Source organism: Cucurbita pepo, chromosome 3, assembly GCF_057944985.1.
Source record: "Cucurbita pepo subsp. pepo isolate OVF chromosome 3, ASM5794498v1, whole genome shotgun sequence".
Taxonomy (NCBI): domain Eukaryota; kingdom Viridiplantae; phylum Streptophyta; class Magnoliopsida; order Cucurbitales; family Cucurbitaceae; genus Cucurbita; species Cucurbita pepo.
Window position 1 is genome coordinate 17,447,855 of NC_141800.1, and position 274,466 is coordinate 17,722,320.

The 274,466-nt window shown below is 35.1% G+C and overlaps 40 protein-coding genes, 3 long non-coding RNA genes, 1 other non-coding gene and 2 pseudogenes across 82 annotated transcripts; 22 read left to right on the plus strand and 24 right to left on the minus strand.

Annotated features, from left to right (window-relative positions):
* The first annotated feature begins 1,277 nt into the window (after window positions 1-1,277).
* MC1 (metacaspase 1) lies at window positions 1,278-6,008 on the plus strand. Its single transcript, XM_023672604.2, has 5 exons — window positions 1,278-2,064; window positions 4,625-4,955; window positions 5,151-5,271; window positions 5,366-5,578; window positions 5,726-6,008. Exons 1-5 carry the CDS (start codon window positions 1,698-1,700, stop codon window positions 5,783-5,785), a joined length of 1,092 nt encoding a protein of 363 aa, XP_023528372.1. The 5' UTR covers window positions 1,278-1,697; the 3' UTR covers window positions 5,786-6,008.
* A 2,187-nt stretch (window positions 6,009-8,195) lies between these two features.
* On the minus strand, window positions 8,196-10,228 carry LOC147793325 (uncharacterized). The gene is made up of 4 exons (XR_015420343.1): window positions 10,089-10,228; window positions 9,496-9,990; window positions 9,165-9,421; window positions 8,196-8,785 (listed from the first exon to the last, which is right to left on the minus strand). It is a non-coding gene; the product is annotated as an uncharacterized LOC147793325 (long non-coding RNA).
* LOC111790719 (putative serine/threonine-protein kinase PBL19) lies at window positions 8,638-10,571 on the plus strand. The gene is made up of 4 exons (XM_023671743.2): window positions 8,638-8,988; window positions 9,185-9,445; window positions 9,605-9,727; window positions 9,810-10,571. The coding sequence occupies exons 1-4, from the start codon at window positions 8,638-8,640 to the stop codon at window positions 10,353-10,355; spliced, it is 1,281 nt and encodes a 426-aa protein (XP_023527511.2). The 3' UTR covers window positions 10,356-10,571.
* Window positions 10,572-11,965: 1,394 nt separating this feature from the next.
* On the minus strand, window positions 11,966-14,921 carry LOC111790718 (uncharacterized). Its single transcript, XM_023671742.2, has one exon. It carries the CDS (start codon window positions 14,774-14,776, stop codon window positions 12,119-12,121), a length of 2,658 nt encoding a protein of 885 aa, XP_023527510.2. The 5' UTR covers window positions 14,777-14,921; the 3' UTR covers window positions 11,966-12,118.
* A 922-nt stretch (window positions 14,922-15,843) lies between these two features.
* Window positions 15,844-16,792, minus strand: LOC111789921 (FCS-Like Zinc finger 3-like). The gene is made up of 2 exons (XM_023670645.2): window positions 16,528-16,792; window positions 15,844-16,267 (listed from the first exon to the last, which is right to left on the minus strand). Exons 1-2 carry the CDS (start codon window positions 16,650-16,652, stop codon window positions 16,087-16,089), a joined length of 306 nt encoding a protein of 101 aa, XP_023526413.1. The 5' UTR covers window positions 16,653-16,792; the 3' UTR covers window positions 15,844-16,086.
* A 3,860-nt stretch (window positions 16,793-20,652) lies between these two features.
* Window positions 20,653-23,348, minus strand: LOC111791554 (ATP synthase subunit delta', mitochondrial). The gene is made up of 2 exons (XM_023672941.2): window positions 22,969-23,348; window positions 20,653-21,173 (listed from the first exon to the last, which is right to left on the minus strand). The coding sequence occupies exons 1-2, from the start codon at window positions 23,224-23,226 to the stop codon at window positions 20,829-20,831; spliced, it is 603 nt and encodes a 200-aa protein (XP_023528709.1). The 5' UTR covers window positions 23,227-23,348; the 3' UTR covers window positions 20,653-20,828.
* Window positions 23,349-27,584: 4,236 nt separating this feature from the next.
* On the plus strand, window positions 27,585-29,176 carry LOC111789859 (E3 ubiquitin-protein ligase ATL4-like). The gene has a single exon (XM_023670569.2). It carries the CDS (start codon window positions 27,600-27,602, stop codon window positions 28,635-28,637), a length of 1,038 nt encoding a protein of 345 aa, XP_023526337.1. The 5' UTR covers window positions 27,585-27,599; the 3' UTR covers window positions 28,638-29,176.
* Window positions 29,177-34,238: 5,062 nt separating this feature from the next.
* LOC111791368 (putative invertase inhibitor) lies at window positions 34,239-35,006 on the plus strand. The gene has a single exon (XM_023672671.2). The coding sequence runs from the start codon at window positions 34,275-34,277 to the stop codon at window positions 34,842-34,844; it is 570 nt and encodes a 189-aa protein (XP_023528439.1). The 5' UTR covers window positions 34,239-34,274; the 3' UTR covers window positions 34,845-35,006.
* Window positions 35,007-36,069: 1,063 nt separating this feature from the next.
* On the minus strand, window positions 36,070-38,103 carry LOC111789873 (acyl carrier protein 1, mitochondrial). Its single transcript, XM_023670585.2, has 2 exons — window positions 37,856-38,103; window positions 36,070-36,440 (listed from the first exon to the last, which is right to left on the minus strand). The coding sequence occupies exons 1-2, from the start codon at window positions 38,057-38,059 to the stop codon at window positions 36,264-36,266; spliced, it is 381 nt and encodes a 126-aa protein (XP_023526353.1). The 5' UTR covers window positions 38,060-38,103; the 3' UTR covers window positions 36,070-36,263.
* A 1,798-nt stretch (window positions 38,104-39,901) lies between these two features.
* Window positions 39,902-41,190, minus strand: LOC111790307 (uncharacterized). The gene has a single exon (XM_023671166.2). It carries the CDS (start codon window positions 41,016-41,018, stop codon window positions 40,125-40,127), a length of 894 nt encoding a protein of 297 aa, XP_023526934.1. The 5' UTR covers window positions 41,019-41,190; the 3' UTR covers window positions 39,902-40,124.
* A 2,309-nt stretch (window positions 41,191-43,499) lies between these two features.
* On the plus strand, window positions 43,500-57,814 carry LOC111791420 (NAD-dependent malic enzyme 1, mitochondrial). 2 transcript variants are annotated; one of them, XM_023672749.2, is made up of 19 exons: window positions 43,500-43,799; window positions 49,545-49,641; window positions 50,247-50,365; window positions 50,948-51,115; window positions 51,257-51,385; window positions 51,917-51,977; window positions 52,591-52,694; window positions 52,795-52,878; window positions 53,329-53,435; window positions 53,828-53,939; window positions 54,246-54,359; window positions 54,838-54,903; window positions 55,345-55,417; window positions 55,515-55,601; window positions 56,340-56,394; window positions 56,493-56,564; window positions 56,758-56,820; window positions 56,911-57,025; window positions 57,540-57,814. In XM_023672749.2, the coding sequence occupies exons 1-19, from the start codon at window positions 43,620-43,622 to the stop codon at window positions 57,612-57,614; spliced, it is 1,881 nt and encodes a 626-aa protein (XP_023528517.1). In that variant the 5' UTR covers window positions 43,500-43,619; the 3' UTR covers window positions 57,615-57,814. The 2 variants fall into 2 exon arrangements, with proteins under 2 accessions (XP_023528517.1, XP_023528518.1); XM_023672750.2 differs by having other exon boundaries at window positions 43,657-43,799; window positions 49,542-49,641.
* A 765-nt stretch (window positions 57,815-58,579) lies between these two features.
* Window positions 58,580-64,124, plus strand: PDE318 (P-loop containing nucleoside triphosphate hydrolases superfamily protein). Of its 3 annotated transcripts, none has more exons than XM_023673267.2 (14): window positions 58,580-58,786; window positions 59,229-59,362; window positions 59,742-59,868; window positions 59,991-60,055; window positions 60,178-60,291; window positions 60,638-60,712; window positions 61,118-61,156; window positions 61,234-61,305; window positions 61,634-61,747; window positions 62,026-62,097; window positions 62,185-62,221; window positions 62,656-62,768; window positions 63,112-63,318; window positions 63,702-64,124. In XM_023673267.2, the coding sequence occupies exons 1-14, from the start codon at window positions 58,693-58,695 to the stop codon at window positions 63,870-63,872; spliced, it is 1,434 nt and encodes a 477-aa protein (XP_023529035.1). In that variant the 5' UTR covers window positions 58,580-58,692; the 3' UTR covers window positions 63,873-64,124. The 3 variants fall into 3 exon arrangements, with proteins under 3 accessions (XP_023529035.1, XP_023529036.1, XP_023529037.1); XM_023673268.2 differs by having other exon boundaries at window positions 58,580-58,780; window positions 59,226-59,362; XM_023673269.2 differs by having other exon boundaries at window positions 58,580-58,780.
* A 375-nt stretch (window positions 64,125-64,499) lies between these two features.
* LOC111789642 (UMP-CMP kinase 3) lies at window positions 64,500-69,294 on the plus strand. 3 transcript variants are annotated; one of them, XR_015420202.1, is made up of 12 exons: window positions 64,500-64,615; window positions 65,368-65,428; window positions 65,612-65,663; window positions 65,800-65,917; window positions 66,053-66,209; window positions 66,339-66,419; window positions 66,501-66,608; window positions 66,709-66,780; window positions 67,338-67,388; window positions 67,601-67,639; window positions 67,901-67,978; window positions 68,838-69,294. XR_015420202.1 is itself a non-coding variant. In XM_023670277.2 (10 exons), exons 2-9 carry the CDS (start codon window positions 65,396-65,398, stop codon window positions 67,344-67,346), a joined length of 630 nt encoding a protein of 209 aa, XP_023526045.1. In that variant the 5' UTR covers window positions 64,500-64,615; window positions 65,368-65,395; the 3' UTR covers window positions 67,347-67,388; window positions 67,601-67,813. The 3 variants fall into 3 exon arrangements, 2 of the variants coding, with proteins under 2 accessions (XP_023526045.1, XP_023526046.1); XM_023670277.2 differs by lacking the exons at window positions 67,901-67,978; window positions 68,838-69,294 and having other exon boundaries at window positions 67,601-67,813; XM_023670278.2 differs by lacking the exons at window positions 67,901-67,978; window positions 68,838-69,294 and having other exon boundaries at window positions 64,546-64,615; window positions 65,372-65,428; window positions 67,601-67,813.
* Window positions 69,295-69,973: 679 nt separating this feature from the next.
* On the minus strand, window positions 69,974-73,654 carry LOC111789641 (very-long-chain aldehyde decarbonylase CER1-like; annotated as a pseudogene). The gene is made up of 4 exons (XR_015420293.1): window positions 73,550-73,654; window positions 71,002-71,226; window positions 70,668-70,900; window positions 69,974-70,200 (listed from the first exon to the last, which is right to left on the minus strand). The product of XR_015420293.1 is annotated as a very-long-chain aldehyde decarbonylase CER1-like (transcript).
* On the minus strand, window positions 71,797-73,133 carry LOC147793326 (uncharacterized). The gene is made up of 2 exons (XR_015420271.1): window positions 72,116-73,133; window positions 71,797-72,005 (listed from the first exon to the last, which is right to left on the minus strand). It is a non-coding gene; the product is annotated as an uncharacterized LOC147793326 (long non-coding RNA).
* Window positions 73,655-74,161: 507 nt separating the features above from the next.
* On the minus strand, window positions 74,162-79,290 carry LOC111789761 (very-long-chain aldehyde decarbonylase CER1). Its single transcript, XM_023670441.2, has 10 exons — window positions 79,134-79,290; window positions 78,524-78,747; window positions 78,199-78,431; window positions 77,849-78,068; window positions 76,164-76,539; window positions 75,890-75,997; window positions 75,507-75,707; window positions 75,341-75,439; window positions 75,084-75,257; window positions 74,162-74,524 (listed from the first exon to the last, which is right to left on the minus strand). Exons 1-10 carry the CDS (start codon window positions 79,191-79,193, stop codon window positions 74,345-74,347), a joined length of 1,875 nt encoding a protein of 624 aa, XP_023526209.2. The 5' UTR covers window positions 79,194-79,290; the 3' UTR covers window positions 74,162-74,344.
* Window positions 79,291-85,963: 6,673 nt separating this feature from the next.
* EMB2411 (DNA replication helicase) lies at window positions 85,964-101,560 on the plus strand. 8 transcript variants are annotated; one of them, XR_015420408.1, is made up of 36 exons: window positions 85,965-86,540; window positions 86,662-86,835; window positions 86,901-87,122; window positions 87,270-87,335; window positions 87,539-87,748; window positions 87,849-87,902; window positions 87,986-88,047; window positions 88,668-88,800; window positions 88,941-89,051; window positions 89,235-89,331; window positions 89,813-89,895; window positions 89,979-90,044; window positions 90,176-90,331; window positions 90,464-90,519; window positions 90,677-90,734; window positions 90,811-90,921; window positions 90,993-91,049; window positions 91,750-91,884; window positions 91,990-92,238; window positions 92,681-92,755; window positions 92,915-93,036; window positions 93,121-93,193; window positions 93,286-93,390; window positions 93,524-93,691; window positions 94,804-94,873; window positions 94,957-95,108; window positions 95,735-95,812; window positions 95,899-95,991; window positions 96,084-96,221; window positions 96,771-96,810; window positions 96,907-96,980; window positions 97,133-97,270; window positions 97,643-97,762; window positions 97,879-98,084; window positions 98,216-98,317; window positions 98,972-101,560. XR_015420408.1 is itself a non-coding variant. In XM_087122597.1 (35 exons), exons 1-34 carry the CDS (start codon window positions 86,058-86,060, stop codon window positions 98,026-98,028), a joined length of 4,179 nt encoding a protein of 1,392 aa, XP_086978723.1. In that variant the 5' UTR covers window positions 85,965-86,057; the 3' UTR covers window positions 98,029-98,045; window positions 98,216-98,581. The 8 variants fall into 8 exon arrangements, 1 of the variants encoding a protein (XP_086978723.1); XR_015420409.1 differs by having other exon boundaries at window positions 101,355-101,560; XR_015420410.1 differs by having other exon boundaries at window positions 97,879-98,045.
* Window positions 101,561-103,074: 1,514 nt separating this feature from the next.
* On the plus strand, window positions 103,075-111,645 carry LOC111791318 (putative ABC transporter C family member 15). Of its 2 annotated transcripts, XR_015420313.1 has the most exons (12): window positions 103,075-103,254; window positions 104,474-106,833; window positions 106,959-107,045; window positions 107,283-107,939; window positions 108,052-108,216; window positions 108,304-108,598; window positions 108,731-108,945; window positions 109,323-109,628; window positions 109,784-109,847; window positions 109,939-110,178; window positions 110,274-110,502; window positions 111,176-111,645. XR_015420313.1 is itself a non-coding variant. In XM_023672607.2 (11 exons), exons 1-11 carry the CDS (start codon window positions 103,215-103,217, stop codon window positions 110,402-110,404), a joined length of 4,560 nt encoding a protein of 1,519 aa, XP_023528375.2. In that variant the 5' UTR covers window positions 103,075-103,214; the 3' UTR covers window positions 110,405-110,636. The 2 variants fall into 2 exon arrangements, 1 of the variants encoding a protein (XP_023528375.2); XM_023672607.2 differs by lacking the exon at window positions 111,176-111,645 and having other exon boundaries at window positions 110,274-110,636.
* Window positions 110,837-114,315, minus strand: LOC111791319 (histone-binding protein MSI1). The gene is made up of 6 exons (XM_023672608.2): window positions 113,816-114,315; window positions 113,227-113,553; window positions 112,287-112,439; window positions 111,887-112,011; window positions 111,627-111,722; window positions 110,837-111,412 (listed from the first exon to the last, which is right to left on the minus strand). Exons 1-6 carry the CDS (start codon window positions 114,170-114,172, stop codon window positions 111,187-111,189), a joined length of 1,284 nt encoding a protein of 427 aa, XP_023528376.2. The 5' UTR covers window positions 114,173-114,315; the 3' UTR covers window positions 110,837-111,186.
* Window positions 114,316-114,883: 568 nt separating this feature from the next.
* Window positions 114,884-121,195, minus strand: LOC111791320 (protoheme IX farnesyltransferase, mitochondrial). The gene is made up of 7 exons (XM_023672610.2): window positions 120,756-121,195; window positions 119,405-119,534; window positions 118,754-118,891; window positions 118,494-118,627; window positions 118,084-118,209; window positions 117,286-117,389; window positions 114,884-115,533 (listed from the first exon to the last, which is right to left on the minus strand). Exons 1-7 carry the CDS (start codon window positions 121,112-121,114, stop codon window positions 115,166-115,168), a joined length of 1,359 nt encoding a protein of 452 aa, XP_023528378.2. The 5' UTR covers window positions 121,115-121,195; the 3' UTR covers window positions 114,884-115,165.
* Window positions 121,196-121,822: 627 nt separating this feature from the next.
* Window positions 121,823-125,559, minus strand: LOC111789689 (protein NRT1/ PTR FAMILY 7.3). The gene is made up of 5 exons (XM_023670346.2): window positions 125,411-125,559; window positions 124,906-125,047; window positions 124,562-124,779; window positions 123,131-123,696; window positions 121,823-123,033 (listed from the first exon to the last, which is right to left on the minus strand). The coding sequence occupies exons 1-5, from the start codon at window positions 125,441-125,443 to the stop codon at window positions 122,175-122,177; spliced, it is 1,818 nt and encodes a 605-aa protein (XP_023526114.2). The 5' UTR covers window positions 125,444-125,559; the 3' UTR covers window positions 121,823-122,174.
* A 9,042-nt stretch (window positions 125,560-134,601) lies between these two features.
* LOC111789901 (serine/threonine-protein kinase BSK2) lies at window positions 134,602-138,511 on the plus strand. Its single transcript, XM_023670616.2, has 10 exons — window positions 134,602-134,831; window positions 134,933-135,153; window positions 135,234-135,369; window positions 136,521-136,654; window positions 136,763-136,868; window positions 136,972-137,057; window positions 137,237-137,422; window positions 137,508-137,666; window positions 137,831-137,944; window positions 138,052-138,511. The coding sequence occupies exons 1-10, from the start codon at window positions 134,750-134,752 to the stop codon at window positions 138,301-138,303; spliced, it is 1,476 nt and encodes a 491-aa protein (XP_023526384.2). The 5' UTR covers window positions 134,602-134,749; the 3' UTR covers window positions 138,304-138,511.
* Window positions 138,512-139,503: 992 nt separating this feature from the next.
* LOC147793327 (uncharacterized) lies at window positions 139,504-141,664 on the plus strand. The gene is given in 3 exon segments (XM_087122619.1): window positions 139,504-139,548; window positions 139,550-139,629; window positions 141,054-141,664. Coding segments are annotated over 3 exon segments (441 nt in total). The 3' UTR covers window positions 141,370-141,664.
* Window positions 141,665-142,090: 426 nt separating this feature from the next.
* On the plus strand, window positions 142,091-146,677 carry LOC111791464 (uncharacterized). The gene is made up of 3 exons (XR_002814651.2): window positions 142,091-143,026; window positions 143,609-143,767; window positions 143,845-146,677. It is a non-coding gene; the product is annotated as an uncharacterized LOC111791464 (long non-coding RNA).
* Window positions 146,678-148,575: 1,898 nt separating this feature from the next.
* LOC111791498 (ent-kaurenoic acid oxidase 2) lies at window positions 148,576-152,886 on the plus strand. Its single transcript, XM_023672871.2, has 7 exons — window positions 148,576-148,909; window positions 150,488-150,965; window positions 151,056-151,319; window positions 151,428-151,596; window positions 152,091-152,197; window positions 152,301-152,422; window positions 152,577-152,886. The coding sequence occupies exons 1-7, from the start codon at window positions 148,665-148,667 to the stop codon at window positions 152,680-152,682; spliced, it is 1,491 nt and encodes a 496-aa protein (XP_023528639.1). The 5' UTR covers window positions 148,576-148,664; the 3' UTR covers window positions 152,683-152,886.
* A 1,932-nt stretch (window positions 152,887-154,818) lies between these two features.
* Window positions 154,819-156,305, plus strand: LOC111791237 (E3 ubiquitin-protein ligase PUB23). The gene has a single exon (XM_023672499.2). It carries the CDS (start codon window positions 154,886-154,888, stop codon window positions 156,167-156,169), a length of 1,284 nt encoding a protein of 427 aa, XP_023528267.2. The 5' UTR covers window positions 154,819-154,885; the 3' UTR covers window positions 156,170-156,305.
* Window positions 156,306-159,552: 3,247 nt separating this feature from the next.
* LOC111791351 (pentatricopeptide repeat-containing protein At1g08070, chloroplastic pseudogene) lies at window positions 159,553-161,784 on the plus strand (annotated as a pseudogene).
* On the minus strand, window positions 161,734-167,284 carry LOC111791352 (3-hydroxyisobutyryl-CoA hydrolase 1). Its single transcript, XM_023672646.2, has 14 exons — window positions 167,105-167,284; window positions 166,687-166,767; window positions 165,580-165,648; window positions 165,418-165,481; window positions 165,158-165,237; window positions 164,979-165,062; window positions 164,661-164,745; window positions 163,904-163,989; window positions 163,602-163,723; window positions 163,333-163,393; window positions 163,109-163,207; window positions 162,268-162,369; window positions 162,142-162,183; window positions 161,734-162,049 (listed from the first exon to the last, which is right to left on the minus strand). The coding sequence occupies exons 1-14, from the start codon at window positions 167,141-167,143 to the stop codon at window positions 161,912-161,914; spliced, it is 1,152 nt and encodes a 383-aa protein (XP_023528414.2). The 5' UTR covers window positions 167,144-167,284; the 3' UTR covers window positions 161,734-161,911.
* Window positions 167,285-167,835: 551 nt separating this feature from the next.
* LOC111789823 (uncharacterized) lies at window positions 167,836-170,644 on the plus strand. Of its 5 annotated transcripts, XM_087121925.1 has the most exons (4): window positions 167,836-168,047; window positions 168,165-168,281; window positions 169,807-169,920; window positions 170,176-170,644. In XM_087121925.1, exons 3-4 carry the CDS (start codon window positions 169,843-169,845, stop codon window positions 170,449-170,451), a joined length of 354 nt encoding a protein of 117 aa, XP_086978051.1. In that variant the 5' UTR covers window positions 167,836-168,047; window positions 168,165-168,281; window positions 169,807-169,842; the 3' UTR covers window positions 170,452-170,644. The 5 variants fall into 5 exon arrangements, with proteins under 5 accessions (XP_086978051.1, XP_086978049.1, XP_086978050.1 ...); XM_087121923.1 differs by having other exon boundaries at window positions 168,131-169,920; XM_087121924.1 differs by having other exon boundaries at window positions 168,147-169,920.
* A 932-nt stretch (window positions 170,645-171,576) lies between these two features.
* LOC111791753 (Heavy metal transport/detoxification superfamily protein) lies at window positions 171,577-173,636 on the plus strand. Its single transcript, XM_023673224.2, has 4 exons — window positions 171,577-171,678; window positions 172,304-172,494; window positions 172,602-172,686; window positions 173,234-173,636. Exons 1-4 carry the CDS (start codon window positions 171,579-171,581, stop codon window positions 173,584-173,586), a joined length of 729 nt encoding a protein of 242 aa, XP_023528992.2. The 5' UTR covers window positions 171,577-171,578; the 3' UTR covers window positions 173,587-173,636.
* A 632-nt stretch (window positions 173,637-174,268) lies between these two features.
* On the minus strand, window positions 174,269-175,454 carry LOC111791583 (AT-hook motif nuclear-localized protein 23-like). Its single transcript, XM_023672974.2, has 2 exons — window positions 174,882-175,454; window positions 174,269-174,756 (listed from the first exon to the last, which is right to left on the minus strand). The coding sequence occupies exons 1-2, from the start codon at window positions 175,298-175,300 to the stop codon at window positions 174,396-174,398; spliced, it is 780 nt and encodes a 259-aa protein (XP_023528742.2). The 5' UTR covers window positions 175,301-175,454; the 3' UTR covers window positions 174,269-174,395.
* A 6,461-nt stretch (window positions 175,455-181,915) lies between these two features.
* Window positions 181,916-183,268, minus strand: LOC111790069 (cyclin-U4-1). The gene is made up of 2 exons (XM_023670864.2): window positions 182,819-183,268; window positions 181,916-182,592 (listed from the first exon to the last, which is right to left on the minus strand). Exons 1-2 carry the CDS (start codon window positions 183,157-183,159, stop codon window positions 182,301-182,303), a joined length of 633 nt encoding a protein of 210 aa, XP_023526632.2. The 5' UTR covers window positions 183,160-183,268; the 3' UTR covers window positions 181,916-182,300.
* Window positions 183,269-190,377: 7,109 nt separating this feature from the next.
* LOC111789918 (light-mediated development protein DET1) lies at window positions 190,378-196,185 on the minus strand. 2 transcript variants are annotated; one of them, XM_023670639.2, is made up of 11 exons: window positions 195,896-196,184; window positions 195,355-195,785; window positions 194,997-195,225; window positions 193,976-194,140; window positions 193,781-193,849; window positions 193,526-193,582; window positions 192,861-192,941; window positions 192,615-192,779; window positions 192,418-192,513; window positions 191,884-191,983; window positions 190,378-190,702 (listed from the first exon to the last, which is right to left on the minus strand). In XM_023670639.2, exons 1-11 carry the CDS (start codon window positions 196,094-196,096, stop codon window positions 190,563-190,565), a joined length of 1,734 nt encoding a protein of 577 aa, XP_023526407.2. In that variant the 5' UTR covers window positions 196,097-196,184; the 3' UTR covers window positions 190,378-190,562. The 2 variants fall into 2 exon arrangements, with proteins under 2 accessions (XP_023526407.2, XP_023526408.2); XM_023670640.2 differs by lacking the exon at window positions 193,526-193,582 and having other exon boundaries at window positions 195,896-196,185.
* Window positions 196,186-198,020: 1,835 nt separating this feature from the next.
* On the minus strand, window positions 198,021-216,001 carry LOC111789919 (brefeldin A-inhibited guanine nucleotide-exchange protein 5). Of its 6 annotated transcripts, none has more exons than XM_023670642.2 (34): window positions 215,878-216,001; window positions 215,504-215,704; window positions 215,082-215,163; window positions 214,598-214,820; window positions 214,342-214,463; window positions 214,198-214,256; window positions 212,492-212,549; window positions 212,326-212,410; window positions 212,011-212,205; window positions 211,820-211,878; window positions 211,638-211,707; window positions 211,487-211,555; window positions 210,885-211,007; window positions 210,744-210,797; window positions 210,549-210,637; window positions 210,338-210,434; window positions 210,145-210,243; window positions 209,845-210,036; window positions 209,594-209,704; window positions 209,308-209,492; window positions 207,928-208,554; window positions 206,779-207,196; window positions 205,643-205,882; window positions 205,403-205,526; window positions 205,161-205,309; window positions 204,079-204,435; window positions 203,086-203,252; window positions 202,088-202,344; window positions 201,786-201,961; window positions 200,560-200,679; window positions 200,190-200,326; window positions 199,775-200,108; window positions 199,518-199,613; window positions 198,021-198,482 (listed from the first exon to the last, which is right to left on the minus strand). In XM_023670642.2, exons 2-34 carry the CDS (start codon window positions 215,607-215,609, stop codon window positions 198,420-198,422), a joined length of 5,343 nt encoding a protein of 1,780 aa, XP_023526410.2. In that variant the 5' UTR covers window positions 215,610-215,704; window positions 215,878-216,001; the 3' UTR covers window positions 198,021-198,419. The 6 variants fall into 6 exon arrangements, 5 of the variants coding, with proteins under 5 accessions (XP_023526410.2, XP_023526411.2, XP_023526409.2 ...); XM_023670643.2 differs by having other exon boundaries at window positions 215,858-215,978; XM_023670641.2 differs by having other exon boundaries at window positions 215,789-215,944.
* Window positions 216,002-217,448: 1,447 nt separating this feature from the next.
* Window positions 217,449-220,541, minus strand: LOC111791228 (uncharacterized). The gene is made up of 4 exons (XM_023672490.2): window positions 220,246-220,541; window positions 219,713-219,833; window positions 218,611-218,683; window positions 217,449-217,828 (listed from the first exon to the last, which is right to left on the minus strand). The coding sequence occupies exons 1-4, from the start codon at window positions 220,271-220,273 to the stop codon at window positions 217,556-217,558; spliced, it is 495 nt and encodes a 164-aa protein (XP_023528258.2). The 5' UTR covers window positions 220,274-220,541; the 3' UTR covers window positions 217,449-217,555.
* A 1,092-nt stretch (window positions 220,542-221,633) lies between these two features.
* LOC111790121 (putative glutathione S-transferase) lies at window positions 221,634-223,181 on the plus strand. The gene is made up of 2 exons (XM_023670945.2): window positions 221,634-221,982; window positions 222,629-223,181. Exons 1-2 carry the CDS (start codon window positions 221,656-221,658, stop codon window positions 223,013-223,015), a joined length of 714 nt encoding a protein of 237 aa, XP_023526713.2. The 5' UTR covers window positions 221,634-221,655; the 3' UTR covers window positions 223,016-223,181.
* A 1,025-nt stretch (window positions 223,182-224,206) lies between these two features.
* LOC111790122 (putative glutathione S-transferase) lies at window positions 224,207-226,205 on the plus strand. The gene is made up of 2 exons (XM_023670947.2): window positions 224,207-224,624; window positions 225,513-226,205. Exons 1-2 carry the CDS (start codon window positions 224,313-224,315, stop codon window positions 225,867-225,869), a joined length of 669 nt encoding a protein of 222 aa, XP_023526715.2. The 5' UTR covers window positions 224,207-224,312; the 3' UTR covers window positions 225,870-226,205.
* A 1,372-nt stretch (window positions 226,206-227,577) lies between these two features.
* On the plus strand, window positions 227,578-239,595 carry LOC111790459 (uncharacterized). 5 transcript variants are annotated; one of them, XM_023671356.2, is made up of 27 exons: window positions 227,578-227,985; window positions 228,595-228,675; window positions 229,130-229,267; window positions 229,778-229,888; window positions 229,966-230,016; window positions 230,138-230,238; window positions 230,420-230,513; window positions 230,694-230,825; window positions 230,908-231,165; window positions 231,265-231,343; window positions 231,493-231,584; window positions 231,700-231,783; window positions 232,003-232,077; window positions 232,202-232,249; window positions 232,407-232,502; window positions 232,710-232,939; window positions 233,257-236,723; window positions 236,801-236,880; window positions 237,073-237,153; window positions 237,309-237,380; window positions 237,463-237,559; window positions 237,666-237,720; window positions 237,818-237,946; window positions 238,066-238,183; window positions 238,435-238,517; window positions 238,603-239,130; window positions 239,215-239,595. In XM_023671356.2, the coding sequence occupies exons 1-26, from the start codon at window positions 227,821-227,823 to the stop codon at window positions 239,030-239,032; spliced, it is 6,447 nt and encodes a 2,148-aa protein (XP_023527124.2). In that variant the 5' UTR covers window positions 227,578-227,820; the 3' UTR covers window positions 239,033-239,130; window positions 239,215-239,595. The 5 variants fall into 5 exon arrangements, with proteins under 5 accessions (XP_023527124.2, XP_086978145.1, XP_023527123.2 ...); XM_087122019.1 differs by having other exon boundaries at window positions 239,281-239,595; XM_023671355.2 differs by having other exon boundaries at window positions 239,305-239,595.
* A 107-nt stretch (window positions 239,596-239,702) lies between these two features.
* LOC111790460 (uncharacterized) lies at window positions 239,703-241,612 on the minus strand. Of its 7 annotated transcripts, none has more exons than XM_087122022.1 (3): window positions 241,425-241,612; window positions 240,262-240,650; window positions 239,703-240,047 (listed from the first exon to the last, which is right to left on the minus strand). In XM_087122022.1, the coding sequence occupies exons 2-3, from the start codon at window positions 240,524-240,526 to the stop codon at window positions 239,842-239,844; spliced, it is 471 nt and encodes a 156-aa protein (XP_086978148.1). In that variant the 5' UTR covers window positions 240,527-240,650; window positions 241,425-241,612; the 3' UTR covers window positions 239,703-239,841. The 7 variants fall into 7 exon arrangements, with proteins under 7 accessions (XP_086978148.1, XP_023527127.2, XP_023527129.2 ...); XM_023671359.2 differs by having other exon boundaries at window positions 240,299-240,650; window positions 241,425-241,606; XM_023671361.2 differs by lacking the exon at window positions 241,425-241,612 and adding an exon at window positions 241,266-241,418 and having other exon boundaries at window positions 240,299-240,650.
* Window positions 241,613-242,776: 1,164 nt separating this feature from the next.
* Window positions 242,777-246,297, minus strand: LOC111790461 (uncharacterized). Its single transcript, XM_023671362.2, has 8 exons — window positions 245,852-246,297; window positions 245,679-245,735; window positions 245,475-245,550; window positions 243,732-243,811; window positions 243,570-243,619; window positions 243,389-243,473; window positions 243,195-243,293; window positions 242,777-243,101 (listed from the first exon to the last, which is right to left on the minus strand). The coding sequence occupies exons 1-8, from the start codon at window positions 246,113-246,115 to the stop codon at window positions 242,871-242,873; spliced, it is 942 nt and encodes a 313-aa protein (XP_023527130.2). The 5' UTR covers window positions 246,116-246,297; the 3' UTR covers window positions 242,777-242,870.
* Window positions 246,298-247,180: 883 nt separating this feature from the next.
* On the minus strand, window positions 247,181-250,092 carry LOC111790462 (uncharacterized). The gene is made up of 2 exons (XM_023671363.2): window positions 249,612-250,092; window positions 247,181-247,657 (listed from the first exon to the last, which is right to left on the minus strand). Exons 1-2 carry the CDS (start codon window positions 249,948-249,950, stop codon window positions 247,535-247,537), a joined length of 462 nt encoding a protein of 153 aa, XP_023527131.2. The 5' UTR covers window positions 249,951-250,092; the 3' UTR covers window positions 247,181-247,534.
* A 1,692-nt stretch (window positions 250,093-251,784) lies between these two features.
* Window positions 251,785-256,661, plus strand: LOC111790463 (chromo domain-containing protein LHP1). Of its 4 annotated transcripts, none has more exons than XR_015420247.1 (9): window positions 251,785-251,869; window positions 251,963-252,150; window positions 252,412-252,437; window positions 252,545-252,631; window positions 252,738-253,415; window positions 254,117-254,177; window positions 254,260-254,436; window positions 254,647-254,751; window positions 255,694-255,897. XR_015420247.1 is itself a non-coding variant. In XM_023671364.2 (6 exons), the coding sequence occupies exons 1-6, from the start codon at window positions 251,803-251,805 to the stop codon at window positions 254,305-254,307; spliced, it is 1,248 nt and encodes a 415-aa protein (XP_023527132.2). In that variant the 5' UTR covers window positions 251,794-251,802; the 3' UTR covers window positions 254,308-254,540. The 4 variants fall into 4 exon arrangements, 1 of the variants encoding a protein (XP_023527132.2); XR_015420246.1 differs by adding an exon at window positions 256,523-256,661 and having other exon boundaries at window positions 251,794-252,150; window positions 255,694-255,762; XR_015420245.1 differs by having other exon boundaries at window positions 251,794-252,150.
* Window positions 253,608-253,715, minus strand: LOC111791916 (U6 spliceosomal RNA). The gene has a single exon (XR_002814705.1). It is a non-coding gene; the product is annotated as a U6 spliceosomal RNA (small nuclear RNA).
* Window positions 256,662-256,899: 238 nt separating the features above from the next.
* Window positions 256,900-260,303, minus strand: LOC111790464 (pectinesterase 2). Its single transcript, XM_023671366.2, has 2 exons — window positions 259,436-260,303; window positions 256,900-257,855 (listed from the first exon to the last, which is right to left on the minus strand). The coding sequence occupies exons 1-2, from the start codon at window positions 260,286-260,288 to the stop codon at window positions 257,179-257,181; spliced, it is 1,530 nt and encodes a 509-aa protein (XP_023527134.2). The 5' UTR covers window positions 260,289-260,303; the 3' UTR covers window positions 256,900-257,178.
* Window positions 260,304-265,381: 5,078 nt separating this feature from the next.
* LOC111790465 (protein GRAVITROPIC IN THE LIGHT 1) lies at window positions 265,382-268,996 on the minus strand. 2 transcript variants are annotated; one of them, XM_023671368.2, is made up of 4 exons: window positions 268,912-268,994; window positions 267,721-267,771; window positions 267,516-267,570; window positions 265,382-266,832 (listed from the first exon to the last, which is right to left on the minus strand). In XM_023671368.2, exon 4 carries the CDS (start codon window positions 266,822-266,824, stop codon window positions 265,556-265,558), a length of 1,269 nt encoding a protein of 422 aa, XP_023527136.2. In that variant the 5' UTR covers window positions 266,825-266,832; window positions 267,516-267,570; window positions 267,721-267,771; window positions 268,912-268,994; the 3' UTR covers window positions 265,382-265,555. The 2 variants fall into 2 exon arrangements, with proteins under 2 accessions (XP_023527136.2, XP_023527135.2); XM_023671367.2 differs by lacking the exon at window positions 267,516-267,570 and having other exon boundaries at window positions 268,912-268,996.
* GCP1 (glycoprotease 1) lies at window positions 268,964-274,277 on the plus strand. Its single transcript, XM_023671568.2, has 14 exons — window positions 268,964-269,057; window positions 269,468-269,766; window positions 269,859-269,903; window positions 270,100-270,174; window positions 270,269-270,365; window positions 270,672-270,762; window positions 270,920-270,969; window positions 271,652-271,842; window positions 271,992-272,077; window positions 272,559-272,634; window positions 272,706-272,789; window positions 272,921-273,035; window positions 273,539-273,627; window positions 273,851-274,277. Exons 1-14 carry the CDS (start codon window positions 269,051-269,053, stop codon window positions 273,980-273,982), a joined length of 1,437 nt encoding a protein of 478 aa, XP_023527336.2. The 5' UTR covers window positions 268,964-269,050; the 3' UTR covers window positions 273,983-274,277.
* Window positions 274,278-274,466: the final 189 nt, after the last annotated feature.

A 274,466-nucleotide genomic window follows, 5' to 3' on the forward strand; every position in this document is an offset into this window, starting at 1 on the left:
AAGGGTGTGGAAACCTCTTTCTAGTAGACACATTTTAAAGATCGTGAGACTAGGACAATATCTACTGGCGGTAAGTCTCACAACAATGAAAATCTTGAAATGGAAAGCCCAGCTACTCATTTAACTTTGGTTAAATAGATTATAATGTATTAATGATCATGTGTATGCTCATATACTTCTTCCGTCTTTCTATAGCTTTCTTATTTCATTACCATTTTTTTTTTTTATGTTTTATAAAACCAACCCAATTTTAAAACTAAAAGAAATAATTTGAATTTTTTTAAAACTAATAGAAATAGTTTGTAAAATCCTAATTTCGGTTTTGAAATTTAGTTTAGAATTCGAATGTCTTTTTAAAAAAATGTATAAAATGAGATTTTAATTCTTAGTTTTTTTTTTTTTTTTTTTTTTTTTAATTTGAATATGTAAATCTCTTCTCAAACACATTTAGGACTTAATCTTGGAGGCTTAAACTACCAATTTAATTTTTAGTATATGATTTTTTAAAAATAAATGATAGAGAAATCTAAATTGATATCTATTTTATTTTATTTTATTTATTTATTTCGTTTTTAAAAAGTATATTTATTTTAGTTTTAAAATTTTTGCTTTAAAATAAAAAATAATAATTATAAGCCTAATTATTTTAATAAAAAAAATAGTTGTCAAATATATATATAAAAAGATTATGCCTAACAACTCTTGTTTGGAATTCGTTCACTGACTCTTATTTTATTTGTTTTCACATTTTAGGATGAGATTATAGTTTTTATTCAATTTTATTTATTTTTTTAATTAATAAAATTCTATCGTGAATAAATAAAAGAATCATTTACTGTGTATATCCTTTGAACATCTTTTCAACATATTGACATCGTGACAATGAAGTTTTAACATAAAGTTATTTTTTAGAAATTTAAGTAAGAACTTTATGGATTTGAGATTCCAAAAATAACATAAGAAAAGATTGAAAATTCTTTAAAATATGCAAATAATATCTGGATTAAAGTAGGAGATGGCTGAAAAATAAATATGTGATGAATATAACATTTTAAAGATAAATAAATTTTGTTATGAACTTTTTATTTTTTATCTATTTAATTTTTTGAATTTTTATAAAGATATGGAAAAGTATAAAGACATATTAATCTAAAGTTTAAATTTAAATAATGAATAAATTCATTCTTAAAAAAAATTATTATTTTTATCTAATTTTATTTTTTTTCCCCCATAAATTCGACCCCTTATTTATTTCCAATCCTTAAAAAAAGAGAGGAAAAAAAAAAAAAAAAAAGTCTGCCCGTTCCTATTGAAGAAATGACCCATTGCTCATTTCTATGAATTTGAGCTCCTCTTGAAGCCGCTCTCCACTTTTCCCATCTAGTTTGTTTTTTGCCTCTGGAATCGGCGGCAAATTCGTATGCTGCAGCTTCGCCACGAAGAAATCAAAGCTGAAAGAAAGAAGAAGAGTTTTTTTGAGGTTGAAATCGCTATCGTAGCTGCAATTAAGGTAGTTTGACGAATTGGGATCATAATTGAGTTTTAGATAACTCGACCAATTTTCGTCATTCATATCCAATCATCCCAGGTTTCTTCCTTTAATCGATCTCATTTGAAGATCCTGTTCCTGTTGAAATTATTGGTAAATTCCTATTCTCTTAATTCTGAATTCGTTTGATCGGTTTTGAAATTCGACGATGTACTATCCGCACCCGCCGCCGATGTTGGTGAACTGCTCCGGATGTCGGACTCCTCTCCAGCTACCGCCAGGAGCCCCGTCGATTCGGTGCGCTATATGCAAGGCTGTGACACAGGTCATGGACCCGCGCGCCGTCCCTTCGCCTTCGCCTTCTCATGCGCCTCCGCCGGCTCCATCGCCATACAATCATGCGCCACCAGGACCTCCAGCCCACCCGCATGGCCGTAAAAGGGCTGTGATCTGTGGGATCTCTTATAGGTACTCGAGACATGAGCTCAAGGGCTGCCTGAACGATGCTAAGTGTATGCGTTATCTTTTGGTCAATAAATTCCGTTTTCCTGAAGATTCTATCCTCATGCTTACAGGTATTTTTGCCCAACTCTCTCTCCCTATCTGCAGTGCATCATGATATTTACAACATATTGCTATTTTCTTGTTGATCTTAACTCTCTAATTGTTATGGAAAACTACAACTCTCTGCTTGTTGGTACTTCTGATGGGCTAATTCTAATAGGAAATGTTTGAATGGTTACTTCGTTTGTCATTAAATTTGAAAGCATCAGAGATATCGCTTGTTTGTGCTTTAGGACCTCTAAGGATAAGTTGGGTGCTGTGTATAATTTCTAACCTCCTAACCTTTCATGGATCATTAAGCAAACATATTACACGGACAGAAGAGTGGTTGGTATGAAATGAAATGGTAATCTAATAGCAAGAAAATGACAATATTGAGCTCTTAGCTCTTGACGACTAACTGTCGAGGATATTTAGTCCTAAATTATGGTTTACCATATGTCTTATATGAGACCCTTTATGATAGGCAAACATCTTGTATAAGTAAGGATATTTAGCCTTCACTTACGGTTTACCATAGGTATCATATTTGACCATTTATTTTAGGCAAATACCTTATATGATATTTAGCCTTCCATTGCGGTTTACTATAGGTATCATATTTGACCTTTTATTATAAGCAAATATATTGTATTCACTTATTGCTCTTTCCATTTCCTTTGTAATTTATTTGATTTCGTAAATGATTATAAATATAGAACTTTCATCACGTAGTGGTTTTAGCAAATATTCTCACTGACCCTAGTATACAAAAAAAAATTGTAAGATTTTAACCCATTCCCTCAAAGTTCTTTTTATTTTTGCATGTCCCAATGTACTAGCTCGATAGAGGGTGGTGAGAATATTTGCTAAAACCACAACACCTAAATGGTGGTGAAATTCTCTATTTATAATCATTTATTGAATCAAATAAATTACAAAGAAAATGGAAAGAGCAATGATACAAGTTATTTGCTCCTAATAAAATAGTAAATATGATATCTATGGTAAACCGTAATGGAAGGCTAAATATCATACAAGATATTTGCCTATAATATTATAGTTAAATATGGTACCTATGGTAAACTGTAATGGAAGGCAAAATATCCTCAATCATACAAGATATTTGCCTATAATAAATGGTCAAATATGGTACCTATGGTAAACTTTAATGGAAGGCAAAATATCCTCAATCATACAAGATATTTACCTATGGTAAACTGTAATGGAAGGCAAAATATCTTCAATCATACAAGATATTTGCCAGTAATAAATGGTCAAATATGATATATATGGTAAGCCATAATTCAGGACTAAGTATCTTTAACAGGTGATTTAGTTAAACGCCAAGTATTTCTGACACTTGGCAATTCAAAGTGTTAAAATTGGAGTTGTTACATTAGCTTACATCTGGGGAGTTTAGTTATGTGATAAGAACTTTCTGCTATCAGCGTGTACCTTTCCTGAAAGTGTTGCTATACATTTATTCTTGGAGTTTGATGGCACCAGTGTGGAATTATCTACTGTCCCTAACTCTCAAGAATAACTACTAGCATCTAGACCATAATGGACTAATTTAACTTGAGGTGTGGAATTTGTGGTGTTAGAATCAGGTTTCAATATAAGAGAGGACACAGAAGATTTGGGTTCTTTCCAATGACCCAACAGAGTGAAGAAAAACAGAGGAGAAAAGGGAACTGTTAATGCCTCATGAAAATGAAGTTTATGGCTCAGCTGGGACAGAGAAAGAAATTTTGTTAGGGAGGGTTGCCTTTTTACATCCCAACACATCACATTTATGGTCTCAACTCAAAAGGTTTTAGGAGGGAAAATTTAGAGGAGAAACTATACAATCATATATTTAATATATACCTTTCGAATACTATATTATCTTAGCATGGAACAAATCAAGTTCTCCTCCTCTCTGGCTCTGCCCATGTAGTAAGTCATTATCACTTTAAAAGAGAGCCCTTTGGACTTGATTGTAGATCCACTTTTGTGTTCAGAGTATCTTTCGGGAAAATATCCAAAGACAATAAGAGGCTTATTTGTTTTGAGTCTAATATTATCTTAGCATGGAGCAAATCGGATATATATATATATATATATTTTTCTTTTTAATAGGAAATGATAAGTATATTAGAGAAGGCCAAAATGAAGGCCACACACCCAGGGGTGGAGGGTAGAGGAAACCCCATCCAAAAATTAACGAACGAGAGGTCTTCCGATCGCTTATAATGAGAAGAAGGTTGTAATTACATAAGAATTTATGGTGGTTTGATACCTACCCAGAAACTGCATGTTTCACACCACTCAAACCGGAATGAAAAGATAATAGCTTATCTTCCAGCATTTTGGTTTCCTCTCTCCAAGTGTGTCAAAGCAGACCTTGAATTCTGAATCCATGTCTGCATATCTTTTGTTTTGTTTTTTTTTTTTGCAATCCTCCTAAGCTTTTTCTCTCTGGATAATGAGGCCTTATAAGTTATCGCCTCAATTATCAATCACTTCTAAATTTATTGCCGATTTATTTCTTTGTCATCTTTTCTTACCTCTGGTTTTCTTGTGGCCATTTTGGAAAATGAAATGCAGAAGAAGAAACTGATCCATATAGAATTCCCTACAAAAACAACATAAGAATGGCATTGTATTGGCTAGTACAAGGTTGTCAACCAGGTGATTCCTTGGTATTCCATTATTCTGGCCATGGTTCTCGCCAAAGGAACTATAATGGTGATGAAGTAGATGGATATGATGAAACTCTTTGCCCTCTGGACTTCGAAACTCAGGGAATGATTGTTGATGATGAAATTAATACGGCAATTGTTAAACCTCTTCCTCAAGGTGTAAAGCTTCATGCATTCATAGATGCTTGCCATAGCGGAACCGTACTAGATTTGCCATTTCTATGCAGAATGAGAAGGTTGGTATTACATAAATATGGTTATGCTTTTTAGCTGAGACATAATATGAGACGCGGATGTTGCTCACACCGAAGTTGCAAGCACATTGATAGTTACAACTATCCAAAAGATTTAGTAGTGTATATCTTCACTTTTAATTGTTGAATGTCTCTTGGATTCAACTTTTCATTCTTCGATTTCCCTCTTGGTCATAGGAGCGGGCAATACATGTGGGAGGACCATCGCCCTCGATCTGGCGTATGGAAGGGAACTAGTGGCGGGGAAGCTATTTCGTTCAGTGGTTGTGATGATAACGAAACCTCGGCCGATACATCTGTAAGTTTAATAATCCACAATTCTTTTTATCCCTATAGCATTGCTTTAGATCTGAAATGCAATGATACTGAGCTAAATACTTAAATGGAAACAGGCTCTATCAAAGATAACATCAACAGGTGCCATGACTTTCTGCTTCATCCAAGCGATTGAGCGGGGCCATGGAACTACATATGGAAGCATACTGAACTCGATGCGAAACGCTATAAAAAATGCTGGTGGTAGTGGTGACATTGGTGGTGGTGCTGTGACATCTTTGGTTACCATGCTTTTGACAGGAGGGAGTGCCATCGGTGGGCTCAGACAGGTACTTCACTTTTCGTGGTAGATCATCTGGTTTGTTCAAGAGTTCCATGTGCATAGAATCCAATAACCATGCTAGCATATTGTTGCTTAGAACTTTAGTTCAAATTTCATTCCTGTTAAAAGGCTTCTAATTGTTGGTTATTTGCAGGAGCCACAATTAACCGCGTGTCAGCCGTTTGATGTCTACACGAAACCTTTCTCTCTGTGATTTCCCTTTTCTTGATTGATCTAGAAGAGGGGATGGACCAAGGTTACATTTGAAGGAGGGGTATGTCATGTTGGCCTATTTCTCTACTTGCTTGATACTTGCTTGTTGAAATTATATGTTCATGATATATATTGTAATGGGAAATTTAAGGCAATTTAAATGCAGATTGTAGTGTACATGAATTGATGATATAGTACTGCAATTCTGGTGTTGGAAGATTCTATTCGACTCGTTATCGTGAATTTTAATGCAAAGACTAATATAAGGGAAGAGATTCAAACCTATCACTCGCGATACTAAAATGAGATTAAGGACGCGTTTGAGAGTAATTTTGAAATGGCTAAACTCGTCATATTCAAAATTATTTTCAAACAAGTCTTTAATCATTTATAAATACTTTTGATGGTATAAAAATGACCGAAAAATATTAGTATTTCAAAATTATTTTTATGAATGATTTTATAACATCGATTATTTTTTCTCGCGTTTGTACGGCCTTAATTATGAAAATGGTGTGAAGAATGTGAAAGAGAAATGATGTGAAGAATGTGAAGCAAAGTAGGGCCAAATTCCAAGAATTTTGTCTACGAAAATCTATATTTCCTTCAATTTTATTGATTCATCATTAATTTTATTATAGACTATCCCTATAGACTAACACACCGTCTTTTTCAGGATACATTGTCTCAAACAAAACACACTAAATTTTGAGTTTCTATAATTGAGCCATCGAAAAGGAAACTGCACCTTATAGGTAAAGGTAGTTACTTTCGGTTTAAGTCTTTCTTAGCCATCTATTCTTAGAATCACTTTCATTCGGATGTGATTCCGGTTAATTCATGTATTCTTCATTTACTCAGGTATCACAATTTAGTTAAAAACTATCATGTAAAAATCAAGTTTGTCATGACCATTAAAAGATCGGTTACGAGTTATTTTTGTTATTTTGTTTAGCAACTTAGCAGTGATTTCACCCGGCCTATTTTTGTTATTTTGTTTAGCAGATAGGGCTAAGCGGAGCGAAAAGGGTTTTCCATGAGATGGGAAATTCAAACTATTAGCCCCACACGAGGTTTGTGAATAAGTGATTGTCTGATAAGGTTTGTGAATAAGTGATTGTCTGATAATGAGCCAGGAATGTCCGTCTTTCTGCTAAACAGGATGTATTGAATTCATAATTCATTAGATACTTTTTATGAATGTCAACTAAGTATCATAAGTAAATTACTCCCGGTTGTTCAATCATTTGATAACCAGAGTCATCCTTTGATAAATGATCACTATGACTCAATAGAATTTAATCAATCCTTCACTCGGCCTATTTTTGTTATTTTGTTTAGCAACTTAGCAGTGATTTCACCACGTAAGACGTTGACTAAATTTAGAATATCTCAAAATCTGTGTTATCATTATCTATCTCAAATTACAATCTGTGTTATCATTATCTATCTCAAATTACAAGTTCATTAAAACATTATTTATTACAAATAAGACAACGTGTAAGTTCGTTAAAACATTATTTATTACATATAAGACAACGTAGAAGTTCGTTAAAACATTATTTATTACAAATAAGATAACGTAGAAGTTCGTTAAAACATTATTTATTACAAATCAGACAACGTAGATTTAAACTTCTATGGAGATAAATAATGTTTTAACGAACTTGTAATTCCTTATTTTATTCATATTTCCAATTAACTTCAAAGATATTACTCATTTTTGCTAACACAAAAAATGTGAGGGATATAAATTTAAACCGTCTAACGACATCAAACAAAAAAGTATATATCAAAATCGCTGAGCTATGCCCGAGTTAATCGCTGAGCTACACCCGTGTTAATCGCTGAGCTGTGCCCGAGTTAATCGTTGAGCTACACCCGTGTTAATCGCTGAGCTATGCTCGTATTAATGGGTGAGCTATCACCTTCCTTCATGCAGTATTAGACTTCCAAAAAGCAAAACATCAAAGACCAATCTGAGAGAGTTTTGGTACCAAATCCCAAGGGCTGAAAACGACAGTGAGTACGGAAACAGAGACCCATCAGCATCCGCCGCGTCTACCATCTGAACGGTTGGAAGTTGAGTCCACGAGCCAACTCGGCCTGGTCAAACACACAAACAGGCACCAAACTTTGCGTATCTGAATTGCTTTTATTTTATCCCTTTTCTGCTTCTATTCCGCCACTGAATTCAATGCTCCCACCAAACTTCACGAGATAATCAAATCAAAGAGAACACAATCAAGAACAACTCAACAAACCCATAAATTTGGACACTCTGGATCCTGAAACTTCAAGCCAGGCCCCAATTATTAGAGCCTTTTCTCTAATTCCCCCCACCTGGGTCTCATCGATCTCCTGAAGAAGAAGAAGAGAAGAAGATGATGAGGATGATGATGAACAAGTCAGAAAAAGAATGCTCCTCAAATTTCCTTATACTGTTGGCCAAATTCTTGATTGGACTGTCTCAAGTAAGGAACAAGGAAACAATAATGGAGTCTCAATAGCCCCTTTTTCGTCTGTCTTTTTGTTGAGAAGTAATACCAAACAGGTTTTTTTCTCAACCATTGTCTTCTTTTGTCTCCTTGCTTTCCCCATTTTCTCATTTTTCTTCTTCTTCGCGTGGCTGTTGTTGTTTTTCCCTGTTGGTTTCGAGTTTTTCGATCTGTTTACGGATCCGACATCGAGATTCTTCGTGCTGTCTTTCTCTTGTTTTCTCTTCTGTATTTGCTTCTGTGTCCATCTCTATAAGTTGTGGTGTTTTCAGATCTTCTTTTGGAGATCAATTGCAAAGAGGCTCAAAATAACAACTTGAGGCAACTGCCAAATTTCCAGAAGCTTATATAGAAAATGAAGTGCTTCTTCTACTTCAGAAACAAGAACAGGAGTAGGCATCAAACATCGGCGCCTGAATTGAAAGAGCAGCAAGAATCCGACTTTTCGGGGTGTAGTCGGACAGCTGCTTCTTTGAGCTCCCTGACTTCTCCCCGGAGTGTACCTGAATTGTATGAAGAGAAAGCACATAATTTGAGAGTTTTCTCATTTACAGAGCTCAGACAGGCAACACATGACTTTAACAGGCTTCTTAAGATCGGACAAGGGGGGTTTGGGAGTGTCTTCAAAGGCTCAATTAAGCCTGTTGATGGGAAGGGAGAACCCCTCGTTGTTGCTATCAAGCAACTGAGCAAGGATGGCTTACAGGTACAGATATTCGCCTTAGAAAAAAGCGCTAAGGGCTTGTTTGAATGTTTTGCTTTGAATTTAATGGATGAATTTCTCCATATTATATGCATCCAGTACAAAAAATTATCAATGGAAAAGAATGCTAATTATGCTAAAGTGGAAAGGACATAGAATAGAAGTGATTTTTTACATACCGGGTTTGTTTTGCAAATAGGGCCACAAGCAATGGCTGGCTGAAGTTCAATTTCTTAGTATTGTGGAGCATCCAAATCTTGTCAAACTCATAGGATACTGTGCTGTGGATGGAGAAAGAGGAATTCAAAGACTTCTTGTTTATGAGTACATGCCGAACAGAAGCTTGGAAGATCATCTCTTCAACAAGGCGCTACCCGCGCTCGCTTGGAAAACAAGATTGCAGATAGTACTTGGTGCAGCTCAGGGATTGGCTTACCTGCATGAAGGATTGGAAATTCAGGTACCATATCCGCTTAACTAGAATTCAATGTCAGCTAGAGGGAATGCTACCTTGACCCTGCTACTTCTAACGCTCGAACTGTCCTCGCAAAAGTTTTTCATCCTTCAGAACTTCCCTGACTATTAAATTTAATTTCAATATCTTCTAATAATGGCACAGATAATATACAGAGATTTCAAGAGCTCAAATGTGTTACTAGATGAGAACTTTCATCCAAAACTTTCAGATTTCGGGCTTGCCAGGGAAGGGCCAGAAATTGGGCGTACTCATGTTTCGACAGCAGTAAGCGTTCTTTTCGTCTTCCCTTCTAATCACTTTCAGGCTGCATTGCTGCTTACAGTTAACCACTTTGTGTACAACACAGGTAATGGGGACAAATGGATATGCAGCTCCAGATTACATAAAGACAGGTCATCTCACAGCAAAAAGCGATGTATGGAGCCTCGGTGTTGTACTTTATGAGATTCTGACAGGAAGACGATCATTGGAGAGACATCGGTCGCGACCAGAGCAGAAACTTGTGGAATGGGTTAAACATTTCAATCCTGACAGCAACAGGTTTAGTTTGATAATAGATCCACGGCTTGAAAACCAGTATCCTATCAATGCAGCTAGAAAAGTAGCTAAGTTAGCAGATACTTGCCTGGCAAAGAATGCAAAGGATAGGCCCTCCATGGCTGAGGTAGTGAACAGATTGAAGCTGATCATCAAAGCTGAGGATGACAACGAACCTTACGCGAAAAGTCCTGATTCTTTACATGACGAACCCGACATGGAAAGAGAGCCAGAGAAAATGGAAGCACCAATGTCGTGGAGAAGGCGAATGAGCCACCTGCAGAAACTGGGAGAGCATGTGGAGGGTGCAAGTAGAAGAAGATTTATGATAATGCAAAGAGCAAAAGTGCCTTAAAAAACTTGGGTTTTTTCTCATTCAGAATCAGATTTTGGTATTATAGACTAAGCTGCAGTTTTGAAAGCAAAGAAACAGAGTAGAAAAGAATTTCAGTCAAGAGAAACATTGAGGCAGAACATAGGACACAAACTAGAAAGTCTACTGCCGGTGGTGAACAGAAGCTAATGTAAATAGTCTAACTGAGTTATTTTATTCTATTGTTTCAATGCTTCAGCTTTTGCTCTATGGGACCCAGAAAACAAAACCAATTATTTTAATAAAATCTGAAGATAAAATGCTTCAGATTTTATTCTATTGTTTAATGAAATATATTATAAACATATAGATATTGGCTGGTCATGGTGGGGAGGTTTCCATCTGCATCCACTAGAAAAAAAACTCATATCTATGTTGACCATAGGCCACTCTAGGTACTTATTATACCTCATCTTAGCAGTTAAGAGGAAGGAGTGAAGGAAACAAAAAATAAATAAACAGCCTCTGCTTTCATTCTCAAAACCCAGAAATTCTCCATTCAATTCAATTAGTATTATCATTCCACTCAGCTTTCAACCTATATGATATCTAATTTACAGGTCTCTTTGTCGCTGGCGATTTGGGGCTAGAAGCCACTAAGATGGGCAGACTAAGTTGAAAATCAATGGATAAAAGAAACACACCAAAGTGGTAAATAAGTAGGAAGTGATAAGACAAAGTAAAAGAGCATTCAAACTACAGAGTATCACTGCCGTAGGAATTCTTCAATGTGTTACTGTTAATTGAGGTAAAAATATATATATATAGCTATTGTGCCGGTGTTATAACTTATAGTGATCCAATAGAAGGTTCAGGGTTAAATTATAGACCGAGCTACTGAATGATATAATACCTATAACACATCATGGTTATCTCCAAAGCCACAAAAAAAGAAAGAAAGAAAAAACAAAACAAAACCACAAGATTTAAATGGACTTTGCCTTATTCAAGGCAAGTTTTTCATAGTAATACCTCAAAGGATGATTCCTCCAAGAACGTTTTTCTCTTTGTTGGTGTATCAGGAACTTCCAGAGAATGCTCTAGTTAATGATCCTTCACTCTGATAATATTTGAAGTTCCCCAAACCTTGCAAATCGGGCGCAAAATTGACATGATCTCAATTTAAGAGTTCAACCATTATATACTCTGTTTGGGTCATGATTTCTAACTTTTCTGCTTTTCAATATGAATTGTTGATCGATGCCTTAAGAACGTTAGCACTCTCTGGTTTTTGTTTATTCAGGATGAAATATGAGGAAACTAACGGGTGAAAGCAGCTAGTTTGAGTTTTCTATCATTGTTTTGCATCTAAGTTGAAGGCATCTCCGATTTAGAGGACCATGGATCACCAAATTACCTTGATACCTGAATCTCCACATAACTTATCCATGCCATTAGGTAGAAGGGGATGTCACAAGCTTGGGTGTCATTATCCTTTTCTCTCGAACAATCAAGGATACTGCCTTTCTTCTTCTTTCAGAGGGAGGGGCTTCTTCGATCATCGTTTAGTGAATTATGCATATCAGCATTATACCCAATAGGGATGCATATTTTGTATGGGTAGTCCTGAAAATTTAAGAGGGAATAGTATCTTTCTTATTACTACCTTTCTTTCCATACCATTAAAACAAATTCTACAGCAGCTCACAAGCCAGATAATAACAAATATATTCCTCAACGATGCATTTCTAGAACAATCATTCTGCAAGTAGATCATGCTCAAAGAGTTGAATAAGAGATAAAGCTTATACCTCAATCAACCTATTGAACTGACTGAAACTAGTTTTAAAAGTTAAGCTCTCATCTTTCTCTTGTGAGGGTTTAGTTCTACAGAAGTAATCATAAGTAATATACATGAGAAAATCCATGAAGACGCTTTTCTCATATGATGCATTTATATGCTCGCCACCTTCTTGAATAATATGGTAGGCCCTGTTCATTATTTTATGTGTCGTTTCATCGAAATCAACACAAATCTCACTCAACTTCTGACCCCAAAATATGGCTTTCTCAGGCATCCCTTGCTTACAAAATTGAGACAGTAATACGTTTGCTGTGACAGTGTTTGGAACAAACGCCATCTTAAGCAATTTTGCAGTTAAAATCATAGCATGATCCAGGAGGACATTACAGACAGCATTAATCATGGTATTGTATGTTACAGTATTCGGAACTACTCCAGCTGAAATAAGTTCCTCTAGTATCTGTACAGCCCGATTAACTTTTCGGGCTGTGCAGAAACCATGAATTCGTATATTATAAGTCATGATATCAGGTTCCCACCCACTATCCGACATTTTCATCACTAAATCATCTGCACCACCCATATCAAATGCTTTACAGTAACCATCAATCAATGTGTTGTAAGTAACAATATCAGGTGATAAACCGATCCTATACATGTCCATGAACGTCTCAATTGCTAACTTCATCCTACCTTGTTTGCATAACCCACCAATGATCATATTCGTCGTAAAAATATCGGGAAGAAGGCCTCTTTTCTTCATTTCTCTCTCCAATTTCAGGGCTTCATTTAGTTTTCCCACTCTACAAAATCCACCAATCAAGGAATTGTAAACAAAATTATTCGGTACAAACCCCTTTCTCAACATATCAGAGAACACATCATAAGCGTCCTCCATCAAACCCGACATACAGAGCCCGTTAATGAAAGCTGCAAATGCAACAGCGTCGGGAAACACCCCCTTACCCTTCATCTCATTCCACAGACTTTCAGCTGTATTAACATCTCCTATTCTGAAGTACCCGTCAAAAAGACCTGTAAAAGCCATGTTCTTGACAGGGTATCCTTTTTCTATCATGTCGTACAAAATTATCCTTGCATCATCAAGGCTCCCCTTCCTAACTAAGCTGATAAGCAAGGAACTACATGTGGAAGATGAAGGGCTCAAACCAAATTTCGTCATTGTACCATAAGCATAAAATGCTCTCTCTTCTAAACCTGCACTGCCGTAGGCTGCAATAATGGAATTAAAAGCTACTACACTTGGAGGAATTCCCTTCTCAAGTAAATCCTCTAGAAACTTCATGGCTTCATCATATCTACCTGCCCAGCACAATCCTGCGACCGTTACATCACATACGGAAGAATCATGAAGCAACCCAGACACCGATAAATCCCTTAATAATCGATCCCCATCCTCCTCCCGTCCATATTTATAATGACCAGCAACCAATATATTAAAGGTAATGCCATCTGGAACTATATCCTTGGTCCTCATTTCTTCAAAGAGCAAGTTTGCTTGACCAATGTCTCTTGCCTTGACATACCCACTTATCATGCTATTATAGACTATAGTATTATGAAAAAGACCCATGTCTTCAATTTCATCAAAGATTTTCCTAGCTAACTCCACGTTTCCCTCCTTGCAGAAGGCATCAATGACGATACTGAATGTAGCAATACTGGGTTTACAGCCGTTTTCAATCATCATATTCACCCAATGAAGTGCATCTGATGACTGCCCTCTTAAGCAGGTTGCATTTATCACAATATTATACGAATAAACATCTGGTTCACATCTAAATTTTCTCATTACATGCAATAGACCTTCTCCAATCACACTCCAACCTTGTCTACAAAACTCAAGAATCATTACGTTAAACATATAGTTATTAGGGCGAGGTCCCTTCCGAACCACGTCCCCAAATAACTTCCATACAGCACCATAATCACCAGCTCTAAGCAGCAATCTAAAAAGAATGGAAATGGCGGATGCATTTGGCATCACTCCCACCTCCCGCATCTTACTCAATATTTCTAACGCCTCATAATGCATTTCCGACTTCATAAACGCCCGCATTAGAGTGTTCAAAACTGAAAGGTCAGATTCATACTCACAGTGACCTTCCCACATAAATGCCGCCAAATCCTTGCTCCTTCGTGGACCAATTCTTGCAAAAATCCACGAAACAATATCTTGCGCGAGCAAAAAAATTCGTTCTGCAGCTAAGAGATGTGCCACCACACAACAAGACCTTACAGTCTCTTCACAATCGTCATTAAACGCTAGCTTGAAGAACGCAAACGCAGTTTCCCGACATTCAAACAGTTTCATAATCTTAACCAAGAAAAAGGGGCAGAAATTTCTCGATAATTCCTTCAATGCGTATCCCTGGTACAACTTAATCGCTTTGGATAACCCAACAGTGATTCTACGTCGGTCATTCGTAGTGACGGAACTCACAGAAACCAATTTCAAAGTACCATCCTTGGAAGGCAAAAATTGAGCAATATAATCAAAAGCACAAGTGCTCGAATCAGAAGAAGACGACGAACTGTACTTGTTTAAGAACTTGGGAGTTAGGGTTTGAAATGGACTCAGAGAAGAAGACCAGTGTACCTTAAAAGAGTTCTGTAGGCAACGCACATAGACAAACATTGGAAGGCGGCCCAGCTTGGAAGAGCTTTCGAATTACATTCCAAGCCGGAATTTGATCGGCGATTACTCACCGGGCGGCGAGTTGCAGAAGCGTAAATGCTTTCAGAAGAGAGGGAACTGTGTTTGTGCTTTCAATGTCAAGCAGGAAGACGATATTTTGGTAAATGGGCCTTAAAGAGCTGAAATTGGGCCGACAATTGGGCCGTGTCATGTCCTTGAAAGTGAGAAGTTCGAATGCCAGATGGGCCGTACGGCCCATAGTGAGAGTAGTTTTGGCCCAATCCAAATTACAATTTAATTATTTAAATTATCAAATTTCTTTGAAGAATAATTCAACAAAATTTGATTAGACAAGTCATCGATGACATATTACATAAAGGGACACGTTTTCTCTAAACAATGAATTTATAACCCTTTAATATTTATGGTATAAATTAAAATCTTACTAATTTTTAAATATTTAATGAAAATAATTAATATAAATTAACCAAACACCGGAGATTAATAATTATATGTAGACAATTTTGAGCCTATTTTAAATTAAATAAAATAAAATTAAATAATCTGTAAACAACCAGCAAATGTTCTATATTATTATTTCTAAAAAAGTTTAAAATTTAAATCGATATAATTATTAATTTTTTGTTTTAAGTAAATTGGTTTTTTCCTTTATTTTTATAGATTGAGTATGGCATCAAAATAATAATATTATTTATAGATAATTAAAGTTTTTACTCGAATATGAATTTGTGATAATTGTACATTTTTTCCCTTTATTTTTTGTTTAATTATAATGTAAAAAATATATTTGAAATAAATATGAACTCTCAAATTTCATTTTGAATGGAAACTAAATTTTATTTATATGATTAACTTTGAATTAATCAGTGGGATTATTCCTAAATTCTTATAAATTAGTTTCATTTTTTTTTCTAATAATCATTTCAATAATGAGAAAATAAAATTTTTCCATCTCAAAATTGACTTTTTTTTTTTGTTTTTTTTTTTTAGAAACTACAAAAAAAAAAAAAAAAAAAAAAAAAAAAAAAAAAAAAAAAATCGCCCAATTTCAGCATCAAGATACTTTCCCTTTACTTTTTTTTTTTTTTTTTTATACACATTTAGAGATCAATAGGTTATAAACCGAATCTCCCTCTGTATTTTCTTTTTCTTCTAAGAATCGAGTCCATGTGCTGGCAATGGAAATTTCCTTCTCAGCATCCACTCAACTCAATTTATTTTTTTCCAAATTGGGAAAGGCATTTTTCTCTGTAGGTGATTTTTTTTTTCTCCGATTCAAACTGAAGATCTCAGGCCACCGCGACGGTGCCGGACCGTACAGCTTTCTCGCCAGCTTCTTGTTTTCTGTGACTACGAGTGTTCGAAGAGGAAGATGATGAAGAAGAAGAGCGCCTCCAACTTTTCTCCTTCGCCTCGTCGATTTCAATCTGTTCTTGCCGGCACTCTTTGCTACAAAACGGAGTGTTTCCTCTGCAATACAGTAAAGCAACTATCAATTCTCAGATCGAAACCTCCAAATCAGAACAAATAGACTGAAAAAAACTGTTAGATCTAAACACAGTTCAACCTAAACCACTTTCCATCACTCTATCAAACCTCAACCACATAAATCCGATCTAAGCCTAATTCGACTATACTCGAGCCTCAAATTCTCAGTAACCAGACGAAGAACTCTCGATTAAAACTCAACAAAAACAGAAGCTCTTCAGGCAATGATAAATTGAACGGACCTGTACATGAAGATATCGGAGTTACGTCCGAGCGGTTTCCGGCAAAGGGAACAGGCCTCAAGGAAGTGAGGTTCGTGGAGAAGGAAATCGGCGCAGCCGGCGTAGAACAGCGGCACAGTTCTCATAGTAACAGAAGGCGAAGAAACTAAAAGTTGCTAAAAAAAAATCGCCGGAACTGAGCAAGAATTCGAGAGCTTTTCGAGCTAGGGCAGAAGATCCGATGAAGAAAATGAGAGGAAATGGAAAGCCGGGGGGAGGGAGAGAGGTTGGGTACTCGGGTCAATTTATAATTGCTCTGCCAGCCAGAAGGTGGTGGAATCCCCTGCCTCGCGGACTACGATAACAAGATGATGTGGACCAAATGAACAAATTTCTTCAATCATTTCATCAAATTAAATATTGTATCAATCAAAATTACAATTAATTATTATTTTTTTAATTGAAGTGATAATATAAATACATAATAATAATTAATTACAGCTGAAACACAGCCACTTTAAATAGTTAATCAATTCAAACTCGAATTTTCAAAATAATAATTATTATTATTATAAAATAAACTCAAATTTACTTAAATAAAATGAATATCCTAAAATTTATGAAAATTAGCATATATTTCTAATATGATTTTTATTCATGGATTTAAATAAATTTTGTACAAACCAAATTAATTAAATTATAAAATTTATACAATTATTAATTTTAGTTTTATTTTTTTAAGCAATACAATCCGTAGAGTATAAATTACATGGATTTTATTGGTTGCAGCATGCGAAGCAGCGGATAATTGCCCAAGAAAATAAAAGAAATAATAATAAATAGTTAATGGATGGTTTTCCCTGTTCCGGGGTGAAAATCATTGGCCATACATAAGTGCATGCATCCTTTTCCCAAACCCGATGGGCCAAAATAAAATAAAACTTTATTTATTTATCAATTTTAGCATTCGGTCCTCCATCTTTTTCATATTCTACATTTCACCCCAAAACTTACTATATTTACCGTCAAGTGGGGGAGTGCGCATTTATATAAAAAAAAACAGAACCAGGTAGGCCCTATATTGCAAATCTTAATATTATATTCCATTATTTTTTTTATTGCATAATATTCCACAATCATGGGGTATTTAAATGGGTTGAAAATCACTATTAATGTAAATTACAATAAAATAAACATTTTTTAATTCAATGAATATTTGTTCGTTTTCGTTTAAATTTTACCGTGTGAATATTGCTTATTTTGTTATTTTTAATTATGCACGAGTTATTAATCTTCTAATAGATTAACATTACGATATATGATAATATTTAACGATATTTTTAAATATAATAAGGTGTAGATCATTAACCAGTGGTGATAATTATGTAAAATATAATAAATATCTGACACTGACTATTTCAATATTTTACACTGGCTATCATAATGAAATTCAATGTCACTTGGACGAAAGTTAGGTTAAGCAAATGAAAGGAGAGCGTTATCTTATCCAACCCCTTATTTTATCGGAAAATGGAATCTTTTGTTGAACCCCGAGTTACTTGATTGAGTTATCCATTCAGTATCGAGCAAAACAGAACAAACAGATATAGAATTAGACTGATTCTCTAAATGCTTTTTTGGGTATTAATCAATGTCCTCACTGTTCACGGAAGTGCGAAACAGATGAATAATCACAAGATAGCCTAATATTATTATTTTTTTTTTTTGGGTTAGAAGTATTATTCAAAGGTTCCTTCCCCGGTCGAACAAGTATGACAAACCATGATGTCTTTAACAACGACATAATATTTATAAAATTAATAAATTTTTATTTAATAATTGAGACAGCTGGAATATTGCAATTAATTATTAGCTTATCCCGCAAGTTAACATCTCTTAGTATAAAGATACTCACATTACTCTACGTAGACAATAATAATAAATAAATATATTGATCAAAGTATTATTTTAATAATTATATATTTTAAAAAAATTAATTTAGTCCTAATTTTGACCCAATTTAATTATTTGAATATATTTTTATATAAAGAAAATAGCCCATAGTGACTATTTTTAAAAATAAATTAAATAAAATTAAATATTTAAAAAGTAGATATAACAAAAATTTCAATATAATATATTAAGTAAATTAATATATCTCATTTAGTAACATTTTATTAGATTTATTTTAAATGTAATAGGGATAATTAACATTGTAAATATCGATTTGTTACGAAATGATAATAAATATATATTAAAATAAAATAGATATAATGAATGACGTGTCGAGAAATATCTAATTAGTGTATCGTGAATTTCAATGTTTAAACGGTATATTTTTAAAAAAGTAATAATTTTTTATTTTAAAAAATAGTTTTAAGACTTTGAAATCAAATTGATATGGTGATGTGAGGGACCTGAATACAATATTGGGATAAAATCTTGGAAAATTATAGTGTCAATATCACGAATGGATGTGATAATAATAAATACCAAGAAAATATAGGCAAAAAGAGGTATTAACATAAAGTTGGAGGTTCTTTTTGCAAATAAAGTGAGCTTAGCTCAATTTAATTCTAGTTTACCCTTATGGAATCCATAAATTACAATAGAGCCATCGGTTTGGAGAAATTTATTAACGTTGTTGAATTTGGAAGGTAATGGCATTGAAGTAATTATGTGGAAAGAGTTGGGAGAGAAATGGAAAAAAAGAGTCTTCGGGTTATCTCGAATAACTTCTTTCAGCCGTTTCGTTCCTTAAATGGACGGTGGGCCCAAAACGACATAATTGGTAACTAGAGGGGTAAAAAGGTAAAAAGAGCAAAGAGAGAGAAAAAAAAAAAAAAAGTGGATGGAATCAAAAAGAGGGTTTGGAGCTGACTGGGTGGTGGGACCCAGAAAGAGAATGAGAAAGACGATAAAACGCCAGCAATTCAGTGGGCCCCACATGACCCCCCGTAGCCTCGCTGGCTCGGCTCTCAAGGTCCTTCACCTGTGGGGCCCACACCCATCTGCCCGCATCCATTCGGGCTGAAGCGGTCTGTAGTCACCCTCGCCAATAATAAGCTGCCCGTTACACGTGGCGATGATTCCAGACGTCTGGACATGCAGATTCCGGGAATCCATGAAGCAGAAGATGAACGGTTAAGATTGCGCCACGGTTGAGAGTATGGACTAATAAATAAAGAACTTAAATTATTAAAAAAATGTAGGATTATTAATTAATATGAGATCGGGAGGATTATATTTCATGTGAAGTTCGGAAATTAAAAATTCAAAAATATTTTTTTAAGTCAATGTGGTAATAATTTTTTAATAATAGCGAATAATATATATCCACGTGTAGGCTTGTGATAAGGGCATTTACGTTTCAATTCTCAATAAATTTTAAATTAAATAAACAATAATTGCAAAAGACAGGTGGGGTTTCAATGGTACAGGACATTTATGTTTCAATGTCTCGACAGCTTGTTTTCTTTGTTTTTTTAAGCATATAATAATTATTGTATTTTTTATTTTAATATAAAAAAAAGATATATAACCATTTTAATAGAGAGAGCTGTGTTTCCTTTTAAATACTTTAAACTATAGTGGCATATTTGGAAATTCTGAAAATAATTCATCTGGTCATTTGTAAAACAATTATAAATATAGAAATTTATGTTTATTCTATTAATTTCTATTAATTTCAAGGTGAATGTTTAGCTATATAAGCTCTACATTTAATTAATTATTTTTAATTAAAATAAATAATTGAAAAATGTATGGTTAAAGAAGAGTATTTATGGATTTATATAGCTAATATATGAATAAATATACAAAATTGTACCAAACATGTGAATCCCAATTCAATTGTTCAGACTATAATGGGCTTCAAGTTGTCTATGTAATTAAGGGGCCCAAATGGCCCAACAGACTCAGGGCTCAACTAAAGCCCAACAGGAAGCCCACGTTCAAGTTGGGCCAAGGCCCATAAACAGTACAAATTATTGTTGTTAATTTAGATTGGAAACTATGATCGAATCCCAACTGCACCTGTAATACATATATATTAATTAATTTATTTAAGATTATTATAATTTCTGTATAAGGCATAAATCAGAAAGGGCTTTTCAAAAAATTTCCATGTTTGTGAGCACAAGGCCAAGCAAAAAACCATCCTGCTATGATTATTTGTGAATAGCAAATTCAGCACAGAAAGGTAAGCCTAAGATGATGGTCGGGTCGAAGACGACTCAAACTGTCAATGAGGCAGTGTTATGGAGGAACATACAATTGGAAATAGATAAACAGAAGGGTGGCCAGTTTACGAGCAGAGGAAACTATCCTGTAATGGCAGCGTTCAAGGCGCTGTGCACGTCAATGCCGATTTGGGCTTCGGCTTTCTCCAAGTCTGTTGAGGCAGAATTTAACTTCTGGGTGAAATCAGCAAGACCCTTCTGTACTTGGCTGGCGTCGATTTGCTCTACGGGTACAGCTTCGACAGCGATTATGTCAGCGTATGAGTTTCCATGGATGAATGCGAAACCACTGCTGACGAAGTACTTTTTTGTGTCGTTCCCTTCATGCACTGATAGAACCCCTGGCTTCAACTCTGCTATTGTAGCAACATGACCAGGAAGAACACCCATTTGCCCAGTTGTTGCTGGAATGATGACCATGTCAACCTGTTAAGAATGGGGGGATAAGAAAATTTAAAACAAGAGCAATAGATCATCTGACTGCAAATTTTGGGTTCCATTGCAATTTGGATCTTTAATCGCATCAGTTTCTGAATCAATTTTATCCTTTGACCCATTAGAATCTACCTTTATATATATAGCCCACAGCTAGCAGATATTGTCCAATTTGGACTTCCTCTCAAGGTCTTTAAAATGTATATGCTATGGAGAAGTTCTCACATCAATGCTAGGGAGAGGTTTCCACACCAATGTTTCGTTCCCCTCTCCAACCGATGTGGGAGTTCACAATCCACCTCCCTTCAAGGCCCAATGTCTTCGGTGGCACACCATCCGGTGTCTGGCTCTAATACCATTTGTAACAACGCATGCCCACCACTAGCACATATTTGTCCTTTTTGGACTTTCCCTTCCGAGCTTCCCTTCAAGGTTTCTAAAATGCGTCTACAAGAGAGAGGTTTCCACACCCTTAAATGCTTCGTCCTCCATGTGGGATCTTTTCTGGAAGTTGAGCTAAATATAAAAATTGGATTTGAATTTGCGAAAAAAATTCAACCTCTCGTCACTTGGAGAAGAAAAATGAACAATACGTCCAATCAAAGCCAGACAATAATCATAATAAACTTGGAAGCATAAACTTTGAGTAACTTCTGGCAGCCCAAATTAACAATAACATATTCTTCTGGTCTTAATCTACTCATATCTATTTCAATGCAACATTCACTGCTTATTTGGATCGGGCGATGGGAAAAACCGAAGAATCTTAGAAAAAAATAGTTGCTATGACTTTGTTTCTAGCGTCCAGATGGAATTTTGCCTCTAATTTCCTTTGCAGTTATTCTCCCTTTGTTATTCAAACTAATTGAAGGTCTGTGATCTCTTTTATATTTGGTAACCCTTTGATCCTCAACTCTTTTGCACATGTTCTTTTGCTACTATAATGTTTAGTAACCCTAAACGGAAAATAGAAAACATTATTGAACAGGGCTCTTGTCACTAGTAGCCTCTCATGGATTTTTGATACCGATGAGATAGAATATGTAGCTACCCGTTAGGGGAAATTTCCCCATTAACTGAGAACCAAAGACCACCTTAATTTCAGCCCAGCTTGGTCTAAATCTTAACATTACTGACACAAGCATTGGGTACAACAAGCCCAGGCTACCGGAAAAGCAGATTTAGCAGTTCTTTTTACTGCATAACAACGACGCTTGGAGGGTCCTTGATCATGAGAGAAGAACATGGCATTTGCAGTAATTTTATGATCTGATCAGAGCATCACCATGTCCATGAGTATAAAAGAGAAATGCCAAACATCCTCCAGTTTGATCAGACAGTATAACCAAATTCAAAACAAAAACAAGAAAATCAAATCCATGATCCGCACTCATTATGTAAGGAAATTCATCTTTCATATCGAGAGTGGAGAATACAATAAACAGGCTTCCTGCGACCTGAGCCGGATAAATCCATTTCTAGTTCATCATTTGCAACCACGGAATTGAAATTCTTACTTTACGTTGATCATTTCCCCTAACATTCGATTGCAATAATTACGAAGGTTCAAAGCAATCAAGGACTCATAATTTCACATAAAATTTGGTACTAAAATTAATCCAATAACCAATCAAAACAAGAAAATGAAAAATTGACAGAAAATCAAATCAAAACAAATCAAACACAGCAAGAATGCAAAATCATACACAATATTCAACACCTGAAACACGCACAAAAAAAGAAAAGAAAAAAAAACTCATTAACAAAACAAATTTCGAGGACTAACCTCTTTGGCCGAGAGCTCGGAGGCATAGGGAAGCACGAAATTGACGGTGAGCTTACTAGGGATAGAAGAAGGCGTAGCAGGTCGAGGAGACATGAAAGAGAGAGGAGTTTTAGGAGGATCAATATTAGGGATCATCTTCTTCCAGGCGGCGACAAAAGCATCGTCGGTGGAAGAGGCCGCCGGCAGATCGGCAGAGAAGGATCTAGTCCTTGCAGAGAAATGAGAACGGGCCAAAAGGCTGGAAGCACGTCGGAACATGGCGAAGAGTGTAATGTGTCGCTCGGCTCTCGCAAGGTCGGAGAGAGATGAAGAATAAGAAAGAGAACTGAAAGGGTTCCGCTGGCGCTGTTTGTAAGCTGAGAAAATGTCGGAACTGCCGAAACCATTGCGGATCTGAGCCACATAGACAGCCTTCTTTCACTATTTTAGTGGGCTTTCGATACTTCTTTTGGGCCCATAATGAGTTTCCTCTTGTGGGCCTATTGGGCTTTGGGCCCAACAGGAGGTTTCTTCTAAGGACCTTTTGGGCCAAGAGATACTAAAAATTTTATTTTTTTTAAAAAATATAACGGAGAGTTTATTGTTAAAATAAAAGGAAAATTATGACGTCATTTAGAGTATCATTAAGTTAATTGTGTAAAACTAATTATATAAATTATTTTAAATATATTTTTAAAACTGAAATAAATTATGTCGCCGTAAATAATATCACGCGCACCTCTAATTCTTATATATCGTTCAAACGTCAAATATATATATATATATATATATATATATATATAGGAAAATTATGACATCATTTAGAGTATTATCAGTATAAAATTAATTATATAAATTATTTTAAATAATTTTTAAAACTGAAATAAATTATGTCGTTGTAAATAATATCATGCGCACCTCTAATTCTTATATATCGTTCAAACGTTAAATTTTATAATTTATTTCAATTATATATGTATTAATAGGAAAATTAGGACATCATTTAGAGTATCGGTGTAAAATTAATTATATAAATTATTTTAAATATATTCTTAAAACAAATAAATTATGTCATTGTAAATAATATCACGGGCACCTCTAATACTTATATATCGTTCAAACGTCAAATTCCATCATTTATTTTAATTAATTAAATAAATAAATATATATATATATATATATATATATATATATATAGTTGCATGGTGGTGGGTTAGTTTGACCATTAAATTGTGTGGGCAATGGGCATCAAATTTGAGTTGGTATAGCAATTTCACATTAATATTAAATTGATAAGACATTGGAAATGAAGGACATATGTTAGAGGCTAGGGGAACTACCTACCTAATGCTAGTCTCTTTTCGAACAACCTATGGTTATACGATTCAAATTCTGACACGTGGCACGTCATTTAAAGAATTAAATTTTATCGATGGGTCGGTTGAATTTTGCTAAATATCGAGTTCGATTGGTATAATACCGTACGAGCTCTTATTAAATTTTAACACGTGCCATGTCGCTTCAAATAAATAAATTTTATCGATAGATCAGTCGGGTTTTGTTAAAGGTCGAACTGGATTGGTATAGTACCGCCTAAGAGGTTATTAAATCTCGACACGTGGGACATCACCGACAATTTTGAAGGTAAAAAATAAAATAAAGAAATATTAGAATGTCTTTGGTGAACGCCCATTGTACTTATAACCAATATGATAAACAATGATTTTGGTGAACTAATGGATAACGTTGGTTTTGACTATTAAACCCAAATATTTAAGGGATTTGTCTGTCCTACGTGGAAACTTCTTATAATATTTCTTTATTTTATTTTCTCCTTTTAATTCCAGATAATTAAAATTTAACGACCGTATTCGTTACGGTCTTGATTGTGGATGAAGTGGCATCAGTCTCGACCCTTATTAGGGTTTGACTTTAAACTTGTCTTTCCTTATGCTAAATGAGCCTAAGAGTTAACCCGAATGCGACCTAAATTTCTGGTCAGCCTCGAGTTACTTAAGTTGGCTCGTTTTCGTTTCAAGCTTCTTGGTTCCGTTTTGTTCTCCATTTCGTTTCAAGCTTATTGATTCTATTTTCTTTAATGTCGTGTGTTATAGATTCACGAACTCTTAAAAGTGTATAACGAGTTTCTCAACTCTTAATTTTACACTGAATCAATAACTCGAGACCATCAATTTTAAAGATAAAACGCAAATTCACTATGGTAAAAACTTCACTATTTTGGTTATCACAAAAGAAAAAGGGCAATATTGGAAACTCAATACACCGCTAAATTCGAGCTAGAAAAGAGAATTAAAAAGATTACTCAATGAGAACACCTCAATCATTAGATCGGAGAACGTCAAGCTCTAAGCGGGCTACTAGGCTTCACCTCAAATATTAAAGAGTTCGAGAGCACGAGGGAATGAGCTTTCATTCCCGGGACCACCTCGTTACTCGACTCCTCTCTTGAAGATACACGCACGATACGAGAAAAAAGAGCAGGTTGGGAGGAACCAATAAAAAGCTAGAGTAGAGTCTCGTATAATCTTCCGTTCTAATTTCATTTCTTTTACATTTTTACCCTAAAAAATAATAAATAAATAAATAACAAATTTGAAAGGTAATTTAATAAAAATAAATAAAAAAATTAAACATTTAATATTTAAAAAAAGAAATTAATAGTTTAAGGTAAGAAAAGGGAGACATGGGAGGAGTGGCGATGAAGCAATGGAATACACAGAATCCAAAGTGCGTGGAAATAGGAAACAAAACAACATTTTTGAACTGTCAAAATTCCATTTTATTATTATTATTATTATTATTTAATTTTCAACGCAGGTAATGATGAGTTTATGGATTATTTTTTTTTTTACTAAATTAAGAGAATAAGAATCCTGGATATACGCTTTTTATTTTAATTACTTTATATTATTAATCATTTTTCTTTCCTCTAATTCATCATTTCCTAAGTTTCAATTTCAACCCATCCCATTTACTCACGTACACTAACACGTCACCTGATCAAGTTTTAAAACGCGTCTATTAAGAAGAGATTTTCACACCTTTATTAAGAATGTTTCGTTCCTTCTCCAACTGATAAGATCTCACAATCCATCTGTTTAAGGACCCAGTATCTTCGCTGACACACTGTTCGATGTCTAGCTCTAACACTATTTGTAATAGCCCAAACCCACCGCTAATAGATATTGTTATTTTTTTACTCTTCATTCCTGATTTGTCCTCAAATTTCAGACGAATAAAAAAAAAAGTTTAAGAAAAGATAATGATGGATTAGATTACTTTTATTATTATCTTCCTAATTATCCGCTTGATCGATATTACCTCTTTATATTTATGTATTTATTTATTTAATTACAATAAAAGAAATTAATTAAGAAAGGATTAGGTGCGGGCATGTGTAGAGTTAAACCCTAGGGGTGCATTTATTATTCACACCTATATTTTATTTAATTAAAAATAATGAACATTGGCAGGTGTGAAATTAAATTAACCGTATTAAATGCTACACCACCAAATAGACCAAAAAAATGAGTTAAAACGGGGAGTTTTATTACTTCATAATATTAAAAAAAACGAGTCTAAAAAACCTACGTGTAATTAATAATTAATCAAAATTAGTATTTTAAAGCTAATTTTATTTTTTTTTTATAAATATTTTGATTATTTTTTAAAGATTACTTTTGATTATCTTCCTAAACATTATAACACCTTTGAAAAATACAAGTAATAGACTACTTCTGGTTCACTCAAAAATATTCCAAAGAAGTGTGAATAAAACAAACCCATATATCAAATTAATTTTATTTTTAAAATATTATATCATATATAAATCAAACGAGTGAATGAAATAATTCTTCGTGTACTCGATCATTTCTTTGAACAATGATATTTATTTGTCGGAACAATCCAATCATTTTAAGAATAATAGAGTTTTCGCATGATTATATATATATATATAATATAGATTAATTTTATTAATTTTTATTTTTTAGAAAGGTAATTATTCAAATTAAAAGTTGACAATGAGCTATATTAAATTTTATATGCATGTGAGTTTTACAAATTTCAGTAAATTCAATAGAACAAAATTAAAGGGGAAGAAGTCAAAAATTGAAGTTTTTGTTTTTTTCTTTTAAAAAAAACAAATCTGAAAAACATTAGATTAAAATATAATGAGACTTTTTCTATAATAATATGTTAATTTATATATTTTAAATAAATTTTAAATTTAATATTTTTTTGTTAATTGTTATTACTATAAAATTTGAAAATTAGTATTTAAAAAAAAAAAATTTCAATAAAAATGTAAGTGGGAATAATTAGATTTAAAATTTAAATATTTAATAATATATGAATTAAAGAAAATTAGCAATCATTTTCCATCCGACTCACTCGCATATCCAAAAAATAATAATAATAATAAATAAATAAATACGTGTCACTTGTTTTTCTCAATCCATTTCTCACGTGCATCTCACGTGTATTTCTCTTTGATCCCTTAAGGTTAAGGAAACCGAGAGACCTGCCCAAAAAAACTGACCGCGGCATTTATACTGTTTCCATCTCCTCCATTTTTGTTTCCCTCTCCTCCATTTTTGTTTTCTCTCTCTAAAACAAGAAAAATTGCCGCAATGGCTTCTCCACCGCCGCCTTTGCCGGACGCCTTTGGAGGCTCCATCATTGACTACGTTTCATCCTCTCCTCCTCTCCCTGCGGCGACGGTCGTGAGTCACTCTTCTTCTTTGAAGAATCTGAGTCCGAGCATCTTAATCATTCTTACGGTTCTTGCTTTGACTGCTTTTGCTTCGGTGATTCTTTGCCTCGTTCTTCGATACCTTAACCGGCGATGTCTTCTCCGCCTCTCTGCCGTGCCTGGATCGTCGTCGACGTCTTCGTCGTCGTCTGTTTCTAGGCGCCACATCATTCCAGTTGAGCAAAGTGCTGTTCGATGTACCAATTCATTCTCTCCGATCGACTCGCTTCCTCTGTTCTCTTTCTCCTCCGTCACGCGCCGTTCTTCAACTGCCGTAGCCGATTGCGCCGTTTGTTTGTCGAAATTTGAGGCAGAGGATCAGCTTCGTCTTCTTCCTCTCTGTTGCCATGCCTTTCACGCGCAATGCGTCGATACCTGGCTTCAATCGAACCAGAGTTGTCCTCTTTGCCGCTCCGCCATTTTCGCCTCCGAATCCGACGTAATGAAGGCATCTATGGCATCCTACGCCGCCGAAGGTCGCGGCGGAGACAGTTTCAGGCTCGAGATTGGCAGTATTAGCCGCAGACAGATCCCTTCCGAGTCCGGCGAAGGGAGGAGGTCATATTCGATAGGATCGTTCGAGTATTTCGTGGAAGAAGATTCTGAAGTAAACTTCACTCATGCGCACCGGAGAAGCGTCTCCGATAAGGAAGACATCGAAGCTCCCGTATCGGCAGTGTCTACAGAGCAAAGCCTAGCAGCGGAAGTCGGCTCGGGAAGAAATTGGCTGAAGGACTACGTCGACAGGCTCTCCAATTCCGTCTCTTCACGAGCACTGTCATTCCGAGGCTCCGGCAGGTTCTTCACTGGAAGTAGCCGTCGGAGTGAGGTAACCGTCGTGGGAGATTGGGAACAGGAGAACAGTCGCGTCGGAGAAGAAATAAGCGAGCTATTCCGATGGTTTTCAGGGGTATGATCGTAATTATCACATCTAGTTACCCTACAACGCAGAGGATTTGCAATTTTGGTTATCGGCGGCCGGTACGCAATTTTTCCTTATTGAAAACGGACGGTCAAGATTCCTCCTTCTTTTTGATCCTTTTGATTATGTCAACGGCTGAGATTAAAGCTGGTAATAATACACCAAATATCACTTAGTTGGCATTTAATCAAAAGCTCAAAAAGATTGGTGAGATTTTTCTGTTCCTTCTTTCCTTCTACCTCGTTTGGCTGAGATTTAAAGTAAATAAAAGTTTCCCATCGTGGCAGTGAAGCCAATAAACAACGGTGAACTCATATTTCATGAAAAACGCTAGCAGATCAAGGGGCCTTTTTGACAATACACATCTGAATTTTTATTTTTATTTTTAAAATTTCACATACATATATAAATTCCATTTCTTCTTTCTTTCTTTCTTTATTTATTTCAATTATTTCCTGAATTAATTATGGTGTAAAATGTTGTTGATATGTAATGAATGATGGAAATGAGAGCAATATGGTATGTTGTCCCAATTCCTTAGGAATCATTGCTTTGCTTGCTTGTGGAAATTGTAAGCCAAAAAAGAAAAGAAAATAGGAAAGTGGATTGCTGAAAATATAAAGAGGCCAAGATTATAGGTACCCCCTTGGGCTTTCTCAGATTCTTGCTACTTCTATCAGCTAAACAAAAATCTCTCTTTCTTTCGAGAATGTTTCATGTTTTCTATGATAGATTATAGGTCTTATTTATATACACATTCTTCTTATTTCTTCACAAATACAGATATTCTTGGGCCTAAAAAGAATTCTAGATTCTATTCAAATCAAAACGTTTAATCTCTAAACTTTGTAATTCTATTTATATTTTAAACTTAGTTATAAGCTATAAATTTAAAAATTTCGAGACAAATGAACACAAAATTCAAAGTTTAGAAAATAAACTTGATATTCATGAGAATTTAAATGGAAAGAAAAAAAGAAAAAGGAAGAGAATTTATTGAGAAAAACAAGAAGGTATGAAAAGAGTCAGAATAATTTAAACCAATAACAGATAGTACAAATCAAATGAATTTTGGGAATTAAATTTGTCACATGCAAAATTCACTTTTTACGTTTTCCAAAAAAAGAAAAATGAATGTTGCCATGTACGGATTTCGCCTCTATGTAATTCCAAAAAGTAATTAATTAGAAGTAGAAAATAAACCAAATACATTATTTAAATAACCATTAAAGTTAAATAATAAATAAATAAATAAAATGGTTGACAAATCCATTGTCAAAGGGTTGAAAAGAAAAAAAAAAGTAAAATAAAACTCACATCTCAGCCACTAATTCTGCTGAGTCATGTGGGATTGGCTTTCCAAATTTCTTTTATATTTTAAAAGTTAAATTTAAAAAAAAAAAAAAAAAAAAAAAAAAAAAAAAAACTTGAAGAAATTTTCATACGATTGGATTTGAATATTTCTAAATGAAAATATTTTATTGCTTATTAAAGCCAAATAAAACATAAATAAATAAAAAGTGGAAATATAAACGATTTGGTGACTGGTTTTTAGAAGGTGAAAGGGGGAAAAAACAAAGTAGTTGAATTGGGACAGTTAGTTTGGATTTGGAAAACAATCCAAGGCGGCTACCTGTTTTCATCTGCACATTCCGCAGCTTCCAATTCCGTATTTTTTTCTCTTAATTTATAATGCCAAAAATGGAGTTTCTAATTTCTATTCTCAACAATAATAATATACAACCCAAAAAAATAAAATAAAAAAGAATTTGGTAATAATATTGAAGCTAAATTTAAAATTTATGGAGAAACAAAATATATATATATATATATATTCGAATCCTACCATAAAATTGAATAATAAAAAGACAGGATTATTTCTATTTCTAGTAGTCGATTTTAAATCAATGTGATCATAATTTAACTAACATAAAATATAAAATATAAAATATTTGAAAAAAAATTGTAATTAAGGATGTTTATAAATGAAGTATTATTGAGGTTATTGTTTATTTATTTATTTGTAAGGATCATTATCTAATGATGTATCGATCCCTTACCCAAAAAAAAAGATCCTTAGAAAGGTTGTATGATGAACAAATCCACATGCAAAATTGGGAATAAAGTATGGAAGTCAATTGGTGGAATTTTGCAGATATTCTTAATTAAGAACCGTTCAAATTTAAAACTGAATATTAAAATTAGTTAGATCGGTGGGATTTGACTTGGATTTTGTTAATTGTTTTATACAATCAAATGAATTATGGTTTCAATCTTAATCATATAATATCTTTTTGGATCAAAACAATTACTAAAAGGATAGACATTTAGTAAAAACAAAATCACTGAACATAATTTGAATTACATAAAGTCTTTAAGTTTATGGAATCCTATTATTCCTAAATTTTTATGACTCAAACAAGGGTTTTACATTCTCTAGGGGAAAAAAAAGTATAAAAAAAAAAATCATTTATTCTTGATGTTCTTCAGTTTTGTTTTGAAGGTTGAGTAATTTTCAAAATATAATTTACGGTATTCTTCCTAATGAGAAGAACTGATATCTTTATACGGATCACACAGAGCAATAAAGACAAAAACAAAGATCAGATATTGCAGAAGCAACAAGCAAATGAGAATCAGGGAAGAGAACTAATCTGAGTGAAGATATCTGATGTTGATCTGATTGTAGTGTTGGAGGTAGCTTCTCTACTCAACTACAGCTAACAAATCACCAGCTTTGCAGAAACAGTTCTTAGAATCTGTGCCCAAATCCACCTGACAAACCACCACCAACATTCAAAATCAATCTAAAAAAAATATAATATAATCGGGATCAATCATTTTTATTTATAAATTTAGTTCGTTCATTGAGTATAGCTCAATAGATAAAGTAATAATTACACTCATTCGAGTATAGTTCATTCGAATTTGTTTGTCATGTGTTAACAACAAATATAAGAAAGTAGAACTAAGAACCTATCATGGTTGCATCTTCGTCCCCAAGTATAGCTCATTTAATTCATTGCTTTCCTTTCGAAATCCAAAATGGAGAGAAGCAGAAGGAAAAATAATGTGTAGTGAACATGAATAAGAGGGTCAGCTAACACACAAGATACAACTTAGAAGCTAAGACTTCCAAGGATGCACGCCAAACCATTCATATTTCCTACAAAAGCATCTCTAGTAACAGTCTCATACAGCGATTCATGTAAGACATAATTTAAACCAACCAACCCTATGGCCAGATTTTTTGAGCCAAGAACTTTTTCGACATCCAATTCTAAGAGGAATGGTGCATAGACAAACTCAATTCAAACAAATTTATAATCCATACTAAGCCTATGATCAGATTTCAGAGTCAACGAGTTTTTTTTTTTTTTTTTTTTTCACTTTTAACAATCAAAGAAATGGTTAAAAGGCAACATCCGTCCGCATTCTTGATTGCAGCACATTTGTGATATGATACCCAATAATTGAAAAGCAAAGCTGGACCATAAATAATTGAGAGAATATTCAAGCCAATATGATGAATCCACCAAACCAAACGACTTACCTGACAAGCATTTATATCGGATATAATAACTCGGAAGGTAATAGACAATACATCAAACAAATTCTACAAATTCTACAAATTCATTCGCAATTTTTGTTGAGCGTGAGATTACCTCAGGGCGCTACTCAAGACGAACGAGTATACTCTATCAGCTTGAGGAACCACCTTAAATCCAAAAGTACCATAAAATGCCAATAATAAGCATTAAAATCAAGTTCATGAGTTCAATAGCACAAAAGAAAGAAAGAAAAAAAAAAACTCAAATCGCAGGGGAGGACTACCTTCGCAGGCTCCCGTTTCTTAGAAACTGCGCGGACTTTGAAAGCGCTTCTTCGCAGTCCTCCTATCCGAAAATCAAGAAGAAAAAACATCCAAAAATTCAGAAGACGGATGGCGCGACAGAAATTGATCGAGAAAAGAAAATGCGACAGTCTATCAACGGATTTACTTATCAGCGTACCGATTACTCGTCGCCGTGAAGATACGGAAGGTGAATTAGCCGTGTTGATAAAGGGCTTTGGCACTGTGACGAACGTAGAGGCATCGCCATGAATCTAGTCGAAGAAGCAAAGTTGTAGGGAGTCGAATGAGGTGGGCGGGAGAAACGTTTTAAAGAGGGAAGAGAAATTTCAACCAAAAAATCAAGTCGGAATGAATTTATACAAAAAGTTCAAAGGGCGGCATACCCGTTTGAAAAACCAGAATAGTATTTTTCTTTTTTAACTAAATAAAAATAACCCTAAGTTTTTTTTTTATTTAATCTTAAAAAAATATAACTAAAAAAAATTTAACATTTAATTTAATTAATTTTTATAAAAAAAAATCATTAATATTTTTTAACTTTAAAAAAAAAATAAAAAATACTCATAAATTTTGAAAAGTTGCATTAATATCATTTACATTTATAGAAAAAACTAACCGTTAACACTCATGGATGATCTCCGAATTTTTAAAAGTTTGTGAATATTTTTAAAACGATGTACTAATGGTAAATACATTTTTTGATTTTTAAAAAAATTTAAAACTATTCATCAAACTTTTGAAAATTCAATACCTCAAAAAAAAAAAAAAAACTGTTTTTTTGCTTTAAATTTTTTTAAGATTAAAAATATTTTTAAACTTTAAATTTTTGAAAGATTAAAAATATTATTAAAAGTTTAAAAGCTTAGGGTATAATAAGAATATTAGATCACAATTTTACAAAAAAAAAAAAAAAAAAAAAAAAAAAAAAAAAAAAAAAATTCAAGTTTGTATATAATCTCTCGTATTTTTGCTTTTAGTTTCTCGAAAGACCTCATACCAATAGAGATGGTGCTCCTTATTTCTTCCAAAAATCATTCCCTCGAACAATGTACATCATAGAGCCTCCTCTAAGGCCTATGGAGCCCTCGAATAGCGTCCCTTTAACCGAGACTCGACTCATTCTCTGGAGCTGTCAAACAAAGTACATCATTTATTTGACACTTAAGGATTTTATGGATATTACTAAATTAAAGACATGACTCTGATACTATGTTAGAAATCACGAACCTCCACACTAGTATGATATTGTCTACTTTTAGTATAAACTCTCATGATTTTACTTCGGTTTCCCAAAACGCATCGGTTTAACAGAGACAATATTTTCCTTATTTATGAACTCATAATCATTCCCTTAATAAGCTAATGTAAGACTCATCCCAACAATCATCAACGCTAATATACGATCATTTCTCATAATTGTTCGATGGAAGTTCAAAATCTATAGAATCATGGACACGACACGAGGATTATGGGTGAGTTTCAAAGATTCAATCCTAATCTTCCAACCGAGCATAAGGCTTATGTAATCGACAACAAATTGGATCCGATTTTCCTCCACGTTATGTCTTCTTAATCTCATCATTGAACTTTATCTTATGAACATGGCCAAATCTCCAGTTGTCCACAAGCAACCACCGTTCCTTTCTTTTTCCCATCACTCAATTTCCATTCCATTATTCCAAAATTATAAATAAATGAAATGAAAATACCCCTCCTATAAAAACCCACACTAAACCCATTCCATTCATCAATTTCAAATATTGTTTGAATTAAAAATGAGTTGTAACTATACGCACCGTTTCATCGCGCTCGCATCTTCCTTATTTGTCGCCTTGTATCTCAACTCCACTGTGGCAAACGACGTCGTTGCACGAACCTGTGAGATCTCCGCCGCGAAAGATCCAAACGTCCATCTCGACTTCTGTCTCCGATCTCTCGCAGCCGCTCCCGCGAGCGACATGGCGGACCTGTACGAACTCGGCGCGATCTCGATCGAGTTGATCGGAAGGAACGCGACCAGTACGCGGCGGTACATCGAGCGCTTACTGAAGAAGAATAAGAAGAAGAAGAATCCGTCGCTGGATTCTTACGTGAGGCCGCGGCTGAGCGATTGTAGAGAGCTCTACTCCGACGTTAAAGCAACGGTGCGCGATGCGGCGGCGGACTACGCATCGAAGCGCTATGAAGAGGTGAACGTGAAGTTGAGTTCGGTTATGGATGCGGTTACGACTTGTGAGGACGGCTTCAAGGAAATGGACGGCGGAGTTTCGCCATTGACGAAGCGGAATGACGATGCGTTCGAGTTAACCGCCATTGCGCTCTGTATTCTCAACATGCGTCCTTGAACAGTTGTAGGAAGTGGTTTGTATAGTGCGATTGAGAATTTTAAATTTCATTTCATGAATTTAAGAATTGGAATATTTTAAATAAATTAATAAATATTTGTGTGTGTGTAATTTGTATTTTATTCCTTCGATAATAATACTAATCAAAATATAACTTTTAAATTTTTTATTTTAGTTAGTGAATTTTTAAAACTCGACATTATAATTGATAACTTTTAGACATTTGACGACATTTTCAATCACAATCATCAAATAATAATCTAGACCAAACAACTCGATCACAAGTCACACCCGAAACTCAACCAAAATTGTGTCTAACGGGTCAAAGTGAACCTAACAACAATCATTAACATATATTCCTTTTGTTGAGATCGAATATTCAAATTCTCGTACTTCACTTATTATACTGCAAAAGTACAACCTAAACAAGCATAACTTGTCATTAATTGACGTAAACTGTTTTCTTTGAGGTCGAAGATTCAAGCCGATACAAAAGTGTAGACCTATACACGTAAACACATCCAACTAGGGAAGCAATTCATTACAAGTTCCATACAAAATGAACAAGTCAAGCATTTCAAGCAAGCATCATCCAGTTGGTTTACATGCATAAACATTGCAATACGATCCATTCCAATGACGATGCTTCAAAGCAAAAACTACCAAAGCACCAATAGCATAAAACAAATCATCCTCGTTAAATTATAAATTTAGTCTAATAGGTCTTAAACTTTAAAGAGTTGGTAATCGACTCTTAAAGTTTACTTTATGTCTAATAAGTCTCCTAACTTTCAATTAGGTGCCTAATAAGTTCCTAACATGGAACATTTTTTAAACTAACGAATCTATTAGACGCCTTTCTTAATATTAAAGGATCTGTTAAGGAACTTCTTACCATTAAGAGACAACACAAACATACAAACCAGAAAGTTCATAAATCAAACTCCTAATTTAACCAAGTATGAAGATCATGCTTCCAAGGCAAGCTATGGAGTATCAACTGCATAAGGCAAGCTATGGTTTCCTTAACTATAAACTAGAAAGTTCATGAATCAAACTCGTAATTTAACCTATAGTAAGTATAAAGGGCAAACTTCGAGCAAGGTTCGAACAAGGCAAGCTATGGAGTATTAAAACAAACAATTCGATTTTCCTTGAGATTCAGAGCTATGGTTTCTAGCCTCCTCTTAGTCAAAGGGCAAAACATATGAGCAGGGTGAAAAGATATTCAAATTTGTCTGGACCGAATGTATTATGTTCCATGCAGTTGCAATTATTTTCCATCACAGAGTAAGGATATCAACTCTCAACAAGAACCCAAGAACGGTCAAAACAACAATGTTGAGATGAAAACTCTTTCACTGAATAACAAAATAGAACTAGAGAGAGAGAGAGAGAGAGAGAGATGCAAATACTTTGTCAACTAGACATTGGATGGTTGTAAACGTACTCGATTGCGAGATCACAGGAATCTATTTTATCAGCCTCCTTGTCTGGTATCTCTAGCTTGAACTCCTCTTCCAGACCCATTACAATCTCCACAGTGTCCAAGCTGTCTAAACCCAAATCTTTTTGGAAATGAACATCAGGACTCACCTGCAGATAAACAAGCAACAGTTCAGCCAAGCTTTAATTGAAGTTGAGTAGGAAAGAGATGCTGCTTGGAAGTGACCATAAAACAATGAGAGAATAGATGTCACGGTTGATGGCGATACGTAACGGACTAAAATGGACAATATCTACCGGCGGGCATTTGTTCTTTTTAAAAATCTTAAAAGGGTGTTTTTTTAAAAAAAAAAAAATCTTTAATGGAGAAATTGATATGAACATTATGTTTATGTTGGTTAAGGTATGATGTCTACGACATGTTTTTAACGACCATTGAGTGGTTTGTCTTCTAATGTTTATGTTCATGTTTTGATATATATAGGTTAAGTTACGGATTTGGTCTTTATGGTTTGGTTAAAATAGTTTAAATTTGATTGGTTTGATCTTAGGAGTTCTAATTCAATCGATATGGCTAGAGCATAGTTTAAATTTGATTCTATGACTTGAATTCGGTTTCTAAAATTTCAATAACGATTTTTTTAAGGTGAGGATTCAACGTTCTGAGTTTCTAACTATTTGGCTGAGAGTATTTGTTTTAACGAGCTAAACTACAATGAGATTAACCGAAGATGAATGATTGGGTTCGAGATTGTGGTGTCGGGGAATTTTCTATTGATGTGAACCAAATGTTTTGTGTGTGTTGAAATGTATGCCATATTGTCCATTTTACTGGCCTCGATCAACCCTAACCATCGAGTTTGGCTCAAAAATGTAAATCATATTAGCTATAGCATAGCCTGGTTGTTGGGAATCTTTCAAAATGGTGTGCAATATCTACTATGGCATAGCCTGGTTTTCGGGAATATGTTAAGAATGCAACACAGGTCATGAGGAGGTAAATCTCAATCCACGCCAGAGTTCTTAAAAAGTGCACGAAATCATTAAGTATAGAAGTCAATTGTTAGCACTAGTGAACCGAACCAAGCAACCCACATAAATGAAGGGAGAGATATTGTGTGCAATACAGCAATCGACCAAAACTCGAAAAAAGTAAAAATTCCAGAAACACCGAATCGAGTATGAAAATGGAATGACATTACAGCATAAATTATTAAGAGCCACTTTCTAGGTTAATGCTCTATCAGGGAATAAATCGTCGCGACTTTCTACCAATCAATTTAGAGAAAATCACAGAGAATCTCAATTACGAATTCGCAGAGACAAAGCATGGGAAATTGAATCAAGCAAACGATTCAGAACTCACCGGAAATAAGTCCAAACCCTAGAAACCGATCGCATATCAGAACAAGAAATGATTGAATCGGCATATTAAGATCTTCTACACTTCCAACCTATTCTTCCCGCAATTACTAAATCGACAAACATCGTTTCAACAGAGTCGAAAATCCCACGCAATCAGCTAAGAAAGCAAGTGAAAAAAAGGAGAGATAAGATCGAATCACCTTGGACGGATCGACTTTCGGATGGCACTTGATAACCGAGAGAACTCTCTCAATGACCTCCTCCTTGGTTATGTGATCATCATGCGATGAAAATAGCCGGAGCGATCCACTGGCACACGACGGAGGCTGGCTTCCCCGGCGAGGTAGGGCTAAGAATTGGACTGGAACTCGAACGTGGCGAAGAACGGCTGCCCTCAGCGCCATTTCTCTCTATGCGGTGACTTAATCGCTCGAACTAGGAACTGATTAATTATCCATTACAGAATACAAGGGGAAAGTCATTTGGCACGCGCAAAGCACGTGCTTTAGGTTTCCCTTTTTTTTCCTTTTTATTATTTATTTTTTTTCACTCTTACCTCAACTATATAATATTTTTCACATTTAATTCAATCCGAGCCTAAAAAAAAACATTATTATAAAACTAAACACATTATTAGAATTATGTAACATTAATTTAAAATAATTATAAGCCGCCTTATTAGACAACAATGTTGTGGTAATATCGTATAATTTGTGTGTATCCATGTTGATAATTACTTATAGGTACGAGTATCGTGTAAAATACATGCGTGTATTGATATTTATAGCAATGTATAGCTAAGAGCATCACGTAATGTATGTGTGTACCCTGTATGAGATCTTACATTGGTTGGAGAGAGAAATAAAATATTTCTTATAAGGGCGTGAAAATATCTCCCCAATAAATGCGTTTTTAAATCACGAGGATGACGACAATACGTAACAAGTCAAAGCGGATAACATCTACATATATACACGTATGTGTGTATGTATATATATATAATAAAGCTGGCATTGGCGCTATCCAACCAATGTCGAAGTCATTCTTCCATGGCACAAAGGTAAACCTACATTTTTCTAATTCTAATGATTTTCAATAATAATAAATGTAAATAAATTATCTAAAAACCATATGATTTATGTCATTATCACCATGATCTCGCAATCATACTCTTCTAATAACATATTGAACTTTATTATTACAAAAATAATAACTAAAAATAAAAAACAAATACAAATAATGATTCGAAAGTTTCTATATATATACCATATAAGTTTTATGATCAATTTGAACATAATTCAGTAGATGATTTACTAATTAATATCTTACATACGGATAGTTTGACCCCACCTATTCCAAAAAACGAGGGATAAGCTAAAACTGTCGTTTTCATCTGATATGATGTTATACCACGATTCTAAGACCGTCACACCTAACAATTTCAAGCAACTATCAAAATAATAGCAAACAAGATAGTTAAAATCACGTGACAATAAAAAAAAATGCACTAATAAATCGACAATTAAGATATTATTTACCCTTATAAGCATAGCTTTTTAAAGAGTTTAAACAATTAAATAAAATAGTTAGGTCATAATTTTATTATAGACGAAATTAGATTGATTAGACATTTTTTTAAGAATTCAAACACGCAGGTGACCAACGTGAATAGGCGATGAAAAGAGTCTTGACTATTTCTGGCCGTTGATTAATGAGATGGAGTGAAGTCCCTACGATCGAGAGGGCCCACTAGCCAAGTAGAGAGGTCGATAACATTAATCAAAATAAAATGCAATCAACTTATTAAGTTATGCGTGAGCGTAACACACCAAATTAAATCCTCCTAAGCGTTCCACCACTGCCTACGTCTACAATCAGCTTACCACATGGCTACATATAATACACCACTTTCTTTGTGGATACACATATCGAAGGCTATATTACTTCTTATGGTAAGTTATGTTACGAACACTAAACTTTAGGTGTCACCTCGTTTTAGACATTTATTTTTTTTAACATATAATTGCATCTAAAAACATGTATTTTGAAATTAATTCTCATTAAAATTAATTTAATAATAATAACAATTTTTTAGGCTTTCAAATTTATAGAAGAAAAATCATATATACGAAATTTTTTAAGATTTATTAAAAAACATGAAAAATAAATTTAGATGTATATTAAAATAAAATGTGTTTTGAACTGCTAAAATTTAAATATTGGCCAAAATAATAAATCTATAAAAGTTTGAGAATTAAAATTATAATTTATATAATTAAAAGTAAAAATATATATATATATATATTCCATATATCCAAAATTCCAAGAAACTAATCCCTGACGCTCTATGGTTTTTTTCTCACTCGGTAGGAAAAATATTAAAAATCTTAGGAGGGGTAGAATCGTACTTTTGATAAATGTATCACCATTGCGATCAATCCTGTGGTCAAATGTCAACGGTAATCGATATCAACGGTTGTGATTGACTCTTCCGAAGTCCGCTATCTTTCTCGACCGGTTCGCACAGAGATGAGGCTTCGCCGGAACCCTGAGGTTACCGGAGAAGGAAGCTTCCGGAGCGGCTACCTTCTGGTTCCAAATCCGGTTCGGACTTGCTCGTACGAGTGGACTCAAACAAAATGCGAATGCCGAAACGTTCTGTTTGTGCTTTAATCTCCCGCGTTTCGCCGATCCAGGAGCCGCCATTGGAGACTGTTGAAACATTTGAGATACTGGAGAACGATCGAGGCCTTCATATTCTTCATCGGAGTCAGGTACCGTCACCGGCAACATTCCGCGTTCGATTCCCTGGCAACGCCTCCGTTCAACACCGGCGATCGATTCATCGACTGTCGAAAGACTCGATTGCTGCTTAATCCGACGGCCATGGAAGATCGTCGAGAACCACGACGACGATGAAGAAGACGAATCCGGACCGTGCGATTCTCGATGATTCTTCTCGAATTTCTCGGATCTAGACCTAAAAAGCTTGGACCAGAGCGATAATTTGGTACTCCTCTGCTTCCGATCGAAAGAACCTATACTGACGAACGTAGTATTCGCACTGTTGTTCGTTCTATAATTTGGTCCAATTTGCGGAGTACTATAAAATCGCTGATGGCGAGGGCGGCGATTACCTTCACGATCAAGATTACTCCACAAATCTTCATCCGGTTTCTGATCATCAGAAACGAGCGGCGGCGGAAGAGGAACATCCGCCTCGTGAATACCGCCGGAACCGAGTTCCGATTGGTTCTCCGCCTGTTCCTGATCGGCGATGACGGAAAAAATTCGTTCCCGTAAACAGGAAGCACAGACTCCGATGCTGCTGCTGAAGTCGGAGTGGTGCTTCCTGCACCTCATTTACTGGTGAAACGGCAAAATCGAAATCAGGCGGCCGTGTTTCAATGGCGGATCGTATAGATTGCCGGAAACTTGTACCGGAGCATTTTGGAGGGCGAGAAGGAAGAGGAAGCGGAGGAAGAAACTTCGTTGAAGAATGAATCAAAATTTCACAGGACAGAGACGCCGGTTGGGATATAGTAATTATTTATATATGAATGGATTATGCTTTTTAGGAAAGACGGGACGGATGTCATTTAAATAATAAATAATAATAATTAATTGAAAATAAATATGACTATTTGTTTGTTTCCGCAACTTTGGCTGTAATTTCCTTTATTTGACAACGATTCATTTTTTAAATAATGCAACTATCTATTCGGCTTTTATTATTATTATTTTTTATCTTATTTGCCTTTTGCTTTTAAATTAGTTAATTTTTTAAATTAAATTTTATTGAGTTATGATAAATTAATATTAAAAGAATTTACCGATCAAATCATATTAAATGACTAATAAATCTAATTTAACTCAATTTATCGATGTCAATACTTGTTTTTACGGCTTTCTCCTGCGGTTTCTTTCAACCTTCCTTCACGTGACTACTTCACTATCGATCACCTAGAAGTATTTATCTTACAAAGTGGTCATTGCTAATTTGCACGGGATTTCACGTGTCCCGTGATACTCGGGTCGCAGTGTAAGCTAGTGATGTGTGTTTTTAGCTACTGGGTTGTCGTCGAGTGTAATAGTCTACTGCCTCACCTAGTAGCACAGTGTTTCTCTTACTCTCCCACAACCCTGTTTTCACAGTTGAGGCTGCTCTTATCTTACGCGACTCGAGTCACAGTGTAAGTTAGTGATGAGATTTTTGGCTACTGGGTTGTCGCCGAGTATAATAGTCTACTGCTTCACCTAGTAGCACGATGTTTCCCTTGCTCTCCCATAACCCTGTCTTCACGGTTGAAATTGTTCCGATTTTACTCGTCGATACTACACGAATCGCTTTTGATTTATTTTCTTATAGCTCGAATTATATATATATATATAATAGAAACCATAGTTTGTTAATAATATTAAATGAAATATGATATGGTATTTGACATCTAACCTACCAAGGAGCTTCAAAAAGAAATAATAATAATAATTATTATTATTCATCCACCAAATAAATCAACAATTTATATGTCACATCCAATTAGTTACAATGGTAGAAATTAGGCTGCTTTTAAAAACTACAATAAAAAAATTTTAAAACTAAAATGTGTCAAATATGAAGCAAAGTGACTAATATATTAAACCTTATATTAAATAATTGTTCCATATTCATCTTAAATCTTTAACTTAAAAGAAATAATAACATTAATTACAATATTATATATATAATATTAATATTTAAAAAAAAGATTCATTATCTGTAAGTCACCAAATATGAACATGAAGACCATTTACAGCGGCAATCAATTGCAAACTGCTTTTCTTTTCGAGTGCGCTATGAGTGTGAACATGAACATAGAACCAAACTCAGCTACCCAAATTTAAACATTAAATAAATAAATAATATTTTTTAATTGATTTTAGGGGAAAAAATAAAATGGAAAAAATAAAATAAAACTTAAATGCTCGGTAGGGGCAATTCTACCATGCTTTTGGCACAAGCAATTGTTGGAAAATAACACTTTAAAAGCGACCCTGTTAGGTAATTTCACCCAAATATTTATTTATTAAATAAATAAAATATTGTTTTCACTCTAAAAATTTATATGGTATAAATATTTTATAATTTATTGATGTTAAACGAACATGACTCTCCACAATGGTATGATATTGTCCACTTTGAGCATAAACTTTCATAGTTTTGCTTGGGCTTTCCCAAAAAGCCTCAAACGAGATAATATTCTTTGATTATAAACTCATAATCATTCTCTAAATTAGCCGACGTGAGACTTTCATCATCCAACCATTCAACGCGTAAGATAACATTTTTAAAAGGTATTTAGAGTAATAAATTATTAAAGAGAAAAATTACCATATTTATCTGCAATTTTGCGAAATAAATAATTTAGTTTTTTTTTTAAATAAATGGGAAAAAGGAGCAATAATGAGATCATGAATGCGTTGGTTGAGTAAAGATGATTTAAGTATTTGCAATAAATGGTCTCCAACTATATATGAATTGAAATCCTGACCACAAAAGTTTGGGATTTTTTATTTTTGCCCCTATGGTCATCACGCTTTTGGCACGTGCTATTCTGGTGGTTGTGGTGGGCCTCCGCCCAAGGGCAGCCCACTACATGGCTGCGGATTTAAAGCCCAATCCGACTGCTGGAATAGTATATTAATTTATTAGTTTAATAGATTATTTATTAATTTAATAAATTTATGAATAAAAGTAAGAAATTAATTTATTAATTTATTAGTTTAATAGATTATTTATTTTTTGGAAAATGTTCCTACCGAAATTGACTATTCCATTCTTTCTACGTCAAATTTATTAATTATAGATATTTACAACTGTCTTCTCAATCTGTTCTGCTCTCAGTCTTGCCCAATATCACTTGCGAAAGCTGTTCTTCGTTGGAAGCTTGCCAGATTTTGTGGAGAAGCCATTGAAATCAGCTAATGACGAAGTGGAATTCTCTCTCTGCTTCGCTTATGAAGCGCCTGAAGCTTCACTACCAGATGTCGAACAGTATTCCGGCGCTGGCTCAGGCGAGATCCTTCACCACCAGCGAGGGGCATCGTCCTGCCATTATTCATAAACGTAGCCTCGATATTCTTCACGATCCGTGGTTTAACAAAGTAAGTCTTCCGCTACTCTTTCGATTTTGCTCTCCTTTCTTTTCGGATTTGATTCTGTAGTCTGTATTTTCGGTCTAATACAATTCTTGTGAGATGCGGTACTTGGCATCGTTTTTTTAATTGGAGACTGTGCTTACTCCAGTGATCTGCGAAGATAATCTGTATTCTAAGTCAAGATTAGAGGAATCATCAATTATTTGTTGTAATTAAGCAGCGAAAACGATTACACTTGGAAACTGTGTAACAAACGAATCAACTACTACTAAAATTGATTGATGAGTTCTCGAACTCTCTACGCGACTATTGACAATTGTTCTGGTTCTTGACTCTTGGCATCCAAATGTTGCCATCGGATACTCGATCCAGTTGGGGTAATTCTGTGAAGAGTTAGTTTAGTTATATAAGGTAGAGCTTCCTTTTATAAGCTGTACTGACTGCTGAGTACTGGGTTGGCACGACAAAGTTAGCTGCGATTCAAGGTTATTAGATCAGTGATTATACAGTTCTAGTTAATTATATGGTGCTTGAAAGTATGAACCAGTCATTGGCTGAAATTAAAGGGTACTGTACGATCGTTCCTGAATTTATTTATTTACTTTTAAATGATCGTTTAATATTTAGGCTTTTGCGGGAGAGAAAAAGAGAGATGCCACAAGTAACAATCTTACCCGCCATAATTTTTTTTTGTTTTTGTTTTTTTGTTTTTTTGTTTTTTTTGATATCTTCAAGCACCCGGTTGTGAGTATATTGTTGAGTTATGGAGTATGCTCACTGTATTTATAGCTTGGTCAATGGCTATATCCGGTAAAGCTATATATGGTACATAGCTATATATAGTAGATGGTTAAATCTGGTAAAGCTATATTTAGTAGACTGAACCATATATATATCCCGTCCAGTAAAGCTCTTAAATGTACTTTTCTATTCTCTGTACTCTCTTGTTGTACATGCCTGAAGTCATCAATAAAAAATCCTTTTAGCCAGAGTTCTCCTTGCAACTTCTCTCTATCCTTCTCTTTGTGTTCATCTAGATCGAGCGTGTGCGTTGTTGTGCGATCCTAACAACTGGTATCGATCCTAACAACTGGTATCAGAGCAAGGCAAAATTCACCACGATCTGTGAAGATGGAAAGTTCAAAGATTGGAATTGAGAAGTTCGATGGATCCGATTTCGGTTTCTGGAAGATGCAGATTGAAGATTATCTGTACCAGAAAGATCTTCACGAACCTCTGTTGGGGGTGAAGCCGGATACCATGACCACGGAACAGTGGAAGCTCAAGGATCGACAAGCCTTAGGGATGATCCGGTTGACGCTATCCAGAAACGTGGCGTTTAACATCATCAAGGAGAAGACAACGTCAGATCTGATGAAGGCGCTGTCAAATATGTATGAAAAACCGTCGGCTATGAACAAGGTGTATTTGATGCGTAGATTGTTCAATCTACAGATGTCTGAAGGTGGACGTGTTGCGGATCATATAAATGAATTCAATATGATCATAAGTCAACTGGGTTCGGTGGAAATTAATTTCGAAGATGAAATTAAAGCGTTGATTTTGATGTCATCCTTACCCGAGTCATGGGATACTGTTGTTGCCGCAATCAGCAGTTCCCGAGGATCTGATAAACTGAAGTTTGATGAAATTCGAGATGTAGTTCTCAGCGAAAGTATTCGCAAACGGGAAACTGGAGATTCATCAGGCAATGCTCTCAGTGTTGATCGAAGGGGAAGAAGCAAATCAAAGAGCTCAAACAAACATGGGCGTTCAAAATCAAAGAACCGGGGAAAATCTCCAAACAAACCCAACGTAACGTGTTGGAGCTGTGGGGGAAAAGGACACTTTCGGACAGATTGTACAAAGCTAAAGAAGAAGCAGAATCATAAATCTGAAGATGATGATGATTCTATATACACAACAGAAGATGCTGAGGACGTTTTAATCCTTAGTGTGGATAGCCCAGCTGAATCCTGGATTTTGGATTCAGGTGCATCGTTCCATTCGTCTCCAAGTAAGGAATTGTTTCGAAATTTCAAATCAGGAAATTTCGGGAAGGTGTATCTTGCCGACAATAAAACCTTGGAGATTGAAGGAAAGGGAGATGTCTCCATACAAACTCCAGCAGGAAATCAATGGACATTACAAGATGTCAGATACATTCCTGGTCTCAAGAAGAACCTGATCTCTATTGGTCAGTTGGATAGCACAAGCTATGCAGCAGAGTTTGGAAAGAGTTCCTGGAAGATTGTGAAGGGCGCCATGGTTGTTGCGCGTGGCACAAAATCTGGAACCTTATACACTACTGCAGAGTGTATAAACATGACTGCTGCTGCTGAGAGTGCTTCCAATTCAAGTCTATGGCACAATAGACTTGGACATATGAGCGTCAAAGGAATGAAGATGCTCACTGCGAAAGGAGCTTTAGAAGGCTTAAAATCTGTTGATATGGGTCTTTGTGAGAGCTGCGTTATGGGCAAACAGAAACGAGTTAGTTTCACAAAGGCTGCCAGAGAACCGAAGAAAGTGCGGTTGGAAATGGTCCATACAGACGTCTGGGGACCATCTCCAGTTTCATCACTTGGTGGATCAAGGTACTACGTCACCTTCATCGATGACTTCAGCAGGAAGGTATGGGTTTACTTTCTGAAACATAAGTCAGATGTGTTTACCACCTTCAAGAAGTGGAAAGCTGAAGTTGAAAATCAGACCGGCTTGAAGATCAAATGCCTGAGGTCTGACAATGGAGGAGAGTACAACAAATCAGAGTTTATAACATTTTGTGCAGCTGAGGGAATTAGATTAATAAGAACAATTCCCGGTAAGGCAAGACAAAATGGTATTGCAGAAAGGATGAACAGAACCTTGAATGAGCGAGCAAGAAGCATGAGGATTCATTCTGGATTGCCAAAGGCATTCTGGGCTGATGCTGTGAACACAGCAGCATATTTGATTAATAGAGGGCCGTCAGTACCCTTGAAGTTCAAATTGCCCGAAGAAGTATGGACAGGAAAAGAACTCAAGTACTCTCACTTGAGAACCTTTGGCTGTACTGCATATGTTCATGTTGATCCAGAGAAGAGAGATAAGCTTGATGCTAAGGCTGTGAAATGCTACTTCATAGGCTATGGCTCTGACATGTTCGGGTATAGGTTTTGGGATGAGAAAAATATGAAGATCCTAAGACACTGTGATGTGACCTTTGATGAAAATGTCATGTACAAGGACAGAGAGAAGATAAACTCTGAGACTACGAAGCAAGTGGGAGTTGAATTTGAGTGGCAAGAAAATTCACACAGTGATGGTACAACAGAAGCTCAAGAAACTCCTGATCCTATTGCTGAAGAACCAGACGTGGCTGATCCTATTGCTGAAGAACCAGACGTGGAGCAAGTTGCACCTGAACAGGTGTTGAGAAGATCATCCAGAACTACCAGAGCACCAGACAGATATTCAACCTCATTACACTATCTGTTGCTGACTGACGAAGGAGAACCAGAGTCCTTTGATGAGGCCCTACAAGTGGAAGATTCAACTAAGTGGGAGCAAGCCATGGATGATGAGATGAGCTCACTTGAAAGGAATAATACGTGGGTGCTGACTGAGTTGCCTACAGGAAAGAGAGCTCTGTTGAACAAATGGGTGTTCAAAATCAAGGTTGAACCAGATGGCAGAAGGAGGTTTAAGGCTCGGTTAGTAGTTAAAGGATATTCACAAAGAAAAGGCATTGATTATGCTGAGATCTTTTCTCCAGTTGTGAAATTAACTACTATCCGAATTCTACTGAGTATTGTTGCATCGGAGAATTTGCACCTTGAGCAAATGGATGTAAAAACGGCATTTTTACATGGAGATCTAGACGAGGAGATCTATATGCAACAACCCGAAGGATTTGCAGCTCCAAGCAAGGAGCACATGGTGTGTAAGCTCAATAAGAGCTTGTATGGACTGAAACAAGCACCGAGACAATGGTACAAGAAGTTTGACTCCTTCATGAGCAAGAGTGGTTTCCACAGAAGTGAAAAGGATCAGTGTTGCTACCTCAAGAAATACACTGATTCTTATGTGTTTCTACTCCTGTATGTGGATGATATACTAATTGCTGGATCAAGTATGAGGGAGATAAACCACCTGAAGGCAAGCTTGTCTTCAGTATTTGAGATGAAAGATTTAGGTGCAGCGAAGCAGATCCTTGGGATGAGGATTTCTCGAGATAGATCTGCTGGCACATTAAATCTATCCCAAGAGCAGTACATTGAGAAGGTGTTGTCCAAATTCAAGATGAATAACGCTAAACCCAGGACTACCCCCTTGGCAAATCATATTAAATTGTCAAAGGGGCAATCTCCCAAGACAGTTGAGGAACGTGAGCACATGGCATCAGTTCCGTACGCTTCTGCAGTTGGGAGTTTGATGTATGCTATGGTCTGCACTAGACCTAACATAACACATGCAGTGGGAGTTGTTAGCAAGTACATGGCAAATCCAGGGAAGGAACATTGGGAAGCTGTGAAGTGGCTTCTAAGATATCTGAGAGGTACATCCAATACTACACTTTGTTATGGCAATGACAAAGTAGTTCTGCAAGGTTTTGTGGATGCTGATCTGAGTGGAGATGTAGACTCCAGCAAGAGCACATCTGGGTATATCTACACTATAGATGGAACAGCAGTGAGTTGGATGTCTAAGCTTCAGAAATGCGTTGCTCTTTCATCTACTGAAGCTGAGTACGTGGCCATAGCTGAAGCTGGAAAGGAGATGATATGGATGACAGACTATCTAGAAGAATTAGGCCGGAAGCAGTGCAAGAAGATCCTTTATACAGATAGTCAGAGTGCCATACAGTTGGTGAAAAACCCAGTCTATCATTCAAGAACAAAACACATTAGAAGACGGTACCATTTCACTCGCAGGTTAGTGGAAGAAGGCGATATGTGTTTGGAGAAGATAGAGGGTGCAAAGAATCCAGCAGACATGTTGACAAAATGTGTTGATGTTGGAAAATTAAAGCTATGCAAAGCCCTAATTGGTATGGTGTAGGATCAGTCTCCAAGTGGGAGAATTGTTGAGTTATGGAGTCTGCTCCCTGTATTTATAGCTTGGTCAATGGCTATATCCGGTAAAGCTATATATGGTACATAGCTATATATAGTAGATGGTTAAATCTGGTAAAGCTATATTTAGTAGACTGAACCATATATATATCCCGTCCAGTAAAGCTCTTAAATGTACTTTTCTATTCTCTGTACTCTCTTGTTGTACATGCCTGAAGTCATCAATAAAAAATCCTTTTAGCCAGAGTTCTCCTTGCAACTCCTCTCTATCCTTCTCTTTGTGTTCATCTAGATCGAGCGTGTGCATTGTTGTGCGATCCTAACAACTGGTATCGATCCTAACATATATTAATTGTATTTTATGATTTTTCCTATGAAAAAATGGTAAGAATAGAAATGTTGTACATATTGATATGAAATGAAGATAGCCAAATACCAACTTCTATTACTGTTACGTTTCATGACTTCTTCATATCATGGAAAGAATAGAAATGTTTTACTTTGAAGAACACCTTTTTCTTTTCGAATTCTCCTCGTATATACTTTCATCCTTAAATGAAGTTCAAAACTACTATGGACTTCGAAAATTGAATGTAATGTATTTGGAGCTAGTTTTCTTAATGTTTGGATTCTTATTTTTCTTTGGTAAAAAGCATCATTTATGGACCTCCTTTCTTTGTTATCATCATAGTAGGGAACTGCCTTTACAATGACAGAACGTGACCGGCTTGATCTTCGAGGACTTCTTCCACCAAATGTAATGTCTTCAGAGCAGCAAATTGAACGATTTAGTAAGTTATTAAGATTTTAATTTCTCATGGAGCCATTGTGAATCAAAGACCATTTATTATATATTTCTCAGCATTACCTTAAAATCTTGGTTTTTTTTTTTTTCATCTTGGAATTTTAGAAACAACTTTGTACATTGATGCCGGTTACTTGATATGGTTTCAACATCGTTACATGTCTTAAGAGAGTGTGCAAGCATGACAGAAAGAAAATTTGGAATGATTTTTAGCAAAATCTCTCTTTATTATTGAGCAAGATTATCCTTCTTGTCATCACTGGTGCACTTTCAATATAGCAGCTCTGAATTCATTCCAATAATATTTGAGCAACATTCCTTCAGTAATATATTATTAGTTGTTCTCTGAGTTTATAGGTTGTATCTCAATTTACATTTCATTGAATTTCTTGCTGTTTACACTCTTAAATTTATCTTCTAGATAATATGCAGCTTCAACTTTTCATCTTTTTCGTTAAAATTGATATTGTATTTGAGCTTGTGAGATCAACAAAAGTTTCCTTGTACCTCTTGTCACGACTTCTTTTATAATTAAAGAAACAAAATTTATGTAGCTTCATTCTACATGACATAACTCTAGATAATTTACAGTGGTTGACCTGAAGAGGCTTGAAGTGCAAGCAAGAGATGGGCCTTCAGATCCAAATGCTTTGGCCAAATGGCGCATTCTGAATAGATTGCATGATAGAAATGAGACGATGTACTATAAAGTGAGTTTAGATAGTTCATCTATTAGTGTACAAAATTGTAAGGAGTTTTTACTGACTTGCTATGAATTTATGATCTATACTGGGTACTGTTTGCTTTATAGATCTATGCTTACGAATACTGGGTATTCATGACCACTGAAGGGGAAGGACATTTCTTCGAATGGAATAAAATAAATTTTCATTAGGTTATTCTGTTTTCTTATGTTTGCTTTAAGAAGAGATCTCTTGGACCGTGCTTATTGATTTATTTATTACTGTTTTTTTAAGGAAGAATTGAATTTGCTGCAAAATTTTAAAACATTGATGACATTGTCTGCTAAATGTGTTTGATGACATCTCCCATTTTCTACTTCGACAAAATGCAATTTCACAATTTATTAGAAGTGCTTCAATTTTAAAGCTGTTCATCCATCACATTTAAATTAATCTTGAAAACTTGAAATAACAAATTTTCACGTGGTTTCCTTTCAGTGTACTTGTATTTTTGCTTATACTGTAATAAAGGATTTGATAAATGCTGTTATTTTTCATATGATTTATATGCCATATCACAAGTCATCTAATTAAATGCGTCTTTGATAGGTTTTGATTGCTCACATTGAGGAGTATGCACCTATAGTATATACACCAACTGTAGGTCTCGTTTGTCAGAATTATAGTGGCTTGTTTAGAAGGCCAAGGGGAATGTATTTCAGTGCAGAAGATCGAGGAGAAATGATGTCTATGGTTTATAATTGGCCTGCTGATCAGGTTTTCTTCATGTATCTTCGATGCTCATAACAGTCAATTTATTGAACCAATTCAAATTGTTCAGAAGCCAAATAGTTTCCACTTTTAGGAACTGTAACTCTGCATATAAAGTAAATTGAAAATCCAATAACTTTTTTGCAGGTTGATATGATTGTTGTTACCGACGGAAGTAGAATATTAGGTCTTGGAGATCTTGGAGTTCACGGGATTGGGATTGCAATTGGGAAGCTGGATTTATATGTTGCTGCTGCCGGGATAAATCCTCAGAGGGTAGGTTCTTGCTTCTAGATCTTTTATGTGTTTAGTTCCCTAGCATGATTACCATGTAGCTGGTTATGTTTCGGAATTTATTAATTGGTTTGAAAACCTTTATATTCATGTTCAAAAGCTGGAGTTAAACAAGGCCATCCAAGATTGCATGAAGAGTGTAATTATAGTTGATATGGCATCCCCTCGGATGCTATTCCACTCTCTTTTATGCTCCATCTATCTATCTCTCATGCATGGCTGAAGGAACCCTCAGAGATGGAATCCTTACAAATTCACATCACATGCCTCATTGACAAAGCATTGGAAAAAAAAAAAAAAAAAAAAGATGTGCATTTATACGATTATCAAACACTAAATTTTTTTGAGGTCTTCATGTGTTTACATCTTTAATTTGTGCTTTTGTTGTGGTGGATTCACTTTTCCTTAAGATTTTAATTGCTTTGAAGATTAAATCTGATCAATAAGTTGTTTTTTTAATTCTAGTTTATGAATACTTTCTTAAATTAGTAATGCTTATTTAAATCACAATAGGTGCTTCCAGTCATGATTGATGTTGGAACCAACAATGAAAAGCTTCTGAAGGACCCCTTATGTAAGTGCTTCCATGCTATTAGTTGGATATTGTGCTGAATTCTCCCCCTCACTCACTCACTCACTCTCTCTCTCTCTCTCTCTCTCAGAAAAGTGTCTTAACAAAGATTTGATTTTTTTAATACTAATAATAAAAAACAAAATCCACAATTTGGTAGCAAACCATTTATAGTATATATAAAATCTCTTTTTTACTTGGTTTGGTTTGATACCCGTCCATGCCTCATGTTTGAATTGAGATTAAGAGTATGCACAAAATGCTATAGGAAAATTGTTCGCATGAAGCTCACTTGACGCTTAATTCTGCAATGAGATCGTTTTCCGAAGTTTTATGAAAATAGGGACGTTATTCATTCAAATGAGTTTGGCTACCAAATTGTTATATTGTTATAACTTGTAAAAATTGTTATATTGTTTTCAGATGGATCAACATATTCAAAACATCCATAAATTGATCGATATTCTCTAGCTTGGTTTAGTTTTCAAATTTTAATGACTATTCCACATCTTTAAAACTGCCAATTACAATTTTAAAGCTATATCGAGATGAAGCTTTCATGCTCTAGATTTTGATTTTTTTTGGTATAGCATATTGAATTTATTCTTTTCCGTAGATTTGGGATTGCAACAAAACCGATTGGATGGTGATGAATATTTGGCCATTATTGATGAATTCATGGAGGCTGTGTTTACTCGCTGGCCTCATGTTATTGTTCAAGTACTTCAACTGCTACTCTGGTCAAATAATTGAATTTTCTTCTTTTATTATTTTATATTACATTTTTAAGTTATGCAATAAATACTCAATTGTTCAACAGTTTGAAGATTTCCAGAGCAAATGGGCATTTAAGTTATTGCAACGATACAGAAATACGTACAGAATGTTTAATGATGATGTTCAGGTTGACCATTCTCTCCTTTCTTCTTCTACTTAGTTTTTCCCTTTTCCCAGTAGTCTGCCATGTTTACATTGATTCTTGTTCTATACTGATATGCTAACTTGTCTAGGTTTATTTGACATTTTCCTTTCTTAAACTTTTAGCTATTTCTTTTTATAGAAAACAGATTTTTTTTTTTTTTAAATATTTATTTATTATTTTTGATTTCTTGGACTTAGCTATTTAGATTAGTATGTTTTCAATGTATGCGTTCTTTCTAAAAAAAGTTTATGGTGGCTCATATAAAACACACTTGCTGGTTTATATAAAGATGATATATACATATTTGTTTAGATCCTAAGGGCGTAACATTAGTTAGCAAGGGGCATATTAATTCTTAAAGCTATGTTTATCGCTCAACATTAAGGACCGTGATTATCCAACACTAACTATTCAATATCAAATTGTTTCTAGGGAACGGCAGGAGTTGCTATTGCCGGACTTTTAGGTGCTGTGAGAGCACAAGGAAGACCGATGATTGATTTTCCAAAGCAAAAGATTGTTGTTGCTGGTGCTGGAAGGTAGTTGCATTCCTATTGGTGTTATCTGACATTATAAGATTAAATTTAGAATTTTGTATGATGATAGTGTTCATAGTGCCCCAAGCCTTGTTTCTTTTAGCGGAACGTACAAAAAATGGTTTTTAGCTTTATTCATTAGCTAAATTGTTATGCATACAATACTTCCAGCCCTATAATCTTGCTCTTCCGTTCTAACTTGATTTCTGCCGATTGTTCCATTTATTAACAATTGACACTAGTACACATGTTTTTAGTAGACGTTAAAACTCACCACATGAGTGAATATATAGGAATCCAAATCCGCTGAATCACTCATGTTATGATCTTCTACATCCTAGGTCTTCCCGTTCCTTCATCTGGCAAGTTTTGGCTTATTTCTTTTAATGATGCAGTGCAGGAATTGGGGTTTTAAACGCGGCAAGGAAAACCATGGCAAGGATGTTGGGAAACAATGAATCAGCATTCGAGGCTGCTCGAAGCCAATTTTGGGTGGTAGATGCCCAGGTGATCAACCGCTAGGCATTCTTTGTATTTAAAATTCTTGAGCTAAAAGTTTTTACACTTAAAAGCTAACAGTAAATATAGTACAAGACTACTATGTTTTGGTCTTTTAGAATTATAACCATGCCACTTAACGATTTTTTTGGAAGAATGAAAAATTGAAAGTTTCCTTTAAATCTGAAGTTTATCATGTTGCTATCCTTCAACGGGTAGAAGAGTACATGGTATGTCAATAACACCTGGGTGATGTGGGATCAAACTTTTCATATCTTTGTTAATTGTTTTTCCTTTTTTTTTGGTCGTTGTCAGGGTTTGATCACAGAGGAACGAGAAAATATTGATCAAGATGCAAGTCCATTTGCAAGAAAGGTCAAGGAAATTAATCGTCAAGGATTGAGGGAAGGTGCAAGTCTAGTGGAAGTGGTCTGTACTCTCCCTACTTATAGGCTCATAGCTACTTTTGCATAAAATAATTATGTCTTACTATTTATCTCCACTACTATCTTTGTTTTGACGTTGACATTTAGAAACTGAAAGTTGTTTAGAAAGGTGGAATTTGAGTGGAGAGCTTAAATAATTATGGCCGGAAAAATCCATCTTTTGAGGCATCATAATTTCATTGTTAGGTTAATGAACTGTTCAATGAGTGACCCTGTAAGGGTGCTTGGTAGTAAGAGGTTCAATTCTCTAGGTTGAGAATTAGGGTGTATTTGGTTAGTGAATGTATACATGCATTTTTAACAAGTTGAACATTAGTGCATTGAAATTATCTATCATTCTCGTGTTAGTTTATTTCAGTGTGAGTTTTCTATTTTTATTTAATTACAGTATCTTAATTCTATTGTCACTTTATCGGACATATTTTTATTTTCTGTCATTTCCTTGAAAATGTTAATATTAGGTGCAACAAGTGAAGCCTGATGTGCTTCTGGGATTGTCTGCCGTTGGTGGATTGTTCACAAAGGAGGTATTAAGCACTTGTCTCCTTAGTATTTTCTTTTCAAGTGATTACGAACCGACTGTTTTTTCAGATATTTGTGCCCGAAAATTTATTAGAATTCTAGCGATTCGAGCACTATAAGTACTACCTGCAATGGATGGAGAAAGAGGGGAAAAGAGAAATGGAAGATTTCCATTTCCATATCTTTTACCTTTTGTTTTATGCAAACATGGGTCATATTCTGTGGAGCCTCCATGGGACTTAAAAAGATGCTGCTGAAAATAGAAACATAAGATAGTGAACAAAATAAGTAAAAAAGATGATGTAGAATAGGACAAATCTAAATGAAATAAAATGTAACTGAATTGGTTATTTTGTGCATAGTTTAGGATTTAAGAAATAAATGTTACCAATCACCCAAATGTGAAACTTTGTGAAATTTACTCTTCTTATACAACTTGTGTTTAGGTATTAGAGGCTCTTAAAGGATCAACAGCTACAAGACCGGCTATTTTTGCCATGTCTAATCCTACAACAAATGGTACAGTTGAATAATCTTATGGATTTCTCTACCTATGCATAGGTCACAAATCTCGCCCTTCAGCGGCTTGCTAATTCTTAGAATTTTTTTCATGTAGCCGAGTGCACTCCTGAACAAGCATTCTCAATCTTGGGTGAAAACGTCATATTTGCGAGTGGAAGCCCATTCAAGGATGTTGATTTTGGTATGTAAAATATTTGTCATATGCTTTAATACTTTTCTCTTCTGTTTTAAGCTTCTAAAACAAAAGGTATGTTTCTAAAAAAATTAAGCGCAAGAATATCATTCTCGGATCTGTTTTGTAAAAGTTGTTGGAAGAATGAGTAAAAGTTTGAATACAGGAAATTTTTGGATGCATTCAGCATGAAATTATGTTCTTGAAACTAGCGAGATTGGGAGGCACTTTTAAACGTCTACTTAGCTTGAACATCCTGTTTCAAACAACATCCGTTTTATTAATCCCTATCTGTTTTCATTATGCATCCATAATTTGAGAAATTATTTTTGCAAAAATGTTACTTCTGGGTGAAATTTCTTTCTTAATAAGCGAAAACAAATCAAGATAGAGACTTTAGTCAGTTATATTATCTTCATAAGGCTAACAATAACAATTTTAATAGTAACTATAACACGACTTGTCTTTTTGTCTATTTTTATGAGTTCAAATATATTAAATGTTAGGTTAGAAACTACGGACATCCACAATGGTAAGATATTGTCCACTTTGTGCATAAGCTTCTCATGACTTTGATTATGGTTTATCCAAAAGACTTCGTACCAATGGAGATAGTATTTCTTACTTATGAACCCATGATCTTCCTCTTAGTTGGCCAACGTGGGACTCTCTCCCAACAATCCTCAACATGTTCTTTTGTTTACGTTCTTTTAGAAATTACTCTAATATAATTATAATATTCTCCAGGGAATGGTCATATTGGCCACTGCAACCAAGGAAACAACATGTATCTTTTCCCAGGGTTAGTTTGCCAAATTGCACATTATAATGGCGATAAAGAGAATATTTTATGATACTCTAGGTTTGGTTTATGATATGTGTGGATGCATGTTTGTGTAGTATTGGGCTCGGTACGCTTCTATCTGGCGCTCCTATTGTATCTGATGGCATGCTGCAGGCTGCTGCTGAGTGGTAAGGCTTCTGTTCTTTCAAGTTTTTGTAGATCACATTTTGTTTATGCAAATTTTAGAGCAAACAAAATAATGCAATCTTACAATGTATGACAAATGGCAACTACAAGATATAATCTGAACTTTCTCATTCAATTATTAACAGAACAGCTTCTTACAATAATGATTCTTTGTCATTCCATTTGTGACAACAGCCTTGCTGCATATATGACTGAAGATGAAGTCCACGAAGGCATTATTTATCCATCAATTTCTAGGTAAGTCATCATCTTAATTTGATGTTTAAATACTTCTCTTTGATTGAGATGAGAAAGTGAGAAGCTTCATGAGCTTGTTTTTGTTTGTAGCATCCGTGATATTACCAAGGAAATTGCAGCAGCTGTTATTATGGAAGCCATAGAAGAGGATCTTGTCGAAGGATACCGTGGTGTCGATGCTCGAGAACTCCGAAAATTTAGCAAGGTAGATTATATTCTCAAACTTTCTCAATCCTATTTATAGCAAAAGAACAGTAATCATAGATGCTCCATGCATGCTTATACTTTTGATCTCTTAAAAATACTAAAAACGTTTTTTTTTTTTTTTTTTTTTTTTTTTTTTTTTTTTTTTTTTTTTTTTGTATTCTTCCATGAAGTTAAAGCGGTTGTTAAAAAACTCAACCTAAACTTAGCTCAATTGATTATGACATATGCTCTCCCGACAATTAGATTAGAGGTTCTGAACCTCAACTGATTATGACATAGGCTCTCTCGACAAATTGATTAGAAAGATTATTAAATAACAAAATGAGGTGTAATGGTCTTTCTTTTTTAGTTCAATAATTATGGAGTGGATGATTGAACCATGGATCAATATCTGTTGTTGTATCCAATAAAGATTTGTGTCTAATGACTTGTTTGACTGTATGATTTTTATAATATAATGTATATTATAAGTCAATAATATCTAATCTTATTTTCATGATTTTAATTTTCAGGAACAAATTTTGGAGTTCGTGAAAAACAACATGTGGAGTCCAGAATACCCGACACTTGTTTACAATCAAGATTAATCTACCTTTATTAGAACAAAATAGTTGTTTTATTTTATGTAACTATCTATATTGTAACACGTTTAAGTTTGCCATTCGAAATTGAAACTTCTCATACTTCTAAATTCTAATGTAAGTCAGTCATAAAGATCAAATTTGTTTATATTCACATTTCAGCAAATATTTTTTTTTGTTGGAGTTGGTATAATTAATATTTTATATATTATGTGTATTTGTCATATATATATATATACAAATATATATGCTTACAAATATTTCTTTTGGTTCTAAGTTACTAGACAATCTAATTATACTTCAATTTAGATAATTGTTTAACGTTTGGTTGAATTTTCACTGGTCTATCAAATAATTGTTTAACGTTTGGTTGAATTTTCACTGGTCTATCAAATAAATTTAATTAAAAATTAAATGTAAACTTTGAAAAATTTATTCATTAACAAGAGTATTACAAAATTTGATTAATTTAATTAAAAATTAAATGTAAACTTTAACAAGATTATCACAAAATTATCTTGGATTGTTTTTAATTTTAAACAACATATTTTCAATAAGAACATTTATGTCTAATAATAGTATTTAAATAAATCTGTATTATACTAAATTTATATTTAAAAGTGATTATATCAGTTATAAATATTTTTTTTTCTTATTGGGAATTAGGAAGATATTCTACTAATCTTTTAAAATGAGATATATTTTTAAGTGTTTCTTCAAAAATATATTTTGAATTAATCCAAGTTTTTATTTTTTTTTTATTTCTCAAATTATTAAGTGTTCTATTTAACCCATTATTTTAGCTATTTATGTTTTTTAAAATTATTATATTATCCATTCTACACATAATCGAAAATTTGTACCGGTGATTTTTTTTAATATATATATATATATTTATTTTTCTTTAATTAAAAGTCGAAATATTCACAATTTTGACCTAATTTTTATAAAATAGAAAAAGAATATCGACTACAGTAACGAGTTCGAACTTCGCACTTTCATAACCGGGAATAGGATATAGCCTTAGTAAGCTCTGAATCCCCTCTCATGGAGCTACGGACCTGACCGGAGAAGCTTCGACGGAATGAATGGCACTTGCAGCACCGTCTTCCAGCTCTGGCAGAGCCCTCCGACTAAACGCCTTATCATCCGAAGCTTCAATGTTTCCTATGGTTCTGGTCCTTTTTCTTGCTCTCCCGTACTTGATTAGTTTGCTCAGGAGGATGATTAACTTTTGTATCTCTTTCACTGCTTTCGTATGGTTGAAATTGAAGCTGATAGACGTGGCTTTGCTCAATCGCCGCCATTTCTTAGTTTCTTGAATGATACTTTGGCTTTTGTTCGAAATCTGTTTTCTTACTTCATTTTGAAGTCAATTTTGCGGCTTGTTGATTAGGAACAAGTAGCAAGATAGAAAATATCATTGTCTTCTTTTGAAAATTAGAATGCTAGTGAGTTTAGTACTTTTTATTTCCATTCTTCTGATGTATTCGCTGTATTGATTTCATTTCATTATCTTCTCCTACTCATTTTAACGGTAGTTGCTTTCTTTAGAATCTCTTCGCACTTCTTTTTTGTTGCTGATTTCTGATAGTTTCTATTTGTGTTCTTCTTAAGCAGGTATGCATGTGATTAGGAGTTCTAGGATTTATCCAAATCAATGCTTCCACAGGTCGATTCAAACTGAAACATATAACGTTGTCAATGGAAGTTATATACCGAAAACTGAAACAAAAGATGAAAATGAAGTGAAGGTATTTGGTTCTGTTTTCTTTTACTTTAATTCGGAGGTTGTGCCGTCATACATCTTAATTTGATGCAAATGAAATATGTTACCTGTTATAAACGGAAATGGAAAAACTTGAGTTCAATCGAGTTTCACTTCACTTCTAGGAAACAAGATTTTTTACATTATTTTGAAGGTTTGACCTTAAACTGAAATTGATTTTGTTCATTAGAATGCTCAACTTCTCATTTGTTTCACATGCTTTGACCTATTTGCATGCCATACTATCTCTTTCGCGATCCATATTGGATAGTTTTTACGTTACTTCACGTTTAGCTCTTCTGCCGTGGTATTTTACTCGACCGTAATTGACAGAATATAGCTACTGTCTCATGTCCTGGTTCCAGGAAAAAGATAAACCATCAAAGAATCTTGAGAGCGTGGGTGCATTTCAGAAGCTGCCCATGGTGATGCCATCTATTGATATTTTCCAGTCTGCACTAAAGAAGGCCAAGAGGGTTAGCCCTACAAAGGGTACTTTTAGTAGCATGCAGTTCTGTTTCAGTGTTTGCTTGGCTGGTCTTGTGATCTGATTTGGATGAAAGCGGACTTGAATCACTTTCTGCTTATGTTGATTTTCTTGTATCCATCTTCAGGAATAGCCAATATTGCAAAGAGGGAGCGAAATAGGGGTGCTAAGCAGCTCGATACACTGATGAAAGTTTGTTCTTATCCCAAATATCAATCCACTTTTATATACGATATAAAAGAATTACTCTAGTGCACTGTAATTGTAAATGAAATATTGTAAAGCTTATCGCGACATCTTGTTTCCTTTGTTAGGAGTTGGCAGTTCCCTTAAGAACGTACCTAGAAGAGTTTCCAAAGAAAGAATATCTTCACCCTTATGAATGTTCTCTCATTGAGTTGACACTTGGAGATGGAAAGTATGAAGAGGTATATTATGAAGCAATACTATCTATCCACTTTTTGCGGCATAAATGTGTTATTATGGACTTCACTCATTATAAGGCCTCTTTAGAATTTGCATATGAAAGTCTTGGCACAATAGTTTTAAGTTTTGTAAGACTGGAAATCTATTTTGGAAATCACATTTTAATATGTTTCTTGATTGCTTGTGTGAAAAAAATTGTTATTTTGTGCCATGTTAATGAGTTCTTGAAATTACTTAAACGTTAAACCCTAATCTTTTGAGATTTACATGCGATTCTATGACATAATACTTCCATGGCAAACATTCTTGTGAAGGATCATCAGTCAGTAATGTTTCTTCATTTAACAGGTCTTGAGAAAGGTTGATAATCTAAGGAAGAAAGTGGTATCTGTAGGGAAGGAGCATGCTTCTCTCTGTGCGAAGGTTAGGATTTTTTTTTAATTTTGTAGTCTTATCAATTGATAGTTATTGGTTCCTTCTCTGTTTTCCTCTGTTAAATTGTAAGGATCAGATATAAATTTCATCACTTCTTAACATAGAAATGTGTTAAAGAAGCACTCATACTCTTGGGAACTTTAAGGTCTACTTTCATTTTGGCTATGTGACTTAAAAGAATGTGGTAAAACTTTTTTTTTTTTTTTTTTCTTTTGTTAAGAGAGTAAAATTTCGAGTTGGCGAATCAAAATGTAGCTTAAAAATCTGTCTTTTGACTTACCTCGATTAGTTTTCTAGTGACTACCCACCACATACACGCACAACAACGAAAAGAAAATTTTATTTAGTTAACGTAATTTTAATCGGGACTGTACTTCAATGTTCTTTTTACAGTCCACATCAAAGCGGGATGCAGAGGAAAGCCTTAGTGTGGTTAGTTCTCTCCTTAATGAGGTGGCATTCTGTTCAAATATGTGAAATCATTACCCATGATGTTATTTCAAATGCAGGGTATGAAGAAAGTAGAAGAAGTCTATATTCATCAAGCGAAAGCTGTTGATGATCTGTTACAGATTGCAAAGGTATTATTTATTTTTATCTTTTAAATTCTGCTATGATTAATTGAATATCGTATTTATGGGGCAATTCCGTACCGTTCCCCCTTGTAATTATCATTGTATTGAAACTCTGATTTAAATGCCTGAAGGTGTAGTTTCTTAGCATCTTTCCTTCTAATCAATATCACTTTGACATTACCCTTTTTCATGTAACGACATCTTGGATCTTTTAATATGCTTTTTGGAGCCAACGAGCACGTTTTCTTGCTTAAGGTCATCTAAATCTGTCAGCTACTTAACACATGGAACCTACATTTATTTACAATGATGTTGGATATGTACAAATTGTCAGACTTTACGGGCAATGCCAGTTGTAGACTTGGATAAACCAACCCTTTGTCTTGTTGGAGCCCCAAATGTTGGGAAGTCGTCTTTGGTTCGAATCCTCTCTACTGGGAAGCCTGAGGTGTGTACATATTTACTATTATGGTTAAGATCACTTTTGTCATGTTTAAAAACATTCTAAAACACGCCTTTAATCATTCAAAATCAATTTAATGTTTGATGTTACAGTTTTAAACACAATTTTCTTACCACCAAAATTGATCTTGAATGATTAAAAACATGTTGAAAAATTGATTTTAACTAGTTAAAAATCATTTCTAAACCTGATGCGATCTACAAAGACTGCTGGAGAGAATGACAGTCCTGATGGATTTTCTTGCTAATATTGTTTTCCATTAGATCTGTAATTACCCATTCACTACACGAGGAATACTGATGGGTCATATAGTCCTAAACTACCAGCATTTTCAGGTGATAATTTACCCTTGAATACGTGGATTTAATTCTCCCTTTTTCCCCTCTCAATTCAATTTATTCTTTTCTGCAATCTGATTGCAGGTAACAGATACTCCTGGCCTTCTGAAAAGATCTGATGGTAATTGCACTTAATGCTTTGGCTATCTTCATTCAGAGAATTATAATTTCAGTTCTTTCTAATCCAAGCTATGAATTGAAGTGCCCGTCCCGTGTCATCTCTTCTATGTCCCATTAAATGAGTCAAATGTCTATAACGTCCGAAATAGGGTACTCCAAATTTATGAAAATGATATCAATATCGTGTCGGTGTTGGATTTTTTTAGGAAAAGTCATGGAAAACTGTATGAATTGAAAAATTAAATTTAACACCTGAAATTATCCATATAAATGGTTAGTGTTCATATTTATACTATCAACATTATGTCTGTATTTCTAGTATTTCTTGAGACTTTTGACATAGTGCTGATCTTTCCTCGACATCTCAAGAAAAGAAATTTACCTGACAGTATTATAAATGTCTATTTGGTACATAACTTTCCTCTGGAACTGCAGATGACAGAAACAATTTGGAGAAGTTGACACTTGCTGTTTTGTCGCATCTTCCAACGGCAGTGCTATTTGTACATGATCTCTCTGGAGAATGTGGCACTTCACCTTCCGATCAGGTATCACCGGCCTATCATCATTTTCAATTGCAATATAATACCTCTAATAGAACATTATCATTGCAATTTTATGGGGGTTTTTTGGTTCAACGACACGTGGGAGTCTGAGAATTCAAATATTTGATCTCTTTGACGAAGATATATATCTTAACTAATTGAGTCAGGTTCGGGTTGATAGTGAAATTTGATGGTTAAACTAATGTGTAAATGCTAATGTTATTCACGAATTTGACATGAATTACATCTCCGAGAAGAAATCCAACCAAACGGACGACAGTAACCGATCAGAACTGGTCAAATATGTCGGTCTTTTCCACCCTAATCTGCATTCTATATTGTACAGTTGGCCATCTACAAAGAAATGAAGGAAAGATATGGCAACCATCTGTGGCTCAATGTCGTCTCCAAATGTGATCTTCTGAAAGAGTCTCCTGTAATCTTCAGCACTGAAAGCTATGATCATGACGATATTGAACTAGAACGGTACAGGCGATTGGGACCTGATGGAGCCTTGCTGGTATCGGTCAAGAGCGACGTAGGACTCATCGAGGTAATTGTTGCAAACCTTTTTGTAACCACCCAGATCCACCGCTAGCAGATATTGTCCTCTTTGGGCTTTCCCTTTCGGGCTTGCCCTCAAGGCTTTAAAACGCGTTTTGGCTCTGACACATCGTTTGACAATACGTGTTTTAAAGCCTTGAGGGAAAGCCCGAAAGGGAAAGCCCAAAGAAAACAATATCTGCTAGCTGTGGATCTGGGTCGTTACACTTTTCCTCTTGTTTACTTGCAGTTCTTATCTAACCCGAGTTTTTATTACAGTTATTATCGTGTTCTAAAATACCGCAGTCTACACGAATTGATTCACATGAGTATTCTTACAACTATGATTCTAGTTTCGATACAAATTTTCCTTATTACATGCCATCTTTGCAGTTGAAAGAAAGAGTACATGAAATGCTGGTTTCTCAAATGACTCGAATCAAAACAAAAGGTGACCACGGAAACACAACTTCCATCGGTACTTCTGACCTCATAGCATCCGAAAATCAGCACTTTGATAGCGAAATCAGACTTTCAAATTTGGAAGACTCGAAACACCAGTAATCATGTCACGATGTTCAAGTCAGGAACCCAAAACTATCATTACCTGCCTCGTCCCCTCGTGGTATTATTCTCCATCGAGGAAACGACATGGACAGCGTTCGCGTAATTTAAAGTCGTCGTAGACTTGTAAGCCATACGCTGTGGGATTTTCATTTAGAGTTGTCAATTATTATTTATCATTGCTTATTCTTGAACATAAGAGGGCTCTTTACTGAGTTCATCTGAAAGAAAAGAAAATTTTGATTTCAGTAAGCTCGAGACCGAAGAATCGTCAGACTAGAGATTCGATAATGATTTTCACGTAAATATAACAAAATATGGTGAAATAATGTATAAATTTGGTAAATTTAATTTAATTTAAAATAAGTTAAAAATGGTAATTTAGGGTTTGAGATGACATTTAAAATAATTAATTTCCACATAACAGTCGAATTATATTTAATTTGGATCCAAACGCCCTTAGAATTTACTCAAAGAAGAACCAACGGAGAAAATTAAAGAAGACCACCGTAGCCGTTGTAATTACGTGACCTCTAAAATTACACACAAAAATTTAAAAATAAAAAATAAAAGTGAAATTACATAAGTACCCCTATACCGGCCGTAAACACCATTTAACGTGCTCATTCTCACGGTCAATCCCCTACCTATTTAAGCATTCACTATCTCTTCGTTTAATGCCGCGTTTTCCCTCCTCTTCTTCAGATCTCTTTCTCTCTCCTTGGCGCGCTCCGTTTTCAACTGTAAGATTCTTTGATCTCCTCTCTTTTATCTCGGAACTTACTCGATTGCACTACTTCTTGTTTGATCTCTGCATTGCCGTCGTGTTTTCGCTTGAACGTTGTTGATTTCCTTCGTTTTGTCGATTCCGCTTGGATCCAGACGTATTTTTCCTTTGGCCTTTTGAAATCGTGTGGTGAATAGAGAAATTTGAGTTCCTGAGTGTTTTCTTGTGTTTTTTATTCTGAAACTAGTTCGTTTGGAGTTTACTCGCTTAGATCTGGCTTTGAAAAATTTTACCGCCATTTTTTCTGGTAGGCAAAGAACAGAGAATTGTAAATGAACTGCGAAGTCTTTATTTCTTGGCTTGCATTTTCTTTGGCTTATTTGTTCTCTAAAGGATGCCGATGTTTTTCTTTTTCCTTTTTGCCTGTATCTTCATTGACAGTGCTATTAGCGTTATGAATGTTTTGAAGTTGTACATGCCGTTATTTCTGTATCCTAAATGGATGACCACTTTCAGGCAATTTGGATCTGCAGATATTCGATCAAAGCTGATGTTCATATTAATGTTTGGAAGATTTCAGTTTCCCTGTGTTAGAGGATTTAGAGAATAAGTAGATTAACATTTTATACATTCAGCCTAGTGTTCTTCGACTTATCGTTAACTTTCATAGCATGAAAATCACATTACGTTCTTTATCTTACCTATCTCTACTCCTTGCTTGAGTGTTCAAACCTGGTTTTGACATATTTTTATCTGGCTTTTGTGTAGATAGTCAGTTCATTTTTAAATCAGTGTCATGGGGACTGTCGCTGATGTTGCTCCAATTAAGGTAAGGTTTGACCACGTTTTTACTTCATATATTGAGGAAAGTGATGTCAATTGAACGATCAGAGAATCTCCATCGTAGGATTTTCCTGGACACTAGTTTTGTTGGGGATGTTTGTCTTTGCTTCCTTCTTGAATGAACTATTTGATCCTGAAGTCTTGGTACATGGTTAAAATGCAATTACAGGACACTAAAGGAAGCTTAGTTAATAAGAAGCCCACAGTTGTCTTTGTTTTAGGTGAGTATACTTTTCAAAGATCAAATAAATTCATAGGCTCTCTTCTTTTCTAGATTCCTTATGAGATGAACCGACATTTCTTTTTATGCTAAATTTCGTCTGGTACTAAGCTGTAGTTGGATTTTATAATTACCAGGTGGGCCAGGTAGTGGCAAGGGTACTCAATGTTCAAATATCATTGAACACTTCGGGTACACTCATCTTAGTGCTGGGGATCTTCTCCGAGCAGAGATCAAATCTGGTTCAGAGAATGGGTATGAATACTCCCCTTTCATTTAATATCTTCTAAATCTCACTACTTCTTTCCTTTCTACAACTTTTTACATTGTCGCAACTTGACCATTTACAAATATGTAGTATCTGCTGATCCTACCATTTTCTTTTCTTAGCACGATGATTCAAAACATGATTAAAGAAGGGAAGATTGTTCCTTCCGAGGTCACCATAAAGCTTCTTCAACGAGCAATGGAGAAAAGTGGTAATGACAAATTTCTTATTGATGGATTCCCTCGTAACGAAGAAAATCGTGCTGCATTTGAAGCTGTTGTAAGCCATTTCTCTCTTTTCTCTGGCCATTGTTTTCTTAAAAATCAATATCCATTCTGTACAATTGATTTTTGAGGTTGTACAATCCAAGGCAGTGCTTGATTCAACTGTATGATTGATGTTTTGCAGACAGGCATTGAACCATCTGTTGTCCTGTTCTTTGATTGTCTTGAGGAGGAGATGGAGAGGCGCCTGTTGAGTAGGAATGAGGTTTGAAGGGATAAATTTCTCTTTGTTCTTCGAAAATTTAATTTCACGCTATGAATTGCCTTTATGGATATAATAATTCAGGGTAGAGTGGACGACAACATCGAAACAATTAGGAAGCGATTCAAGGTTTTCTTGGAGTCTAGTATTCCTGTGATTCGTTACTATGAATCCAAAGGGAAAGTTCGGAAGGTGTTGATTCTCTCTCTCCAGACTTCAATACTTTCTGGCATCTTTTATTTTTAATTATCTTTTTAATTTTAGATCTTGAATCATGTTCTACTCTTCTTAGATTGACGCTACTAGGCCTGTTAAGGAGGTTTTTGAATCTGTTAAAGCCATTTTTGCTCCAAAAAGTAAACAGGTAAGTTTTGTTGATATGCTTTAATTTTTATTTTCTTTAACACGTCTTGCAGTTTCTTAATAGAAAATTTGGAACCCAGCCTTAGTTATGCGGATGAGAAAGCCCATCAAGTTTGGATTGTAGGAAAATGTAGGAATTTGGCCTTTTCAAAATCTTAACCATGAGGAAGAACTAAACTCACTCTTAGGGTCCGTTTATTTTTTAGGGAATTTGAATTTCCAATATCTTGACGTGCCTGGTATTTAGATGTCATGTCTGGGAATTTGAACTAAACATATTAGATTGTTGCCTTGTAATTGCCTTTTGACCTTGTGGCTAGTGAACAGAAACCATACATGCGATTCATTAGAGATCAGTGGAAGTTAATTGTCGTAATGTGGCTGTTAATTTCATGACATTTAAATACAAAGACATGGTTGGAAAGTTTGTTTTGATTTCTAAACTATACATACGTGACAGCCAAATTGATCCACACATGTAGTTTTCGCTTTTGCTACATTCTGGCCTACCATTCCTCATTACTGGTACTGATGCTGCTGTGGTTTGCCTTGTTGCAGGTTCACTGAAGATGAACTGCCCGGTAGCTCTTCGTTGATATCTCCTTTGAGGTAACACTGTAATCACAAACCTCGCAGATGAGTTCATCTTTTGTCACAAACTATTATATTAGTTTATCAACGAGTTTGTCTAATAACCCATAGTGGAAATGGTTTGTCACAAACTATCAACTTTTTCATCATTTCAAGTTTTCCCAATGTTAACATTTGGCTAGCTTCATTCAACTCCATGTTTCTAATTTCTTTCCTTATGCTATTGGTAGGTATTGATTATGCTGGCTGCATCAGAGTTGGATGTTTAGGTTCTATTCTATACAAAGGAGTTAACCATATTCTTATTATTGTTATCGTACTTTATTACTAAGTTTTGTCGTGTGCATCTTACAAAAGAGGTCTCTGTCTCTAAATTTTTCATATTGAGAGTGTATCCGTTCATTTAAATAATAAAGGCAAGCCTTGCTTCCATTCATCTTTTATTAACAGTGTCTCATTCCATGCATCGCCCCACCCCATCCCCTTCGCTAATGTTAAAGCTAGATATAACTTCAGCCACTTTTTGGCAGCTTCTTTACACATTTTCAAAGAAAAGGATTTGCCTGTAGACCGACGAGGAAGGGGAGAAATTGATCGTTGCAGCTAAGGTTGTAAGAGCTCTAACTCGTTGCTAAATCTTTAGTTCTGCATCTAATACGTTTTTTAATGTTAAAATTGAAAATTGATGATTTATTGAACACGAAATTCAACTTTTTGTAATAGATTCTTTGGGTATAAAAAATGTGAATATGTGAACCTATCAACCAATTAAAAGATTGAAAACCTATTAGACACGTTTTATAGAAGTTCAATGAAATAACTTGTAATTTAACCAAATATGCACCCTAAATTCTCATTACATAGACAACATTGGTAAAAAAAAAAAAAAAAAAAAAAAAAACAGGGTTTGTAGATAGTACAAGAAAAACCAATTTGTGTAGAGAGGATAGATAATTACTCTTTAGAAATTGAAATCTTAATACCCTACCTTCATTGCAAAAGCCTAGATTAGGGGATACTTGTCCTTGATGGTATCCATGACAATTCCAATTTTTTCTTGAATTCTTTCCTTGTTTGGAGGCTCATAATCTTCTCCTACTTTACCAACTCCTCCCAAATGTGATATTTTAGTTGCACTTCTACTGATCTTCCTTTTAAGACTAAGTTTTGCCTCAAATATCATATTTATCTGTTTAAACTATTTATCTTGACTAATCTTCTTCTTTAGAGTACTTTACCTATACGATCTTCAACAACCAATCTCTACATGACCATGTCATTGAATTTAACTATTTCATTGTTTAGCACCCAAAAAACCTCCAATATTTTTTTTAATGGTATAACATTTTCAACTTCTCTTCAATATTTTACTTTAGTTTCACTTTAGTCCAAGAGTTTTGAAAGCTAATTCTCCTCACTTATATACTCAAAATCTTTAATTTTGTTGAAAACAAAACGAATGGCTAGGAATTTGTCACCTGAACGTTAAACTTGGGGATGACCCATGTTTGCATCTTGAGCTTTTCAAATTGGTTGCTTCCAACCACAAATGTACGGCCATACGTCCACGTCAGCAGCTTTGTGATTGGGGACAGCAAGCACAGATACCACGTGGATGTGAGAGGTCTGGATGCCAGCGCGGCAGATCCTAGACGTAGGTGAAAGATGGATTCAGGAGTTGTGAGATGAGTCAGATGGACCACGTCAGCAACATCTTCTTCTTCTCTTTCGAGAGATTTTTGATACAGAGCATCGGAAGATTTGTCCAGTGTGCCGTAGATGTCATCCTAAAAGGGCATAAATAGTGAGTAGTTGGTTCGGAATTGGGTGTGATGCAACGAGCGAAACCTGTAATTGTTTTTTACTCTCAATTTTCTTTCCCAATGATAGAAAATAAAATTCAAGAGAAAATATATTTAATAACTTTTTTTAATGACATTTTAACCCTTCACCCTTAAATTTATAGTCATCTTTTCTGTTTCTTTTTTAAGAAAAATAATCAAACAATTAATAGAAAGTAAAGCAACATAGTTTCATGGAAGCATGAATATATATATCCACTACGTGTTTAAGAACATGGATTAGTTTAAAATTGGTTAAATTTAACACATTCAAAATTTAGTCATTCAAAATAAATTTTTATGGTATGAAAATCGTTTCCAAAAGTGTATAGTCAAACAATATGTTAAGTTTTAATTATTAAAATAAATGTTTCAAAAAATGATTTTAAACCTAAAAAAAATGTGATTTTATAATTTATCCTAATAAGTAATATCAGAGTTTTATAATCAATCTCCAACATTTGATTAAAATCTTCCACCCAAGCTTGGCTCAAGTAAGGATCGATCAAAATCCTAATTTACCTAAAGACTTTAAGACTTTAAACTAGTTCTAGTTATTTTTACTCTTTCAATCAAAATAATACTTTAAAACCCAACTCAAATTCATATATTTTTCAACCAATATAATTTTCTAAAACAAAACCTTAACATGATAGGATAAACTAACCTTCCAGCAGACATACTAATTTTCATTCATATATAATTATTATTAAATAAAAAAAAGGAGTAAATGGAAAATAAAATGAAAGCATAAAGAGAGACTTACGATGGAGTATAGATGAGGAACTTGAGAGGAGGAAAGAGAGTGAAGAGGCGATTAGGGACGAACTCAAAGTTGCAATGCCCCATTATGGTTCATGAAGTCGATGCAAGTAATATAAACAACACAAGCTGCCACAGATATTGTTCCACTCACCACTGTCATCGTCACAGGTGTGAAAAAGTGTATGAAATATGCTATAATTCCTCTGCAAATGGATGAATCACAGCTGCCATAACCATACAGATCCAATTCTTAGCCATTTCATGAGAATTTTCTTTTGAATAATTTAATCTCAACCTTTTGTAAATTACGTTTCAAAATATAGAACTAAAACAAATATCTTTCTAAAACATTTCCTTGACAAATTGTTTAAGATTTCAAAACTGATAAGTAAACAAACAGTTAAAAAAGATTCCAATGTCTTTTTAGAGAAAGTAAAAAATTCATCAATAAAATTGTGAAGAAACTCATCGTTTTCAAAAATTAAAAAAATTATGAAAGGACACTTTTGTTGACATTCAAATTGGTTAGGAATAAAAAGAAATCTAAAAGTTTAAAAGATTGAACTTAGCAATTCAAAATTTTATCTATTAAATGGAAAGTCCATAAAGTAGTAGACCACGAGCAGATATGGCAGAAAACTTCCTACTCTTGTAAATAAAGCAAATGTTATTTTCGATAGGAATGACTTACATGTAACAGGCTCTGTGACGACGGAGGCGTGGTGGTGAGAGTGATAGCGAGAATAGAGATAATGATGGTGCAGAGCTCTGTGAAACTAGTAATACAGAAACTCCACTGGACCTGCGTGTAGCAGAAATGTAACAACGATTCCATCTGTCCTCCATAAAGGAAGATTTGAAGTTTTCGCAATAGCATTGCTGAGTATGTAAAACAACATTCCATTCAACAGTAGTTGGTCGTCCCTGTCCACAAAACACGCGTACCAAAGAAAAAAAATCATCACAGTTGTATTTAATAATTTTCACAATAATTATGCTGAGACGGTGCGATGCAGAAAGATTACCGGTTTCGTTCTCTGTCAATTTGTTCGAACTCAACGCCCTTGTCGACGATCCGTGCAGTGCCTTTTGCAGATCGATAACAAGAATAAGAGAGCCACATTTGAATATGGATCATCCTCCACGGGAAGAAGAGGAAAAATCAAAAGATATGAAATGTCTCTCTCTGTTTTGTCCTTCACCGTGTAATGGTAGATACTGTGAATCACACCAGGGGCCAAAACCAGATACTGCAGACAAAATCATATACAATCTCTTTTCAACAAAATACTGTAAAAAATGGACGTATAAGCTGTTAAGAATGAGAAATAGAAATAGAATTGGGATCGAAAGTATGATCTTCATTCATGTTTAACACGTTTAAATAGGATACAAACTATCAACTAATACCTAAAAATAGAAAAAATATATATCTAACTAAATCTGGTAAATAAATAAAATATACTATAAATCTAACCATAAATTGAAGAATATTAAGATATAATATCTAGGATATATTCCATAAATAATATATCTCAACATACACTCTCCAACTTGAGGGGGAGTGTTGAGATATATTATTTATGGAATATATCCTAGATATTATATCTTAATATTCTTCAATTTATGGTTAGATTTATAGTATATTTTATTTATTTACCAGATTTAGTTAGATATATATTTTTTCTATTTTTAGGTATTAGTTGATAGTTTGTATCCTATTTAAACGTGTTAAACATGAATGAAGATCATACTTTCGATCCCAATTCTATTTCTATTTCTCATTCTTAACACGTTAAGAATGAGAAATAGAAATAGAATTGGGATCGAAAGTATGATCTTCATTCATGTTTAACACGTTTAAATAGGATACAAACTATCAACTAATACCTAAAAATAGAAAAAATATATATCTAACTAAATCTGGTAAATAAATAAAATATACGGTTAATCAAATCTATACTAACAACTCCCTAAATATGTGAGATATATTCTAACTAATTATCACCGCAAAATATCCTCTTAATACCTGTGCTTCAAACGGCATGGGCTAAGGCCTGTGACTCATCTGAACCATAGATGGAAGAATATTAAGATATAATATCTAGGATATATTCCATAAATAATATATCTCAACACTCCCCCTCAAGTTGGAGAGTGTATGTTAATCACGTCCAACTTGTCTTTAACTTGTCTTTACGGTAGGTCAATAACACCCAAGTTGTCTTTCACTCTTGTCTTCTCAGTAATGAAAATATCCGTAAAAAAAATAGACCGCCTTTGATTGGTTTGCATTTTTAGACTTTCAAGAAATTATTGAATTTTCAAGAAAGATGCAAGACTCAGAAGTAGGCCGCCTTTGATTGGTTTGCATTTTTAGACTTTCAAGAAATTATTGAATTTTCAAGAAAGATGCAAGACTCAGAAATAGACCGCAATGATTGACTCGAGGATTGATAACTTGTCCATTTAATTTGATTTGGAACAAGTGAATATCCTCCCTGATCACTTGTTGGTCCATGCATAAATGCTTTAGTGGATAATGACACCAAGATCGGTGCTTTGGATCACTTGAGAGGCTGTGAAAGAAAATACGAACATCTTGAATTTGTCACCTTAGAGCTTGGTGAGAAATTTGAAAATGCTTATAACGTATTCTTGATATTGGATGATTGACGATGGTAAAGACTTCACTGATTGGTTAGGGTTTGGCTTTAGGTAATACTCCCCTTGGACTCAGAGTCCAAGGGGGTATTAGGAATACCACGATCGATGCTTTGATATTAGGAATATCAAGATCGGTGCTCTGATACCATGTTAAGAATGAGAAATAGAAATAGAATTGGGATCGAAAGTATGATCTTCATTCATGTTTAACACGTTTAAATAGGATACAAACTATCAACTAATACCTAAAAATAGAAAAAATATATATCTAACTAAATCTGGTAAATAAATAAAATATACGGTTAATCAAATCTATACTAACAACTCCCTAAATATGTGAGATATATTCTAACTAATTATCACCGCAAAATATCCTCTTAATACCTGTGCTTCAAACGGCATGGGCTAAGGCCTGTGACTCATCTGAACCATAGATGGAAGAATATTAAGATATAATATCTAGGATATATTCCATAAATAATATATCTCAACATAAGCACATAAACAAACATCTACAAGGCTACAATCTTGCTCGTGCCTAGATTTTTCTAATCGCGATTCCGTATCCCTCGAACACAAAAACTACCGAAAATCAAAAGATTAAACACTTATTTATAGCTGTGAATCATAAATAAATCAAGGTTTATCTTAGTGAAATATCTAATGTTCATATTAACAAACAGGTTATGTGCATGAGATTCGGTCCGCGCAGAACAATGAACATGAACGATCATCAATAAATCATTGTTTAATTTAGTGAAATATCTAATGTTCATTTTAACAAACAGATTATGTGCATGAGATTCGGTCCGCGTAGAACGATGAACGAGCATTAATAACAATGGCGGTGAGCGGAACATGAACGAAGCAAGAAGAAAACTAAGAGAAATAGACTCTGAAAGATACCTTAAAGCTTCCGAGAGGTTTCCATGGCCAATCAGTGAGAAAACCAGGCATGGAGGCCATTAATGCAGAAGCTCCAGTTCTTTCAATGTCTCCATTTTTCGTTTCGAAGCTCCTTTTATAGGGGAAACTATTCAAAGAGCCCATATTCAAATATTTACCGCCAAAGTGAATTACAATTTTCACTTTTATTATTTATTTATTTAATTTCATCGCTAACTTATTATTTATGATGCCATGATATACAGGGAAAATTGGAAATATTTATATTTTTTTGTTTCAGCCCTAATTTGATAATTATTACTTCTAATTTAATTATCTAATAAATGATAATAAATGATATTTATTTTATTATATCTAATATAGGAGGGGCGGATAATCATTTTTTATTCTTTTATTCAAACTTGAATTCTTTAAATATTACAATTGTTTTATATTATTTATTAACATAATATACCTAACATCTTAATATATATATATATATATATGTCATATAACCTCTAGGTTGAATAGACATCTCTGATTATAACAAACATTTTTCTTATTTATTTTAATATTTTTGACTCAAAAAGTAAATAAGAGCGTAACGAATATTAAAGCCTAAGGAGTCGGGCATTTGACCAAAGCAGTAACAATTCTTTCACAAACATGGGCATTAAATTGAACTACAAAAGTGACTAATATGTCTAGATTCATACATTACTGGTAGGCTCATATAGTGATATTCACCCACTGCTAATATTTTCCAAGGCAGAAACATATTATATAAATATATATATTAGAAAATTAATTAGACGATTACATGGAGCCACAGGTAGTGGGAGTGGTGAGAGGCTGAAAGCCGTGGCGAAGGGCTGCCTTCCAGACTCGGTCGATGTTGGACATTGTGTACCCACACTCGTGCTCCGTCCACCCTTCCACCGCGTGCACCACACCAGCAATCCGCCATGCACTCATCACTCTTCTCGGCAACCAGTTCTGCAATTATTCATCTTTTTAAATTAATCTTTATTGTTAATATTAATATTGTAACTAACCACTCAAACTTTCTTTTGGGTTTATTCTAGAGATTTTTAAAACGTATTTGCTAGATAAAGGTGTTTTCGTTCTCCTCCAACCAACATAGGATCTCACAATCTATCCTTTCAGGGTCGAGTGTCCTCCCACTCGTTCCTTTCTCCAATTAACGTGGGACCCCACCAAATCCACCCCATTCAGAGTCCAGCGTTTTTACTGGCACACCTTCTCGTGTCTACCCCTGTGGGGAATAGCCTCTTCGCTGACACATCACTCGGTGTCTAGCTCTGATACCATTTGTAACTGCCCAACTTTCTCCGCTAGTAGATATTATTCTCTTTGGTCTTTTCCTTTTGAGATCCCCCAAGGTTTTTAGAACGTCTCCTATGGAGAGGTTTCCACGCTCTCATAAATGGTGTTTTAATTTTTCTCCCCAATCGACGTGAATCCCACGACTAGAACTAGGTTTTAATATTCTTTTAACCATCCTATATAGAGCAAATTTGTGAAGAGTGTGTACCTCGCAAGAGTGCACATTCTCAATAGAAGGAGGAGCCTCCATTGAAGGAGTGCAGTGGTAAAAGCAGTCTTTGCGTACAATCTTTGGAGGTAACTGTGAGAAGGGAATGAAAGTCGCTCCTTTTGGTGCCTTCAATTGTTCTTCAGCTGTCACTCCATCTCCCACTAACCATATCTGCATCAAATTTTTTGGTAAGATTTTAAAAAGAATGTAATGTTGTAAATAGGCGAAAAGATTGTAATTGAATTTGAAGTCACATTTTGAGAATAGCCTTTGGAAAGCACTGGATTGCTTTCAAACTTGGTGTTGAATGATTTGTTGAGCTTCCTGTATTCCTCTTCGTGCAAAACAGCGACCTGCACAAGCTTTCATGAGCTCGAAACTTTCACCTCACTTCATTAAATGATTCATTAAAATGCAGACCTGAATGCCTCTTTGGCACAGAGAATAAGAAAGGGCATAAGCCACTTTTGTGAGTTTGCCTCTCAACAGAACTTGGGTCGCATATTTGGGGATGCTATTCAGAACTACAGCCACAGCCAGGCTACTCCCATCCACCACCCTAACTCTTAACTTAGGGTTCCTTTGCACGTAAAGCCCTCCATACACGTTCAGCTCCTCTCCCTGCAATTTCTTCCAATTTCTTTGTTAGCATGATCTCCACATCTAAGTTGGAGTTGGAGTGAATAACGAATCATTCTTTATAAGGGTATAGAAATCTAGCAGACACGTTTTAAAACTTTGAACGAAAGTTTAAATAAGACAATATGTGCTAGCGGTAAGCTTAGACGGTTACAAGTTATTACCTGATTCAAGAGACCTAGAGTCAAGACTTTACAACCCTTTTGCTCTGCTTCTACTATGGCATCTTCAATCAAGCTGTTTATTGATTGGGTTTGCCATTTAAGGGAGTACTGCAAAGATAAGTTCAAAGCTTCATTCGTTAGAGACTAAACTAAACACAAACATGGAATCTAAGACTAAATTTTCCTTTCGGATTTTCCTATTATCAACAGTTTTCTTGAGAGGTAAGCAAACCAATAATAATTAGACAGCACATAAAATCATTGTTTGTGTCACCTGAACATTAAACTTCGGGATCGCCCATGTTTGCATCTTAAGCTTTTCAAATCGGTTCCTCTCAACGACAAATGTACGGCCATAAATCGAAGTCAACAACATTGACCCCATGGTGATGGGAGATAGGAGCCACGTATACCAAGTGGAGGTGTGGGGCCTGGAGGCCAACTCCGCAAATCCTAGCCGTAGATGATAGATGGATTCAGGAGTTGTGAGATGGGTGAGATGAACCACGTCAGCAACTTCTTCCTCTCTCCTCAGTGATCTTTCGTACAGAGTATCTGAAGATTTGTCGAGTGTAGCGTAAATGTAGTCATATAAGGGCATGAATAGGGAGTAGTTGGTCCGGAATTGAGTGTGATGCAGGGAATGAAACCTGTCATCACAAAAATATCACTTCTATTCCATTAAACTCTTTTAAATGAGAACTAGATCTATGACTATATAATGAAATAATTTATGCAAATCAAAATTAATAATCTATGATACACAAATAATGTAATTCTAATATCGAAAATTTTCCCCAAATGATCTTTGGAATTGTCAAACCACAAGGCATCGTGGGTCTCCTTCCACGTGGTCGTATTAATTGGTAGGCAGCTATATTATGCATGAAAAGCGACGGAAAGTTAAAAGGAGAAGAAAAGAAACGGACAAATATTTTGGAACCCATTTATGGATGTGTCAGGGTTTTCTGTCTCCTATTTAATGCATGCCAAACTTACACAGAAACGTAATTTCTTTTTCTTTTTCTTTTTTCTCCTTTAAATTTTATTCTTCCTTGTAGACTTTCCTTATCTACAATTGTGAGTATTTTTATTTTAAATCTTAAATTTATATAAATATGAATTTTAAATCTTTATGGCATAAAAGCTTGAACCACCCTTATCCTACATCTCATAATATAAATTTTGTTGGGAAATTCAAGATGAAAATTTAAAAATTATAAAACAAACATACAAAACAATAATAATAATCAAACCAATGTAATATTTTTTCATGATTAGAGTAGTTATGCATTCTTTTCTAAGTTTTTTGAGCTTAACAAAAGGAACAAACAGAAACATGTGAACTTATTGAAAATATTTTATTGATGACTCAACTAACAACCAAGTTCTTTTTATGTAATTGTCACGGAAATCATAAATACAATAAAAAAAATATTGAAAGAAAAAAAAGTTTTGCAACTGTAAGTCTATAATACAATATTTCGAAATATAAGATTTAAGATGAAATAACCATGGAACTTTTTTAAATCAATATAAAATTTCTATGTACACTCAACTAATATAAATTTCTATCTTAGATGATACTAATACTAAGGAGAAAAGGGTACACTCAACCTGCAATTTTTATTTTTTATTTTTTAGTTAAATTTTTTCCCATGTACTATTGTAGGCCACCCATTATTATTTTTGAGCTATAAAGCCCTGCATGAATGTTATAGTCGTTTCAATGTTAATAATGTTCACAAATCTTTCAAAAAGTATAGGAAATATTGAATGAAAATTGAAACGAAAAAGTGTGACAAGAAAAGTTTAGATCTCAATTTTAATGGGTAGTTGATAGGCCATTCTAGTTCTAATTTTCATCTAATATTTTAATTTTAAAATGTTAGGGAAATAATGTGAGTATTTATTATAATTGTAATTTAGCCAAAACTTTCTCGAGAAAGAGAGACTTACGATGGAGTGTATAGAAGATATTTGAGAGGTGGAAAGAAAGTGAACAGGCGATTGGGGATGATCTCGAAGTTGCAGTGCCCCATGTTGTTCATGAAATCAATGTATGTAAGGTATAAGACGTAGGCCGCTGAAGAAGCAGTTCCGGTGAACAATATCGTCAACATTGGAATGGCGAAGAGGATGAAATACGCCAGGTGCTCCGCAAAAGGATGAATCACAGCTGCCACATTTCCAAGCCAGAAGAAATCATGAGCCCACACCATCAGGCGAGACATTTGAAACTTAAATAACTACAGAAGTGGAATTCAAAGCAAAAGCGAAGTTTAAGAGAAGGAAGAACAATGGCTTACAAGTGATTGGCTCCGTAACAATGGAGGAGTGGTGGTGAGAGTGGTAGCGAGAATAGAGATAATGATGGTGCAGAGCTCTGTGGAACCAATAATAAAGGAACTCCACTGGACCTGCGTGCAGCAGAAATGTAATAACCACTCCGTCTGCTCTCCATATAGGTAGGTTCTGAGCACTCGTCGTTAAATTAACTGCTATGTAAAACAAGACTCCATTCAACAAAATTTGATCGTCCCTATCCAGAAGTTAAAGAACAGAAATCCAAAATCAGAACAAATAAACCGCTAATTCTTCGTGAAGTATCTTCTATTACTAGCAAACACTGACCAATTTCTTTCTCTATCGACTTGATCGAATTCGATGCCCTTGTCCACGATTCGAGCATTGCCTTTAGCAGTTCGATGACGAGAGAGAGATATCCATATCTGGTTATGAATCATTCTCCACAAAAGAAGCGGGATAATAACAAGACTGGAAACATCTCTCTCTGCTTCATCCTTTACCATGTACTGGTAGATGCTGTAGATAAATCCAGGAGCCAAAACCACGTACTGCAACCAAAAATTACACTGCGTCATTTCGATTGCTCCGTCGATGGAATTACAGATATACAGAACTCGCAAACACATTCAAAGTAATGCAGTAATTTCTCGTTGCAATGCATCTCTAAACAACGAAGAGAAAACCTCAAAGTTAAAGTAAATCATCATCGATAAATCTCGATCATCATAAGTTCTCTTTAGCGGAATATTCTATCATCCATACGACATTTTCAAAAACAAATAATGAACAAGAGATTCGATCAAGCAGAGAAACATTGTGCGATAAAACTCCATGAACGACGGCAAGGGAGTTGCAGAATGACGGAAAATAAAATCATGGAGACATACATAACGAAGCAAGAAGAGAAATAAGAAAAATCGGGCATGAAAGCTACCTTGAAGTTTCCAAGAGGCGTCCATGGCCAATCGGTGAGGATTCCAGGAGTGGAAGCCATGAATGCAGAAGCTCACGCTGCTACAGGATCTGTTCTGTTTTTGTGAAGATTGCCGAAACCACCTCTTGTACCTCTCTTATAATAGCAGAGTTACGTGCCTTTCTTTCTTCCCCAATTTCGTATTTGCCCCCTTAGTTTTTTATATTTTCTAAAAGTGTCCCTCAAAACCTAGAAATTATAAAATTTGCCCCCTTAGTTTTTTATGTTTTCTAAAAGTGTCCCTCAAAACCTAGAAATTATAGAATTTGCCCACTAAGTCAGTCACGTCATGACAATTTTGCATGGTCCTCCACCTCTTTGGAATAACAGCATTATTGAATAATTTCTCCTCGTAAGTCATATTTAGGGTATAATTGGAAATGCACATTTATTTAAAAAAATATAATAATAATAAAAAAAAAATGTGCTCGTCTCTATAATATTTAAGAATTAGAGTGAGAATAAAAGTATTCGTTCATAAAAATGTCTATGTATTGGTATTTAATGTTCACGCCAAGATTTTAATGTTAATGTCGATGAAATATAGGTAAATTATCAACGTTGAAGAATATTCTAAAAAAATATTTTTATGAACTTCGAAGAATAAAAAATAAAGCATTTAAACTCTTAAATAAATAAAATAAATTATTAAATTAGATATTTTATATATTTGAAAATTTAAAAATTAATCACATTAAATTTAAATTTAAAATTTATGTTTAATAAAATTCTAATTTTATATTTATTAAATTTTTAATTTAAAAAATTTAAAGTTTAAATTTATACATTCTAAGCTCGATTACATTGTAAATTTTTCTTTACCTTTTCGTTTGGATTGAGGGTTAATTTTATTAACTTTGGAGTGGAGGGGTAAAGGTAAAAATTAACTTTCCAACTACCCAACGGGTAGGCTCCCAACTAAATGGTAAACAAAATTCATTAGACGGCGGATGAGTGGGACCTGCCCGAGCTGCCCAGCTCCTTTACGCCACTGGTCGGCGCTAGGCTTCAATTGTCAGTCCCTTATTATTCGTTTTTACCGGAACTTCGGATTAAAATGTGATAATGGTAAAGTCAGTAAAATTGTAAACGTGTGAAGTTTGTCACCAGCCACGTGCCTCTCTCTCACTTCTCTCCTATTCAAAGCAATTGGAAAAAATGGAAGCAAAATACAAAATGGATTTAATATTCATTATGGTTTAGGGCTACGTGGCATGGGTGACGTGACAAAATATATTAATTTTACATTCATTTAGGGCTACGTGGCATATCCCTCTTCACCTTATGCAATCACCATTTTATTTTCTCCTCAAAATTTTACCACGAGCTAATAACCTAATCAAAAGGTGAAAAAAAGTACTTTTTAACCAAGTTAAAAGTTATGCGAGTTATTTCATTCGCATTGTCTTAGATTAATCGAATTTCATGAAATCTCGTACAAGAAATCGACAATTTTTATCAACGAACATGTCGTTAAAGTGTTTGTGGTTACTATGAGTTCAAATCAACCTAAAATTTTCTCGAGGTGACCTCCTGTAGTGGTCCGTGCTTTTAATAAAGCGGAGCGGGACCAAATTCTCGTACTTGCTTAGTGTGCTGTTGCCCTGCCATAAGCTATCTTTATTGTTCTCTCTTGTGGGGCCCTCTAGCTATAAGCTACGGCAGCTCCAACTCAGCTCGACAAAGGAGATGAGCAAAGCAGCTAACGAGTTCAATACCGAGAGCAAAAGTTTACGTGATTATACGACGATTGTGACTAAGGGGATGATATGTTTACGATGGTAATCTAACCTAACGTTTTTAAAAAAAATACTTTTTGGTCTTTTATCTCTTGTTATGTTTATGAAACAAAAATTTTAGTTGTGTCGAGTCACATCAATGAACCTATAATTGAGATAAACTTAATTCTCGACGGTCGAATAATTTCTCCCTAGGTTTCATACTCGACCAAATTTTATGTCTAATCGACTTTAATGAAACGAGTGTAACGTTTTGGTTGGCATAGAACAGTCAACGGTCCACACGATCAGTTCCAAACCAACCAAACTCATAAATGCCCACAACTTCTACATCTAACTCTCACCGTTCAATTCAAATTCGATCTTATTTTGCTTTCAATTCAATTTCTTTTACAATAATGAGTATAGCCATCATATTATTTGGTTGATGACGTGTACCAAATTTCAATCGAGTTGGTAGAAGTTGATACGCTAAAATGCATCTTCGGAGGTGAATATCGTAAATATTTATGGTAACTTTAATTGAAGTAGGGTGGTTGTACACTTTTTACCTCATATGATATAGCGACAAATTTGTACTAAAACGAGTAATAACTCAATGACGTGTTTATGTTTTGTTTAGTATATGTGAAATCTTATATCGGTTTGAGAGGTGAATGAGACGTTTCTTATAAAGGTGTGAAAACTTCTTTCTAATAGACGTGTTTTAAAACCGTGAGGCTTACGACGATACCTAACCGGCTAAAACGGACAATATCTACTAGTTGTGGGGGCAAGTATTTTCGTCAGTCTCATGGTTTTAAAACGCGTCTATTAGGGAAAGGTTTCTACGTTGTTATAAAAAATATTTCGTTTTTTTCTCTAATTTATGTGGGATCTCACAATCCACTCCTCTTGAGGGTCAGTGTCCCCGTTGGCATACTGCTCGATATTTGGCTTTGATACCATTTACAACAGCTCGAGCTATCCACTAGTAGATATTGTCCGCTTTGGCTCATTACGTATCACCACCAACCTCATAGTTTTGAAACATGTATGCTAGGGAGAGGTTTCCACAGCCCTGTAAGAAATGTTTTGTTTTTCTCTTCAACTGATGTGGGATCTCACATGCGGTTACAGATGGTATCAAAGTTAGACATTGGGCAGTGTGCCAACGAGGACGGTAATGAAATTCAAACGTTTTTAATAAAATGATATCTTAAAAGATATCTGAAACGGTGTTTGTGATGTTCACATGTGACGATTTGGCTAAAGAAAAAGGAATTCAAATTTATGCACATGGAATGTGGGGCTTGAATGGGAAAGACTTCTCAATTTATTTATTTATTTTATTTTTTTCTTTTTCGAAAACATTTTAATTATTCAAAAATAAATTCATTTCAAATAAAGTTAGGTGGCCATTTCCAAGAAATTTAATGAAGTTTTTTTTTTTTTTTTAAATTTTCTTTTTTAAAATGATTGTCTCGAAAAAAAAACCCGATTAACTTAGGGCTCGGTTGAATTTAAACAAATGAAAATTTTTATGTATTGGGTTAGTTCTATAAACGATAATTATATTCGTATATTTATTTTATTTCATAATTATATTTTTAATAATTAATTATTCAACCACTTTTTAAAGATAAATTTTAATTATTTTAAAAGTAATTTTTAAAAATATTATTAAAATTGTGTATTATATTTTAATTAATAAATAACCATGACTATCAACTTCTATTTCTCATTCTTAATATTATTTAAAAATAAATAAATTACAAAGTAATATTATATTTTATTAAAAATAAAAATTTAAATAAATGCCGTAAACTAATCAAATTAAAAAAAATTATTAAATATTGAAAAGATTTATAGCTCGAACAGTTAGATTGAGTCTAACAAATGTTGTAATCCAATTATATATTTATGCTTTAACAATTGATGTGTAAAAATAATAAAGCGTAAATAATATTGCTTCCAACCATATAGAATATTAAGATTGTCGTTACCATTTATTATTTAAAAAGTATATTTAATTCATTTTTATGATAAATTTGCATAAATAATGTTTTTTTTTTTTTTTTTTTTTTTAATGAGTGGTAGTTGGGAATTTTTAAAGTAGAGAAATTTAAAGGCGTAAAATATATATATTTATTTTGACTAAATAAAATAAAATAAAAAAAGAAATAAACTTGATGCTAATGAAGATGGGCAGACGGTGGCATGCCCAACTACCTTGGGAGCAGGTGTTGACTATTGTGTAGGGATGATGCCCCAAAGACAAAGGGTTGGGTCCCTCTTTTAGGACGTGTTGGAGGCTACACACATGCATACCTGAGTCGTAATTAACATTTTAATAGGCCGAAAACTTTGTTAAAGGCTTGCCAACTAGACCTACTCGTGTCGAACGTTGCACCGTGCACTTGTGGTCCGTTTAGTCTTTCATGACATGCAACATGTCCACGACGTGTCATGTGTCACAATCGCACTCTTGTGGCTGCGAAATAGCGTTTGTGTGACGCTTATTCTAACTTGACAAACAAGTTAGATGTATGAAAATTGTAAGCTGCATACAATTTGGACGTATGATTGAGTCTTGGTTACGTTTGAGAGAGTGTTTTAGAAAACTGAGCGAGAAAATGTGTTGAAAACAATTTGCAAGAGGAAAGTAATAACCACAGTGTTAGATGAACACGATTCTCGACAATGGTTTGATATTGTCCACTTGAAGCATAAGCTCTCATGACTTTGTTATGGGCTTCCCCAAAAGGCCTCATACCATTGTGGAGAGTCGTCTTCATCTAACATGGTATCAGAGTCATGCCCTAAACTTAGTCATGTCAATAGAATCCTCAAATGTCGAACAAAGAACTCCAAAAGAAAAAGGAGTCGAGGCTCCTCGAAGGCATAGTAAAAAATGACTAAGACTCCAAAAGAAAAAGAGTTGAGGCTCGATTAAGGGGAGGCGTACTTTGTTCGAGGGGAGGTGTTGGATGAAAGTTCTACCTCGGCTAATTTAGGGAATGATCATGGGTTTATAATCAAAGCCATGAGAGTTTATGTTCAAAGTGGACAATATCATACCATTGTGAAGGGTCGTGTTCTATGATTCTAAACCCACGATCATTCCCTAAATTAGCCCATGTGGAACTTTCATCCAACACACAGCTTTGATAGCATCTAACCCGTGTAGAAATAATTGACGATTAGTCATATCCCTTATAGTATATTTTGAGACATTTTAGTTATGGAGGCTGTAGACATGATTTTGGTGAACGGTCTTGCACCTCCTACTACATGATAGGAATGATAGGAATAGTAAAGACATGATTATTCGGAACGGACATGCGGCCATAAACAACATGTCTTGGACAAGCATGACCGAACTATTTAACGCACGACTACATGCAACACGCCTTAAACAAGTATGGTCATGACACCATGAACTTGTCGGTTATCTCGACAACCAATTCAGCACACTTCTTTCGGTACAATCTTTCGAGAAAACTAAGAGAAAACTAAGAGAAGGGAATGAAAGTTGTTCCTTTTCGAGCTTTGCTTGTTCTTCAACGAACCATATCTGCATAAATTTATTTTTGAATTATTTTATTGTAATTTGAATAAAAATAATTAAAAAGAATATAATTATAAAGGCTCAAGATTAAATTCAAGCTTCTAGAAAGGTTAGAGAATTTTCCTTAATTAGCTCAATGTATCCCTTATAAAATCTCTTCAATCAAATTGTTTAATGGTTGCCAGTGAAGCAAGAAGTGGACATGTATTAATTAAACTATATCTCAATATTCATAAATCAATATTATTTGTGAAAATGGACATGACTAAGCTATGGCTGTCGAATGAAAGTGATAGAAGATAACAAACCATATGGGTTATGTGGGCAGCTTTTGGGAATTTTTGGAAAATTAAGGGCTGTTTTTATAAATTAATAAAAATATTTATAAATTTTCTAAACTTTTAATAATATTATTAAACTTAAAAAATAATAAAAACAGCACAATTTTAACTTTTAAAGGGTTTAAAAAATACTTTTAAGATTTTAATTAATATTCTTAAACGTTATTTATAAATAAAATTTTATATAGTGAGCGGGTGGAGATTTGAGTCGGGTCGAGAACGAAGAATATAATTACTGTCTTAAACTTCGTTTATGTGATGTCCCACGTTGGTTGGGGAGGAGAACAAAACACCATTTATAAGGGTGTGGAAATCTTCTCATAGCAAAGACGTTTTAAAGCGTTGAGGGGAAGTGTGAAAGGGAAAGCTTAAAGAGGACAATATTCAGGTAAGCCCAAAGAGGACGATATTTAGGTAAGCCAAAAGAGGACGATATTCAGGTAAGCCCAAAGAGGGCGATATTCAGGTAAGCCCAAGGAGGACAATATCTGCTAGGGGAGGACGATATTCAGGTAAGTCAAAGGAGGACAATATCTGCTAGGAGAGGATGATATTCAGGTAAGTCCAAGGAGGACAATATTTGCTAGTAGAGGACGATATTCAGGTAAGTTCAAGGAGGACAAATCTGCTAGCGATGGATCTGGGTCGTTACAGTTTAATTAAAGAAAAAATATTTTTCCACTCTCTCGATCTTCGTTTAAACAGACATTAAATAAATATCTATAATGACTATGTTTTTTTGTTTTTTTTTTGAAGTAATTTTGATAGAACTTTCATTAAATATTTGTCCCCTGAAATTTATACTTTGGTGTGGCCCACTTTTGCAGCTGGAGCTCACCAGCTGGTTCCAAATATGCGACAATAGATCCACGTCAGCAGCATGGACACCATGGTGACGGGGTTCATCAACCACTGGTGCCACGTGGAGGAGTGAGGCTTGGAGGCCAGCGTGGCAAATCCTAGCTGTAGATGGTAGATGGATACGGGATTTGTGAGATGAGTCAGATGGAGAACGTCAGCAAAAGGGCTTAAAAGGGAGTCCAAACCCTAACATCATGGGCTCACATTTGGGCCGATCAAGCAAAGCCCAGCCCAGCTCCAGCAGCCGAAGCAGAGGTTTTGGCGGGAAACCAAAAATCACTCAACGGAGAGTACAAATGGAAGGCCGGTTCTTTACTCATCCGTCTCCGATGAAAGTCCGATGCTGATTATTGAGAACAAGTTTCAAGAGCTTCACTTCTGGTAAAGAATCACAATGCCTCCAAGGAAGAAGTCTAATTCTTCTTCCAAGAAGCCCAATTCAAATCAGCAATCAGAGCCTTCCAAGTTCGGAATTCAACACTTCTTCGACCGCCACTCTCAAAATGCTGCGCATTCTCAGAAGCTCACTCCACGAACTTCCGATTCGAAAACTGATGTTTCTGACTCTCTGGATCGTGGAGATGATCCGAATATGGGACGGTTAGATTATAAGGACGCGGCTGCGGCTGCGGCGGCGATGGTGACGACGACTGCTCAAAAGTCAGAGTTGCGGGTGCTTCCTGTGAGTGAAGCGGTTTTAGCTTCTGAAAACCCTAAAGTACCGCAGGGAAATGATGCTTGCTCTTCGTCTCTGGATACGACGCCTGAGATTTTGATTGCTGCTGGTGGAAATGCTGGCCATGACCTTTCTAACGAGCTGTCTCCACAATTTTCCAAGTCCGTGTCCTTGAAGCGCTGCAAGTTCTCTCCCGGGATGGTAACTTTAGGCCTTTTTTTTCCTCTTGCTCTTTGTTTTTTTGTTGTAGATTGCTTGTTCGTTGTAAATGCATTGGCCACATTGATGAATTTTACTTACTGAAGTAAAAAATGGTGAACAGCTGATTAAGCAAAGTCAGGATGAGGGGACTACAAATGATGAGATCACATGGAAGATATCTCCAGTAAACGAAAGGCTTCAGGCTGTTTCAAAGCAATTGCCGGAAACTATAAGAGTTTTGGCGAACTCCTCAAGGCTCAACTCTTTGAGAATTCGACAGTGTTCACAAAACAAGGTATTAAATGTTGAGTTTAATTTGGTTCTCTTGACTCTTGGATTCTCTAACAATGATCTTTATAGACTTCCTCTGCCGAGCTTGGGAATTTTGAGCAGTTGAGTTCACCAAACCCGAAACCTTCTGAAAGATCAGTGGCTTCGTTACATAAGACTGGATTGAAAAGGTTACGTTCTAAACATGATACGGAACCTAATGGAGTTGCGATTGATAGTTTGAGTGGCTCTAGAGTAGCTAACAGTCAGAGTCCATTCCGGACGCCCCCATCTTTGTCATACTGCGACAAGGTAATAACTTCTTGATAGACTGTATTTCCTGTTGCTGATAGGTTCTAACTTGTCTGTATTCTTTTCCCTTTAAAATTTAAAATCTACACTCTGGTCTACCGGTTGGACTATATAATTCATATGCTTTATGCCTTGGTTGATCCGTAGACTGCCAATGATGTTGTTGAACGTACTGAAGCACCTGATCACCCTATTTTAAGGCCACACAAAAAGGTATTACAATATTATACTATTTGTTGGTCTTTCTGATTTTACTTCGTTTTGTTTGGTCCAAATTTCAATCAGCTTCCCAACCTGGTTGGTGGGTCTTCTCATTTCTTGGACCAGTTGTACTTGTTGTCGAACACGTTTATTTTCATATTTACTTTCTACAACTTGTCAACATTTGATGCCTTCTTGCTTCTTTGTTTTTGCAGGCATTACTTGAGCTTTTAGATCAAGTAGAAGATGTCATTGCTGTTGATACTGTGGCTTCTTCCATTGATTTGGAGGAGGATTCACCTGAATTACAAGGTAGAAATGGTATCACATTGACACCTGGAGTTGATTCAGCTGCAGCGGAAGTCCTTCAAAAGATTCCAGACACTGTAATGAAGGCATCCCCTTGTGATTTTCTTGTCTTGGAGGTATATTTTACTCTCTCAAACAGGGTTCATTTCTAGGATTGCTCCTCATTTAGTTGCTTTTGATGATTTATATAATACATTGTTTCTATCTGTGCCAAAGGTAACAGAGAAATGTGAGCTGGCTGATACATCTGAAGTTAAACGCTCGTATAAGGTTTCTTGTAAGCTTATTCACTGATTTTGTACATTACCTCACAATACCAAGTAAATTAATAAAGCTGAGCAATGAATTTTCAGGTTCTTCGCTTGCTAAATGAGCAAAGTGGAGAAGAGCGGGCAGTATATCTTTGGGATGACTGGTAAATACATAAATTAAGCTCTTTCACATCACTCTATATCAAAGTCTAAAATTGACTTGAAACCCGAAAGAAAAAGTCAAAAGACAGAAAGAGTATATTCGCTGTTTCTTGATACACATTCTACTTTTCTTGCTGCAGCCTTCTTAAATTCCTTCATCGTTATAAGATTGTATCACATCACAGTATATCATTGATGTAAATCTTGTTGTGTTCCTTCATTTATATTTCACTCTAGCATGACCTGCCGAAGAATTTAGACTATTACTTGTTACCTTCATGAGATATGGTATCTTGATTTTGAGTTCAAACTCTACGTCCCAGCAAATTGCTAGTGGACCTAAGACAATTGCTTGAAGCTTCGTTATTGTTTTGTGTTTTATTTGATGAATTTTGTCTAAAATTGTTATAGTTTTAGAATTATACTCTTTAATCTCTTTAACCACCATGGGTTGTCCTAATGGAAGTGTGTTCAAGTTAGTCCTAACACTCACAGATATGAAAACTAAAATTTTAAAAGAATCTGTAATCTTCTTCATGAAGCCTTTCAATGCTGAAGGAGAATTTGTTTATTAGTTACCTACAGTTTCTTATTTGAATTTTCCTTTCCATTTCTTCATCAGGTTTGACAGTATTATTGCACCTGGAGATACTGTGAATGTTATTGGTGAATTTGATGACCAAGGAAGATGTCATGTTGACCACAACAAAAATTTTGTTATTCTACACCCCGATGTACTTGTCTCTGGAACTCGGGTAATGCGATTACTTTGCAAAGTACTTGGCACCTCACCCTGCCTCTTTGGTTGTGGTGCCTTTGTGAGCTATTGAATCGAAGTTATTATTTGATAGTCATCTATCAATTCTTATAATCACCAATCAGAAATGATTTCTAGGTTGCTGGTCATTTGACCTGTCCAAGGAGGAGTGTTCTTGATGAGAGGCTTAGAAGTAACGAACAGTCTATTTCAGCATTAATTGGTACTTTGCTGCACCAGGTTTTTCAGGTTTATAGCTCTATCCTGACCTCTTAATATGATTAGAAGCATAGATACAAAGTTAGTACACTTAAATCTCAACATTCGTTTTTATTTACCTGTATGCGTTTATGGTGTATTTTTAATACTTTTTGACGCTCAAGCTTTTAGCATTTATCAATCTATCACATTTTAGTTCATTTTGCTTTGAAGGCTGGTCTTGTAGAAGAAACACCAACTGTCGCCTTCTTGGAAGAGGTTTCGAGAATAGTGCTTCAGAAAAGTATGGAAAGTGTATATGCATGCGGAGGTAAACGTTTTTGAATTTGTACTCGTTGTGCAATGGATCACTTTTCATATCTTTTACGAGGGGTGCGGAAATTGCTGTTATGGGCACTTCTTCTCCATGTATACGTATCTTCTTCCATCCAATGCAAATGAATCTAGTTTACTTAATTTGTTCAGTTTTTTTTTTCAGTTTTACCTGAAATGCTACATCCGCAGTAAATGACTCGTTAATTCTGTATGTCAAGACACTGCTTAGAACTTATAAGGCCAGAGCCTCTAGGCCCTTCCGTTAACTTCGGGCGACTGTTTGGAAACAATCCTGCCTTGATCTTGTTGGATACTTTGAATCTTGCTTCTGCCAACTGTAGGATAAAAAAATGTGCATTATCGAATTCTTTCCATTAGTTTAAGTGCCATCACATGCGATTAGTATTTTATTGATGAGTCGCAAACAATAATTTGTTGCTTGAATGATTCATTTACTTGCACTACCTTGGGTGCAGCAAATGAAAAGGATATAGGCAGAACCATGAATGAAGCAGTTCCAAAAATTTTGCATTGGATCACCCTGTTCAAATGCCCAATGGTGAGAAATGTCTAGACATCGTTATGATGAAGCAAATCTGAATTCTTTTATTTGCTGTAAGTAATTGCAATTGTTGGCAACAGGGTTCTAAAGCACCTACCATTGAGTTTAGATCTGATGATGGTCCCAGGAAAGTTAGTATATCAGAGGTAGGTTTTGTGGATGCTGTTTTTAACATTACTGATTTTTTTTGTAACATGATGCACCTAACTGGAATGAAGTGCTTGTTAAAGTAAAAGTCTGTATGAATCTATATTCTTATGGAAGCTTCCATTTTTAGGTAATTGATATTGAGGAGATGGCATGGGCTCCAAAATATGGTTTGAAGGGAATGATTGATGCTTCTGTCAGGGTAAAAGTACTGTCAAATTATAATACATGTGTTGAGAACGTCGTGCCTTTAGAGTTTAAAACTGGAAAGGTGCCAGCTGGCCAGGCAAGTATGTGGTTCCTTTAGCTCACATTTATGCAGGGTTCCCTGTAGGATTGGGCTTTTTGTGTTTTCTTGTAGATCGATCATGTTTTTGTAGTAATTAGTATAACATGATAATCCTGATCTGTTCTGCAGTCCTCCATGGAACATTGTGCCCAAGTGATCTTATACACCCTACTTATGTCCGAGAGGTATGTACATCTTACTCATTTTATTTTTAAATATTTTTCTAAGACTGTCCTACAGATGATATTCGATTTACCTTCTCTTTCTTGGGTTGTTATGTTATCATTATTGTATTTGTGAATGGTTGGATGTATTCTGTTATTTGCCCTGTATGTATGTTAGGTATCAAAAACATGTTGGTTATGGTCTCCTTTACTATCTCCAGTCGGATCAGACACAGGTAAAAATCAGATTCATTTGTAAGTTTATTCTTCCATGTGCTGGAAGGATGTTTAAATTATACAAATCTCATGAAGGGTATCCGGGTTCAAAGATCTGACTTGGTGGGGCTAATCATGCGTCGCAATGAGCTTGCAAATAACATCCTCAAGGCATCAACTGCACAATTACTCCCCCCTATGTTACAGGTATGGTCCTTCCTAAACATGGTTTTGCGGATCTCTATTTAATCATTGAACCTACTATTTTTTTGATACAGATTCCAAATGTGTGTAAAGGGTGCCGCCATCTTGATGTTTGTACCATTTATCATAAGGTATGTAGGTTCTAAATACAATTCTATAGGGTTAATTGCTGCTTCATTTCCATGTCAGTTATATGTAACTGTATGCTTTGGGTCTTCCCATGACAAATTTTTTCTTAAAGCATTCATATTATCTAACAGAAATACCTTGTGCATAGTCACTGTAGTTCAGTCAGTTGTGAACAACTTCTATTTTCATATATAATCCATATAATTAGTGGTTTTCCAGTTTAATTTCTTAGGAATATCTAGTGAGTCAGGTCTACTAAAAGTTGTTGCTCTTAATATTCTTCTAACAATTAAGCCCAAGGCAAGGCAATTTAAATGTGCAATTGCACAGTTTCTGTGGCGTGATATCAAATAATCCAAGTAAAGGACTCAATTCCTTGCACATTATGTGAAATATTTGTTTTCTTTGAACTAGTGACCAACAAGCGATTTTTCAGGCCAGTTTGACCTCATGCATCTCTGATTAGAAGGTTATATTACCACTTCTAATCCAAGTTCCCTATAGTTTCCATGTTAGATATGAGCAATTGTAATAATTCATGTGAAGTTCAAAAGAAGTAGATATTCGGCAATTTTTTCATTACTTTTCATGATTGAGTTGTTTTTGTGCCGACATTACTTATTGGTTGACTACTTTTATTTTTCCTTTTTCTCTTTATTCTTCTGTTGGTAGTTGACTGGTGATGGAATTTAAATACTGCAGATGCAAAATGGAAGCAAAGAGAGCAGTGGTCTTGGAGCTTTATTTGACTCCAATACGGACCATTTGAAAGCTTCTCATGGTATTTTCTTTCAACATTGGGAAAGATTGATTGATTTAGAGGCCAAGGAGACTGAGGTTGAAATTTGAAGTGAATTCAAATGTATCAAATATAATATTCAATTCACATGCTTGTATATGCCAATGCTAAGTCCAATCGACTATGATGCTCATTTCTTTCAGCTCGTAAAGAGGGGAGTTTGGCACACACGTAGTGCAGAGAAAAATCAAACGTCTACCTGTCTTTCTTCTATTGTTCTTAGTACGTTGGATGGCCAACCACATTGTACTTCTGAAAAGGACAACCGAATCAGCTATCGTTTTGTGCGTCAAGGTTTGTCGTCTCTGTGTTTGAAAGATTCAAATGTCGATAGTTCAAACACTGATTCAACAAATGACATGGACAGTTCACTTAGAGTTGGAGACTATGTGGTGAGTCCTTTTCTCCTCGTATGATGAATGGGTTCTTGGATGGAAAATGTTTTGCATTTACTTTATACTGATCGTGATCCTATGTTACAATGCTAATTCATATACTGGAGTTAGTTAAAAGGTATTAATCAGAAGGTTTTCGTTTCCAGAAGTTTCTATATATTTATTTTCTATTTTCTATTTATTTCAAAATTTAAAAGGAAAAAAGCCAAGCTTCTACTGTCTTTACATACTTCCAATGATTTTGGATCTGGTGTGTGTATGGCGTCTACATGATGCTAGATGGATATTTGCCACAGAATTAGTTGTAGAAGATCCAACCATGTTCATGTTCTTTTATTTATGGACCATCTGCCGTTCTAAATTTTTTCATCCACATTTTTTACTTTCCATTCTATTTCTTCCAGTAACTAATAGGTGATTTCTGTTGCTGGTATTTTAGATACTTAGTACAGATTCTGGGAATTTGACCCTAGCGAGTGGGATTATAAAAGATCTGAGCAGTCTCCATATATCTGTAAGAAAATTTCTTTGGTTTCTTTCTCATATTTTGATGCCAGTTGCACTGCTTTATTCACAATAGACAACTATAAATCACAGTACTGTTAGTGGTCGAAGACATTTTGTAAATTAGTCTCTGCCTTTCAGATTGAATTGTTTGGCGTAAAACTTGCAGGTTTCTTTCTCTAAGCGCCTACGTTTGCCTGGAAGCACTTCTTCTACTGAGGCACATGATCTTATGAAGCAAGTATGGCGGATTGACAAGGATGAATTTATGACTTCGTTTGCAATCATGAGGTAATAACTTGACATAATTGTACTACAACTATTCTGCCAGACATACTGCAATGTTCTATTCTCATGTTTATTTTGTTGCTGAAGGTTTAATCTTGTACAACTGCTTCTGCAAGGTGAACAAAATTCTCATCTTAGAAAGTTGATCGTAGATCTTGCGGTAAATACTTGTTTAAACCTTTGTACTATTGACTTCTTCCTTGCCTACTTAAGAGATTATTTATTTTGGCCTGAACGTGTTTTCACTTGTAGGCTCCAAGATTTGATAGTGGATGCATATTCAGCCAGGATCCAGCAATATCTTACATCTGGTCAGAGAAGAATTTAAATGATGACCAACGTCGAGCCATAATTAAGGTGTTGCTGTAAAAATGTTTCTTCTCATTCTAACTTGACTCACCTACTATATCTCTCATTCCTCCTATTTATTTTTTGGGTTTTCATGAAATATGAGCTATTCTGACTTGAAATTGTTCCATGGTCATTTTAGATACTTACAGCAAAGGATTATGCTCTGATTCTGGGAATGCCTGGAACAGGCAAGACATCCACAATGGTTCATGCCGTGAAGGCATTGTTGATGAGAGGCGTGTCTATTTTGCTCACGTCTTACACAAACACTGCTGTTGATAATTTACTTATCAAACTGAAATCTCAGGTAACTATTTCTGCAATTTTCTATCTTTCAAGGTCTGTTTATTATTTCTCTCAAAAGAAAAAGAGGGAGAGAGAGCATGATAAAATTTTCAATTTTGAGGTCCTTAGAATTATTGGCATTTTTTGAAAATCGATACAATGAAAATTCTGGGAAGCCTGTTTTTATGTGTATTCTCTCTGATCTCTTTTTTCTATTTTTAATTTTACAAATTACAAATCATCCTAATACGTCAGGATATTTTGTTCCCCATAATATACATTTGATACAGTGCACAATTCATAAACGCCTTCCAACTTTGTTGCTATCTTCTCTTTCAAGTGCTCATTACGTTGGTAATACTTGGACGATCATCTTTAAGATTCCATAAAATGACATTTACTAGGCCAAGAATGGAAGTATTAACATAACTTACATATTGGATGTTGTTTTCTATGAATTTTAAGATAAAATTTATAAGAGAGCAAAGCTAAAAGTTTTTTTTTTTTTTTTTAATTGTATTAGAACAGTTGGAACACAGCTAATAAGATTGGCCCTCACATACCACAAATGAATAAGTAGCATTTCATTTTGGTTTTTGTATCGACATTTGATTTATTATTGAATATCTTAGAAATACCTTCGTCAAAGTCAAATATTAAAGTTATTGACTATAATATATAAACATTGAGGTAGTTTGGTTTAGATAGACCAACTGCCTTCTACATACCATAGAGGTAACTTGCGAGAATGTCTGAAATTTGTAACACTACAATTTTCCCATTGGATTTGTGTCCGAGCATATTTGTTATACTCTTTTATAGTTATTATTATTATTATTTGTCACAATTTATTGGAGCTCTTCATGGTTTATCTTTTAATTATATTTTTATTTGTTTATTTATTTATTTTTGTGTGCATGTGGCTCCTTTGCTTTCGCTTATGTTTTTGTGAGGTTTGATTTAAAATTATGCATGTTGGTGTGTGGTTTGTTAAAAGGATTTTGTAACCTTAATTTCATGTGCATGCATCGTAAGTTTATATCCAATTCCTACTCATCTTTAGTCATCTAATCACTTATAAAGATATCATGTGACCTGGCTTACTCTTGTTCATCTGTCACCCACAAACTGCAGAACATTGATTTTATACGGATTGGAAGAATTAGTGCAGTGCATGAAGACATTCGCAGCCATTGCTTCTCGGGTCTGATTTTTCCTATTATGCAGTCTCCTTAGGATCTGGATACTTGTTTTTCTTTATTTAACTAGTAGAGTTTTCTTTGACAGAGTTGAACATACAAAGTGTGGAAGACATCAGAATGAGATTGGACCAAGTGAAAGTTGTTGCAGTCACTTGTTTGGGGATAACTAGTCCCTTACTCGTCAATAAAAAATTTGATATATGCATAATGGATGAAGCTGGACAGACCACCCTTCCAGTATGTAGAACTTGATGGAACGTTGTTTGTTGCAAAGTTTATTTTGGTAGTCTGATGATATGATGCCAGTTGATTATCAAATGTTTTTGGGATTAGTTAGCGCTTGTTCTGTTTAATAGGTAAATAATAAGAGAATTAGGCATCCTTCATTTCTTTAGTACTAGCATCTCACAAACAAGTCCACTGATATAAGGTAGCATCTTCTTGTATTTCAAGAGATTGGAATGAGATCTAAATGATAACATTAGAAACCAGTGGATGCATGGTCGAACACTTAAATTTATTTTACAAATTGAAGATTTTTGTAACATTTTTGTTTTTAGGAGGTTTTGTTACGTTGTTTGAAGAGGATCATGAACTTATGCGGTAGAAAGACTGAGTATGTTGGAACTCGATGAAAAAAAGTATGAGACATGTAGGAGAAGATAATCATTTGCTTTGGTTACACCTTCATTAATTTATTCAAAATGTTTGCGTTGAACTGAGTTTCTAGTATTCATTCTCTACAATTATTCTTTATTTTCTTATGTTTGCTATTAATGAAGTTGTTGTTCGTAGGATGTTAATCAAGAGTTATTGAAATGAGGAATATCAGTGCTTATTTAATTTTTATATCTACCCCTAAGGTTTCCCTTGGACCTTTGATGTTTGCTTCAACATTTGTCCTTGTTGGCGATCATTATCAGCTACCTCCTCTTGTTCAGGTGTATATCATGCATAGTCATTTGGATTAAATTTTTTTTTGTCTTTCTATGATGCACTTTTTGAAGTCATCGTCATTCCTTTCTAGAGTACAGAGGCTCGAGAAAATGGACTGGGGATAAGCTTATTTTGTAGGCTTTCAGAAGCACATCCTCAAGCCATTTCCGCCTTACAAAGCCAGGTTTCTTTTTTCTACTAGAATTAATCTGTAGTCAAGTCAATCACTTCAGATGATGCTGCCGATATACATTTACTAGGTTTCTTTGAGTGCAGTATCGCATGTGCCGCGACATTATGGAATTATCAAATGCCTTGATATATGGAGACAGATTGCGTTGTGGTTCTGAAGAAACCGCAAACGCAAAGCTTGAATTTTCAGGTTTAAAGTTGTCTTCATCTTGGCTCAAGGAGGTTAGTGATCTTTTTTAGCTTTTCATCTTACTATCATATTTATCAATTGGGTTAACCCTCAAAACAGAACTTCGCTAGTGTTTCATGTGAAGACCCAGTTGGCAGACTCTAAATTACTACTACTTTCCTACTTCTGTTTGGTTTTGTTTTTGCTCTATCTTCTTTTTTTCCTTTTCTTTTTTTAATATATATCCTCAATAACCTTATTTTAAGGGTCATCTTTTCGTAGGGCTAGCAATGAGCTATTCATCTCACCACAATTTATTTCCTCATTTGTGGGCGATTGCACAATAAATTTCAATCAAAATAATTTTCACCTTTACAACCTATTTTCTGTTTTATTTACTTTTTCAGAATAGCTACTTAAGTAGTACTGGGAAAGGGAAAATTTTGAGTGGTCATTTCATAAAATCAAGTTTATGTCATATAAGTCGCGGTTTATTAGATGCATGGAACTTTGGATTTTTAATGACAATTAAAAAATTCTGGTCCTTTCTAAAACTTCCTTGTCTCAACTAAAACTAATGCACTTCCTATTCGTGGTTTCAGGTTGTAAACCCATGCAAACCAGTTATCTTTGTTTGTACAGGTTCTCGAATATCATTTTTGCTTTCTAAATTCGGTAGTCAGTTTTGTTTTATCAATGGTTTTTGTTTGTTATCTGAATCACGTTCAATAACCGTAGATTTATTACCTGCTTACGAGACAAGAGATCACAAAATTGTGAACAACCCAATTGAAGCTAACATATTAGCAGAGGTGCAATCTTCGCTTTGATATGTCTCTTATACTTCTTATCATTAATTAGATTGCTACTTTTTTCTTTAAAAAAAAAAAAACTAAGTTGCGAAATTGGAGTAGGGAAAGCTACATGCCTCTTGGCATTGATCTCTATTTTCTTAATTTTACAGGTGACGAAGGGATTGCTTGATGGTGGAATTAACGGGAATGACGTTGGCATCATTACTCCTTATAACTCCCAGGCAAGCATCATTCGTCTAGCTATTAACATAGCCTCCGTGGAGATACATACCATTGACAAATACCAGGTAGACTAATTCAATTAGAGGCAATCCTTTTTCTTTTCCTTATTTTAGGGAGGATAGAGTTGGGACTGATTTTAAAATGGTTAAACTTGTTGGATGAAAGTTTACATTGGCTAATTTAGGGAATGATCGTGGGTTTATAATCAAGGAATACTCTCTCCATTGGTGTGAGGTCTTTTGGGGAAGTCCAAAGCAAAGCCATAGGAGCTTATGCTCAAAGTAGACAATATCATATATCATCATGGAGAATCGTGTTCATTCTAACTCATGTTTAAAATTTTCATGAGAAGCTGCATTCTTTGGTCAATATGCATAAATACGTTATTATATTTTCTTATGCTTCTATGGTTCAAATCGTTTTTTCTGTTCTCCTAGGGAAGAGACAAGGACTGCATATTGGTGTCCTTTGTTAGGTCGAGTGAAAATCCGAAGAGCTGTACTACCTCACTTCTTGGAGACTGGCATAGAATTAATGTGGCCATTACTCGTGCCAAGGTCAGAAATCGCCTTAATCATCTTCAATACTGATCTCTCAAATAACAAAGGCTGTTTGAGAGCCGAACAACTTTCAAGCTATCAATTCAATATATAATAGAAACATAATTCTGCAGAAAAAACTAATCATGGTGGGATCACGCAAAACACTATCAAAAGTTCCACTGCTGAAGCTTCTAATCAAGAAGGTCGAGGAGCAATCAGGCATCTTCAATGTAACAAGGAATGACATAAGTCAAAGCAGCAAGCTTCCTGGTTCCACATAGATCAAATTGTTGTAAAGGTTGAATCCCGGTTCCACATAGATCAAATTGTTGTAATGGTATAGAAATTCCACCCATTGTATATAAAAATATTAAATGTTATAATAATATAGCTAGAAAAAGTGAGGCTTTTTTATTATTATTATTAATTAAAAGATATATGCTTAAGCTAAGTATATGATCCATCCAGGTTTGTCTCAGCGGACATAGTTGTCAAAGAGGAGCTGGGGCTGGACTGTGTATCAAATGCCATGTGTGAAGCACCGAGAAAGTGTTGTCTACTTGCGGAAAGGTACTTTCCTTTTCTAGAAGCTTTATTGATTCTGCTTTCGTTGCATTTTTTTTTTCTTTTTCAAAACCTCATCTTATACGGCGAAAGCAATTCATAATCAAAATCACAATTGCTGGACCCTTCACATTGTTTGCACTTTGGACGGTCCAAAATCCAATGTTCTGAAATGAGGAGTTTTCTTTTCTTAATATATAAAAAAATTCCTCTGATAAATATTGAAATCACAAGCTAACACTGACACATTGTGTCAGTGATTTCAGCAAAGCTGATATTGTCCGATTTTGTGTCTCCATTTTCTACCCACCAATTTTCAATAATTTGTCCACTAATTTTTAGTAGAAAGTAAAGTAAAATATTCCAAAATTCATTAATTTTATTAAAATAAAGTTTTTCATAAATAAATTTCTATCAAAATGTATAATTTTTTATTTTTTTATATCTATGTGTTTATATTTTTTTAAAATGCATTGGATAATTTTTTTAATAATCTTTTGAGTGAACTTGTTAGAGAATTGAAATTAGTAATAATTATCTAATTTTGTGGTGTAGTTTGATGAAATTGAAAGTCTAGAATTGAAATTGAGTTTTTATTATTTTTTTTTTTATAATTTTTATAATTTTTATTATTACCTTAACTTAAAAAAATATATATAGATACGAATGGATCGCACATGCTGATGGCTTGCCCTTTCTTCATTATTAGAGACCAGTAGGTGGAAGTATCTTTTACGTTTTAGTGATGTGACTGTCATGGTTGAGCCCATGACGGGTAGGGAACCTCTAAATATGTTTTGTTTCTTGATTTTATAAGTATATAAAAATGAGGTTAATGTTATAACTTCTAAATAATAATTATTATAAATATACAAACGAATTTGTGTAATTCATGATTTGTAAAAGTTATTATATATTATAGAAGATATATTTCACTAATTCCATATATTTATGTAGTATTTATAATCTACCCATTTGTAATTTAAAATAAATTAACCCTTCAAATATTCAAATCAAACTCTTTAGTGAAACATTTTCCAAGAGTTCATTTGTACTCTCTTTTGATTAATTAAATAAATAATAAATGTAGACAAAAAGTGATCAAATTATAAAGGTCATTTGAGATCACAATTATATAGGTTAGATTTGATAATCACGTGACATTTGATCTTAAGTTTATGAAGGGTACATCCACCCAAAAAGGTTTTATATTTTATTGTTCTTTTTTTTTTAATGGTTTAAATAACCAAGCTAAGTTTCAAAAAGGTTAGGTGATAAGGAAGGCATGTATGATGGGAAATATAATTTTCGTGAAGAAAAATTCTCTTTACTATTTTGTCTATTCCTGACTTAAATGTAACACTTGCTGATTGATAGTTATCTTTATTGCCATTATAAATTTCTAAATCTACCTCAACCATTAGGTAATTGTACTTAAAGTCATTCTTTTATTTTAACCATTTCAGGACAAACCATCATTTTAGTTCCTCTTCTCTATATTTTATTCTAACATTATTAGTAACGAACAAAGACTTGTGTCCAAATCCAATTGATTCTCTTCCATTTCCTTCAAGTAATTCAATAATTAGAAAATGATTTGGTGAAGCCACCAGACATTTTACAATAATTTCATCCACAGACAAACTGATCACGACAAACTTCCACTTCAATGGAAATTTGCCAGTACAGAGTCACATCATTTTTTTCATTGAGAAGGTTTTTCTTTCCGCCTCATTTATTTTCTCTGGGTTTTTTAGCCTTTATTTGATTTGAGGAGATCAATAAATCCTCTTTTTGCTGATCTTTGTTTTTATTGCATCTGATTCATACCTAACTTACACAGTCATTCATCACCATTTTCCTTTTTTATAGAATTAAAGTATTCTTCAATGAACAAAGACCATTTTGATAGAAACTTTTCTAATCTTCCTTTCATTTTTTTTTAGCTTTATCAAGATACATGATCTCTGTTGGTATTTTAGCTCACCAATTTATTAAGTCTTAGGTTTTTCTAAGCCTATAGTTTGAGAAGTTATGTCTGAGTTTTTGTAGCTTAATTATACTTAGAAATGTAGAGAAATGAGTGAATAAAACTTTGGTTTGGGAAGGATGGAAGAGCAAAGAGCACATTTGCCAAAGTGCTTTGGGACAAATTATTATTGCTTGTCCTCCTTCACTGTTCATTTGAGGTGTGGTAGTGGTTTAAAAGGGGAAAATGCCCCCAATGTTGATGGATCTATAGAATACTGATAGAAGTGAGCATATTCATGCATGAGATGCTTCATATTTCATTAAATGTGTTAACCAAATTTGACATCTACTTGGGATCTTGAACTTTCATGTTTTTGATAATTTGGTCTTTAGATTTTTACTCTATTCTAGTTTTCTAATATGGGATGAGAAAGTAATTTTAGTCTAAATTTCTATTCACCCCTATTTTGTTTCTCTGTTAATAAATATTTATATGAATGTATGTTAGAAGTCATGTTTTGTGAGATTTATAGTGGTTAGAGTGGAGAACGAAAAATTTCTTATAAGAGTATGTAAACCTCTCACGAACAGACGTAGTTTAAAATCATAGGTTGACGTCGATACGTAAAAGGCCAAAGCTAGCAATATTTGCAATGGGTTTGAGTTATATATTTAGCCCGTTTAGGATCTAGCTGATTAATCGTAAAAAATATTGGGGTAGGGATTAAAATAAAATACGTATGTAAGATTTAATAATTTATCTAAATGCTTCTTTTGAGAATTAGATGATGTAATCTTTAATAGTGGGAGTTGATGAAACCGATGGAATCACTAAAGGAGACTTAAAAGACATTAATATTGACCCAAATTAACCACTAAAGTGATGTAAGATTGTGTTTTTCTTTGTTTGTTTGTTGAGAAAAATCAGAATACTTGGTGGCCACGCATGATTATTCCTCGTGATTCTATTATTGTCTCTGTAATATGAATAGTGGCAGCTTACACCCATGATTTTGTGAAGATTTTTTTAAAAATTATGAACTAACCCTGGTGTGTTCATGTGTTTTTTTAGTTCAAACGTGTAGAGTTAGAAGATTTGAACATCAGACCGCTCAATCGAAGGTATGTTTAAATTACTTGAGCTAGATTTAAGTTGATAAATAATAATTTACGATTGATATGTTGTGATACTCAAAATTGTTATTGATTAAACTTCATATTTTGATAAATTATCACTTTTCTTGACCCATGATTAATATCAAAAAGTGATTTTTGTTGGGTCCTTAAACTTACCCTTCAAAGTCTTTGTAATTGTGAGGGGTTTTGTAATAGTGCTTTAATCCACGTTTAAGAATGGACAAGGACTTATCTCTGTCACCAAATTTGACTCGGAAGTATCCATTATTGGTATTGAAATTTCTTTGCAACCTCATCCAAACCTCCCTCCCAAAAGTTAAATTGCCTTGGAATTCTCAGTTTGTTGCATATATCTGTGGGGGCGGTTTACATCTTTATTCTCATCTCCCATTTTCCAAGATCGAAAGGATCAAATTTTGTATGAAATATATATAAATTCATTATCTTCCGGTAGTGTATATCAATTTAATAATTGAGGCAAATGACCAGGATCAGAATTAGAGTGTATAATCTACTGTCTAATTGAGACAAATTAAGGTGGAGGGGGTTGGAGTGTATAATCTACTGTCTTTCGCACTATTTAGTTGACGGGAACAAATCTCTATCTTCTACTTCTTCTATTCCTTATTTAAATAGAATAAGTAGATCATGTTTGATTTACAAGTAACTTTAAATAGAAATGCATTATCATAAATTCCTCATTTCCCCAAATTTGGTAATAATTAATTTTACATTTATTTCTGTATGATTTAGGCCAAACAAAAAGCATCTGTCTGCTTCTGCCCAATAGAAACAAGTTCTTTTTGGGAATGTTGTCCTCGCAGTCATGCGTAGGAGCAATGATTTGATCATCCTAGGTTATATTTATATTTGAATCTCAACTTCTATATAAAAAACGAATAAGATCTTAAAATTAAAATTAAAGGAATAAAATTGTTCTCGTGATAATTTCTTACCTAATTTTAGGTCTAGAAATTGTAACTATACCACAACATATAGGAATCATACTCTCCACAATCATATGAGGCATTTTTAGGGAAGTTCCACATCGGCTAATTTAGGGAATGATCATGGGTTTATAAGTGAGGAATACTAACTCCATTGATATGAGGCATTTTGGAGAAGCCCAAAGCAAAGCCATGAGAGTTTATGCTCAAAGTGGACAATATCATACCATTGTGGAGAGTCGTGTTCGTCTAACAATCATAAGTTCTCATGGCTTTGTTTTGGTCCACTTTAAGTTTGAGCTTTTCCAAAAAGCCTCATTGACCAATAGAGATGTATTCGCTTGCTTTTAAACTCAGGATCATTCTCTAAATTAGCCAACGAGGACTCACTCTCAACAACTTTCTTGTTCAATGAATTAAATATTTAGGTCTATTTTGATGATGATTGTATTTTTTAAATCTATACTTATTTAGTCACTATTTTTTTAATATATTTGTGATGGCCATTAAAATATACATTTTAAAAGGTACTGTTTTCTTTAATTTACTAACCAAATTAAAATAAAAATAAAAAAAAAAAAAAAAAGATCAACGTGGGCATATGGTAATTTTACATTTTTATGAATAATAATTGTTTTTAAATTAAATTTTTTTAAAAAAAGAATCGGTGGCGTTCCTGAAATCCATTTATAAATACAAGAGAGACTCTGAAACTCAAAATCTGAAATGATCAGAATCTCTCTCTTTTATTATTTGTGTATGCGCCGCCATGGCTACAAATTGGAAGCTTTTTGTTGCAGAACAAAAAGAGGAGCAACTTCATTAGCTTCCTTCTTTCAAATTTCACCATGAATCAGCTTCAATTCTTCAACTCTTTCTCTCTTCCAAGTCAGTTCTCTCTCTCTCTCTACCCTTAAATTCTTACTTTTTCGATTCATTCAAAGCCAACACTTAGTGGGAAATGGGATGCTTACACAGATTCTTCAGAAAATTAACATGAATTTGATTCTCTTCTCTCTCTCTCTCTCTTTTTCTAATTAATTTTATATATTTGTGTATATTTTTTAGTATAAAATTGATATGACACTTTTCGAATTTGAATATGCGATTTTAATTTATTTTTATATTATTAAGATTTGGCATCAAAAATTGATATCAACCTTCTAGAGTTTAGGAGGAATTTGAGGTATTATTGGATTGCATATTCACAGTAACCAATTGCCAAATGGAGATTTTGTATATCTCTCTCTCTCTTCTCTAAATTTAATGAGATATGGATCTATGCATCTTCTAATATAATTTTAATTTTCCTACTTTCTTGCCTAGATTTTATGAATATTAATATTCATTCTTTTATTTTTATTTTTATTTTTTAAATTTAAATACTATTTTAGAGATTTTTTTATAATTCATTTTCTATCCCTAAACTTTTAAAATATTTGTTTTTTTTTTTAATATATTTTTTACTTGTATCTTCTCTTATTTTTCAATTTTCGATCAAAATATTCGATCTTAAAATATATGGGCTAAAATATATATTTGAAAAATGTGACGAAAAAATAATTTTTTTTTTTTTAATGACATGTTTATCTCCATTTATTATTATTATTATTATTATTATTTTTAATTCCTCGAAGGTGGTTTCCTTTTAAGAACCTTTTTTTTTTAGAAATTAAAAGAAAATAAAATTCCCTTTTTATCCAAGCGGGCCCACTGCATGGTTGTGCGACTGATAGATGATGAGGAATTACAGAGAATTTTGAGAATATTCTGCGGGGCCCACATACAAATAGTGCGCATGTACCGAAGTCAACGTCGTTTTCGCCGTCCAACTGTAGTCCACTAAATGGTTAACAAAACTCAGCCCATGGGCCTAAACGTTAAATACTTATGGGCCTAAACATTTGATGGCCCATGTTAAATACTAATGGGCCTAAACATTTTATGGGCCTAAGATCTGGGTCTTTGAAATTAAAGGCCCGTTTTGTGACAGCCCACACGTAGATTTCGGCTCAGTCCTTATCAAGATTTAGATTTTTTCTTTTCTTTTCTTTTTTTTTTTTTCCTTTTCTTTTCAAATCTGATATGTTCGGTAAATCTGTTGCAGTTTATAAGCTTTCTCAATTGGAAGCGAACTGGCAATGGCGGGAATTTGATTCCACATCATCGTGCCTGTGGGAGTGCATTAGCCTAGGGGTACAATTAGGGTTCTTGGGAGTAATATTCGTTCGAGTTCTTCAGAAGTGTGTTTGTTGTATATGGAATTCTTACAGTGGAGATGGCAAATCGACGGGTCGAGCTGCGGAAAACCGTCCGATCAGTCAGAAATTGAGCATTTCTTACAGAGTCGGTGTAGGCTGCTCCGTCTTGCTGTTGATCATTCATGTTCTTATGGCTTTTGTTTTGCGAAATGGTTCTCATTGCAATTCCGGAATCGAAGTAATTTCTTCAGAGATAATGGGAGTGGTAGCGTGGGGAGGAGCGGTTTTTGCAGTTTTCGGGGTTTTGCGCGATAAATCCGTCGATTATCCTTGGATCCTACGAGGTTGGTGGTTTTGCAGCTTCATTTTATCGATTGTTCATGTGGTTTTGGATTTACATTTCGAAAATTTCAAGCACTTGAGAGTGCAAGATTATGTCGAGTTTTTCGGCCTTCTTCCGTCGATTTTATTGCTAGGGCTTTCCATTCATGGGCATACAAACATAGTTTTCAATGTTCATAATGGTTTGGATGATCCACTTCTTCCGGAAAAACGCCTAGATCAAGAGAGGGACGAGAAGGATTCTCCTTATGGAAGGGCAACGCTTCTTCAACTCGTTACCTTCTCCTGGCTCAATCCCCTGTTTTCTGTTGGATACAAAAAGCCACTCGAAAAGGAGGACGTACCAGATGTTTGTCGGATAGACTCCGCGAAATTTTTGTCACATTCCTTTGATGAGACACTAAATTTTGTTAAGAAGAAGAACAATAGCACAAATCCATCAATATACGAGACAATATATTTGTTTGGTCGAAGGAAAGCAGCAATAAATGCATTTTTTGCTGTGATAAGTGCTGCAACATCATATGTAGGACCATACCTGATTGATGACTTTGTGAGTTTCCTCACTCAGAAGAAAATGCGGACCTTATCAAGCGGGTATCTTCTTGCGCTTGCTTTCGTTAGCGCGAAAATGATCGAGACGATAGCTCAGAGACAGTGGATTTTTGGTGCACGTCAACTGGGTCTTCGTCTTCGTGCTGCTTTGATATCACACATATACCAAAAGGGCTTGCGTCTTTCGAGCCGATCTCGCCAAAACTGCAGCAGTGGGGAGATCATGAACTACATGAGTGTTGATATCCAAAGAATCACCGACTTCAGTTGGTTCTTGAACACTGTATGGATGTTACCCGTACAGATTTCATTAGCTATGTTCATTTTGCATACAAATCTGGGAGTGGGATCGCTGGGCGCATTAGCAGCAACTCTAGTAGTCATGTCCTGCAACATACCAATGACCAGAATTCAGAAAAATTACCAGACGAAGATAATGGAAGCTAAAGATAATAGGATGAAAACCACTTCAGAAGTTCTCAAAAACATGAAGACACTCAAACTTCAAGCATGGGATACTCAGTACCTCCAAAAGCTAGAAGGCTTGAGGAAAGTGGAGCACCATTGGTTATGGAAGTCGTTGAGATTAATGGGAATTTCAGCTTTCGTCTTTTGGGGATCCCCTACTTTTATCTCCGTTGTAACGTTCGGGGTGTGTGTCTTACTGGGAATTGAATTGACTGCTGGAAGAGTTTTATCTGCTTTGGCTACCTTCCGTATGCTACAAGACCCCATATTCAATCTCCCTGACTTGCTCTCCGCTCTTGCACAAGGCAAAGTCTCAGCGGATCGAGTTTCATCTTACCTGCACGAAGATGAAATACAGCAGGATTCCATCACTTATGTTTCTAGAGATCAAACAGAATTCGATATAGATATCGAAAATGGAAAATTCAGCTGGGACCTTGAAGCAAGCAAGGCATCTCTTGATCAGATAAACTTGAAAGTGAAAAGGGGGATGAAGGTGGCAGTATGTGGCACCGTAGGTTCGGGAAAGTCCAGCCTACTCTCATGCATACTTGGTGAAATAGAAAAGCTCTCTGGGACAGTGAAGATCAGTGGTACAAAGGCCTATGTTCCTCAATGTCCTTGGATACTGTCAGGAAATATCAGGGAAAATATTCTTTTCGGAAATGATTATGAAAGTACTAAATACAACAGAACCATTAACGCATGTGCTCTGGCAAAGGATTTTGAGTTGTTTTCTTGTGGAGACTTAACTGAAATTGGAGAAAGAGGGATAAACATGAGTGGGGGACAGAAGCAGAGGATACAAATTGCTCGTGCAGTTTATCAGGATGCTGATATTTACCTCCTTGATGATCCTTTCAGTGCAGTTGATGCTCATACAGGAACTCAACTCTTCGAGGTTAGTCAGGATATTAAATACTGTAAAGGATGAGGGAGAAGATACTTTAATAGCCTTGTTCCTGCAATGTTCTTACTTTTACTGACAATCTTATGAAACTTTTTATTGTTTTTCATACTCTTTAGGACTGTCTGATGGGTGCTCTCAAGGAGAAGACCGTAGTTTATGTAACCCACCAAGTCGAGTTTCTACCGGCAGCAGACCTCATCCTGGTTAGTGAAATACCAAGAAAGTTTTCTTGTTTCAAAATACTTTACCATAATTGTTTCATCATCATGTTCAAAAAGGGGAATTTAGCTCAGGTTTACCTTGAATGATAGAAAAATTGTTCTCCAAAAACTAGTTCTTACCCGAAACGTTTTAAGGCAATTGATATTTGTGTATGTTTGTGATTGATTTACAGTTTCTGGTCTTTAAGATGGACACGTTTTGTACTTAACATTTGATAGGTGATGCAAAATGGAAAAATTGCTCAAGCTGGAGGATTTGAAGAACTTCTGAAACAAAACATAGGCTTTGAAGTTCTAGTAGGGGCCCATAGTCAAGCTTTAGAGTCTATCGTCACAATTGAAAACTCAAGTAGCAACTGTCAACAACTGCCAAAACCCGAAAAGGAATTGTATGAAGATTCTCCCATGAATGTGAATCCTAGAAAGTCACAACATGATTTAGTGCAGAATAAAAATTCTGCAGAGATAACAGATAAGGGAGGAAAATTGGTTCAAGAGGAAGAGAGAGAGAGAGGAAGCATTGGCAAAGAAGTGTTCGTTTCCTATTTAACCATTGTGAAAAGAGGAGCATTTGTTCCGATCATAATCTTGGCACAATCATCATTCCAAGCTTTACAGGTAGCTAGTAACTACTGGATGGCATGGGCTTGTCCCCCTACAAGTGATACAGAACCAGTAATTGGGATGAAAATCATACTACTTGTTTATTCACTACTTGCTATTGGAAGCGCACTATGTGTGCTTCTGCGAGCTATGCTAGTAGCCATAACAGGACTTCAGACAGCACAAACGCTATTCACCAATATGTTATGTAGTATACTCCGGGCACCAATGGCATTCTTCGACTCGACTCCCACTGGAAGAATCATAAACCGGGTATGTTTACCTTACAATTCAGCTTATGATACTTTAGACAACCATTTTAAGCAAAAGAATTCAAGGAATAGTTCCCAGGACTTTTAAACTTCACTTGTATTTTACTTTGCAGGCATCCACTGATCAAAGCGTTGTAGACTTGGAAATGTTTACGAAGTTAGGTTGGTGTGCATTCTCAATAATTCAGATTATAGGGACCATTGTAGTAATGTCTCAGGTAGCATGGGAAGTGTTTGCCGTTTTTATTCCTATTACTGCAGCCTGCATTTGGTACCAAGTGAGCAGCTTAACCCCTATATACACTTTATCCTTACATTCTTGCAATGCCTTTGAGTACTTATAAGCTAATTTCCGGTTATGTCAGCAATATTACACACCTACAGCACGAGAACTTGCTCGGTTATCTGGAATACAACGAGCTCCAATCCTTCATCACTTTGCAGAATCCCTAGCAGGAGCAGCAACTATTCGCGCCTTCAATCAAGAAGATAGGTTTTTCAAAACTAACCTTGGTCTCATTGATGACCATTCAAGGCCTTGGTTTCATAATGCTTCAGCCATGGAGTGGCTTTCTTTCAGATTAAACGTACTATCAAATTTTGTTTTTGGATTTTCATTGGTTTTGCTGGTGACTCTCCCTGAAGGAATTATTAATCCAAGTGAGTTTCTTATATGCATGTTCTTGTAGTTAGATAGTTTCGCTCAGCGTAAATTTTGTGAAACAAGCTTTAATATCTTATTGCCAAATTAAATAGGAGAATTTTGTACTTACCGAACTGGAAAACTTTCAGGTATTGCAGGCTTGGCAGTAACTTATGGGATAAACTTGAATGTTTTGCAAGCTTCTGTTATCTGGAACATATGCAACGCAGAGAATAAGATGATCTCAGTTGAAAGAATTCTTCAGTATTCGAAAATAAAAAGTGAAGCACCTCTTGTTATTGAAAATTGCAGACCACCAAGCAATTGGCCGCAAGATGGGAGCATTTGCTTCAAAAATTTGCAGGTGAAACTCCATAGCAATAATGGGTATAAAATTTAGAGTACTTGAGTCAAATAATCAGTACCCCATATCCAAAGTTAACACAGCTGCATGTAAAACCTCATTTGATTAGGTTTAGTGCCTCATTATGTGCTTCTTTTTATTAGATTGGAGCCCCTTTTTGTAGTTACTTTTAGGCACCCTCTTGCCCTTTGTTTTTGTTGGGCTCCTTGTTTTATCAACCTCCTTTGTTTGTGCATGTATTTCTTTCATTCTTTCTCAGTAAAAGTTAGGTTTCTTAAAACAAGAAACAGGGAAACAAGAAAACAATCCGGTTTGATTAGAAATACAAATTCTATATGCATACAGTTTTCCTTCTAATGAGTTTCAACCTTTTGTAGATCCGTTACGCGGACCATCTCCCAGATGTCCTGAAGAATATCAGTTGCACCTTCCCAGGAAGGAAGAAAGTGGGTGTTGTAGGAAGGACAGGCAGTGGGAAATCAACTCTGATACAGGCAATTTTTAGGATTGTTGAACCTAGAGAAGGAAGCATTATAATAGACGAGGTTGACATTTGTAAGATAGGCCTCCATGACCTGAGATCAAGCTTAAGCATCATCCCTCAAGACCCTTCCATGTTTGAAGGAACAGTTAGAGGAAACCTCGACCCACTAGAACGGTATACCGACCAGGAAATTTGGGAGGTAATCTTTCTTCTCTGCTTAGGTGTGTCTTGCTTATTAACGAAAAAGAAAGATTCTCAGAGAGTTTCCCTAATTGGAGCTACTACTAATAGCCTGTCATGAATAGATACCATACAACAATGAATGAAATCTAATATTGAATGTTACTTTCTCAGGCGTTAGACAAATGTCAACTAGGTGATTTGGTGCGTGCAAAGGATGAGAAGTTGAATTCTTCAGGTTTGGCTTTGCCAAATTGAAATTGCTTATATCAAAGAGAAAATGAGGCTTACATGCTTTTCTAATACATCATACCTTAAAATTATGGCAGTGGTTGAAAATGGAGAAAATTGGAGTGTTGGTCAACGACAGCTATTTTGTCTCGGGAGGGCGTTGCTCAAGAAAAGCAGCATTCTGGTGCTTGATGAAGCAACAGCCTCTGTCGATTCTGCAACTGATGGCATCATACAAAACATCATTAGTCAAGAGTTTAAAGATCGAACCGTGGTTACCATAGCTCATAGAATCCACACTGTTATAGCTAGTGATCTTGTCTTGGTCCTCAGTGATGGTGAGTTTGAAGTTCTTCATCTTTCTTTCTTCTATTCTTTGTATTGGTTACTTTACTAAAAGGTTTTGATATATAGTATTGTTTTTGATGAGCAGGAAGAATTGCAGAGTTCGACTCTCCGAAAATGCTTCTCAAACGAGACGATTCGTTTTTCTCCAAGCTAATAAAAGAGTACTCCACGAGATCGCAAAACTTCAGTAGTCTTGCAAATCAAAGGTATGATTAGAGCTTCTGAGCAGCTCTCAGAACCAGATTGATGACTTGAGAATTGTTGTCATTACCCAACCGAAGAACTAAGAACTACAGTCTGCAGTGGCGATCGAGGTAAGCATATTCAAAAAGCAAAAAGAAATTTTGATGAGTTGAGAATTGTTGAGATAACATTAGTGGAAGATAATCAATTGTAATCTTTTTAAGATGACAATGAAATAGCAGAAATCACCTGCCTATATTCTAAAGATTTCATCTTTAACTCTAGAAGTTATTGTACCATTGTTTCGATTACTCGTACTCGTTAGAGGCTTATAGTTTGTTATCTTTTCAAAAAATAAGGTTATCATATCATAATCTTCATTCAACAAACTTGCTTTCAAAGTGATTAAAGAATTACATCATTAACAAGAAGTGAGAGCTTCGAGTCATCAGTTCCCAAATGTGGTTGAACTCGAAGAAAAATAAAGGAAGAAGCCACCGAGTCATCGCAAACAATGACTACTTCTTTACCATTCCTATCCTATGTGCATATATATTTTTTAAAAAAAAGCCAAATGAAACTCATGGTTTTGATTTGCATATCAAGTTTTTTACTAATCTCTATCAATGTACAAATTTTTTTCTCCCTTATTTCTAAGCTCTCTATCAATTGTGGGGTGAATCACCACAACCCATAGCATCAAAAACACCTCTTTACCTCTTTATTTCCCTTTTTATTTAAGAAAGAAAAGAGGAACAAGGATTGACACCCCTTGAAGACCTAAAGTACTTACTTCAAATACAGAGAATGAAGAACTAAGAGAGCTTTGGAGGTTCCTCAAGCAAATCATCTTCACCATAGTAGACGTTCTCAGCCATCTGCCAGACTTGTAGTATGTTATCTTCAGCTACACTAGCAACGACCCACTCCTCACAGGGATTCCAAGAGAAGTCTGATATTGTATTGGTATGACCACCGTGAATGAACAGCAATTCGGGTGGCCCATCTTCTACGTCCTCCGGTGTCTGCTCCTCCTCGATCCTGCAGATGAAAACCCACAAACGAGCTCCCGTCATGTAAACGTACGTCAGAACCACATGAAGAGTAGCTCTGATTTGGTTCGGTATCAAGTAAACTTTCAGAAAATATATCAAGAATTAGTTAATCACTAGCTTATTCCATAATCAATATTCTTAAGCATCATTACTGAAACAACATAACTGTGACTACAACTACATTACATTTATAAAATTACCTGCTAAGGTCCCAAACCATGAGTCTCCTTCCACGACAACAAGAAGCTAAGATCGTTTCGTTCTTTGGATGCCAGCCCACCTGAAAAACCTCCTCCCTGTTGCACAAAACATAAATATAGACATTCAAAGACAAGCGCACAACAGCTACAAACTAGGTTTTAAAATGTGTCTAGATGTCTAGCTCATGTGCTGTTTGTTTCCAGCACTTGGCAAGGAAAATCGAGATCATCGAAGTTCATAACCTAAGGAGGATGCTTACTCGTGACAGTCAAAGGTATGGAGGGATGAGCTGATCTTACGTAGATCAAACAACTTAACCATCTTATCAGTTGACCCTGTGGCTACTAACCACTCATTGAAGGGATTGAATGTCAAGCAATTTACCTGAGGCAACATTACGAGGGAAATAATTCTATTAAACTCAAAAGACCAGCATCTCTTGCATTACTAATTACCACAGTGAATAATGGTCAGGCAACCCGAAAAGGAAAAGACAGTTTCGTACTACAATAAGCACGTGGATGAAGCTTATTGCTAGAGAACGATCATTCAGAGCTCTCATAAGATTTATCTTCACATGTAACCACGAAAGGAGCTCTTCCTCATTTGCAACCCACTAATTTTGCATGTATTTTTGTTTAACTTCCAGTAGCACCTACCTCACTTTGATGAGCAACTACAGACTGTACAGGCTTATTAGCTGAAGGACTTCGCAGATCCCATACATGTAGATATCGATCATCACCGACTGAACCAAATAAGTATTCATGCCCCATATGCCAGGCAACGTCTCCCACAACACCTTCATGACCCTGTCACAAAGATCATATCAGATCATATATGTGAGATCCAACATCGGTTGGGGAGGAGAATGAAACATTTTTTATATGTGTGGAAACCTCTCCCTAGCATATGCATTTTAAAAGCCTTGAGGGGAAGCCCGAAAGAGAGTCCAAAGAGGACAATATCTGCTAGCGGTGGGCTTGGGCTGTTACAAATGATATCAAAGCCAGACACCGGACAATGTGCCAACGAGGAGGCTGAGCCCTGAAGGGGGGCGGACACAAGGTGATATGCCAGCAAGGACGCTGGGCCTCGAAGGGGGTGGATTGGGGGGTCTCACATCGATTGGAGAATGGAATGAATGTCAACGAGGACACTGAGCCCTGAACAAGAGTGGAATGTGAGATCCCACATCAGTCAAGAAGGAGAACAAAACATTATTTATAAGAGTGTGAAAACCTCTTCCTAGCAGACGCGTTTTAAAAATCGAAAGGGAAAATCCGAAGAGAACAATATCTACTAGTGGTGGACTTAGACCGTTACAAAATAGATAAAACCAAAATAGCAGCACATAACAAATATATCATTTCTCACAAGTTGTTAGCTAGGGATATTATTTTACATTGTAGTTCAATAATCAGGACACAAGTACTAATCAATCATTATAATTTACAGTCATCCAAATTATATACTTATACACTAATACATGTTCATAAGAAGTTCTTGGGCAAAATCCAAACAAAACATTATGAAGCCATAGAAGCACAAAAACACAACAATTTAGATGGTTGTAAGGACTGTTTAAGAGGAGCTCACCTTAAAAATTTGCATAGCCTCGAGGGTTTTGTTATCCGGAGTAGCATTAATGTCCCATAAACAAATATGTGAATCCTCAGAGCCACTAAGTAAATGGCCCTGCTTGAACTTGTTCCATGATAAACCATAACCTTCGGACTTGTGACCCCTCAACCTCAAGTCAGGATTACATGTACCATCTAGAGGTGGTTTGGATGGGTGTTTACTGTAGTCAAAAACAAGGACTTCAGCGCTGACAGTCTTTGTGGCAATAATAAATGGGTTTTGAGGCATATAACGGGCTCTATTGACTTCGCCGTCGTGATTTATATGCTGGATTATTTGTACCTGAACTGAGAAAAGATTCAATGAAATTTGCATCTTTACAACAAGAATTCATCAATCGATCTACTCAAGATCTATCAAAGTATCAATTGAATCCCCCTATCTTAAACTTTTTCCTTTGAAAGCATTACAGGAACTAAAAAAGAACTACTCAAGATGAAAATTCCGTCCGATTCCAGATCAGTTCTATCAAGCAATAAAATTCAGATTCAAGATTCAATTTCACGTTCTTCCAGTTCTAAAGAAAAGGTTCAAATCCACATACCTTGCCGTTCGCACACCCAAAGCCACCCCCACTGGCACGATCGTCACGGTAATGTCGCGCATCGTTCTCCGAATTCTCAAGCGGAAGCTGAACCTGAGCAACCATGAGGTAATTCGGCTTATTATCGAAGCTATGAGTCCCCAAAATCATCTTCTGAACGGAGTAATCCTTTCCCGGAGGCTCATCCCGGTCCGGCAACCACTCGACGGTGAGTGAAGGCCACTCTAGGGCATGAATGATGATCAAATCGTAAAGAAATGGAGTATTCTTCTTCCAAATCTTATACTCCTCATTTACCAGTCTCTCGTTCGTTTTTCCACGTATCTCTTCATCGCCCTTCTCCATTGTCTTCTTCATGAAGCAAAATTTGCAGAGTTTGAGGGTCGATTTCGTCGGTTAGAAGCAAAGTTGGGAGCTCAGTTCCCCGGCGAAGTTCCCGCCAATATGTGTTCAAGAAGAGGTAGTGCTTTAGTTATAACTCCCTTCAAATTTTCGTGTTAGCTTTTCCTTAGGACTGTGGCGGTTAATGTATTTTAATATATTGAATTCATATCTCCAATTTTATTTAATAGACGGAATTATTAAATAAAAAATTAAGTCAAAATCTCGGGCTTGGGCTTGCTTCCATTGATTCCTTATCGGTTCAAGAGAGTAACCAAATATTTCTTAGTAGACACGTTTTAAAACTTGAAGAAAAACCCGAAAGGAAAAGTTCAAAGAAGACAATATCTGATAGCGGTAAACTTAAACTGTTACATTAACATCTAGAGATGATGCATCGTTTTTTTGAACGTTCGAGCTATTAATTAACTACTATTTAGTAGGTTTCTCAAAACGTATAAACAAAAATAAGAAGCAATTGGTCTTGAAAAGGATACCGATACGCATACATTACATTATTGTATGAAAAAACCTAGTTGAACCAGTTCGAATGCTATAATTAAGTCCGTCTAACCTTCTTCGGCGAGTCCCCACCCCTTGCAACAGGCAACCCTTACATGAACTCTCCTCTTGTTGATCGAAAAACTCGAACAGGAGTAAGACATTCCATAAAAATAAATAAATAAATAAATAAAAATATTAATTAATTATCATAAACCATAGACACTACACACATATTTATAAACAAAAGAAAATATCTTAAGAAGTGACCGTCAAAAAATCAGAAGGATGGAAATGCACAGTTCACTGCACATTCCAAAACTGTCACAGTTGGATACCTCTGGGTAATTCTATCACCATACAAAATGAGCAATAACTGGTTATATAATTTGAGATCTTTCCTCATTATTTCACTCAAAAGAGGAAGCTGCGGAAGGTGTTTACAAAAGAAAACAGGAACTGTGTTCATCAAGAGTCAGCATATACTGGAACAGGCAAGAAAGGGAAGGGTGCAACCGAAGCATACGCAACAGGTGGTCGACCTTGGGCGAAACCTCGGCGATGCTCCGTCTTGTTCTTTTGTGCAATATATCTGTCCTCCTGTATCAACCCATCCAACATCGTTTCAGAACTATCTTCTTCCATGGTCTGCTCATTGTCAGAAAGACGATGAAACAGAAGTCCTGACATAAAAACAGGAAGATACAAGAGGCTAGCATGAAACATCCTTCTTGCTTTCTGCATCGTGCAGTGTCGGTAGAACGAAAACGCAGTCGCACTGATTGCAAGTGTGAGGATGGATGATTCTAGACAAAACCATCCCGAAGTGATACCCCCTGAAAAGATTAAATACCATGTCAATTCGGTCATGTTTGGTATCATTGGCATGGGAGGAAACCAGGTAGACAACACAATGGTCAAATTGTATAAATCGTGACAACGTCGCAGATTTTATGTCAGCATAATGTATAAAATTTTGAGAAGATCCTCAGATACAACAACTTTCTTAGTCAGCTAACAAACAAGAGAATAGTTCAGATGTAGAACAAGTTGTTAAACTACCACAATGTGGGAAAGCATGTTTTTGGTTGGTAATGAAATTTACCGGCGCTGTAGATGATAGAAAGACTTTTGATGCGAACTCTCAGATAATAGAAACTTGGAACTTGTGGGATACAAACTCTACTGAACTTACACACACACAATATAATGGTTTCAAAGAAAGAAAATGGTGTGCATTGGCCTAGACCTTACCAGCAGTTTATATGTCATTTCAACTTTCATGGTGCACAGATGGAATTAGCATAAGTTGAGACAAAAACTAGAATGGCGTGACACCAAAATTAATGGTCTTTTAGATTATGGTTTTAGAAGGATAGATGGCTTGACAACTATCCTCGAGTCAGACCTTTCCTAAACTCTATGCCATATATAACACAAACGGAAAGTTAGTAACTGCTAGAAAGACGATCAAACCAGGGACCTCGGACTAAATCTATTTGATAGAAAAATGGAAGAGTGGGATAAGTTCGCTAGTTTGAAGGATGTGTTCCTCAGAACAATTGGAATGCAATGACCTTATGATTAGCACGGTTGCACAGGGCTGTTCTCTTGTGAGTTTGTTGCTTTTCACTTACAGGTCCCAATTACTAAATTGGAGCCAGAGGGATATCTTACAAACTTGTAGAGGAAATGTTCCTAAAAACATGGCCTTCTTCCTTCAATTATTGGCCTCTAGAAGCTCAAATACCCGGGATAGAATCCAAAGAAAGAACGCTTCTTTAACCTTTTTGCCTCAAGTTAGTACGAACTATTACCAATATGCAACAGCTCGTATGTCAGTAAGTTTACACAAGAAGTATAACAATTTGTATCACCCATAGAGTTAGCAGTGGCATGGATGCAGTTTCTTAGGCTACTAGGCCTGGTTTGATAACCATTATGTTTTCTGTTTTTAAAATTAATCTTATAAACACTTCTACTCTCTATAGTTTTCATTGTTTATAACCTACTTTTAAGAACATTTTCAAAAAACTAAGTCAAATTTTGAAAATTAAAAAATTGTTTTTAAAAAACTTGACTTTTTTATTTTAATTTGGCTTTAAAGTTCAAAGGAAGGTGAAAAACTTACCTAATTTTTCTTTAGGAAACAAACATAATTTTAAAAAAATAATAATATGAAATGAGATCTTAGTAGGTTGGTTAGAGCGAAAGATTACATATAGATGGTATTAGGGGTTGGGAAAGGCAGGCATAGCTTTGGGGAATAATCTAGCATGCGACTTACCAGACTGTTACTATTATATTTAATTTCTATTTTCTCGTAGATGTCGCAATATAGTTACATTGTCATTTTCTTCTAATCGGGATCCTATTAGTAATTGTTTTAAACTGTTCACTCCGCCTTCGGCCTGTGACGGGAGCTATCGTGACTTCAAAACTACTCAAACTGCTACTAAGTTGCTTGCATCATGACATTTTTTAAAGGTAAAGGATTGTAAAACATATCCTACTATATGTCAAAAGTCAGCATGGAGATGAAATCTGCAGCAGATGACTACCAAAAAGAGAGTGTGATAGTAACTTACAATCATAAGCCAAGAATCCCAGAGGAACGAGGTACAGACAGTTTCTTAAAGCCACAGCGGCAGTTCTTTGACCAGAAGCATCAGCAAGAGAGAACATTTTATACCTAAAATACAAGAGAGAAGGGTAAGAGAGAGAATTCCAAAGAGTTCCAATAACTAAACAACTCCTTGTCATACGTTTTTTAGGTGTTTTGAACTTTGAATACTTAGTACAAAAATTATGGACCCCATTTAGCCGTTTCAAAATTCATCTTTGTAAACTTCTATAGACTACGCAATCTGCCAACCCACGACAGTTTAATCTAGACTGAAAAAGTACACTTCAAGTTTTCAATACTTGGCAATCTTCTAATATACTTCAAACCATCCAGATAAATGAACAATTTTAACACCAAAAAGAAAGATAAAAAATAAATAATAAAAAATATTTTGGATAGGATACAAAAGTTGTATTATAAAACGCCAAACAAGACCAGCCTGAAAACCGGGGTAGAAGAACCCTACTAAAAAACTAAAGAATTAGTGCCTTCTAAATACTTCTAATAAGGAGAAGTCTGTAACTACAAAAAAAATTGGTTGGTTCGAGATCCACCAAGACACTAAATGTCTCAACCCATTACAAAGAGAATCAAAAGGTAATAGCTCATCTTTGGAATTCTTTGGTTTCTTTCTTTCCAAATACTCCGTAGGAGACCTCTAGGCGAACAATTTTAACAAATATTCATTGTAACCATGATGATAATATGATGGATAACAATTAACATACAAATTAGCATTGCAATCAAAATATATCCTTACCCTCCAGCAGCATAATCATCACGACACAAATATGCAAGAGCCATAAAATGGGGTATTTGCCAAAAGTAAAGGGCAGCAGGAAGAATCATTGAATTTAGAGATATTTGTCCTGACGCAGCAGCCCACCTGAAAGGCCACATCAAAAAAACTTCATACTTCAATATTGCTCATATTCATTGCTTGATAGCACTGCCATATGCACTAAAATCTTAACAGTGCCTCTGCAGCAATATCATACGACAAAACAAGCTGAACAACCAAGAAAAAAGTCAATACTCCACTAAACTAGTCAGAAGATTAAGTGGTCAAATTTAAAAGGTAAGGCCCAATATATAAAAACCTCTGTTTGCAAGGGGTAAGATCTATTTCACTTAAAAGATATATAAGAAGAACACTAGATTAGAACTTACCCAAGAAGTGGTGGTATAGCACCAACTATGGCACCAACCCACGTATTTACGGGGTGAATCTGTTTGAGTGGGGTATATACAAATGCATAGAGAATCAAATTTGAAGCTGCAAGACCAGCTGCCAAGATATTAGCCTGCAACAGCCTTGTCCATAAAGAACAAAATAAGCATATTGGCTCATTGTCCCTAGAAATTGACAACATATTTATAGTTCACAGTCCAATAACAACAAAAATATGATGAGCGATTTATCTTGTCACCTTGGTAGCTAACATAGCAGTGCCAGCTAAACCAACAGAAGTTGCCCAGGTGACTGCATGTGGCATTGTGATGCGCCCTGAGGGTAGTGGTCTTCGACATGTTCTCTTCATTTTAGCATCATTTTTTATTTCAAAAACCTAATTAAGTAAATTTCTAATTAGTGTAACACACAACTAAGAGAAAATTAGAATAACATAGAAATCTAATGCTTTATAGATAATCTGATTAACTTGCTCCCCATGACTTCCAAAGAGTTGTGAGCATTATTATCAAGGACGCTGTACGGCTATCTTAGCCGAAGTCAATTTCAACACACACACACACAAACGAAACAAATAAATTTAAAAAAAAAAAAAAACAATTAACAGCGGAGTTAAAATTCTGAAAGCCACAAATATTGCAGTATTACAAGTCCACAAATTGTTAGTACATAGTACTCATCTTTTACAGCCTTGGTTAATATGCAACAGATCTTAAACTCAAAGTGATCGCCTAGAAACCATGGATATGGATGGAATACACGGATAGGATGCATCCATTACATGGTGAAACATTATTTTCTCAAAAATAAAAGAGAGAAATTTTTTTTAAAAAAAGACATGAATACAGCATAGGCACTTTAAGGAGTTGCAATTGACGATGAAAGATACCTGATTTAAGGAGTTTGCAGATGCTGCAACCATCATGGTACCAGCACAAGTCCAACAAAGTCCCCCAAGGTCCACAGTACTTCCACTCCCTAAAACGAACCCAGTTCCAGAAGTTGCAACAACTAGCATACTGCAACAGAGGTGCAAATCGAGACAAAAGAAACAATAGTCACAAAAATGAAATTAGGAGGTAGAAATTCATTGCCCAAGCAAGAAGAAAGGTCTACAATTTTTCATGAAACGAGAACTTCCATTTAAGAAAGAAAGAGAATCAGCAAGGCTAATGTGTTACATAATTCCAGCATATATTTTATTTTCTTTTCTTTTCTTATGTATGCGATCGTCCGAAAGCTTACACACACCTCGACTATTCTCACAAAATAACCATCTAACCTAATTACATTCAGTAATCGAGGAATCTAATAGGATATTAATTCCAGTATAGATTTTCTTTTCTTTCTTGATGTATGCGCACATCCGAAAGTTTACACACACTTCGACTATTCTCACAAAACAACCGTTTGACCATATTACATTTATTTGTCAAGGAAACTAATAGAATATTAAATCCAAGGTAGGTAGCCACCATGATTTTAACTCATTTCCTCTCATCACTATATCATTTATATTGATGCTTATTAGTTATGACCACTAGGTCAACCTATGTGGTTAGTTTTGTATAGATTATCGACATCAGTTCAATCCATGCTTTTGCTTGATGGAAACAAAGAATAGCATAAATTCCTAAAAGATAAGCTAAAATTGTAGAGAAAAATTCAAGACCAAAGGAAGATTGTTTAAGTTTTATTCCCCCATATGTAAAGAACCTAATATTTATTGATGCAATCAAAACTCGAAGTGTCAATCCAAAGGCACTATTTCCATATCAAAACACCATAGGGTTCTCCTAAAGAAATTAGACCAAACACATAATGCGCGTAAGAATAATTAAGGTTCCAAAATGGCTTCAATGAACACAATAATGCAATGAAATTATCAACTCAAGAAACGTGTGTTGACAATAATTTCATTCAAAACAGCATAGACGAAGGGAATAGTTACAAACTCCTCGAATAATTGTGGGACAATACAATATTACAAAAGCAGCTCTAAGGAACCTGACTTTTAAAGAGAATGCTCGAATCCTTTGAATGAATAGCAGCGTATTTATGAGAATTTGGAAATTATTGAGATTTAATGCTGGCCTTTGCTTCTTATCTCAATTGTGCAAAATATTACAAAGCAGTAATACGAAATCGAATTTCACTCAAATTCGAGTAGACTCAAAACGTGAAAGCACGGTCAAGCACTACCAACAAATAAAAAAAACAATTGAACAGAAACAAAGTACCTAAGACGAGCCTTGGAGAGCTCCCAGTAACAGCGACCATAGTGGCGAGCTAAATCCACGGCCTCCCTGGCCCTGGAAAACACCGATGCGGAAGCCAAAGACGAAGGATCAGCAACGCTCGAAAAGACCCGAACTCCATGGGAATTCGAAAAGACTTGTCTGGTGGGATCCGAGGAGGACGGCGACAATGATAACAAGGAGAATAACGATGAGGAGTAAGGATAGAGAGCGCGCAGAGACGGCCGAGCGACGGTGATGTGACGATAGAAGGTGGAGATGGAGGTGGTGGTGGTTGAAGGGACAGGGAATGAAGATGATGACCGGAGTTTGGATGAGAAACTCCGGGAGTTCCTCCACATGGCGGCAGCGGCGATGGCTAGGACGAATTTGGGATCTAACGCGGTCAATAATCTGCTTCCATGGCGGGGACTTCAGAATTTTTATTCCTATAACTATTCTTTTTTCTTTTTTTTTTTTTTAAATAAATATCTTATTTACCGTCGACGATGTAATTCCCTTGTGATATATTCAAATTTACTCGTATTTTGTTATTTATTTATATGGTTTAAAAAATATCATATCATCATTATTTTATATATATATATATTGTTATTTATTTATATGGTTTAAAAAATATCTATTATATATATATATATATTGTTATTTATTTATATGGTTTAAAAAATATCATATAATCATTATTGTACATACATACATATATATAATTGGTCCGGACCAAAAAACATTCCTACTCCCTTTCTCATCTCATGTCTCAACGAGAATTTTTGTTTCGATTCAAGTAGGTCTCGACCGAGCCAAATTAAATAAACATCTCTATTTACTGTATCAATTTATATAAATGATAGGGTAAATAATGCACGCACATTTTTTTTATTTTTTTTATTTTTCTCAAGTTTTTTTAATATATTTAATTGAAATATATAGAATTTTAATTTTTAACTAAAAAGAATATAGTAAAATATTATTTCAAATAAAATATTTAATAAAAAATTTATTAGTTGCACAAAAAAAAAAAAAAAAAAAATGATTATTTAAACCTAATAAAATAGAGAAAAATGACATTTTTTATTTCATTATAACACAACAATGAAACGTTGAATTAAATATTACATCGCTCAACTGGAGAAGTAATCGGAATCATCTCTCAAGTCTCATAGCGTCAGCCGCCCGGTTACCCTCCGACCGGAGTGGGTTTCGTCTTCAAATCTACAGCCACGATTATGTCCGGTCCAATTTCAACGGTCTCGATCGAACCACCTCAAAACTACTTATTTATTTATTTTTCTTTTAATCAAATAATTCGATTATGAACCATCGAAATTGGATCAAACGGCGTTGGAATTGACATTCTTCTACCTCCAACTTTATTCTGCCGCCATTTTCGGTCGGAGCGAAGCCCTAGACAGTGGCGGTAGCGGCGGCGGCGGCGACCTCACGGCTCTCGAATTTGATGTATTTGTACCATTTGGCGCAGATGATGTAGACGATGAGATCCGCCGCCGTGAGGATGGCTAAGAGGAAGAAAAATCGGTCTAAATGGCCTCTGTTTAGGTTTCCAGGGATCCATCCCGGCATGTTACCGTTCGTTGAGACCTTCATCACGATCGTCACCAGTAAGCTGCTAACGTAGTTGCCGAAGGAAATCGAGGTCATACAGAGAGCACTACCGAAGCTTTTGAGTCCGTCAGGTGCCTGACTGTTGAAGAATTCCAGTTGGCCGACGTACATGAAAACCTCAGATGCTCCGATCAGTACGTACTGAGGAATCTGCCAGAAAATGCTTAGGGAACTCGATTCCTCACAATGGAGGCAATCTTTGTCGGCGTATCTTAATCGAAAAACCTCGACGGTTCCGGCGGATACCATGGCACAGATTGCGATTACAAGTCCGATCCCCATTCTTTGAAGCTCTGTGAGGCTCGATTTGGTTAATCGAGTGTAGATTGGATCGATTAGTCTACGGTAGATGAAGATGAACGCTGCGACGCTGAGAATGTCGAAGCTCGACATGCTAGCGGGAGGGATGTGGAATGTAGAAATGTTGGTTCTCATGACGGCGCCTTGCTCGACGAACAGAGAAGCCATTTGAGTGAACACGACGGAGTAGAGGATCGTGCAAAGCCAAATCGGGAGGAGTCTGAGAACGCATTTAACTTCTTCGACTTGAGTAACCGTACAGAGACGCCATGGATTCCGAGTTCCATCGTCAAATTGATCCATCTCAGGTAATGTAATTGCTGCTGCTCTGTCCAAAAATCTGTAAAACAACGACACAATCACACATCCACACTATTACATTCATGTTTCTGGAAATCAAACATTCAATCCAAGTAGAAATTGATGATGAAACTTACCTGAATCCATTGGTGTGTAGAATTTTCCTAGCTCCATTGTTACTAACCAAATCCTTCTCATCCTCATCAAACAATCCCTCAGAATTAGGCATAATCTGAACCTTCCATTTCCTAGTAGCTGCAACCAGCACTTGAGAAACCCTAGAGAGGGGATTTCCTTTAGGAGTAAAATGTCTATACCTAGGGATTCCACAGAGGAACAAGATCAAAGCCATAGCAGCAGAGGCAGTAGAAGCCCAGAAACCAATCACCCACATTCCTTCATCTTCAAAGTAACCCAAAATAGTGTTGGAGAACAGTGAGCCAAGGTTGAGAGCCAAGTAGAAGTAGCTGAAGAAGGCAATTTTGGAGAGGCCTTCCTTAGGGTCTTCTTCATCAAACTGGTCTGCCCCAAATGTCGCTATGTTGGGTTGGTATCCTCCATTGCCAAGGGCTACCAAGTATACTGAGAGATAGAACAGGGCAATGTGGTAGGAGGAGTGAGAATCGCATGGAGTATGCTCATCTCCACACCCTTTGGGTTTCAACAGAAATAGGTCGGATGTTATTGATAGTGAAGCTAGACCCTGCCCAACAACAATACTAAAAAGGTAAACAAAACTTACGTCAACGTCTAGATTCTCGTTCGTTAAGATATAGCTTATCAACTAAAGGGTTAACGTTCAAATTAAGATATAGCTCATTAGCCTTAAGATCCTCGTACGTTAAGATATAGCTCATCAACCAAGACGTATTAGTTCAGATCCTCGTACCCATAAGTATCATGATCGAACCCAACAAAATATAAAAAAAAAAACGACCCAAATAATTTGAAGTTTAAAAAAAGTCATATGTGGGGGCCAAATATTATAATTATTATTTATTGATTTACATTATTGGGTCACTTTCTAACATACATTTACCTTCAGCTTCCACTTTATTAAACATTTGTTTTGTGGTTTACATCAAAAAAAAAAACATATTTGTTCAGGTTTATGTCAAAGAAAATGCCAACTTTTTCTTTTTCTTTTTTCCTTTTTTTTACTTTTTCTCACTAAACGACGCCGTCTGTCGTTCATAAAGTAGCCACTACAAATTTTACAAATTAGAATTATATTTATTTTTATTCAGATTATCATTTTATTAAAATTATTAAATTCCAATTTCTAACATAAAAACCCTACCATTTTGATTTGAATAGTTTTAGCAAATAGCTACAAAAACTCAATAATTTCATCCCCACCGCATGCTAAATCTTTACGTTATGTCATATTATTTCATTATTGACATATAAAAACACGACAATAAAGATGAATGATTGAAAATTCACAAGACGTGACAGCAAGTTTCATATGACGTTCGAAATAACAAATAAAAAGTGATTGAACAATCGAAAATGTTGCACTCAACAAAAGTAATCAGTTCGAAAAGAAAAAACAAAAAACGACTTACCAAGACGAAAATAGCTTGAAATATGGCACACGTCTTGAACCTTCCTAAGTACGAATCACTAAGGAAGGCTCCAAGAAGAGAGAAAATGTAGACAGTTCCTGTCCACTTGCTAACGTTATTGGCCGCTGCCGCATTGTCTTGTCCTATAACCCTCGTTAGAAACAGCACCAAGTTCACTCCAACTCCGAAAAACGCCAACGTAGCCAACCCTTGATTCACTGCCATTAATACACAAATCATTTAAACTTATTAGCTCGAGTTACTCATCTACGTAAATCTCACGAATACTTTCTGGGTCATTAAAAACACGTCAAAATGCATGGTATGTTCCAAGACGAACGTACCAAGTAGCAAGATTCCAGCAACCCAAGTTCCAGTTTTGCCCCGAACAGCGGGACGACCATGTCGGTCAACAGCTCCGTCAAGCGTAAGCACCTCTTTCTCAGCCGTCGTCATCGTTGTTGTCTTCTTCCTCTGCATAGTACTCTAAAAAAACATAAAAAATTAAATTAAAAAATGGAAATCAGAATCAAGAATCTCAAAATTACAAATCTGAACCCAAAAAAAAAAATCAAAAATCAAAAATCAAAAGAAGAATTTAGAAGAACATTAGTAAAGTTTTTAAGAACACGAGTGGTTTTCCACTTTATTTCTGATCCCTAAAACTCAACGTATAAAACATTTACTCGTTATCTCGACAACCAAATGTAGTCAAATTGTCACGTTAACGATTCAAAGTAACCGATGTTCATCCGTGAGTACTCGAAAAAGCTAGCGAAAGCTCTAGATCTTATTCGTACGTGCACGTAAACTGGCTCGAACACGTGAACAAAAATTTAGGTTACTAACCTGACGCAAACAAGAGATATTGAGACAAGCCATTGAAGAGCAAGCAAGTGGAGAAGAGCTTGGAGAGCAGCAACAATGGCGGATTTGGAGGGATTTTTCCTTTTTTTTTTTTTTTTTTTTTTTTTTTTTTTGAAATTATTTGGAGATGATGGAATGGAATGGGGAGGTGGGATTTGGGGATATTTATAGACAGAGGAGAGAGAAAGACAAGGACTTGAACAGCTGTGAAAAAGTGGGAAGGGAGGAGGAAAGAAGGAGAAGGGGGGCATTTTTATTTATTTTATTTAAAATAATCTCTCAATAATTTATTTATTTAAATTAAAACAATTAATAAATTGTGGTATTAATAGTAATTAAACATGAATGTAAGGCCATTAGTGTTTTAAAATAATTTTTTGCACTTAATATTAATTTTTAAACCCGACAAAAAAAAAGTTAAATATTGGGCTTTATATATATTGGCCCAAATTTACATTTATTTTTTTCTTTTTTGAAAATAAGTTTTCAATCTCATATTAATTTATTATTCACTAAATTAATAAAATACCCAATTTACCCTTTTACTGTATATTTGATTTAAAAAATATTCATAAAATTTTAAATTTTAATAATATTCTTCTATATATATATATATCCTTAAATTTTAAATTTTTTTATTAATATCTTTTTTTTTTAATCTATATAAAGTAAAAAAAATTACGGTTAATACGTGGATGAAAATCCTTGATCGGACACCTAATAAATTATTTCTAAAAATTTTTAATATTACTTTGAAAATTAATAAATATTTTTTAATTGTGGTACTAAAGATAAGAATATTTTCTAATTTCTTTTTTAAAAGTTTATGAATATAAACCAAACTTTTTAAAATTTAAATATATTTTTTAAATTAACCTTTAAAAGTTGACGGGCAACGTCATTATTATTTTTTATTAAATGTGTAAAAAAAATATTATTCTAGATTTGATAAATATTATTCTTCGCATTTAATAAATATATATATCGATGGATTTTTATAAAAGAAAAAAAATTATTAATGGAGGAATGTAGGTTAAATTATCGAGATTTAAAATGATAATTGAGGTAAATAATTATTGTAATTTTTTTTCTATTTAAAAAAGTAAATAATTATTGTTATAGTGACTACTAAATACGTGGAGATTTTAGTTCTAAGGATGCCGACTAGCAGTGTGAGAATAAAAAATGATCACCTTTTGTAATTAATGCTCGATTATATTTTTATTATTCCAAAAATACCCCTTGATATAATCCAATATTACTTAAAACAAAACAATTAAAAAAAAAAAAAAACAAAAGTCTCACACGCCACGTAAGGGAAGTAGGAATATTCATTATAATCTCTATTTGGATCTAGAAGATTCTTTCAAAATTAAAATATCAAGCAACTAATCAATTAATATTTATTATTAATATTCATTTTTTAAGTAATTGGATGTATCTTATCATAACACCATCAAATATAAACAATTACTCCCAAAAGAAAAAAACATAGCACATTATCACTGTACAAGCACCTCGTCCCGATGCAGCGTACAAAAGAAACAATTTTTACTCGGTGCGGTACAAACTCGACCTGCTGTTACTTTTTCCGTGCGATTCGACTTATCATTTCTCAACCAGTCATATACGAGGAATTAGTTCGTTTAATATATGTGTGAGATCCCACATCGGTTGGAGAGAGAAATGAGTGTCAGCAATGACGCTGGGTCTCGAAGATGGGTAGAATGTGAGATTTCACGTCGATTAGAGAGGGGAATGAGTGCTAGCAAGGACGCTGAGTCTCGAAAGATGTGGACACTGGGAGGTGTGACAGCGAGAACGTTGAGCCCTAAAGGGAGGTGGATTGTGAGATCGCACATTGATTGGAGAGAGAAACAAGTGTCAACGAGAACGCTGAACCCTGAAGGTAGGTGGATTGTGGAGATCTCACATCGATTGGAGAGAGAAACGAGTGTCAACGAGAACGCTGGATCCTAAAGGTAGGTGGATTATGGAGATCCCACATCAATTTGAGAGAGAAACGAGTGTCAACGAGAACGCTGGATCCTAAAGATAGGTGGATTATGGAGATCCCACATCAATTTGAGAGAGAAACGAGTGTCAACGAGAATGCTGGACCCTGAAGGTAGGTGGATTATGGAGATCCCACATCGATTGAAGAGAGAAACGAGTGTCAACGAGAATGCTGGACCCTGAAGGTAGGTGGATTATGGAGATCCTACATCGATTGGAGAGAGAAACGAGTGTCAACGAGAACATTGGGCCCTGAACGTAGCTGGATTACGGAGATCCCATATCGGTTGAGGAGGAGAACGAATTATTCCTTATAAGAGTGAGGAAACCTCCCGACGCGTTTTAAAATTTTTAAAAGAAAGCCTGAAAGTAAAAACTAAAATATAACAATATCAGCTAGAAGTGGACATATTATTTAATTAACAAAAATAAAATATAAATAAATATATTATTTAAAGACCCTTAACAACTTGGGTGGAGAATACAAAAAATAAAAAATAAAAAATTAAGAAAAAAACAAATGCATAATTAAACCTAATCACAATAATTAAAACGAATTAAAGACCTCCAAGTCAATCTAATGTTACTTAAGATAATCCACAACCCAACAACATAATAAAATAATTAAATTTAATTACTCGAACTCAAATCAACTCAAATACGTTGATAATTAAATTAATTAAAAAAATAAACAGATTAGGTAAACCAGATTTTCATTTTTATATTTATTTCAAAATTTCATCTGCTTAAATAAACATAATTATTCAACGTTAATAATAACTTTTAATGGAATTTCTAGCTAATTTATTTTGTATTTTAAAATATTTATTTTATTTAATTGACTTCTTGGAATTGATACCTAATTTCTTGGATCGATAATATTATATACACGTCACACATTGCGTTATACCATACTACGCAGCCACATTTCATTCTAAGGCTCTAAATAATAATTTCATATTATATGAATATTACATGTTTTTTTTATATATTTTTTTATATTATATGATATGATATTTTTACGTGTATGGCTCTCATTCCATTGATTATCTCACCAAATCTCTTCAATTAATATATTAATTTATTTATAAAAATAACTTAATATTAGGTGTATAATAAAACAAATTTAATTTTTTTTCAAGAATATTGTTTGTTATATAATGATTAATACGACAATAAAATGGTTAAATATCACAATCGATCGCAAGCTTTCGAGTTTTTTTATCTTATATATATATACATACAAAAAAAAAAAATTGATATTATTATTAATAGCATGTTTAAAAAATACCTGCAAAATTTTAAAAAGTAACATTAATATTTTTTATTTTTCTTAAAAAAATAATTTTTTTATCGTTAATATATGGACAAAGTTATCTATCAACACTTCATATATTATCTACAAATGTTTTAATATTTTAAATAAACAAAGGTATTTTTGAAAATTTTAAAATAAATTTTAAGATATTTTCAAAATTTCTTAAATTTAGTTTTAATACATTTATTAAAAACTTTTTATTAAATATTAAACATTTACCTTTAAGAATAACAGTAAGATATTATTTTTATTAATTTAGTCTATTTTTTTTTTAAATGCTTATTAAAAATAATTATGGTCAACGAGGGACAGCAAACAATTGCCGAAAATACCCTTCTCTCTATAAACTATAAAGGTTAGAGAGAGAGAAAGTAGCAGGGGTTTTGCATGGGTATTTATGGTATAAAGGAAAGAAATCGTGGAGGTCGGCTGTGAGGTTCGTATGGGACAAATAAATCTTTATATTCTTAATAGTCATCCCATCATTATACTTGGATCTTAATATAGGTGGCGGCTATGAATGTATTAAATTTAATAATATATAAAATATAAAATAAATATAACTCACGATAATTAATATATATTATTTATTTAGACGTCCATCGTTCAAATCTTCGTAGAGAATAGTCGTTAGTTCTAGAAGTAGTATCGCACCCGAGCAACAAAATCACGAGCTACCATATTCATGACTAGCACAAGGCGTGAACGCAAGGGCATGAATGAGTAATTTACGTTGTTTGTAAAGTCCTATGTCGGCAATCATTTATGTCTCGATTACATTTCGATGCAGTCACCAAAATTAGTTGAATTAATAAAATTACATATAAAACAACGAAATATAATATTTTTTTTTTTTATAAAGTGACGTGTATATTATTTGTCTATTAAATTTTAAATACAAATTCAAATTTATGATCTCTAGATCACTAATATATATATCTCGATAAGTTGACGCTAAATTTTAATAGTCGAACCACATTATATAAAAAAAAAATTTGAAAAATCGTCGTTTTGTTATTTGTTCGGGTTGATTTAGTTATTTCCAGTAGAGACAATTTTAATTTATTTTATTTTTTTATAACGTCGAAGGACAAAGACATTTATAAAAAAAATGTCATTTCATATATATATATATATATATATATATATATATATATATATATATATATATATTTGTATGATGTGATATTTTCTGTGTTATATAAATTGACATGCCAACCATATGTCATGTAAGAAATCTTTGTAATGTGACATGTAAGATTAACATGAAATGATAACACAGTATTTGTAATGTGTATTCTTGCTTATCTATTTCGACTATTTATTTATTTATTTATTATTATTATTATTTTTAATTGAATCTCCACTCAATGACTTTAAAATACTTTGTTTTGGCAATTTTTATATTTTTTTCAAAAATATTTTAATTAATTAAATCAATTTTTATTAGTCAATTAAAAAAAAAAAATCTTTTGGATTACGTCCTAGTGATGGATTCAGAGCATGGGTTGAAACTATTTTTAAGATTATTACGAAGATCGATAATATTTGATGTTTATCAGAAATGTTAACCATTCGTTAATACTTAATATTTAAAATTTATCATATTTTAATTATTAATGTGTCACGTTTTATAAATAAATATATATTTTAAATAATTAAAAAAACATAAATAACCCGAAGATAACTTAATTCGAGCCATTTAAATTACCAACTAAATATCCTGATTATTATATATTTAATTTTGTATTGTATTTAATTTCTAAATATTTATTTTCACACCAACCAAACAAAACATACGATCCAAGTGGGTCAATAATAATAATAATAATAATATATTATTACTATTATTAATATTATTAATATTGTTAAAATAGTGCATAGGATTGATTGGATATGTGTCGCGACTTTGGGTCGATGAATCTAACCTTTTTTCTTTCCTGTCTTAAAAAGAAAAAAAGAAAAAGAAAAAAGAAAAGAAAAGAAAAGACAATGACAGAATAAAATAATATTATTTTAATAAAACTTTTCCACTTTCATTTAATTGCTTACTTAATCTGTTTCCACTTTCATTAAATTAACAATAATCATATTAATTAATAACACCCTTCCTTTTCATTTTCCGCATTTTTAATTAATATACTTTTTTTTTTAATTAATTACCCAAACAGTCCAAAATCCAAATTTTAAATTTTAAATTTGGATAAAAATCTCAGCTATTATTTATTGTAAAATGGCCAAATTGGCATATAAAATTGGGAGAATAATTATTTTTTAAAATTATAACAACTCTCGCGTATAAAATTATGCATTGTGATAAACACCCGCTCTATCATAAAGAGTCGAATGTTATCGACATTCAATAAAATAAATAATATTTATTATTTCCAACTGTTACACAACTTATCGAGACCCCAGATACATAGATCCAAAGAATATTCTTTATAAAATAAAATTAACGGGTGTCAGCTAAGTCGAACACAAATGTTAATTAATTATAAATATATAATTTAATAAACCTTTGTTTTTTTTTTTTTTTTTTTTTTTGAGTGAATTAAAAAATTAACACTAAGGTCGATCAATTAGCGCTCAAAACGTGGGTGCCACGTCTCTATTCGACAGTCCCAGTGGGCCATTACGTGGATTTCAACTAACGGTAATATTTTTTTAAAAAAATATTATTTTATTTTAGTTCAGGCATTTCATCGAACACATTGTAAGCACAGTTCTCAGAATAGTACAGAATCCAATTCCCTTTCTGCTCCTTCTCAACAATGGTGCGATCCACGTCAGCAAAGGTTGGCTTTAATGGCAGAGAGAGTGATGATGCTGTGGTCTGTGTCAGTGGGGTGTCGGCGTTCAACATCCCCGGCTGAAAACGACATCGTGCGGGCGGGCGGGCGGGCGAGCGGTGGCTGAAAAGGCATGCCTCGTATCGGTTGTATAGCAATTCAAGTCGGCTACGCCTTTGGGCGCCCACCAGGTGTTCGACGAAATGTCTCTTATAAGTAAACTAGGATATCTTTTGTTTGTTTTTGTGTGTACTTATCAGCTGAATTGCATCTTAAAATCGTGTGTTTTGATGGCTTGTTTTGTAGTGGAAGGGATATATTATTATAGTAGTAGTTCATCATTTAACTTTTTGACCCCAAAATTGAGTCAACAAAAAGGATTTGAGCTACGTTTTTCAAGCTGTATTCATGTTGCTTTTTCGTAAAAGCAACCAATTTTGGCAATTTTGGCAACTTGTTGGTGTGTTATGATTAGGATATTACCATATCACCAATTAGATTAGATTACCAGCTGGCTTCGACACTATGTCGTTGTCTCTTGGTCAAAGATATTATATATATCTTCCCTTGACGTCTCTCGATCAAAAATTTAAACTCGTTTCTTGTACTTTAGCTATACTCGTGATTATCTAAAGTCGTATGGATAGGTAAAATATTGATGTGTGTTGGTCCAGATTTGTATAAATTTAAGCGTATGGTTACAACTTGATGTTTAGAAAGTTGTTTGCGTGCGATACTCGGCTTCTGATGTGGGTAAGAGAAGCTGTGTTGTGGGCTCGTTACGATTGTCTTTATCTGTTTCAAATTGACTATTTTTAATTCCTTTTGTAAAGGGAATCTTCCGTTGTCTTCTTGTCTATTGATGAGTAGATTTGGTCACTTGTGGTGGCATGAATGTGTCTATCCTTTAAGGAGTCAACACGGGGAAAAATAGGTTGGAATTTTCCAAGTAGGGAATGTGTCGAAAAAATGTATGCACTTTATGGTCTTTTTGTTTCGTCTTTTTGAAAATTGTAACATAGAATTCACTTTTGAATATATACTGATATGGATGATATTATACGTCTTTCTGCTTATTGAGTTGTAGCTGGTTGGCAAAGGAGACTTAATTTTCGGTGGTTCATGCTCCGATCTCGAGAATACTTCAAATGACAGAAGATTTGTTCGTTTCTTATGTTTATAGTCCAAGTGGCCCGGATTTTGTTCGTTTCTTATGTTTCTAGCTTGATATTGTAAATAGAAGATTTTATTTTATATATATAGAAAATCACAAAAAAATTAGCCACCGGGATAGTTTAATCATCAGCTTTTAAATTTGTGTCTATTGTTGAACTTTAAATTTTGTGTTTGATAAATTTTTAAACTTTAGCTAACCTCATCAAAATCAGAGTATGGCATATCCGACGAGACGGCAAGACGCTTGGACAAGTAACGCGATGAACCGTACCTGTATCTCTATGCGCTATTATGTCTTATTATAGCGCTTTACAGAGGTGGAATCTTCGAGTTCTTCCTATTTGACCCGAAACCGATCAATCTAGCCATGAGCAGGTTGAAGAGAGCACTAACAGGCCTTGGAGGACCGAACCCACGTATGTGGTAAAATACGAGGATGACTTGTGACTAGGGGTGAAAGGCCAACCCTTTCGCGATACACACTTGGTAGTTGCCCGACCGTAGATCCAACTTCTCAAAGTATCTCGTGATTAATAGTTAGGTTACATTGTTGAGCAATGTTTAACGGTTTATTGACATTCAAAATTTTAAATTATATGATCTATAACATAACGAAGCAGTGATAGAGAGTTAACATAGTCAAGAAGTCCCTACTGGAATTAGGTCAAAAGGTAACGTAGATGGGTCGAGGTTGATTAGGGGTTTGAGCCCAAGGTTAAAGTTGGCTCGTGGACGAGGCGGACCCTAACTTTACGCTTGCAATCAGCTTGGGGACGACTTTAAAGGTTCAGTCTCGTTCCTTTCAGTCTTAAATGAAGGAAAACGTCGGAACTCTAAGTGTAACGACATATAAAGTTAGGTAGTTTGATATGTTGGATAATTAAAGTGGCTTTATTAAAATATCGAAAGTTAGTCATGTGTAATTATTGATAAGATTAGGTGCATTTAAGCAAATAATTTTTTTTACGTTGAAATAATTAATTTTCCAAGAATATCTGAAATTAGAAGCAACAAGTTCATACGATTGGGCTACGGCCCACGATGTCCTTTTTACGTGGACTAGTCTGAGCCCAAAAAAGCCGTTATTATTGGGCCTTCTGGCCCAAGTAAAACAAACGGTTAGTTGGCGCCTTGGAGGTTAGAACGTTATTTTCTAAAATATTTATAAGATTAAATTAATAAAAAATACTTATTATTTTAATAATACCCTTAAAATAAAAAATTCAAATGTTTTATTGTTATTAAAAAATAAATAAATTATTGAAATTTTTAAAAGTCTACGGATAATAGTTTTATTAATTTAACCCATTTAGTCTATTTGTAATTATTAGTTTTTATTAATTTAGCTTATTTATAATTATGACCAGTAATAGAGTAGTCACAATATACCAAACATGAATGACTTACATTGCTAGTGCCTTGAACAATGTTGATCTCATTCGAGTTTAGAAGTGACTTGATCGACTTGTCGGGACAATCCATTGCACACCAGGTACAACACATATAGGCACGGTCACAAAACTTGTGCGCCTTATCTCGTGCAAAAGGCAGACGTAACACCTTTGTCAAGGTACACAGCTTAACCTAAAGCTCTTCCTACACTCACTCGAACATTAATCTGAGCTCCCGAGCATACGTGGCTGAGCAAGGTTTTGAGCTAGGTACAAGAGATAGCTTGCTCGAGCTCTCCAAAGGTATCATTTGAAAAGTTGATGATTTTATAAAAAATTGGTTTCGTCCTCCCCCATTTCATTGTTTCTCTCTCTCTCTCTCTCTCTCATCACGTGACTCTCTCTCTCTCATCACGTGACTCTCTTACAAGTCACACTCCCCCAAGTCCACCCCTTTTAATGCTCTTTTTTTCCCTCTTCCCAAAACTTCCTCTTCTTTTTGACTTTGCCGCCCCCCATTTCCTCCCCTGGATCTCAATCTACTTTCTACTTCATTTTCACTGAATCTTCTTCACTAACTCATTCATTTTCTTTTTCCATTTCTATTTCTCTATGTAAGCTTTCAATCATGGGCTGTTTTCAGTCCAAAACCATTCATCTTCCTTCCCCAGACGACGACCTTCCCCCACCACAGTCCAAACCAGATCCAGGTATGTTTCTTGTTCATAATACCTTTTAAAATCTCATGATTTCTGAGTTTTTTTTTGGTTTTTTGAGGTCTGGATTCTGAAATTTTTGTGGATTTTTGAAGCTAATGGTGAAGAACTGGAAGTAGGGGAAGTCCCTGCATTCAAGAATTTTGAGCTAGTGGAGCTTCGAGCTGCCACTAATGGCTTCAGCTCAGAGTTGATTGTTTCTGAAAGTGGAGAGAAAGCTCCCAATGTTGTTTATAGAGGGAAGCTTCGAAATAATCGTTTGGTTGCCATTAAACGCTTCTCCAAGCAGTCATGGCCTGATCCCCAACAATTTGTGGTAATCTCTGTGTTTAAGCTACATTCGTTCCATTTTGGATTGATGTTTTGTTTGTTAATTGCATGTGATTTTGATCATAGACTGAAGCTTCTGGTGTTGGTAAACTGAGGTTTAAGAGATTGGTTAATTTAATTGGATGCTGTGCTGAGGGGGATGAGAGGCTGTTGGTGGCAGAGTACATGCCTAATGACACTCTTTCAAAGCATCTGTTCCATTGTATGGTTTGGTCTTTACTTCATTAACTCTTTGTTTCTTGAGAATATGTTTACTTCATTTCAAGTGTTTTGTGTACTCAAAATGGAAGATTCTGATATCGTCGAGTAGTTTCGTTCGTTGTCTGCGTTTATTTACGATAGCTAAGGTGCCTGGATTGTACATTACATGAACTCCATGAGCTGTTGAGTGTATAGTGAGCTGGTGAGATATGTCATATATCAGGTAGGATTGTAGAGCTTTGTGGGAAAGAATGTAGGTAAGAAGAAATGGGTCGGTTCTCTCTCTCTCTCTCTCGAGGATTGCTGCAATCTATCTATGAACATATGAATAAACCCGAATAAGATAGTTTGGACGGGCGTTTTATTTCTATTTCCATTGAGGTGACCAAGAGCATTGTTGATTGACATGACCCACCACTAGCAGATATTCTCCGTTTTGGCCCGTTATGTATTTTTGTTAGCCTTATGGTTTTAAAACGCGTCTAGTAGGGAGAGGTTTTCACACCCTTGTAAGAATGCTTTATTCTCCTCTCCAATCGATGTGGGATCTCACAATCTACCTCCCTTGGGGCCAGCGTCCTTGCTGGCACACTGTCCAGTGTCTGGCTCTGAAACCATTTGTAACAGACCAAACCCACCACTAGCAAATATTGTCTGTTTTGGCCCGTTACATATCGCCGTCAGCCTCATGGTTTTAAAACGCGTCTACTAGAGAGAGGTTTCCACACCCTTATAAGAAATGCTTCGTTCCCCTCTCCAACCAATGTGGGATCTCACAATCCACCCCTGTTGGAGGCCCAACATCCTCAGGCATACTACTCCGTGTCTAGCTCTAATACCATTTGTAATAGCCCAAACCTACCACTAGCAGATATTGTCCGCTTTGGCCTGTTTCTTATAAGAAATGCTTCGTTCCCCTCTCCAACCAATTTGGGATCTCACAAAAAGCCTGCTACTGGTCTTAGATCAAAGTTCATACCCTAATGGTTTACCCCGCATCAGTGACAGTTGGAGGTTTGATTATAAACCCGCCCTGTCTTTACCTACCCACCGCCCTTGTCTTAACATTCCTGTTCAGTTGAACTTAAGGATTTTTCATTATCTCAGCATGAAGATGTTCCAGTTTTTGAATGATTTTCCATTACAATGCAGGGGAGAAACAACCATTTCCTTGGGAGATGCGTGTTAGAGTTGCATATTACATAGCACAAGCACTCGATCATTGTAGCACAGAAAACCGAAAAATATATCATGATCTAAACACGTACAGAGTTCTCTTCGATGAGGTAGACATTCAAAGGCGATCATTGTTCGTTTAGTTTTAGCTTTTTCAGATTACGAATGTCGGTCTGCCATGGATTATCATTCATCAACTATAACATTCTTTATTGCAGGATGGCAATCCTCGGCTATCCAGTTTTGGTCTGATGAAGAACAGTCGGGACGGAAAAAGCTACAGTACCAATTTAGCTTACACTCCACCGGAGTTTCTACGAACAGGTATATCACTAGAACATCTGAGCTTCTCACCGAGTTCTAAAACGCCCAGGAAAGGCGTGCAAAGCGGCTCTTTAGCTTAGATGCTCGATTTTGTTTCTTTCAGGCAGGGTCATACCAGAGAGTGTGATCTACAGCTATGGAACCATTTTGCTCGACCTTTTAAGCGGGAAGCACATTCCTCCGAGCCATGTACGATAACTTTTGCCTCCGAGCCATGTATATTGAGTGAAACCGTCACTACTTGCCCCTTCTAGTGAATGATAACCGATCCATTGCTTCTCGAGCATAAGAATCTCATTCGAAATATGTTTTATAGAGCGATTTTCGATCCCTTTTATATTGCTTGATCACCTTTGTTATAATCACAGGCATTAGATTTGCTAAGAGGGAAGAATTTGTTACTGTTAATGGATTCATCCTTGGAAGGACAATATGGGGATGATGATGCTACTCAGTTGATTGATCTTGCTTCCAAATGTCTACAATACGAGGCAAGAGACCGTCCCGATGTAAAGTTCGTTCTTTCAGCGGTGGCTCCTCTGCAAAAGCAGGAGGTAAACTTGTAAATGTCGTTATGTTATGTAACTCGAAAGTTCTTTTATTTGCGCTCACGGGTTTTTCTTAAAGTCGATATCATAGGTTGCATCGCTCGTACTAATGGGTTTGACAAAAGCACCCGTGGTGTTGCCAACTATGCTTTCGGTACTCGGAAAAGCTTGTGTACGGATGGATCTTACTGCTGTACACGATATATTACTTAAAGTCGGATACAAGGACGAGGAGGGCGTGGAGAATGAAGTACGTTATTACTACATTTATTATTACTTTTGCCTCTAATTTACGTTATGCTCGTTGTCCGCTTGCCCATCGTAAGGCTAATCCCGAGATGCTAAGAGACGACGGGTACTTCTAAACACCTCATGCCCTTATGTTAGTGAATGCTTGCTTTGTTCAATTTACAGCTTTCATTCCAAGAGTGGACTCAGCAAGTGCAAGACATGTTGAACACGAAAAAGTTTGGTGATATTGCATTTAGGGACAAGGATTATAAAAACGCCATAGAGAACTACTCGAAGGTTCGTTCTTCTCTCTCGACTTCATAGATTGTGTAGCACGGTTAGTTCTCGAAGCTGTCGCATTTCATTGTCTATAGTTAACATTATGATCATCTTTGAAACTGCAGCTAGTATCAATGATGTCGGTTCCTTCTGGTACCGTCTTTGTGAGACGAGCGCTCTCCTACTTGATGGTTGGTCAACCCGAGCTCGCATTGAGAGACGCCATGCAGGCTCAGGTATGCTTGCCTGAGTGGCCGACTGCGTTCTATATGCAGGCTCTTGCACTCTCGAAACTAGGAATGGAATCGGACGCACAGGACATGCTCAACGACGGAGCATCGTTCGAAACGAAGAAGCAGAACATATGGCGTAGTTAAACGGGAAAGATCCCGAGAAGCCGAGTTCGTGGTTAACTCCTGATGTTTTAGTTGGAGATATGTATAAAAGCATCCATCATAGAGAGGAGCTTCTTGTGTTCTTGTGTTGTTTGGGGTTTGAACTTAAAAAATTTCTTATGCTTACCTGCAAATTGTTATTGTATGTATCTATTGGAAGATATAATGAATGAAAATGAAGTTTTTGCAATTTTGCCCCTAAAAAGGTTAAAATATCATTTTGGTCCCTATATTTTGTGTTTTGTTTCATTTTAGCATCTATACTAATTTACATTTTTGTCCCTGCAGTTTTAATAAATTTTAGTTTAGTCTTTGAAAATTATTTTTTTTTTGTTTAATAAATTCACAATTTTTTCCATTCCAGTTCAACGAGCCTAATTCTAATTGTTTTGTTCCGAAGCAAACCACGGGGTGGTTCGTCCTATTCAGATATTCATGACCAAGAAACACTGGATTCTCTTTTCGGGTGGGCCCTGAAAGCAGGAAGGCTGGAATGTCAACAAACGTCTATTATTGAATTCACCCAACCCGATAGTACCCCATTTTTTGAACGTCTAGTGCCAAAGTCACTGAATGGGTAAGTCGCCAATCCCTAAAACGGACTATGTAATGTGCTTTATCTGCTGGGTTATGGGTAAGTCGCCAATCCCTAAAATGGACTATGTAATGTACTTTATCTGCTGGGTTATGGGTAAGTCGCCAATCCCTAAAATGGACTGTGTAATGTACTTTATCTGCTGGGTTACGGGTGGGCATTTTACCAGACACAAAATTGAAAAGGTAATTTAGTCACAAAATTTAAATTTATATCTAATAAAGTAATTAATTTCTAAAAATTCTAGAGGGCGTGGACATAAAATTAAAATATCTTCAAAATTGATGAACGAGATTATATTAATTTTTATCATGAATTTTTAAATTTTCGTAATTTAAAATTATTTTAATTTTATCTATTTAATTTAAAATTTTAATAAATAAATGAATGAATTTATATTATTTTCTCGCTGCAATTGGAAATTTATGATTAAAGTTGATATAAAGGACTAAATTTTGGGTTAAAATACATAAAAAAAAAAAAGAAAAAAAGAAAAACCATTGGTTATTAAAAAAAAAAAAAAAAAAAAAAAAGAGAGAAAAAAGACCGGGTTCCACGACCTGAGGGATTAGTTTAAAAATGTAGACATGGCCCACATTAAATACGGAGTTTCCAATCGTTTTTTTTTTTTAAATAATTAAATGGGTATATATATAAATAGGTCCGGTCGTTCAATCGATTCCTGACAGTGTTACGCATTGCCCGCTCTCTAGGTATTTCCTCTCTTCCTTCGAATTTTCGCTTGTTTTTATTTTTTCCCTCTTTTGATCGATTATTTTCTGCTACGAGTTTAATTTTCGTATAAGTTTTGTTTAATCTGCTCATGATCTTTGTTTTGGTTTTAAACGTCTTGGTTGGAAATCATTCATTCTCTTTGATCGCGAAAAGACGTGGAATTCATGGTTATTCGAAAGTCGATTTCGTTCTCAGAGATATTGATAGATTGCTGTCGAACTTTTAAATTGGAAAATTCAAATTTTAGCATCTAGTCAATCGGTAGGGTCTTGGAATTTAGGATTCACCGACGGAAAATCATGAAGGTGGAGTCTCTAGATTGTACAAAACATGGCGTTGGTTAAAACTTCGCGTTTGATTCAATTAGGTGCTGCAGTTTTTTTAGGATTATTGAATTCAATTTTCTGGCGGTTTACTTCACAATAGAGATAATAGAGGTGTATAGTGTCCAGTTTCCCTCAATATTTGTCAACCATTCTGTTGGAAACTGGAATCATTCCTTCGCTCTATCATAATCTGGGAGTTTAGTTGCGATGGTACAGTTTTTTTTATACATGCTTGAAATAGCAGGTGCATTATTTTACCATATAGTTTCGAGGGTTTGCTAGTTGGTAAATTTTGCGCCTAAATGTTTGGGACCTGGAGTTTAGCAGAATCGAGTCTCTCTTCCTGCTTGGTGGACAGATTTTGATGTATCTCTAAGTTTGAAAAAGTTGCTTGCTTTGTTTTGTTCAACATGTCTAAAATTTTTATGGCTTTGATTCGAGAATATATTTTTAATTGCTATGGAATTTACAAATTATCACTGCATATAAAATGACCTGTTTAAAACTGTGACTAAAAGACCAATCAGGATAAGTATTGTCAAGATAAGGTTGGGAAGCTATATTTGGATTAAGTTATTATTCTTATTTTATCATGTTATTGTTACAAAAAATGCATGTCGTAAATTTTTTCCTGGTTAGAATGGGAATAAATGGAGTAATGAATTAGTAAATAAGCTGGTTGCCTGTGCTTTTCTCTCTCTCTTATTCGTTTCAATTGTTTCGTTTCTCTATTCTGCTCTAGGTGTCCTATACTATAGATCATAAAAGAGTTCTAGTTGATCAAACTCCAGGCCCCACATAAGTGCACCATAAAGGAGTTTTGTGCATTCAATATAGGAAATGTGATTAGAGTGCATTAGAACAAGCAGTTTAGTTTAAATTTATTATGTCAAGGTTCATACCTCCTTTTATTGTGCTTAAGTAATTTTTTTGAAGTGGAGGGCTTCTTCAAACAACAAGGAGGGGTGTGATTGTGTTTGGAAATTTTGCTCGTATATTTTGTTGCCATAAATTTCCAGTGCCATCAATAGATTATTGCATAGCTTCTGTACTTTTGACAAGCTAGAATAACATAGTGAGTTACTCGCAGAAAATAAAGCAGAGTGCCATTTTATGGATATAACAGTACCTGGTGGGAATGATCCTGAGGAAGTGACTCGTGAGTCGCTTATCGCCATTTCTTACGAGGAACCAGAAACAGCTCTCTCTTCAAAGCGATCATCTGGAAAGCTCAGTAGCGAAAACCTCAATCTGGTCAACGGGATAGACCACAATCTGGTGGAAGGGAAAGAATACGATGTAGAGAAATATAGATCTGAGCTGATAGCTATTTCCTTTCTTGAGTCACCACCTGAAATTGGAAGTGGAACCGTGACCGAACTCAAGGGTTAGTGCCTGGACGTCCGTTATCATAAATGTATACGCTCTTATGTAAAAATGGTACTAATCTAAGTTCATGGATGTGTTGTTATGACTGTAGAGCAATGCTGTCCATGTTCGTTGTTTTTGTAACATAAACCCTCTGCACGGGTTGTCTGTCTGTACTATCTTGTGGAAACTTATTGCTGTGTGAACCCAATGAATGAACTTGGTACTCAGCATTTTTCTTATACATTTATGTCATTTTATTGTAATATCATACAGTGGTGCCTTAAATATTGTATATAGTTTATACATTGTATGTTAATAGTTTCAAACTAATTATTGTTTCAAGTAGTTTATAGTTAAGATGATTGAATTTAGTACTTGAGGAGAGTTGTTTGATATCTATGCTAACTATTCGGTCGGCTTGGTTAGTTTAGTTGCATAACATTGTTATGTGCTTGTTATACTGCTCATTGTTTCTGAGTGGTTCGTTTTTTTATTGTTAGTGTCAAAAACCTGATTCCAAACTATTCTCCTGACTGAAGTTTGTAAATCCAGCCAAAATTTAGCAAATGGTTGCACAATTTTCTTGGAATGCTGAAAGAATTGAAAAATGATCTTTAGTTATGAATGAGACAGGTGAAAAATGGGGCGACAAAATCTGACTTGCAGATTGATGGAGAACTGTGGAAACAACCAGGATCCTTGGTAGCTTTTCAACATCAGATTCACAAGAAATAGAGTGAGTTAAGGACATATATGAGTTTCATTTTGGGTGAATTAGTTAATAAGCTTGCTGCTTGTGTTTTTGACTCCATCTCTTTTTCATTTCAATTGTTTCTTTTCTCTATCCTGCCTTAGCTGAGTTAATCAAACTCCAGGCCCCCACAGAAGAGCACTGTAAGGGAGTTTTGTGCATTTAGTTTAGGAAATGAGATTAAAGTGCATTAGAACAAATGACGTAGTTTAAAATTATTAGTTCAAGGTTCATACCTCCTTTTATTGTCCTTAAGTAATTTTTTAAAGGTCTGGTTTTTGTAATCTTGTTGAGTCAGGTTGCTGCTCGAATATTGATTCTTTGCTTTTATTGAGTCTTGGCTGGGACGTCAACAACAATGCATGCAACTTAGACTAGATTACCTGCTTAATTTCAAATCTGCTGTTCTTCTGAATTAGTCATTGTACGTATGAGTTTTTCCATGCAAAACCTGCACACAATTTCAATGGACATCTAAAGATCATTTGCCTGTTTGATTAACTGCAATCAAATGCTTGTCTATATGTGCTGTAAGACTCTAGTTACTGCATTTACATGCTAGGTCTTTTGAAGTTCAAGGGGTGTGATTGTGTTTAGAAATTTTGTTCATATTTTTTTGTTGTCATTCATTGCCAGTGCCGTTAATAGTTCATTGCATAGCTTCTGCACATTTGTCCAAGCTAGAATAATATAGCTTCTGCACGTCGCTTATTGCCATCTATTGCGTGGAACCAGTAACAATTTTCTCTTCAAAGCAATCATCTGGAAAGCTTGGTAGCGAAAACCTCAATCTGGTCAATGAGATAGACCACAATCTGGTGAAAGGGAAAGAATACAATGATGATAAATATAGATCTGAGCTGACAGCTATTTCCTTCCTCGAGTCACCACCTGAAATTGGAAGTGGAACAGTGGCCGAACACAAGGGTTAGTGACTGGACGTCGATTGTATACGTTCTTATGTAAAAATGACACTAATCTAAGTTCATGAACGTGTTGTTATGCCTGTAGAGCAATGCTGTCCATGGTCTTTGTTTTTGTAACATAAACCCTCTGCACGGGTTGTATGTCTATACTATCTTGTGGAAACTTATTGCTGTGTGAACCCAATGAATGAACTAGGTACACAGCATTTTTCTTTTACATTTGTGTCATTTTATTGTAATGCCATACAGTGGCGCCTTAAATATTGTATATAGGTTATACATTGTATGTTCATAGTTTTGAACTAATTATTGTTTCAAATAGTTTGTAGGTGAGACTGTATGTTCATAGTTTTGAACTAATTATTGTTTCAAATAGTTTGTAGGTGAGACGTTTGAGTTTAGTATTTGATGAGAGTCGTTTGGTATCTAGCTAACTATTCGGCTGGTTTGGTTAGTTTAGTTGCATAAGATTGTAATGTGCTTGTTAGACCGCGGTCATTGTTTCTGAGTGGTTTGTTTTTTATTGTTAGTGTCAAAAACCTGATTCCAAACTGTTCTCCTAACTAAAGTTTTGTAAATCCAGATTCCAAATTTTAGCAAATGGTTGTACAAAGTTCCTGGAATGCTGAAAGAATTGAAAAATGATCTTTAGCTATGAATGAGACGGGTCAAAAATGATGGAGAACGATGGAAACAACCGGAATCATCGGTAGCCTTCCCACATCAGATTCACAAGAATAGGGTGAGTGAAGGGCATATGAGTTTCATTTTGGGTGAGTCGGTTATAAATATGAATACTAACGTATGCACGTGAATCAGGTCAGGAGGCAGTGGGCGTCATTGATGAAAACAAAGAAACGGGTTTAAAGCATGCTGAAAGGCCAATCAAAGAGTTTGGAGAACAAATTCAGTTAAGTATTCTGAGGCTGTAAATTTTGTTGGGATTTGGACCAAACAGACACTTGACTTTCATGATTTAGGCAAATGGGGCTCTGAATAATTTGTGGGGGTTGCAAAGGCTAAAATGCGGTGAAGAACAGGGAAATATTTAACCAAATCATGAAAATGGGGTTAAAGGAGGTTTTGATACTTAAAAGAGATGCAATAGTTTGACCTTGGGAACCATGGAGAGCACAATCTTAGGGCCATTTTTAGGATGCCAACAAACAAATTTCCTAAAATTTTTAGTTGGATTCCATGAATATGGTTGTTGTTGGAGCACAATATTTTAGGTAACCAATATTTTAGGTAACCATCACACTTCAAGTCCGGGTTACCATATATTATTCTAACTTTTATCTATGAAGTTCAAGATAATATTGTAGCTTTTGAAAAAAACGGAGTATTTTTTAAACCTAGGATAGGATAGATTAGGAATATTTTTGGTAATTTAGCCCAAGAAAATCAACCAAATTAGGATGTGGGTTGGTGGGTGAACTGGAAATGGGAATGGGAAGTTAAATATTAAGATCCTACCTGGTGGTTTTGGAGTACCTAATGGGAAGGTTAGTGTTAATTAAGTATAATATTATTATTGCACTGTTAGTATAGTGCCCACAACCGAGGATAAGGATGAATCTTGAGCCTTTTGTCAATGGTAGGGAGTAAAAGTATCTTGGTATGTCGATTTTCTTGAATAGGAGTGGTAAACAAAAAACACCCAAGTGTGAAAAAAACTCTGTGGTTTGGACACGAGGATGGCGATTACAAAAGAGAAGATTATTTTTGTTTATAATCTCTTAAAAATTATCCTCACAAGACGCTGAACAAAACGGCCTCTTTGTACTACTATCCTTGTCGTATTTTAATGTATTAGACTTTTTAACACGATACATTGTTTAGAGACCAAACCCTCCGATGGAAAAAGGCTTGGAACCGTAGCTTTTAAGAACTTGTCAGTCAGGCAGTGGATTAACAGTCGTATTTTAATGTATTAGACTTTTTAACACGATACATTGTTTAGAGACCAAACCCTCCGATGGAAAAAGGCTTGAAACCGTAGCTTTTAAGAACTTGTCACTGAGGCAGTGGATTAACACCGTAACAAAGTAGACTCTTTTTCCCATGGGCCTTGCATGCAAGAGGGAAGGGCTTTTTCCCTGGAGGTATCTGGATAAACAGGACAAATGATTTCTTGATCCCAAGGCCTTTACTTACCGTAAAAGAAAAAAATCAACTGCTTACCATAAGGAGAGCTTCTAGATAGGAGAGCTTCTAGATTATTTCCCCCCTTTTTTTGCTTTAATTCTTTTGTGGAAAATTTTAGTATTGTATAGCGTGGACTATTTTTCATATTATTCTCATATATTGATTCGTGTTATTTCATATTATTCTCATATATTGATTCGTGTTAGCATTATTTTTAAGAATTAAAAGAGGTAGGTAGTATGGCTTGACTAAAAAAATTCCAATTTGAGCTTGTCCCTTGTTGATTTGGCCCGAGAATAAGGCTTAGTTTGGGGTTGTTATGCTAATGCCCCCATTGGACTGCTTGAAAAACATTTGAATTTGTGTTGGCTGCCGTATTTTGGTGTAAGACTTTGGCTTAAGTTGTCAAAGTTAGAAGTTTGTTACTTAAATATTGAGATCCCTGACCGGTTGGAAAGAGGTGTAGAAACCTCTCCCTAACAGATGTATTTTAAAACCGTGAGGCTAACGACAATACGTAATGGACAAAAGCAGACAATATTTGTTAGTGGTGGGATTGGACTGTTACAAATGGTATCAGAGTTAGACAACAAGCGGTGTGCGAGTGAGGACGCTGGGCCTCCAAGGGGGGTGGATTGTGAGATCCCACATCGGTTGGAGAGGGAAACAAAGCATTCCTTATAAGAGTGTGGAAACCTCCCTTTAACAGACGTATTTTAAAACCGTGATGGGCCAAAGCACACTCCTTGGTTCATAGTTTGTTAGCAAAGCTTGTAGGAAGAGCACGAGAGAATACAAACTATAGAAATGGATGGTTTATGGACTAAATTTACAGCAAAAATACATCCAACTCTTATTATATTCATATCATTTTTAATGCAACAATCAATTCATATCAACTGTTAGATCTCCATAATTGAGCTGAACATCCTAATCCTTTCTCTTTCACTCTACTATTTCCTTCTTTCCATCAATCTTTCTGTTGTTAAAAGGAACAATTTCAGCCTCTAATGGAAGAGAAATATGATGATGGGTCCTTTCCTGTTTTCATTTGAATTGAATTGGTTAATCTATCAATCAAACTGCCCCTAAACTCTCCAACTTTAGGGAACACATATGCCTAACTTAGCCATTATCATTATCATTGCCTTATCTGCCACTGTTTTCTTATCAAAGCATCTTCTGAGGACCATGCATTTCTTTGGTTTGATTTGGATATATGCTCTGTAATAGTAACCTACATTCATCACTGGCTGCTGCAGGTGATGTGAAAATCAGCTTCTTTGTCTCAGTCATTTTGTTGTTGCTGAGGAAAATCACTGTCAAAACAGGTTCTTTTTACCCTTTTGTAAAAAGATAAGCCTGTTCCCATTAGGTTCCAGTAAATTTTTGTTTGAAGATTTGGAATCTTTCTGGAATTTTGTATTTTTACTTGCAATGGTTAATGTAAATATTTGATTCTTGGGGTAATTTTGTTTGAAGACTAAAGTTGTTTTATTAGCAAGTTTTTATGGTAATTCTTTTAATGTATACGGTTTTTCATGCATTGAATGAAGAACAAAACTCTGGATAACTTTAAGGGATATACACTTTTGGGATAAGAACAATAAAGTTGGAACGGAACAAAAAGGACAGTTCCATAATTTTTTTTTCTTTTTTGGTAAATTCCAAAAAAAATACCTTTATTGGTTTCCATTTCTGAATACGGACCATTTTCTCAAGAGTGTATGTTGCAAATGATTATGAAGGGTGAAGTTACTTTTATGCCCTTAGTTCATTTTTTTACCAACACTTTGAACGAACTATTTAAATAAGATCCATATTAAATTGTTATTTACATGCTTGAAATCTTACATTTATATATTTCTACCGAGTCTACCAGATTTTAGTTGAAAAATGATTGAAATGACTGAGAAGCCATCGACCGGAATGATTTTCTTTCATTATATATACTTTTCTTAGTGATGAAACTCGATGAATTTCAGGATCTTAATGAATTTGGTTACTACAAATTTCATGGTCTCAATTCCGATCGAGGTCTAGACCAAAGAAATTGATACATTGTATGGTCTAGACCAAAGAAATTGATACATTGTATGATCTAGACCAAAGAAATTGATACATTGTATGATCTAGACCAAAGAAATTGATACATTGTATCACTTTTACCAAGTTCTTGATCCAACGAGTAACACCAACGGATGCAACCAAATTTTTCTCGACATTATAGGAATTTTTTTACCAAGTTCAATGGACGCGGCATTGAAAAGACGAGCGGAATCAACAGTAAAAATAATAATAAAAAAAAATTGAATTTTGGGATCCTTTCTGGTTTATAAAGGGCAGAGGCATAAATGTCTTTTCGAATTTTAATGGGTCTGAAAATAGTATTTAAAAAAAAAATGAACCCACTTTAACAAATGGAAACCAAAAGGAGGGCCACTTCGTTTGGATTTTTCCCCCCCAAAAAAATAAATGTATGAACAACATTTCATTTTCAATTTCTTTCCAAATTTTCTTTATTTATTAATTTCCTTCTAGAACTTATTTATTGTATTACCAAAAATATGATTTATGGTGAGATATATCCAATGAATTATTACTTTCTGAATGATTTATTAATAATTCAATAATTTTGAAGCATAGCCTTCCCTTATATGCATACAAAAATTACACCAAAACCTTCCCTTTAATATTAACACAATTATTAAACTCGATTCATACCATTTCATTCTTAGCCTAAGTAACCAATAAAACCCTCGTTAATTTAATTAGCAATACAACATATCAAAATTTCTTAAAAAAAACATATTTTAATTTCGATAATTACTGACGACGGGTCATATAACATGATTCTTTTAAGGATTACAATATATTGGTTATGAAATCATTAAAAAAAAATGTATAAATCAAATTAATCAACATATAATAAATATGATTACAAAAACCATGCATCTATTTAAAAAATCACATTAATAAAAAAAAAAGATATTTATTAAAATATTCATATATATTACTCAAAAAAGTATTTTTATAGCTTCTTTTAAAATATTAATTTTTGTCTATTTTAAACCTTATATTTTATAAATTAATAAAAAAAAAATAATGGGTATTAAATAATATTTTAAATATACATGACAGCGATGTTTATGAAAGAGAGGTTTTTCTTTACAAAGCATATCATTCCACGACACGTGACCTAGGTCACGTGACACTATATTATTAAAAAAGAAAAAAAGAAAAAAAAGGCAGCAAATTTGATTAAGTTAAAATAATTACTAGGCAACAATATTTTACCAAATATAATAAGAATTGCCACGTAAGCAGCCAGATTTCATTTGTAGTGTGAGGGGTTCGTGTATAAATAGGAGACCTGTTGGAGGAAATTAGTCACTCCCTCTTTTCCTTCCACCCCTTTTAATATATATTTTTATATATATATAAATTTCTCTCTCTCTTTTTTTTTTTTTTTAATTTGGGTTGAAAATTTGATGGAGTCGACTTGGGCTGTGGCCGCGGTGGTGACGGCGGTAGTGGCGGTGGCGACGGTGTTTTCGGTGTTGAAATGGGCGGCGAAGAGTTTGAATGAGTGGATATATGAGGCGAAATTGGGTGACCGGCGGTTGGCTCTGCCGCCGGGGGATTTGGGATGGCCTTTAATTGGGAATATGTTGGGTTTCCTTAGAGCCTTCAAGTCTAAGAACCCTGAAACTTTCATTGATGGCTATGTTTCCAGGTCATTAACTCTCTCTCTCCTCTTCTTTCCTTTCTCTCTCTACACCTTATTGGGAGCGGACGCCTCGATACGAGCGTCCGCCTCGCCCGACCTTTACATGCATACTTAAAATCGGTCGTTTTAAACCTCTAAACTAGTTGAATTATGTTCGTGTTTACTTGTTACACTTATTTATCAAATTTTAAATATTTAAATGGATGTCTTTTTTTTTTTTTTTTTTTTTTTTTGTATTTTTTAGTATTTTTTTGAGACATGCATTTGTCAGTTAAAAGTTAATTTTTACGTCAAAATATTATTTGAGTCTGTATACATTGAATCTCATTTTTATTTATTTATTTATTTATTTAATATTTTATTTTAAATTTGGGTTAATAGGTAAAATAATAATAAATATGAAAAGTAAAAAAAAATTAATAAATTATTTTATTTATATATTAGCAGACTATATTTCAGTTTTAAAATTTATGTGTGAGTATGGGGTTATTTTAGTATTTTTACAGGTTGATGGGTTCAAATACCAAATTTGTATTTATTTTTTTTAACTCATCTTTCTTCCTAGTGAAGAATTCTTTTTCTCAAATTCTTTTTTTTTTCTTTTTTTTTTTATTGGTTTTGTCGTCATCACCTTATTTTAAATAATAAGAAGAAAAAAAAAAAAATCAAATATTGAAACCAATAAATAATAAATCAATTTTATTGAATTTTTTTCTCTCTATTTTCATGACCAAAATTAATGGTTTTATAAAATGGGTCACATTTTTTAAGTTTCATCTATATAATTCAATTTTAAAATTATAATAAAATAATTTTTATTTTAGAATTTAAAATAAAAAAAAATGTTTTTTTTACTCCACCCAATGGCTTGATTCAGAATGCATGACGATCAAATCGACTTATTTTCAATGGTCAAATTTATAATACAAATCTCTTAATTATAAAACTATATTTAAAATATTAAAAAGTTTAGTATAAAATATAATATACGAAAAACTATATAAATATATATATATATATATATATATATATACATACGCGTGTGTAATTGGGCTGACATATTGGGTCTTGACAGGTCGAGGTTGAAATAAGGTAGTCTAGTCCAATAAATAAATGAGTTGGGTCGATTATTATTTTTTAAAATTATTTTTATTAAAATTTAAACAAATAATTTCAATATTATTAAATAATTGAGTCGACTTTCATCAACTATTTAAACATATTGTTAAAAAAATTAGGTTGAATTTGTAAATTTTAAAAAAATAATAAATTGAAAATAGTATTTATTGGGATCATTTCCATGTCGGTGTGGATCTTTATTTATTTATTTAATTGTTTTTTTTTTTTATTTTTAGTTTTGGTGCAAAGGGGACAATTTCTGATATTATGTTTGCTCAATTCTAGAAATCCTCGTCTCATCATTTTCTAGGTTTCCCTTGCAAACATAATGCGTTAAAATTTTAAAAAATATAAATAAAATAATATTATTTTTTATATTTATGAAAAATCAAATTAAAAAATATAAAAAATTTAAATTTAAATTTAAATATCTGATGAAAATGTAATTCTATTAATTAATTACAGGTATGGGAAGACCGGAGTGTACAAGGTTCATTTGTTTGGAAACCCTAGCGTGGTCGTGACGACGCCGGAGACATGCCGGAAAGTTTTGACAGACGACGAAGCGTTCCAGCCTGGCTGGCCACGCGCTGCCGTAGAGCTCATTGGAGAGAAGTCTTTCATTCAAATGCCGGAAGAAGAACATAAGCGTCTCCGCCGCTTAACCTCTGCTCCGGTGAACGGGTTCGAGGCGCTGAGCAATTACATTCCTTACATCGAAAAGAATGTATTGGAATCGTTGGAGAAATGGTCTAAAATGGGGCCAATTGAATTCTTAACTCAACTTCGTAAGCTTACTTTCACTGTTATCATGTACATTTTCCTAAGCTCTGAGAGCGAACCGGTGATGGAGATGTTGGAGAAGGAGTATACTCGGCTTAACTATGGAGTTCGAGCCATGAGAATTAACCTACCTGGATTTGCTTACCACAAAGCACTCAAGGTATTTGATAATATGCCTCAATCAATTTCGAAAATGTAGTTTGGATTCTGGAATTTGTTCGATCAATTAAACCACCGATTACTTGTTTAGGCTCGGAAGAATCTTGTGGCTGCGTTGAAAGGAATTGTGACTGAGCGAAGACGGCAAAAATTGGACAAATGGGCGCCGAAGAGGAAGGACATGATGGACCAACTGATCGATATTGAAGATGAAAATGGCCGGAAATTGGACGACGAGGAGATCATCGATATTCTGATTATGTACTTGAATGCAGGCCATGAATCTTCAGGCCACACCATGATGTGGGCGACTATTTTGTTGAATCAACACCCTGAAGTTCTCAAGAAAGCCACGGTGTGTACACAATTAGGAACTTAATTAGCCTGTTTGGTTACTCAAAATCATACCATATTTTCTCATATGAGATCAATCCTGATAGAAATTTGTTTAAAAACTGAACAGGAAGAACAGGAAGCGATTGTGAGGAACAGGCCTGCAGGTCAAACGGGATTAACATTGAAAGAATGCCGGGACATGGAATATCTCTCAAAAGTTGTTGATGAGACTCTTCGCTATGTATCATTCTCCCTTGTTGTTTTCAGAGAGGCACAAATGGATGTCAACCTCAATGGTATATCTCTCTCTCTCCGTCTCTCTTTGTAAATTACTAGATGATTTGGATTAGAACAATGTGGTTATTTGCAAGAGACATCAAAGTTTTGGTTTAGCATCATTGGGCATCTTAGAGATGAACGGTAAAAGTATCTTGAATTAGCATCGGGTAATTATTAGGGGTATGCTTGTGAAACCCCACATTGATTGGAGAGGGGAACAAGTGCAAGCAAGGACGCAAGGCCTCGAGGGGAGGGGGTGGATTGTGGGATCCCACATCGGTTGGGGAGGAAAGCAAAACATTCTTTATAAGGGTGTGGAAACCTCCCCCTGGCAAACGCGTTTTAAAAACCTTGAGGGAAAGCCCGAAAGGGAAAACCCAAAGAGGACAATATCTGCTAGCTAGCGGTGGGCTTGAGCCATTACAATGCTGATTTTCAAATCCGTAGCGGGATTACAACGGTCTCTTTCTATGTCCTGATTGTATGTATGGTCTGTGTGTGGTGGCTGCAGGTTATCTAATTCCCAAGGGTTGGAAAGTGCTGGCTTGGTTCAGAAGCATTCATTACGACAGTGAAGTTTACCCAGACCCAAAGAAATTTGATCCCTCAAGATGGGATGTAAGTTAAAAAAAAACCACAGTTTCTTTAAACCTTTTTATAAGAATCAAAGGAAACCAACCCATCTCTAATTCGTTAAATCCACTGTGTGTTTGGCATACAGGGATTTGTTCCAAAAGCAGGAGAGTTTCTTCCATTTGGAGCAGGAAGCAGGCTATGCCCAGGAAACGATCTAGCCAAGTTGGAGATCTGCATTTTCGTTCATTATTTTCTCCTCAACTACAAGTAAGTAGTAGTATTACACTGCTTGTTCTTCTTGTTCTTCGTGTTCTTCGTGTTCTTGTTCGTGTTCTTCTTGTTCTTGTTCTTGTTCTTCTTGTTCTTGTTCTGTTGTTGGAAGCTAATGAGTTTTTACATTGATTTGGGTTGAAAATTACAGTCTTGAATGGCTGACCCCTGACTGTGAAATCCTGTATCTGCCCCATTCGAGGCCCAAGGACAATTGCATGGCTAAAATCACTAAGAAGTCCAGCGTGGCTGCGTGATGGGTGTTCTCTACTGCTCATCCCCACACAGGAAGAAGTTTAGTTTTTATGTACTATATAATGGTGTTCTTACTATTTAAGCCCACACAGCAAGAACAACATGTATGATATGACATGTCTTGCCTTCTCCTTGTGTCGTCTGTACTCAGTTCTGTACTGGAATTCTGGTTCAAATAAATTAGAAGGTTCTCTTCCTTCTCATCATCGCCCTTTCATGTTCTATACTTTCAAAACGAATAAAACGATAATCGGTGTCTTATCTATTGAGGTAAGCTCAAATAAGACTTTCCGTTTTGCAGAAAGCCCACATCTAAGTTTCATAGCTTTTGGTGTCTTATCTATTGAGCTAAGCTCGAGTAATACCATTTCGTTTTGACAAAAGGCCCACACCTAAGCTCCATAGCTAGCTTTGGGTCCGCTGTCTCAAACATGATTTTCTTACTCCCCATTCCCTTTTTAGCCCGTTATGAGTAAAGAGGAATTCGAAATACCATGGTTTGTAGCCAAGTGGTCTATTTGTTTGAGAGGAATTCGAAATACCATGGTTTGTAGCCAAGTGGTCTATTTGTTTGAGAGGAATTCGAAACACCATGGTTTGTAGTCAAGTGGTCTATTCCTCTGAGCTACAAGTACTGAGTCCTCCGGAAATATTTAACTCTTTTTAAAATTCACTAATTTATTAGGTTGAATTTGAAACTAAAAAATTATATTATCCCAAACAAATAATTTTATATTTACTAGTTCAGTTAATTTTCTTTTTTAAATATATACAAAAAGTATATATATATATATATATTAAGCTCAAAATTAAAAAATTTGTGATTTATTCGTTAAGCTCAGCAAGTCTTTCGGATCTAATTCAATTTACAATACTTTCCCCTTTTTCAAAAGTCAACTCCCCCAACCTTCGTCTCTATTTTGCTTCTTTGCTTTATTTTCACTTTTTTTTTATTGATTTAAATTATATATATAAACATTTATAAAGTCAAACTCATATACTACAATTATAAAATTAAAATATGGAAAGTAAATATGGATATATATATATATATATGCCATTAATTTTGAGGCTAAAACGGTAATTTCATCATAATTTTTTTGATTAACTTCCAATCTAAAAGAACGAGTTATACTACTCTCAACTCTTAATCTCGACAACGAATGTGAAGTATAGATTTGAACTTCTAATACGAAAGAAAATAATGGATGTTAACTACCACCGAGCTATACTGCTCTCGACTCCTAACCTTGAAACTTCTTTTAGTACAACAATTGTTGAATTTTCAATATGAACGGAAATAATAGATGTTAATTAACGTCGAGCTATGCTGGAATATCCGTTCGGACATTTTTTTTTTTAATAAAATTGTTGGGCTGGTTTGAAAGCAATAAAAAATGTGTGCATGCCGTACATGTGATGCACCCAACTCATGCAATTAGGGCTGAGTTGGTTCAACAACAAATTAAAGAGAATAATGATAAAATTACCAAATAAAAATGGTCAAATTTCAATTTTGGTATATTTTGGTGGAAATATTGCATTTTTGGTATGTCCATCACAAATCTCCTCTTTTTTTATCATTAAAAATTTAAAAAAAAAATATTAACAAAAATGGTCATATTCAAATTCGCATATAATTTTAAAATAAATTAAACTATTTTGTGGGAATAATAATAATAATTTTTACTTCATAAAGGCGTTGAATTTGTATGGCTCGAGATTGAAAAGTCGACCTTAGTATTTGTGACGTAATCTTTTTAAAAAAAATTAATTATAATTATTATTCAGGTCATATATATATTATATATATTTATTTATTTATTTATGGCGAGTAACAATATTACCTTTGACTTTTATAAATATTTAATAAAAATATTGAGACCCGAACACTTGATATTTTAAAAATTTTAATCGATGTCTACGAGGTCAAAAATAAATATACAAAAATTTTAGGGAAAATTAGAGAAAAACCAAAAAATGGAGGGGGAATATTGCAAATACGAAGAAATAAAATTTAATTTATTTAAAATACATAGATGTTTCGTATTGCTTCCCATTTATAACATAACAGCTAGCAAAACCCACCGATTTTCGTTTGACTTTTATTTATTTTAATATATATTTTTTTAGGAAAATATTAAAATAAAAATTGTCAAAAGGTTAAGAGATTCCCTATAAGACCATCTTCTCGTCTTCTCGCCAATGGAGCGTTTTGCAGATACAAACCTTCGATCATCAATGGATTCCGATTTTCCTCCTCTTTTCCGATGCCCCATTTCCATGGAGCTCATGGAAGATCCCGTTACGATCTCCACCGGCGTCACCTACGAGAGAAAGAGCATCGAAAAATGGCTCTTCACTTACAACAAAAGAACGTGTCCGGCGACGATGCAGACCGTCGCCGTTGGCGAGAATGACTTCGTCATGACTCCTAATCTCACGCTCAAACGCGTCATACTCGCTTGGAAAATCAACGAGTCTTCCTCGTCGCCGGCGACGGCGATCGATCAAGTCCAATCGCTTCTTGCCACTGTTGGGTCTTCTCCGTTTAAGGTGAGTTCGTTGAGGAAATTGCGATCGATGATCGAAATGAGAGATGAGGTGAAATCGGAATTTATTCGATTGAATGGGATAGGGATTGTTGTAAATGTTGTGGTTCAAATTCTCATTGATTGTTCTGATTTCTCGACGTTGGAGGCCTGTGAGGAGGCTTTGGGAGTTCTGTCTCAGTTTCCAATTTCAAATGAAGACAAACTGTTCGACGAAATGTCTAAGAGAGAAGAATTGATGAAATCCGTAGCTATTGTTTTACAAAGGGGGAGTGCAGAAGGGCGTTTTTACGCCGTGAAAATCCTCAGAAATATTGCCAAAAACACCAATTACAATTGGGGATTTGTTATGGAAGAACAGGGGATTGATCTCTTCAAGCCATTGTTGGAGCTTGTATCAGACGAATTTCCCACGAAGTCAAGCTCGTGTGCATTGGATGTAATGATAGAAATTCTAGCATCATCGAAGAGGAGCCGAGTAAAGGCGATCGAGGCCGGTGCCGTGTGGATCCTGATCGAGCTCTTACCGGAATCAAGCCGATCGAAATGCGAGAGAATGCTGCAGATTCTGCAGAGTTTATGTGAATGTGCAGAGGGGAGATTGGCTTTGGTGGAACATGGGATGGGAATAGCGGCTGTGACTAAGAAGATCTTGAACGTTTCAAATGTAGCAACAAAAATTGGGGTCAAGATTTTGCTTTGGATTAGTAGTTTTCACCCCAAGGAGAGGGTTGTGGAGGAGATGATGGCTTGTGGGGCAGTGAAGAAGCTGCTGATGATACTTCACATGGCCGGCGGAGGTGTCGGTGGCGGTGGCCGGAGTTCAACAAAGGAGAAGGTGATCAAGATTTTGAAGATGCATGGGAGTTCATGGAGGCGTAGCCCTTGTTTTCCTTGTGAGTTGAAGTATTATTTGAAGCTTGTGAATGATGATTGATATTCATATTGTTCTTCCTAAACAATCAACATACCATAGGGAAAAGAAAATAAAGTATTTTGTGTCACTTTTTTTTTTTTTTTTTTCTCAATGTGGTTTTGGAGATATATACTAATTCAATAGGATAGTGAGTTTTTATGAATGCCTCCAATTTTTGTACTTGTAACGAACAATATCCACAGCTAGCAGATATTGTCCTCTTTCGACTTTCTCTTTCGTGGTTTCCACACCGTTATAAGTGGTGGTTTGTTCTCCACCAATGTGGGACATCACATCTCTTTCTCTTTTAGGCTTTCCCTCTTTGAGCTTTCCCTTTCGAGCTTCCCCTCAAGCTTTAAAACGGAAGGATTCCATACCCTTATAAATGGTGGTTTGTATTTCACACCCTTCTTATGGATTGTTCTCGATTAAAATATATATTATCGAGGCCAATAATTCTAATCCATTCACCTTTATTAAACTAAAGAAAAAAAAAACTTGAAAAGAAATTTGATTCAAACCGATACATCATTATGCATTGAACTAATAATTACAATTTCCAATAATTTACCAAAGTAAATAAATTTTACATTATACGTCATTTTAAAAAATTATCTAATTGATCTAAAAAGTTATTCAGAAGATAACAAAAATTTATAGATTTATTAAATACAAAATTAAATTATCTAAAAAAAAATAAAAATTTATTTTAAGGCATATTAATATTTTTTAAATTTTGAAAATGGGTCAGTGTCCACAATGTAATTATTTTGACCAACGGATCTTTTATTTTTGAGGAAATTGAAGTAATAATATTTAAATAAAATTTGAAAGCAGCGGAGATTTGGTGGATTTTTTTTAAAAAAAAAATAATAATAACAATAAAATTCATTTTCCCATGATGTTTAATTGTAGCCTTATTGAAGACTTTTGGATAAACAGGAGGAATGCACTTTCATTATTCTCCACTTTTTACCGTTTGGGTCCATCTTTTTATGCCATTCTACTCATTTTACCTCCAAAAATAGTCAAACCCCACTTCATCACCTTTTTTATTTATTTATTTATTTATTTTTCATTTTCTTTTGTGTGCATAATTCAAATGCTTATGTTGGAAGCAAGAACACATTAATTACCCTCCAACCCAATCCATTTAACCCAAGTCACCTACCTCATTGGAGTTAATTTAGGGTAAAGTAGAAAAAAAGAAAAACAAATTGCTCTTCAAACTTTGCCCTTTAATTAAAAAATACTCAAAATTTATTATTATTGGTATATACATTTGATCCTTTATAAACGTTTAAATCTTACATTCAATGGAGGTTGAAATAGTGTCTATTCCAGATCATTACCACATAGGTTTGTTCTTAAATAATTATGAATTTGTTGGAGGATGGAAGTCTCACATCGACTAATTTAGGAAATGATCATAAAGGTTTATAAGTGAGGAATAGTAACTCTATTGGTATGAGGCCTTTTGAGGAAACTCACAGCAAAGCCATGAGAGATTATGCTCAAAGTGGACAATATCATACCATTGTGGAGAGTCGTGTTCGTCTAACATGGTATCAGAGCCATGCCCTAAACTTAGTTGTGCCAATAGATTGGTAAATCCTCAAATCCTCAAATATCGAACAAAGAATTCCTAAAGAAAAGGAGTCAAGCCCCTCCTCGAAGGCAGTCAAAATGACTAAGACTCCAAAGGAGTTGAGCCTCGATTAAGGGGAGGCGCACTTTGTTTGAGGAGAGGTGTTGAATGATGGAAGTCCCACATAGACTAATTTAATGAATGATCATGGGTTTATAAGTGAAGAATACTAACTCCATTGGTATGAGGCCTTTTGGGGAAGCCCAAAGCAAAGCCATGAGAGATTATGCTCAAAGTGGACAATATCATACCATTGTGGAGAGTCGTGTTCGTCTAACAGAATTAACCTCTTCCTTTGACAATAAGTCGCTTCAGTTATTCTTTGAAACTACCTTTTCCTTTGGCCTTACTTAACAGAGAGGTTGGCTGTTAGTTGCAGATGGAAGAGGGAGAGACTCTTGATTTGATTTTTGGGGCCAAAAAGGGGAAGAAGAAAAGTCTTTCTGACGATGTTTGGCTGCAAATTTCTCACCAAACTGTGAGTTCTGGTTGTTTGACTCCCAATTCTACCCTTGATGATGGAAGTTAGTTATGAGATATCATCGATTGGAGAGGGGAACAAAACATTTTTTATAAAAGTGTGAAAACCTCTCTCGAGTAGATGCGTTTTGAAAGTCTTGAGGGGAAGCCTGAAAAGGAACGCCCAAAGAGGACAAATCTACTAGCGTGGGTTTGGACTGGTACAAATGGTATTAGAGCTAGACACCGGGCGGTGTGCCAACGAAGACACTGGGCCCAAAGAGGGGTGGACACTAGGTGGTGTGCCAGGGGAGACATTGGGCCTCAAAGGGGAGTAGATTGTTAGATCTCACATCGATTGGAGAGAAGAACGAGTGCCAGCGAGAACGCTGAGCCTCAAAGGAGGAGGATGGATTGTGAAATCCCATATCGGTTGGAGAGAGGAATGAAACATTCTTTACAAGGGTGTAGAAACCTCTCTCCAACAGACGCGTTTTAAAAACCTTGAAGGAAAGCATGAAAGAAAAAACCCAAAGAAGATAGTATTGGCTAGCAATAGGCTTAAGCTATAAAGCTAGTTTCCATAAAATATCACTCGCCGACTCATAACTTAAAAGCCTGACCAACATAAACATAATTCAACAGATTAAAAGATATATTCTCAACCAAAAAATCAAAAATTCAAATCGAACTACGAAGAAAAAAGAAATTTACAAATATAGTTTCGTGAAAATAAATTAAATACCAAGATATCTATTATGAACATGTAGTTGTAGTTGGGTGGGGTAGGATCCTCTCATATTTATAAAATTAGTGAAGACCATTATTCAGATATTTTTTTATTAATTTTTTCCAAAGAGAAATTAATATAATCTAGAACATTCAAATCAAATTAGATGACCAAATCGAAAATCACCTAACACAATAAAAACTAAAAAAGAAAATAATAATAATGACAATAATTTTTTTTTTAAAAAAAAAAAAAAAAAAAAAAAAAGTTCAAATTAGAGTATCCAACTTGCATCACTTAATGGTCGGCAATCTGTGAACCTAATCATAACATTAAATCAACAATGAGTTGAAATTTGAGTAATGAACAAGTTGGATCTCAACTCATCCATTAGTCAATTCATGCTCTCCACTTATCTCTTTCCCAATTGAATGGTCCAAATGGCAACCTTATCTTAGCCAACAGATTGTTAAAACCCCAAAACAAACAAAATTCAAAGCCAAAACAGAGCCCAATGATTTTGACCCAAAAATTATTTGTCATCAAAATCCGTTCGAACCTACCCACCACTCCAAAACCCAGTCTCAAATTCAACCAAAAACCATTTCCCCTCTTAGAGAACAGCAAAAAATGGACAGAGCTCAAAGAATTTCAGCAACTTCATGCACAAATGGTCGTTACAGGCTTCATCCACCATACCCCATCACTCAACAAGCTCATTGCCCATGTCCTCTCAATGGGCTCGCTCGGAGTCGCCTATGCTTATTCGGTTTTTACTCACACTCGAGAGTTGGATATACTTACTTGGAATACCATGTTGAGAGGCTTTGTGAATTCCGACATGCCGAGAAGGGCGCTCCGAAGTTACATTGAGATGCTTCAATGGTCAAGGATTGTTCCTGATAGATTCACATTTCCTTCTCTGCTAAAAGGTTGCGCCCTTTCATTGGAGTTCAAAGTTGGGAAGGTTCTACATGGCCAGATAGTCAAGTATAGGCTTGATTCAGACCTGTACATAGAAACCACATTGTTAAATATGTATGCCTCCTGTGGGGATTTGAACTCTGCGAGGTTCTTGTTTGAGAAAATGGGTCATAGAAACAAAGTGGTGTGGACTTCGATGATTAGTGGCTATATGAGAAACCATTGTCCTAATGAGGCTTTGGTTCTGTATGAGAAAATGGTGGAAGATGGGTTTAGCCCTGATGAAGTTACCATGGCGACGCTCGTATCGGCTTCGGCTGAGTTGAAAGATTTGGGTGTTGGAATGAAGCTGCATTCTCGAATTCAGGAGATGGGTATGAAGATTTGTGCTGTTCTAGGAAGTGCTTTGGTTGATATGTATGCTAAATGTGGGGATCTAAAAACTGCAAGGCAAGTGTTTGATAATATGTCTGAGAGAAATGTATATACCTTCTCGGCTTTGATTTTTGGTTATGTCAAGAACAATAGAAGCACAGAGGCGTTGCAGTTATTCAAGCAAATGACTGGCGCCTCGAATGTGCGTCCAAATGACGTCACGATTCTAGCCGTTGTATCGGCATGTGCTCAATTGGGTGACTTAGAAACAGGAAGATGGATTCATGACTATATTACTAGGACCGAACAGGATTGTTCGGTTAGTTTGAGTAACGCGTTGATCGACATGTACTCAAAGTGTGGAGAAATAGATGCTGCCAAGAGAATCTTTGATAGCATGTCGAAAAGAGATTTGATCTCTTGGAATTCTTTGGTGAACGGTCTTGCTCTACACGGCCTCGGCAGGGAGGCTCTCACCCGGTTGCGACTAATGCGAATGACAGACTTGCAGCCAGATGAAATAACTTTCATTGGGGTACTGACTGCCTGCAGCCACGCAGGATTAGTTCAAGAGGGCAAGAAGCTATTCCATGAAATGGAAGCATTATATGGAATAAGACCCAAGTTGGAGCATTACGGGTGCATGGTAGATCTTTTATGCAGAGCGGGACGTCTGGTCGAAGCTCGGGAATTTATTCAAGCAATGCCTTTACAGCCAAATGGTGCAATATGGGGCGCTATGCTCGGTGCTTGCAGAGTATACAACGATCTTGAGCTCGGCGAGGAATCTGCGAGATGCCTGCTAGAACTGGAACCAACAAATGATGGAGTTTACATTTTGCTCTCAAACATTTATGCAAGAAGGCAAATGTGGAATGAAGTGAAAAAAGTTCGAGAATTGATGAACGAGAAAGGAATTCAGAAAACACCTGGTTACAGTTCGGTTGTCATCGATAACGTCACCCATTCGTTTCTGGCTGGAGATTGTTCTCACCCAGAAATAACTGAAATATTTACAATGCTTAGACAAGTTAGAGAGAAGCTGAAACAAGCAGACTATGTTGCAGATATCTCAGAAGTATTACTCAACATTGATGATAATAAGAAGGAAGAATCAGTTTCTCAACATAGTGAAAAACTAGCTTTATGCTATGGCTTATTGAAATCTAAGCCAGGGAGGAAAATTGTTATCCTGAAAAACCTTAGGGTCTGCTCAGACTGTCATACTATGATAAAACTCGTCTCGAAGATTTACCGAAGGCAGATAACGGTAAGAGATCGAATCCGTTTCCACCACTTCAAAGACGGCGTCTGTTCTTGCAGAGATTATTGGTGAAGCCTGTATGTACCTAAATATGGCACTGCAGAAACTTTTCAATGGTATTTCCTTCTCTACTGTATAAATAGAAAATAGGTTTACAAGAAATAACAAAGAACAGTGTTATCATATGTAGCATGGTGTAAAATTGAAATTTTATCATGAATACTTTATTTTACATATGTTCAGTGCTTGTAGAATACGATAAATCTACTACTGATTCCTTGTTATGGAAGGCTTATTTCCGACCTAAACGACTAGCCAAGCACTAAGATATTATTTATCGAGTAAGTAGCAAACTCGGGGAACCTAGAGTTTCGAAATGGCTGAAGCAGGCAAGTTGGATCTTGCAGGGAGCTTTAGGTCTTCCCAGTCTTCATCTTCAATCCTAGAGAAGTACCTCTCAACCATAGCATCAGTGACAAGCCCCAGATTAGAGGGTTCCCACTATAAAAGAGAGCGAGAGAGAGAGATCAGAGAACGGATGTATCGATTTCTAAAAACGTACATCTGGGAATCACGAAACACTCGACGTGTACCTTTGGGTTGTGATCTTTATCCAACAATATAGCTCGACAACCCTGCATTTATGAAATGGCATCATGATCTTTAGTAATAGAAATGTCAAAGTTGTGGGGATAAAACAAGCCAAGGCAGTGGAAGACCTCAACAAAATCTTTGCTGACTTCCCCTCGCAGGACATGACAAACCATTCTGTACTCACGAATGAGACACTGACCAATACCTTGAAGTCTGCCTTCTCTGATCTGTCATTTCAGACAGGGATCATATTAAGTACATTGATGTATAATTCAAAATTTTCACGAAATTGACAGTAGTTGTGTTAAAGCAATTTGGAAAGACTAAGACCCTGACTGAAGTTCTTCCTCTATAATGACCAGAGAGGGAGGGAGGGAGGGAGGGAGGGAGGGAGGGAGGGAGGGAGGGAGGGAGGGAGGGAGATAACAAAACATTCTTAGTGAAAATTTCTGCCTAGCAGACGCGTTTTAAAAACTTTGAGGAGAAGCCTGAAAGGAAAAACCCAAAGAGGACAATATCTGCTAGCGGTGGGCTTCAACTGTTACAAATGGTATCAGAGCCAGACACAAGGCGATGTGCCAGCGAGGAGGCTGAGCCCCGCAGGAGGGTGGACACAAGGCGGTGTGCCAGTAAGGACGATGGGTCTCGAATGGGGTGGATTGGGAGGTCCTACGTCAATTGGAGAAGGGAACGAGTGTCAACAAGGACGTTGGGCCCAGAAGGGGGGTGGATTGTGAGATTCCACATTGGTTAGAGAGGAAAAAACGAAGCATTCTCTATAAGGGTGTGGAAACATCTCCCTAGCAGACGCGTTTTAAAAACTTTGAGGGGAAGCCCAAAGAAGACAATATCTGCTAGCAGTAGACTTAGGCTGTTACAAAAACTGTCGGCCATCAAAATTCATATAGAGAGCAACAGTCCATCAAAGAAAGGGACGGTTTAAAACTTATTAGGATGGTTGCACACCGATCTCAAAGAGATTTTAAGACTGGTTGGTGATGCCTTCTTCAAGGCCTGAATTGTTGAAGTGACCCAATCATCTTTCTTTTTCAGTGCCTCCTCCTCCTACAAGAGCAAAGCATCAGATCATAAAATATCCAATGAACTACAAGAGAAATAAGAACATAAGAGAGTTAAATCATAAAGAACGCATATGAAAAGAAGATATTGTGTTATCCATATCAACTTACAAGTGCAGCTAAAATGTCTTCAACTGTTCTTCGAGAGAAGCACTTATCAATGACATCCAACCTGTGAAAACCAATCATTTGATTTTAAATTGAACTTCTAAATCTGAATTAACCCAAAAGCTTAAGTTTATAGGTTAGTGTAAATTTAACTATATTAATACTTCAACAACTACTGATAATTTCATTATATTAACACTCAGCTCAATAGAGTTTTTGATAGGAAGCCTTAAAATCATCGCCCATAATTTGTGCCAAAGATAAAGTCATACCGGTGATATGTACTTTGCTCTTTAAGAATTGGTCTTTTGGCGAACTTATCAATAATTTCTGAAATGTTGCATGGCGGACTTGTATCTTCTCTGCAAAGTGCTTCCTCTAAGTCCTTCAATTTCTGGTAATGGATTGGAGTAACAAAAAGGAACAATCACTTAACCTATGAAATATGTTGTTGAAAAACTTAATACAATACTAATAATTTCTTATGTGAAACTGTTCTTCATCTAAGCATGGGATATCTTTCTTTTAGCTATTTAACATTTGAGATCGTAGAAATTTCGGAGGTAGTATATACCTCTGAGACGACAAAGTGAGTAGCAAGGCCACATGCAAGCATTTCAGCACCATCCAACCTCGCACCTGTTAGGCCAACATATTCACCTGCAAAAGTTTTAGCAAAATAATAAGACTTAATGCATAGAGTACCTCCAAGCACAAGTATCAGATAGACAAATAGATCACGTTTCCACGTCCTTATAAAGAATGTTTCGTTCATCTCTCCAACCGATGTGAGATCTTATAATCCACCTCCCTTAGGGATCCAGCATCCTTGCTGGCACACCGTTCGGTGTCTGGCTCTTATACCATTTGTAAGAGCTCAAGCTCACCGCTAGTAGATATTGTCCGCTTTGACCCATTACGTATTGCCGTCAGCCTTACAGTTCTAAAACGCGTCTGCTAGGGAGAGGTTTTCACATCCTTATAAGGAATGCTTCGTTCCTCTCTCCAACCAATGTGGGATCTCATAATCATCCTCGCTAGCACACCATTCGGTGTCTGGCTCTTATACTATTTGTAACAACTCTAACCCACTGCTAGTAGATATTATCCATTTTGACTCATTACGTATCACCGTCAGCCTCACGGTTTTAAAATGCATTTGCTAGGGAGAGGTTTCCACATCCTTATAAGCAATGCTTCGTTCCTCTCTCCAACCGACGTGGGATCTCACATTTGGCTAGTAAATATTGTCCATGGTATATGTCAACTAATACTCAATACTAAAAAATACATATACGAACACAAGGGGTATACAGGACAATAAGTTATACCAAAAAATCCGGGGAGTCTTGACAAGTAATAAGAAGCACCAACATCTGGGAAGAGTCCTAAAGCAGTTTCAGGCATTGCAAACACCTGAAGAAAGTAAATTGTCATATTAATATATTCCCTTTCCCTAATGATTAAAACAATGGTACAGAAGTACAAGGATGGAAAGATAATTCGACATCCTTAAATTCCCAATCCGACATAATGAAAACAGCAAAACATATCTTCGAAGCATTCTACACATCTTCAATGAACTCTAAAACATGGGCATTGGATCAATAATTCAAGGACAAAAAGTTCAGAGCTTGCGTTCAGTATACCGATTTCTCCGTTGCAACACGGAATCTACCATGTATTGAAACACCGGCCCCTCCGCCCATGACAATACCATTCAGGAGAGAAACCTTAGGAATATTCAATCAATCACTGAAAGTTAAATTTAACAAAGTAAAAGTGATCATAGACTAAAATGAGCTGAACTTAGAGCAACCAAAATTACCTGTGGCTTGCTGAACGTTGCCATCAAATAATTTAAGATGAACTCTTTCTGGAAGAAATAAGCACCTTTCCTCCAATCACCTAACTCACATAAACCAGGATTATGATTACCTAAATATAAATGCTTTTTCATATTATCAAGTTAAATTTTGCACAGCTCTCCTAGATTAGATGACTACCTAACTGTGAACACCATAAATAATGAGCAGGTAAAAAGATGAAAATATTTCGATCTCGAGCGTCAATTAGATGCAAACTTACCCTGTTTAATGTCATGAACCACAGCTGACACATCACCCCCAGCACAAAATGCCCTTCCTTTCCCCTACTAACACATAGAAGATACTCGACTAATTAAAAAATTATTCATTTCAATGTTATGTATATATATATATAGCAATTCTTGATGGAGAAGTGAAATACCCTGACAACCACGAGCTTCACACTGGGATCTGTATCATAGGAAACAAAGAGTTCCAATAGCCGGGAAACCTGGATTGAAAGATCAAGAAAAACACTAATTAGAACGGTATCAGGCCACAATAGGCATCAGGCTGGTCAAAATTGACACCGTGACACATAATGCTTGTAAATAATAAGATGAAAGAGTTCTTGAGCACAAGAGTTTGGTGCTTATTGAATATTAATCGTTAACCTAATTTCAGCAAGGATCATATGTTAGGAATCACAAACCTCCATAATCGTACGATATTTTCCACTTTCAGCATAAACTCTCATGGATTTACTTTTGGTTTTCCCAAAAAGGCTCGTACCAATGGAGATGTATTCCTTACTTATAAACCCATGAGCAACCCCTTAATTAGCCAATGTGGGACACCTCTCCTAACAATTCTCAACAATCCTCCCCTCGAACAAAGTACACTATAGAGCCTCCCCTGAGGCCTATGAAGCCCTTGAGCCGCCTCCCTTAATTGAGGCTCGACTCCTTTTCTCTAGAGCCCTCGAACAAAGTACACCGTTTATTCGACACTTGAGACACTTTTAACTACACCTTCGAGGGTCACAACTTCTTTGTTCGACATTTGAGGATTCTATTGACGTGGCTAAGTTAAGGGCATGACACTGATACCATGTTAGGAATCACGAACTTCTATAATGGTACGATATTGTCCACTTTAGCATAAGCTCTCATGGCTTTACTTTTGGTTTTCCCAACATACCCCATACCAATAGAGATGTATTCCTTACTTATAAACTCATGATCAACCTCTTGATTAGCCGATGTGGGACACCTCTCCCAACAATCCTAAACATCAGATAGTCCGGTTAATGCTAATCCATGGCGGGAAGCAACAAAGAGAACACCATGTTCTCAAACTTGAACAAAATACACGCCATTACTTGAAATAACATTATTCTGTCTGTCTTAAACATATAAACCACGCAAGAGTTCGCTACACATTGGATAGTTCAATTACGCAGCACTATAAAAAACATATAAATTAGCTAAATGAAAACACAACAGAAAAAGCTGCAAGTAGAACAGAAAATCACAATCGCAAGCCTCACCATGTTGAATGAAAGAGCATTCAACTGCTTAGTTCGGTTTAAAGTCAATAATCTCACAGACCGCTTCTCTTCCACTAAAACCTGTTGCAAAGAAAATTATCAGCAACATCTCAACATAAACCGTACGTTTACAGAGAGAAAATCTAAGCTAATAACCACCATGATTTCAGTATCTATAACCTTCTTTGCTTACAGTTATAGCTAACGAGCAAAGATAAACAACCGAAGTGAAAAGAACTTCATCGTGATAAATGGCTATTTGCCGATGAATAATCGCCTAATCCATAAGAAATCTCTCATCACTTAAAAGCTAATGAAATGAAAATCCTGTGAAATTTCGATAAGGATCTTGCAAGCTTCAGAAAAATGGCAATGGTTTGATGTGTACAAGCACGATAAAAAGAGAGAAATGAAGAACCTGATCTTCATCAACTCCGGTAGAATTGAAGGATGCCATGGCTCGGAAATTTTCTCTTCAACGAAATGAAATCGAAAAGATATTAGAATGTGGAAGCCAAATAGCTTTACGATTCAGCTAGCACGCTTCAATGCTTTGTGTTTAGTCTCTGTTCATCCAAACGTGGGTTATGTGGAAGAGAGCTGACATTGAAACTACATGTCGTTCTATGCTGTGCTGAAACGACATATAGTTTTGATCTTTTAAACGTACACGACACTAAGTCGGGAATCCGGATAAAGTTGAGTCGCAGAGGGTGTCATCGCCACCAAAACGGCGTCGTTTAATTGTGTTGAACAATTCAACTCCTAGCGGTGTTAAAAAACAAAAATCTGAATCATAATTATCAAAATAATAATAATAATAATAAAATCCAATTCAAAACCGAGAGTTAATAAATATATTTTTTTTTAAATGTGCTTAAAATAAATATTTAATTATTAGCCCAATTCTAAAAATAAAGAAAATATTTAAAAATTAATATTTTTAAAACAAAATAGTTTTTATAAACATTTTTTTTTTCGGATTCAAACTTTTTAGCTCTAAATTTTCATATTTGAATTTAAAAAATATACCTAAAATTATCAATTGAAATTTTAATTTTGTGTATAATAAATAATTGATTTATGGACATTTTCTTTTTAAAAAAAAAAATTATATACCCATTTAACACTAAATAAAATGTTTGGAATAATTTTCAACATAAACTTGATTCGGCTGTTGAGTGAAGCGTTGATACACCGACGGTAGAGAAGAGCTAGTGATCGGCAGCAATAACGACGGCGTCGGAGTGCGATTTTGGAGAGGGAGAGTTTCAGGCGTGCTGTGGAAGCTCCGAATTCGCCGGAGAAATGGTATCCGCTTCGCCTTTTTCCTCCTTGGAACAAGCTGCAGGTTCAATCAGGTCTCCATTTTTATTCTTTCACCTTCTTTAATCTCTCTGTACCATTGTCGGTGATCAATCGAGGCTGATATTTTATCTTTTAGTGCTGGTTGCTTACAGTTTTTTTAACGGAATTAGGAATAGATAGTGTTCTTCTATGATGCGATTGAATACTGGAACGTAGAGCTTGACCTCAGGTTGAGTAAGGAGGAACAGTCAACTGCACTGGCAACCGTGACTGGCTCTAGATTTCAGGTCAGATCATGCAGTGCTCTTGCTCATAAATTTGGCAAGTATTTGTAGTCTGTTTTAGTATCATCTAGTTGACCTATAACAACGATTCATGCCTAGGATTTATGCCTCCCTTGCAACATATTCACGTACCTCATTCGACTGAGAATATTTGCTGAAACTGATAAAATTCGATAGATATGGTAAACTGCAATGGAATGTGAAATATCCTTAACAAAGACTATCTCCACAGACCAACACAAGTTCTTTCGGCATACATTGTCCTTACTCACATACACCCAATATAGAATTGTTCTAAGGAAAGTATGCTTAACTTTGGAGTTACTATGATTGAGGAGCCGAAAAGAAAAGAAACCTAGCTCAATGATGAGAAGCCATTGCCATCTTCTTAGGCCAGAGATGCAATTCTTAAGATATGCTTGTCAGCCATCATTTAGAAATGAACTGAGCAGTTTAGTTGATTAGTTGGAAGGCTTTGTTCCATTTGTCTAAAACTCTAAATGATCCTTCTTCATTCTGTCCAAGATGTTTTCACTATCTGAAGTAAGAACAATTGTGTCTGCTGCAGAAACGATATTCAAATACACCCATAGTTGAGTTTGAGATTGCTGCTCAGGAGCAAATGAAAATAACGGAACTGCGTCTTGCAAACCTTTTCTCGACCAAACAAAATACCTCTTCAGCCTGGGAGAGCTCGTGAGATCTCACATTGTTTGGAATGGGGAACGAAGTTTCTTATAAGAGTGTGAAAATCTCTCCCTAGCATAAGCATTTTATGACCTTGAGGGGAAGTCCAGAAGGGAAAGTCCAAAGAGGACAATATCTGCTAGCGGTAGGCTTGAGCTGTTACAAATGGTATCATTCTGGGTGGTGTGTCAATAAGGATAGGCAGTTCGAAAAAGAAGGTCCAAAGAGAACCATATCTGCTAGCGTTAAGCTTGAGCTGTTACAAATAGATTCATAACCAAGTTCTGGGTGGTATGCCAATAAGGATGGCCCCCAAAGGGGTGGATTGTGAGATTCACATTGGTTGGAGAGAAGAACGAAACATTCTTTATAAGGTGTGGAAGCCTCTCCGCATGCGCGTTTTAAAACCTTAAGGGAAAACCCATAAGTAAAATACAAAGAGAACAATATCTGTTAGCATAGAGCTATCCTCCTTGCCAAATTTTGCACGAAAAGTAGAAGGTAACCTCATATTGAATTCATAGGAAATTAGTTTTCTCCTTTAATCTTCCAAACTGATTCAGGATTCTAATTCAGTTACCGTTTCCTAAACATTAGGGGGAAAATGTTGGTTATTGGATCTTGATTAATTGTGAAATAAAAAGCTAATTAATTTCACTTAAATCTTTTTATTGGTTAAAAAATTGATCCTATGGGGTTGAATTGAACCACAAATCTTTCCTAGAATTAATGCTCATTCTACAATTGTCAATGAAACACCCAAGAGAGCGAATGCAAATGAACTATAAATATGGCAATGAGCTTGGGTTTAATCATTCGCATTCTCTCTAAGCTTTTGAAGGCTTTTAAACCATTTTACAAGTCCAAAGACAAGAAGATGCAAGCAGTAAGGGACAAGCTACACGACATCACCGCCATGCGGAAGGCCAAGTCCGAGGCAAAGGCCGAAGAGAAGGTGAGCTCTCGAGAAAACACACACACATGCACAAATCTCAATAATGTCGAGTTTGCTTGTATCATAGAGAATAGTTTCAATCTGAATGTCAACGTCAGCTGGTTAAGGTATCTGTCAGTCTCGATTGAGAGACCGTGTAGTTAAGGTATATGTCTGTCTCGATTGAGGGACCGTGTAGTTAAGGTATCTGTCAGTCTCGATTGATTAAGACATGTGTTGGTCTCGACCGAATACAATGTTACATTCTGTTGGCAGGCAGAGAAGGAGCTAGCAAAGGCAAGAGTGGAGGTGGCTCATGAGGTAAGATTGGCAAGAGAGGCTGAAGCTGCAATGAGTCTTCATGTTGCCAAAGCTGGAAAGAGGGCTGAGAAAGAAATGGCTAAGCATGCCAATACTCACACCAATATCTTTGTGGCTCCTGGCGACGGCACCACCACCAAGGTGGCCACCGCTCCAGGCGTGACTATGGTCGGAGCCCCTGGCACCGTCGACATGGTTGGACCTCATACCGTTCATAAGAAGACACTGTAACTCTTGTAACGCCATCAAAAAAGCTTGTCATCTTTCATTTGCAAGTAATTACCTTTGTGTTTGATTTGTTTTTCTACAAGTTCTACCACATCTTTAGATGTTGTGTAGTATATATACAATAGAATGTAACATTGAATTCGGGAGCTTCCTCCCGAGACCGATCATAACAAGAAATCGAAAGTATTTAAAGATATTATTCCGTCTTCTGAGAGTGATCAGCCGAAATCCCACATTAACTAGATAAAACAAAGATCGTGGGTATAAAAGCCCGAGACAATATTTTCATTAATATGAAGACTTCGGTATGAAGCTTGAATATGTAATTGAGCTCAATTGTCTCCTTTGTAATAGCCCAAGCCCTTTACATATTGTCGTCCTCATAGTTTTAAAATGGTCTGCAAGAAACTTTCATACCCTTACAAGGAATGTTTCGTTCTCTCTCTAACCAACGTGAGAACTCACAATTCACCCCCTTTGTGCTTCCGCCAGCAAATATTGTCCGCTTTGGCCCCTTACATATCGCCTCCTTACAAGGAATGTTTCGTTCTCCTCTCCAACCAATGTGGGATCTCACAATTCACCCCCGTTGTGCTTCCGCTAGCAAATATTGTCCACTTCGGCCGTGGCCCCTTACATATCGCCGTCATCGATTTTAAAACGCATCTTAACCCATCTTTTAGGGAGAGGTTTCCACAACCCTGTAAGGAATGCTTCATTCCCCTCTCCAACCGAGGTAGGATCTCAAAATTCACCCTCCTTAAGGACCCAACGGGTGTCTGGCTCTGATACCATTTGTAACTGTCCAAGCCCGGCTAGAGAAAGGTTTTCATACCCTTATAAGAAATGTTTCGTTTCCTCTCCAGATGTGGGATCTCAGAGTCCCCGATTCTTAACACACAAAAATATTACGTGTGCTCCAATTTTCTACAAGAATGGAAAAGAGTTAATCGAATTTGGCACAACAAAGACTAATTTGGGATGAAAATGAAAGAGATTTCAAGCAAGCAGATGACCAACCATCAGCAAATCTCACCAAAACGATGTCGTGTGGAAAAGAAAAACCAGAATGATTCAAACTTAATTCATCTGTTATAAATCCTTGTTGTTCATAAGTTTGTTGTACAAAAATGGGAGAGAAAGCTGAAGCCATTACTGCCATTTACAAAGTAAACCTTCATTGCCAACAATGTTGGAGAGAGATCAAAAGGCCTCTTCTTAGAACACAAGGTAAAGTTCACTATTTTCTTCATGGGTTTCAAATTTCTTTCGGTTTTTCCTTCATTTTCTTGCCAACCAAACACAATTATGTTCGATAATGAAAGTCCCACATCAGCTAATTTAGGAAATTAGGAAATGATCATGAGTTTATAATCAAAGAATACTATCTCTATTGGTACGAGGTTTTTTGAGAAAGCCCAAAGTAAAACTATGAGAGCTTATGTTCAAAGTGGACAATATCGTACCATTGTAGAGAGTCGTGTTCATCTAGCAAATTCTTACAAAAAAAAAAAAAAAAAAAAAAAAAAGACGTTTTTTTGTTCATCTCCAAAAAACGATCACCACTCCCCTCTCCACTTTGATCGATCTGCTCCGATATGGAACAACTCCAACTCATTCAGGTTAAAAATTACAAGTTTAGTCCCTCGATTTTTTTTTTAGGTGCTTCAACCAAGGCATATGAATTTAATATCTTATAGGTCTCTAAACTTTAAAAATATATAATTTTAAACTATCAAGTTCTTAAAATATATTGGATACATCAAACATCTATTGACCACAAAATTGAAAATTCAAGAATGTATTCGACGTTTTTTAAAGTTCAATTATTAACATTTTTTTTATTTCATATTAGGGGTTCATAATGTTGAAGTTGATATGGAGAAAAATGAAATTAGGGTGAAAGGTTCGAATTTGGATGTGCTCAAAATTCACAAGCAAATAGAGAAGTTGAGCAAGAAAAGGGTTGACTTAATTTCTCCCAAAGTCAAGCCCAAGGAGAAAGAAACTCCTAAACCCAATGACAACAAACCCAAGCCAAGCCTTGTGAGTATAATTTCATTATTTATACTTTTTTATATAATTAATTAAATATTTATTTACATATTTATTACATCATAAATATATTTAGTATATTATTTTCCACTTGGCAGATCCATCGCACAATAACAGCTAAGGTTCACTTGCACTGCGCCAAATGCGAGAAAGACCTCAAGAACAATTTGCTAAAGCATAAAGGTTTTTTATTTTATTTTTAAGTTAGAAAATTCAAAAAAAAAAAAATCTCTATTTTAATTTGAACCCTAAACTTTTAAATATTGCAACTTAGTCCTCAAATTTCGTCTTTTGATCCGTTTATAAAATTAGAAAATAAATTCTACTCACTTTTATAATTTTTTTTATAATCAAATTTAAAATAATTTAAATTTTAAAGACTAAAATGAAATTATCCATAAGTTTAGACAAATTTAATAATTATTTTAAACTATTTTAATTTTTTTTTTTTTTTGTCTAATTTAAACGTAATTTAATAAATTTAATAATATGAAATATTATTATTAAAAATTATTAGTAGGACTAATTTTTAAATTCATGAAAGAGTCGGGACTAAAATTGAATTTCTGAATGTATATCGACTAAAATAGAATAAATTTAAAATACGAGGACCATAATCATATTTTAACGAACAAAAAAAATATTTCTTAAAATTATAAAAACGGCCCAAAAAGTGATGAAAACGCAAAAACCTCCCCATTTGAAGGACAAATAATTTGAATATTTGCAGGAATATATGGTGTGAAAACAGACATGAAAGCTCAAACCCTAACAATGGAAGGAACCATAGAACCAGAGAAGTTCAAGTCTTATCTGAAGAAGAAGCTGCAGAAACACGCCGACATTACTACGGCGGTCGATTCATCGAAGCCACCGGAGAAGAAGAAAGAAAGCAGTGAGCAAAAAGAGAAGCCTAAAGAAAAATCTTCATCCGAGACGACGACGACGACGACCAAGATAGTTGCAGAGATTCAAACCAAAGATAACGATAATAATAAAAATAACACTCCTTATTTCGTTCACTACGTTTACGCTCCTCAATTGTTTAGCGACGAAAATCCAAATGCATGTCAAGTAATGTAACTATTCATAAAATTAGAGATTATATTCTAAATATATAGAAAGTTACGTTATATGATCGCATCGTTATAATGCAAATGTTGATCATGTTAGTGATTTACCAAGTTATTGGCACGACTAAGTTTAGAGTATGACTCTGATATCAAGTTAGATGAACAGGACTCTCCACAATGATATGATATTGTCCACTTTGAGCAGGACTCTCCACAATGATATGATATTGTCCACTTTGAGCATAAGCTCTTGTGGCTTTGATTTGGGTTTTTTCAAAAAGCCTCGTACCAATTAAAAGAGTATTCCTTGATTATAAACTCATGATCATTCCCTAAATTAGCCGATGTGGGACTTTCATCATCCAACAGATCATTCGATATTCCCGTTAAATTAAATTAAAAAAAAAAAAACTAATGAGGACTATATTCAAAATCAAATCAATTTTAATGGTAGAATAAAAGAATACTGAAAATTCTAATAAAAAGAATTGAAATTCATTTTTTTTTATTAAATTTTAAAAATTCAAAAAAAAAAAGCTTTTATTTTCAAAAACCAATTGGATTTGAACTATATTGAAATAATAATAATTATTATTCTTGTAATTAAAGTGATTATTGGTCAAAATTATAGCTAGATCGAATCAAACACACTCTTAGGAATCAGAAAATTAACGAAAGTTACAAAAAAAAAAAAAAAAAAAAAAAAAAAAGGTTTTTTGTACCAAAGTTTCAAGACAATAAAATTAGCATTAATCTAACAAATTATTATCAATTCCCCTAACCTTTTTTTTTTTTTTTCTCTTTTGGCAATCTTGAAGCTCAATAAGATGCTCCCCCACCGGAGTTCCATCCCTCCACCGGCAGCTGATTTTGATTCCCCGGCATGTTCAATGGCAGATTAAGGAACGGCAACCCCGCCGACGGGTCGGGAAACGGGTTGCTAAGGCTCCCTCCACCACCACCGTTGGACGGTTCCTCCTCATCCAACGGCAGCCTCTCGTACGCAACATTCGTAAACGACGACACAATAACAGTCACCGGTCCAGAAGCAATCAAAGAGCCAGCAACATTCCCTCCCACAATCTGCCCTTGTCCACCGCCAAGGAAGATACTCAAACTCGTCGCTCCTGGCGGAGCCGGCGGCGGCAAAAACGATCCCGACAAAGACAATATCTCAAACCTGAAAATCAAAAATTAAAAATTAAAAATTAAAAATAAAAACCCCAATAACCAACTTTCAAATAAAACCCTAATCATAATCAATTAAAAAAAATTAAATTAAATTCGGTTGTAATTTATCAGAACCTTCCGGGAAGCGTGAGAACGGCGCCGCCGGACGCGGGTTGCCGTAAAGTAACGTTGGTGACGACGCCGGTGCCGCTCAAGATGCAGATCCCCCGTTGGCGTTTCCGGGCATAAGTAGCCACCGAGTCAAACACATCGCAACCGGTGTTGACTTCCAAGATGTGTGCACGAAGGGTGTTAGCGCTTTCTCTGGTAATAATAACCGGTGGTTTCGGTTTATTTTTAGACCCAGGGGGTCGACCTCTCGACCGCCGGGCCACGATTTCGCCACCAGAGTTCGGTTGGTGCTCATCATCAAGGCCGTGGAACTGGTCGGGACCGTCGTCTCCGTCCGGCGGCCGCTGCAAGTGGAGATCCACGGAACGGTGCTGAAGTTGATGGACAAAGTTAGAAGCAGAGCCCAAATCTAAGCCCGCCATGAACAGATTAAAAAGAAGGAAAATAAATTAATAATTATAATAAAAATAGAAAAATCTTATAATTTCTAAACAGTGAAATTAAAATTAAGAAAGGGAAAGAAGAAGCGAAGCTGAAGAAGGAGAGAGAGAATGATGAAGAAGACGATGAAGAAGAAGAAGCAAATGCAGCGATTCCCACGAACAATAAATTTTTATTTAAATATAAAAAGAGAGAGACTTTCTTTTATTTTTTATTTTTTTAATTCGTTATTTTATATTTTAAAACATTTAAATGTTTTCCTACTCATTTAATTCAATGGAAATTATTTTATTTTTGGTCTCCATTATATTTTATGCATATTTAAAATAATTATCTAATTTTTTATTATAAATTAAATACATTTTAACCTTATTATATATATTATGGGAGCAATTAATAGTGGAGTATTGGATAGTGCTGTCTGTACGGTCACTTGAAAATTACAATAATCACATATTAGAAGGGTTTGAGATTATTTAAATAATTTTATTATTTTATAGTTATGATTAAAATAATTTTATTATTTTTATAATTATGATTAAAATATTTTTACGATCTAAATGAAGCATTTCTTATAACAGTGCAGAAATCTCTCCCTAACCTACGCGTTTTAAAATAATGACCAACAGTGATACATAATGGGTTAAATCAAACCGTGTCTGTTAGCAGTGAATTTGAGCTGTCACAAGTGGTGAAAGAAATATAATGCATTTTAAAATCGTGGATTAATAATTTTTTAATGAACTTTATATAAGTTTGGGTTGGTTTGATTTGTGTACTCATTGAATTGAAATCTAAAATAGATTCATGAAAATAATAAAGAATGTAATGTTGTAAGACATGATTATGAAGGATGGGAATATATAAATCTAGAATTAAATAAAATAACATATTAATTAAAAATGTTAAGTTAAATTAATATTATTATGGTTAATATATGCTTTATAATTAGCTAAGTAAAGTACTACGTTTCCTTCATTAAGTAATTAATTAAGAGGAAGGATATATAATTATTAGGTGCTTGAAAAAGGTGACAAGTTCAAAGTGGATTAAGCTATGTACGGTAGTAGGAGTAAATTATAATTTAACTTATGATAATTTTTTTAATGCGACTTTACAATATTTTAAGAAAAATTAGTGAATTAATTAAATATTTGTTGAGATTGTGAACTAATTAATTTTTAAAATATAATAAAATAAAATAAAGTGCCTTTTTAAGATTTAGACATAGGTAGATTTTATATGATATGATTAAATTTTAATTAGGGGGTGAATTAATTTGTTATATTAATATTTAATTGTTAGTCTAATCAAAATGATAATATTAAAAATAAATATTATGTGAATTAATTTTACTGTTCCTAATTAGAATAAAGGTGAGCATACACACCTAAGTGCTTTTCTAAATATTCCTTTTAATAAATTAATAATATATAACCCATAATGCCAATGAAGGTTGATTTATTTAAATTAATATATGGTATCATTTTTAATCTTAATTTAATAATATCATTTTGACTCGTTGATTTTATGTTATATTTATCGGTGGAAAATTGTAAGGTTTCACATTTAAAAACTTTATTTATTTAAGACCGTTATTTTCATGTATATTTTTATCGAGATTCACAAACTTGCTCATGAAATCTTGAGATATAAACAGCAAAACCTGATCTGAACGGGAAGATGCATACTTCTATACAAATGATGCATGGTGAGGAAGATTTAGGAGAACGAGACGAGGGGTTGCATGTTTTTTTCTTTCGATATTTTTACTTGAAAAATGTTCTATTTCCTTTACCTTAGTACTTAGGGTCGGGTTGTCGAAAGCATTTGAAAAAGAGGAATGAAGGAAGAGTTTTGGAGACAAAAATAATAATAATAAATAAGGTTTTGGTGGGACCCAATGGTGTGGATGAAGCTTTTTACTTTGGTCATGTTTCGACCCCTCAGCAACCCAAAAGGGCAGTTTTGGTTAATGAGATAGGCACCATTGTCACGTGCTGCGTCGTCGTTTTGTTGTTATCTCATAGATAGGGTGTCAATTTACAAATATACCCTCAAAGTTCTAACCTTGGTTTTATCGGTCAATTTCTTGATCTACTTTGAAATGAAATTGAGCAAGAGATCCATAATTTTATGTTTAAAATATTATTTTATAATATAATATTCGTATTAACCAATATTTTTAACTTAAAAATTACCTAGTTACCTATTCAATAAATAAATCTACTTGTGTTATAATCTAACATCACTCGAATTATTAATTAAAATATTTACTTCAAAATTTTACTTATTAAAAGATAGGATGTTTTTTTTTTTTTTTTACAATTTTAATTTTGGAAGACGTAGACTTAGTCTTATTCTTATCTTTCCATATGTATATTTTAAATTATCTTCATTTTTAGTCTAATAGAATATTTTAATTGAAAAAAATTTGGACTTCCAACTCATCTTAACTCATACTAGTGATTAGTTCTCGTGAATATTAAATTGTAGGGTTTCGTTGTTAGTCTTTCTTCGCCCGTTTTACTGTGTCTCCTCTTCATTAATTGATAATTGCTCGATGCATCATTATCATCGTTACCTCTTGATGCGTCAATCCTTATAACTGTTACCTCCTTTCACTCTTTTCCGTCCCTTTTCAGGTATTTTTCGAATAGTTATCATTGTCGTGTAGCTCATCGTCACATTTCGCTTCTACTTCAATCGTCGCACTCAATTAGGTGAGCCCAAAAAAACCCATTTGAGGAATTGACCGATTTAAACTTTTTGGATTCATAAAAATAATTAAAATAAATAAACTCAATTATTATGTAAAGACAACGAAATTGTCGTTTCGTTCCTAATCTACTGTTCAATAATTTGCTTAAAGTAACACAAATATAATAAATAAAATAATTTCTCATAAAAACATGAAATCAATGGAAAATAAAATAATTAAAAAAATTATTTTCATAATGGGACCCCAAATTTAATTATTTACAACTTTATCTATTGACAGATCTAAAATGTGGGCAACGTGCAAAGCTATTGTACTTACTTTTTGACAAAACAAGAATTTCCCAACTTTGTCACTCCAAGGACGGATCTAATTATGGTTTGTTTAAATATTTATATTTGCTTCCTTAAATTTATTTTAAATTACCTTATATTTTTTTCTTCTTGGGAACCAATCCCTGTGCCCCACCCACGGAAGCAAAGCAACCGTGTTTCACTGTACATTACCTTTTATTTTTTACGTCATTTTTTTATTTTTCATTTTTTTAATTATATAATCAGTTATTATAATTTTTATAATAATATAATATTATGTTATAAATTAATACATGTAATAGCCCAAACTCATCACATGTACTGTCCGTTTTAATTCGTCATCACGTCTTCGTTTCTTCGTTTCTCTCTCCAACCAATGTGAGAATCTCACAATCCACCCCCCTTGGAGGCCAGCGTCCTCGTTGACACAACACTCGATGTCTGGCTCTGATACTATTTGTAACCGTCTAAGCTCACCGCTTCTTTCCCCTCTCTAACTAATGTGGGATCTCACAATTCACTCCCATTTGAGCTCAGAGTTTATTTTGTTGAGATATAATATTTGAAGAATATATTATTAATATTATTTTCTTTATGATTTGATTTATAATATATTTTATTTTATTACGAATATTTAATTAGTTTATATTTTTCTTATTTGTAGGTATTAGTTGCTATCTTGTAACCTATTTAAAGCTTATGAATGTCAATGAAAATATATCTTCTATCTCAATTATATTTCTCATTCTTAACATTGTATTAGAGCATTGATCTTGGTATTCTTAAATATCAAAATTTCCTCTTGAGTTAGATTTGGTATCCGAGCCAAAGCCAAACCCTAACTCAATTAGGGAAGCCTTTACAACCGCAGTTCATCAACTAACTCAATCAGTGAAGTCTTTACAGCCGCCGATCATCCAATAATACATTATAAGCATCTTCGAATTTCTCACTAAGCTCAAAGGTGGCATATTCAAGATGTTCGTATTTTCTTCTTCTTATTTTTATTTTTTAAAAGATATAATAAATAGTCAAAGCTCAAAGGTGGCATATTCAAGCCTTTGCTTATATTTCTCATTCTTAACATATTTGTAAATAGTCAAAGCTTACCGCTAGCAGAAATTGTCCATTTTAACCTGTTACGTATTACTGTTAACTTCACGGCTATAAAACGTGCCAATTAGATTGATGTTTTCACACTCTTGTAAAAAATATTTTGTTACTCTGACCGACATGAGATCTTACTGCATACCCATTAAATTAAAATTTGAAAAAACTTAAAAGATACCCATTACACAAAGTTTTGGATTTGGACTGTTGGACACCCAATAATTATAAATTAATTAAACTTATTAAATAATAATATTATCAATTAATTAATGAATTAAAAAGCAATTAGGGACAAGTGGAGGGTGACGACTTGCGCAAATCAACCATCGCGTTTCATTTGCATTTCCTTGTCGTTTCCGCCGTATTTATTTAATCCAAAATTCCCTTTCATCCGCCAATCAAATTGGACCTTCTCTGGACTTGAGAAACTTATTAATTCTGCTTTACCCGTAAATTGAATTGCGGTCGACCCCGCCATTTTTCTTTATTATTTAATTTTAATTCCGGTGCTTTTCATTTTAAACAAAGTTGTAGATTAATTAATTAATTAATTAATTTGTTTTCGTAATATATTATGATAAAGCAATTGATTGTTTTATTGTTTTTAATTCAAGTTGGCTGCAGACCAGACACCCCCTCGAGTTTCACATTATTATTATATTTTATATTCTCCAATATGAACGTCTTTAATTTATATTTAAATATTATCCGTCCTATTTTTGTTTTTTTCTTTCTGTAAGATTGGAGAGTAAAACGAAAACTTCTTCCTACTAGACGCGTTTTAAAATAATGAAACTGACGACGATACATAACGAACAAAAGTTGATAATATCTATTAGGGTGAGTCAACAAAGACGATAAACTCATAAGGAAGGTGGATTGTGAGATCCCACGTCTGTTAGAGACAGAAACGAAGCATTACTTTTAAAACTACGAGACTGACAGTAATACGTAACGAGTTAAAATAGACAATATCTACCGAGGCGGACTTGACCTGATATTTTTTTTTAGTAATTATAAAGGGATAAATTTTCATAAAAGTTACCTTGTCGGTTGAGTTGATTTAAGTGACCAAAATTTGATATAATTGTATGGGAGTTGTCTTCCAAAGAACTTTCTGAAAATTGACAGTTTTAACTGCAGTTTTAAATAATGTGAAAATTGACTATTTTTACTGCTTTTTAATTCTACAATTTTAACTGCTTTTTCTAATTAATGTTGAAAATTGACCGTCTTTCAGCGCTACAATATTTATTTGTTTATTTATTCAGGTTAGTTTTTTCAGTTTAAAAAGAAAATCAGATAATAATAATAATAATAATAATAATAATAATAATAATAATAAATCTCTCCGGATCCAATGGGCCCAAATGAGTTCGTACGAAAGAAGGCCCATAGGCCCATGAAATTGAGTTTGATCTCAAAACAATCCGGACCGCAATTATCGAGCGGTTTAGCAAGATAAATGTCAATAATTAAATAGTGCGAAAAATAGCAAAAATATAATAATAATAATAATAATAATAATAATAATAATTGAAGTGTAGGGGAGATCAATTTTAGAGCATTAAATAAAAAATAGAAATAACATTAATACATAAAATTCAGAAAAAATTACGATGTCTCTCGGTAAAATGTGATAATACCTTTTTATTCGGGCGTCGCATATTATAATGCTAAAATTAAATTTAACAATTTATAAAATATCGTAAATTGAAATGGAATTAATGATATTAGGGAAGAACACTTCACAACCACATATGTGAAGACAACTACCAATGAGTTGGAGGCATGTTGTATCTTTCTTCCATGTTGGTTCATGTCCATGAATGCACATGTTCTTTGTTCCTTTTAGGGACAACTCTCAATCATGACAATTTATTTTAATACCTACAAACAATTTTATATTTTTCTTTTTTAGTTTTATAAAAATTCATAATATGGTAAAAAAAAAAATTCAAATTTATGTTATTTTCATTAAATATATATATATATTAGTAAAAGATTGTAAAAAGTAAAAAGTAAAAAATTAATTTTATATTCTAAATAGTGATTTCAAAATATAATATTTTTGTTCCCGTTCATCACCACTATGTTTCATATCCCAATTTTCATTAAAAAAAATTATAATAAATTTATATTACAACCGTAATTTTGAAATATTTGTAAAAAGTAAAAAGTAAAAAGGGTAATGTTGTAATTTTAAAATATAAATATTTTTAAAATAAATTTCATGAGTATTTTTGTTCCCGTTCATCACCACTAAGTTTCATATCCCAATTTTCATAAAAAAAAATTCTAATAAATTTATATTACAACCGTAATTTTGAAATATTTGTAAAAAGTAAAAGGGTAATATTGTAATTTTTAAAATAAATTTCATGAGTTTTTTTTTTTTTTTTTTTTTTTTTTTTTTAAATTTTAATTATCAACTCAAAACCAGAGACTTCGAGTGTTCAATAACCATACCATTTCCATCAAAACGCTGCAAAATCTTTAAAAACGCCAAAAGAATCTAATCTGTACACAATTTGAAACCCAAGAACCCACAAACAGAACAGAAACAGATCAGAAACAGATCAGATCAGAAACAGAACAAAGATCTGACGATCATGAAAGGGCGAGGACCCAAATCAGCCATAGCCAAAATTGCAAAGCTGTGTTGGTGTGTGTATGTGTGAGAGATACCCCTACATTACAGGCTCATCCAGTCAGAGGCTGAATATTACTATCTAATCAGGCAAACAACAGAACCAATTCATGCTTTTGAAACCTGGGTTTTGCTCCATTTGAGCTGAATTCTTCAAAGTTTGAATCCAAATTCGTGTTGGAATTTGTTCAAACAGCTGCAAGTTGTTGCTTCGTAAGGGAAGCTTCATCTTCATCAAAACAGAAGTGGGATTTCAAAGCTCTTGCTGAACTAAGCAGCTCTGATTTTGAAGAAGCAGCGCTCATTAAAGGAGGCTGCAGCAGAAGCATCTGTCTTTGAAGATATGAGTAATAAGAATGGAACGTGGTGGGAGTGACATTCAAACGAAACCCCAAACCAAACAGAAAATCCACTTCAAGAAAGTTCATTTCAATTGTGCTGATCCCTCCCACCTTTGCATAATATGCATTGTTATAGCACCTGAAAAGAATTCCACTACATATTTCAGTAAAATTCAACTCAAATTCCCCAAATTCTTAAACAGAGTTCATTCAGGCATTTCATCAAACACTTGGCAGGCAAACTCAAAAATGCCCCAAATTCTTAAACAGAGTTCATTGAGGCATTTCATCAAACATTTGGCAGGCAAACTCAAAAATGCCCCAAATATTCAAAAAAATCCCTGTCAAACAGATTAGAAACTCACGTATCATCCATAAATTTAGCAGCAATAAGAACGCTGGTGATGAGCAAGCGATGAACATTGAAGGAATTGATGGGGAAGGAGGGTTGTCTTTGAACGAAGCGATCGAGATAAACGTAGGCAATGACGAAGCAACAGGGGCTGCAATTGGCGTACTTCAAGATTCTGTCTAAGTAGCTTTGGATGGAAATGGTGGGGCGAGTTAAGCCATGGAAGGCTGAGATTTTGTGGGGTTGAAGATGAACAGAGAGGCTTCGATCATTGGATTCGGCCACTCGTTGGAGGAGACAAGAGAGGAAATCGATCAGCTTCGCCATGACAGTTGGGTCCTCTAGCTCCGCCATTGACAAGCAATCAAGCAAGCTTCAAAGCTTTTTCGTTTTTCTTTTTTGTTATTTTTACTCCAATTTGGGAATGCATGGTTTTTATATATATACTACAACGGAGGAAGTAAGCGCTAATGGAAGATGTTTATTTATTTGGAGTATATAGGATTTAAAAGTTTAATTTATTAGTTTTTCCTTTTAAAAAAATGACAAAAAAAAAAAAAAAAAAATAATAATAATAATTTATTTATTTATTTAATGACCGAAAAGGACACAAGAACTCGAACATGGACATCTTTGTCCCCTTCGGTGGGGTTGAGTTTATTTTATTTTATTTTTAAAATAAATAAATAATTTATTTTTTGAAATATGAAGAGAGGGATTTTGAGTTGGGTTAATGATGTTTTGAATTCAAATTCATAATTAGAGAAGGTGTGAAGTTGACTTAGACTCGTTTCTTTCAAAATTAATGATTTATTTTTTAATTTCTTTATTTCATTTTTTAAATAATAATAATAAAAAAATAGATTTTATTTATTTTTAAAAAATAATTTTAAAAAATAAAAGATGATGACGTCATTATTATTATTATTATTATTTTAAAATTTTAAAAAATGGCATTTAAAAAAAAAAAAAAAAAAGAAAGTGATGGGCAATTGGGTAAAACCCTAAGCATCATGTGAATACATGTGCAATATGGATTTGCTATGTTCATCCAAAGCATAAGCATATGCTGTTGCTTTTGGTCCAAACATTCAAAGATTTAGCTTTGATGGGTTGGATTTTCAAATTAGGTAATACAAAATTCAATATCTTATTTTAATTATATAATCTGATATGTTATCTATATATATAACGGACAAAAACATATAATATCTGCTATGCTAGTGATAGCTTAAGCTGTTACAAATGATATCAGAGCTTGATACTAGGCGGTGTGCCAGCGAGGATGATGGCCCCCAAGAGGGGTGGATTGTGACATACCGTTACAAATGGTATTAGAGCCAGACACGGGACGGTGTGCTAGCAAAGATGTTGATACCCAAAGAGGGTAGATTGTGAGATCCTACATTGGTTTGAGAGAGGAACGAAACATTCTTATAAGAGTGTTGAAAATTGAGCACAATACGTAATGAGCTAAAACGAACAATATCTACTAGCAGTGGACTCGGGCTGGGTTGTTACTTATATTCATTTTAATAATATGATTTTTTTTTTTTTACAACCCAAATTAGTAAAATTAAAATGTTAAAAACAAGTTGGAATTGGTTGTATTGATTCCATTTTGCAGTTGGCAAAGCTGGTTCCAACTTGAAGATGCAACTTTTCACAAGGGCTTGAGCTGTTGATGCTTGAAAATCATCTCATATATATATATATATATATATTCTTTTATTTTTATATTAAAGAAAATGAAACTTTTTTATTTTATTATATGATTTTAAACAATTAATATTCTTTATATTAATATATTCACTTGAATATGTGTAATGGTAAGTTTCAGAACTAAAGTGAAAATAATTTTACAAAAGGGTCAAAAATCAATATTTTGAAAATTTGGGGGTCAAAATAGAAAAATATGGAAATTTAATCCTATATATATTTTTCTCTTAAAAACGCACTTTTCAAATGCTTCGCGACTTCGTTATTCAGGAGAACTACGCGGCAACGTTGGAAGCGCGCGCTCTACTTTGCCAGAAGGCGGTTTCTGAAACCAAGCTCTGCTTCCATCAGTCGACGAGGTATCATCGGCCTTCGACATTGTCGTGATGTTTATTGCATTCTGTTTCTTCGTTTTCTTGTTTGAGTTTTCTTCTCTACCGTTTATTTAATCCGACGCTTTAATTGGATCTTTATTTTGACGAAATATTCTTCTCGTTTTGAAATCGATCGCGTTTTCGGTTTGTTTCTGATTTTCGCTTCGTTCTTCGGCTCTCGTGATTGAAGACGAAGGTATTGTGTTAGCTTTGTGATTTCTGTCTGTCTGTCTCTCTCTCTCGCTCGCTCGATCTTCAGTTTCTCAAATCTTCTGCTGTAAATGAAGTCGTAGGTTTTCTCTGAGCAGGAAATCTTCTTACGTACATTCTTGATATATAACTTACATAATGAAGAAATGAACTGAAATGAGTTGAAATCCTTCGTAGTTGGATAACGAAGGTACTGTGCTCGCAGCGCGATTTTTCGTATGTGTCTCTTTCGCTCGCTAGAATTCTCTAAGTTCTTAAATCTTCTGCAGTAACTATAGTATTAGGTTTTCTCTAGAAGGAAATGTTCTCATGCACTGTCTCGATGTGGTAAATTACATTATGAAGTATTAAATTTAATTGGAAACAGGCTTTTAAATTTGAAGTTAATCATCCACAAATGGAAATTGAAAGTACTGCTCTAGCTGTTGGATTTTACTTATGTTTTCTCTATCGCAGTTTCCAGTTTTTTGAAGCTTCTACTGTAATTGAAGCTGTAGGTTTTCTCTGAACAGGAAATATTCTTACGAATTTTCTTGAAAAGATTAATTACATTTTGAAGAACTTGTAAGTTGATATTCTTTTGCTGACATAAGAAGAAACTCTTCGTCTTGGATCTGTTTTGAGTGTCTAAGATCTGGTTTCCTGACATAAGAACTCAAGTAATTGTCTGCTACATTGAGACTGTTTGATACTCATTGTCACCTCCGAGATCCAAAAATATTTGATAATGTCTCATTTAATTACTGAAAGAACTCCTGGCTGGCTTGAAAAACTTAAGAAATTTTTGAAGCTGTACCAAAGGCAACAGTCGGAGAGGTTGGTATTTGTAGCCAAACCTGTATCCTTGAAGATCAATTTTAGCTTTAGATATTTTATTAGGAAGTAAGTTCTAAATTTCATTTTTAGATAAAATACGGAAAAAAACAGAGAAGAAATTGAGAATCAGATGAATTCGTTTCTAGATAATTATTTTATTCTTCTAGCAATATTCCTGGAATCATCTTAAGAGCATGTTTTGTGGCGGTTTCCGAAGTTATTAATCCATCGTCGTTGACTATTATTCTGACTGAACAAAGTAACCGATACTTATACTGAACCTTTGTTGCTTATCCATGTTACTAGTGCCTTCTCCTTCTTGAACTTGGATATTCTTGTGTGTGTACGTAAAATAGAAGATATATGCATACAAAACAAGAATATGCGAGTACAAACGATGGTGGATTGGAATATTCTTCCTAAAGCCAGTTGGTCAGAATAATTTCATCCTGTTGGCTTGTATAACTGAAAAGTCGTAAAAACATCTATCTAGAATACACCATCTGAAAGAATGAAGCACACCAAATCCTTTATAGCTTCATCATGAATTTTTCCAGGTGCCCTCGGATAGGATTTTGTTGGAGACTGATGCACCCTATGCACTTCCCAAGTCAAAGTTAGACTCTCTCTATTTGGTTGAAGGCGATCCTTCCCTTCCTGAATGTCTCAAGACCCAAGAACAATCTGCGCAAACAGGCTCACAACAAAGTACATTCGTTGTTCTTTTACAGATGCATCAATGCTGCCGAAAGTGATTCTCAATCACCCAGCAGACATCCAAAATGTACTTCACTGAATCTTGTATTCAGCTGGTTGATGGATGTTCATGTTCGTCTAATATCATTAAAAAATAAAAAGTGAAAGGAGCATCTATTGTTGGCTTAACAACTTGGCAAACCATGGTTCATTATATGAACAAGCTTCTTAACAGCTCTCTGCCGATCATTTATCGCATTTTATAATCTGCAATATCAGCTTGTAATACTGGCAAAACCTATATGTATAAGCTCTCTTGCTCTTTAGCAAGAATGGGGATAGAGCTGGCCCTGTTTGGTTTCTTAAATTAAAAGTCCGTATCTCTAGTCTTGACTTAGTTCATTTTCCTTTTTTTTTTATTTTAAAGTATTACATTCTTGTCCTTGATTATGTTGCATCTTTATTGGACATCAGTAAAGAAGAACTTGCTGCATTGAATTATGGAAATGTGGCGCATTTATTCTCTTTCAAAGGTCTACAAACTTCTCGGGGAAGAGTCCAAATATTTAGGTGATGTTTTTAACAACTCAATAATTCCCCTTATTGTTCCCATCTCACTAACATGTAGCTTACTATCTAGCAATGAACAGTTCAATCTGGAGCTGTAAGGTCATCAGATGAGCTAAGAGATGAGCAGACGCCAGGTAATTTCTTTGCTGAAGTCTACCTCTCCTTTTCCCTCTCCCTCCCCTAGAAGCATAATTTTCTGTACTTGTGTAAAGACGTAAATGCATTTAGGACAGGCTTGTGATGTGGTCGGGCAAAAGTTCATCTCCTGTATATATGCATATATAATCCTTCATTGAAAGAATTAATTCTCACTATAATTAAAATGAAGGAAAGAAAATTTATATTCACTGTTTTTGTTCTATCAACATGGAAACTCCATCGCTATGCACAGCAAAAAGATTTTGATCATTATTTGGTAACTTTTGTTTAATGCTATTGCCGTTTATATTTAGTTGCTTATTCAGTAGGTTTTACCTTTTAATATTTAGTGGCATTGTTGAGTATAAGTGACTAAAATCTAGAGGCTCTCTGCACTTACGTTGTAAGATTGGAAAAAAACAAAAAAGAAGAGAATAATTTAGAGGATTTCATTTATTTTAATAAAACACAGTAGGGTCCAACATCCAGAATATATAAAAACTAGCCACCAGCCTGTTGAGTACATACTATCCCTTATATGACTGATTTGGCTTCATTCCCTAGAACAATATTTGCAAAAAGTAATAAGGTTTATGGCTCTCAATTTACTAATGATCCACAACCTAAAAAACATTGTAGTAAACTAGGTTATGTAGAGCCTTATCTGGACTGAAAGTGACCGAAACTTAAGGCCTAATGACGGCAAAAGATAAGAAAAACATAAGAAGGAACCCTAATTTTGGTTACATCAAGAGCCAATAGCAAAATTGTTAAACTATAGATTTAATCCTTAAAATACTTTTATATTTATGTTTAGTAGGCTTCTTTTAACTTTTAATTTTAAATCTAATACATCCATAGCATGTTCTAACATTTTGTGAAGTTAACTACTCTATTAATCATAAAATTATTGTGACTAGTTATACACCAAATTGAAAGTTTATGGCCCTCTTCTAATACGAAATCAAAATTTTAGGGAATTAGTAAAATACTTTTTTAAATTTGAAGACTTATTTGAACATAATAAAAAAAAATTTTTAATGGAGTAGAATAAAACTTGTAATTTAAGGGGTAGAATACTGAAGAACCAAAAAAGTAACACAAAGTTACCAAATAAAAATATTCTTTGTTGGCCACAATGAGGAGCCCGTGGTAACATGTCCATTTTTTTTACTCTCCCAAAGATGTTTCTCATGTTAGGATCCGTTAATTTTATATATTTCATCTATGCCTCAATTAGGATAGTCGATAGATCAAATTTTTTTTTCTTTTCTCATTGATAGTAAACCTCAATCAATCAAACATTCTTTCTTTTTCATAATAAAAAAGTGGTTCTTTTTCCATTCTCATCATTTTCTCATATTCTTGATTTCTTGTTTGTTTATTGAATTGAGTGCAATATCAAAACTATAGCGTGTATGTATGTATGTATTTTTTTTCTTTTTGAAGTTCTTGACGTGATTGAATTGAACACTTGTTAGTTGCTCAAATATATTCTTGATTCTATACTCTTGTGTGTTTATTGAGTTGTATGCGATATCAAAGCGATAGCATGTATGTGTGTGTTTTTTCTCTTTTGGGAGTTCTTGATGGCTATTGAATTGAGCACTTGTTAGTTGCCAATATGCTTCACTATTTGTGAATTTCCGTTAGTCTCCTTTTTTTAGTTGGTTCAATTTCTTCGGTTAGCATCTACTAAGCATGCAGAAATCGGAGTATACACTTAGCTATGAATTTTGAACGATCAGCCCCACATTTCGATTGGACTTTCAGGTATGTGGTTGTTTATCTCGTCTATTTTTTTTTTTGTTCAGGATGGAAGTTTTTCTTTTTAAATATTATTTCGATTTTTAAAGATTTATTGAAAGTAATTATAGAATAAATTTGGACATTTGAAAATATTACTAAAATGAAAATGTTATCCAAACTTTTTTTCTTTTCCTTCTTTTGCTATTATGCGATGGGTGGAAACTGATAACTTTTACCATAAACTAGAATAGAGATAATTTTAAAAATTTCAAAATCCACTCATGTTTGCAGTTTTTATAAATTAAACTCTGTTTCCTTTTTGTTTTGTTATAACGTTCAAAATCTAAGTCAAATCAGAGTAATTTAGTTTAATCTTATAGAGTGATATTCTTTTATACATTTGATAGATTTGACCTTTGGACAGAAGATTTGTTCATCCGGCAATTGAAAGTCCATCAGATTTGACGTCTCAACCTTAGTTTGATGCAGTATGAGAGATTCTTTTGAGGTATAACAAATAATTTTTAAATATATTATGAAATTATAATATTTAATAAATTTCTACACTTCACATATTATATTTTATAGACATCGTATTTATTAAGCATCTTTAAAATTTAAGAAGCTTTAATTTAAAGTTTTAAAATAAATAATTTCTACACTTTACATGGTACATTTAATACCTTGTATTCGTTAGGCATTTTAAAATTTAAAAAACATTGAATCTAAATTGGAAGTTTTAAATTTACATAAATAAATTTCTACTCTTTTATAGTATATATTTAATAGGCATTGTATTCATCATGCATCTTTAAAATTTAAGAAACATTAAATCTAAATTTAAAGTTTTAAAATTACATAAATAAATTTCTACACTTTATATGATATATATTTAATAGGCATTAGGCATCTTTAAAATTTAAGAAACACTAAATCTAAATTTAAAGTTTTAAAATTACACAAAAAAAAAAAAAAAAAAAAAAAAAATTCTACTATATATTTAATAGGCATGGTATTCATTAAGCATTTTTAAAATTTAAGAAACATTAATTCTAAATTTTGTTTTAAAATACATAAAATAAATTTCTACACTTTACTTGATTCTAAATTTTTAAGTTTTAAATGCATATTTAATAGAAATTGATACATTAGGCATCTTTAAGATTTAAAAAATATTAATCTAAATTAAAAGTTTAGTCAAATACTTCATAAAATTTAGGAACCTGTCTAGACTAGTTATGGAAAAAGATGGTAGAAGAAAATAGGGAAGGAACAGAAATGATAGCAACTACAGGGCATGGAGATTGAAGTTGAGCTTTAATAGTGAACACTGTTTCAAAATGAAGACCTGAAAAAGCTGCATCATAACAATGACTAGAAAAGAAAAGTGCCGGAGGATTTAAATATACATATATACTTCTTTTTTAAAATGTACAGTTTTGGTATTGAAAGATGAAAAATGGATTTTTTTTTTTTTAAAAAAAATTATCTCCGGAAGTGAATATTGATAACAGAAGGGTGTAAGTAGGTTGTCTGTTGGATGGAGAGAGCGAGTGGCAAAAATGGATGAAAAAGAAAAGTTGATATCCCCTTCGTTCGTCCATCTGTTATCCCACCTTCTGGACCTATTCATTCCAAAAACTCAACCTTCGTTAGCTACAATTTCATTTCTTCTTCCTTCATACATTATATGAAATCAAATTTGGGTCTTTGTTCTTTTTTTTTCCTTAAAAAAAGGTAAAAATTCATTTCACCTAGTTCTATAGATTTACATATTCAAACAGCACTCTTTAGCGCCATTGTAGAATGCATTTTAGTACATTGAAGTAAACATTTAAGACAGATCTATAAGCTCTTTTATTATTTTTTTTGGTTAAATACCTTTTTCGTTTTTTTGGTTTTTTTTATATTGTTTTTTTAGGGGGGAGGGGGGGGGGGGGTTCTTTCTCGAAAAATAACCTTATGTTTTAGTTTTTAATATATAAAAGTTCAAAGAACAATGAGAAAAAAAAAAAAAAAAAAGGAATCACATAGGGGCAAAGTTTAATGCAAAAGAAGATTAAGAATATTTAGAAAGGGAGCGTTTACGACTTTTGGAGGAATCCTAATTGGAGAGTATTTTAAAGATGGTTAATTTTCTAATAGAAAAAAAATGAGATTATGAGAAATAGTAATTTGTTTTTTGAAATTTGGTTTTAAAGAACTTACAATTTCAAACATATTAATTAAATAAATAGATAAATAAAAAAGAGGTTTTGTAGCAAAGTATACCGCTAATCCTTTTGAAAAAAACAAAAATCATGATTTTCAAAAAATATATATAAAAACGGGAAATTGTTCGACCGCACCTCCTCGATAATGTTAGGATTTTTTGCTAATTTATTGTTGGATTTTAAAAGGCAAAAATGTGTATTTAATGACCATCCTTTTAATCATTTTATGCGAAGTAGATTGGATAATAAATTAATTGAGGGGAAAAATGTGGGAGAAAATAAAGTTGCAAAATGAGAAAAATAAAATAAAATAAATGGGAGTTTTAGAAAAAAGTTGGCGAGCGGAAATTAGAGGAAGAACGTTAAAAAGGGGCAATGTTGAAACATCTTTTTCTCTGAAATTGACTTGAATGCTTTTCAGAATTAATTTTTTTTTTTTTTAAAAAAAACGGAACTGTTTTACAAAAAATAAAAAGCAGAATGAATGATTGATTATGTATCAGCAGAAAGTGAAATAATTATATGAAACGAAAGCTTAAATAGTGATAAAAGAAAAGGAAAAAGTTTCTGTTCGGAGGAGTTGATAATGTTACCTGATTTAATTTTGAATCTGAGGGAATAAGGTGGCCGCCTTAAAATAAACTTTATAGGATGATCCGTTGATTGTCTGTGACGGTCGGTTGCAGATATCAGCTGTAAATTCATAAAACTTCGTGTTAAGTACCGACTCCATAACTTTCCACATCAACCTTTGCTCCCATGAGATAAACTAAATAAGTACATTAATAAACAAATAACTAAAAAAAAAAACAAAAAACTTTCCACATCAATTTTATTTTGATAGCGAACTTTTTAATTATAAATAAATATGTGGCTAAAAAGCTTACATGTAATCAAATTTGTAAATATTGATTATAAATGGGCCATTTAGATGCAATTTTTTAATAAGTAAATGATTCGAATGTGCGTTCATTAAAAGACTGAAGATAATAGTCCGTTGAATTCTGTGATATCCACCATTTTTAAGGCTTCCATAAAATAATAGTCTTTCGCATCAGATAAAAACAAGCAATGAGTATTAAGTAAATTGAAAAAGAAAAAGAAAAAGAAAAAGTTTAAATACAAACCTTTTCGTCATACCGAAAAAGAGAGAGGTCAAAGTAGGGAGATGGGCTCTGTGATTGGCAATTGAACGGTAAAGATACTAGCATCTTCTTCACAAACTGTGAAAGTTGAGTCAATTTAATGAGATTTAGTGAAAAGTAATGTATGGAAGATGCAAATCCCTAGTGATACAGAAAAAGGTGAAATCACAAAGGTTCACCTGTGAATAGCTGGCTGCTTTATTTTTCAAGCTTCTCAGTTGTTCTTGAGCATGAATGTTATTGGAGTGTGACGATATGAAATTCATGCACAATGAATTTCTTGATGCTGCATGGAAGTGATTACAGAAACGCTCGAATAGAAGGTAAAGGTCGTCTCCTGAATTCTAGAGGAAGAATGATAAGAATTAGACATGAAGGGTAAATTACTTGATAGAGTATGGAACAGCTGAGGAACAAGGACATACCTGATAAAAAGCAACAATTTCAGTGGTCTCCATGTCATATACAGCAAAAAATGCCCGGTGGTGATCGGCCATTCGTGAAACCTAAATGTAAAGAGAAATTATAAACACTGAATTTCCAAGAAACAGCGCTTTGCTAATCACAATTGAAGGCATGAGGGTTATTGCACAGATGAAAGCCATAACAGAATTCACGACACCAATATGCTTTATTAAGAGATTCTTTAGCCCGATCATCTAGGTATATTGTAAGCTGCAATAACCTTTTCCTCATGAATTTGGGATGTCCAAGTTCATAGTCTTTTTAGTTTATGAAAACCAATGAGCTTAGAAAGTTCGAGCTCCTATATCTTCTATTTTCATTCGTGGACTTGAGATTCGAAAACTAACCTAATACGTTTTAATCGACACATGGATGATGGATTTGAGATTCGAGCTCCTAATACGCGAGCCTAACACCTTTTAGAATTGAAAATCACTTGTAGATGAGACTTATGAAGTAAGCATACTTATCTGGGATTCTTAAAAACTGGTTTTGTTGCAATAGCTCAATTTGGATTATCACAACAGATTTGCAATATTTTGGTTTGGCTAGACCCAGTCTTGGAAAGAAAAAGATAGCGGGGCAGTATTTTGAAATGGAGACTGACTGAGAAAAAAGCACTCACCCCTCCATCTACACTCCCAAGCTTGAGTAGCAAGTGTTGCCGGTCTAAGAATTGTACCTGGTCAGGAGTTCTGTAAACAACTTGGAACACATCATGTGTGCATAGAACATAAAATAATGATAGAAGGGAAGGATGATGATATGCAAATAAATTCGATATAAATCCGATATTTTCTCAGCACCCAAAAAAAAACAAAAAAACAAAGAAAAAAATACAAAGAAAAGATTGTACTCCAACAAAAAGTAGAGATTTTACCTTCCAAATAATCAAGTCGACATAGTCTTGAAAATGAAAGTAGAAACTCTTCGTCAAACACTGAACCCTCTGTAAAAAGAAAGAGAGGAACTAAACAAAAGAATGCTTGAACAAACAATTCCAATCAGACATAAAATACGAAGAAATTCAAGACAGAGACGGCTGAACTGAAATTATAAGTCACATATAACCAACCAAGCGATGATCTGTTTCTTCATTCCATATTCTGCGGAATATAAATGACAGCAAGCGTTGTTTGAGACCACTCAGAAAAGAATTGTCAGTGTTTAATTGGTTATGATGGTAACCATTCTCAACATTACCCGCAAGCAATCTGCTTCTTTCAGGTACCCCCACGCACTGTCATAAATAAGTCGAAAAATTCATAGGTAATTGTTCCATGGATGAAATCTAGGGCCAAAAAACATAGATACACCAAGAGTATAGTGTGCACTCAGTTAAGTGAGTCAAGTAGCAGGCAGGAACTCCCATCAACATTGATGGCTACGAACAGCAATTCAATCAGGTCAAAAGAAAAAAAAGCAAAGATACTTAAAAGCAGCCAAACATGCACGATTCAGAACATATATATGCAGAAACATTACAAAAATGAAGAAACAGTTGAGATGAAAAATTGACCAACAGTATTCATTCCACAAAAACAAGTAGATGAGAGATGCAAAAAACAGGACGCATGAAGGATGACGGTTGAACATAACATTGTTATTCTTTATCTAGTCAAAGAATACGCTCGAATAAACATAGCAGTTCTTATCAGACATTGTGTTCTCATAAAACTTCAATCCCTAGACAACCGGAGGAAACATGAACCAGAATGCAAGTACGCAAATTAAATCATCCGAGCGCTAGAACTTGAAAAGTAATTCATCATCTTCGGAATAAAAATTTAGCGAAGAGACTAAGAAGCAGTGAAACATGCATAATTCAGAATAGATATACGTAGTGCATATAGGAAGGAGATATTCGTAGTTCCTTGACACAGTTACAAAGTCAAAAGGAACAGATCAGTCAGATGAAAGGCAGTATTTAGTCTGCGGAAAAGTACTTGAAGAGAGGTAGTAATAACATGAAGCATGAAGGCAGGATTACAGATTAAATGTCATTTTTCATCTAGTCAAAGATATAATCATGCAGAGATCGGTTTTTAAGAAGCAATCTATACTACTGAAGAAGTATAAACCATAATGTTACTCGCCTGAGAGCTAGAGTTGAGAAAGAGTTCATCATCCTCACGACAAAAAGCGCCAATAGCTCGTACATCAACAAGGTGGCCGGAATCTCTAATTTGAAGAATGTGTACAATTTGGTAGCGTAGCGACACAATAGCCAATAGATCATCGTAGAGGAAGACGCCCGTATTGTGAGCCAAATTCACAAAATCATTGACGAACACCTTCACGTCAAGAATTTCTCCATCCTCCAATCTATCACATGTTTTGGATGTTAGAACACAGAGAGAGAAGCTCCATAAGAAGCATATAAAACAAATTATATCAAACCACACCGCGGACATGAAGAAAAAGAAAAACACACAGCACAACCAAAGAACTGACCTCAGGAGATGAAACGTAATTTTCTCTATAGAAGGAACTCCAGGAACAGCACCACCGACGGCCGGAGCATCTTGAATTTGAGCGGTAGAGGTAGCAAAAATCCCAAATCGATTACTCTCCATGTACAGAAAGAAATCCTTACAGATGAGCTCATTACAGGAGGCGAGGGAGACGGAATAAATCAGGTTGAAGAAGCTCTCAAACTTCTGAGCACTGGAAGGAAGTTCCTGAAACATATCGATTTCATCTCCTTTGTACGAAAACGAGAGCCATTTCGGGCGGTAAACAATCAAATCGCGATGATTCCTGCTGAATGTAATTAGGTATTGACCGTCAACGGTGAACTTGCGAAAGGAATGGTCCGGACACTCGACGTCGTAAACAGTATGATTCGGAACTATGTTCTCATAGAATCGCCGAGCACAATGAAACTATAGAACAAAGCCGCAAAGATTAAGAAGAATGCGAAACAAAGAAAGCACAAACAGAAAAACAAAAACAAAAACAAGCGGAAAAGCATATGAACAATCTTAATCCTCACGCTAGTTCCAGGAGGAGGAGTGGCGATTTGGCGATTGAAGATCCTAGCAGCGACATTGTTGCTTCTATACATTCCTTTGTTCGAGTGGCTCAGATTGAAGAAAAACTCTTGCGGATTTTCATGCGGAATCCGACCGGAGAGAAATGGACGCGAGGGTTTAGGGTCGCGAGGGAGGAATGGAATGAATTCACAGAAAGGCATGGTTTAATAAGCGCTTTAAATACAAGCAGCCTTTCTCCTCCTTCTTCGCTTCTTCAGTTCTTCGCTTTTTCTTCTCTTTCAGCTTATCCACTATCCACGTGGGCTTCTTCACTACTGGGATGGACACAGCGATGACGCGATCATCTTAATTAATTAACCTCATTTAACTCCATTTCTACAACAATTTACCTCCAACCTTCTTTTATTTATTTCCTTTTTTTAAAAAAAAAAAAAAAAAGGTTTAAATGTTCAATTTTTGTTCTTAAATCCATTTTTATTTTTAATTTTTTAAATTCTACTAATTTTATTCTTCCTATGTTATTTTTCTAAAATTATTTGATTGAAAAACATAATTTATTAAAACTAAATTTAAAATAAGGACTATAATAATTATTATTTAAAAATTTATCAAATAAATTAGATATTTTAAATATTTGATAATCAAAATCACGAAACTAAAATAATAATGTTTGGAGTAATGTAATATAATAATAAAAAAATAATAGTCAGTTTTCAAATTTATAAAGATGTAATTAAATAGAAATTAAGAAAACAAGAAATTACATTATTTTAATTATTAGCAATGTATTTACAAAAGTCTAAATTATTTATCATTTTAATTAAAGTAGTTAAGTTTTATATTTTATTTTATATTTAATATGTTATTGAATTTTCAATTTTGTATTTAATTAATTCTCGACCTATTTTGAAAATTTTTAAAAATTACACACCTTTTGGACAATGTCGTATTAAACACATCCGCGAAAGTTTAAAAATCTATTAAATACGTTAAATTAAAAAATTGAGAAATCTATTAAAAAGGTTTTAAGTTAAATAACTTATTAGACAAAATAAAAAGCTAGAGACGGAGAGTAAACTATAATTTAACCAAGTTTGATCTTGTAATATCTGAGAGAGGTTCTTGATGCCTTGTTCGAACAACGACATCCAATACGAAGAAAATAACATAATCTTTGTTGATTATTTTGGGTTGGTAATTGAGTGTGTTAGATGAACACACAAAGTAAAGTCACGAGAACTTATACTCAAAGTGGACAATATCAAACCATTGTGGAGAGTCGTGTTCATCTAAATGATATTAGAGTCATACCCTAAACTTAGTCATGTTAATAGAATCCTCAAATGTCGAACAAAGGACTCCAAAAGAAAAAGGAGTCGAGGCTCCTCGAAGGCATGGTAAAAAATGACTAAGACTCCAAAAGAAAAGGAGTCGAGCCTCGATTAAGGGGAGACATACTTTGTTCGAGTGGAGGTGTTGGATGAAAATCACACATCGACTAATTTAGGAAATGATCATGAGTTTATAATCAATCAATACTATCTCTATTGGTTTGAGACCTTCTGGAGAAGCCCAAAACAAAGCCATGAAAACTTATACTCAAAGTTTGTGGAGAGTCGTGTTCATCTAACAGAGTGTAGATTAACACGAAAAATGAGAAAATTTTAAACGAGAAACCAAAGAAAGGATCTCAGTAGTACAGATAAGAATAAAGTGAAACCTACCAGCTAGCAGATTACTACAAGTCGAAGCAGATTCCAGGAACTATTAGAATCATAGATAGTTTTGGAAACTTCTCATCAACCACCACCCATAATATTCTCCACAATTAAAGAGGCATTTATATCAACATTATCCAAAAGTTCATAATTTAATGTCTGAATGTGACACTAAATAGACTTCTTCAATTGCTTGAAAAGGGTCAAATATGAAAACCCCCCATTTATAGCCATCAATAAATATTTATCACATCAATTCGAGCATATTTGATCAATTCGAGCATATTTGATCAGAACAGTAATTAATTACCATTTCAAAGGTAGATGGTTTAATCCTCATCCCGAAGTAGCAGCTTAAATTAAGAGGGGGTAATCTCGAGTACCTAACCATATATTGGCATGTAGGTTAAATCCAAATAAAACAAAAAGCATTGATAGCTAATATGCATAATTACAAGTAACTAAAATTAATACTTTAATACTCGAGTAATAAATTCGCACCTCAAAATTGGAGAGTGGGCATAATATTTGAAATTTTTACCTCAGCTACCTTAACCACGCAGTAACACCAAGGAGACATGATGATTTCACTTCATCCGTTATAAAATATGGTGCTGTTTGCCTCCTTTTTTACCGTGGTTAACTTATACTTTTACCTTCTCCTTCCATTTCCTACCAAAAAAATCTAACATTGACGAAATAAATGTCATCCGAAGAGAACTCAATGATGATGAGCTTGATCTTCTTGAGCAACAATGCTTAAAAGCACTCTTTGAGAGATTTGAGAACAAAGAATCAATAGAAACTATGGCAATAGTGCTTTCAGTTGTATCTTGAAGAGATCAGCAAGAGCTCCTCGAACATCAATCTGAACAAACCAAGAAAAAAGTAATCAGAAAGAAATATCCCTAATGAACACAGTGAATCTATCTCGTATATTATGTATTGGATTAAAAAAACACAGTCAATAAATACAGTCCAAAACATTGACTTGGACAAAGTAGCCAATAGAAGATCACCAATCCAGCCATGTCAAATGAATTATAGAACTACTCCACTCCACTGTTAAAGATAATAAAAAGTTGTTTGTAATGAAGTAAATAGACGACCATGAATGACATCTACTTTCAAGTTTTAAAAAGTCTTTTTTTTTTTATAAGCAGGAAGGTGAGATCCCATCTCGATTGGAGAGGAGAACGAAACATTCTTTATAAGGGTGTGGAAATCGTTCCCTAGCCGTTTTGAAAACCTTGAGGGGAAGCACAAAAAGGAAAGTCCAAAGAGGACAATATCTGCTAGTGGTGGGCTTAAGCCGTTGTAAATGATATCACAGCCACACATCGGGCGATGTGCCAGCAAGGAGGCTGAGCCTCGAAGAGGGGTCAACACGAGGCAGTTTGCCAGCAAGGATGCTGAACCCCAAATGGGTGGATTGGAGAGGTCCCACATAGATTGAAGAAGGAAACGAATGCCAGCGAGGACGCTGGACCCCGATTGGGGAGGATAACATAGCATTCTTTATAGGGGTGTGGAAACCTTTCCCTAACAGACATGTTTTAAAAACCTCGAGAGGAAGTTCGAAAGAGGAAGCCTAGAAAAGACAATATCTACTAACGGTGGGCATAGGCTGTTACAAGAAAACTATTAAAAATTATGGCAGCCATAAAAATGTTCTCAAGAGGCAGTAAAAGTTACAGGGGCCACAACAAAACCTTAGATAGGTACCAAAAAGAAACATCATTATCTGGTAAAAGTAGCAACAGTGAAGAGCTCTCACCCCTATCAGATAGTGTTCAAAGGTCACATAGTTGCATACATAAGCATGTTCACATAGCACAGCCTCGTAATACCCATAAAAGAAAATAATATCACTGAGAATATTAAACATTTTTCAGGAGAATACCTGGTCACAGCATACAAGTTTTGTAAGCAAAGGATAAAATTCTCTCAGGTGTCTTCTGAATATCTGACTGTTCATAAATCCCATGCCTTTGAGCACCTGGATGGAAAAAATTGAAACAATTGTTCTTAAATTATGCATTTCAGCTTGGTAGAAAGAACAACCTATTTCAGTCATAAAAATGAGGGAAAAAAAAATTACAACTCTAGTATCACACTTATGTAGTACATTTAAAAGCTGAATGGCCAACTGATCGATACCTTAATGATCACCGGAGAACGTAACTCCAAAACTCGATGGACATCCATGTGAGTGGCTTCCCCTGCAGAGGATTGCAGATCAGATGCATCCCTAAGAGCTTGTTCACAGAACGATACTAGCCTGCTTTCAGCTATTCCGTCAACATTGTTAACTGCACTAGAATCCTGAGGGGAAGTCAAATCATCTTTGGCTGATGCAGTATCAACTTCCAGATTATCGACAGTTGTTTCTTGTTCTGCTTCAATCCCATTAAATCCCGAAGTTGCTTTAAGTAAGATGTCTAGGTAAATTGAAGTTCCAGCTAACTCCTGGCGAAGAAGATTTAGTGGAGGCCTGTGTAAGGAAGAAATATGATTATCTTTCATTACAAAAATTTAGATACATTTAGGGAAAAGTGCAACTTTCTCTGTCTACCTCTCATCAGGAACGCGATGCATGCGCTGTCTGAGATTATCATATGAGTTATAAGTAGCGGAAAATTCGAGCAAAGATAACAAAATGTCCATTATGGCAATCTTTTGTGGTGCTCCAAGCTTGTCCCAGTATTTCTTCTGCAAGAATCCATCAGGCATTACAATGTGGAAATAAACAATTTACAATACAATTCATAGCAGCTCCCTTTCCCCTTTACACCACTGGTCCCCACCACATTCAGTGTAAACTTCTCATTCATCACTTTACCACCAGCAGGTGTGAAAGGATATATAGGAATGAATGAAAATTATTACAATAATATAAGCAAGTACTCCATTCCCAAAAAAGCATAAAATAATCAGCTTCAAACCTGAATTCCATCAATGACCCCAAGAAGTAAGAGTTGCGTAATGCACTTGCCTCGAACAATCCCCAATAGCAAACTTTCCTCATCATCTTTCACCTCGGGATCCACAGTGTCAGGAGGAAGCTACAATGGTGTTGTGTGAAAATTTAAACAAATGCAAGAACATAAAAGAGATAGGTCTTTAGGTGTCAGTGTTTAGATTCTGCAAAGACTGTCTTAATTTTAAACTAGAAAATAAAGCATAAAGTACATATTGAATAAAATGCTACAGCACATTAACATAGAAGAATAACTACCAGTCCTTGATTGATTAAGCATGAGGCAATAAGTCAACTATTCCAAATGCAAATATTGCAGATGCTCTTTTAGTACTCCACTGATCCCTGGTCTCTCGGTTCTATGGCGAACACTCTTGCATAAGAAAACTCAAGTCTTTGCTTGGATTCTTATAAAATGAATTACACTGGATTCTTATAAAATCCAAGCAAAGACTTGAGTATCTACTAAGTATGAATCAATTGTGAAAAGTCTTTGCTTGGATTCTTATAAAATCAATTGTGAGACTTCTTATAAGAAGTCTTTGCTTGGATTCTTATAAAATCAATTGTGAGACTTCTTATAAGAAGTCTTTGCTTGGATTCTCACAATTGATTTTATAAGAATCCAAGCAAAGACTTTTTATGAATTACACTCTTGCATAAGAAAACTCATTTGTGAGACTTTTTATGAATGTTTTACTAAGTATCATATGATAAATGATCGATTCTTTTTTCTATTAGGGTGGGGAGTTTAACTTAGAATTCTCTTTCTTTATCATCAATTGAATCATTGTTTGAAACCAAGATTCAATCTAATCACCGTTCAAACAATGAGAACCAACTATGTAGTATCTACATCAAGAATTCAAGTATTGTACACATCCTTAGTCTGATCCTTTGTAGGAACTACTAGTAATAACGAACTTGCAAAACAAATTTGTTTATCATAAAGTGATACATAATTCTTGACCATGCTTCACCTTACTTTGTTATTTGAACAAGCAAAAGTTATGTTTAGGTTATGTCAATCATTTTCCTTTTTCTCTCGATAAAAAAAAATTTCATGGGAGAAGAAAAGAAACGTACAAACTCATAGGAAAGTGGACTAGAAGTTCCAAACAAGAAATCCTATCCTACGTACGTGATAAGGTCATAGACAACTTATGGAAATATATTCCACAAGTACAATACCTTTATTGGAGAAGATGGCACAGAGACATCTGATGCACGTCCCTTAGATTTTGAAGTAAGACTTCTAACAAAGATATTATCCATCATATTTCCCATAATTCTTTGGCCTATTGTTTGACTCCGCAGAAGATTTCCAGGTTCTGCAGCTCTTGTTCTTGCTGACGGTGATTGAAGACCTACAATATAAAGAATTTCATTCCTTACTTTCTTTACACACAATTTTAAATGGTCAAACCTACGTTATTTACAAAGGTGACAATGAATCAAAGGAATGTGGCTCGTCAGTTTTCTAAAAGAATAACCTTCAACAGATTCATATGAGGTAACATGTAACCCAGACTCTTCAATGGGATTCCGACTAATGATATCTGCAACCCTTGGTGAGGATGCTGGAGATACCTTTCCATGGTCACCGACATCAAGATGATGGTTCTTTGCTTCTTTCAGGCTAACTGACCTCAAGGAAGTACCACCAACAATATTCACCTCATCATGGCTTGATTTCTCGAAACCCAAAGCATTTAGTAATTCAAGTGGTTGAGTTGTGTACGAAGCATCTCTGAGAAAAGACAGAAACGTAAACAATAATGGACATTTGCAACGATAATAGTAATATCCACCTTTACACATTCAATTTGGGGATGACATATTGCCTTTTATGTAGAGATAAGAGGGAAGTGTTAAAAATATATATATATATTTACAAGGCTCTCAAAATCTTTGAAGTCTGTTTGAAGTCAAGATAGTGGCTGAAAGATTGGGGTGAAAAGCTTGCAATTTCTAGAAGCTTGGGAAGCTGATCAAGGAAAAAGTGTTGTATAAACTAGAATTTCTTTTATTCATCATTGCCAAACTTAAGGGTAACAAAATAGAAAATAAATATAATAAATGAATAAATAACTAGAAATTTTGTTTGTCAAGCGGAAGATTGATTGTTTGTCAAGCGATCATTGGAATTTTTCATAGTTATTTCATGTCAAGCTACCATAAAGGCAAAAGATTTGTAATCAACACAAATTGAATTGGGGTTTTGTTCCTCATTAAAAACATAAGGAATTCGGTCTCTATATTTCTCATCCCCCCTCCCCAAAAAAATAATAATAATAAAAATAAAAATAATGAAATATGGTTCTTGTACAAATTATTTGAGGTTTAGCTTTCTTTTCAGTTTTGTTAACTTTTGTCTCTTCACTAATTTGTAACTGTTGGCTCTTTACTTATTTGTAACTTTTCATATATGAAGTAAGTTTGTTTAATGTTATAAAGAAAAAAAAAAGATTAAAAAGAAAGTAGTATTCACCTTATACTTTTTAACAATGTGTCCCAGTCATCCTCGCTAAATTGGTGTCCGCCAACTTCAGTTAGGTGCACCAGAGCACCCAAAGCCAATGAAACCACTGATTGTTCCGGCTGCTTTGCACAATCTAATAGCAAGGTCAACAGTGGAGGTAGCATAAAGCACACCTCCTAAAGAAGGAAATAATATTTGTCAATACAAAAAGGTTTACAGAAAAACTTAAATACAGTCAATTGAGAAGCATAATTTAGAGATTCAACAAATGATCTGTGAAAAGCATAATTATGATCATATTTACGTTTATCATGAAAAAAAAATATATATTTTTAGAAATATCTACAGACTATGAATCCTGTTTAACAAAGAAATCAAATCTTAAACGCAGCAGCAAGGCATACAATCTTGCAGGATCAAACACAAAAGAACATTTTTCAGTAACTTGGTCAGTATGGAGGCATATTAGACCACACATTAACAGCATCAGCATACTTATGTTGAGCAAATCTTTTCGAAACACTTCGATTAAGACAAAAATATATATATGTATATATTAATCCCTAACTATCGTGGATTTGTTCTCAACAGTTGCGAGAGTAACCCAAGAATTCATTTCTCTAAAGGAAAATGCTATGTGGTTGGACAGTTATCCACCTCCTTGAGAGGCATATAAACTCAATGAAATAAGGTTAAATACCATTTTGATTTACTGTTTTTCTTTTATAGGGAACAGAAAGGATAATTTACCCCACAACAAGGAAGAACAACCTGGGGGCGAGTGGAAGAGGTTCCCCCTCCCTAAGAAAACTTACAAGAAGGCTAAGAAGAACCAAAGAAATGGGGTAATCTCAAAATGAATTGCTATAGCTTTGACACCACCGAGAAGTGTACAACATTGAAAAAAAAAATTGAAAAGGAAGAAATCTTATCTTCAAAAAACCATTTTGGCAGTTAATTTATGGTTAGATTAAAAATAACCAAATTTAAGCCCATTAATACCTTGTAAAATGCATTGAAGAGATTGCAAAGCAACTGAAGCGAGTGAATACTTGTTTCACGGAGCCACTCATCACCACTAGAATTCAAGCTTTCCTTCCCAGCATGTCTCAAGTGATCAAAAATTGGAAACAAGACGCGATGAAAAATGCTCTCCCAAAATGATTTTGAGAACTTGGCACCTCTCTCATTCAGCAAGTCAAACAAAACTTCCAGTGCACAACTCCGGACCTCTGATCTCGTGTCTGATGTCAAATCTGACAACCCAGCAAGCATTGGGAACCAATAGTGCTCAGTCATATCAAATACTGGATCAGCACTATCGTCGGTCGGCCTCAAAGCACCACCAGGTATGAAACCCTATGCATTAGAGAAATTCAATTGAATGGAGGGAATATTGAATTATCCAAACTAAGTATCAACATAGTTATCAAAGGTTCACTACTATCATCATCCCCAAATTTTCTACAAATAAAATAAGATTCATCTGAAACGTGTGCTTCAGTATGGTAACTAATTGAAGCAACTGTAAGAAGTATATTGTGCAGCTATTATACCCACAAAATCCTCAGTAATCAAGCAAATATTATTTCCCAACAGAAGGATTACATCAAGTTGGAATCCAATTGATTTTTTTTTTTTTTTTTTTCTTTTTTTTCACTAGGGAATCCAAATGAAGATGAATGAATAGTTTAACCTTAAAGAGACTACTCTGAGGTCTAAAGTGATTTACAGTACACCTAAGATTTCTTTTTATCACTTCCCTCTAATGGAAACGAATCAAGTCTCCCACATTTTCTTTTGGTCATATTTTCCAAAAGTGTACTCCTGACGAATTATACAAACATTTTGGTGATATGAATAATGAAACTTCGAAATAAAAGCTCAGAGTCTGGTCCTGTTGTGCTAACACCACTACTCAAGGCTGCACATCAAGGTCGCTACTCATAAGAAAACTTAAAAAGAAAGGAAAAAACAAACAAAAAAAGGCACTCTTTCATGGAAATAACAAAGAGCTTTTAAGCAGAACATCTTAGATGCAAGTGATTTGCTAACAACTCAAACTACATGGGAGTACAACAAACCTCTGCCAATCGATCCTCACATATACGTAGGAGTGCAATAGCCTTCAAACTTATACGATGGGAACTTTTGTTATTGGCGAACCTTATAAGACAGTTGACACAGTCCATAAAACATTCCCCAACTACCTGATCAAAGTGCTCCAATATAACTGCAAATCTCTTGCATTAGATATTCAAATTTTGAGGAGTAATATGCCAAAAGATAAGTATCTCTCAACAGGAAACAGAAACAAAATGCTTACCCTGTTCAACATTTTCAAAGGCACTTTCAACAATTGACTCAGATTCATCATCTGCGGAAGCTGTGAAAACCATAAAAACACTTCGCCATCCAGACTTTATGTTACCAACTTTTGATTTTATCATCTGTAATAAAAAATTAAAAAAAAAAATCTAATAAATGTGCCAGAAACCTCCAGTAGAATCAAATATAATGAAGTGATTTGTACAAGTTCGCTATAAAAGTTGATAGTTTGACGTACTTGAACAATACAGTCAACAATAAGGCTCCTTATCGATTCACTTTGACTGTTACGCATGAGAACAACAAATGGCTTAAGAATGTCATTTTGGAATGTGTAGTTGGCAAGTTCAGCTCTCTCCAAGTACTTCATCCCAAGCTGCCTCAGAGAATCTATGGCATATATTACAATCTTCTCGTCATGATGGCTCCCAGCAGAAATAAAGTGATTTGACAGGACAGACCATATCCTAGCCCAAACCTGGAAGATGCACAAGTAAAAATGTCCTCACCAAAAATGAAAACGCAACACATATTGAATAAGTTACAACATGAAATTTAATGTCTCAATGCGCAATCAAATTCTTTAAGTAATATAAAGTTATGCAAAGTATCAAGGAAATTCCAAAAGTCATCCTTGCATCAAGAGGAGATCATTCTTCCACCCACAATCAATATATAAGTATTTTAAAATTGAGGCTTAGCTAACCACAATAAACACAGTGAAAAAAAAAATTGATAATGATATTTGCTTGGCTAAATAACATTTAGCAAAGGAAATTTTTTCATTGCATGATATAAATAGTGCATAGAGTTCCGAGTAGAAGAAAAACTTTATGAATTGCATCACGTGGATAATAAGCACAATATGCTCAGTTAAGCAACATAATGAAAGGAGAAAGTCAACACTTTGCATAATTGGTGCCTCCATACAATTATTTTCTAAAATTCTTCCAGTCCCTATGCATCCAAAGAAAGAATGAGGTGTTGTAAAAAATGAGGACAGACCCTTCGCCTCCAGCATCTTAGTGTTGTGACAGAAGAAAAGCAATCAATATTATAGGCAAAAAATTGGACATGCATAACCATTGAAAGTTATAAGCCCCTGCAACCACCACCCCTATAAATATTTTTTAATCATCACAATGGATTTAAGATCACAAATGACAGTACAGGACATCGTGGAGGCAATCCTATCACTAACATTTGGCCCAGTTACTTAAATCCAGTGAATGGTTCACATCTGGGTCAAAGCATCCTTGTCACAACTAAGAATATCCTCAGTTCATTAGACTAGTATGGCATGACCCCAACACATTTGGAGATAAATATTATTAATGACGTTATCAATAAAAAATTTATCCGAACTCATCATACCATTCGTATACGAGCCATATTATAATAGCTTATCTCAACAAGCTTTTGCAAGCTAAAAACACGTGCAGGAGTTTGTTTCAATTCTTCTGCAGAGACACCGCATAGAGCAGTGAAAAACTCCACAACAGAGTCACTGGGAAGTTTTACACTGTTCACAAATACTTGATCCGCAGGCTTCCCAGCTAACTCTTTTAGGGATTGAACAACAGCATCCCTGGAGATCTGATTTGATCCATGCATGACAGTCGCTGCAATAGAAGGAGTCGATGTGATGAATTCAAGACGAGACACACATTCTAAAACTGCATTCCAAGTGTCTTGAAGGGATTCTGTCTCTAAATCACACACGGCCAATAGCATGCGTAATGCTTCTACATTTTTACTACGCATTTCCTTTGGTGAATGCAAGAAAGTAAACCTAGCAAAAGAATGTAATGACATCAGTTTTCCCAAAATTTAAACAAACTAGTTCCATCAGTCAAAGGCAAACCTTGTTATCACAAGAAAATGAAATTAAAACAAACGACAGCAGTAGCAGATGCAATAAATAAATAGATTAAAACTCAAACATGTGTAAAGTTATATTTAAAATCTTGGGGAAAAGAATCAATTTATATCTTTATATTTTGCAGGTTATTTAAATTAGAACTTTAAACTAATAATTGTATCAGTTTGAACTTTCATAAATAAATCAATTTAGACCAATTGTTAGTGATTCATAACTATTTCACTTGATTCCATTTAAAATCAACTTAAAATTACCTAAATAACATTATTCTTTATTCAAAATCCAAGACAAGTAGCAAAAAAAATTATCGCAAAATTCTTCCTGAATAAGTAAAAAAAAAAAAGAAGAAGAAATAAAAACACTCTATGACAAATGCTTACCCACTTGATTCTAGCATTTCAATTTAATATTGTATTAATTTCTGCATTTAAAGAAGTCTTACATGCATGTGAGAAGTATGAATCAACAATTTTAAAACAAAATCCTAATGAAGGGTCAAAATCGATCCTCTTGAAAAAGTTTAGAATTTAAATTGATATGGGGTTTTAATTGATTCAACCTACAAAGTTTAGGAGTATAGATTGATTTTTTTCCCCTATCTTTTCAAATTAATAAAATAATAATAAAAAACGGTATCGTACCTGATGAGAGATGTTAGGAATGCATAGCGCATGGTATCCATTCCAAGAACATGTGTGATATGTATACCAGCTCTAAACCCCTCCATACAAAGGACAACCCTAGGTTTATTGTCACCTTCCTCCATAGTAACAGAGAAAGTAGCAAGTAAAGGCCATCCTACAGCATCAACCATAGGCCTTACAAGTTCAATTCTCTGTGAGGTACAAAAAACCCCTCTCTTTGCTCCTTGATTTCGGAATATAACTTGTGTTTGCTTAATAATAGCCTCACTCTCAGATTTGGCACCAGCGGAGGACATTTTTCTCGGAAGAGCCAAGTTAAGAATACTCATAAGGCCTCCCCTCTCTTCTCCCTCCAGCCTTTCTCTGCGGCTTTTTGCTTTGTCAGTGCTGTCATCTTTCATTTTGATCTCTTCCTTAACTATAGAGTCATATATATCTTCCAGGAGTTCTGTAGGGGCACAATCTTCTGGATCATTCATGACATTCATACGAGTGAAATCAGGCTTCGACATCTTAGGCCACACCATAGGGTTATGAGCATCAGTGTTCAATATAATCACAGCATAAGCTAGAACATATGCAGTGTCTGCATTCTTGAAAAGGCCAGGGTTGTCTGCACAATATCTGGTATGGATACAACACAAACACATATCACTAGCTGCCATTAGAAAGTGAAAATCATCTCAGCAAAAAGGAAACGAATGAGTGAATCTGAGTTCTGAACTATCTTTTCAATTATCGAGATGGAAAAAAGATAATGATAACATCTTTAACATCTTCCGTAAGGGATTAGAGTCTAATGGACTTATTGAGATATTTTCTCAACACTCTCCTCCCATATGGTTTAAGACTACTTCGAAAAGCAGGGTAAGACAATAAAAATAAATAAATAAATAAATGAAAATGAAGATCTGAATTCAAGATATCTTGCTTCAGTACATGTCAAATTAGGCAAAACCCAATATGTCTGATTGGAACAAATCCTATTAAATATGCAAATTAACCACAAAGTCCAACGTTCTGATTGGAACCAATTCTACGGAGGAATGCAATTGAATGTCCAAGAAAATGAGGGGAGGGACCAACTCTCAAATGCCTGAGAAGTTCTTCAAGAATTATGTTTTAAAAGAAATTGGAGAATTTATCATTATTCTATTAAGGTAACTTTTGAGAGAATGCGAGAGCAATGGCTTCTCTCTGATGTTTGCTATGCAATCCATTTTGTAATCATCTTTTCTCTTATCTGTACCATGTAGGGTGCTTTCAAACACATTGCCCTTTTGAGAGACTTCCTTATCCTCCCCTCTTTACACTCTTTCTTTAGTAACGAAAGAATTTTTCTTCTCTTAAAACCAAGTGCACATGGTGTAAATATACCGTTCTGCAAATTTCTCCATGATGCGATCAATCTTTTGAGCTTCCCCTGGAAGACGAAAACCTTTGAGAAATTCACGCATTGCAGCATCAAACTTCATGCCTGAAAATTTCATGGAATCTACATATGCATGCATGACTGCAACAGGAAACTCTTCATGCTGACCCAGATAATCACCAATCATAGTCTGGAAGTAAAAGGTTGCAACAAGTCTATATTGAGCCAATTCATAGTAGAAGTGTCAATTAAAACATAGCAACCAGCGTTCTTTGAAGAGTGAGATTCTACCTTGTCCAAGCAGGGAGTATTTTGGAGAAACTGAGCAACTGTAGATGGTGTGTTCCCCACCAACTTATTTGAAATCAGATACTCAACACCCTTAACTGGTTTCCTATTGAACTGTGTTTAATAAAAACAAACTAAAAATTAGGGACTAAAATACGTTCATAACAATAAAGGAGATCAGAAAACAGCCGACAGTAGGATTTTAGAAAAATATATCTTCACAACTAGAGAAGTGCAAGTTAAATTTTAATCACCTCAAAGATGGCAGCTTCCACCGTGGACTCGTCATTCTCAAAATTGCCCGTCACATCTTCCCTGCTCTTGTTCTCAAGATTTTCGTTGCCTGAAGACTCTTCTTCTAACGAATGAACACTTAAACTCTGCTTTTCTGAATGGAGACGTGACTTCTCCCAGTCAACTAATGATTTGAGCACATTCACAAGACACTGGAAGGGTCAAGAAAAAAGAAATGGTCATCAAACCAATAAGTAGTCGTGCAAAATCAAGCACGAATTATAGCAAGATTGGAAAATGGGCAATAATATAAGACCCACTTGAAGTGATGATCCTTTAATTGAAGTTGTCTGGGATACAGCTGCCACATTTGGATCTGCATTTAGGGTGCCTTGAGAAATTTTAGATAACGTGGTTACCTACAAAACAGAGTAAAAGAAAGAATAAGCCCAAGCCAACACGTTTTACTCCAAATAAAGTATTTAAAATCAGAATAAATTACACAGACCGTACCATGCGTTCAAACAAATTGGGAGCCTCAAGATCACAATCATAGTTGACAAATATGTCAACAAGAATTTGGGGTTCCCTACATATTTTCTCAAGCATCCTGGAAACAGACAGAGAAGAAATTGTCAAATGAAGTTCCAAAACCAGAACAGCAGAATTAGACTGAACAGTGACATAGCCATGCCATATGTTAACAAGCATTAGAGGGTCATACTTGAGAACACTTATTTTTTGATTAACAGGAAAATCTGTGCCATCCAATGATCTCAGAACTATCAGGGGAAAGAATATGCCAATTTCACCCTGAAAATGAAAAGATCGCGTTTAACTGCCTCTATCTAATTAAAAGAAATTTTTATAAACTGGTTAAATTTTTTTTATTAAGCATCAGGATAAAGAAGATACATACTTTAAGACTTTCCCTAAATCGCAACAAAAGCACAGAGAAAATTCCAGTTGCATACTGTCAGGAGAAAGATATGATCAGAAACAAATATCAGCCTGTTTCACTCACATGAGATAGTAAATATTGATTGTTCAGCGTGCACACCTGAAATATTACTGGAGATTGTGAAACAGAAGCTCGTAATAAAGCATATGAAAGAAATGCTTTCACTGAGTCAATAAAATGGAAGTCTTTTGTAAATGCTTGGCTCACCCCTTCTAATAAACCCTGCAAGATTGTATCATATAAAGTATAAGAGGGGTGGAAAAGGACATTCAGCATTCAAAGCATGTAAAATAAATTCTTGTAACTCAAGTGCAGCAAAGCTTTGACATACACCAAACGTTCTTTACTATGATTTTTCATTGAGTTGTGTACGTGATTGAAAGAGAATAAAACTTCGCAGATATTTGTACGTTCTTAAAATCATATTAGTTCTTTCATTCATAGAACCAAAAACGTCTCATTCATAAAACTAAATCAGGACAATCAACTGAACTCCGTTCTCAAAATCATAATAGATTCAGCCATGGGCAAGCTGATATTAAACTGCATACTGATCCATCAACAAATAGCAGTAAATCTGAAGGACTCAGATTAATTTTCTGGACTGAAACAAAGTATTAGAAGATATCAGTGCTCTACTGTGTCATACACCGAACATATAATTAATTATGCCGAACCATTAACCAAGTTACGCAATTAACCTGCAGAAGCTCAAGAGATAAAATGCGAGTCTTGGTTGTGACTTCATCAGTTTCCTCCTTCATTCCCATCTGAAACATAGCACTGCAGAATCAAATGAGAAGCTTAAAATGATAAACACAGCAATGCAGAGAGAATTCTGAGACAACCAACCTTGCAAAGTGTGCGAAATACCAGTAGCCCATCACGTTGAACAATGTTCACGCTCTCCAAATCAATCCCTCTTGAAGAATGTGAATAACAAGAGTTTTAATAATCCAAGAAAATCATAAGTATCCTTCCACAATAATTACGTTAGAATGACAATCAGTCTTAAAGCACATTATAATATATACCGTGACATCGTTTTACCATCTTCAATATGAACAGCTTTGTCAAGAATGGCTTCTAAACCCTGTGCAACACGAGATCTTTCGTAACTCATAACCATGCAAATTTCCTGGAACAAAATGCTGGAAAACAAAGGCAACAGGATACTAACTGCTCATAGGATTCCAAACAAAACCTATATAAAAAGAATATGTACCTTGATATCAGCACCACCTGCAAGGTTCTGAAGTTCCTCTACTGATGCAATGGATGTGTCTTTAACTGAATCAAGTACATCTCCTAGAGTAGTCTCTTTGTCATTTTCTTCATTCACAGTAGTTTTTTCATCTACCGTACTGGAAATTTCTGCAGAGATGGATTCATTTGTCCCAGAGGAAGTAGATAAACTATCCTGAATGTTCATCAAGTTCTCTGTCACTCACTTTCCAACAGAGGTAGAAGCAATTTGTTCTATCTCTCTCCTTGTCGATTAATAGAAAAAAGTATTTGCACCAAGGTTTAAATTACATACCTGGTCGGTTTCCATTCTCCTAAATACAATGCTGATCATCTGTGTCAACATTGCCTTTGAAGTAGCTTGATTTATGGGACTTTTGCTATGGATTTAAGGAAATAGTTCAATTTATACTATTTTAAGTTGACAAGAAGAGATCAAACAATGGCAACATGCAAACTACCTATTGAGAGCAATGTTGCAGCAAACCCTAATGACTCCTAACAAAGGCTCCCCGTGTACTGCATTTCAAGAAGAGAAGAAGTTGAAATTAGAAAACTGAAGACTTCGTAGCAAAAGAATTGACAGATAAAGAAGAAAAGCTCACAATAAACAAATATGGAGAACTACTCAAGAAAGCCTACGATAAGCTCATTAAGTATTTGAAGACTGGTCTACCCTTCCAATCCATCACTCCAGAAGGATGATGGAACAAACAATAACAAATAAAATCATGGCCTTGTCTTTGAAGAAATTATTGATGAATCCACTACACCTAGAACCATTATTAAAGCAAACGCCCTTCTTTGGGTAATAAGACTTCTGCAAACCCTACAAATCATCAACGGCCTCGTGCAATGGTCAAATTATAAGAAAGTCCCTGATGAAGCACCCCCCCACCTAGCATCTCTTGAATAATCCATCCTAGCACTTGCCACTTCAAAAAACAAGGTTGCTCAATATTCCATTTCCCTCCTTCTGAGATATTTCTTGAAGTGAGTGCATCAGCCAATTTTCTCTTATTCCAATATTCTAGATTGCTAGATTGCTTCAGAGATGCCTTGTCCAGAGAGTACAGAAATGAAGATAAGAGAGGCTCCATTTCCCACTCACTCGTTCTCCCAATACCTCATCTCATCATTACCCGACATGAATCTAGATCAAGTCTCAATAAAGGCATTGCATTTAGCTATGGCCATCCAGAGGCTCTCTAGACTACAGTAATAGACCTATAGCAAACCAGCTAAGGGAATGTTTTCTTGCACTTGCTTGCAGAGGCAATAAAAAACTCAGTGACGAGCTACCGTGTGGATGTCTCTTTAGAGTCAAAAAGTTTAGATCACCCTTCATCATGTTCCAAAACAAATATTACCAATTGGCTACCTGAAAGGACTTTCGACAAGAATACAATACATATGCTCAACTCTAGTTAGTTAAACAGTTCAATAAGAAATTGCCTAGAACATCTGACTTTCCTACCCACAGGTCAATACCTAAGTCCAAGGACATAAACCGTGATCTCCTAGCTTTAGAAAAAATTCCAAAATCATAATGATTCTTGTTGTTGCTACCATGGAAAATGGTGTTATATAACATATCAGACACTACCCTTAAATAATGAAAGAACAGAACCTAAGGAGCGGGCGGAGGAAACTCCAATTGAAGAACTATAGAGGAAGAGTCTTTCCATCCAAATAATCTAACAGTTGTTATTACGAAAGAATTTCCTGTAGTTAAAAGATCACCAAGAGAGGTATATTGCACACCATTACAAAGTAATAAAAAAATAAGACAACTTATCTTCAAAATCCTATAATCGTTAAAAATATTACATTAATGTGTTCTGCTGATTTTCTAGGAATGATGCTATAGTGCATTTACAAGAGTCCAAACAGCCAACTTTATAATAACTTAAATGCACCCCCAGCTTTTGAGCATTATCTCTATTCATCTGAGCATTAATCAAGGAGTCTTCTGAAATAAAATTCACGATTCTATGGACGCTTTTAAATTGGAAGAGAACCTCATAATTAAAACATTACTTAAACTCAAGATAGTACAAAAGAATCCAGATCAAAATGCACAAAATCCCATTCATCCACGATCCACTTTTCAAAAGTCAAGACTTGATTAAGCAACAATCATAACCACCTATCTACAACCACGTACCTCTGAACCTTGTAGATGCAACCGTTGTAAGAAGAACCTTCAACACTTGCAAAATGGTACTGCATACCATCCCATGCAAATACTTGGCCATAAATTAGCAGAACAAAAATGTGAAAAATGTTCATAATATGCAATGGGACATACCTATCAGGTGATGAGTTGTCAATACAACCGCAAATCATGTTCAGAATGTCAGTGAAAAGAGGGGCATTTTTACCATCTTCTAAACCAGGATCACCTTCTAAGTGATCGTAAGCAATGAGTTTCTGTCAATTATACAATGAGAGATCTTAAGATAACATAAACAAAATCTCATAAAAGATCGTTAGAAAATGTTGCTGTTTAAAAAGGCAATCATCAATCGAAGGGTAAGGTTTCATAGACAAATAAAAACACGTACATGGAGACAATCCAAAGCGAGTTCCAGGACTTTTAAATTCTTTGTGTCAAATGCGAGGCGAAGTGGACTCAAAACAAGCTCTGCATCATCTCCATGCAAGACATTGCCAGCATTTCCTAACACAATTAATACATGGTCACGTGGAGCAACTTTCCCGCCATCATTCTCAACCTCCTGTGCAGTTTGTGCTGTCTGAGACTCGTCTGCTTGCCCTCCAGTTTCACTGTAACCAACAGTGAATGAAAATTTACCTGTCTGTCAAAGACTTTTTTCTTCTTTTTTTTTTTCTTCTTCTTTTCACAAATGAACGACTAGACTTTAAACTCTCATGCAAGCCAATTAATATACAATGAAACAATTGAAAAGATTAAGGACCTAATATCCACTTTTTCCGATCATTTTTGTGATGTAAAAACACAAGGAATGTTGAAATAAAATATACTAGCTACATTATGAAGAACAAAGGAGATTCACGGAGTAAAACCTGGAATCTCCAGCTGAAGGAGCCGGTTGCTTTGTCTCGACTGGTGTAGCATGTTGACTCTGATTGATCTCTTTCGTGCTATCTGAAAAGCGGTCGCCGGAATCATCAGCAAGACAATTATGCAACACGGCACGGAGAATTTTCATGCAAATCACACGCATGCACGTAACACCGAATAAAATTCTTAAACTCGCCTAATTCCGAATGCGAGAAAATATGCCAAACTTCTGTTAAATAACTAATCAATGCATTTGACCAATGCAAGAGTAAAACCAGTGGAAACAGTACGAACAACAGTCCCAAACAAATTTCCGGGCAGAAGAGAAAACAGTTATTCAGAAGATTTCCAAAGATTCAGAGGAAGAAACAGATAGATCAATAATGCAACCTCGCAGAATTCAAGAAACGAATGAGAACGAGACCTATAAATGCCTGAATAGCTTTCTGAAGGGCTGGGTACTTCTTGCCGCCAGAACATTCTTTAAGCATGGACTCGAAAGCCCGCGTGACAAAACCACCAGCAGCCATATCTATCACCAATTGCTTTCTCTTCCAACGGCAATGATCTCATTCAGGTCCGATTCAGACCGCGCCAATAAAATCCATCAGGTCGATTCCCACTTCTGCAAGTTCAAACAGATCCAATACATTATAATTTCCTCGAACGAATGAAATAAAATTGACAATTAGAACATCGTCGAGCTAACAAATGCAAGCAAATCATTGAAGAAATAGAACGAGGCAAGTGAAGGAGAGGCGTTGATAGATCTATCCACCAAGTTTCAGGATCTCGGACCTGACTCCTGCAAACGAGCAAACAGAGCTTTTGCTTCAGCGCCAATTTCTTCTTTGTTTTTTCTTTTTTCTTTTTTCCTTGTTTTTCTCCCCCGCAGTTGACGAGTCAGCGGAACCGACCCACCTTACAGATTTACGTTTTTTTTTTTCCTTTTACTTTTATTATAAATCGGTTAAAGATTTTAATTTTCATTTAAAATTCTAAATAATTTATACTCAATTATAATTTTGAGAAAATAATATCTTAAAAGTACTTTTAATAGCATTAATATTTTTTAAATAAATTGGAATGTTTATATATATTTTTTATAGTTTTGTTTTAATTTTTCCTATATTTACCTTAATATCTTAAATCTAATTAAAATTTGCTTTATGGTTTTTTTTTATTAGAGACGATTATAACTTTTATTATTACAATAATTTAAAGGTCAATTTTCATTTTTGACTTTCAATTAAGTGTATTTATATAATTAAGCTATAAAATTAGCTAAAAAGCATGCCTAAAAAACACACTCTAAGTCATATTTCGTAATTATTTTCTATTTTTAAAAAATTATATCTATATTTTATTATTTCCTATTGTTTTTTATTGTTTTTTGTGCTGTTAATTGTTTGAAAGTACGACTCTCCATTATGATATTGTTCCCTTCATGCATAAGCTCTCATCATTTTGCTTTGGAGTTTCCAAAATGCCTCGTAACACTGAGATAATATTTCTCGCTTATAAATTTATAAATTTTCACTAAGTTAACCCGACTCACCCCCAATAATCCTCAAACTTAATTACTTTTTAGTTAAATTTTGAAAACATCACATAAGATAATTTTGACTTTTGATTTAATTTAGCTTTAATTACTTTATTATGGGGTCGTTATATACGAGAACAAATGTTTAGCCATCGACCGCCATTCGCAGACAACGGTTGGATTTTACGCAATTAGGGAAACCCGCCAAAATAAGAACCGTGGGGTCCACACCCTCGTTATATTTTATATCAATTGCGCACAAATTATTATTGTTTCCAATAAACGGTTTAAAAAAATAAAATAAAATAAAAAATAAGAATTTTAATTTCAAGTTAAATTTTAGGGCAAAAATATCATTTCAGTATATACTTTTTTTCAGCCATTCAACTTTTAATAAGTTTTAGAAACAGTTGCTAATTTTTTAGATTGCAATAAAATAAACATAAAAAAATGTATAAACATTCATAAATAAGAAATTAAAAAAAAGATATTAAATTTTTAAACTTGCAATTTTAAATTTAAATTCATGCTAAAAGTATAATATCTTATTTGCTACAAAATTTAACTTTCTGGTCGATTAATTTTTTTTTTTTAATACTAAATCATTAGACTTATTTAGCATTTTAAATTATATACTTTAATATTAAATTATTAGACACAAAATATTAAAATTATTATACTTTAATATTAAATCTATTAGATCCAAAATGAAAAAGTTTAGAAACCTAATGAATACTCGATACAGTTAAAAACCTATTAGACACAAATTTAAGCATCGCGGGATCTCCATGAACGGAACAAAAAGGGTGAAGAGCCAAGAAACAAATTACAAACAAGGCTTGAAATAGTGAATTCAGTGTAAAAGTGTTGTACGTAAACAAGAAAGGAATATACAACAAATGGAATGAATGAAAGAGAGTGAGTATGAACTTATCATTTAAGCATCGGCTTCTGAGAGTTTTGAAACACGAAAGCAGCAAGGGTGACAAGGAAAGCATAAGCTGAAGAGGGCAGTTTTTGGACCAGGCTTCCAACGACTGGGATGCCTTCAGTACTTCTCTTTGTGACCACTGCGACTGTTGGTGCTATCACCAAAGTGAGGATCAATCTGTGGCTCAGTGATATGAACGCGTCAGATGTCAAGCTCAGTATAAAACCCAAGAATTCGTCACGCCCAATTTTTTTATCCTGGTTCCAATCGTTCTCCTGATAGTACAACGAGAACCATAAACATGCAAAGCCCAGAGTATGGCAACAGGAAGAACAGGCCGCTACGGTTCAATAAAGCCACAAGAATAAACACTATTTTAAATCTAATCTATATCTTTGAACCTTATTGGATAGCTAAGAAGGTGATTACTTTAACACAATCAAATAAATCAAATGGCAACCGAGAAGCACTTTTGTAACCGTCAAAGTCCACCTTTAGTAGATATTGTCCTCTTTGAGTTTTTCCTTTCGGTCTGCTAGGGAGAGGTTTTCATACCCTTATAAAGAATGTTTCGTTCTCCTAATAATACAACGAGAACCATAAACATGCAAAGCCCCGAGTATGGCAACAGGAACAACAGGCCGCTACAGTTCAATAAAGCCACAAGAATAAACACTATTTTAAATCTAATCTATATCTTTGAACCTTATTGGATAGCTAAGAAGGTGATTACTTTAACACAATCAAATAAATCAAATGGCAACCGAGAAGCACTTTTGTAACCGTCCAAGTCCACCTTTAGTAGATATTGTCCTCTTTGGGTTTTCCCTTTCAAGCTTTCCCTCAAAGTTTTTAAAACACGTATGCTAGGGAGAGGTTTTCATACCCTTATAAAGAATGTTTCGTTCTCCTCTCCAACTGATGTAGGATCTCACAATCCACCCCTTTTGGGGTCCAGCGTCCTCGCAGACACTCATTCTTCTCTCCAATCGACGTGGGATCTCACATCTTTCTTACATTGTTAAACCTGTGTAATACTATTGTGTCAACAAAGTACCTTTATGAGCTCTCTGAAACGTTCCTCTGTGGGCGGATCAAGATGAGAGATAGGCAACCGCTTGTTAATATCACTGCATCACAAGTAATTGTTAAGTATTAAACCAAGCCCACAGATGCCTTGTCGCCAAGAGCTTGAGACGCTAAACAGATATCTCCAAGGATCAAAGTTGAAGCCCAGATTGAAAATTTACGAGTATTTTTCTGAAACGTTAATGTTTCTCATTTCTTGTTTTCTATTTCCAGTTTTTGGAACGTTTGGTAACTGTTACTAAATCTCATTTCTAATTTCTTTTGAATTGAGTTTTTTTTTTCAAGGCATAAATAAGAAAATTATTTGAACATTTTTACTCAAAATATTAAACATGTAACGTGTCAACACCACCACTAACGAATATTGTCCACTTGGACCCATTATATATCGCCGTAAGTCTCATGGTTTTAACATGTGTCTACTAGGGAAAGGTTTGTACACCCTTATAAAGAATGGTTCGTTCCACTCTTCAACCAATGTGGGATCTCACAATCCACCCCCCCTTGGGAGCCAGCGTCTTCGCTGGCACACCGCTCGGTGTCTGGCACACAGCCCAAGCCCATCGTTAATAGATATTATCCACTTTGGCCCATTACGTATCGCCGTCAGCCTCACAGTTTTAAAACGTGTCTACTAGGAAGAGGTTTCCACACTCTTATAAGAAATTTCGTTCCCCTCTTCAACCAACGTGGGATCTCACAAAACAACATGAATATGTTTTAGGTAATAACTTTATTTTTCAAATTTTAAAATCTGGGAGAAGAAGAAACAAGAAATGGGTACCAACTAGCACATGCCTATTTCATTTTTAAAGAACAACAAATAAGAAACCAACAGCGCTTCTAATTTTTAGTTAAAAAATAGTGAATTGACAAACAAGAAATGGAAAAGTTTCAACTCTAATCGTCTCCTGAGTTAGCCATTGGTTTGCAAAAACTCTCACAAAACCCACGAATCAGTGGGTAGCCATGAGCATAATGTAAATAATGATGTCCCACCAGGTTATCTTATAAATGAATGAATGAACGAGCAACAAAAAGTGAAGCAAGAAAAAATAAGAGCTTCTTACTTGTATACAAGTAACGTAGCAATGTACAGATCTTCAAACGACAGCTTATCCTTCTTATCTCCAATCATATCAAATATTCTATCTGATATGTTCCTCAATTGCTCGTCCCTCCATTCTTTGCCTGAAATTGCAAGCATAATAAGATTAAAAATGTCTCAATTGCTTCTCCCCCAATTTCCAATAAGATCTTTTGCTCTTATTAAACATCCTTTATGTCTCCCTCAATAGCAACCAGACATGGTACCAAGTCCACAGAAACAGCACGCATCAGCTAATTTAACACACGAAGAACAAGAACCAAAACCGAAAAATTCATCTTATAAATTAGTCCGTGACAATATCAGGTTATGAAGGAAATTGTAAGGTAACCAAATTTCACCAATAAGATCAATATTCTTTCAAAGAGAAATCTCTATGACTACGAACTCTCCATTTCGCTTGATCTGTTAATCGATTTATCGACGGATCCAAAAAGAAAACTGAAAACGAATTCAAATCGATGTTTACGAAAAAATAAAGTTAGGTTAATTTACCTCCAAGTCTCCCCAAGGCCTTTCTCATTCTAGACGGCGCCGACGGCGATTGAAGATCCCAGACCTCGCAAAGCAGCCCCCGACTGTAATTGAAATCGGCGCTCCAGGCAAAGGAAGATGAAGATCTCCGCCGTAGCAGCAACGATATCGAAATTTATCATTTCCAGAGGATTGTATTAGACAATGATCAAATTCAGAAACTGTTCCGATTCTGCCAAACGTTTCCTTCCTCTATTCGCACGGAAACTTGGAACAAAGCGACCTTCGCTTCCCTCGGCTGCAAGTTATCATTTGAATTCGCGCCAACACACACAAAATAAAATTAGTTAAATTACAAATTTAATTAATGAATTTACACGTCACACTTCCAGATAGTCCAACCCAAAATGAAGGGCCCAAATTATAAAGCCCATTATCGAGATTCACAGCCCATAGCATCAAAGATCAAACGGCACGTGCCAAAAACAGTCAACGGTCAACGAATATGGGCAGCGTTCTATTTGACGTGTCGCCAGCCAATAAAGACCAAGACGCATTTGTTATGAATATTCAATGCCACGTCAGACTTACACCAAATACAAAACAAATGATTCTACCACAAAATAACTTTAATTACTCTTTTCTCACATACCCTTCAACTTCTAGCAATTGCATTCTCACCCCAACATCACCTAAAAATGTATTAAATGAAAACTAAATTCAAAATTCAATGAAAAAAAAAATGAGAAATAAGGAATCTTAAGGATTAAATAAAATTTCAGTGCAATATTTTAAAATTTAAGGACTAAATATTATCTTTTTTTAATAATATAAAATTTAAGAACTAAATATAATAATGTGTCATTTTTTAAATAATAAATAAAAAGGATTGTTTTTTAAAAAATAATTTATATAGTAAAATACGTTTTTTTAAACAAAATAATCAAAGAGAACTTATATTTAAGTAAATTTGAGACCACTTAATTAAGTAAAATTTTGAGTCGATTTATTTATTTATTTATTATTATTATTATTAGTCTGTAAGTTTTAAAATATTAAATTTATTCTTAAATTTTAAATTTTATTTTTATATGGTCCTTAAGTTTCAAGATTTACACTCTTGTCCTTGAACTATTTTGTTGTATACGAAGTTAACGTCCACTAATTTAGTTTTATTTCATTATTATTAAAACATGATTAAAAATTATAATTATAATTATTTTAAATTAATTAACTTAAAGTTAATGTCAAACACAAAAAAAAAAAAATTAGGGACTAAACGAAAATTCAAATAAAAATTTATTGGTAATATTTTAAAATTTAAAGACTAAATGTGGTATTTTTTTAATAATATAATATGAAGGGTTGGTGGTACATCTCTATATTATGTAAATTTCTGGCAAACAAGAACAAGTGGAGAAGGAAGAAAGGATGGGAGAAGAAATGAAGCTGTTGGTCAGAACGTCGAGTCCGTACACTCTGAGAATAGTATGGGCGCTGAAGTTGAAAGGGTTGGAATACGACACCGTTTACGAAGAACATAGTCTGGCCTACGAGAGTTCGCTGCTTTTGGAGGAGATTAACAGTCCGATCCATAAGAAGCTTCCTGTATTGCTCATCCATGGCGGAAAACTGATCGCCGAACCGCTCGTCATCCTCGAATACATCGACGAGGTTTGGAAGCAAAATCCATTGCTGCCTCAGGATCCTTACCAACGAGCCGTTGCCCGCTTCTGGGTCAAATTTGCTGAGGATAAGGTATCAAATACATGCTCCTCGTATAAACTAAGACATCAATCATACAATATAAGTTTTTTTTTTTTTAAATGTTATTTAAAATATCACTAGAGGTTGAAATCCATGTCCGGTTAAAAAATAATAAAATTTTCTTATTCTTAAATAATTACAAAATTTGGGTGGATGATAATTGTATTTTAAAATTTTTATTTATTTTAAGGTTACAATTATATAGAGACTAGATATGGTCATAAATATTGAAATACTTCATGGAAGGCGTAAGTGTCTTCATTTTGGATTATATCAAGTAATATATGCTATCTTCGTAAAAAGAGACTTGGAAAATGCAGTAAAATGAGCGTTTCTTTTAGTCAAACTTGATATGATCAATCTTGCTCGTAGAGTGACTCGAATCTCAAATAAGTGTTATTGTGTGTTATTACATTTCTTTTGAAATTCTATATAGTTTAGATTGCATGTTTAGAATCATTCAAGCGAGACATTATCGATCTTACTTGTGTAGTGATTTTAATCTCAAACTATTGGTGATGTCTTAGATATTCGATCAACAAGTAAATCCGAATCTTACTCCTCTTGACATGATTCTTTATCATTTGGTATCAGAGCTTTTCCTTCCAATTAATTTCCATATTTTGTGCACTTTTAGGTTTTGTCATCCACGAAAAACGCGTTCGTGTGGGGCGATATGAGAGAGGAAGCCATTGGAAAAGCGTTGGAGAATTGGAAGCTTCTGGAAGAAGAGCTGAAGGGAAAGAGATTCTTTGGAGGGGAAAGCGTTGGGATTGTGGACATCGTGGTTGGGTGGATTGCATTCTCGCTCACTGCAATGGAGGAGATGGTTGGACCTCGCCTGGTCACGCAAGAAAGGTTTCCCCTCTTGTCCAAATGGATAGCCGAATTCTCTTCTGCTCCAATCATCAGTGAAAATTGGCCTTCTGTGGACCAAATTCGTCGTCGTTTCTATGAGTCTCACCCACTGCCCCAAACTCAACCCCAAGCTGAGTTTCATGGCTACAATTATGAACATGCATGATTTTCATATAGATAAGAACTTGAAACGTGGCACCATCTGATTGTGCCACGTACTTGGATTGGCTGCCCTAGAATAAGAGGGCACACACGTAAATTAAAAGAAATATTTATATTTGGGTGTATGTTAAAGATATCCATTTTATTCAGGGGATCAGTCTCAAATATAGAGGAAAATTTTCATTTAGATGCTCGGAGACAAAATTATATTTCACTTAATATGAATATTTTTTACACACGTTTTTTTTTTATTATATTAAAAACAAAATAGTTAATATTGAAATCCTTTATTTAAACTAAGAATTATGACAATCTTTTTTAATTATTAGTGAAAACGGGATCATTGATCTTTTAAATCAGCATAATTAGTCCACTAATAACTTAATATTTTAACTGCTAATTTTTAGTTATCGTTGTTTTCTTTCCCTCCTATAATTATTTAGTTCATTAATTCGAATAATGAATATAAAAATTAATTAAGAAATTAGATTGTAATATTAAATTTTAAATTTTTAGTAATTATGTTAATAGAAGAAAATTTTAAAATAATTATATTTTTTTTAAAAGAAGAATGATAAAGACCGAAGGGGAAAAGAACAGTCAATACCACGTCACGCCTTACATCAGCAGAAGGTGACACGTGGAGGATATTGACCGCAGTAGCCATCAAAGACGAAAAACTTAACAAAATGTCGTTTTTCTTTTCTCTTTTCTAACATACCCTTCGATTTCTATCCAATTGCATTATTGCCCACCCTCACTACAAACAATAATTCTAATTATTATTGAAGTATAATACGCATCAATTATGAATTATATAATAATCATGATTAAAAAGTTTAAAATGAATTCTATTATTAATTCTCAATTATTAGAGTTTAAAAACTATATATTTGAAATTATTTGTTCATCATTTTTATCAAAAATATATAATTATAACTATTTTTAAAATGAGACGGTTTAACAAAATTTATCGATATTCTTTGAAAATTGCAATAACGTCCTTAACCTCGTTCCTAAACTGGTAAAGAAAATTGAGGCATAGAAAGGTGAGATGGCAGCCCCGAAGATTACTATCTCAATAGTAGTTTAAAATCGAGACCTCAAAAGGGTACTTTTGCAAAACACACAAAAACACGAGGACGAACGATAAATTTCTATTTCAATGGTGGTTATGTTTGCAAAAGACACAAAAGCACAGGGACCAAGGAGCAATTTCCTAAATCTTGGTCCATAAAAGGGGCCGACCCAGAGAACTGAAAGTGCGATTACAGAGCAGAGGAAGTGAGCTAAGAAGGGAGATGGGAGAAGAACTGAAGCTATTCAGAACGTGGTCGACTCCATTCGCTCTGAGAATAGTATGGGCGTTGAAGTTGAAAGGATTAGAATACGACACCGTTTACGAAGATCTGGCCAACAAGAGTCCCCAGCTTCTGGAGTACAACCCGGTCCACAAGAAGGTCCCGGTTCTGGTCCATGGCGGAAAACCGGTCGCTGAATCGCTTGTCATTCTGGAATACATCGATGAAATGTGGAAGCAAAATCCATTGCTGCCTCAGGATCCTTACCAGAGAGCCGCTGCTCGCTTTTGGGCTAAATTTGGGGATGAGAAGGTAACTCTCAGTTCATCATATATATATATACATATATATATATATATATATATATATTACCTAATTTTACTTGACCAAGACTTATAAAAAACCACTTTTAATTGACCTAAAATAGCTTTTGTTGTAATGGAAGCAAAGAGACATAAAGATTTACGTGAAGTGTATATCTCACACTCTCACCGAAAGATCCCATATCAGTTGGGGATGTGAACGAAACAAGTGTGTGGAAACATTTTACTAGTAGACGAGTTTTAAAGCTTTGAAGGAAAGCCCAAAAAAGATGATATCGACTAGCGGGGGAACAAAGTCCCTCAACAAAATTCCTCATAAATGACACTCAACAAATAAAAAAATGACACTCAAACTCAATGTATCTTAATCATCCTAGACAACCTTTGTAAGGACCCAGATCCATTGCTAGCAGATATTGTAGCTTTTCCTTTCGGGCTTCCCCTCAAGGCTTTTAAAACGCGTCTGCTAGTGGAAGGTTTCACACCCTTTGTAAATGGTGTTTTGTTCTCCTCCTCGACCAATGTGGGAGGTCACAATCCACCCCTTCAAGGAACAGCGAGAAAGCTGGCACATCGTCCGATGTCTGGCTCTGATATCATTTGTAACGACCCAGATCAACCGCTAGCTGATATGGTCCTATTTGGGCTTTCCCTTTTGGACTTCCCCTCGAGGCCTTAAAATGCGTCTGGTAGGGGAAGATTTCCACACTCTTATAAATAGTGTTTTGTTTTCCTCCTCAATCAATTTGGGACATCACAGCCTTTTATTTAAACTAGTTATGAACCAAATAAATGTTAGTTAATGAACCAAATAAATGAGAGTTATGAGCTACCACAGTTAACACAGTCGATCTCTTACTCTCATTTTTAAGGGTAGGTTTTGGCATCTATAAGGAAAGTGCTGATGAACCAAGGGAAAGTGAGAGAGGAAGGTGTAGAAGAAGCCTTGGAGAATATGAAGCATTTGGAAGGAGAGTTGGAGGGAAGGAGGTTCTTTGGAGGGGAAGCCATTGGGTTCGTGGATATTGCACTTGGATGGCTTGCAAACATAGTGAGTGTAATGGAGGAAGTGATTGGAGTTGAGCTCATAACCGAGCAAAGGTTTCCCCTGTTGTGGAAATGGATACACGAATTTGCTGCTGCGCCTATCATAAATGAAACCTGGCCGCCTAGAGACAAGCTTGTCGCCAGGTACCAAGCAATTGATCAAAGCTCTATGAGTAAACAAGCGTAACAATTATGATCATACAACGCAAACAATATGGACACACGTTCTTGTGAGTTTATAAATTTGTGTGAATTTAATCTGTAAACGTACAATCTCACCGATAGTAGATATTATCTTCTTCGAGCTTTCCCTTTCGTGCTTCCGATAGTAGATATGGGTAGACGTTCCCTTTCGTCCTTGTTGCTGGCACACCGCTCGGTCGCTAGCACTCGTTCCTCTCTCCAATTGATATGGAATCTCACATAATTTATGCAAGATTCAACATTGTATGACGTGAGTTTGGAATGTAAGTTTATAATTTGTAGAACACGATATGCAATATTGAAAAGTATATTTCATAAATTTCCATCAAACTCATCAAAAGATGTTGATTTAATCTGCGAGAACTCGCTTTAAACGGAGTCGATAATTCATGTTTAAACGAAAAATGGGAGCGAGAACAAAGAGAGATTTCTCCTCATTCAAAGAAAAACGGGAGAGAGAATGAAGCTAGATTTCTTCTTGTTAGCTAAACGAGACTGTGACGAATATTGTGTTTCCGAGGCAAAATTAACCTATTATATATTTATATTTTACATCTATATTTATTTACGTAGATAAATTCTATTATGATTTTAACTATTACACGAAATACTGTTCCAGTCAGACATTTTCTCAAACACTTCACGTGAAAATGTGAAGAGACCATAGCGGGTGCGAGCACGTGAACTGAAACAGGTCTTTAAGCTGGGCTTTCAAACGGGCCTTTAAGCTGGGCTTACTTGGGTACAGGTCTTTGAGCTGGGCTTTAAAACGGGCCTTTAAGCTGGGCTTACTTGGGTACGGGTCTTTGAGCTGGGCTTTGAAACGGGCCTTTAAGCTGGGCAAACTTGGGTACAGGTCTTTGGGCTGGGCTTTGAAACGGGTCTTTAAGCTGGGCTTACTTGGGTATGATTTTTCTTTAATTTAAAAAACTATATATATATAGCAAATGTTATTTTATATTATTTATATTTTAGTAAAACAGTAACAAAAACAAGAAAAAGAACGATATATTTTATTTTTTTACCTGGCAAAGTACCTTACACTAATCTCATATTTAATTTTATTATTTTTTTATAGATCGACTATCTGAATTTTAATTTAACAATTTGATTTAAAAAATACTAATGTTTGTTAAAAAAATTCCCATCCTTTAATTCTTCAAAATATATATTTTTATCTCAAACTTATAAATTTTTTTTAAATACAAAACTACAGGGATTTGAACCTCGAACCTGTTGGATGATGAAAGTTCCACATCGATTAATTTAAAGAATGATCATGCGTTTATAAACAAAGAATACTCTCTTTATTGGTATATAATATATTATAAATATATATGTCAATGATTTTTTTTTTAATGAAAATAGCGCGTGTGTTTACTGTTCTTCCATTTTTATCCTTTAAAAAAATTTCTTCCATTTTTGTCCTCGTAAACTAGATTTAGGGGTTTTCAATTTTGATTGTGATAACCAATTATCCACTGCCTAAAATCGTAATTTTCAAAATTCAGTCATTTTAGGCCTGGGAGTTTCGTATTATCATTCTCAAATCTTATACGCTTATTTTTGTATCTTTACCTCTCTAAGCGGACCCTTAAAAGTGGGTCTGAGCCCATCTACTAGGAAGTCGAAAACGACGCCGTTTGGGGACATAAAATTCGATTTAAAGTTCAGAAAAACAATTTAATCAGATGTACGAAGAAGGAGAACCAGTTTCAGTTCCAAGTTTCAACTAAAAACTTTTCTCACTTTAGTTGTTTTTATTAGCTACTTTTTTTCTTTCATCTTCTTCTTCTTCTTCGTGTTCTTCAATTCCCGGGTTGTTTAGCTGCAAAATTCTCTCTCTTGTATTTCTCCCGCTTTTTTCGATTTCATCCGCATCATATGCAGTCGTAGAGAGAGAGAGAGAGAGAGAAGCAGCTCACAGAGCAAAAATGGAGATTGAATTGGAGCCACGAGTGAAGCCGCTGGACTACAAAGTGAAAGGAGTTTCCCGAGAATCGCCGTCTCAGAAGGCCGCTAATGTTCTTGATTCCGATCTTCGAACTCATTGGTCCACCGCCACCAACACCAAGGAGTGGATTCTCCTTGAGTTAGATGTATGCAATCCCCCTCTCTCTCTCTCTCTCGCTTAATTGACAGTAATATTGTATCGACATTCGAGTAATTCAATGAACTATTCAGCTTCGTTCTTGCTGTAAAACGAACAATTTTGTGATATTAACTCACAGGAATCTCGAAACATTTTCTTAGTTTAAATGTTTGCTGCCACTTAATTAGTATGATATTCAAAGCCAGTTTGATTGTAGAACTACAATTCCTCACCCAATCATCATAAAAGCATTTTCTTCTCCAAAACCTTATTTGCTGCCACTTAATTCTGGAGAGCTTCTCAAAAGAGGCAAGTCTAGCATTAATGCTTTTAGCAGAATCCAGAAGTTCTTTGTGTTAATGTCACTTCATTTTCTGCTAAGAACTGTTTTTATGTTCTCAATAGGGTCTGTTGTTAGTGTGCCCTAATTTTTTTTAAGCATGACGTTTGTTTGTTTATTATTATTATTATTTAATTAACCTAGACTGGATAGCTTTCTTGAATGTATTATTTTGTGCTTTATCTATAAACTCTGTAGCTTATTGAAATTTTATATGTTACCTTATTTATCATTTCTCTGTTCATTTTGCTTATTTTGTATAATTTTGTTAATCAGGAACCATGTTTACTATCACATATTCGCATCTACAATAAATCTGTCCTCGAATGGGAAATCGCAGCTGGTTTACGATACAAGGTTTTCTTTCTCTCTTTAGATTTTGATTTTTACTTCTTATGCATTGCATTTTCTTGAATAAGTAAAATTGTCCCAATTTTTGTATATGATCTTGTTTTTTACATGAACTAGCACTTGTTAAATTCTTCCTAGGATTTATTATGTACTTCATAGAGTTGGTCTTCTTGTTTAGCGTGAATTCATTTTCGACAAACTTTTCAATTTGTTTGTCGAATGAGAAATATCTGTTCCGAATGATTCTCACGTTACACATATAACTGGCATTTACGAGTTGTACATCGAAGGTTTTTCGACAAACCCATCGGAATTATCATATTTGTTTTGGTGGGAGAACAAAACAAAAATCTTACGCTTTTTCTTGAATGACGTGTAGTTTGGAAGTTTTAGTATGCATGTCTTGGATAATAGATAGAGCCTTGATTTTATTCTTGCAATGATTTGTATTTGTTTCCAGCCAGAGACATTTGTGAAAGTTCGTTCACGTTGTGAAGCGCCTCGACGAGACATGATCTACCCTATGAACTACACTCCATGTCGCTATGTAAAAATATCTTGTTTGCGTGGAAATCCAATAGCTGTGTTTTTTGTTCAGGTAAAGTATGAGAACTCTATTTCCCACATTGTTATTAATGAAAGCTCTCTTGTACCACTATTTGAGAGGTTCTCGTAAAGCTGGGGGTTCTTGTTTGCTTAGGTGGAAGTAGTCTTGCTACTGAATGAGAAGTGAGGTTTTGGTAGAGGGAACTTGAGGCTCGGGATTAATCTCGTGGTTTGCTGTTTGAGTCGCTATTTTTGCTAGTTGAATTAGTTGGTCAACTAGTTTCGTGGAATATTTCACATATTTCTGTTTAGTTGTTCGATTAATTAGTTACAATTGGTCAAATAGAAACACCTATTAATATTATATTTTTCCACTCGTACTTATGAAATTTGCGATGAATGATGATTTTTTAGTACAAATGGGTGGGGACTTGAATCTTTGAATTTTTGGTCCATGATACAGTGCATTAATAAATTGAGCTATGCTTAAGTTAACATGGATTGCGTAATAATAATGATAATAAGATAATGATAATAGTTTTCTCAATTTTATGGATTGCAGATGATTGGTGTTCCAGTGGCTGGTTTGGAGCCAGAGTTCCAACCCGTTGTGAATCACTTGTTGCCACATATTGTATCACACAGACAAGATGGTGATGATATGCATCTTCAGGTACTGACATCTCCATAATTTCTTAGTTGCTTCATTTTGCACCTCATCTATTCATGATCTTCCCGTTTGCTTTATAGCTGCTTCAAGACATGACAGTCAGGTTATCTCCATTTCTTCCACAACTTGAGGTAATATGTTTAAATTAGAAACGAATCTGTTTCACGCTCACCTCTCCATATAGTCTCCGTCATTGTGAATATCAAATTTTTTTGGATCCATAGAGGAGTATCTAAATTGATCATTATGCAGACAGACCTTGTGGGATTTTCAGATGCTCCTGATCTTAACTTACGTTTCCTTGCAATGCTTGCTGGTCCATTCTATCCAATACTACATCTCGTGAACGAGAGGTTAGTCTATCTTGCTTGTTATCTCTCATCTTTTGTATCATTTTGTACGGAGCATTTCACTTTAAAGATCACGGTTGATGCATCGTTTCTTTTTCTTGGTTCATTGGGAGAAAATTCACGAAGTTCCCTTTTAATTTAAATAACTACTCTTGATATTCTGCTGATACGTTTTATGCTGCAGAGCAGCATCAAAGTCTACTGGAAATGGAACTGAAACTGAAGTTTCTAAGAATTATCAGATGTCTTCACCATTGACCGTTTCTTCGAATTTTGAGGTTTTTTTCTTCTTTCTTTTTCCCTTTCCCCTCTTCTATACTTCAATCTTTTAGTTTGCCCTCTTAATCATGTTAAATAGTTTCTATACCTTGGGATATTATGTAATTATAATGCCACAAGTAAAAATTGTTCTAAAGAAGATGGTTAGTTACGTAGAACATCTTTCTGCTGTAATGTAGCCACGGAAGTCTCGTAGCATATTACCTGTGGTCCCATCTACATCGAGCTGTGTAGTATTTCGCCCAGATGCAATCTTCATGCTTTTGAGAATGGCTTACAAAGATTCTACATTCGGTGCTATATGCAGAGTGGTAAGTTATTCCCAGTTTGGTATGTTTTCACTGTTAATCCTCGACTTTTGAATGCTAATGTTTATTTTCTTTGCTTTATCAGGCTTCTAGAATACTGTTGAAGGTCGTCGAACCCATTGCAGTGCAAGAAGCTTCACCATTGGCTGATGAAGCTGCTGTTTCCGATGAGTTTACAAAACCTGGATTATCCGACCCTGTCTCCATCGCTGATTACTCTAAATTGTTTGGAGAAGATTTTGAAGTGCCTGATGATCAATGGGATTTGAGCTATCTTAGCATTTTGGATGTTGGTGCAGTGGAAGAAGGCATTTTGCATATTCTTTTCGCCTGTGCCTCTCAGGTTGGCTTGCACTAATTTCTTTTATCATATTTATATACAGTTTCTATATTTTTATTTTATTTGACTAATGAACTTGCATTTTGTGTGTAATGTTCACAGCCCACTATTTGCAGTAAACTGGCAGAGAGGGCTGTTGACTTGTGGCTAGCTTTACCTCTTGTACAAGCATTGCTTCCAGGTCGAAACAAAAATATTATTTACACATTAAAAAAAAAAAATAATAAAGAAAGAAAAATTGAGGTGTTTTATGTAACACAGTTCATATCCCAAGTGCTTTTTTTAGATACTTCTTAATTTCTGTGTATTTCATTTTTTTTCGTTTTCTAGTTCTTCGACCGCCTTTGAGCAGTCCCTTTGATGTGGTCAATGACATCTTTTCTTTATGGAAGGGGTCGGTGGTGCAACAGGCTCTCTCTCAGGTTTATTTCGAATTTAAAAACGACCCACCTTCTCTTTGATTGTAACATATATTTGCATTTACCTTTTCGATACGTATATTTTCTTATTCTTACATTTTGGCCTATTTGGTTGCAGATTGTGGCAACATTGTCATCTCCATTATACCATCCGCTTCTACATGCTTGTGCTGGCTATCTATCGTCATTTTCTCCATCACATGTTTGTTGCCTACATTTCATTCTATTACTTGATTAAACTTTGTTCAATTAGCGATAATATTGTATGTTTCTATAAAATTGCAAGATTAGCAATCTTATCTGGAACGACCCCTTCACGTACAGCAGCAAAGTTACTCATTGATTTTTCACTAAGATAATGTTGAAAAGGAGATGCTGATTATTGTTGTCAAAATTGATCAGCATTAATATTTTTTAACAGGCTAAGGCTGGATGTGTTCTGATCGACTTATGTTCTTCTGTACTAGCGCCCTGGATGCCTCGTGTTATTGCGAAGGTAGGTTTGTGCTGAAGGCAAAATCTCTCAGTTTCATTTCGAGCGTCGTGCCTGCCTCTTCTTTCCTATGCTTTCATTGTTTTGTTCTTTTAACTTTTCTACCACTGGGTTGATTTTGATATAGGTTGATCTGGTTATTGAGCTTCTAGAAGATCTTTTGGGTGTCATCCAGGTGAATTTCATCTGTCATATTTATTTTGTTCAACAATAAATATATTTTTAAGAGTTAATTGGTCGATTGTTAGCTATCTTAATGAAGCTAATGTTGTATTTTATTGAGTACATAATCATGCATTATAACATATTATGTTCAAAATTTCATGTTTCAGAATGCACGACAGTCCCTTGATCAGGCTCGTGCTGCCTTAAAATATATTCTGCTGGCTTTATCTGGTTATTTCGACGACATACTAGGAAGCTATAAGGTATGAAGTTTGGCAGTAACCTACCCTAAGCCTTCCATCCAAATAGAAATAGACTAAAGCTTTTTGTCACTATCTCGAAATTCTCTTATGGTGTTGAAGTTATAATCTATGCTTCACTTACTCATTGAGAATTGGCTTATTTGAGCTGTGATCATCTTTGTTGACGGTCGAAAGGGTTTCTAAAGAACTTTTTTATGCTTCTTTTAGGAAGTAAAACATAAGATTCTCTTTCTCGTGGAGATGCTAGAGCCTTTTCTCGATCCTGCCATTAGTGGGTCAAAGACTCCGATAGCTTTTGGAGATCTTTCTCCTGTTTTTCCCCAAAAGCTGGAAAACAGTTGTCTGATTGCTCTCAATGTCATCTGCTCGGCCGTACAAAAGCCATCCGTTCTTCCTTCAATAGAATTCGAATGGAGGCGTGGCTCAGTTGCTCCTAGGTAATAAATGCTCGCTTTGTGCTTATGTTGTTGTATTGTAGAAAAGGATAAAAAAAAAAAAAAAAAAAAAAACATTAGAGTGAATGAGCTGAAAGTAAAATTCGAAGGTAAAGTGATAAATTTAATAATTCTTTTTAAAAAGATCTAAACGTTATATTTTTCAATTTAATTTGAAGGGGGAGTTCATATTTTTAGAAAATGATGAAGAAAGTAGTTTAGATGTTCTTGAATATTCAACAATGTTTATCCAATATTTTCAGTTAACTTCCAAGCTTTCCGATTTATGGAATTTAATACGACTCAATTTTTTTATGCAGCGTGCTTCTTTCAGTTTTGCATCCTCACTTGCAGTTGCCTCCTGAAGTCGACCTTCGGAAGTCCTCTGCTTCCAAACCTCTCAACCCAGATTTTTCTGCTTCAAAATTAAATGCTGTAAACGACTGTGATGGGAAGATAGATGATCACGACACGCCTGGAAAATCTGATGTCTACGAAGATGCTATACCTTTTTTTGTCGCTCCAGAATTGCGGTGTGAATCTCTGGATAATCATTCTAGTCGTTTGAATGAAGGTAGCTTAATCTCTAGCCATGGAAATGTGAACATAGAGCCTAAAGAAGTGGTTCAAGGGACCAATCCTGATCGGTTTCGCGGAGAACTGGTATTGGATTTTGGAATTAATATCGAGTATTTCAACTTGGAAGCAGATTATTTTCAACTTGTAAACTATCGTGACAGTGAAGTGAGGGCTTCTGAATTTCGCCGCTTAGCCCTGGATCTAAGTTCTCAAAACGAGCTAACTTCTGAGGGTCATGATGCATCCATAAATGCATTACTCTTGGCAGCAGAGTGCTATGTCAACCCATATTTTATGATGTCTTGCAAATACAATCCAAATCACATGAAAGGTATGAAAAGTAATGAGGCCACAGTGTCTAAAAGTAGCCCAACTTCTGAGCTGACCAAACTTGCTGGCAAGAGTAAAGCTGATCTGGAGACAATAGCTCACCTTGAAAGAAAGAGAGACAAGGTTGTTCTTCAAATTTTGCTGGAAGCTGCTGAATTGGATAGAAAATATCATCTGAATTTGTCTGATTCGGAGTCTTGTCCGTATAATGGTGAAGGATTAGATGAAAAAATGATCATGTTGTCTTCCAATGACGTGCAATCCGTCGATGCTGTGACCTTAGTACGACAAAATCAAGCTCTGTTGTGGACTTTTGTCATTCGACTTTTACAGAGAAAGCCTAATTCAATGCACGAAATCCTTATGCAAAGTCTTCTATTTTTGTTGCGTTCGGCCACTAAACTACATTGTCGTCCTGAAGATGTTATCGATATCATTTTAAGTTCAGTAGAGTTTCTAAATGGATTGCTAACATCTCTGTATTATCAAATCAAAGATGGAAACTCACAGTTGGAACCTGGAACAATTCACGGCACGCAGCGACACTGGATACTTCTTCAGAAATTGGTACATGCAAGTAGCGGAGGTAATTATCGAACGGACTTCACGTCAAGTGCCAATAACAGTTTTTGCTCTGGGAATCTGATTCCAGCTTCTGCTTGGATGCAAAGAATTTCTAAATTTTCAATTAGCCAATTTCCTTTGGCTCGTTTCCTCGGTTGGATGGCGGTATCCCGTAATGCAAAACAGTATACAATGGACCGTCTTTTTCTTGCATCAGATTTATCACAGTTAACAAGTTTGTTGCATATTTTTTCTGATGAGCTTTCGGCAGTAGACAATATTTATAAAAAGCACGATGAAGTTACGATTGAAGAAACAGAGTGCAGAAATGTTCCTTCGGAGAGTAAGGAACTCGGAGCAGTTGAACAGCATGGCGGTCCATCATTTCATGTTATCTACCCTGATCTTAGCAAATTCTTTCCTAATATGAGAAATCACTTTATAGCTTTTGGAGAAGTCATATTAGAGGCTGTGGGATTGCAACTGAAATCACTTTCCCCTAATGTCCTGCCTGATATACTATGCTGGTTTTCTGACCTCTGTTCCTGGCCATTTTTCCACAGTGATTTAACTTCCCATTCCAGCTCTCATTTCATGAAGGGTTATGTTTCAAAGAATGCAAAGTGCATTGTGCTTCATATTCTCGAAGCCATTGTAAGTGAACATATGGAACCGATGATTCCCGAGATCCCTCGACTTGTGCAAGTGCTAGTTTCCCTTTGTGGAGCCGAGTACTGCGATGTGCCATTTCTCAAATCTGTAGTGCTTTTGTTAAAGCCACTTATTTCATATTCTTTACGGAAGATATCGAAGGATGAACATGTATTGGATGATGGTTCTTCTACAAATTTCGAGTCTTTGTGCTTCAATGAACTTTTCAACGACATTAAGGAGAACGAGATAGACGATTCCCTTCGAAAAGTTTATAACAAAGCTTTGTCTATCTTTGTATTGGCTTCCTTCTTTCCCGATTTCTCTTTTCAACGCAAGAGGGAAATATTGCAATCCTTAATTACTTGGGTTGATTTTACCTCATCACAACCCACTTCATGTTTCCACAATTACCTGTGTTCATTCCAAGAAGTAATGAGAAGTTGTAGAAGCTTGCTACTTCAGAAACTAGAAGCATTCGGTGCTATTCCGATATCTTTACCCGACCTTGAGGATACAAGCTCTAGTGTACTCGTTGAGGAGAGGTCAAAGTCACAGCCAGGGTTTCTCTGTGATATTTACGAGAACCCGCTATCTAGTAGCAATCCCGAGAACTTGGAGAGAAAGAGTGAGGGAAACAATACTGAATTATCTGTTGAGGAAATAGGAGAATTTCGTAAAGATCTCGAGGCCCTTATTTCCAAGCTTTTTCCCACTATCGAGCACTGTTGGAATCTGCATCATCAACTGGCTAAAAGTTTGACTGTGACGATGGCCGAGTGTTTGGTTTACTCGCAGTGCCTTTCTTCCATAGCCCAGAATGCTTGCAGTGATGAAAAGGAAGAGGGTGAACATGCTACACTATCTAAGACGAGCAGTCAATTCCTCGTCTACTTAAGAGGCGGTCTTAAGGGATTGGCTGAAACCGCCGTAATGCTCGAAGAAGAAAGTTGCTGGGAAGCTGCTTCTGTGGTTATTGATTGTCTGCTCGATTTGCCTCGTAGTTTAAACTTGGAAAACATTGTTTCCACTATTTGTTCTGCACTCAAGAGTGTTTCTTGCAACGCGCCAAGCCTCACTTGGCGCCTGCAAACCCAGAAATGGTTGTCAGCATTACTCAGGAGAGGCATCTCCACCGGCAATGGAGATGAAGTTGCTCTGGTCGATCTATTCTGCACAATGCTGGGACATCCTGAACCCGAGCAACGATACATAGCTCTTCAGCAGTTGGGTAATTTGGTTGGCATAGATGCCTTTGATGGCATTGCTGCACAACAATGTTCCAAAATTTGTAGTAGTTTCGTTTCAACTGGCTCGGGGGAATCTATCTCTGAGTCTACACTCTCTCATCTGGTTTCACATACATGGGATCAAGTGGCTTCTTTAGCAGCATCTGACTCATCATTATATTTGAAAACTCGTGCGATGGCACTTCTTATAGCCTTTGTCCCGTATGTTAGTCGACAGGAATTACAATCCTTGCTAGCATCTGCCGACTGCATTCATGGCACAAAGGTTTTGCATCCAGCATCTGAGGGCCCATTACTACAGCTTTCGTTAGCACTAATTTCCTCCGCTTGCCTCCATTCCCCGGTCGAAGATGTCTTTTTGATTCCTGAAAGTGTTTGGAGTAATATTGAGGCTTTGGGGTCATCAAAGACTGGTACTAACCTTCATTATTTCTCTCATTTCGTATAATACTTTATTCAATTGTTATAAACGTTTTATTTCATCTTTTAGATGGCAGACTCGGAGATTTGGAGAGGAAAGCCTGTCAAGTCTTATGTCGATTGAGAAATGAAGGGGATGAAGCCAAAGAGGTAGAACGACGATAAAGTTAAACGTTCCCTTTAGATATAACATGCTGTCTTCTGCCCTTTGGACTCGAATGCTTCGGCATTCCTCTGCTTATATAGAATACAACATTTTTAAAGAGAGGCGAATCGTGAATAGTGTATTTTTGCAAGTTATAACATTTTTTTTTGTTGGTTTTCTTCCTTCTCATGTGGAAGGTTCTGAAAGATGTGCTCTCTTCGAGCTCCCCGAAGCAATTCAATGAAGATTTTCTAAGCATTCGGGAGTCGATACTGCAGGTCAGAAGCACAAAAGTTCAACCTTTTAGAGCTTGTGTCGTTTATCTATCTCTGAGTCACCTTCTATTAAATTTGCAAAAGATATTTGTTGCTTACTAGCTGTAATTTCTTGCTTTCCTCCCCTTTGTTCTTACTTGTGCTGAATTGCTCGTCAGGTCCTTTCGAATATGACTTCTGCTCAGTCATATTTCGATGCATTCTCTCAAAAGAAAGATCAAGAAACAATGGTAAGATGGGTTATTGTGTTGTTTTCTTGTTATTGTTACTGCAGAGCTCATTCTTGAAGTGGCTTTGTTTGACTATGTCTAGGAACTAGAGGAGGCTGAACTGGAACTCGAACTCGCTCAAAAGGAGCTTAAACAACCTGATTCATCCAAGGATTTTAACAATTTTCCGAGAATCACTTGTATGTCATATTGTCTTTCGGGTTTTCTTATATCGGTTTTCAAGTTATCGCCATTGTTATGTTCTTAATTTTCTGCACATGATCGTTTGAAAATGAAACTTTTCAGCCTCTGTGGTAGCGGATTCACGTCTTCAGCAGATAAAAAACTCCATTCGCTCCATGTATGCAATAAATTAAAAAATCTTCCTATTATCATTACTTTCTTCGTGTGCTTATAACGTTAACTGGAATTCGAACCCTTTGGCTTTCGTGTTTCAGAGAAAAATCCAAACTCCAGGTAGAAGTAGCAGCTCGTCGACAGAAAAGACATCTTATGAGACAAGCACGGCACAAATATCTGGAAGATGCTGCATTGCATGAAGCTGAACTTTTGCAAGAACTTGACAGGTTTGATAAGTAGCTGAATCTTGCATCATGTAATTCAGTTTATAACAATCAAAAAGTAATTCAGTTTATAGCAATCAAAAAGTTCTTAGGGTTCTCCATCTAACACTTGGCTACTTTAGGGAGAGAACGGTTGAAATGGAAAAGGAAATCGAAAGACAGCGCTTGCTCGAGCTTGAGCGGGCAAAAACCAGGGAGCTGCGCTATAATCTTGATATGGAGAAGGAGAGACAAATGCAGGTATGGTTTGGTTCTTACTAATATATGATATAAATAGCTTCTTGGGTTCTTTCATAAGCTTCTTTGATATTCTAATAAGTAATCCATGGTATTATCTTCTCAATTTCATTGTCGGGTTCCTCTGTTCGTGTTCCTCGTAATCATTGAAACTTGCTTCAAACAAATAGCCTTTTTTCCTTGCATCGGTTATTTTTATCGTCGTTGTAAAATGATAAGGTAACAATTTCTGGTGACGGTACATCTGCTTACAGAGGGAACTTCAGCGTGAACTGGAGCAGGCCGAGTCTGGACCTCGATCATCAAGACGTGAATTCTCTTCCTCTTCCCATAGTAGGTAGGTTGAAATGTGATGGAACATATCATGAATTCATGAAAGGGTGAATGAATAAAAGGGTATTGGTGAACCTTTTTCCTGGCAGTCGACCTCGGGACAGATATCGTGAAAGAGACAATGGCAGACCAAGCAATGAAGGGAATGCCAGAACAAGTGCCGGTGGCTTACAGACTGAAACTTCTACTACCACCAATTCATCAATGACCGGAGTACCAACCATTGTACTTTCGGGGGCGAGACAATACTCGGGACAGTTGCCTACAATCCTACAATCTCGTGAGCGTCCAGATGAATGTGGTAGCAGTTACGACGAAAATATAGATGGAAGCAAGGATTCAGGTGACACTGGAAGTGTTGGTGATCCAGAATTAGTTTCGATATTTGATGGACATTCGGGTCCGCCCGGGTCTTCTCAAAGACATGGATCAAGAGGCAGCAAGTCGAGGCAAGTTATAGAACGAAGGGAAAGGGATGGTGGCAGACGCGAAGGTAAGTGGGAAAGAAAACATTCATGACCAATGCTGCCTCGAGATTAGTAGATCAATTGTCGTTGTTGCGTCGTCGAGCTCTGGATCAATGGGTTATTAGATGTGGCACTGCAAGCGTTCCACAGGTTCGTTTCTATTAGCTCGTGATATCAATGGTGTTGTATATTTCATTGACAATTCTTTAAGTTTTCAAAATTTGTTCCATGAAGCGAATTCGAGTTTACCAAATACGATGCTGAGGACATATCTCGGGCAATCTATCTAAGACTAATTAGACTGAGTTGAGTTGCTCTAAACAGATCCTACAGCGGTCGAGGCTTGTGTACGCAGTCGAGTAAGCTATTGACATGCACAAAATTCTCGTTCTTCTGTCATGAACCAATCGAGGATGGTGAAGTTTACCCTCCTGGGACATTCTAATGAAGGAGAATTGACAGTGCCCATGGAACATCATTTCTTGAAGATTGCTTGTTTATTTATAATCCAGAAGCCGAATCATTCATGTGGGGATCAAATTGGAAAGGTCTCTTCAAATGGAACCGTCATATGCTCTTAAATTAATAGAGATTGGGAATTACTTTAGTTTATTATTTTTTGAATTTTCAAATTGCGTTTAATATTATCTAAAATTAAACATTAAATTAATTTTGAATTAGTTTAAATGTTTTACAATCACAAATTATCACATCTATCAACATGGAAATAAAGATAAAATTATATATAATAATAAAATTGTTGAAATCTTTACAAAAAGAAGCCAATGTAATGAAATAAACACTCAAAACATTAAAATACAATATTTATTATTATTTTTTTAAAGGTTTCTAGCAATTTCATCACTTCCATTTCTTGAACTTGCCTCCTCCATGCTTCCAACGCTTGCCAAATTTCCCATGTTTGAATTTTCCGTGACCAAACCCAAATGGGCGTGCATGAGCAAGATGATGAGCGCCGTAAGCGGCGGCTGCAGCAGCTGCACCACCAGCCAACAACCCCCCCATACCGGATCCATGTCCGAATCCGAGTCCATGGCCTCCGTGGCCTGTAACGAAAAATCATGATGATAACCAACAACCCCCTAACTTCATATGCAAATTTTTTTTTAAAATTCTAAAAATTTAAAGGATCCGAATTAGGGAGAATTTTTAATGTATAAAGTTTCAATTCAAGTACATTTTTAATCCTGAATTATAGTTCAAACACCTCATATAGCATTGAAATTCATATTAAATCAACTAAAAGAGAATTTTAATTACCAAAGTCATCAACACAAACGGTAGAATGAGATAATACCAGGGTAATGATGGGGGGCAGGATAGCCAGCCGGAGGGTATGCACCGTGAGGAGGATAGCCAGCCGGTGGATATCCGCCAGGAGATGGATACGCAGCCGAAGGATATCCGCCAGGAGGTGGATACGCAGCCGGAGGATATCCGCCAGGAGGTGGATACGCAGCCGGAGGGTACCCTCCCGGAGGGGGATATCCAGCTCCTGCGTACGGTGGTGGTGGTGGATATCCATGAGGATGAGAATAGTGCTGCCCTGCAGCAAACGACGCCATACTTGAAAACAGGCCTTTGTCTTTACTTTCCTCTTCCTTCCCGCCTCCCATTTTTCTTCAAGTTTCCAAGAGTAAGAAACCAAACTATGAATCGACAATGGAAACAACAAAAGATTGTTAATCTTTAGACGATTGAGGAAAACATAAATTTTAAGGCCATAAATATCACTGAAAGAATGAATACAAATGAAAAACAAAAGCAAAATTCAAGAACAATCAAACAAAGGAATTGATATGCGAAGACTCCATTTGATTCTGTTGATACCAAACAAAATTCAAGACTGACTAAAATTACATTGGATCGAATAAGATTAGTTCGAACCTAAAATTACATATCTACACCAAGAACAATCAAACAAAGGAATTGATAACTCAACCCGTTGCTTCAACCTATTATCTAGCAAAATCATTCGCAACAGAATGGATCAACAACTCTTTTCTAATGTTGTTATCTATCGCGAGGACAAGCGATAAAAAGCAAGAGGACCTGAAGAACACCGACAAACTCGAACATGAAATGATCTTAAACCACACATTCAATCGATTTTCAGAACGCAGTCCAAAAAATTCCGGAGAGAGCGAAAAACGAACAGAAAGAAGAAGAAAATCATCAGAGTGAAATTCAGGAGAAATTGATCACAATCAAGATAAATGAATAGGCATCAAATTGAACACACGATGAATGATGAAGATAACAACCAAATTCCGGAATCAAACGCAGATTCAGAGACAGAAAAATCCTCCTCGCAACAAATCGACAAAACGCAGGATTTCGATCGAAGCAAAACCACAAAAAACTACGGAATAAATCAAAGAGCAAGAAGAAAATTAATAGAGAGAGCGAGAGAGATTGCGTACGAAGAAGAGAAAATTTGGTGTGCTCCGTGAAAATGGCGATTAGGAGAAACAGAAACCTACAAATAAAGAGATTAATTTGTAGCCAATCTCTCCGCCTTTTTGATTGTACGATCGAAGAGTATCAACCGCGTTGGCGTAGCATCGACGCGTCCGAACTCAGTACGTGATTTGCTTTTGAATTTAATTTCATTATCTTTAGAAATATATAATACCGACATAGTTGAATGAATAAGATGAAGATCAAATACTTCCATTTCGCACCAACTTTTCTCTAGGTTCTTCCCATCCATATTTCATTGCTTTTAAATAAGGAGTGGTTGAAAGATAGGTGTGAATATTAATATTCATCAACCACACTTTTCTTTATTATTCACGCGTTATATATGTCTAACCATTTTCTATGTGAGGTGTCGTTGTTACAATTATCTACGTTCCCAATGTGCTTATGATATAGCACCAGGCAGACTGTTAGCTAGTGTGTATCACCTTACGAGAATCGAGTATGGTATAGATCAACCGGAAGAGGTATGCATAAAAGTATTTGCTGCAAGGATAAATCCTAGAATTCCGTCTGTTTTCTGAGTTTGGAAAAGTGCGTATTTTCCAGAAAGGGAATCTTATGATATGTTGGTTATTTCTTATGATAATCATCCACGTTTTCCAAAACCCTCTTTAACTCTATTTTTTTAAATTGTTGTCCAAGAGCGGGATTAGAGGCTTGAGCATTCATTACCCACGTCAATGGTGACCCAAGTCTTAGTCGACTGACTTATTCGAGGACGAGTAAGTGCAGCACAACTAGATTGAGAGTTCGAACAGAGAACGAGCATGAATCCAAATTTTTTGATAATTAAAATCTTATCGCACAACAAAATATGACAAAATCAAATAGTTGTCTCGTATTGCTAAAATGTTCATATATATTTTAAAATCTCCGAGAAACTTAAATTTAGTTATATATATTTGATAATCGTTTCCATCTAAGTTATTAGTTAAATTTAAAAAAATATATATTTTTAATTAAAATACACAACAATTTATAGACTTAATTTTTTAAACCAAATAATAATAATAATAACTAAATAATTGACCGACGGAAATTTAATTATTTAACCTTAAATGTTAAGTAACGAAAGTATATTTAATAATTGCAAATTCAGGGAAACTTCTAGAAGAAAAAGAAAAATCAAATTTTGTGGTCGTCAGGACTCCATATTTTGATTTTGTCATTTTTTTCAAAAAAAAAGAAAAATAAATAAATAATAATTTGATTTTGACCACGGATTTTTGTTGCCATCAGGTGGGAAACAAGGTGGATTACTAGAGGCAGGTGGGACCCACGAATATAAATATGGAAAATAATAAAAAGTTATATTTTTTAAAAAAATTATAAATATGCAATAAATATATTTCTAGAAAAGAAAAAAAAAAACAGTGAACGATGACTCAAATGCAAACATACTTCTGATACATTCTTCTGTAAATGTTTGCACCTTCGGATTCAGCGTGAATTTCTCTTTCAGTCCTTATTCCCATTGGATTCTTCAATAACCATCCATCTTTATCACACAAAAGACTCTGGTCGAGCACGTCGACGTGTTTCAAAACATCGGGAACAGAGTCGAACCAAAGTCTCATGTCCACTGCCACTTCGAGCACGTCGGATTGTATGAACACCTGTTGAATCATATACAACAAAATTTCCAGCATCAGACTCATCAGAACAGGCAAAAAAGACCATTGAATGTCATGGATTGGCAGATCATATACCTGCCCTCCTGGCATTAAACTGTCTATTATAGAATCTACTAATGGCTTCTGCAAAACGCGTCGCTTATGATGTCGTTTCTTGAAATGGGGATCTGGGCACTGTGACAAGATTAAGCACGAGTGAGTTCTATCTTCGTTGATATTCAATGGGAAAGTTCGGGTTGAATCGTTCGGGGAGGGGGGGTTGCACTAACCAATACGGAAACCAGCATCAGGGGTCCAGGATATGAAGATATGATCTGTTTAAAAGAAATTGTAGCATTTGCAAACATGAAATGTCTGCATTCAAGTTCAAGAAGAAGTTCATTACTAATGTACCAATAGCAAAAAGGTGATCTTGTTTTTCACTACTTGCTATGAAGTTAAGGTCCTTACACATTGTTAAATCCCAACTCTTTGACCCAGACATCGGCACGCTTGACCAACTGCAAGAGCACGTAAGGAATCAAAGCACGATATAATGCCTCGATAGAACGAGGATAAAATAGTTCAGACCAACAAAGGGTGGATCAAAAGTGAAAATTTTCGGTCCCATACTTTCTGTCGTATTTCGAGACCCAAGAAATTTCTTGAATCAAGATGTTTTTTTGCAAGCCACAACAGAAATCTGCCACTACCTGGGAATAGGAATACTTGTTCTGTTAGATTCTTAAAAATGCATGTAAGATGTTACGTAAATCATTATGGTTAGGAATCACGACTCTCAACAATGGTATGATATTGTCTACTTTGAGCATAAGCTCACATGGCTTTGCTTTGGGCTTCCCCAAAACGCCTCGTACCAATGGAGATGTATTCCTTTACTTATAAACCCATGATCATACCCTAAATTAGCCAACGTGGGACTCACAACCAACAATTACAGCATGCATGTCTTAATCTGATAGATTATTTTCTTGCATGTGAATACAATAGGATACTATAGGCAATTAGCATTTGAAACCTTAATATCATTACCAACAGAATTCTTTCCTGTGTAAATTCTCCAGAGCAACTTAGGTGACTACATTGTATTAAACTTAATGTTTACTAGCGAGCTCGTTGCTGCTATTGCTTGGAGCATTTTGCTCGACATGTAACGTATTGATTACATGATTAGAGCTGTTTTATTATGCATATCAAGTTAAATTTTGATTTACAGTGCACGGTAAAGACGATTGTTGAATGCAGTAATCAATATGATGCTTTAGGATAATAATTCCTTCTTCATGCTGGTTCAATGAACATCACCAAACAGATCGAGGAAATGGTAGGATCTCTAAATTATGTTTTGAACTTGTTTTCAAAATCAAGCAGTAGCATCAAACACTTATCCATGGCTATCCTCTATTTAGCCAAAGCAGGAGGATTATGGGTAAGATTCTAACTATAATATAAGCAATATCAGTGATGGTTAAAACACTCCTAAACATGAGTTTAACCATTCAAAATCAAATAATACACTTTTAAACATTATTTGTGTAAGATCCCACGTCGGTTGGGGAGGAGAATGAATTATTCTTTATAAGGGCGTGGAAACCTCTCCCTAGCATACGCATTTTAAGAATATCGAGGGAAAACCCGAAAGGAAAAAAGCTCAAAGAGGATAATATCTGTTAGCGGTGGACTTGGGCTGTTACAAATGGTATCAGAGTCAGACACCAGGCGATGTGCCAACAAGGAGACTGAGCCCCGAAGGAGGGTGGACACAAGGTGGTGTGCCAGCAAGGATGTTGGGCCCCGAAGGGAGGTGGACACAAGGTGGTGTGCCAGCAAGGATGCTGGGCCCCGAAGAGGGGTGGATTGTGAGGTCCCACATCGGTTGGGGAGGAGAATGAAACATTTTTTATAAGGGTGTGGAAACTTCTCATTACCAGACGCGTTTTAAAAAGTTTTAAAAACCTTGAGGGGAAGCCCGAAAAGGAAAGCCTAAAGAAGACAATATCGGCTATCGGTGGGATTGGGCTATAAGGGTGTGAAAACCTCTTATTACCAGACGCGTTTTAAAAGCCTTGAGGGGAAGCCCGAAAGGGAAAGCCCAAAGAGGACAGTATCTGCTATCGGTGAGGTGAGATTGGGCTGTTACAATTTTCATGTCATCAAAACTGATTTTCAACGACTGAGGATTGACTTAGAAATCAAAAGCAAGTTAAAAACGATTTTAGGAATATGGATTCAGCCAAATGCTATAGAGAATCAAATATTATCTCGTGAAAGCAAAGTATGTACTAAGAAAGTAGCTATTATGAAGAAAGCAGATATGTAAGAGGTACATAACAGGGAATGCATCAACTCACTCACCACTTCCTATATCGACCATGAGGGGCAACGTGGGGTCCTTGAAGACTCCATCCCAGTTAGGTGCTGGTGTAGGGACCTGAAAGGTAAAAGAGATAGAGCTTTTCCTTCAATTAAGCAACATTAAGCTAAAATTTCAAAGCCACAGCTCCTAAAATTTCTCGTCAGAGAGAAACCAAATCCACTTTCAAAACTCAAATTACATACAGAGAAAGAAGAGCTAAGTGGATTAACATGCTGCCTGATTCTGACGTGACCTGAATCCTGCAATTCCCAAAACCAAGTCAAATGCACATCAATTCTAGTCACCACATTCAATTTTCAATTACTCGCCAATGATGTCAGAAATTAGGGAAAAAATTCATGAACAGAAAACAAACCTCGAAGATCTTGGGAGAGAGATTAAGGTCTGCGTATTCCAACGCCACGAGTTCCGGACTCCGGAGTTGTTGCCGCTCGCAAAGCTCGGCGGAAGAGCCCGATGGTAAACAGAAGGATTGAAGAAATGGTCGTTTTAGTAACAGAGAAAAGGTTCGGTTTGCTGTTGCGACGCTCGACGGCGCCGCTGCCGCTGCCGCCTTCGCAGCAGCAATGCAACGGAGCTGGGAGCAAGTGTGTAACTGGAAGCAAAGAGACGAAGCCATTTTGCCGCGTCCGTTGGGCTCTCAAGAATGGCGCTGCCGCCTCTTCGAATTGGGTTATTCTCTCTATCACCTTCTTTTATTTTCCCTTTTTCTTTTCCATTTCGTATTTAATTTAAAATAATGATAAAATTTGCAAAATAAAAATCTCAAATTTTGCCATTTATTTAAAAAAATATTTAGTTTTGACCTTTTTATAATATTTTAAAATTATCCTAAAAATATGTTAAGATGACGTGAAATGAAAATTATGGTCACGGCTATACCCATTATAGGTCCAATTTATTCAAAATTCTAATAAATTTCTACCCTTATAAAATATTTATAAAAATTTTAAATTAAAACTAAAATCCAAAATAATAATAATAAATAATTCTTAAATTTAAAGGCAAATACTGGTGGAGGTTGCTGCAATACTGACATGCAAATCCTACGATATACTTCAACGAAGATGTGAAGAGAAAGTTATCAAAATTATCGAAAGATATTTCAATTCATGTCACATCAAACAAGAATAAAGTTTGATTGTTATAAATTTTGGGGGATTGTTATAAATTTTGGGTGGGTTACCATTTAAAGTTAGTATATTTTAAGACTTTTTATTTACTTTAAGTTACATTTAGCTAATTGTGGCCATAAAGTATGAATGTTACCGATCTTGGAATGTCTCTAATGGTTTCCTTTCTTAGACTATAGAAAGTCTCGTATGTTGTACTTGTAAAGAGACTTATAAAATATAATAAAAGGAGCATTTGTGCTCTTTTTAGCCAATGACTAAGTTTCTTTGCAATTCTATGTAGTTTAGATTGCATATAGAATCATTCAAGCTCGACATGATCAATCTTGCTTGTGTAGTGATTCGAATCTCAAACAATGTTCTTGCCTTGAGATATTCGATCAACAAGAATCATTCAAGTCAGACATGATCGATCTTGCTTGTGGAGTGATTTGAATCTCAAACAAGTGTTCTTGCCTTGAGATATTTGATCAACAAGAATCATTCAAGCCAGACATATCGATTTTGCTTGTGGAGTGATTCGAATCTCAAACAATGTTCTTACCTTGAGATATTCGATCAACAAAGTAATCCGAATCTTACTCTCCTTGTAGTAATTTCCACATATCAGGTCTAGTAGCTGGTTCTAAAAGGCGAGTCAATTAGATAAAATATCTACAACTACTGAAATCACTAAATCTAGTAACTAGTGGAACCACCCCTGCCTTCCATGAACCAATGGCCATGGAGGGTGAAGAAGATGGAAGCCATTAAGTTAGGTGCTATCAATTTTACAAGAAAACTTACCAGACAACACACTGAAGTAAGCCTAAAAATGCACCATCTACAAGAAGTTGAGCAAGTTTGCCTAAAAACACGTGAGCCAAAGAAGAGCCCAACAACCAGAAAGCTTGGGAATTTGGCGATCAGTTCTTCACAAAATGGCGAGTGAGCAATTTGCCAATCTCCAAGAAACCAACCTTTTCCCTTCCTTCAAATATGGCTTTAAGTTTATCGTCACAGTAAATCTCTCTTTTGTTGGTAGGATTCTGCAGGCAAAGACAGTGAAATATCTCATTATGCCATATAGCTTGGCTCATAGAAACCCACTAATCATCAACTAAAAATGCAATGCAGACAACCCTAACCTACAATATTTCAAATGGAAGAAACTTGTATGATATCATCACGGTTATGCTTTTATAATGCGTCTACTAGAAAGAGGTGTCTACATCGTTATAAGGAATGCTTTGTTCCCCTCTCCAACCGATGTGGGATCTCACAATCCACCTCCCTTGGGGCCAGTGTCCTCGTTGGTACACCGCCCAGTGTCTAGCTTTGATACCATTTGTAACCGTTCAAGCCCACCGTTAGCCTCACAATTTCAAGACGCGTATACTAGAGAGAGGTTTCTACACCCTTATAAGAAAGGTTGTGTTCCCTCTACAACTGATGTGAGATCTCACAGAATATGAAAAGGCATACAAAGAACATTCATAACTAGCTACATGAAAGGACCCCAATCCAAAAGAATAGCATATTCGAGCTTAACTCTCGTGCCCACGAACACATCATAGAGATCAATATCAAATATTTCTGAAAGTAAATATCAATTTCAACAATTTATGAAGTAATACTATATAATCCCTTTATCAAGTGTTTCAACCTTTTAAGAGCCAAGTATTCTTGTAGAAAAAAGAGGGGATTGTCAAGGTTTGGTAGCTTTGGATTTATCAGCTATCTATGACCATGGCCATGGGCTGGCTTCGATTTTTCAGGAATTTGTTGATAGCTCTATAAGAATTTATATAGACGTATAAACGCTTCATGTAATATTGTCAAGAGTCTATCATGTAGATATTCCAAGTCTAAACACTGAAATATTCTCAATTCTAAAGCTCCAAGAGATCTCTTGGATTTTGATTATTCACCCCAAAGAGTAGGAGAGAATAACAGAAGATTTCATTCAGACCAGCTTCATAGGGTCTATTTTAGCCTATTCGTGCTACTATTTTTGTGAGATAACACGTAGGTTAGATAGAGCAACAAAACATTCCTTATGACATGTGGAAACCTCTAGCTAACACACCCGTTTTAAAACCTTCAGGGGAAGATAAGTAAACACCCACAGAGGATAATATCTCCGCTAGTGGTGGTGGACTTGAGCTGTTACAAGTGGTACCAAAACCAAGCACTGGGCAGTGTGCTAGCCAGGACGCTGGCTCCCCAGAGAGGTGGATTGTGAGATCTCACATCCCTTGATTTCTTAAAGGTGTGTGGTACCAGAGCCAAGCACCGGGCGGTGTGCCAGCTAGGACGCTCGCTCCCAAGGGAGGTGAATTGTGAGATCTCACATCCCTTGATTTCTTAAGGGTGTGTGGTAACAGAGCCAAGCACCGAGCGGTGTGCCAACGAGGATGCTCGCTCTCAAGGGAGGTGGTTGGTGAGATCTCACATCCCTTGATTTCTGAAGGGTGTGTGGTATCAGCGCCAAGCACTGGGCAGTGCACTGCGCATTGTGCCCACGAGGACACTGCCCCCAATGGGGTGGATTGTGAGATCTCACATCCCTTGATTCCTCAAGAGTGTGGAACCTCTCACGTTGATGGAAACCTTGATGGAACGCCCAAAGAGGGCCTGGGCTGTTGCAATTTTTCTAATACCCCTAAAAATTGCTAGTTCGTGAGTTATAATCTTCCTAAACTCGAAGAAATTGCTACAAACTCTTAAACGGAGACAAGCCAGAAACCCATTTTTCATCAAGGTAAACGAGTTCCTAAATTTACTTGCAGCATGGGGAGAAGTAAAAAGGAAGCAGCGGAGACTAGTTTCGTTACTTGAAATCAGATTTCTCTTCTTATGGACTTCAGAATTAATAGATCGACCAAAGGATTCATCAAATATCGCGGACAACACCATTTCCCTAGAAACCACAACGGTTCTAGCCTACTCAACAATCTACGCGATCAAATACAGAGATAGCACTGGAAATAAGATAGAAACCTGAAGGTTATGGAGCTTGATATAGGACCAGATCTGCTTGACGGCGTCGGTGCGAGAAGCCTCCGATACACCCAAGAAATTGCCCAACGCTGGAGAAACCTGGAAGACTTTCAGTAACCCCGTCGGTCGAGTCATCTCCCTTTGAAATTTCGGCTTGGGTGCGGCTGCAGCCGCAACATCGGACCTCGGAGGAGTCTTCTCCTTCGGCTCAGCGTTCGACTTCGAGATCGTCTTCGATTTGACAGCGGTGGGGGGGACGGTAGCAGAAGATTTCGACGGAGCTAAGAGAGCCCTGCATCCTCTGAAAACCCTAATGCCATTGCTGAATCCAGACGACATTGTAGCTCGCTCGGATGTTGCAGTCGGTTTCCGGCGGAGGGTTCAGTGAGGAGAAGAATCAGAGAGAGTCGCGGGAAACGAAGGGACAATCCGCTCCAAAGTACGTAACATTTGGACAGCCTTTGGCCCACTTGTCCTTTGGAGAGAATTTATCGATAATTTTAATGAAATTATTTATGCTCAAATTTTTCTTCATTTTTTAAAATAGGGAAGCAATATAAAAGCAAGAGAAATAATAATAAAATATTAAAAAATAGCTCAAATTCATAGTTAACAGATATTGTCCGATCTAGCTCGTTACCTATCATCATCAACCTCGCGATTTTAAAATTGATCCGTCAGGGAGAGATTTACACACCCTTATAAAACATGTTTTGTTTTCCTCTCCAATCGATTTGGGGGCCAGCGTTCTCACTAGCCATAGCCCCGTGTTTGACTCTTATACCATTTGTAATAATCTAAACTCACGGCTAATAGATATTGTTCGTTTTGGCTTGTTACATGTCGTCGTCAATCTCACGATTTAAAAATGTGTATGTCAAGGAGAGATACACACTGATATGAACCAAGAGACATTCTCACGATTTTAAAATGTGTCTGTCAATGAGAGATTTACACACTGATATGAACCAAGAGACATCAATCATACAATATGTTTCAATGAAGATGTGAAGAAAATATTGTTGAAATTATCAAAAGATGTTTCAATTCATGCCACATTGAACAAGAATGAAGTTTCATGTGATAAATTTTGGGTGGATTACAATTTAGAGTTATTGTATTTTATTAATGTATTTTAAGAGTTTTTATTTACTTTAGGTTACAATTACATTCTGGTTTAATTATGACCATTAAGTATGAATGTTACAACTCTTGCAATGCCTTTAATGGTTTCATTTTGAGGCTATATAAAGTCAGGTATGTTGTATTTGTAGGAAGACTTAAAAAAATATAGAAAGAAGCATTTGTGCTTTTATTTCACAAATGGCTAAGTTTATTTGCAATTATATGTAGTTTAGGTTGCATGTAAAATCATTCAAGCTCGACTTGATCAATCTTGCTTGTGGAGTGATTCGAATCTCAAGCAAGTGTTCTTGCCTTGAGATATTTGATCAACAAGAATCATTCATGCTAGACATAATCGATCTTGCTTGTGGAGTGATTCGAATCTCAAACAATGTTCTTGCCTTGAGATATTCGATCAACAAGATAATCCGAATCTTATTCCCCTTGTATTGATTCATTATCTTATCACACACCCTTATAAGACATGTTTTGTTTCCCTCTCCAATCCATTTCGGGGCCAGCGTCCTCACTAGCCATAGTCCGGTGTTTGACTCTGATATGTAATAGTCTAAACTCACGGCTAATAAATATTGTTCGTTTTTTGCTTGTTACATGATGTTATCAGCGTCACAATTTTAAAACGCGTATGTTAGAGAGAGATTTTCACACATTTGTAAGGAATACTTATTCCCCCTTTTCAGCCGATGTGGGATCTCACACGACCTAAGTTATACGAGCTAGATTGAGTTGAATAGTCTGTGCTTACACCATGGAGTATCATTTGGTTTGATTCTATGTGCTAGTCTAAAGTCGATTTAGGATCTGAGCAGAGGGTAGGCATATCGAGAATGATAAGTTCGTAATTAAAATAAATAAGAATAATAATTAATTTTGATCACCTTATTTTAATTACATTCATAAAATTTAATTTTAATTTAGTTCCTAAATTAAAAGAAATTATGTCCAAATTATATGGATTTAATTTGTTTAGTTCTATAATTTTCTCACTTAATTTTGGATATAAATTGAAAAATAAAAAGAGAGGGAAAGGATGGATAAAACGAAAATGGGGAGAAGGAAGAAGATGGCGGCGGGAAGCTCTGAACCCGAGACAGTCACGCTTCCAATCTCTGGTATCACTGATTCCACTCACGTTAATGGAGATTCAGGTTTTTCCATCTTTAACGACAATGGAAATGAGCCTTTAATTGCATCTCCATATCCAGCTTCTTCAGTTCAGAACAGTTCTGTGCAAACTCCACCGGTCACCGATGAAGCCGGAGAAGTCAACGGAGGTGACGACGGAGATCGCGGAGAAATTAATGCTGCAGGTGATGTTTCTGCTTCTGAGCAAACGAAGCTCGATGAAGGCTTCTTCGAAGTCGAATCTATTCTGCGGAAAAGAGTTCGTAAGGTATTTTTTTCCTCTTCCGCCATTGTAGCTACTTGCTTTATTTTCTTAGAACTTGTAAGAATCAGCTTCTTCTATCGGTTTTTGTGTCTATGGAACGATACTAAAATGTGAGTTTCTTTCCGTGTTTATCGATTTCTTTTTGTCGTTACACTGAATGTGCACTATTATGGTATAGTACACTCGGATTTGTTGTTCAGGCGACAGTGTTTCTGTATCTCCTTTATTAATCTGATTTTAGTTTTACTTTTTGCGAATCCACAGGGACAGCTTCAGTACCTCGTCAAATGGTATGTACGATTTTGGTGTTTTTTCTTTTCGTTCATCATTCAGTTCTGATCTCTGTGATTTTTTCTTGATATACGTGAAAGTAGCTTTGATAATTTGTTTTTGACAGGCATGGCTGGCCAAAGACAGCCAATACATGGGAACCCTCGGACAATCTCCAATCGTGCTCTGAACTTCTTGATGAATTTGAAGAAAGGTTCTCGCACCTATTCAACTATTTTTCACATTTTCAAGCAGCAAATGTATGACAATGGAAGTGTAATTCGAACTTCACATCCTAATTCCGTGTTCATCTTTTGTAGCTCGCGATCAGGAAAGCAGCGGAAGCGCAAGCGCAAGGTTGGAGGCGTCGAAAATCAATCTCGTGAGAAAGAACGGCATCACAATTTAGCTACAAATAATGTCACGGATATAGTTATCAGTACTGTGGATGATTGTATATCGGCCGCTCCTTTGAACATAAAAATCCATTGTGATCTTCCCACTCCTCAAGCACCTATAGATGTTGAAAATGGTCATATGGAAGGGACATTTTATGGAAGTAGAAAGAGAGACGATCATGATCTGAAACTCAGTGAGCTCAAGGCAGCAATGTCTGCCAATATGGTTGACTCTGATAAAAAAGCCGTGGCTTCTAACGATCTCGTCCTTGTTTATGATGTTTCCAAGGTCGATTGCGTGGTGGGTTCCAATCAGGAAAGTCACTCCATTGGAGCCAAGAGAAGGAAATCTAGTAGGGTGAAAAGGTTCGCTAAGGATGCAGCCTTGTCTGAAGACTCCGAACAAGGATTAAAACGAAATGCATCGACTCTAAGCATTGAGCCGACTGATCGAAACGAAGAATTGGAACTCGAGAATCCTAGTTTGTCAGGCCACTCCAGAAAAGTATCTGATATCACAAGGATTATCAAGCCTGTTGGCTATTCAGTTTCAGTATCAAATGGCATTCCAGATGTGACCGTCACCTTCTTGGTTCTGAGGTTTGTTGTACAACACCAACTACTCTTCCTTTGTATTGTCGAGTATTACTCTCTCTATTTAATAGTCATTTGGCGTAAACCTTAATTTGAAACAACATTAGCCCGTTACGAATTGTCGTCAGCCTCACGATTTCCACACTCTCAAGGAATGTTTCGTTCTCCTCTCCAACCAATGTAGGATCTCACAATATAAAAAATTTGGACGATTTCTCGATTTGTGTCTGCCATCCTTGCACAGAGGTCATGCTCATCTTCTCTATATAGTTCCAATTTTATCATATGTCTCAAGGCGTGGAAAACTCTCCCTAGTAAACGCGTTTTAAAACTGTGAGGCTGACGGCGATACGTAACAAGCCAAAGCGGACAATATCTGCTAGCGGTGGGCTTGAGCTGTTACAAATGGTATCAGAGCAGCACACCGGGTAGTGTGCTAGCAAGGATGCTGAACCTCCAAAGGAGATGGATTGTGAAACCCCACATCGGTTGGAGAGCGGAATGAACCATTTCTTATAAGGGTGTGGAAACCTCTCCCTAACAAGCGCGTTTTAGAACCTTGATGAAAAGTCGAGAAGCTATTCTCCATCTCTCTCCATTTGCTTATCTATACATTTTATTGACATTACCATAAAAACAGCCAAAGTTACAAGCTCTGGCCATCATTTCGTTTAAAACAATTGGATCTTTTTCTTCTTTGCATGCAGGTGCGATGGAAAAGAACTGACGGTGAGTAACAAATTTCTCAAGACTAACAATCCACATCTGGTAATTGATCATATTTTAGCTAACATATTTATCTTATTTGGTTTTTGACCTGCTCGCACTTACAACTACTCTCTCACTGCAGTTGATTAACTTCTATGAGCAACATCTCCGATATAATCCAACATCATGAAAGAGCTGCATGTGTTTCTGGCCTCCATCATCATCTTCATGGTTTGCAAGCTGTAATTTTGTAGCTTTAGGACATTCAATGGAATACAACATGAATTCTTCGTAATTTTTTCAAGAAATCTGTTAAGAGGTGATCAAACCATTTTCTTGCTCCGTTTTCTTTCTGTATGAGGACGAATGGGAAAGTCATATTATTTTTGGATATTGAAGATCCAATAAAAAATTTCAAGGACTTGGTAAATCCAATTATGAACATCTATGCCTCCTGTGCTTGAGGTAGACTAAATAATCGTTTACTAAAATTGTTATCCATTTCTCTTACCATCCTTCCAACGGGAAGGTTCTACAGGTTTTTTTCACTGTTGCAATTCACTATTCAACTGATCTTATCTGCTATCCTGATGCTGAGTGTTGAAGGAGCTACGGGATGATGCTTCTTTATCAGGTTTCTTACTGAACTTTCTTGGTTCCATTTATTTATTTTATCAAGTTGGACGCTTTTGGACTTCCAACTGCTCCCTCAAATGAAAAATCTTAATCCCTTGGAATTTTGCATATTATTTATCCGCAGCTCACCTATGATATCATTCAATACATTTATATTTAACTAAATGTCATTATCAAACTTCATTGAATATTAACAAAAAAAAAATGTAAAACAATTGGATCCCTTCTTATGTTTCTTTGATTATTCGTCCCATTCTTCTGATTTGGTGTTAGCTCTCCACAATTGTATGATATTGGCCACTTTGAACATAAACTCTCGTGTCTTTACTTTTGATTTCTCCAAGCCTCGTACCAATGAAAATAGTGTTCTTGACTTATCAACCCATGATCAAACTCTTCATTAGTAGATGCACAGACTAGACCAACCCACAAAGATACAATAGCGCCTTTCTATTGCTCTCAATTGTTTAAGTGATTAGTTACTCATTCAGCTTGATACAGGTTGCTCGGGTTGGCATCCAATCCTACCTATATTGTCGATATCACAATAAAAAAAACTGTAATTCTGTAGCCCTCATCATTGATCAACTAATATTTTGACCTTCGTAAACGCATTAAAAGGGTCAGGTTTATCCAAAGTCATCTCCTATCACCAAAAAAATAGCCTTTCTTCCTCAATATCACTCATCTGCAGCCCAGATTCTGATTCAGACAGAGCTAATGGGACATACTGCAGGGCCATCACCTATTGTACCTTGCATCATAGTTGGATTTCTGGGGATGATAATATTTTGGCCAACTCTTCTATCCATCTGGGAGAGTGTAGAGTCTCTACTTGAACTGGGTACTTGGGTTGCAGTAATTCTTCTTTTCCTCTTACTACTCGTACACTTGCTTTCTTTTTTCTTTCCTGTTCTTCATGTTTCGTCCACTTTTGCAGTTCACCATAACAGCACCCCTGGCTATGATTCTGATGGATTCGGTTTCGGGTCAGGAACATTGTTTCTAGGTCTTCTCTTCCTCGTCCTCTATAATTTGTTGTAATCTTGGTCTAGTATTAGCAAACTGTAGTTTCTTCTTAGCACTTCCACCTCTGCTTTCGTATACATATTCGGTAGCCTTTCCAAAAAGTCAAAAAGTTTAAATCCATCCTCCCTGTGTCTATGTATCTATGTGTCGATTAAAACGAAAATGTTCATGTTCATTTTTAGCTATATAATATGAATATGAATGTTATCTTGCCTGACTCATTCGGTTAAATGCTTGAGTACTCCCACCCACATGTTAAACTCTAAGAAAACATGTATTTTGTTAATGGATTGTGTTTTTTATATATGATCTATAAGTCGTACTAACTTGAGTATAGGTGTATATTCTCGTCAAAGGTTCGTGTGCTCTCACCCAAATATTGAACACCCAAGAAAACTTCGTACTAACTCGAGTATAGGTGTATATTCTCATCAAAGGTTTGTGTGCTCTCACCCAAATATTGAACACCAAAGAAAAGTTCGTACTATATAGGTGTATATTCTCATCAAAGGTTCATGTGCTCTCACCCAAATATTGAACACCGAAGAAAAATTCATTTCGTTAATTGACTGTTCTTTTCATTGCATTTGAACATATTAGGTTATGAATCTCTATTCTCCGCTATGTTTTCGAGCTATGAGATTATAAACGATCCTATCAAGAACACTAACCTCTTTAGTTGCTCAATTTGAAGTTGGATTTCATGACTAACATGAAACTTGCTCATTTGAATTGAACAGTCCATCAAGCTCTAGATGTTGAATTCAATAAGCCAAGGGCAATGCAAGGCATCTGATCACAGTTTTGGACGCAATAAGAATAAAAGATAGGGCCGTAGTTTATACTCTGCTTTGGAGCTGGGTGAAATCCTTGAAACTGAAATCCATCTGATTTTGATTTACATTTAAATGGACGTAATTCCAATTTTACTGGAGAAAAAAATAGGAATTTCAGTTTAATTAATTAATTGTTTTGTTATTTTCCATAAATCTTATTCCACGTTGCAATTTAAGCAGATTTTAAGGTTCATTTCAGTATAGCTATAATATTATATTACCACCAAATCATGATAATTGAGATTAAACCAACTAATTCATAAAAAATAAAAACAGACAAATAATTCAAACTATAATATTTCATTTATTTAAAATACTTGCATTGAAATACAAATACAATACTATAATATATATATACGTATATATATATTATATATACCGTAATTTCTCAAACCCAACCATTTTAGATCGGTTTTCCAGAGACGAAAAGAAAAAAAAAAGAAAAAAGAAAAAAATTCTTAAGGAGAAACTTGCTTTATCGAAATATAAGTTTACAAATAACGATTATTAAGATTTAAGAATACATACAAAATAGTAAGCAGAGTAAAACGGCAGCGTTTCTAGAGGCCGGCGGCGAAAGGCACGCCGGTACTCGGTAACCAAGATCCACCGGCGATGAAATTCCCGACGGTGAACTTGGAGGCCTCCGTCGCACTGGTAATTACACGATAGCCCTTCCATTTCACTCGATTCGCCGTCGAAGCTCCCGGACCGGTATTCATATATTCGCCGTAATAGAGTGTATTTAGGGCAAAATTACCGCTCCATTCTAGCCACCCGGCCGGACTGATGAACCCGCCGATCGACGATTTCATTATAACTGTCCGCGAGTACTGCCGCCACGGCCGGCCTAAATAGGCTTTGACGCCGCTGAGGCCGCCGGCGGACGTGATTCGGGAATTGTGGATCGAGATTCCGGTGTTCTGATTCGGATCTGATCGGCCCTGGGCGGTGACTGTGATAGTCCTATTCGGAGGATCACGGGCGATGATGTTACAATCTTGGAGTACGACGGCGGCGTTGCCGAAGATGAAATCGACAGTGCCGTAAATGTCGCATTGTTTGTAGAATTGGCGTTCGGCGTAGACGTAGAGAGTATCTTGATAGCCTTCGAAGCCACAGCGATAGAAGACCGACAGGTCAGACCCCGATCGGAGCGCCACCGCCTGGTGGTTCGCCGCTCCGGCAGTGTTTCTGAAGGTTATATCTCGCGCGATAAAGCCATCTCCATCAACGGCTACGATATCACCGACACCCACAATTAATTAATACAATAAAACAAATTTAAATAAATAAATAAACAAAAAGCATACCCTTAATTAAAAGATGATCATAGTATTGGTTCCTAAATTCAAAAATATTATATTTAAATTATTTAACTTTTAATAATTTTTTTTTTTTAGTGTTTCATATTGTTTTTTTAAATCTTTCCCATGTAAAATAAATTATTGTTTTATTTTTAATTTATTAAAATCTATTTTGTGTAATTTAAAATATACCCACTAATTTCAGTAATTAAGAAATAAATTAAAATAAAACATTTTTTATATCTCAATTTCTATATAATTAATAAAATAAACTTTATATTTATAAAAAGGAACAATGAATTTCAGGGGTCATCATCCTATTTAATACTATTCATGTGACTTAAAGAACATGATAACAAATAAAAAAAGACAAATTATAAAATATATTTATTTTTTAAATGTTAGCAAATAATTCAAATAAAAACACAGAAAAAAAAAGTTGGAAATTAATAATTACACATAAATATTATTTTAGATGAAAACTACAAACAAACCACCATCAAAATCTCTATAAAAAAAAAAAAAAAAAGTCCAATTTCACACATCACAAAAGTTGTAAAGTTTTAAATTAATTTAATTTGGTCACTTTCTTGCTTTATAAGCAAAATTCAAATAATTTTATAGATTCTATTAATTATTTTTAATATATAGTAAAATAATTAGAAACTTTGGTCCCATTAAATTACCCACCAACCAACCAAGCTACTTAATATTCGTCGTATCATATAATTCTATAACATGCCACATGAAACTCCAATCAAAATATGGCCCTATTTCCCTTTAATTTCCCACTAATAATAATTCACACAAAATGCCACGTCATATATATATTTCTTTAATTTCTATAAACCCCAAGCCATATTTTAGGAAATCCATTATGGGTTCACTTTTTATATTAATTCTACCTTACTATAAAAAAAAAATACATTATTTTTTGCTACATATTATTCATTTATTTGAGTAACAACAAATAAAATTATATCATATTACAATTTTTTTAATTTTCCATTGTTAATAATATAATGTAGAAAGGCTTTATTTATTTATTTTTAAACTAAAAGTACTATGTTATTTGGCTTAATTATTAATTACCATTAAATATAGGGATTAAAGTCACAAGAGTTCATTTAATTCAACCAAAATTAATTATATTATAGGGATAATTCAACTTTATTATTAATTAGCAAAATTTACCAATTTACCCAAAATAGGTTTCTTGATTTTCTATTGGTCGCCGATTAACGTTAAATTATAATAAATAAGCAATAAATTGACATTTTAATTAATGAATAAAGTCAGCTTAAGTGACCTTATCAAAGGCTTTAGGTACATTTAACCCTTTTTTTTTTAATTATTATGAAAAAAAAATTAAATATTCTCACATTTATTCTATTATTTAATTAATTAAACTCGTTTTTCAATTAAATTCTAATTTTTTAAATATTTTGCTTAAATTAATAACTTTATAAAAAGATTTTAGAAAAGCTTATAAGGAGAGATAGAGACATACCAACGGTGGCGGATCTAAACGTGGTGAAACCGCCGCCGACACTTCTACTTCCGGTGATGACAGTTTTTCCGATTCCGTCGCCGATCAACATAAGATTCTTAGCATTAATCTCAAGGTTTTCACTATAAACCCCCGCCTTCACATATATTACAAATCGCCCGCCGCCTTTCGCAGCGGCGACCGCCTCCTTCACCGTCTTAAAATTCCCAGACCCGTCCTTCGCCACCACCACGTCCGCACTCGGAGACCCCGACTGCAGCAGTTTCCGGTCACCGGGCCTAACCCACGTCGGAAACCCCTCCGTCATAGTTGGCTCAAACCCCTGGGGTGACGCTGGCTTATTCACAGACAACCCATCGCTAATGAGCTTGGAAACATTATTGCTCGTCAATGGGTAGCCGAAGGCCGAAACCCCGAGCTCCTGGAGGCTGTTCCGGCAGGTGTCGAGGGCGGTGAGGGAGGCGCTGAGCCAAGTCTGGGCGTCGACGGAGGAGCAGCGGTCGGCGGAGCGGTTGAGACGGGAAATGATTTGATTGTAGAGGTCAACGCAGTCGGTCAATGCTGATTTTTCTCGGCCATTGTGGCATTTTGGGCCGAGAGACAGCGCGGTTTTTTGGGCCGAAACGGCGCCGTCGAGTGCCGTTTCGACCAAGAGTTTAAGGAAATGGGATTTAGTGGCGATTGGGGAATGTTTGGCGGTGGCTTTGGCTTTGATAAATTGCTCGCATGGAGCTGGATATGGTGTTTGGCTACACCAATTTTTTAATTCTTTTTCGGAATAACTAAAAATGGCGGCCGGAAAATTAAGAACAACAAGAACAATAAGGATCCAACGGCTATGAATCACTGCCATTTTCTTTAGCTGTGGGTTTTTTGGAGCTTTGGATTCCCTTTTAATAGGAAAACAGAGACAAATAAAGTTAATAATTTTAAATTATTTTAATTATAAATTAATTTTGTCCCTTTCCTCATTACTCATTTAGACCCGATCCAGGTTCGGGTTTGCCACATTTTAAGAAAAGTCATATGTCTTAGTAATATGCAACCACGTGTACGAGATGTCACGTACGTTGTCTGAAGTAAATTTCAGTGGTTAAAATAGTCGTTTCAAAAATTTAGATATTAAGATGAAGCAAAAACGATAAAATCGGATTTAACGAGTCAAAAATCATTTATCGAATAATAAATAATAATAATTATGAAATATTGTCTTTAAAAAATGATATATTTTAAAGTTAAATTGAGTATATTTATTGGCTGCTGTAGCGCGGGTTTAATTATATCCATATCATTTGATTTGACATTTCCATGGGAATTGAAGTTGTGCGTTTCAACTTGCTTAATTGCTTTATATTTATAATTAATTTACTTTAATTATATTATTAAAATATTTTAATTATGACAGTATTAAAATTATTATTTTACCTTATTAAAGTATTATATTATAAAATTTTTAAAATATAATAATAATAATAAATAAATAAATATATATATATTTTTCAGGCTTTGTATTGTAATTGAATTACTCTTCGTGTGTTGCATGCATGGAAATTGCAGCCTTTATGACGAGTTGTCAATGGCAAAGACTTTTTTAGCCAAGGATAATAATTTTATTTTTTATTAGTTTAATAATAATAATTATTATTATAAAAAAAAGGAGGAATATTCAATCATGCTGTTGTATTGCTTTCTAGCTTGGGTAGGTTTATAGATATAGATCCATAGGAAATTAAAAGAGGTTTATTGGAAATATCTAGGGGCCTCGGGTATCGGGTAATGGGTACGACTCGAATCTAAAAAATCGGTGTTAATTTGTTTGGATTTTTTTAACGAATATTGATTTCACTACCTATTTAAATTCAGAGTCGTTCGGTGGAGAAAAAATGAAAATTTTAATATTGAAAATGAAATTTAAATTAAATGTGCTAATAATTAATTTAGTTTTATTTTGTTCATGAGTTTGAGTACATTGATTTATAGATAGGTATAGGTTCGTACTTTCGGTTCAGTACTAATTAAAAATTTTAATTTTATTTAAATAAAATTTTAAAAAATTATAGATTAGTTTTTAGGTAATTTTTTAATTTATTCGTATTTAAAATTGAATTTGATAAATGTGCTAAATAGCTTAAATTTCCTGTAATAACTTTTGGTTTTATTTTTTTTTTTTTATAATTATATTTTAATCGATTTGAAATATTTTGTTTTATTTCATTTTTGTAATCTTTTTTCGTTAAAAGTCAAAGAAATTATAATTACATTGACTTGTTAAGTATACAAATTTGAAACATGATGTAAAGGGATTGAATTTAATGATTTATTTGGAAATTTTAGTGTAATTAAGAAATTTCAAATAAAAATAATTTAAAATAGGGGTTTATTTTTCTACCCATGACATTTCAACTGATACAGTCTCGTATTTAATATTAAAAATAAATTGTTCGGGACGGGTTTGGTGTTGAAGACGGAGTGGGGATTCGTTTCCCATTCCCATCTCGTCCCCTACCGAAGGCACAAATTAAATCTTCGGCTTTTACTTCCTAATTGGTCAAATTAGGATTTTTTTTGCTTTGATCATGTCGAGGACTTGCAAGACCCCGACCCGTGGAGAATTTTGCCATACCTACCTACAAATGAAGAAACTAATATCGTTGAATTATATGGTTGGCTAATTTATTACGATAAATAATTTTAAAAAAATGATACTTATTCATACGATATGTCACATCATAAAATTCAAATATCAAACATTTACAAGTCACAGAAAACTCTATTTAGGTTATTCAGACTGACATGACAAAAAATGATCAAACTGAATCAATTTTTTTTTCCGAAAATTCAATCTGACTTAAATCGATTAAAATTATTTGGGTTATCGGGTCATATAAACACGGCAGGTATAAAATGTACGTGAAATCGGGACCCATTTAAAAGAAAAATAAAAAAAGATTTAACTTTATTTAACATAAAAATAAATAAACACACTCACATGACATCAATTAATGAGGATTGAAAGGGGGAAATTAGGATAAACTAATGCATGTGATGGCTAAAGAGGCAGTTAGGCCATTATTTCATTTCTGGGAGAGAGATAAGCTTGTGTCCATTATTATAAGATAGCACCAAATTATTCAAGCCTACCTGATACAATTAAAGTGGCTATTTATGGACCATTTTTTAGGACTTCTAAGGAACAAAATAAATAAAAATTATGAAAATTACATCATACCAACCATACCATATCTCCATCGATACGAGCGGAAAAAAGAAAAGTCATAAGAACTTATACTCAAAATGGATAATATCATATTATTATAGAGGATCGTTGTTTTTATATATTTTTTAATTTAAAAACAAGTTTGAATTGTTTTAAAACGGTAGTTTAAATTATATTAAATCGTAATGAAATATAGCAAAATAACACGTTTTTATAGCGTTGTCAATCAATTCTAAATTCCGATTGAAAATACAAAATTTCAAAGTATAATATTAATTCTCTAAATTTATCATATATATATATATATATATATATATATATATATATATATTAATTAATTTGTGATCGTGACTTTTTTTAGAAGGTAAATGAAAAAAAAAAGTGTTAATTTATAAAAATTTTAATGTGAAATTTTTGGCATAAAATCATTTAAAATTTAGATTTTATGTTCCATTTACTAGAAATTCCTCCATTATTATTATTATTATTTTGGAAAAAAAAAATATTTTTCTTAAGCATTTTTTTTCTTATTTAAAATCATATTTAAATTCTAAATTAAAATTCAAAATCAAAATTAAGTTTTAAAACGATTTGTTTTCTTTGCTTTGTTTTTTCTTTTAAATAAATAATAAAACAATAAAATTATTAGTGTGATATTGTTTATAAACTTAATTTTAACAAATTAAAAAAATAAAAAAATTATTAAATAGGGTAAAGAAAATCTGGACTCATAATTTTCGAACCGTTTATATTTTTTTATTATAAAGTTATTATCATAATATTTGTCACGTTTTTAAAACGCAATCGTAAAGTTGAAGATATGATCGGAGGATAGTACAATATAATTAATTTTTGCCGTACATTTTATGCCAAATTAATGACTTAGACAACTACTAATACATCATATTATATCAATGCCGTAGATGTCAAATTTAATTTGACTGAAAATTAGGTATAAACGAGATAGATACATTGAAGTATCTACCTATTCAATGTAAGTGACGTACTATTTTAAGCATTAATATGGTATTGTCACTACACTTGTGGCGATCGCTGCCTTCATATTATCTCTAGTCTTGCCAACTCTTGTGAAATTATCCACTTTAGGCACGAGGCGGTGGCTTAAGGAATACACGTGTACTCACACCTTAGAGCACGTATACTCAAACTTGGCTACCTCTCCGCAACAAGGTCATCCCCTCATAAGGACGTGCGTTGCGCTCAACTTAGCACTTGGCCGACACTTGTCTTGTCTTGAGTCCCGACTTTTATGCTTGCAACTATTGACACTATTCATCTGATATAAATGGTTATTTGAAAGACACTCTACCGTTGAATAAAGAAAGGTTCAAAAAATAATAATAATTAAAAAAAATTAAAATACTAAAAAAGAATAATTGGAAAATTTAAAATTAACATTTTTTAGTCGTTATCGTTCTTTAATAAATAAATAGATAACATGAATAAATTTGGTTGTCCTTGCACAAACAAAAATATATATAAATAATAAAGTTTTCAAAGTAAATATAAATATTGGTATAAATGATAAAGTTTTGGTGGGCCCGTTTTCTCAAAGTACATTTTTACCCTTCGGCCTACCTATACTAACTTTACGACTTGTCGTTAGTTTTGTCGCATCACAAATAAAATTTTCGCATTTCCATCGTTTTGTTTGACTTGTATATACAGAGCGACACCGACGAATTGTCGTAACGTAACTCACAAGCAACTAAAAAAAGTGGTTGCTAAAATGATTTTTTTTTTTTTATATATTTACAGAAATTCTTTTATTTCTCAGCAACAACTACCAAAATGCCCTTCCCTTAGATGAACCCGGTTCGATTGGCCCAGGCTGGGGTTAGGGAAGCCAGAACCGAAATAAGAAACTTAAAACGACGTCGCTTTGAGCGTACGCTCTACGTGGAGGCGGCCTGGCAGCTAGCCGGGATGTTGGTTGGAGAGAAGTATACGGCGGAAGATGCTCGGGTGTGGATTAGCGCCGCCGTGGCTAACCATCGGAGTTGTTCGGATGGCGTGGAAGAGGCCGGCTCTGCGGCGAATGGGAATAACTTGACCGTGTTGCTGACCGAAGCTCTGCATTTATGAGATAAGATTGCTGACGTGGAGGAGCCGAATGGAATGCACCTGCTCCCCACGTTGCAATTATCATTTGATATTCCAACTTATTTATTTTTGTTATATTTTGTTTTTTTAAAATTACTTTTATACTTTCAATTTTATTTTTAAATTTTTAAAATTATAAATTTAATCTCTAATTATATATATATATATATTTATATATTTATGTATTTATGGTAGAGTTTACCACATAAAATTTAAATTTAATATTCCTATTGAATCAAACTTGTAATTTAATCTTTTAAATTACCAGTAAATTAGATAAATTAGAAAAAAAAAAAAGCGACATCAGACAACGTGACATTGTTTAGAAGTTGAATATTGTAAAAATAATAAAATGATTCCATTGTCGAGAGTTGATCTACAGCGGAATATAATAAAAGCTTATCACTGATCTAGTTTTAAAATATAATTTAGATTATTTTTTTTATTACCATAAATTAATAGTTAAAAAAAACTTATAATTTTTTTTAATTGAAAAAAAAGAGAGATTTTTAGAAGCTTGACAAAATTTTGGCCAAGTAAAATTTAACTCCCTGCTTTTGAAACATGAATACATTACATCGTGCAAGCAGGCGTCGACACCTTGATGGAGAGGGGCAAGGCCTAAACAGTTCTTTCACCAGATAACCCAACAAACAGCAGAACAGCAAAATAACAGCTCTATATATTACAACAAACAGATAAAACCTGTATTAAACAAATACATAAAGGCCTACATTCTTTTCGGATCGATGCACAACCTTCTCGAAATGTTTGTTTGTTTATTCAGCAACCCTGACGCCCGAGAGATAAACTCGACTCTGAATTATCGTTCCTCCGATCAGGAAACCTGGCATCACCATCAAGCCAACTTTCGGTTTCGGGTCGTTCTCGCCTACGATCAGATTTTTCACCACGCTATCCATATACACCTCGGAGAATTCATTCCCTCTTTTAACCTGGAATACCTTTACAGTTGGATCAAAGGAATAAGCCAAGCTGTGCAGGAGCCAGATTGCCTTGGCCAGTTTAAGAAAAACCTGATAGAAAGGGGTTCTTGGATGTCCACCCCCTACCACATGGTTTCTTTGATCTAAATTTCCAAAGAATGAGGCCTCCATCTTAGAATGGACCACTAGTAGATACTTGCTCCTGCAAAATTGACCAAAAATGGAGTCTGGATTTTGGCCAAGCATGTCTAATGGATCCATGTCCTTCAATGAAAGAAATTGCCGGAAGAAATCCTCTTTGGTGAGTGCATGATTGTCCGCTTTGATTGAGAAACTTTCATGTTGAAAGCCACAAAACATTCTCTGGCATATGTGGGACTCAAATGCATATTTCTTGTGAGCTCTTTTTGAATATACAACGTTGGATTCAACCGAGTTAGCAGCAGCGTCGAGGTCCCAGCCAGCTGCTTTCATCATGTTAATCAAAGGCTTCGAAAAATCGTGAATGGCCTTAAAAGCGCCTTCCACGGCTGATATAAACAAATCAGGTGTCAAGTTCACAGGAAAATCTCCATTTTCATCTACAGAACCTTGTGATTCTTTCATTGATAACCCTCGAAGTTTGAGGTTCTTTTCCAGTTTTACCTTCTTCTGGTTTGCCTCCTCAATCTGATGCTGTAACTGAAGAATCTCAGAATCTTTGTTCTGAATTTCGGACTGAAATTTCTTGACCATAACCTCATAGGTTTTCAGAAGGCTTTGTTGTTCTTGGATCTCCGCAGCTAAGCGCGAGTCCTGTGGTGAAACACATACCGGTTTGGGGTTGTTTTCGCGATAAAAGTGTTTGATCTCGGATAGTTTCTTCAGCTCAGAAATTACAAGTTTATCAGCAACTTGAATTTTTTCAGGATCATATGGTGTATGAGCACCTTGGAGCTGGATATAAGCAGACTTAAGGGAAGAAATGTTAACAAAAAGGTTTGATATAAGGCCTTCCACAGCTTCGGGTTTCTGGTTCATGGCCTCTTCCATGGGTTGTGGGTGAACCTTCTGGCTATTGCTCTCACGGAGTTGGTTATCTTTTGCTCCAGTCAATAGCATAGTTACTTCTGAAAATGGGAGGAATTATATCAGAGACGTCTGAAGATGGAAATACAATGAACTTCCTTCATATAACAGGGAGGTCCAGGCATAATGAACACAAGAATGCTTGTGTTTCTCGGAGGTGTAGATGAAATAGTGTGTAACAGCCCCAGCCTACCGCTAGCATATATTGTTCTCTTTGGTCTTTCCCTCACGGTTATTAAAATGCGTCTGCTAGGGAGAAGTTTCACACCCTTATAAAGAATGTTTCGTTCTCCTCCTTAACCAATGTGGGATCTCACAATCACCCCCTTCGGGGCCAGCGTCCCCGCTGGCACTCATTTCTCTCTCCCTATCTGGGTCCCGAAGGGGGTGGATTGTGAGATCCTACATTAGTTGGGGAGGATAACCAAACATTCTTCATAATGCGTGTAGAAACCTCTCCCTAGTAGACGCATTTTAAAAACCTTGAGGGGAAGCCGTAGAAACCCCTCCTTAGCAAACGCGTTTTAAAAATCTTGAGGGGAAGCCCGAAAAGAAAAGTCCAAAGAGGATAATATCGGCTAGCGGTGAACTTTGGCTGTTACAAAGTGTATCCACACATTTGCAAATGTACTTCAAGCAAGAAATGCGAATATTTTATTCCTTCCAGACGATGGTTAAAAAACAATGCCGTCTAGATTTTATGCATGCATAAACTAAACCATACATTAAGATTTCGTAAGCTGCCAAGTCCATCAGTAAACCATCGCTTTATATGCCTACTGTACCATGAGATTTTTATCAATGTTAGCGACTGATAGCACGTCATAAAGCAACTCTCTCAGCCACCTCCAACCGGCTGATTTATCTTTTTACAGAATAAGAAAACTAGCATAAATATTGGAAAGAAAAGAATGGCATGATCGACCTACCTATAAAATTGGCATCATTAAGGTACCCTGGCAAACACCATAAGCTTCCACCTACAAACAGGAGCAGAGAACTCAATTTATCAGGAAGAAGAGGAATCAATTCTTGAATTATATGTGAGAATCTGGATGCAATTTATGCCGAGTTCCAGAATAAACAGTATATTAGAGCATATTTCTCCAATTAAATTTTCTTCATTAAGCTATCGAGTCAGTGGGTAACATTACACATAATGAAAAATTTTAAAACAAAGCCTGCTGATTAGAGGTGAAAAGGGGTTTTGTTTCATGTCAAGGAAAAATGTCAAACGCAACAAAAAGCATAGTTAATTCCTTTACACATTAGCCTCAATACGTGTAACAGCCCAAGCCCAAGCCCACTGCTAACAAATATTGTCTTCTTTAGGCTTTTCCTTTTGAGCTTCCCCTCAAGGTTTTTAAAACGCGCTTACTAAGGAAAGGTTTCCAAACCCCTATAAAGAATGCTTCGTTCTCCTCCCCAACTGATGTGAGATCTCACAATACGCTTAACCAAAATAGCTCCAGTGATATCCCCTAGACTATTAAATACTACAACAATTCTAACACACAGAAAATAACAGCTTGATCATCTATCTCACAATTTTCCTTTGCATGTGGAGAGAATTAGCTGGGGCAGTGGTGAAGGAGTTAGAACAATTTACGGATCGTCCCGGTGCCTTAATCAGCTCCCAAAGCCTCTTATCTCAATACATTTCCAGTGTAGAACCTCTTGTTAAAGTACAAATGTTGCATAAACATCTTCACTGATCTTGTGAATAATAGTGTAGATCCCCACAGGTAAAATAAATCTCAACGCATATTTCTCATAATTGGATAGTTTGACCTCCAACTATCATCTGTTGAGCCAAAATTTCCAGTTCCCAATCAATCATACACAAACCAACCCAAAATTAGCATTACCACCAATCTTCGGCATACCAAATTTCTAACTAATTCATTAGCCCCGCAGAACACAAGAACGAGAACAGAGAACAAAAGAACAAAATTCAACATTTCCATCCACTTTAAAACCCTAAATCTCAACAGACTCTTGAAATCAGCTACGTTGAATCAAACACATCAAAAAAGACAAACTAAAAATCAAAAGTAACTCCATGCAGCGATAAACCATAAGACTTTGGACATCTAAAGAGTAAAGAAAGAGAGCCTTACGGAGCTTGCAGTGATCGGGAAGTCGCCGGAAAGTTGACGAAAATGTGAAGAACCTGAAACGGGGGAACCGCGCGCGAAGAAAGCTCTCTCTTTCTGTGCCCTTCAGCTTGGTAAAGAAAAGGAAAAGAAAAAGGCATCGATGAAGGGTAATTTCGTCTTTCCACTATGTCTTCTTTTCAAGTCTTCTAAAAATTCTCTTTCCATTCAAAACGCGCCATAAAATTTTAATTAGTATCCCAAAATAATGGGTGTAATTTTTAATTCTTTTAATTATTGGTTAAATTATGCTAAAAAATTAGTTAAATTAAAAAAACCCTTAAATTTATTTAATTTTTTATTGTTGTAATTATAGGTATATCAATGATTAAACAATTACTTTTTATTAAGTTAATTAATTAAAATATAATTGTTTTAAAGTTTAAGGTCTAAAATTAATCCACCATTTATAATTAGGAATTAAAATTAAAAAAAAAAAAATGAAACGCTCCATTTATAATTTTGATATTTAAAAATCGAAAAATAAAAATCAATATATTCGTCTCCTTCGACCTTCCAGACTTTCAGAAGCGCTGCTGCTCCGCGGGAATGGCATTTTCTTCATCACTTTCCCGCTTAAACCTTATCCCAAAACCTTCACTTCCGTACGCGCTTAATACTTTGAAATCACTGAACTTCCACAAGCTACTACGAATCAATGGGATTCGACCAGGTATATCATCAAATGATTCAGCTGCCCGATTTTCTGCTTTGAAAATGACTAGCTCTGCTGGAATCCACACTCAAATTTCAAGGCCGCAAGACGATTTGATTGTTCTTGGCATCGAAACGAGCTGCGATGATACCGCGGCTGCCATTGTAAGCTATAGACCTTGCTTTACTTTGCGTATTTTCGAGCGAGTGTTTTTTACTGTTGTAAACGTGAATTCTGGTTTTTATGATGCTTTTAGGTAAAGGGAAATGGCGAAATTCTTAGCCAAGTTATAGTTTCTCAGGTATTTATCTTTAAGTTAATATCAATGAATCTCCCTTTTCCCAGGAGTTTTTGCACATTTGTAATGTTAGGTTTCATTATACTTGGAACGAGTTTCGAATTTTTTAGTCAAACATGTTGATAATTTTGTCTATTTGGAGTTATTTAGTTATTTCTTGCAGTACATTTTTGTCTAAATTTATCCTTGCCACATCAAGGCAGAGCTGCTTGCTCGTTATGGAGGTGTTGCTCCTAAAATGGCAGAAGAAGCGCATGCACAAGCGATTGACAAGGTCATGATTGCAAGGCATACTAAATGATGAATTTCCATATCTTCTTTATTTACTCTCACGTAGGTTTCAATTCCTTTTTGTCTGTCGACTACAGGTGGTGCAGGAAACAATGGAAAAGGCTAACTTAACAGAAAGGGATTTATCGGCAGTTGCTGTAACCATTGGCCCTGGTTTGAGCCTCTGCCTCCGTGGTAATTTGCAGGATTCCCCCTTAGGGTTTAAGCCTAAGTTATCTGTCTGCTTTGTGCTGTTGCAAACCCATCTGTTTTATCTCTTTATTAGCACTGTTAAACAAATATGTAAGATATATGTATCAATGCTTATGTTCACACGAATATGGTTCTTAGGCTAGTAGCCATGGAACGAATCACTATTCACTAATCATAACATAGACGTACGGAATCAGTTCAGCTTCTTTCTATCTTTAATTATACAAGTGAAGATTTATCTTTATTAGGAGATTCTTAGGACTTATTCTCCATGCAATTGAAATGCAGTTGGTGTGCAGAAGGCCCGGAAAATTGCTGGTAGCTTTAGTCTACCAATTGTTGGGGTGCATCACATGGAGGCTCATGCTCTGGTGGCTAGGTATGCATATCAAATTATCAATGCAAATTAGATCTGGGTTGGCTCATATTTGTTAATTTGTTTACTGTCAGAGGATGAATTTTTGGTTTGGTTTGGTTTGGTTTGTACTTCCTGGCGGGATACTTTTCTGATTAAAACATTCTTCTTTCCTCTGTAGATTAGTTGAACGGGAGTTGCAATTTCCTTTCATGGCACTGCTCATTTCTGGTAAGACTTTATATTCTCCTATACATTCTCCATTCACATTTATTTTTCATCCTTCCTTCATTTTCCTTACACACATGCAAATTGTATTTTCATTTCCCGTGTCTAGATGTGTAAAAACAGAAAAGAGATAGAGAGTGCAAATTTCTGGATTAATGTATTTTTAAATTGCTTGATCTTTTCCAACTTTTTGTTTCAAAATTTTAGGGTCTTTTATAATTTGATGCATCTCAAATCCAATTATGAAATGCTATGCAGGAGGTAAAACTTCTAAAGTCGTTAACATTTAGGTTCAGTTCTTTTTATTGATAGCATTATATTTAAATGGTCGAGCGCTGTCATTGCTATCTCATTAATTGTAAGTACATTATTTGAACTATTTCAATAAATTTTGAGCAATGGAGTGGGTTGAACTTCAGTTTCATGAATAGAATTGGTGTTTCATGAGTGCGATGCATAAGGGGAAAAGTATTACAAACTACTACATTTTTAATCAACTGTGATGGAGAGAACGAACACTGCATCTTTTTCATGACTGTAGAGGTAAAGTTTGTCTGGTTTATTCTGCTCATTGTGGAGTATAGTATTCGGTCTTCTAGGAGGTGTTATTAAGATGACTCAAGATGATTTTCGAGCTTTTGACAAGGACTTCAAAGAATAGAAAATTAATGTCTATCCATTCTAGGGGGACACAACTTACTTGTTCTCGCCCAAGATCTTGGCCAATACATACAACTTGGAACAACAATAGACGATGCGATTGGGGAGGCATATGACAAGACTGCCAAATGGCTTGGTCTTGATCTTAGGAAGAGCGGTGGGCCGGCTATAGAGGAGCTTGCCAGAGAGGGGGATCCAAAATCAATTAAGTTCTCAGTAATTTTTCTAATTCAACGTGTTGTTTGTCATTGCATTTGCATATCCTTATTTTATTGGTAGTGAATAGACATGAGATACAATTAGTAAGCATATATTTCTGTGTTGGCAAGTATGTATATTAAGTTTTCAAATATTTATCTCTATAGACTCCAATGAAGCAACATAAAGATTGCAACTTCTCTTATGCGGGGCTGAAGACTCAAGTCAGGCTGACTATTGAATCCAGAAACATGTATGTATTTATCTGGAATGTACTTCTTCATCCTTTCTAATAACAATGTCATCAGCAAGAATCACATATAATCTTTGAGCTTCAAATAACCTAACCATGTTGTTGGAGTTGTGGCAAAATCTATACAAAAATGAAAATCCAAATATAGTTTTGATGTAAAGGGCCAGACATAGTTAATATTTATTTTGAAGGCATGATGTTTTAAAGGTCTATTAGATTTGAAGTATTGATGTATATACCCGGTTTTAAGTAACTCATGCTATTAATTTCACAATGTAATATCTGAGCACTTGGGTCATTTGTTTGTATAGTTTATTTCCAGTACTACAGTTCCGTCAGATTGGTAAGACTGGGCTGATGGTTATCCTGTCTGAGAAGCTTATTACAGAGTTTTCACGTGTTGAAAGTTTCTGCTTTGACATTTTTAAGAGCAATAGGTTTTTTTTCTCAGTTCTTTGATGAATGTACATAACGTGTGCAGTGATGCAAAAATTCCTCTTTCTTCTGCAAGCAGCCAAGACAGGAGTGTGAGGGCTGATATTGCTGCCTCTTTTCAGGTATCCATCAGTCTGTATGGACTAATCTTGTACCGTTACGTCAATTGATCCTTGTGTTAAATTTATTGCAGCGTGTTGCAGTACGGCATCTAGAGGAAAGGTGTGAACGAGCAATTGAATGGGCATTGAAGATTGAACCATCCATAAAACATTTGGTAAAATGAGCTGCTCAACATCTTTTATTCCCTTCGCATTACTCCCAATGCATCTTACATTTTCATTTTCTTGCCAGTGAGCTGTACACATTGTTGAAACGAGGAATTCATCTTGTGTTTTTCCTATGCAGGTAGTCTCAGGAGGTGTTGCATCAAATAAGTACGTTAGGGCTCAACTTACTGAGGTTGTCAGGAAGAAGGGCCTGCAGCTTGTCTGCCCTCCTCCCAGTCTCTGCACTGATAATGGTATATTTCCTTTTGCTCAACTTGGATAAATTCATGTCTATTAGAGTAATTGACCATTTATGTAACAACCCAAGCTCACCACCAACAGATATTGTCATTTTTAGGCTTTTCCTTTCAGGCTTTCCCTCAAAGTTTTTAAAACGTGTTTGCTAGGAAGTGGTTTCCACACCTTTATAAAGAATGATTTGTTCCCCTCTCCAACAGATATGAGATCTCTAAATTTAAAACCTGAACTCGGACATAAAAAATGTAGGTTGACCATAGTTTAAAAATGATTAATGTTGATGACTTATTTTAAGCTCCAAGTACGTTTGTCGGTGTGTTTATGGGAGATGTAGAGAGCTTTCCTTAACAAAGTAGCAGATTTTCTTGTGCAAAATATTTGGCCTGCTTAATATACAACGGTTTTGTTGACCATTTCTGGTGCAATCTTATTTAAATAAGTTCGCACACCGTATCGTATGCGTATTAGGACACCAATCTCTTTTAATTGTGTTGCCAAGGTGTAATGGTGGCTTGGACGGGCCTCGAGCATTATCGCATTGGGAGATTTGATCCTCCACCACCAGCCGATGAACCCGAAGATACTTTGGTATGGTTCTAATCTTCACTGTAACCCTCTTGCCCCTTGATTAAAATAGGAACAAGTGAAGCCATCACATGTTTGGGTTTTACTACTAAGCTTAGAAAAAGAATACTTTGTCCAAAGTTATTCAAAGGGCCTGATGAATATTCTAGTTTATGATGACAGCATCTTTCTTTTATTTTATGGTTTTTTATCCTTCTCAAGTCTACATATTCAATTTTGTATCCAGTACGACGTGCGACCGAGGTGGCCATTGGGAGAAGAATACATTGAGGGAAGGAGTATAGCTCGCTCGCTAAGAACAGCCCGAATCCATCCATCTCTTACGTCTATCATCCAGGCATCTCTACAGCAACAATAGTAGCCATAGCTTCAGTTTCCAACTCAAAGGAATTTGCATCTCTTCTTACCTACGAGATTTCTCAGGAAACAAACGGAATCATACCGGAGTTCTAATTTCCCAACCATCAACGTGGTACTACCATCACTTGATGCCTTCAGTTAAATTATTGGGCGAGTTTGGTTGTTTTCATGAGATATGACATCAATATGTTATGTTATTTATTGATTCATTTGTATCATATTAACATATATTAACAAGTCTCATACACGAGAACCTTCAAAAGAAGAAATACATGTGGATCATCGCTAAGTTATGCTCAGATAGTCAATTATTAGGTAATCTTTCCATTCCTTTCGATATGGGTTTTGTGATATGGGTTTTGTGTAGTTATGAATGGTATTCAAAAATCTAACCTTTCAAATCATTTTGCCGTAAGAAAAGCATAAATTTTGTTGCAAGAGATGGTATATGTTGAGAAAGAAAACAATATAAATCACTATTA

Coding starts and splice junctions, on each gene's coding strand:
- LOC111790718 (XM_023671742.2), bottom strand. CDS start 14,776: ATGTTTGTCTATGTGCGTTGCCTACAGAACTCTTTTAAGGTACACTGG.
- MC1 (XM_023672604.2), top strand. CDS start 1,698: ATGTACTATCCGCACCCGCCGCCGATGTTGGTGAACTGCTCCGGATGT. Junction 2,065..4,624: donor TTCTATCCTCATGCTTACAG/GTATTTTTGCCC, acceptor AATGAAATGCAG/AAGAAGAAACTGATCCATAT. Junction 4,956..5,150: donor TTTCTATGCAGAATGAGAAG/GTTGGTATTACA, acceptor TCTTGGTCATAG/GAGCGGGCAATACATGTGGG.
- LOC111791498 (XM_023672871.2), top strand. CDS start 148,665: ATGGAGTCGACTTGGGCTGTGGCCGCGGTGGTGACGGCGGTAGTGGCG. Junction 150,966..151,055: donor CTTACCACAAAGCACTCAAG/GTATTTGATAAT, acceptor TTACTTGTTTAG/GCTCGGAAGAATCTTGTGGC. Junction 151,320..151,427: donor AAGTTCTCAAGAAAGCCACG/GTGTGTACACAA, acceptor AAAACTGAACAG/GAAGAACAGGAAGCGATTGT.
- LOC111790460 (XM_023671359.2), bottom strand. CDS start 240,617: ATGGGAGGCGGGAAGGAAGAGGAAAGTAAAGACAAAGGCCTGTTTTCA. Junction 240,048..240,298: donor TGCCCCCCATCATTACCCTG/GTATTATCTCAT, acceptor TTTTCGTTACAG/GCCACGGAGGCCATGGACTC.
- LOC111789921 (XM_023670645.2), bottom strand. CDS start 16,652: ATGAGAACTGTGCCGCTGTTCTACGCCGGCTGCGCCGATTTCCTTCTC. Junction 16,268..16,527: donor TCCGATATCTTCATGTACAG/GTCCGTTCAATT, acceptor ACTGTATTGCAG/AGGAAACACTCCGTTTTGTA.
- GCP1 (XM_023671568.2), top strand. Junction 270,175..270,268: donor ATGCACAAGCGATTGACAAG/GTCATGATTGCA, acceptor TGTCGACTACAG/GTGGTGCAGGAAACAATGGA. Junction 273,036..273,538: donor CAGTCTCTGCACTGATAATG/GTATATTTCCTT, acceptor TGTGTTGCCAAG/GTGTAATGGTGGCTTGGACG.
- LOC111790069 (XM_023670864.2), bottom strand. CDS start 183,159: ATGGCGGAGCTAGAGGACCCAACTGTCATGGCGAAGCTGATCGATTTC. Junction 182,593..182,818: donor GCTAAATTTATGGATGATAC/GTGAGTTTCTAA, acceptor AATTCTTTTCAG/GTGCTATAACAATGCATATT.
- LOC111791320 (XM_023672610.2), bottom strand. CDS start 121,114: ATGTGGAGGAACTCCCGGAGTTTCTCATCCAAACTCCGGTCATCATCT. Junction 118,892..119,404: donor CTGCAAACTCCTTAAATCAG/GTATCTTTCATC, acceptor TTACTTAATTAG/GTTTTTGAAATAAAAAATGA. Junction 115,534..117,285: donor GGGATTCTTGGCTTATGATT/GTAAGTTACTAT, acceptor TAATCTTTTCAG/GGGGTATCACTTCGGGATGG.
- LOC111789919 (XM_023670642.2), bottom strand. CDS start 215,609: ATGGCTGCTGGTGGTTTTGTCACGCGGGCTTTCGAGTCCATGCTTAAA. Junction 205,527..205,642: donor TTGTTGACTGTATTGTTCAA/GTACGTCAAACT, acceptor TTTTTATTACAG/ATGATAAAATCAAAAGTTGG. Junction 202,345..203,085: donor ACATTGTTAAAAAGTATAAG/GTGAATACTACT, acceptor GTCTTTTCTCAG/AGATGCTTCGTACACAACTC.
- LOC111789761 (XM_023670441.2), bottom strand. CDS start 79,193: ATGGCTTCCACTCCTGGAATCCTCACCGATTGGCCATGGACGCCTCTT. Junction 76,540..77,848: donor TATCTTCTATACACTCCATC/GTAAGTCTCTCT, acceptor TTGTGATGACAG/GTTTCATTCCCTGCATCACA. Junction 74,525..75,083: donor AGAATGTGCACTCTTGCGAG/GTACACACTCTT, acceptor GAATAATTGCAG/AACTGGTTGCCGAGAAGAGT.
- LOC111791237 (XM_023672499.2), top strand. CDS start 154,886: ATGGAGCGTTTTGCAGATACAAACCTTCGATCATCAATGGATTCCGAT.
- LOC111789823 (XM_087121923.1), top strand. CDS start 169,756: ATGGCAATGAGCTTGGGTTTAATCATTCGCATTCTCTCTAAGCTTTTG. Junction 169,921..170,175: donor AGGCAAAGGCCGAAGAGAAG/GTGAGCTCTCGA, acceptor TTCTGTTGGCAG/GCAGAGAAGGAGCTAGCAAA.
- LOC111790462 (XM_023671363.2), bottom strand. CDS start 249,950: ATGTCGTCTGGATTCAGCAATGGCATTAGGGTTTTCAGAGGATGCAGG. Junction 247,658..249,611: donor TCAAGCTCCATAACCTTCAG/GTTTCTATCTTA, acceptor CTTTGCCTGCAG/AATCCTACCAACAAAAGAGA.
- LOC111790122 (XM_023670947.2), top strand. CDS start 224,313: ATGGGAGAAGAACTGAAGCTATTCAGAACGTGGTCGACTCCATTCGCT. Junction 224,625..225,512: donor CTAAATTTGGGGATGAGAAG/GTAACTCTCAGT, acceptor TTTTAAGGGTAG/GTTTTGGCATCTATAAGGAA.
- LOC111791583 (XM_023672974.2), bottom strand. CDS start 175,300: ATGGCGGGCTTAGATTTGGGCTCTGCTTCTAACTTTGTCCATCAACTT. Junction 174,757..174,881: donor GTTCTCACGCTTCCCGGAAG/GTTCTGATAAAT, acceptor TTTGATTTTCAG/GTTTGAGATATTGTCTTTGT.
- LOC111789918 (XM_023670639.2), bottom strand. CDS start 196,096: ATGCCTTTCTGTGAATTCATTCCATTCCTCCCTCGCGACCCTAAACCC. Junction 192,942..193,525: donor TTGGGAGTGTAGATGGAGGG/GTGAGTGCTTTT, acceptor CTTTACATTTAG/GTTTCACGAATGGCCGATCA. Junction 190,703..191,883: donor CAGATTCAAAATTAAATCAG/GTAACATTATCA, acceptor TGGAATGAATAG/GTCCAGAAGGTGGGATAACA.
- LOC111790121 (XM_023670945.2), top strand. CDS start 221,656: ATGGGAGAAGAAATGAAGCTGTTGGTCAGAACGTCGAGTCCGTACACT. Junction 221,983..222,628: donor TCAAATTTGCTGAGGATAAG/GTATCAAATACA, acceptor GTGCACTTTTAG/GTTTTGTCATCCACGAAAAA.
- LOC111789689 (XM_023670346.2), bottom strand. CDS start 125,443: ATGGCTTGTCTCAATATCTCTTGTTTGCGTCAG. Junction 125,048..125,410: donor ATATCTCTTGTTTGCGTCAG/GTTAGTAACCTA, acceptor ATGTTTTTTTAG/AGTACTATGCAGAGGAAGAA. Junction 123,034..123,130: donor CTACACACCAATGGATTCAG/GTAAGTTTCATC, acceptor GTTGTTTTACAG/ATTTTTGGACAGAGCAGCAG.
- LOC111790465 (XM_023671367.2), bottom strand. CDS start 266,824: ATGCTATTGACTGGAGCAAAAGATAACCAACTCCGTGAGAGCAATAGC.
- LOC111791228 (XM_023672490.2), bottom strand. CDS start 220,273: ATGAGAAAGGCCTTGGGGAGACTTGGAG. Junction 219,834..220,245: donor GGCCTTGGGGAGACTTGGAG/GTAAATTAACCT, acceptor TTGCAATTTCAG/GCAAAGAATGGAGGGACGAG. Junction 217,829..218,610: donor GTTTCAGAGAGCTCATAAAG/GTACTTTGTTGA, acceptor TTGTACTATCAG/GAGAACGATTGGAACCAGGA.
- EMB2411 (XM_087122597.1), top strand. CDS start 86,058: ATGCCTCCAAGGAAGAAGTCTAATTCTTCTTCCAAGAAGCCCAATTCA. Junction 91,885..91,989: donor TAGAGGCCAAGGAGACTGAG/GTTGAAATTTGA, acceptor CATTTCTTTCAG/CTCGTAAAGAGGGGAGTTTG. Junction 95,813..95,898: donor AGCTACCTCCTCTTGTTCAG/GTGTATATCATG, acceptor ATTCCTTTCTAG/AGTACAGAGGCTCGAGAAAA.
- LOC111789901 (XM_023670616.2), top strand. CDS start 134,750: ATGGGCTGTTTTCAGTCCAAAACCATTCATCTTCCTTCCCCAGACGAC. Junction 135,154..135,233: donor CTGATCCCCAACAATTTGTG/GTAATCTCTGTG, acceptor TTTTGATCATAG/ACTGAAGCTTCTGGTGTTGG. Junction 137,667..137,830: donor AGGAGGGCGTGGAGAATGAA/GTACGTTATTAC, acceptor TTCAATTTACAG/CTTTCATTCCAAGAGTGGAC.
- LOC111789642 (XM_023670277.2), top strand. CDS start 65,396: ATGGGGACTGTCGCTGATGTTGCTCCAATTAAG. Junction 66,420..66,500: donor GCCTGTTGAGTAGGAATGAG/GTTTGAAGGGAT, acceptor ATAATAATTCAG/GGTAGAGTGGACGACAACAT. Junction 66,609..66,708: donor CCAAAGGGAAAGTTCGGAAG/GTGTTGATTCTC, acceptor TACTCTTCTTAG/ATTGACGCTACTAGGCCTGT.
- LOC111790307 (XM_023671166.2), bottom strand. CDS start 41,018: ATGAGGTGCAGGAAGCACCACTCCGACTTCAGCAGCAGCATCGGAGTC.
- LOC111789873 (XM_023670585.2), bottom strand. CDS start 38,059: ATGGCGCTGAGGGCAGCCGTTCTTCGCCACGTTCGAGTTCCAGTCCAA. Junction 36,441..37,855: donor CGAAAGTCGATCCGTCCAAG/GTGATTCGATCT, acceptor GTTTATCTGCAG/GTGAGTCCTGATGTTCATTT.
- LOC111791319 (XM_023672608.2), bottom strand. CDS start 114,172: ATGAAGAAGACAATGGAGAAGGGCGATGAAGAGATACGTGGAAAAACG. Junction 113,554..113,815: donor TTGGGTGTGCGAACGGCAAG/GTATGTGGATTT, acceptor TTCTCAGTTCAG/GTACAAATAATCCAGCATAT. Junction 111,723..111,886: donor CATACCTTTGACTGTCACGA/GTAAGCATCCTC, acceptor TTTGTGCAACAG/GGAGGAGGTTTTTCAGGTGG.
- LOC111791352 (XM_023672646.2), bottom strand. CDS start 167,143: ATGGCATCCTTCAATTCTACCGGAGTTGATGAAGATCAG. Junction 163,394..163,601: donor GAGCAAAGTACATATCACCG/GTATGACTTTAT, acceptor TGGTTTTCACAG/GTTGGATGTCATTGATAAGT. Junction 162,050..162,141: donor ATAAAGATCACAACCCAAAG/GTACACGTCGAG, acceptor TCTCTTTTATAG/TGGGAACCCTCTAATCTGGG.
- LOC111790463 (XM_023671364.2), top strand. CDS start 251,803: ATGGGGAGAAGGAAGAAGATGGCGGCGGGAAGCTCTGAACCCGAGACA. Junction 253,416..254,116: donor GTCACCTTCTTGGTTCTGAG/GTTTGTTGTACA, acceptor CTTTGCATGCAG/GTGCGATGGAAAAGAACTGA. Junction 254,178..254,259: donor AGACTAACAATCCACATCTG/GTAATTGATCAT, acceptor CTCTCACTGCAG/TTGATTAACTTCTATGAGCA.
- LOC111790719 (XM_023671743.2), top strand. CDS start 8,638: ATGAAGTGCTTCTTCTACTTCAGAAACAAGAACAGGAGTAGGCATCAA. Junction 8,989..9,184: donor TGAGCAAGGATGGCTTACAG/GTACAGATATTC, acceptor TTTTGCAAATAG/GGCCACAAGCAATGGCTGGC. Junction 9,446..9,604: donor ATGAAGGATTGGAAATTCAG/GTACCATATCCG, acceptor ATAATGGCACAG/ATAATATACAGAGATTTCAA.
- PDE318 (XM_023673267.2), top strand. CDS start 58,693: ATGAATGGCACTTGCAGCACCGTCTTCCAGCTCTGGCAGAGCCCTCCG. Junction 60,713..61,117: donor ATGCTTCTCTCTGTGCGAAG/GTTAGGATTTTT, acceptor TTCTTTTTACAG/TCCACATCAAAGCGGGATGC. Junction 61,157..61,233: donor CAGAGGAAAGCCTTAGTGTG/GTTAGTTCTCTC, acceptor TTTCAAATGCAG/GGTATGAAGAAAGTAGAAGA.
- LOC111791368 (XM_023672671.2), top strand. CDS start 34,275: ATGAGTTGTAACTATACGCACCGTTTCATCGCGCTCGCATCTTCCTTA.
- LOC111790461 (XM_023671362.2), bottom strand. CDS start 246,115: ATGGCTTCGTCTCTTTGCTTCCAGTTACACACTTGCTCCCAGCTCCGT. Junction 243,474..243,569: donor GAGTTGGGATTTAACAATGT/GTAAGGACCTTA, acceptor ACTTGAATGCAG/ACATTTCATGTTTGCAAATG. Junction 243,294..243,388: donor TGATGCTGGTTTCCGTATTG/GTTAGTGCAACC, acceptor ATCTTGTCACAG/TGCCCAGATCCCCATTTCAA.
- LOC111791420 (XM_023672749.2), top strand. CDS start 43,620: ATGACGAAGTGGAATTCTCTCTCTGCTTCGCTTATGAAGCGCCTGAAG. Junction 52,879..53,328: donor TGTTTAATGATGATGTTCAG/GTTGACCATTCT, acceptor AATTGTTTCTAG/GGAACGGCAGGAGTTGCTAT. Junction 53,436..53,827: donor GTTGTTGCTGGTGCTGGAAG/GTAGTTGCATTC, acceptor TTAATGATGCAG/TGCAGGAATTGGGGTTTTAA.
- LOC111791318 (XM_023672607.2), top strand. CDS start 103,215: ATGAATCAGCTTCAATTCTTCAACTCTTTCTCTCTTCCAA. Junction 108,217..108,303: donor CAGCCTGCATTTGGTACCAA/GTGAGCAGCTTA, acceptor CGGTTATGTCAG/CAATATTACACACCTACAGC. Junction 110,179..110,273: donor TGTCTTGGTCCTCAGTGATG/GTGAGTTTGAAG, acceptor TTTGATGAGCAG/GAAGAATTGCAGAGTTCGAC.
- LOC111790464 (XM_023671366.2), bottom strand. CDS start 260,288: ATGGCAGTGATTCATAGCCGTTGGATCCTTATTGTTCTTGTTGTTCTT. Junction 257,856..259,435: donor GTTTAGATCCGCCACCGTTG/GTATGTCTCTAT, acceptor GTGATATCGTAG/CCGTTGATGGAGATGGCTTT.
- LOC111789859 (XM_023670569.2), top strand. CDS start 27,600: ATGGCTTCTCCACCGCCGCCTTTGCCGGACGCCTTTGGAGGCTCCATC.
- LOC111791554 (XM_023672941.2), bottom strand. CDS start 23,226: ATGTTCCGACGTGCTTCCAGCCTTTTGGCCCGTTCTCATTTCTCTGCA. Junction 21,174..22,968: donor CCGAGCTCTCGGCCAAAGAG/GTTAGTCCTCGA, acceptor CATTCTTAACAG/GTTGACATGGTCATCATTCC.
- LOC111791753 (XM_023673224.2), top strand. CDS start 171,579: ATGGGAGAGAAAGCTGAAGCCATTACTGCCATTTACAAAGTAAACCTT. Junction 171,679..172,303: donor GCCTCTTCTTAGAACACAAG/GTAAAGTTCACT, acceptor ATTTCATATTAG/GGGTTCATAATGTTGAAGTT. Junction 172,687..173,233: donor CAATTTGCTAAAGCATAAAG/GTTTTTTATTTT, acceptor GAATATTTGCAG/GAATATATGGTGTGAAAACA.
- LOC111790459 (XM_023671356.2), top strand. CDS start 227,821: ATGGAGATTGAATTGGAGCCACGAGTGAAGCCGCTGGACTACAAAGTG. Junction 230,826..230,907: donor TCGGTGCTATATGCAGAGTG/GTAAGTTATTCC, acceptor TTGCTTTATCAG/GCTTCTAGAATACTGTTGAA. Junction 231,344..231,492: donor TGTACAAGCATTGCTTCCAG/GTCGAAACAAAA, acceptor TTCGTTTTCTAG/TTCTTCGACCGCCTTTGAGC.